General features: G+C 46.6%; 11 protein-coding genes and 1 pseudogene across 12 annotated transcripts; 6 read left to right on the forward strand and 6 right to left on the reverse strand.

Moving 5' to 3' along the window:
- Positions 1 to 2,644: 2,644 nt before the first annotated feature.
- Positions 2,645 to 11,512, reverse strand: LOC144111194 (uncharacterized). The gene is made up of 4 exons (XM_077644382.1): positions 10,771 to 11,512; positions 8,426 to 8,604; positions 7,750 to 7,840; positions 2,645 to 5,359 (listed from the first exon to the last, which is right to left on the reverse strand). Exons 1-4 carry the CDS (start codon positions 11,150 to 11,152, stop codon positions 3,255 to 3,257), a joined length of 2,757 nt encoding a protein of 918 aa, XP_077500508.1. The 5' UTR covers positions 11,153 to 11,512; the 3' UTR covers positions 2,645 to 3,254.
- A 17,639-nt stretch (positions 11,513 to 29,151) lies between these two features.
- Positions 29,152 to 43,377, reverse strand: LOC144110898 (pleckstrin homology domain-containing family J member 1-like). Its single transcript, XM_077643967.1, has 7 exons — positions 43,132 to 43,377; positions 41,607 to 41,692; positions 41,045 to 41,123; positions 39,071 to 39,161; positions 37,952 to 38,015; positions 36,603 to 36,699; positions 29,152 to 34,659 (listed from the first exon to the last, which is right to left on the reverse strand). The coding sequence occupies exons 1-7, from the start codon at positions 43,223 to 43,225 to the stop codon at positions 34,628 to 34,630; spliced, it is 543 nt and encodes a 180-aa protein (XP_077500093.1). The 5' UTR covers positions 43,226 to 43,377; the 3' UTR covers positions 29,152 to 34,627.
- A 2,496-nt stretch (positions 43,378 to 45,873) lies between these two features.
- LOC144109439 (uncharacterized) lies at positions 45,874 to 53,411 on the forward strand. The gene is made up of 2 exons (XM_077642232.1): positions 45,874 to 48,850; positions 51,335 to 53,411. The coding sequence occupies exon 1, from the start codon at positions 48,070 to 48,072 to the stop codon at positions 48,826 to 48,828; it is 759 nt and encodes a 252-aa protein (XP_077498358.1). The 5' UTR covers positions 45,874 to 48,069; the 3' UTR covers positions 48,829 to 48,850; positions 51,335 to 53,411.
- Positions 53,412 to 61,200: 7,789 nt separating this feature from the next.
- On the reverse strand, positions 61,201 to 74,698 carry LOC144110960 (glucose-6-phosphate exchanger SLC37A4-like). Its single transcript, XM_077644034.1, has 8 exons — positions 74,347 to 74,698; positions 72,181 to 72,316; positions 70,942 to 71,076; positions 69,893 to 70,084; positions 69,326 to 69,423; positions 66,994 to 67,104; positions 63,802 to 63,940; positions 61,201 to 61,469 (listed from the first exon to the last, which is right to left on the reverse strand). The coding sequence occupies exons 1-8, from the start codon at positions 74,578 to 74,580 to the stop codon at positions 61,201 to 61,203; spliced, it is 1,314 nt and encodes a 437-aa protein (XP_077500160.1). The 5' UTR covers positions 74,581 to 74,698.
- A 3,601-nt stretch (positions 74,699 to 78,299) lies between these two features.
- LOC144111195 (glucose-6-phosphate exchanger SLC37A4-like) lies at positions 78,300 to 92,743 on the forward strand. Of its 2 annotated transcripts, XM_077644384.1 has the most exons (10): positions 78,300 to 78,650; positions 82,342 to 82,577; positions 84,485 to 84,620; positions 85,243 to 85,383; positions 85,460 to 85,642; positions 87,000 to 87,097; positions 87,896 to 88,006; positions 90,492 to 90,630; positions 91,902 to 92,070; positions 92,101 to 92,147. In XM_077644384.1, the coding sequence occupies exons 1-9, from the start codon at positions 78,515 to 78,517 to the stop codon at positions 92,066 to 92,068; spliced, it is 1,347 nt and encodes a 448-aa protein (XP_077500510.1). In that variant the 5' UTR covers positions 78,300 to 78,514; the 3' UTR covers positions 92,069 to 92,070; positions 92,101 to 92,147. The 2 variants fall into 2 exon arrangements, with proteins under 2 accessions (XP_077500510.1, XP_077500509.1); XM_077644383.1 differs by having other exon boundaries at positions 91,902 to 92,743.
- A 2,773-nt stretch (positions 92,744 to 95,516) lies between these two features.
- On the forward strand, positions 95,517 to 100,238 carry LOC144110224 (uncharacterized). Its single transcript, XM_077643066.1, has 4 exons — positions 95,517 to 95,681; positions 96,720 to 96,816; positions 97,295 to 97,543; positions 99,542 to 100,238. The coding sequence occupies exons 1-4, from the start codon at positions 95,649 to 95,651 to the stop codon at positions 99,766 to 99,768; spliced, it is 606 nt and encodes a 201-aa protein (XP_077499192.1). The 5' UTR covers positions 95,517 to 95,648; the 3' UTR covers positions 99,769 to 100,238.
- Positions 100,239 to 100,415: 177 nt separating this feature from the next.
- Positions 100,416 to 112,009, forward strand: LOC144109493 (dnaJ homolog subfamily C member 25 homolog). The gene is made up of 10 exons (XM_077642316.1): positions 100,416 to 100,617; positions 102,044 to 102,072; positions 102,183 to 102,248; positions 103,994 to 104,047; positions 104,133 to 104,187; positions 105,249 to 105,355; positions 106,436 to 106,507; positions 107,848 to 107,913; positions 110,267 to 110,593; positions 111,852 to 112,009. Exons 1-10 carry the CDS (start codon positions 100,506 to 100,508, stop codon positions 111,969 to 111,971), a joined length of 1,008 nt encoding a protein of 335 aa, XP_077498442.1. The 5' UTR covers positions 100,416 to 100,505; the 3' UTR covers positions 111,972 to 112,009.
- Positions 112,010 to 112,142: 133 nt separating this feature from the next.
- On the reverse strand, positions 112,143 to 116,353 carry LOC144109494 (uncharacterized). The gene is made up of 4 exons (XM_077642317.1): positions 116,202 to 116,353; positions 115,635 to 115,823; positions 114,729 to 114,880; positions 112,143 to 112,591 (listed from the first exon to the last, which is right to left on the reverse strand). The coding sequence occupies exons 1-4, from the start codon at positions 116,322 to 116,324 to the stop codon at positions 112,429 to 112,431; spliced, it is 627 nt and encodes a 208-aa protein (XP_077498443.1). The 5' UTR covers positions 116,325 to 116,353; the 3' UTR covers positions 112,143 to 112,428.
- Positions 116,354 to 118,003: 1,650 nt separating this feature from the next.
- LOC144110961 (uncharacterized) lies at positions 118,004 to 123,551 on the reverse strand. Its single transcript, XM_077644035.1, has 4 exons — positions 123,409 to 123,551; positions 120,386 to 120,517; positions 118,314 to 118,551; positions 118,004 to 118,186 (listed from the first exon to the last, which is right to left on the reverse strand). The coding sequence occupies exons 1-4, from the start codon at positions 123,549 to 123,551 to the stop codon at positions 118,004 to 118,006; spliced, it is 696 nt and encodes a 231-aa protein (XP_077500161.1).
- Positions 123,552 to 126,646: 3,095 nt separating this feature from the next.
- On the forward strand, positions 126,647 to 225,138 carry LOC144111058 (uncharacterized). Its single transcript, XM_077644174.1, has 23 exons — positions 126,647 to 127,251; positions 166,284 to 166,588; positions 167,384 to 167,496; positions 169,217 to 169,694; positions 170,050 to 170,307; positions 171,205 to 171,323; positions 171,851 to 171,898; positions 173,686 to 173,856; positions 177,356 to 177,430; positions 179,904 to 180,027; positions 182,498 to 182,570; positions 190,437 to 190,619; positions 191,527 to 191,747; positions 194,293 to 194,545; positions 198,913 to 199,026; positions 200,020 to 200,097; positions 200,816 to 200,931; positions 211,495 to 211,562; positions 214,834 to 214,955; positions 218,406 to 218,483; positions 219,401 to 219,508; positions 221,330 to 221,421; positions 224,660 to 225,138. The coding sequence occupies exons 2-23, from the start codon at positions 166,401 to 166,403 to the stop codon at positions 224,799 to 224,801; spliced, it is 3,222 nt and encodes a 1,073-aa protein (XP_077500300.1). The 5' UTR covers positions 126,647 to 127,251; positions 166,284 to 166,400; the 3' UTR covers positions 224,802 to 225,138.
- On the reverse strand, positions 141,860 to 157,330 carry LOC144109923 (putative defense protein). The gene is made up of 5 exons (XM_077642693.1): positions 157,055 to 157,330; positions 145,312 to 145,535; positions 142,500 to 142,633; positions 142,037 to 142,128; positions 141,860 to 141,965 (listed from the first exon to the last, which is right to left on the reverse strand). Exons 2-5 carry the CDS (start codon positions 145,505 to 145,507, stop codon positions 141,887 to 141,889), a joined length of 501 nt encoding a protein of 166 aa, XP_077498819.1. The 5' UTR covers positions 145,508 to 145,535; positions 157,055 to 157,330; the 3' UTR covers positions 141,860 to 141,886.
- On the forward strand, positions 194,812 to 194,982 carry LOC144111705 (U2 spliceosomal RNA; annotated as a pseudogene).
- Positions 225,139 to 287,253: the final 62,115 nt, after the last annotated feature.

Genomic DNA, 287,253 nt, shown 5'->3' on the forward strand with positions numbered 1-287,253 from the left:
CGTCGTGCTTCCAGCAAGCGCAGAGATAAAAGAGCGCCCTAACACCATTCGCGACATTGCCCCGTAAAGAGCATGTCGACCCAAGTATGCAATAAAAAAGTCGGCATTGAAACAGGAAGCAACCGCCGGCCAAGCCCGCACCGATGGTCTGCGAGGGGAATCATTGCCCGCGTGTTCGCCGGTTAGGCAAAACATCTCGACAGGACATCGAGAGGGGACAGCGACATCGTCGAAAGCGATGCTACTAACCATGGTCGTGGATCAACTAACTGCAGCGATTTGAGAATATTGGAAGCCTTCTTGGCCATGCTCGTGACGTGGTATGCGTCGCCTGACCAGCAGGCTCCATCTTTTGCGCTGCTACCACGTGCAGGCAGCGTCATGCAGCGGACAGTGCAGATGATGCGCTCTGTGCCATGAGCGCTGCGCTACTTTCGTTGCTGCATGAGCCCAGGAATGACAGATAAAGCTAGAAAACACACGTGGTTAGACGCATGTAGGTTTGTGGCAACGCGTCGATGATGCATCGCCGAGGCGCGTACTCAGACGAAGACGTTGAACACCAAGTCCCGAGCACACCCCTACTGCCAGGAGTTAATTATGCAGCCTACCTGCCACCAGCTGCCGTGGACGCCTCAACCAAGATAAGTCATATCCCGTCCGTAAATTTTATAGTTGGCAGCAAGGGGCTCGGCGAGGATTAAATGACCGCCTTGGATAGCCTGGAACGAACTGCGGCAGTCTCTGCTTTGCACAAGTAGGCGCATAACCTAGTTGAAAAGAAATAAACACTTCTGGCGGCCTGAGTATTTTTGGCTGTTATGCGGAGAGTCCACTTGCTACGAAAAGCGGATATGACGAACGGAATCCGCGTGACCTTCAGGTTCTTTATAAGCGGGCTCGACTGTATTGTTCCTCGTCATGTGCTTCTCCTTAGGGTATTTTGATATTCCGATTAATTAAGATTATCTGTTAAGCATACGATCCGGGTTTTTTATAGCAACGTGTTTTCCACGTGGTACTTTGCTCGAACATTAAAAGAGAGCCTGCGAAATACCAGGAAAAAGCCACAAGATAGCACTCTTGCGCTACCATGTTGTAGCGCTGCCAAGCACACGTTCTTAACAAACGAAGCGTGCGCGTTCCATGCCTCGAGGTGAGCGGCCAACGCCGCTCTCATAACCTTCAAAATGCGTCAGCACATTCTTCTGGAACATATGAAAAGCGCGCGCCGTTATCTGGTATAAGTGATAGGCGGGCCACCGACAGCTAATTCAGACGGAGCTTTTACTGAGCCATCGCGAAGACAAAACAAAAAAAAATGTAGGGAAGAGAGAGAGAGAGAATAAACATTTTTTTGTAAAAAGGAGACCGTAGCGAATTGTGGGTGGGGTCCTCAGTCCAAGACTCCAGTGGCTTCAGCCGACGCTTTGGCGATGGTGACTAGCACCACCTGGTCTTCCAGGGTACGGCAGGCCAGCGTCACCTTCCACTACTCCAGCGCCGCCTTGTGCGGCTTTAAGTGGTTCCGTTTAGCTGAACATGTCCATGTAATGTGCGTGAATGCAGGAATTTCGCCCCACCAAGGACATGTATCTGCGTATAATGTCGGGTGAATGCGGTGTAGTTAGTGGAGATTGGTGAAAGTAAGTGTTTGGATGCGTCTTACATGGTAGGAGTCCTCCGAGGAAAATGTGGTGGGGGGCAAAGGCGCTTATTTAGGCGGAGGGTCTCTAGGCGGTTGAAAAATGGGTTGAGAGGGGGTAGTGAGTAGAGTCTGTGTGCCCCGCTCAGTTAGTGTAATTACGAACTAGGGAATCTGCCCTAATATTGCCTTCGAGACCTGCATGTCCTGGGACCCAGGTGATGACGTGGTCATACTGGAGATGTCTGCCCAGTACGCGGAGAGCCGTGCGCGGGACACGGATCCACTCGTATAGGCTCTACAGGCGGCTTGTGAGAGTAAAAATGTGGGTGCCGTGGTGTTGTGCGTCGCTCATTTTGATGGTAATGGCTATTGCAATGGCTGCTGTGGCCGCCCGATCCGGTGCCGTGAAGGACGCTCCAAGAAAAGAGGTGTTTGCGTGATTGACAGAATCTCAAGCATATCTGTTTGGCTGTGCATAGGAAGCCGCATCCACATACATAGCCGATGTGTCTTGGCCGTATTGCCTACGGAGGCTGCGAAGACGGGCCTGACGGGGCGGGGCCTGTGACCCGTGGTTCCTCTGACGAGGAATAGGGTCCATGTAAACGCGTGAGCGGACAGCATTGGAAAGAACTCCGGTCAGAGTCGTGGTCCTCGTGGCTTGCGGGTCGCCTAAAAAGGGAGAAAAAGCTCTGAAGTTGTGCATTTCAAGGTAGCCTTCGTTTTACGCGACAGCGTATACAGCTCGTTCGGTCGAAAAGCCGTCGGCGTTGTAGTAGTCGGCACCGCATGTCGGAAATCATGGGGGGCTGGTTTAAAAAATCGTATCGTGGTAATTTGTGGCCCTAGTGACTGATGGCTGATTAGGGTGTGATAGGGCCGGGGTGATTAGTAAATTAAATCATGGCAATTTATGAATTAAAGAAATGGAAAAAAAGAAAAAAAAAAGGGGGTTCAAAGGTGTCAAAGTGTTCAGAATGAAAAAGCAATGCTTAATTATGCTAATTAAGGAAATTTATAGTGTGTACTTGATCGATTAATTGCAACAATTAAAACAAAAATGCGTCCAAAGGTGTCAAACTGCTCGGAATGGAGTCTAACGCATTAGGCTATCGCTTGATATACCCTTAAGGCGAAGCTTAAGTGTCCTCTGCATTTTTTTATTTTATAATTTTGTAGCCCGCCGAACTGAGATGCGGCCGTTCACTTGGGCACAGTCGGCGCGTATGTTCCTTCCGTTCAAAGACGGTTGGAAGCACTGGAATGTGGTAGCACATGAGCGTAGTCATGCGTTTTTTTCTTATTTTGTAGGCTTTCTTTAAATACCGGAAAAAAAAGGACCCCGCAGGAAGTACGTTGCCAAAAACAAACTGGATCGGTTCTTTCTTAACCTCCACTAGAACTTAACAAAGCGCACGTGAATTGGGAACAGTTAGCGGTAAGGAGGGTTTTAATAATAGTCCGAACAAAAACATATTAGCGTAAAAATGATCGTTACTGTTATGTCGCAGCAAGTTCTCATTGGCTGTCTGAATTCAGGAATAAATGAAAAAAAAAATTTTGGCAGTTGCAAAGCAAATATGAGTAGTGGAGAAGAGCCCGCGTGTCACAAGTTCGAGCAGATGCCGTTCAGTTTCTTCTTTTGCGGCTTTTTGCAGCTGAATACGTCCCGAAATTCGCTGGTAGCTAATACTGGAAGAACGCAGCGAAGTTTTCTGTCAAAATCCGAGCCGAGGCCTCCGCCACCGCAAGAAAGAAGACAGAAACGTTTGAAGAAAGTACGCTGCGCCGCCACCCAGCGGGTCTCGGCGGAAAAGCCGAGGCCACCTCTCGGCGAGTAGATATCCCTGAGCGCGTCCAGGACGACGCGAAACGCATGCTTCCAAACGTACATTTCAAAGGCGCTTTCGCTTGTTACCAGTTTTTGGGAGAAGTTCGCCGAAGTGACGGTGGCGTCATCGAAGCAATCCTGGATGTTTCTGAACCTTTTCTGATACCATTTGGCCCACGAGGCGTCGTCTATGGACACAGACTGCGTAGCAGCTCGGTACAGTTCTATCGCAATTAAAACTCCCGTTGTTCCCAAGTCATACTCCACGGGAACACTTTGAGGATAGGTTATAGGCATTCGGCGCATGGCGGGGGGAAGAACAACAGAGTTCTGCATTGCGTGATAAATTACGCGCCCCTTTAGGAGGAAGCTGGTCTCCACCATTTGGTTCACGGATACCGGGTCTTGAAGTCTCCTCGATGCCTCCAGTGTCTTCGCTGTAAGAAACAGTTTAGGGAAATTTTCCCAGATGGCTCTATCAATCTCGTCAAACAAACTTCCAGCTTTTCGCGTGGCTTGGCTTAGGGTCGCGTTATACAAGAACATCTGCGCTCTAGACACAGTTAAAAAAGACTGCGCTCTTGAGATCATATTCTTATTTGCAATCGTTTCATTCTCGTTGGCAATGGCATAGGACGCCAGATAAGTGATTCGCTCGAACAAATCCTCTGTGCGCAAGTCTGCAGCCGCTGCACTGTGGCTGAAGTTGCTGTACAGGTTAGACCACGCTGTTAGTGGCATCACTTGGTAGCTGGCTTTCAGGCACGTCGATGGGGCGTTTGATGCCCCTGTTACTCCGCGGTCATCCTTCATGTAGAAGAACTGACCCACTTCGGTTAGGACGTGGGCGAAAACGTAGGCTGGCGCCTGCTGTTTCTTCGTGGCCAGCAAACGCATGGTGCTGTTCACACAGGCGAAACAGTCGGAGAGCAGGAAACTACTTTGCGTGAGTGGCACTTTCGCACCATAGGCTGCGTTCAGGACCTTAAGCCACCCTGCGCTCCCAATAACATCTTCAGTGGAATTAAACAAAGAGAAGTTGGCCTCTTCTAACATTTCAATGGCGTGGCGCTTTCTAAGTGGTTTCATTTCTTTCTCAAAACTCTCGATGGCAGCTATTGTGTCCTCTTCATAGAGCGACCCCGCATTTTCGAGTAGTGCACGTGTTGCATTAAACAGTGGTCTTAGGTAATTGTTAAGCAATCTGGTTTCGTTCCTTTCGCCCAATTTCTCGGCCAGCGTCTGTCCCCTGGAAAGATAGATGCTCACGTTGTCACGATGGCGAACGAGGCTGGCCTCAAGCACGGTGTAGAGGCCCCTCATCAACGAAAGGCCAATGACTTGAGCAAAGAGTGCTTGGGTGTCCTGCAGGCGTAGCAGGGACGAGTCTCTGGCGAGGAGCTCTAGCGCTACAGCGGCCGCGGCTTCAACGCCGTGTTTAAATGCTCGGATCAAATAACTATGACAAGATGTGTAGAAGCGGACAAGTTCAGCGGCTCCGTAGTACTGCTCTCGGCCTGTTCCTATGCTTAGCAGTGTCCAGTTGAGCGAGGTCTCCAGGTCTTGCACCGCCATGTCCAAGAAGTTGAGGCCTTCAGCGCCAGAGTCCCACTTGCGGCAGACATGGCTGTAGAAGTCTTTGCAGGGCTCGATGCTGGTGTCAGTGAGCGAACGCATGTAGCGTGCCGCCATTTGACAGTCAAAGCTGGAGCACGATTCTGTGAAATCTTTGCTTTGCGTACGCAAAACCGCGAGCGCCACCGCCGATGCAGTGGCCAGCGCAGAAGCAGCAAGGCAGAGTATGCAGGCGACCCCTACACGTTGTTCCTTGTCATGCTGTCGAAGTGGACGCTGGGAGATGGGGTACATGGCGCTGCCGTCTGAGCCAGAAAAAGAATGAGAAGGCGGTCAGCAATAAAAGTGAAGTTCAAAATAAAGGTCGCTATCCAGGCTACACGCACCTGCCGGGTGCTTCACCTAAGATTTTCTGCAATTTTTGAAAATACCATTTTAAACTTAAGGAAGCGCTTTTTTGGAATAGCATTATCAGAGGTTAGCGCATCATAATACAGTTCAGACGTAGGAACTAATGGGCTGGTTAACTAAAATAAAGTAGTTAATTTTTTAAACATTACTGTTAATCTCCTCATTTATTGAGATGTGTGTTGCCCACCGTAAGTATTATCCATACAAGTTTTTAGAATTCCGAAAACGCAGGTTACTGTCGGCACTATCGCACAACAAATTTTGGCTCTTTAGACGAGTTACTTGCACTAGAGGGTTTGTTTTGAAGAAACCTACTTGGAAGCGCAAGACATTTGGTGCGATATGGCTACAAAAATTAAGGGTAGGCTTTAAACATATCAAGAGCATTTAAACTTATAAAGTGATAGCGTTAATGGCTCCCTTCAGCGGTTTCTCTTCACATAAGGTCACTGTTCTTTGTTCATATTACCACATTTATAGCAATTTTCTCCACACAGTTTCTTCATTCTTGTTTTTGAACTTTTTACACTGCAGGTTAAGCACACAATTTTGCTTCTTTATACGCACACATCGATAAGTACTGACTGAACTACACACACAATCACTTGGCCACAAAAGAGCGTTCTACCTGTATGCAGGTTCTGCACTGGAAAAAAAAAAAAACTTTATACTCCTCACACGCCATCTGTTGAGGCAACGCCGTAGATAAAATCGCACGTGCTTTATGGTGGCCGTCGCATAGCGGCGCCACTATGCCACGTCAAGAAAAGTTGATATTTTTAACGTGAGTTTCTGTGCACAATGGCGACGCCACCTTTGCCGCTTAACAAGAGCCTTAAACTTGTGGCTTTCAATTTTGTTGGGTCACAGCGTCGAGTGTAACTGCATTTCCGAAATTCTAGAAACTGATATGTATAGTAGTTGCAGTGGGCTACACGCATCTCAGCAAATAAACATACTGACAGTATTAGTTAAAACTTAATTTCTCTCTATTTGTTAACCAGCCTATAGTTAGTGCGTGTTTGCGGTATCCGGATGCACTACGCCACTGACAATGCTATGCGGAAACAAGCGCTCTTCTAACGTTAAAAAACAATTTTTAAAAATTTCAAAACCTCTTAGGTGAAACATACGGCATTCAGCGGTTAGCTTTTTCTTGAAATTGCACTCACAGTAATGTTGCAAATGCTTAAAGAGCGTGTTTTGAATACATTTGTGTTTCCCGTACAGCGCCCGTCCTGCCTGCTCCCTCTTGTTCATGTTTTTTCGCACTGTGTGTTTGGCTTATTCATTGCGATGGGACACATTATTCGTAGACATGTAATGTGTTTATTAGTGTTCTATTTTATTATTCTAACATACGTTATTCATTGTCTTTTCACCATTGTACTTATTTTTTGCAAGCATTGCATCAGTGCACTGTTTAGGCTAAGCTTTTTTTTTCACTTTGTTCGCCCTTCTGCTGCGTTCTCAAATTATAGCGGTAGCATTTAAAATAAATATCAATGATCGCTGCTGCGTTGACTGGCAGTTATTCTGAAAACAATAACGCTACCATTAGTACTTATGGCAGCAGAACTGTTGTTCATGCGTTCCTAATGTGAAAACAAAGCTTAAGGACTAAATATCTTGCGCGCAGCTGCATGGAAAAAGCTGAGAAATGCACCAAAGTTGGCCTAGAGTTCATTTTAGGCGGATGCACTACATAGAGATTCCCGTTTAGTTGCATGTACCCCCGGCGTCAGATGTTCGTGGGACACACCAGTTGCGAAAATTTAAATTTTTTTGAAGCCACTTAAGTCAGATACAACTGAAAACAAGCGGCAAATGCTTCTCAATGAAAGCCGTCCAACCAACTGCGTTAACCGATTTTCGTGACGTTGTGATTAGTTTCCTTAGACCTGCAAGCGTGACATCACAGCAGGTGGAAGATAATCGGGTGGCATAATCTGATTAACCCGGCCGTCATGAAAATCCGTCGATGGGATTGGCTGAAGCGTCTTCTTTGAGGGACATCTACCGCTTCGTTTTTGAGCTGTACTTGACTATAGAGCTGAACTCACAATGAAAACCTGCAGCATCTGATTTAGGGCGGGAACTCTGCACTGCCGCTGTCATTTTCAGGCTACCTGCCCAGGCTACACATAAAGGCCACACCCCTAAGTTACTCTGGCTATCCAATTGTTAATGGATATTTTGCTCAGAGCTATGCCTTTTGCTGAGCTAGGGAATAATTGTAGCTGGTTGAACAAATAGAAATAAATTTATTCGCGAATAAACTCACATTGAGCAGCAACTGAGCACGGTATTTCGCCTTCAATGCTGCAGTGACTCTGAGGACCAGAGCCGCTTAACACTGGTTCCCCTTGGGAGGCCTGCAGGAGGATGAGGGCAAACACGGCGTTAGACCTTGCTGCAACGCAAGGGAATTCGACTTGACTGATATCCCGAAGTCGACGAATATCCTATTTTCTGTCAACGCACATATTTTCGACCCTCATGTCGTGCACACTAAGAGTAACATTCGCACTACTTCAAACCAGCATTGCTAGAACACAAAAAGAAGCCTACAGGTTTGAACCAGGAATAATCAGTGTTTACAGGCATTGGTGGTAAATCAGTGAAAAAAAAACAGGGACAGGAGGCAGAGACGAATACAACACACGCTGAGTAACTATGAATGACCACCACGTCGACCAGGCGTGCTATTCTGCGGGTGTCGCTATTTTAGATGGCTGGAACGGTCCTCGCTGACTTCACCATAGCAGACATATACTTGTCTGAAAAGGCGACACCCACACTTCTCACCGCATATGGCTCCTACACCGCTGTAGGCACCATTTGGATGCAGATATGCACGGGTGACACCCATGCTGTGATATTGGTTTAGACCAATACGCGATTGCAGAAGCAATCACAGAGTACACGGCGTCCGAACTCTGCCGATGGTATATGCTTACGTGGTTTCCAATGCCGGGGGATGGCTGGTGCGCCGCCACCAAATCACTAGACCCGCTCGTTACGCTGGCAGCCAAAGCCGTAGCGCTAACCGCCTGGTTGGTGGCGGAGTCGAGGCCGTTCGACGGGTCAGCTGCGGGTGCCTGGTCAGCACACGGTATCTTTTCGGCTGATTCCGTCACTGCAGAGATACGCAAGGCATGTATGAAGTAAGTCCCTATTTTTAATCATGAAAGAAATGTCCCACAGAAGGTGCTTTGTGTGGGAATATCTAAAGTATTCACATGAAGACTACATGAACTCAAATTTGATAAAAAGAAAAACCTTTACTCGCTGTGGATTTCCAGTAATGGAATGCAGCTCTGAGGATCATCCTGTCATATATGGTCAAAGTGTTAAAAATCGGCGGAGACCCAGGGCAGGTAAATATACAAGTGGCCGTAGACAAGGGAATAGAACGGGGCCTCGAATCTGACGGTCTTGATGCAATAGCTATCATAACGTTCCTACGCGTCTCTCGCGGTAGTTCAGGATTTTCTACGTCCGCCGCTATGGACGAGGATGGCGCTGGTGGACACACTCAAGGTTCGGTTAGTAACATGCACATAAATACCCCCCAAAGCAGAAAATTGGAAAGCCGACGTCATTGCGCAGTTGGTAGAGAACCGGATGCGAAATGCGGAGGTGTTGGATTCGGATCCAACCGGCGGCAAGTGGTTTTAAAGCGAAAGCTTTACTGGCCGCCAACTTGCGATTTCGCTGTGGCGGGGCTCCGAGGAGGCACTTGACGTCACAACGCGCGCCTCGCCGCGGATATTTCTTTCTCTCTCTCTCTCGCTCCCTAGTCATTACTGCGCATGCGCCACTAGTAGCACCGAGCCACAGGTGTTCCGCCGCTGCGCAGCGCCGCGCCTTTCCTCAAAATGCAACTTTCAATTTTCAGTTCTCTTTCTTCTTTCCCTCCCTCCTTTATTTCTTCCTTCATGGCGCGGTTCGGGTGTCCACCGAGATATGTGAGACGGTTACTGTGCCATTTCCTTTCCTCAAAAACCAAACTAAACAAGTGAGCAGACGGCGTTCATAGAGTTCATTGGCGTTGACAACTTTGCAATGGCCGTTCATTTTCACGAAAGGAAAGGCGCACAACCGGCTCCGTGGGTCAGTGGAGACCTCAATCTAGCTTACATGAACGTGGCTGATGTCCAACTGCAAAAGCCTCCTTTGATTGCGTTCCGCACACTGGATAGGCAGCGCGCCCCCTCAGGTCATATTTGAAACAGCGCAAGGACGGAACACAGGAGACACCATGAGCGCTCGGTATGATAGGTAACCAACACGTGAGCCGCCGCGGTGGCTGAGTGGTTATGGTGCTCGGCTGTTGGCCCGAAAGACGCGGGTTCGATCCCGGCCGCGGCGGTCGAATTACGAATGGAGGCGAAATTCTAGAGGCCTGTGTGCTGTGCGATGTCAGTGCAGGTTAAAGAATCCCAGGTGGTCGAAATTTCCGGAGCCCTTCACTACGGTGTCTCTCATAGCCTGAGTCGCTTTGGGACGTTAAACCCAGATAAACCTAAACCAAACCGTTGTGCAAATGGTTGTCCGGAAAGGGCAATAGAATTCTGATTTGATATTTCGGCTGCCCAACCTTTACGCTCTAGTTACAAAACAATAACTTCACTATCACGGCGTCTCACCACTTTATTCCTGCAAAAACACTACGGAGCTATGGGCCATCCTGCTCAGAGCAGCCCATATGCTGATTTATGTGCACGCGTTTACAATAAGCAGTGAGTTCAACATGAATTGCAACGGAACCCGTCGCCACTTGTTCAATTCACGTGTAAGATGGAGTTAGCCAGAAAAAAGTGCCACTCATCGTCTATAGATCGAGCGGCTTCATAAAAGGCTTGTATTAATCCAAAATGTAAGAGCGCTACTTTTCCGCTTTCAGTCGTCGAGCTTAAAATCTTTTACACAAGGGGGGAATACGAGTATAAATCAACTTGTGGCGAAGAGTTCGTCTGCTAAAGCTCTGGGACTTGCAGCAGTCCACAAAGGTAAGACAAAATAAAAATTGAAAGCCTAGAGAGCTCAGGACGAGATCAAGAGCTGAAGGTGGGGGAGGAAAAGGAGGAATAGAGGCATCTAAAAGAAAAACTATGACGGCTTCATGCCACAGATGCATTTAAAATGGTCAGAAAAAGCATATTTAAATTATAGTACTTCTCAGGGGGCTAGTTGGTTCATAGTTTGTTAAAAGTTTTTTCAATGCACACCAGAAGAAGTAGCCGTTACTAAGCCGCTTTACCTTAGTCGTAGGTAGTGCGGAAACGAATTGTACACTAACCTGCTTCATCCTTGAGAGGGGTAGTAAGCGTAGCTTGCCGCTCCTGGTAGCTGGTAGAGGGCACTGGGGAGCGTGAGGGCGAATCCGTCCTGGAGGTAAGCTCCTGGAGGTCCTGGAGCAGCGGATCATGGGTGCTACTGGTCCCGTCTGCGCTGCTGTGTCCGGGAGAGGCAGTGGCAGCTGCTGCATCCGATGCATCCTCATTTTGCTCCGAAGTAGCTCTGCCCGGTTCTTTTTTTCGTTTCTTCATCTTCCGGTGTCTTCCCTCGCGGCCTGCCACTGATCTGGAGGAAATGGGATTTGTGAAAGCCGGATCGAAATTCGATGTCTTGGTGGTGCCGCAGAACTGCTGCTCTTCCGCCATGCTTAGCTTCTTCTTCATCACGTTTCACTTTGTCGCGAGCTCTCAAGGAGGAACACGCCTGGAAGAAAGAGCTTAAAGATTCGTGTTTCTATATTCTCGATCAGAGCCTGAATTAAGCTTTAACCGGGAAAGCGGTATTTATGAAACAAACAGTATACATAGCGCGAACTATAGTTATGTGTTACTGCGAAGCACTAAGCGTCAGAAGAAATGCACGCGCGGAAATGATTGTAATTGCCACGAAGACTGCGACAGCCAGACATCCAGTTAACTGCAGCGATCTAAATCTACAGATTTATGGAACGCACAAACTCTGTACCTTCCAGTCCCGTACACCAGTAATTTTTTTTCATTCAGTTTATTTGTTTCATTCTGATTTACAGAAACCGGAGCAAAGGCAAAAGGCAAGAATCCTGACAAAGGCCTCTGCTCCGTATGCAATTAGGCATCAGAAACATAAAACCACAATTGCAAACAATTAATTCCCTTTTTAGGGGACAAAAGGGATAAAACAAGCAACACTGAAAGACCATCAATGCTATAAGGCCATAAAAGCACAAGAAAAATAAATGAAATGAATTCAACGTTTTCTTGCGATATTAAATTTTTAAGGAACTTTTTGTGAATTGGCTTGCTGAAATAAAGAAGTTTTTCTAGGCGATTTAGTAGAGACGGTATTTGGAACTGTACGTGTTGCCTACCATAGTTTGTCTTGAATATAGGGATTTTCCTGCTATGTCTGCGGAAGCAATACTCTGCAGCGGAGTTTGCTGCGCTCTAAAATTTCTGGTTCTGGACATGTTGCAAGAGCCTATAACAGTATAAGGGGTTAACGTTTATCAGGCAGTACTTTCTGAATATTGGATCTGTCGGTAAATATTGTGGATGCCCGTGGTAGTTTTCGAATATGCTCAAACAACGCTTCTGTAGAGTAATCAGTTTATGAAAATTGCCCTGCGTGGTTGTTCCCTACATTAGCGAGCAATAAGACATTCTGGTGTAGAAAAGCGTATAATATAGCGAGGTTCTGAGCCATTGTGGTCAAAATGGGCTTAGTTTATAAAGACAACCTACTGCCTTACTTAACTCGGCCGCCAGTATCGACACGTGAACATTCTATGACAAGGTGTCCTAAAACCACACGCCCAAAAATTTTTGGACCTTAACCCGCTCTAGACTGAAACCATGAAAATTAAGCTTAATATTAGAGGTGATTGGTTTGATTATGGATGTCAATATCACATACTTTGTCTTGCTGGTATTGAGCTCCAAGTTATTCTTGTTAAGCCAGCCCGAAAGGAGTTTCAAGTAATAATTAACATCATATTGAAGTTGAATAAGTGAATCACTCACGAAAAAAACGTTAGTGTCGTCTGCGTACATAATTATTTTCGGAGTTTGGTATGCTGCACAGATTATTTACATAGATTAAAAACAACAGCGGCCCGAGAATAGACCCCTGGGGAACACTATTCTTTACTTTGGCATATGAATAAGATTCTTGATTAACGCTGACGTATTAATAGCGGTCTGATAAGCAGCTGTGTATTAAATCTAGAGCGATTCCGCGCACCCCATACGTATTTAGTTTAGATAAGAGAATGGTGTGCAACACAGAATCTAACTGCTTTCTTCAAGTCAGAAATAAGCGAAGTGTATAAAGTCTACGCTCGAAATTATTATGACATGTTTGATGTCTAGTAATGCTAGTTCCGACGATAGTTTCTTCCAGACCCGTATTGCATGTAATTTATTGCATTATATTTATTGAAAACATTTTCCAGCCTATTGTTCAAAGCACTTTCAAACACTTTGGAAATGACCACTACCCAATTCATCATATACGCTGATGACAGTAGTCTGTTTTTTTACATCTGGTTGTGCAAGGGACCTGTTGGTTCTCGCGAGCGCAGCTTTAAGAGAACTTAATCGATGGAGTTCATCGAATTCACTGTCTATAAATTTGAACAAGACAAAGGCTCTACTTTTCCAACCTTAAAACAAAAATGTCCACATTGACGGCCATTTGCAAATGGGCTACTCTATTATCAAATTTGTGCCATCCATTAAATGCCTCGGGGTCGTATTTCAAGCAAACTTACTTTGGAATCTTTATACAGACTCAGTTGCTAACAAAATCGCTCGTGTTGTGGGAATACTAACGAAAATTCGATTTTTTTTCTTCCCTTGAGCGTGAAAAAAACTTCTTTTTAACTCTGTATTCCTTCCTGTCCCATCTGAATTCCTGTCATTTAGTCTGGGAATCCACGATGTCTAACGTCACAAAACTTTTTCTATTGCAGAAGAAAGCATTGCGCGCTATCGCGAATTCTTCATATGACGCTCATTCGCAGCCTCTTTTCAGCGCCCTTAACTTACAACCGGTCACCTCCATATGTCGTAGTATTTTACTCAAGCGTTTCACTACTGCGATAAAACAGAACACGAAATTTTTCAAGCATTTGTCTCTATTGACAATGGTACATTCCTATTGACATGGTACGTTCCTAAAGCGCGCACTAACTACGGTCAACAAATGTTACGCCACACACTGCCATCTTTATTAAACTCATTAGAAACTCAATAGACACCTACCACTCCTTTTAATGGGCTCATTGTGGATATCTTTTTCTTTTTGCTTTGCTGTGGTATACACTGACGCCATGAATACTTAACCAATTTTTTGCTTGTAAATAACTCATTATTTATAGAGGTGAGTTTCAAGGCTGTATTATTTGTATCATTTTGTACTATACGCTTTCTGTAATTTAATTCCTTGCAGCATTCTAGCGTTGATTTTTTCACCCGTATGTATTTCTGTTATAGAATAATAATAATAATAATAATAATAATAATAATAATAATAATAATAATAATAATAATAATAATTGGTTTTTGGGGACAGGAAATGGCGCAGTATCTGTCTCATAAATCGTTGGACACCTGAACCGCGCCGTGAGGGAATGGACAAGGGATGGAGTGAAAGAAGAAGGGAAGAAGGAGGTGCCGTAGTGGAGGGCTCCGGAATAATTTCGACCACCTGGGGATTGGGGATCTTTAACGTGCACTGACATCGCACAGCACACGGGCGCCTTAGCGTTTTTCCTCCATAAAAACGCAGCAGCCGCGGTCGGGTTATAGAATGTTCAATAATGCTTTTTTTTCGTTTATGCATTATTGTATGTTTGTGTTCTCTTTGTTGTGTATAATGCCATTTCTGTAGGGTGTACAGACCCCGTCAAGCCGAATTCATTTGGCTTTTTGCACTCCAGTCATCTGTACATGTATAGATGCAAATAAACTTGAATTGAATACCAATATAGGTCTGTAGTTATTGACTGCTTGTTGATAACCAACTTTTAAAAGTGGTAGAAAGCGTGTGTGTTTTTTTTGTTAAATATTCAGGAAAAACTCAAACTTCAAACATTCTGTTGATAATGTGGGAAAAATTGGAGACATATCCGAGACATATTTTATAGGTAAAGGTTTTATGTCATTCAAAACCGGCAGCAACGTTAAAACCTTTTACGAATTAGAAAAACAGCGCAAAGACGAGACACAAGAGAAGCACAAAACACCAGCGGTGACTAACAACCAAACGGTTTATTACTACAGGTGAGGCAGCATATAAATGAAATGGCACGAGTAACAACACAAAACCTTTAAATACGAGGTGCAGTTTAACAAAACTAAAAGATTGCATCTGCATCGCCACTAAATACTTTTCTGACTTCGCCATCATCACCATGCAACTACAAGCGCGAGCGCCTGGTGTACACGTGTGCACAGTCGAACGCATCTTAACAGCAGAAAGGCTAACCCACCGAGCAAGTATTTTGTCCCCATTTATGGCCGGCAGTACCGGGCCGCTTATCCGGGGCATTGCAAATGGCAGTATGCAGCTCAGGGGGTACCAGAAGATGATATTCGCAACGTTGTTCTTCGGCTACGGCATCTACGGCTATAACCGCAAGTGTGTCCCGTTTGTATTGCCCGCACTCGTCGCCAGCGGACTGCGCAGAGATGAAGCCGGTACTGAACTATCTTCCATTCCCGGTTACTGCTGACGAATACACACGTAGCCGCACGCGAGGACGCAGCTGCTACATTGATGAATGAGAAAACGCACTGCGTTTGAGACGCGAGATAGTTTATCACTGCTCAGTGCAACATAGCGATCTAGATAGATGAAGTATCACCAAAGCGCGCATTTTTAATAAAAGAACAACCGCCGCGGTGGCTCAGTAGTTATGGCGCTCGGCTGTTGACCCGAAAGACTTGGGTTCGATCCCGGCCGCGGCGGTCGAATTTTCATGCAGGCGAAATTCTAGAGGCCAGTATACTGTGCAAATGCCAGTGCACGTTAAGGAACCCCAGGTGGCAGAAATATCTGGAGCCCATCAATATGGCGTCCACCATAGCCCGAGTCGCTTTGGGGCGTTAAACTCCGCTAAAACATAAAGGACCTAATAAAAAAGCAGACACCAATTTTCTTCGCTCGTCACAGAAACAGAAGTAACGTCACATGGAAGGCAGAATTTCACTTACTGTAGTTCCTTTCTGTAGGGTTTCCACAAGAAATTGCTTTCATTGTTCGTAGGGAAAAGAAGTTTCAGTAGCGTTCAGCTGTGCCGAGTTTTTGATGCGTTGATTAATAAGGTTAAATGATTAGATGCAGAAGAAGCTGTACTTTCGTACCTGGGCACATCACGGGGAGGGGTCAAGCATGGTGCCTTATTTAATATAGTGTGTACGCATAGTATATACCTTGTAGGTAGTTTTTGGCTGTGGTGCGTTTCCGAGGTCAGTAGGTAGAATCATGGGAAAATCGTGTGCCAGCTTCTTCTGGTTGCAGCTATAGGTCTATGTTTGGTACAGCATCTTGTAAAAAAACAGCGCAAAGAGACGAAGGACGCAGAAGAAACAGACGTCACAAGCGCTGACTCGTTTGTGGTGTCTGTTCTTCCTGCCTCCGTGATCATTTTGCGCTCTTTTTCTTAAAAAGCACGTACTGCTTGCTAACCATAATCCACTTTTTCGGCTCAGCACTAGCCAAGCAAATACGAAGCGTCATGTTACCGGCGTGCGTTGGAGGATAAAGTGCTCTTTAAGAAACTAGCATAGACGCTGGCGCCACCTTTTCCCCTGCGTAATTTTGAGAAACTCTCTCTGCTGCCGACAGTGTGCAGCTGCACCTCGTTATAACGAAACAATTTATAACAAAATATTGGGTATAATGAAGAAACGCCTATTCCTCTTGGAAGCTCGGACAACACGGGCTATAACGAAGCCACGGCTGTAACGAAGTAATCGCTGGGCCCCTCCAGCTGTGTTATAACGAGGTTCAACTGTCATCATCATCAACCTGCAGGGCAACGGCCTCTCCCATGTCTGTCCAATTAACCCTGTCCTTTGCCAGCTGCGCCTACCGTGTCCCGGCAAACATTTTAATATCACCCGCTCACCTACATTGCCTTCTCTTGGAATCCACTCCGTTACCCTTAAGGACCAATGGTTATCTTGCCTTCGCATTACATGTCCAAGCCCATTTCTTCCTCTTGATTTCGGCTAGGACAAAACTTCCCGCGTTTGTTCCCTTACCCACTCTGTCCGCTTCTGGTCTCTGACCTTACACCTATCATTTTTCTTTTCTATGGCTCGCTGCGTTGTCCTTAACTTAAGCTGAACCCTTTTCGTTAGCCTCCATGGTCCCATAGGTGAGAACCGGTAAGATACAGCTGTTGTATACTTTTCTCTTGGGGGATATTGATAAACTGGCATTCATGATCTGAGGCAGCATGCCATGTGCGCCCCTCCCCATTCTTACTCTTCCAGTTAGAGAAGACTAATTTTATTTAGATGGCGAGGCGTACCGTACTAAGAAATTATTCCGCCATACTGCGTTTTGTTACGTTTCCACCGCTTCATATTTCTGAATATTTCACCCCATGCATTGAAGCCACTCCAAGGTATTCAATTGTTTCGGAGGAAAAATAAATGATGGTCATTTGCCTAGTTAGGCCAAATGTCAATTATCTGCACTAGCAGTTCGGTTTTCACTTCGGTTCCGGCGTTTAGATCTAGTGTTCACGGATGACAGTTGTTCGGATATCGATAATGGTTTAATTTTCATATTGCAACGGATATTCTTAGTGAAGACGAGGTGAACGAAGTGTCTCGGATGTGTGCGTGCTGTGGGCTTGGGTGCTCTGTGCGGGCCCTGTGCTCTCGGCCCGTGTGCTGTGCCCGGGGCGTTCTTGCGTCGTTCCCGCCTTAGAACACGTAACATCTTATACAGAATTGGGCATTCTTTGACACTCGGATCCCTGGGAGTCTTTTTACCGCTCCTGACGCAGTGGTGCAGCGGTGAAGCGATGCGCCACTGCCCTTCCAAGGCAGGTGCTGCCATCGGTGGGACTTGGGTTGCTTGAGTTGGGTTGCGATCTAGGTTGATCTTCCGGAGCAACCTCTCACGATTAATTTAGCTGCCGCCTGACACTGTGGGCAAGTGAGCAGCCTGCCACAAAACAGCCTTCAGGCAGGCAGGGCAGGGCAGGGCAGGCAGGCAGGCAGGCAGGGCAGGGCAGGGCAGGGCATATTGTTTTTTTATGGATATTCTCCCTTCTATTTGCTTTATGCCAGAACTCCCCGCGTTTTTCTCGACACGATCTTCACGTTTTCCCCCAACGAAAACGAGTCGGTTGGCTAGATACTGTGCCGTGCCGAGGAAGCCCGTCGTATAGCCCGTTTACGTACCCTGGCCTCGCAACGCCGTTCGAAAGAACATTACGACCTGCGTCATCGTGCCGTGACTTACTCTCCAGGAGACTTTGTCTGGCTGTGGACGCCAATCCGCAAAATAGGGTTGTGTGAGAAGTTCCTGTACAAGTACGATGGCCCCTTCGTTGTGTTGGACCAACTGACTGACGTGAATTGCGTCGTCGCCAAAGTGACGACGGGTAAACGCCGTTCCCGCATGACACAAGTTGTTCATGTGGCTCGCTTGAAGCGCTGCCATCGCCGATCTACTTAACTTTCTCGGCGACGAGAATCATCTGCACCCGGGGAAATTGTTACGCCGCGGAGTTCGAGGAAGAAGAGGAGAGAGGCGCGCACAGTCTGATCTGGGCTCTGGGCCGTCGGCGACCAGCTTTCATCCACCGAGCTTTCACCTGTATTAAAGCCATTTCATCCGCTACTATATATATATATATATATATATATATATATATATATATATATATATATATATATATATATATATATATATATATATATATAAAGTAAGGGGATGGATATATGTGTCTATAAAACCATGAAAAATGGTCTCTCTGTTCCATACATGGCCTAGCGCTGCGGTTACCATTGTTGACTAGTAGCGCAACCAATTTTAACATGCCACAAGAGCAAAGAAAGGCTGCACGAAATCGAAGTAAAGTGCGGCGCGCGGCCGCGCGTAGCAGACGGACGACGATACACCCACCCACCCACCTCCCCTACGAGCCCGATTTCGGACCAGTCCGGACGTGAGGCAGATGCCATGCGAACACTCCCGCGCCCAAGTGTCTAAGCCATCCGTTGCCATAGAGATAACTCGAACACCATTCAATACGAATGTAACTGAAGAAGGAATTGACGATACCGTCTGTAAACCGTGGCCGCTGGAAAGTGTAGGAAGTTTCACCCCCTGATAAACTACTCCAACGCCATTCAATGCAGCAAGAAGGCTGAGTGCAGAACACATCAGCAAAACTAGTCACTAGGCTTCAGCAAAACGTTTAGTTGGGACTAAGAATAATAATCAAAGAATTCAGTTCACCAGCCTACTGATTAGCACGTTCTAGCTCTATTCTGATGAGCTATACCGCTGACAATGCTATGGAGAAAAAAAACGCTCTTCTAACTCAAAAAGCCTATTTTAAAAAAATTTCACAACATCTTCAGGGAATCACATCTGTTGTTTTTGACAAAGGCCGTATATATACATGCATCTTCGCGAACAATTTCGAGCATTGCGAAACCATATGCGGAAAACTTCGACATTTTGCCAGCCTTCCAATCACTTCTGGCGCGCACACGCGAGCAATGGCGAAAAGACGATGCCAAGGCCGCGCGTCGGCGGTGGTCAACAAGAATGATGAGGGGAAAGATAATCGCGCAGAGTGTTAAGATAACCGAACGAATCCTGATAGAGTTGTAACACGGCAGCGCATCGCGTCTGCGACAGCTTGCACGAATGTGGTCCGCTTCTTGCTATGACTGATCATAAAAAGATAAAAAAAAGAACGCGACAATGCTTTCTAAATCAACGAGTTAATGCCGACCTGTGCGACACGCAATAGGGTTATGTATGACAGAGCCGAATAATTCGGAATTTCACGCCAAGTGTTTGCGACAACGTTGCGAACGCTCTCTGGTTCTGTGTACTAATTGCGACTTATTAAAGCGGCGCGTGCTCAGTTGTCAAGGTGAGGCAGAAAAATGCCCGGCTCCGCACACAGTTTATATTAGCGCAACTTGAGTATGCTGTAGTCTCGGCGAAACTTGGGGCCTCCTCCTCGACATATGCGGTCCAGTGCAATCGATATGAAAGACGGAGCACTCGAAAGCGTGCCGATGAGAGCCAATCGCGTGCCTTCCTCGGACACAAATTTAAGGCTTCTGCGATGTTATGAAGGGGAACGGCTTTTCATTCTTTAGAGAATAGCTTTAGAGAATAGCGCTCTACCGTTTCTCATACACCGTGACGTCCTTTCATCCATTTCCTCCAGAGCAGGGTATCGAACCGGTATCCTCTCTCGGCTAATATCCCCGCATTTCGTTTCGGCTCTCTTACGGGAGATGCTTGAACCCATTGGTACGAAGGTTGGTTCCCTGCGGTACCGGAAAGAACAGTGCTTCTAATTCCTAATCCTGCATGCACTACGCTCTGAGCGACAACTTCGGTGCTTACTTCCCTTCTTGCTTTCTAAAACAGACGATCGCGTTGAGGCGTGCCTGTAAGTTCTATATCAGCGATCCCCTCTCATCTACACATCCCTGCGTGCTGCCTATCATTTCTTGCAGCTATTCCTCCGCGACCGGCGCAAGAAATCCCCGGGGGTAAATATAGGTCCTTACGGTATGTTAGTATGTGCGTTCAACGCGTTTTCCACTCTAACGAAAGCTCGAATATTGCTAAACTCGCGAATTCATCAGTGCGAGTTGCAGAATTGACCGATTGTAATCGCTCACTTACCGTTCCTGCTGCCATGGCTGAAGCTTTGGGAAGGCTCCGACCACGCAAGCCAAGTCCACCCTTTGAAGAGGCGACGCAGAAAACACCGCACTTCGATCACAAGCTGCCTACAGTGGCACTCTGGCAGAAATTCTTTCTTCGCTATTGAAGAGGTGATTTGACGTGTTTAGCGATGGACAGACCAACAGCTGGTACGAACACGACGTTGTCAGGCGCCGGTAATAGCTGGGCTGTGCTGAATTTCTGTCAGGCTATAACTTTACGTTATAGGGTTTCAGGTGAAACAGGGTTTCATGTGACACCACAGTTCGACGAGGGAAGCAAGAAGGGTTTCATTAGTTCATTCAGTGAAGGTCAGTTTCCAACGACGCCACGAATAATTAATAAAATTGCACCCGAGCACCACTGAAAGGGCGACGCCCTGCTGCCGCCGCATTGCTGCTGGCCGTTAGGCTTAGGCCCAGTCTCGCCGATTCTCGCCAGCCGTGCCGAGAAGCGGCTGGCCTTATCTTCAGTGTTACATCGCACGTGTTCCAACTGATGCTATTGTGAAACCTTTGCTTATTTTTTTTAGGCGGCTGATCGCATTGTTTCACCTAAGTTTCAGGCTATCGCACTCGACTGACTTTTTTCAGGCTGTTGCAAGCAAGCGCCGTGTCACCTGTTCATCGCGATAGGAGAGGCGGCAACAGAGTATGGTTGGCTATTGACGAAACCGCGCTCACTCGATCGGCTGTCCTGGAACGTTACCACAGTAAAAATAGCGAAAGAAAGCACGTTGCGAATATCTGTTTCGACCCACTAATTTGCCCTTGCCGGCCTCTAGAAGCCGAACAACTCTTTTCTACCGTGACCACCACTTTCTTTAAAGGGTGCACCGTAGGTTAGGGGCCAGTGTTAAGGCACCAGCTATGCCCATGTATTTTTTCGGCCTTCTGGCAAAAATGAATTGCGACAGAACGCATTATTCGAGTACGTTAAGCTCAAGAAGGAGAGAGAGAAATTTACAGTGATGTAGCGCCAAGCGTCGAGTGTACCCTGCACAGGATTCACCAAGCGATCAGCTTCAAATTGATCCCGAGTGTACAATGTTCGCTGAGATCCTCCTTTCACTATGGCGCCGGGTCACCGGTTCTGCGATATCTAGGGTGATCAGTGCCGCGTTGTTCCAGAAGCGAAGGCTAGCACGGTGCCGAGGCTCATCGAAAAGCTCCGAAGACGGGCTAAGGAGGTGCGAGATATGAAAACAGGACGGTCAGCGTCGCATTTGAACTGCAGTCCACCAATAGTCCACGCAACGAGTGTAGAGAGAGAGAGAGAGAGAGAGAGGGAGGGAAAGATGGCGGCAGGAGGGTAACCAGAAGCTTGTTCTGGTTAGCTACCCTTCACTGGATGAAAAAGAATGCCAGATGCAAAAGCGAAGAGAGGGATAAGGTTAGGAGCAAGGACATCGTGCATGCTGCCAAATCCCAGCCTATCGCACAAGCACGACGCCCTCAGGAACCGAAACAGCTAATGATTTGTATGCCTTCAGGCCTGCCGATCGGTGCAGCCACTGACTAAGGATCTTTTTCTCTCTTTCAGAGGGCGACAATGGCGGCGGTCTATAGTGCAAGACAAAGCGTTTTAAGTACGATATTCTTTTAGCTCTCATACTCGGCCAATTAAAGCGAACATGATCCGAAAGCCACGGCGAGCCCTTAGCCGAACTTTGGGGAGAGCTTGAAGTGGACTTCTAGGGCGTAACTAACCGATATATTCCGAAATAGCCAGCTGAGAAAAATACTCCAGCCAGAGTGCGATTCGAACCGGCCGTCACGTCAACAGGGTTGCTTTGTTGAGACAGAAGGACCGACGATTTTGTGGTGGGAAGGAATGCTGTCCTGCTTAGACCAAAAAGTTCAGGGGGCGTTGACCCATAGGGCAAGAGCAGCGCAGTATCGAAAGGACTCCCGGTATATGGGGAATGAGCACGGATTTCAAGTAATTGATGTTTTAATCATCATTACCATCGTCATCTACCACTCGACCAACGCTGCACTCTATAGCACTAGTCTCTCCCGCTGCGCGTTGGATACCATCGCCTTCATCATCTTCCACCCGTTGTTACTGCGCCGCCACTGTATGTGAAGGATGCTAATGAATAATAAATAATTAGTGTTTTTTGAGGAGAGGAAATGGCGCCTTACGCGTTATACTTCTTGGAAGACACCTGGACCGCATCGTGAAGGAATAGAGGAAGGTGTGAAAGAAGAAGAGCAGTAGTGGGGGTCTTCGGAATAATTACGATCATCTGAAGATCTTTAACGTGAGCTGACATCGCACAGCACACGGGCGCATTTTGCTTTCCGCCTCCATCGAAACGCGGCCGCCGTGGTCGGGTTCGAACTCGGGTACCCCGGCTCAGTAGCCGAGCGCCCGAACCCATGAGGCACCACGGCGGGTTCGAGTTTCCTTGCTGATGAGCTATTACATGCTCTCGCATTGAAATAAAATGTATTTCGAAATCGACGGCGCGAACAAACTATATTCCACCTACATCATTCGAAATACAAAGAACAAACTAAAACGCATTTCACCAGGTTCACTCGTCCAGTGGCGAGGATTGGATGCTACCGATCTGAACCGCTCCTTGTACACACGCAGTGGAAGCTTGCATGCAGTTGATGACCAGTCAAGGCAGCCAGCAGCCGTGCAAACTGCCGGCGTGGGCCCTCCACGACTGCCGTCAGTGCGCTCAACAAAATGCTTAACACGAACGCCCCGTAGCGTGGCCTGCACCGGCTTGGACTGACGCCAGCGCCGCGAAGTGTTGGGCGCTGTTGCCAAGATAATATTTCGACATGTTCGCGACCGCTGACGATAGCTGGAGCGCAGCTCGATGTGACTGGTCGCCTTGTCATTCGCTTGTGCTTGAATGGCGGGCCGAGTGCGATTACTTTCGCCACGTTTCACTCGTGGCTGCTACTCACGCCGACCCCGACAACACGTTGCGGTTTGCTTATCTCGGCAAAGCGGCATATTTTGCGCGCGGCAGCTCGCGCGCCTTTCGAGGTTGGGCCTCAAAGCCGCCACTGGAGAGAAATGAAGATTCGGTAAAGCAGAGCAAACGCGGGTTTGTGGCTGTTGCAAAGGTTGGACAATAAACCTGCAAATCCGGTGACATCGTTGTGCAGGTTCTTCATTTCTCATATTCTCGGACAGCGCGCGTCGTAGTGCTCTGGCAAGTTAGTGTCTGACTTCCTGCGTCACAAGTGGAGACACCCATCCGTCCAGCAGTGGCAATGTGAAATGGCAGTGGCAATGAAGTGGCTGGCGTCGCTGGCTGCGTCGTACAAGCCCCCGATACAAGCGCCCGTGGAGGTGATGCCGGTGTTGTTGGCGTTGGGGGCACCACCCGGATCGGTCGCAACAGCGCTGGAGACACCCCTAGCCGTAGCAGGTGGTAGCGTCCTCATTTCACTCCCCAGAACGGGCTCAGGAACGGCAGGAAGTCCACGATGCGAAGCCGTAGAACGCGAGCTCACCGGAGCAGTAGCCGGTGTCGCTCTCTTCCAACCGAAGCGTTCCTGACCCGCCGGATCCTCCGCTTCTCTGTTCTCCCCCCCCCCCCCCCCCCCCATCGTGCCTCGCTCTCCCTCGCCCTTTTATAGCCTTGCGTTAGTCCACGTAAGCCTTGTCGTCGTCTTTTCCTTCTTCTCTTCTCCACCTATCATTTCTCTCCACCTCACCGAATGCTACTTCATCTTCTTAAGTCTTCGGTTAATCCACGTCATCCTTATCGCCAACCTCTTCGTCTTCTTCACACCTCTTTCCTTCATAATTTTATTTTAGATTCCCCATTATATGTGACACCATCCCTTATCACTCTGAACACCAGAACATCACCCTCGGACCACGTTCTTGCCACCCTCAATTTCTACTCTGGAGGAGATACCTCGCAATGTAGTAGCACCACTCCTCGCGCGTACGCAGTGAAGAACTCCCAAGTTTGCTTAGAATTTTAATACTTCATACTTTAGAACAGTTCATAAACACTTTTCCTGATTGCGCAAAGCTACGTTTGATTGATTTCCAGCCCTTGTCAGCTTTATTACCTGTCGCGTGGGGAACCAGAAAGAGTATAAAACTAGAAAATGAACTGTGGTTTCCCGCTTCTTTAGTGTGCCAGTACCCCAATCTCAGATTTTGCCGATGTTTGTGTGTCCGAAGCCGGTGGCACCACAGGGTTGTGGGCAGCCAGCCAGCAGGCTTCATGGCCAACTACGCAAATTACTTTGACAAAACACGCCATAGCAGCGAACGGGCTTCGAACCCGCGGCTGCACGAATAGAACAGCTTCGCTCGCCACTGCATTACACCACCGACTCATCGGCGTAGCCTTAGATCCCGCGTGTTGTCTTCAAGATAATGGCGCGCTCCCACTACGGGGGATTGGCCAAGTCACAGGCGGCGACTGACAGGGGCTCAAAACGTTTAAAAAATTAAAATATAATAAGAATAAAACAGGAGAACAGATCTGATCATTTAAATTAACAAAACAAACACTGTGAGACTGGTGATCGAAAATGGGAATGGGGCTAAAAGTTAAACTGCCAGTCTCTTGCGCTGTGCTTTGGATGGAGTCTTCAGCAACATCCATCCGTGCGCAATGGATCCAGAATACTTCGCGATCGAACTGCCCGCTTGACCCCCTCGAACCGAAAGCGAAGTGAAAACCGAAGAGTGGGCGCACCTAATTCTCATTTGGCCTAACCGCGCTAAATCATCCGCCCTTTTTTTTTTACCTTGCATCGCTTCAGCTCTGAATTAGCAGCGTGCGTACACCAAGGGCGGATTTAACTTTTTTTCAGCGAGAAATTTTTAGTCACAACACCGCTTTTGCCCGAGCTTTTTCGACCAAAAAGTTAAAACTGGGAAAAAGATCAGCAGGCCACATTCTAATCCTTGGCATCAGCTCAAGAAACGCGTGTGACACTGCTACTTCAAAAGGAAAAGTTCCTGACCGTGACCACGCGCAGCTTCACTGGCCGATTGCTCGCTACGCGATCTCTCTTCACATAGTATTGCCGAGCGTTCCGCTGGAGGACTTACCCCAGTTCGCAAGTCAAGAAGTGACTGGTGTAACGACAGTATTAGAGAGCGGGCAGATATACAGGGTGCTTCGCCTAACACGTTACTCAACTTTTTAAAAATAGGCTTTTTGAGTTAGAAGAGCGTTTTTTTCGCCATAGCATTGGCAGCGGTGTAGAACACAATCTGAATACAGATAGGACGAGCTAACTAGCAGGTTGTTTGACTAACAATGAACAGGTACCCTGTTCGACTAATAATGAACGGGTACCTTTTCAACTATTGCTGTTAGACTCCTTAATTATTGAGAGGCGTGTAGTCCACCTTAAGTGATATCCATATCTGTTTTCAGAATTTCGAAAACGTCAGCTATCGCCCTACTGACGCGGGTTCGAACACGACCGCGGCGGCCGCGTTTCAAAGGAGGCGAAATGCGACAGGTTGCGCGATGTCAATGCACGTTAAAGACCTCCACTACGGCGCCTATTTCTTCCTATTTTCTCTCAGTCCCTCTTTTATTCCTTCCCGTATACAGATTCAGGTGTCCGCCGGGATGATAAGATAAGATAAGATAAACTTTATTTTCCATCAAAAAAAAGATGGAGGGAGACGGGGCTAAAAGCTGCAACCGCAGCTTGACTGGTCCCCGCCCCCCTATATGAAAACGACAGGTGGCACTTGACAAACATTTAACAACAAAAAGCATGTCAGAAGAACAGTCGTTTTGACACGACTAAATGAAGAAATGCCTATTGTAACAATACATGGCAACAAAACATGAAAAAAATAATAATAAAAAATAATAAAAAATCTCAGGAAGGTACATTGAACATGGTTAATTGAACATGGAATTTGAACATGGTTACCGAAAAAGTGATACATCAGATTTCACGACTAACAACAGAACATCTCTATGAATTATACAATATTAATAGCGGTTACATACAGTTTGCGTTTTATTGAAGAAAAATATTCTTAAGCTGCGTAGAATTCAGCGCTAAAATGTCTACATCTTCAGACAAATAGGAGTTTAAGACCGAAGGAATGCGGTGTTTTAGGGTTTGTGCAGCGTAATTTGTTCTGCAGGAGCCAACTTTCCAGTATTCTGGATTTCTTGTGAAGTGACCTGACGAACTTTTAACGGCTAGTTGTGCTAATTTTGTTAGGATTGTGCTATTTTGCCTCCTTTCTCGAATTAATGCGAGACATAGGTTGTACTTGTACATCTCTTTAATGTGTAATAGGCCCAGCTTGTGGAATAATGGCTGTACATTAGAATCATGGGCAGAGTGTGTAATGACTCTAACTGCCTTACTCTGTAGTCTGCTAAGTTTCTGGATACCGGTCATTGTGGTCGTTCCCCACACGAGTATGCAGTAATTTAAGTAAGACAGAAATAGAGAGTTGTATAGAAGCATCATGACATTTTTCGGTAGAAAATATTTGTTTCTGTGGAGAATCCCAACTACACTCGCGATTTTTGAGGCTATATATTCTGTGTGCTTGTTCCAGGACATCGTTTCTGTAAAAATAACCCCTAGTGTTTTAAATTCGTCGACAACATCTATCTCCGAACCATTCAACTTAAGTCTTAACTCAGACGGAACTAGTCTTGATTTCGCGCGGAAAACGATCGCTTTTGATTTCAGGCTATTAATTATTAGTCCATTGTGTTTTGCCCAATCACTTACTTTAGCTAACACGGAGACAGATACTGCGCCATTTCCTTTAATATAATAATAATAATCGGTTTGGGGGGAAAGTAAATGGCGCAGTATGTCTCACATATCGGCGGATACCTGAACCGCGCCGTAAGGGAAGGGATAAAGGAGGGACTGAGAGAAGAAAGAATAATTGTTTTTTGGGGGAAGGAAATGGCGCAGTATGTCTCATATATCGTTGGACACCTGAACCACGCCGTAACAGAAGGGATAAAGGAGGGAGTGAAAGAAGAAAGGAAGAAAGAGGTGCCGTAGTGGAGGGCTCCGGAATAATTTCGACCACCTGGGGATCTTTAACGTGCACTGACACTGCACAGCACACGGGCGCCTTTTGCGTTTCGCCTCCATCGAAACGCGGCCGCCGCGGTCGGGTTCAAGTCCAGGTACTCTGGATCAGTAGCCGAGCGCCCTAACCACTGAGCCACCGCGGCGGTTCTATTTCCTTTCACCAACAACCAATTTTCAATTTTTTTTTCTATATCCGCGGCAGCATAGCCCCGGCATTCAACGAGGCTGTGAATGTCAGCGGAAGTCAGTTGTCTCAATACCGGTTAAACTGGGACGGTGTCGAATACTGCCTTGTGCTTGATGCGCATCATGTTCCGTAACTCTTTCGCCGCGCTTAAGTGCCGCGTCCTGAGCACGAGTACCTGCAGTGCGCAATGCACGGCACCGCTCCGCCTCGTTAAAGGACGTGAGTGGTCCAGAGTCGCAATGCATCACGCATGCACGGTTAGTCCAGATGCAGCGGCAGCGCGCGCCCTCTATCACGCAGTCCCCCCGTGATCCTTCTCTCCCATGCGCCGACCATTGGAAAGCGCCTTCGACCTCTTCATTTGCTTTCTTGCGCCGCCTTCCCCTTCTCTTCAATAAAGTTTTTCACAAAAAAGTTTTTTCGCCAACGCCCATTCTCTTTCCACCTCTCACTCCTCTGCTCTGCGGAGCCGCATTTCGATGGAGGCGAAACGCAAACGGCGTCCGTGCACTGCTCGATGTCAGTGAACATTAGAGATGCCAAGGTGGTCGAAATTATTCCACCCGCCGCGGTGGCTCAGTGGTTAGGGCGCTCGGCTACTGATCCGGAGTTCTCGGGCTCGAACCCGACTGCTTCGGCTGCAGTTTTATGGAGGCAAAACGCTAAAACGCCCGTGTGCTATGCGATGTCAGTGCATGTTAAAGATCCCCAGGTGCTCGAAATTATTCCCGAGCCCCCCACTACGGCACCTCTTTCATCTTTTCTTCTTTCACTGCCTCCTTTATCCCATCCCTTACGGCGCGGTTCAGGTGTCCAACGATACGATTCAGATACTGCGCCAATCCTTCCAACAAAAACCAATTAATATTATTCTTAAATTATTCAGGACTCCTCCACTACTGTGCTTCTCTCATTCCTTTGTTCACTCCCTCCTTCAGTTTCCCTCGCGGCGCGGTTGAGGTGCCTACCAGAAAGTGAGCCAGTACAGTTTTTCATTTACTGAAAGCCATTTTTGTTGTGTGTGTGGACAGTTTTGAAGCCGTGATAAAAATAAAAGAGAAAGTAGGCCCCACCTGACAGGCTGTGGTACATTTCAATGGTCATGGCTGGGTATCAGCCCGCTAAGACGAGGGGCCAACTTTGGCGTGCCCACAAAAATGAAGGTAACGGGTTCAAGAGGAATTGGCTAGCGCAGGCTGACCACATCACGTAATTCTTCCTACCAAGCTTTTCCTCCACGTTACTGATGACACAGGGTCACGAGACTTTGCTAGGTGGTACAATTTCTTTCGGACAAAAAACCCAATATCTCAGGAGTGTCAAGCATTAAAAGCTAACATCGCAAAAGAAACGCCATACCTACCATTCACAGCAGGCTATCTCAAGAGAAAACAGCAGTACTCACTGCTTCAATTGCACAGTTGCAGAGCTATTGCTTGATAGAGACTAAAAAAAAAAAAGACCCAAGGCATGCTGCACTCACAGCTTTCCCAATAATAGAGAGTGAATTAAGAAGACAACTGCAGTAATTCTGATGCATTTATTGGTCCCAATATAAAAACACTTAAAAGCGTTCTAGGTTAAAAAACACTGAGATCTAGCAACTCAATTCAACAATGGTATTTCTTTCTAGTTATAACTGCACCAAGTCCCAAAATCAACATTTTGGTGAGAACATTGGGTGGCAAACAGTGCCATACAAAAGAAAAAACTTTCCTTCATTCCCCAATGTAAACAGAAGTGGAAGAAAAATCGAACCAGGCTTCCGATGATCTAGAAAATTCTAAGAAATCTTAAATTCCCAATATTTTGCCCTATTTACGACAGCTGAATCTGACAAATTTAGACTACATTCAATTTACATTCAGCTAATGAACGGACTATAATTTGTTGTAATCCTTGTTTTCTAAATATTTCCTAAGAAATGCTTGACGAAAATACTGTGTTAAAAAGTCGTGAGTATTTTGTTACCTTCTTTCTGAAGGGTTACACACAATACAAAGATTGTCTCTCTTATTCACATTCCATATAGTGTGAATCCAAAGGGAAGCACACTAAGTAAAAGTTACGAATGTGAAAATTTTCAAATCTTGCTGCTGTACTGCTTTCTGAGGGACAGTAACCTGTTCAAGCAATATGGCAGTCATGAACAACACTACATCCGTCCCACTTGTACATTCAAAATACTGCTACATTAGCTGCTGTTATTTGTTTAAAGCACCCCTACCACGCAGGCACTGATAATATTAACTTATAAGCCGTCCCTTCTCATCGCTGAAACATTTTGTTAGGAAGTATAATATCTGTAAAACAAAAAATTATGGCACAATGCTTGCCTCCACAATGCTGCAAGTGAACTTGCAACAGCAGAAACTGATAAATTTTTTTGTACAATCTTAAACTATGTAATACTAAATGCTTCTGCAGTCATTTCACTGCAATTGGTACCACATGTAGTGGCACGCAAGACTTGATCTCCAGTATAACAAGATTAGAAACAAAGCGAACCCTGCTATCAGTGCCAGCTTTGAGAAGTTTCATTAATATCATGATAAAATCAACTGCACTTAAAATCAACATATGCCATAATGATTAATGCATTTTTTAACAGATCATTCCTGAATTTTCTTTCCCTTCTATATTGTGGCAGTCACTTGAAATAAAATTCGTTTTCAGGGAGTCTAAAAAGCTGAGTGTGCACAGAGGATTTGCTTTGATAACAAGAACAGAGGTGAAGAGCACTTCAAGAAATACAGTACCTTCTTAAAGCATAAAGATAATGTTGCCATTGACAACAGCATTCTCCTTATAAGCCTATACCAATGTACCAGAAGGCCTGTTTCCAGGAGTGACAAGATTTGATGCTGATGCTGCCAACTTTGCCCCCAAAGGTTGTGCATACAATATACATCTTTTTTAACATTAGTTGATCTACAATAAATGCTATATTACAGCAGGGTGCCATCAAAGGCTGCCCACAGACTACCATCACAAGTGCTTTCAAGAGGCACATATAAACAAAGGCACAAAACGCGTTCACAGATCACTGGCGTGGAGACTGATTCTCAGTTACAGAGACGCCAAGCACCAGCTGGATCCACAGATGGATCCAGCTCCACAGGTATACCCCAGTGCCATGCCGAACGGAATGTAATTACGGTACAACAGACTGATCACACTGCAAGCCTCACCATGGCCCCATTGGCACAGAGAATGCTAGTAGAAAGTTTCAAATTGTAACTGTGGCTGGAAGTGTGGCTTTGAAGTGATGATTGGTTTTACTTTTTTAGAGATAAGAGTCCGCTGCAAAATTTTCAAGTTCATCAATTATCAATTTCATCATGTGTGTGAGGGCTTGTCCTCTCATACAGCTCCCACGAATAAAATTTGCTACAATTTACAACCTCTATTTCTTACAGGGGAATCTTTCGTATATACAAATGGCACAAAGCACACCTCAAGGAACACCACCAGAATGCTCCAAGCCATAGCGCAGGCTAGACTCGGCATCTGTCACATTCTTGCCTCCAGAATAAAAGAAGAGTGGCGAGCTGGTGAGAACCGTAGGCACTGCGGCCGCCAAGTAAACAATGCTCTTAGGCAGTTAGCTCAGTCCATTAAATGGGGCAAACAAAGCCACTCTGTCACATTTGTAGTCCCAGGCAGCACTGAAGTTACTACTCTAATGGATGAGCATGGCCCATTTCTGCAGCGGCTTGAGATGGGCAAAACTGCTCGTGTACCCCCTGTACCGTGTGATAAAAATACCATTCCATAAAAGAACTGTGAAATCTTCATGATTATGGTTTAGTGAACACATCAATGCACGATGCCTTGCTGTACTACCCAGTATGCAGGTGATTCCATTAAAGCAGAGATAGTGAGCTCTGATGGAAAAAAAAATTATGCTGGAAGGACTTCTAAGGTTGGTTAGCAAAATGAATTGCAGCATAATACAAGGTGTTGCACAATAACTGGGGCGACTATAGGCACTCCTTGTGACAAAACAGCCTTTCCTTTTGCAATCAGAAATCAGACAGAAGAGCCAGCTGGTGGTGATCTTTGTTTAGCACCATGTTTGATGGCTTTATCTGCCCGCTTTCTAAGCCAAATGCAAGATGCTTACCAGCTGAGGGCCCAAACCACAGAGTGATCATGAGAAAAAGCATTTCATTTTCGAAAGAGAATAAAAAAGTTGCAAACTACATGACCAAACTTCTTAACGATGAAAACAAGGCAAGGCAAACAAACTGCTTTACTGGTGCTATAAAGTTTTCAAAGCAGGTTCACGGCTGAAAATGCCCAGGGGCAGATTTATGGGCAACTTTTGGAGGGGTGGTCCTGGAAGCACAACCACATCCTGGACCTTAAGTATAATAAAAAAAAAGAAAAATGAGGCCCAATGTAGAAAACTGTTCAAAGCCCCGAAGGCAGGAAAATCAGGCCCTCCTCCCTGCCCTAATTTTTCCCTTCAAGCTCGTTCATAGACCAACCCATCTGGCTGCACCATGTTATGCAAATCTTGGTAAAATGCAACTAACTATTGCTAAACATACACGCAATAGTCAGTTGTAGTCAGGAAAAGATTTGAGGTGCCTCTCAAATTTGCACAACTGTTTTTTTGTGCTTAAAATTTTGCCGAAAGCAGCAAGAGCAGTGCTGCAAATGATGCATAAAAATTTTTAGCAGCCTTATGACTGGAGAATATGCCTGTTTAGTTATGTACCGATGAGGATCCATAGAATGTAGAAGAGCTCTTGTACTACCCAGATGGAAAGAAACGCGAACAACCCGGCGCCAACACGCTCCGCTGCTTCAATTTCTTTTCACCGCGCTTTTACTTCGGTGATAGCAAAAAGACCCTAGACTCGTCCATGATACATTCTAGGGCGACTCTAATGTCTTTTTGTACCACCCAGGTAAAAGCGCGATGAAAATAAATTCCAACAGCGGGGCATGTTGGCGCCGGGTTGTTCACGTTTCTTTCCACCGAGGTAGTACATGCTATATTAGCCTGATAAACTATGCCCCTCCTTGCAAAGATTACAGGCAGCATGCTGGCAGACAACAAAAAAAAAAAGCCACTATGCTAAGCATATGGGTGCAGTCTTGCTTCTCTGTAAACAAACTAATAAAAAACTGGGCCAGTATAACACAATGATTCTATTTCAGTGTCAATCAAATTTTGTTTTTCCCCGCTTTTTCATTGCCTCAGGATATAGCATGACCCCACTAATGCTGGGCTTGAGCACATAATTAGTGGTGAACACAGTCCATGGCAATGCTTAAGCTGATGGCAGAAAATCATGAACAAAAAATAAACCCCTTGATTTACTTCATTAAACTTAATGCGACGTAGGTGCGCTAGCACAACCTGTATGTACCCTTCGCATAGGTTACTTATGATGGTTTTACAGACAATGTAAGCGGCAGCTGGCGCGATGCGGTTGTGTTTTTATTTGGCTGCAGCTGCTGCAAAATGGTTTGCCTCATTTCCACTAAGCTGCAGCAGACGCAATTCCCTCTGTACCACTTGGCTGCAGCTGTCACGCATAGGTTTTGTCCTTTCCATGTAACTGCAGCTGCCGCGAAGCCAGTTTTCCTCCTCCATCAGGACACAACGGATTTTTTTCTAGTGACCCACATCCTGCTAGAGCAAAAAAAAAACCCTCTAAGCACTGCCGTCCACTACCTGTTGCCTGTCACCCTCCCTTTGTCTTCCTTGTCCTCCCTCTCTCACCCTAAGTCAAACCTCGATATAACGAACATACATATTACGAATTATTGGTTATATCAAACTCTTTGCAAATACTTCTGACAACCACATGCAACTTCGACTTTATATACTGAACATGGGTGGAACAGAAACGGATATATCGAACTGCTGAGTGCCACACAGTGCCCGTTCGAATGGCAGCACTACACAAGTGATTGGTGGTGATGCGACTGCGTTAGCGCCAAGGTGTGCACTTTAATCTCGCACTCGCAAACAGCGGCGTGTAGGGTTGTAGTATGGCAGTCAGCACGCATTCACGCCTCTCGCATTCATCAACGGTGCCCTGGAAGCACCAGCGCAGGCGGCTGTAAGCTTGCAGTAACAACCATGCGCTCATGTCAGCTGACATGCAGGTGGTGAAAACGGCGCTAGCGTTCGCCATGGTGCACCACTTGCCACGCGACACGGCTGTGATGCGGAGAAGCTACCATAGCTGGCGCTTAACCTGCACTTGAGGTGCTGTGCGGAAAAGCCAACCAAACATGGTCTCTTTTTTTTTTTTTTGCGGAACAGCCGTGAGTGCCTTCGAAACGCTGTTGAAACCTGGCAAAACGTCTCTCCGTTTCTCTAGTAAGGATCATCTGAATCGCCGTCCCTTCAACGACTGAATTTTGCCGCTACTGTGTGCATTTCTGGCAAAATTTTATATTGCGAATTGCGGCTATATCGAACTAGCTTACGATTTTTTACCTGTTTGTTATAACGAGGTTTCACTTAGCTTGAACAAGATGAGAGGGCAACAGAGAAGATTAGAACATTGCAGAGGCTGTTGAAAAATTTTGTTCCAGGTGACATGTAATATACACTCACTCATCACTTCATTGAAGCCTGTAACAGTAGAGAAGCTAGGCATTTGGATAAAGCAATTTACAACACTTCAACAATGCCACAGGATGATGGATCAGAAGGTAAAACATTTCCACATTTTTTACAACAATTAATATCAACATCAGGTGATGCAAAGTTTGAACACTCGAGAGCAATGTCTCGGCAATCCTCAGGCACAAGTGGTTCAAAATCAAAATGTGAATGTGGTTACACTATGGCATGGAGTGCCGAAGCTTTACAGGGCGTGATATTCCCTGAGAACGGCATTGATGATCGATAAAAACCAGCTTGCTGTTACTTGACTCGGTGTGTGACTTGTGCTGTGCTGGCTACGATGATGGTGATGCGCAGAGGCTGTTCTTTGTGACCTAGCGACAAACAGTCAGTGCCATACTGTCGTTCTCTTTTTGGCATCTGCAAGGGTGAATGACTTTGATCAGTCGAACATCTGCTTTGTGCTAAATGGTCAACGGTCACCTTGACTGTACAGTGCAAAATATACCTATTACCTCTATTCATTTATCATTCCATTATCTTTATCCAATTAAGTTTGTGTATAGTTCAATAAAGATACTTTGTACTAGGCCCTAATTCGTGCCATATGCCTTCTTTCCTGCATGTTTTGTGCTACACGGTCAAAAAAAAACTTCAGTCACCCGCAAAACTTTGCCTGCTATGCATGAATACAGGCCAACTTCATTTACAAACAGAGACAACGTTAGCTCAGGAGTAACACAAAAGAACGCTATTAGTACCAACACTACCAAGACAATAAACAATGATACTACAAAAACTATGAGAAGCAGCTAAGTAGATTGCCTGACACTGCGTGCACGTGGACAGCACACTTGTATCCTATACAAAATTAAGACCTCTGACCAATTATTCCAAGGCTCCACAAAGACACAGAGACAGTAGCAGAGAAAGGCACTGAAGTTGAGTAACGAGAAAACAACACTTAAGGCCTAAAGCAAGTGAAGTGGAAGAGCCCCTTGCTGTGCCACTGACAGAGTTTGCTATCAATAATGGGCACGGTGACAGTTTCATTTCAACATAATTGATGTCTTGGATGTGTGCAAAAAAAAAAGCAAACGTACTGCCTCAAATGCGAAAGACATACATTTCATCACCACTGCATGCACCACAATAGTTAGGTGGTTAAAGTGTCCTACCAATTAGCATCAGAATGCAAGTCTGATAGCTGGCTACATTTTGTCCAGTGCAAAATGCAAAAGCACCAATATACTCATGCATAAATGCATTTCAGTGTGCCTCTGCTGGCCAAACATTTCATTATGGTCATGCTCATAACAGCCCATAATGCTGTTCTCAGGTGTAAAGCTTCTGTTACACCATCAGCTTCGTGGACAAAGTACAACCATAGTTCTCAACTTTATCATATCCACTAAGATATGCTTCTCTAAGTTTACAATGCCTAGCTGCACTGATCAGTGCTGCCAAAGCTGACGATGAATTTTTATGGCACAAGGGCATCTTCAGCCATACAGCCCCAAACACTTGGCGCCTGGTCAACATGGTCTATTACATATGCTATTGTTCAAATTTCTAAAGGTGTAATAAAACTAGCAGAGGTGCAAAGGAACTAAAAGTTGCAAGTACGTGAATGATTCATGGTATATCGTAAGAATGATAATAGCGTACAAATGATTAAAAAAGGACAGGGTGCATACAGCCAGAAAGAACTGTCAAATGCTGCTGAACCTAAGAATGGTCATTCAGTCCATAATGGCAAAGAAAAGTTGGATGATGAACATCTTTTCTTCACACAAGTCAGAAGAAAAAATCTTAAGTCATTGCACCTGCTATTCCTTGCTTTTTAACAGCTTCCGCCACATCAACAGGTATGGCTATTTAATGCCCCTCTTTTTTAAATACCTTACAACTTATGAAAGATCCTCAACTATGATGAAGAAAAATAAGACAAACAAAATTTAAGATTTCCTGCTTTGCTGTGTCAATGGTACATTCAAAATGAAATTCAAAATGAGAAATTCGTCAGTCCTCCCTGCATTGCACCGTTTCCAGCAGAAACAACTTTTTATACGAAAGGTTCCGAAGAAAAAATTTTGCAGTAAAACCATCCAAATAAACAAGCGAAGGAGCAAAGCAATGCTTTATTAGCACAAACCTCCATTCCCCAATGAGGACGGCACAGAAGTGCAACAGCAAAAAGCATATTTTACAACACAGTTCTTTCTGAATAAATGAAACACGAAATGCAAAACAAAGCAGTCCGAGCAAAGCTAACATGCCAGCCCCATAAGTGCAGTGCAGCATGTACAAACCATATCTCAAGCAAGCATGTTACCGCGATTTCAAAAAATGTAACAACTTGCCCGCTGAACTTCTGTTGCTTTCGGGTGCTTTCTGAATGGCCTGGACGCTACCAGGCGCATTACCGTTACGGCGGCTGAAGAATTCTGCCAATGGGTCCTGGAAAAAAGAGCACACAAAACATCAGCACTGCTGTTCATTTGAATAATTAGCCCCGTCATCATCATCACAGCCAACCATGTTACAATCCCTGCACAGCAAAAGGGCTCCTTGCACTGTTGTCTCTAATCAGAAATGTCTTGCATCAACCACATCCTTCATGCATCAAATTTCTTAACACACCTCATCACTTCACCCGATTCTGTACAATTCTCCACTTACGCACATGTTCTGTCAAAATCCACACCCTGTAGTTACTAAGACACATGGACTTAGTTTTGAAGTCACTGAAGCAGCCATAAGGAGGGAAGAATTTCTCTGCTGTCACAACAACACAATTTTCACTGACCTATATGGAGTCAATTACCTGCAACAATGAGACTATCTGGTGGATGGCACATTTCTCTAATGTGTGAATGCTGCACGTCACCCTTAACTCCTTCCTTACTACACCATAGGCCATTGGTCATATATGATAAGACATTTTGAACCTGCCGCCAAAAATTCCAAGACTGCACTCTTGGACAAGCTGCACCATCTAGTATGCCTCCATAACACCATTTCTTTGGTTTCAGTTTTGTTTTTTCGTTTTGTAATGCGAGGAGGTGATATGAAAATGAAACTTTGACCGGACATAGTCCTCGCACATCATGGCGTCCATTTCGGTGCACGCTTTAAAACGCTGCAAATCTCAGGACTCCGCTTTGTCTGCGACTGATTTTATCGGCAACTCAGCAGCGAGTCCGAAGATACTGCTTTTTTTTGTTGGGATTCCGTTCAGATATCAGTGACAACGGTAACCTGCCCGGAACACAGGAGGCTGCGCTTTGGTTGTTAGTTTTGTAACGAGAATATTATTCAAGATAGAAGTTTGATTTTTTCAACAATAGTGGCCAATAGAATAACAAACATTTTGCATGTTTCAGAAAATTCTTTGTACTTTTTTTCTCTTTTTAGATGCAAACATGTTTTTACAAGTTCTGCTCAATTTTTTCCTAAAATCTTGTTTTTGGCAAATAAATTTTCTGCTGCAATGCACAACTTGTTATTCAGTCTTATGTGACTAACAAGCACATTTATTTAGCTTTTCTTTAGTGTATAACATTATATTTCCAATGTTGTAGCTTTTACAGAAAAAAAAGGCTAAACCTACAAAAACAGTCATTTTCCCCATGGCAAGGAATGAGATAAAGAGGAGTATTGTTCCAGAGGCTCAGGAATTGCAAACAAGACGCTCAAGTCCTCAACTCACTCGTCCAGTCAGTTCCAAGATCTTCTGTTGCATGTACACCAGGCGACCCCGCTGGTACTCATAGCTGGAAGGGAACAGAAAAGGAGTGGACCACAATTAATTTCACCATCAGCTTGAAGCAAGCACTACATATAGTAGCACACTGACAAGGTGATCAGAAACAGATATAAGCTGAAACAGCTAAGCTGATAAGCTGAAACTGCAAAGCTGGTAAGCTGATAAGCTGAAACAGCAAAGCTGGTAAGCTGATAACCTGAAACAGCACAGCTGATAACCTGAAAAAGCAAAGCTGATAAGCTGAAACAGCTAAGTTGATAAGCTGAAACAGCTAAGCTGATAAGCTGAAACAGCTAAGCTGACAAGCTTAGCTTCTTTGTAATGATCCGTAAAACATTACTATGCATGCATCACCATATCATATTCACCTACAACCACTAAGTAATTTATAATCGAAATATTTCTCTCACAAGTTTCATTTTCGGTTTTAACAGCCGAGTGATGGCTATAACGTCAAAGGTGAGTGAGCATAGGTCACATCAAGCCTGAGCCAAACTGCAACGTAATTGCTGCTTCTTCACTTGCTCTGATTCCGACTCTTGAGGCAGGCTGGCTTTAGCATTATAGTGAATTAAAATGATGAAGCAGCGATTATATTGCAGTTTTTCTCATGCCTCACGTGACATATACTGACCTCTGACATCACAGCCATCGTTCAGCTGCTGAAAGCGAAACTGAAACAGACGAGAAAAGAAGTGAGATAAATTATTTAGCAGTCCTAGGCGAATACCATGTGGTGATCCACATATACTAATCTCATATGCATCATTACAAAGAATAAAACATGCAACCAAAAATTTGTTGCCTATATTCCTTTAATTTGTGCCTACACAATTTCAACATATCTAGTACATATCTAATAATGTAGGCAGGTCCCGAAGCTCCACATGCGCTAAGAAGGGCATGCAGTTGTGGAGGGCTAGGACTAATTTTGACCACCTGAATTATTTAGAGTGCACTGACACCCCACAGCACATCACTTGAGTTCTTCTTTCATTGCTTATGAACTCACAGAAGAAAAACTCCAGCTCTACAAGTATCGAATGTTCACAAGACAATTACCTGGCCTGTTGTAGGCAGCTGACCCATTCATCACAGTGTTTCTGTGTTGTGCAGGTAAACAGATGCTTCCGATCTGCATCATCGGAGAATGCTAAAAGAAGCGGACCAGTGAGAAAAAAAAAGAAAGGCATAGAAAGATCACTATGCACCAGAACCTCTTTTGATAAAGGCATCTGAAACATAAAAATTATGCTTTCAAAAAGTTTCAAGCCTGCTAACACATTTCAGCATTAAGCCACAGCTCTTTACGGGTGTGAAGGCTATGTAGCCCATATGAGAAAAAACTTCCTCAGGACAATATGCAAGCTTGTATTAAAAACAACCAAGTCACAGCAATAACACATATTTAGAGCCACACGTCCATTGCAGGTTTCGATCTGACCTGTGCTCTCTTCTGTCCTTTGTAATTATGCATCCAAATGTGTCGACCCTCCACTTAAGAGGTAAGCAATTAGCAATGTTGCATTATTAAAGCAACTCATTGTCAGACAGGATCTCAGCGAGGAGCCCAGGAACACTCTGGAAAGCTTCAAAAGTGCCCTGATGGTGTGTGCTATGAAGAAGCAGACGTGCGTTAACAGCTTTGTAATACTTGCTTTTTAATCATAAGCAGTGAACAATGACCAGTCAACGTAAGTCATGTGAACAGGAAACTATGTTTGTACACCTTGCGGGTGGATAAGAAGCATTACTTCAAAAAGTCCTTTTTGTGAAATTGTAGCTCCTGCAATGTCCACAGCAGTCAAACTTGAAGTTCAGGTGCAGTCATGGTACAGAAAAATGTGCCATGCACTTCGTTCAGACCCTGGCGAGGAGGACATCTCCTGATGGTGCAGCCTGCATTCGGCCCCCTCACTGGGAGACCGTTGCATTCTGAGCATTCATATTATTTTTATGAAGTGCAATGCACGGAGGCATCATGCATTTTACTTCCCCCCCCCCCCCTTTCCTGCTCCTCTGTTCCAACCCACGACTGTCCTAATGACATCCCTGTTCAGATGCGACATTGAAACAGAACAAATAAATATTGTTTCTGCATACTTTACCAGTTCAGTGACTGTAATGTCATCAAGTTGCCATGATGAGAAGACTAAAGCCTGCTGCACATGCAAGTGTAAACACCAGTGATTCCTGCTGCTACAGCGCAAAAACCTGTTTTGAGTAGTCACGGCAGCTCGAGCCGGCACAGTGATAAGATTCTAACAAGTCAGAAATTTTTCGCTGCTATGCGTTGGTCAATCGCTCAATTTGCTCAGTGGCTTGCATGAGAACCAGCCTTAAAAGGTATTAATGTTACTAATGGCTATCACATTCAATAAGCGTAAAAGGCATGCTCCACAACTCAGCAATAAGAAAAAGGTTTGCTCAGCCCTCACGTTAAAGCCTGTGCGCTCAGCAATTAACGAGTGCTAATCCACGATGATCCAAATCATTGTTCTTTTGCTTTCCGTTTACTTTTATTCAACAAGTTACTTCAATGCCTGTGCTTTGGATCAGTAATTCTACGCAGCATGGTAAAAGCAAGCCCTCTAGTCCGAGAGAATACTGTCGGCCTCTGTGCAACACTACTGCTCGACATGGCCTCAGTCTACCTGCTACGAATTCCATGCCCAAGCAGCACCTAGTAATGATAACTTTCAATGCACGTATCATTTAATTAGGAAGAACCAAAATTCTCACCACAACATGGCTGCTTAATTTTGAGTCTGCTGTCCATAGGTACAACTCTGCCCTTAAATTGCATGCTTCTGTAACATGCATAACACATTCAACACTAAAGAATATTTCAAAGAACTCAAGGCATGGCGTGTCATTTACATCCAGAGTTCAGGAACACTGCCAACATACCCCCCACAAAGGGTTTTCTGAAGTGTAACAAGTGCTGTAGGTCCTGCACAACAGGCTTTGATATCACTGACAAAAGTGCACTGTTACCAGCAGGAAAACAAAATTGCAACGTGTCCCTTTACCTACCTATAGAAAACGCAAATGCGTAGTCAACACCTGGTTCATGCTGAACCTTGCAGCACTCGATGACAAATAAGCCAACAGGCTGGAAAAGGAATATCGAATTAAATGAACAAAATGCAGAAAGCAACTGCCGCTTGTTGATAACAGCCACTGATCAATTTTTTCAGAAAAAGAAAAAACAATTTAAATTTGCAATTAGCTCTGTTCGTTATACTACACGGAATTTTCACTTTTTTCAAAACATTTCAGGCTTTTCCTTGTCTCCAAAGCATCCAAGAACGGAACCATTTGATGGAAGACAATGAACACGGCCCTAGAGGAGTGGAAATCAGTGCCATTAGGCTAGCTTTATCACATTGTCTTTGCAACCAGAGCATCCTAGCAGACTGCAAAATAGACAATGTAGTAATGTAACTTTTGAAGCACATGCAGCTCTTTAAGTGCAAAGGAATCTTTGCATTACATATAGAATAACAATGTATAATGACACCAAAATTTTCAAGGTAGAACATGTTCACAATTAGAGAAGCTCTGCATGCAAAACAATAAATTGCAGTGTACTTACCTCCTTCTCAAACACTCCTCCATATTCATTCAACCGAAAGTAGAACAGCAGGTTTCCTTTCAACTTGAACCACCGTTCCTTGAACACTGAGGGGAAAATAAGCGCACACATCACCAACAAGAGAAACACAAACAGCCTCTGATGAATCAGAGGAAAAAATATCAGCACCCACAGTTAAACATTTGCTTACACAGAGATCCCTTGCCACATACAATGCTTATCTTTCAGTAATGCAGTAGAGACCAATGTTATCTGCAGTGTGACAAACACTTCTGTTCACAGTTCTAGCCAGATGTGTTCATCAAGGGGTTACTTACGGAGACTATAGTCAGATACAACTCAAGATCAAAGCGGCTATTGCCTGTCAAAGGACCCTCTGCTAGCCAGTGGTGCCAGCTGATTTTCATCAACCTGCTAGCGTGACAGTGCAGGGAGCAGTGACAGGACTATCCCCTTTCATATGCCATTTCCTGAATTGTCACGCTAGCAGGCCCATGAGAACCAGCCGATGCCACTGGTTGGAATGGGGTCCTTCGATGAGGAAAAGCCGCTTCATTCTTGAGTTGTATCTGACTATGGTGTGCAAAATTCAAGGGTAACAGTATTTAGATAACTGTGCGGAAAAACGTTCTTTTGGTAGAAAAAATATTAGTGTGGGAATGAAATGCCTCAGAATCGCGCAAACGCTCCGAGTACGTATAAGTTATTTTTTGCACTATACTTGGTTTGCGTTTGTGAATACAACACTTATCTCACTCAGAAACTCGACGTCACGAAAACGCTTTCAGTGCAAACGACATTCACACACAAGTTGATTCGGATTTCGAAACTCAACGACCTCATTTTGGCGGCAACAGCGCTAAACATTGTTGAAATTCCGTGTCTGTTGGATCGGCGGTTGGAGCGGTGGAGAAACACCTGCGGCGACACTGCTTAGAAGCGGAGGCAATTATAATGTCGATGTCAACCTCGTTCTCGAAGCTCTTTCAATGGAGGATAAGTGAATGTAGAATAAGTGAACAGCGCACGAAACCAACTACGGCTGATATCAGCGCAAGTTTCGTGGTGTGCTTTTCGCGCTCTTGAAAGCGACCCTTCAGACATCTCCGTTTTCAAAGACCTCTCGCATTTCACAAGCAACCAAACGGCCGCGGCGCTCCGTCACAGCGTTTCGACACGGTTTCCGCCGTAGACTCCCCGATGCTGACAACGAAACGCAGGGCAAAAGAAAACAAAAGGACATCCAGCGGTCTTGCCTGACGTACGTCAGATGTCATAAGTAAAATAACAATACCCCAATAGTACGAACTGCCTGTCATGCAGAAATGAAGGCTGTCACAGCAGCAGAATAGGCTCTTAATGAGTTGTTTTTTTAATATGACAGTAAAAACGAGAATGCAGCAAAAACGGGCCAAAACGAAGCACCAAGGAACTTTCTGGGAGAAGTAACCTTACCTGCCCCCGTAACAGAAGCGAAAGTATCAAAGCACACGTTTAAAATTTCACCAGCAACGGACGGTCGCACCTTCTCTGAAGGAGAGGTTCCGGTGGTTCAGACGCCCTTCTTTGTCGGCAGCACCTGCGGCAAGTGTTGCCATCTCTTTTTCGTTGAACCGCATGGTTGCTCCGGGCCTCGCGAATGGAACTTCAGGGGCAACACGGCCGTTCAGCACTGAAGAAAGGCGCAGTGCGCAGCGCTTACATGACGAACTAGTGAAGGGGCTCGCTCTGCGACGTTCGCTGCCTGCTGCACATCGCCATATTTGCCCAGCGTTGCGATGATGATGATGGCGACGCCAACTAAGCTAATTTTTCTAGCGCTTCTTAAAATTAAATATTAGTTACAAAACGAATTAAAAAGTTCTGAATATACATTTTGCAGTTAGATATAGGTTATTGGTTATTTTTGAGGGCAAGGAGAATTAAAGAAAAGCGTAGTTGGGAAGCGAGATGGTGTCACCACCAATCCTGACGGCATTTCAGATTTGAGATCACTTATCTGGCGCGCAGATTTGAACTTAGGTATTCTGTGATAGTAATCAGCCATGTATGTTTCCATAATGCGAGATCGGTACACATTGATGACATAGCCTAAAGTTTATTTGTGATCCTTGGTCACAGCTGCGACGGAGACTCGCCTTCAAGCTGTTACGGGTGCTCCATAACTAATGTTCACCACCGCGATAAGCACGGCATTGACTTATTAGTGAGCCCTTTGGCAGAGCTAGTGATGATCAGATGTTTCAAACACAGTAGCCCCAGCTGTAAATTGAGGATGGCTATGCAGGCCAGACTACTCCAGCGCGTCAAACTGCTGCAGGAGCAAATAATTAAAATTCCAACTTCGCCCTTACATATTTCATGAACACATCTCACCCTAATAGCAGAGTATTCCGCGGATGACCAACCAAGCTGAGCATCCTCCCCCCTCTAGATAAGGGGAAAAAGCAAAAGAAGAGAGTGAAAAAACAAAGAGGCCACTGCAATGGTCTTTGTAGGATGCCCATGTAACGTTAGAAAGCATATATCAGTCCTAACTCAGATTTCCTGAGTTACTGCGTGGCCTTATCGACGGCTCCACTGTTTGAACCTCTGCCCCTTGGAGGCACTATGATGCCCGTAGTCTCTTGCATAAGAAGGCGCAATTTCGGTGAGTTTCGCCACCAAAAAACATTCATCTCGGCAACGCATTGTAAAAGAAGTGTTCTAAATTAATTTGACAGCAGTGAAAGAACGTCATTGATGTGTAGTGAATGGTCATTGGCTGCAATTACTGCTTTGATGTACAGAGTGCAAAGTACACACACGTGCGTAAAACCATGTTTATTATTAATATTTTTTAAAGAAGAAATGCAATGTCTTCATTTTCTGCTGGAAATTGTGCGTCCTTCGTCTGGCCCTTATATCTCGCGTCTGTTGTGGAATCACTAGAAAATAAAAGCGTGTCAATGTTTGGAAAAACGTTTCGATACCTTTATGACCGATAATATACACGACGAACTCGGAAGAGCGAACTATCCAGCGTTTGTGCTTCAGCCTAAAACAAAGCGCGACATTGATATCTATGTACGTGACCGATAGATAGACTCATCAATTGAAGTCAGAAAAAAAAAACCGGTATGGTCGGGGCTGCGTGCACTGTTTCCTGATGCAGCTTGGCATTTTTATTTTTGACCACTTATTAAAATCAGCACACAGCACGTGCTGCGACGCAGCATTCTGTTATCTCATTTTTTATATGTGATTACCATCGAATCGGTAGATCCAGAAGGATGCTCGGGGGCGCAAACAAAATATCTCGGGCAGGTTTGACAGGGTAAACGTCAGGACCCTTTACTACTTACACAATGGAGTGCGCCGATAGATATCCTAAATGTTCATAAATATCCCTAGAAAGGAGTGCAATAGAAGAAATTAAACCGCACATACCGCGCCCATGTCCTGGGGACGTGTTTTTTTAATTTGTAGTTAAATGAAGTCTCCTTGCATGCTCTTTGGATGGCGATGAAACGTACAGCATCCATGCCAACGACCACTGCCGTAGAGTTATGCAGCATGTGTGTGCTTACGGAACATTACCTTTCCTTTTTGGATTACCATATATAACCTGCTACAACCTCTATAATCTTCATCGCTCCACCATGCATTGCGGAAGCCATACGTGGTTCACCATCATGGCGCATGTTACGTAACGTACGAGCTATTTAGGCCATTTTAGGTTAATTGAATATATGTGGGAAGAGCTCCTAGAATGAAGAAGTTCCTAAAACGTAATTTTAAGATGGCACCTTATAAAATAGGACAACTAACCCACATGAAAAGGAAGGCACTATTTCCAGCTGGAGAAGCACTTTTCCAGTTTAATTTCTAGCTGGAGTGGCTGGAAATGGCACTTCCATTTCCACTTCTAGCTGGAAAAAAATTTTACAGTCGGACACGATTTCCAGTTTCATAATCCAGATGGAATCGAATGGTTTCCAGCTGCAAAATGGCATATGATTTCCGGCTCCATAATCCAACAGCAAATGGTAACGTTTTAATCTGGGAATTTATTTCACTTACGCGAGGTCGTATTGAGTAACAAAGTAATTCCGCAACAACTAATGGAAATAAAAACGACAAAAACAAGAACACCGGGAAGCTGAACTGAATAACAGCTTTCAAAAATGAAGCATAACGCAATGTCGAGCAAAGAAATGCACTTTAATAGTATGCAACCTAAATAAGAAACACATAAAATGCGCAAGTTTCTTGGAAAGTAGAGGTCAATTATAAGATACCCTGCTTGGAAGTTCGCCTTGTGATTGCAGCGCCGCAACACACAAGCTAGTGAGAGAAGCAAGCAGCTTTCGGTGCACTCGAAGTGTTTTTTCTATACGCCACTTTCATAAGCTTATTGGCAAGATCTTCCGAGCTCTGTCGAAGCCGCACGTGCGTACGCATAATCTATATGGGCAACGCCGAGAGAAGCTAGGCATTATGAATGCTATCAGCCAAACGCGGGCCTCAAATCGTTCAGAATGTGCTGTCGTGTTTGTAGCGGCCCAAGAGGCTGACGGCAGCAGTTGTTAGTCGCCGTATGGAACAATTGCAGTGCCACCTGGGCAGCGCAGGCTCCCTTGCTATTGTTTTCTGTGTGATTTTCCTGTTTTATGCACTGGTTTGTCTATGCAAGCATAACTTGCATATCTTGCAAGTGAAGGCTTACCTTACAGTTATCGGCGACGGATAAGGCGTACGGCTCGGTGAATTTTGTTATTTATTAGCGTTCACTTTTTGCTGAGCGACGCACTGGAAATGCCTATACAGTATCAGTCGCAAACAACTCAAGAACAAAGTGGCTAATGCCCCTCAAAGAATGCTCTCCAGCCAATGGCGTCGACAGATTCTCATGACGTCGTGGATAATCACTTCGCACCTACTAGCGTGAGATCGCAGGGGGTTGGCGGAGGTTAGGGGGATCAACCATTCATACGGCTTAATGGGGTTAATCGCGGTGCCATGGAAATTGCAAATAGTGGGGTTTGACATCCCGAAGCGACACATGCGCTATATGAGAGACGCCGTATAGTGCATGGTTCCGGAGCGCCCGCACTCAGGCGTATTTGCGTTTCGCATCCATCGAAATACTGCCATCGTGGCCGCGATTGAACCCTTGACCTTGGTATCAGCAACAGAACGCCAAAGCCACTGAACCACAGTGGCACGTATATGGTGCGTGGCGTTGAACGGAATTGGTTTTAGCGAGAGAGCTGTACTCCGATTCCGATGCGGATGAGACAATAACATTCGATGCTTCACAAGGACAAACAGAACTTAACTGCGTTGTGGTATGGCACAATTCAGGCTACGGTGGTCTGACCACGTGATCGTATGACTATGAGCAACTGGGTACCTGACCTTGACATTACATTTGAGACAGTGGAGACCATGCTTAACAAGGCTTTCGCTCGTATAACTAGGTTCAAGCCACATTGAACCCCAGCCATTTTTATACCTCTTTTACGTCGCGTTCTGATAGCTTGTCCTTCGTCGCTGTCTTGTGCGCTCCTTAAGCATATTCAAGCGCAGTCTGTTTGTGTGAGCGCTCGTGGATACTCACTAAATGATTGAATAAACTGAAACACGGGAAATGAAGCTGCTCACGAATGTAGTGTAGAAGACCGATGGCAACGATTTTAAGAGCGCGCTGCTTGATTTTTGAACTTCGCGCCGCTGTCCTGCGCTTTCCGGGCCGGTAACGATTAAGACCGAATTAGCTTGGAAAATTAGAGTGGAAGCACAGAGATTCAGTACTATCTACTGCTGTGCAAAGCATCGTTTTTTACCCTCAACCACGAATTACAACCAATGTCGGAAGGCATAATAACGTTGGTAACGTTGGCCTCAGTCCACTGTTAGAGACTTATAGTCTGGAAGCCAGAGGGCCCTACTTTACCACTAGCGCTTGCGTTCTGCATTGCGGAGATGGAGGTTTCGGAAGCATTCGAAAACGACGGGCAACTACGCGAAGCGAATCGCTCCTTTCTGATTCTTGGGAGGAAACGACCATGATATGGCAAACCAATAGGATGCAAATCTTGCATGCAATCACTGTAAATAAAAATATGTCAAAATTCCTTTTGAAACGCACAGTACGATCACGTGTCTGCAGCAGACGATGGAGCAGAAACCCAATCTCCGCGCTCGTCTGCTACAGATCGCTATAAACGACTACAAATTTACGGGGTTGATGCAGTCTGCATCAGCTGGCCGCGTTTAGCTCCGATCGTAAATCGACTGGTTCTCGCCATTCTTCTAGCAAAGCGAACTTTGCTTCCCTATACATGTGCGAGCTAACCGGCCGAGCTGCACGCACTCCTACTCCCCATTCGTACACCGCGAAGCGGCCGGAGCCCGTTAGAGAGGAAAGAAAGAGCACTGTGTCGCAGCCCCTTCCCTGCAGCCCCCGGGCCCGGTTCCAATGTTAGACGCAGCGTTCCCGCTGGCTCGACGGTCGCGCTCTCCCGGCGAGTCGACCTTGGGGGCGCCCCCTAATGCTCGGCGGACGGCGACACTCGCTGCCTCCGGCGTCGTTGACGTCGCAATCGTCGATAACAACGCCGCAATTCTTCAACAGCCGACGGCGCCGCACATGACGATGGGCAGCGCACAGGAATGGGTCGGCTGGGTGGCCGGAGTCGTCACGCTCGCCAGCTTCGTCGGCGGCCTGTCGCTAGCATGGCGCGTCCATCGGCGCGCGAGCTCGGCGGGCATCGCGTTCGCGCCCATGGCCGCGGCTGTCATGTGCTGTCACGCCTGGCTCCTCTACGGTCGCGCCGTGCTCGAGCCTGCCGTGGTGTGGGTGAACGCGTGGGGACTGCCGTTGCTGCTGTTCAACGCGCTGGTGCACCGCGCGTACTCCAGCGATTGGGGGCCCGGCTGGGCGCTGCTGGGGGCGCTGGCGGCGCTTCAAGTGGCTGCTCCGATGATGACTGTCTCCTGGCTGGGACGGCTCGCTTCGTTCTACACGGTGGCCTGTAACGCTGCGCCGCTGGCCCGAGTCACATCGGGCCCGTTGCCCGAGCTCGCAGTGTGGGCCCTGGCGGCGTGCGGGCTGTGGACAGCGTACGGGGCACTCGCTGGTGACGTGCTTCTCTGCTCGTCAAACTTGCTGGGTGCGCTGGTGGCTGTTGCAGAGCTGAGCGCGGCGGCCTGGTACCGTCGGAACCGTCGTAATTAGGAGGGCCCGGTATATTTACGAGGTGAGGCCATGTATAAGTGTGAGCGGCTAATATTTGCATGCAACCAGGAATCGTTTGTGCGGAATAAGCCGGGGCAAACGACAGCGCCTCGAAGACGGCACGGGCGCGTGTTCACATTCTGCGATACGCGCCAACTCGCCACATGCTTTTCCCGATTTTACTAACCGGCAGCGTGTGATGATTGGCGCGCGAATTGGTGAAGGGCTCGCACGTAGCAGTGCTCGTTTGTGTCAACTTTCAAAATAATTGCACCTCATTTCCTCATTTTGAAGCCCCCCTTTGACAGCTTTTGACAGTCTTTGTCAAAATTTCCTGGGTCATGATGACCGTGACCCAAAGGGGCGCGCACGCGGCCAAGTGGTGGCGCTGCAGCCGCCAGCTAGGCTAGCTTTGGGAGCACATGGCAGTACACCAAATCAGGGTGTACATGGTGATATGGGATGGGCCTCGTTCGAGAGCAGAGAAACTAGCAGTAAGATTGCATTTGAGGAGCGATTGAGAAAAATGGGGGAAAAGCAGTGGGCAAGGAAACTGTTCAGATACCTGTATATAAGGAATGTTGGTACGAAATGGAGAAAGCGAACTAGAAAATTGATAAGCGAATATCTGGACAGCAGTAGGGGGGCAAATCAGCAATTATCAGTTAAGAAAAAGGTTAAAGAAACAGAGAGAGCTCTGTGGAAAACAGGGAATCTGACCAAATCGGCACTGGGAACATACAGCATTTTTAAGCAGGAAATTGGCAAAGAAAATATCTATGATAATTTCAGGGGAAGCTCTTTGTTGTTTGAGGCCAGGACGGGAGTTTTGCGGACTAAGACATATAGAGCCAGGTACCATGAGATAGACACGTTGTGCGTTGCGTGCGGAGAGGAGGAGTAAACGGCTGAACACTTGATACTTTTCTGTAAAGGGCTGCACCCTACAGTGGAAAGCAGCGGGGCTGATTTATCCAAGGCATTGGGGTTTAAGGACAGTGAAGGGAAAGTAGATTTTAAGCGGGTAGAAGTAACCAAGCGAAGGTTATACGATTGGTGGCGAAAATCAAGAGAAGTGTAAAATTTCACAAGCCATGGCTATAGGTGGCTTGAACGACCGCCCGATTTAAAGGGTTCAGCCTTATCCGTCCATCCATCCGTTGCCGGTTACGCTGCTTTGATATTTTCAGCGCCATTGTTCTGCGACCGATAACAGGCACTTCAAGAGCAAGTGCGGCATGTCTTTTATCGCCTGTTTCGTACTTGCCATCAGTAGGGCCACCTCATTTGGAGCGGCGATAGAGCCGATGTCGGCATACTGGGATGAGAGAACGTGCGAGCTGGCTTCTCGTATATACTGTTTCTAATCAAGCTATAAAAAAAAAACGCATAAAGGCGATGCGCACGCATACGTGCGCGCTTCATATTTTCCAGTTTTGTTCGATCATCTCTGGAGTAAATATGCTAAGCTTTGATGCAGTGATAAGAGAACCGCATGCCGCAGTTGCTATCGTGAATCTCCGATATCGGCCAACGATGAACAAGTGTATAATGGAACGCAAACAAGTACAGAATCTTTGGATTGCGGTTGCATTGAACAAGAACGGAATGTGCAATCCAAAGAAATGACTGCTGAATAAAACTCCCATGCGACAAGCGGCTCATGCATCACAAGTAGGCACTCACCTTTTTAGCTAAGAGAAAGTTTCGCATATAGTTCTGTAATGTAGTACCTCTAAGATCTTGCTGTTTAATGGCACAACGGTGACTGTGCCGTTTATTTGAAGAACAGCAGGGATGGGAAAGGGGGGGGGGGGGGGGGTCGAAAGTCAAAGCACGATATTGTGTATTGTGCATATATATAGGCGTGGTGTTCTTCCGTGGGAAGCCTTTGCATTGTATCACGTTTCGAGCTGTGAGGTTGTATGAAAGTCGTGTGGGAGGCCTTTGACCATTAAGTTGGGAGAGGTGCACCAATGCTCCTCTGCGCTGGAAAATGGCGTCTTCTGTGTCGTCTCGTGTTGCGCAGTAATATTAGCCTGTGTATATTATCCTCATATCACACTCACAGTATAAAGCTCATGTCTTTTATGGCACTTTCTTTACGCATCCGCAGCCTAAGTGCTGTTGGAACTAGGACAGCACTCATTGTGCTCCTGCGCAGTCATATCTCCAAGTTATCGCACTGAGCAGCCTTCGAGGTTGGTTTACTCGCCTAAAAAAGCCCCCATCGACCAATTAACTCGGAAGTTTCTGGCGCTTCACCATGAGATTAATAGTAATTTTGGTCTAAATTTGGTCGTTGTTAAGCACAGAGCTCGGGGAAAAGTTACAGAAAGAATTGTTGGACCTACAGGCGCAAATTTATTTTGTTTGTGTACGTTCATGAGTACGCTCACACTTGGGGAAAGGATATATTTTTTTTATTACCGTCGACTAACCGAAATTTTGCTGAGGTCTGAAGAGGATGTAATGTGGAAACTACCTCTCCCTTGTACCCTTCCAGGTTGTACGCGCATTCCAATTCAACCCAGTTGCATGGACCGCCTGCACCAACGGCGGTACATCATCTTGATGTCTGTGGAGCGACCTGCCTCGGAGAACTATGCGGTGTCTCTGCAAGTGCCGGCGATGTGTCCAGGAGACAAATGCATGGTCTATACCTCCATGCAAACTGGGCACCACGTTTGGTTCTTGGTGGCAACAGTGTAGTGGCGTCTAACGCGTACCTTCCGACTCGCAGCGGCGACTGTGTGCTGTGATGTGCGTTAATCGGAACTTTACAATAACCGCGGCGGCTGCGTTTTTATGGAGGCAAAACGCTGAGGCGCCCGTGTGCTGTGCGATGTCAGTGCACGTTAAAGGTCCCCAGGTGGTCGAAATTATTCCGGAGCCCTCCACTACGGCACCTCTTCCTTTTTTCTTTCACTCCCTCCTTTATCTCTTCCCTTACGGCGCGGTTCAGGTGTCCGCCGAGATGTGAGACAGATACTGCGCCATTTTCTTTTCCCCAAAAACCAATTATTATTTTTACTAATAACGCGGAGTGGGACAGAAACATTTGACGGAGACCCGGACACCTCTGCAATCGTGCGTCGAACAGTTAACATTCCCTGCTCCGACTGGAGGAACTGGCAGACGTCGGTGTATATAACAGGGTATATATTCCTCGTTTTATTATGGATGCTCACTCTTAAATGTATATGCGTGATTAAACGGGCCGTTCGAACTGTCCCCAGTGTTCTCCTTCAGTTGGACCCTTACAGACAAGGTTTTATCCCCGAGGGACTCTAGTTTCTTGGCGCCGCAACTTTGAATCTAGTAGCGGGGAACAAAATGTTGTATTGAAAATAGGAATTTTTTTCAGAAAAAAAGGCCAGTTTCTCTGTCGAAGAAGCATCAACGTACTCAGTAAGAGAATGCTTTAACTTTCTGCTGAACAGTAAAATATTAGAGGAAAATATTTTGCAGAGGTTGGAAACACAAACTCCATCCACGTGGGAGACCCTTTTATTGCCGGAAGCTAAAAAGTTACCTCGACGTTCACTGTAGACTAGAAAACAGGCAAAGGCTCCTAACACTGCGTAAAGTCGCCACTCCACAAACCTAGACTTCTCAAGGGAACGGCTAGTGGGCGGCAAGCGGAAATTTGTCTGTATAGAGCAGATATCAGTCAGCCAAGGTTTCAAGCTGTACGGGCGAGAACGATGAAGTATATTGAATGCTCCGAGAGGGAAAACGGCATATGTCGGGCAAAAAAGATAGCTGCCGAAATGCGAATCAGCCGCCATATCACTCGCCACCCCAGGACAGAGCGGGAAGGCACTTGAGGCAGTCTACATCTACCGCGTGGTATGTGTCATGCCGCAACCCAGTACACATTGTGTACGATGCTTGTAGTTTATTTATCTTATGATGGAAAGGGGATGTTGAGATAGCGAAGGTATTCCTCTTCGCCTCTTCTGGAAGTGAGTGACAACAGTGGCTGTACGGTTCTGCCTTCCCCCAGCCCAGTAAAAGCGACCATAACAAAGTCCAAGTGGGTGTACAAAGTACGTCACACGCTCAAAGCACATACGCAATAGGTGAGACCGTGTGCATCACACGAACGCGGAGGATCCATTGTAGGGGAGAGTCTATCTCAATGTCATTGACATGGGCTATCAGGTGCAAGAAAAATCGGTTTTCACTTAAGAACTACATAGGCTCATAATTTTCGCTTGTGTTTTTTCTTCTTTCAAATGATGCGTTAGACATTAGAATACATAATCGCAGCGTGGTATTCGCCTCTACGACCGCAAAACAATTTATAACTGAATTCCTTCATAATGCTGTTTCGGTTTCATCAACCGAACGATGGTTGTGACGTGCAGTTCACTTTTCGGTCACAGGCACGAAAAAACGTGAAATATAAAAAAAACGTGAAATATAAACGCTGATACGTTGTTTTAAGTGACTACAACACTAATGCTCTTAATTGGGCCAGAAAAACTCTGGCGATCCGCGGTGGATAATTTGTAAGAGTTAGCAGCGAAACGTTATCCAAGGTTAACACAATAAAGTTGGTTGTATCTGAGCTGGCATACTACGTTATATTCATTACATCGTTATCCATTCTTTATATTCGGGGTCAACACACTAATTTCGTTACATCCGAGATACAGACACGAAAGTTCGTCATATCCGAGGTGGCATATTTAGGTTCGGAATATCCGAGGCTAATTAACACACTAAAGTTTGTTATATCCAAGGTCACATACTAAGGTTCGGTATATCCGAGGTTAACACAGGTTCGTTATGTCCGAGGTCGTATACTTACCCAGTCGAAAAATACGACAGAGCCGATCACAAAATACAACAGGAATTTTCGTCGTCCTGTCGTTGCAACAGATTTTTTTGTAGTATTGCGAAGTTGCCTGTTGTTGCGACAGAACTGCCTCTATAGTAATGACAGGAGACAGCTCAATACTACAGAAAATTCTGTTGGTACTACAAGAATTTTTGTTGTGAACTCCCAAAGTACAACAGGAAAATCTGTTGTCACAACAGAAAATTTTTCGATAGGGTTAGGTTCGGTATAATGGAGGTCAACACACTAAGGTTCATTATATCCGAGGATAACACACGAAAGGACGTTATATCCGACGTGGCATACTATTGTTCTTTATATCCGGAGTATTATACTAAGTACATATAGGTAGTATACTAACTTTGTTCGTAATCCGGTGGGCCACCTGCCACTGGCTACTGACAGGCGGCGCTAGCCATTTCCGCTCGCACTGACCCTTCAATGTTCCCTTGAGCCGGATCTGTCTTGCTGATAAGAATGTTCGGAAATCAAGCGATAGCTGATTTTGATTTTTTCATTGTAGTCACGAATGTGATAAGAAACATGAAGGAATTTATCTCACCTGAGCGGAAATCTGCCATGGACTGCGGACGATGTATAACTTGTCAAAAAGCGATTTTCTCCAGCCACCAGGCATGTGTTCTGCGGAAAACTCTGGGCCTGTAGTGCTCCAGAGGTTGGTATAGCTCACGCACTATAGTCCGCAGCTGCGCAGAGCCCTGCTCATCGACTCCAAATGGGACACGTTCAAGGTAGTCTCGAGTACCAAGTTAGCCACGTAATTAATCATGCATGGTAACATTTTGCAGAGGTCCAGCTTCACAGTGAAATCATCCAGGTTCTGAATTTCTGGTGAGTAACAGGGAACGCTTCGCGAAGCTGTGATTTATGTCTGCAGGAAGTTCACAATGGAGAACACTCCCAGCGTCCACGCGCCCAGCAATACACACGCCTAGACAGAAAGCTTGAGTGCAACCCTGAGGTTGAAGAACGTCCTAGAATCGTGCTCATGAAGAAATAACCGGCAGCAAGTAAGCTGAAAGCTTCTCCGGAAAAGAGGCGACGCGGGACGAAGAGGAGTAAAATGACCACCACGGCCAAAGGTAACAACGTTGCAGACATCGAGAAGAAATAACGCCGCTTCTTGGTGAAAGAAGGACGTAATGGTAGGCCACGACGTAGCATCAGGCGGGGGGGGGGGGGGGGGGGTCGTTCTATAGGTCGCGTATGCATAGTAGCAGCATTATGTGGAGGTAACTCAGAGGCTGTGGGCCTAGGACAACATCCACGCGCTGGTCCAGAAGCAGGGAGTCACTGCCGTAGCTTTTGCAACGCAGAATCATATGGCTGTTGAGTGTATGCTATGCCTCCATCGTATGGCCAGAGGGAACTGAGCGGTATTGACAGCGAACTGATTTTCCGGCTTATCGTAAATGGCATACCGTATTGTTTCGCTCTTGGAAAACAGCAGTGAAAGTAATGCTTGCCCCTGCAGAAACTCTTCCGGGGTTTTCAACAACTTTCTATCATGACAGCGGTTGTAACCTCAAAGGGCGCATAATTTCGCGTTCGCTGACAGTGATCATAAGACATTAGGAATCGGATAGCTTCTTCAACCCATTATCGTGCTCTTTGATGGCAGAAACACATAACACGTTCGAATGGTACTTCTGCCATCTTCTAGAATTTTACGTTCTATTAAAAAAATGCGTTAACAAACGGTTTCCCTCCTAAAATGCTTATGTGACTCCAACACGGCGGCCTGGTAGTTCCATTGCTTGTACCAAGTCCAAAATCAAAGGTATCACCAGGATGGACGGGGCTGAGAGAAAAAGCGGGAACAAGAAGGCAACTTGAAAGCATGTTCTCATTTGTCACTGCATTACTTCGCTGTACAAGATCGAATTTGTAACAGAAATGACCACCTGTTATGAATGTAGCTCCCTTCGCGAACATATAGAGCAGACAGCTCAAAGGGTCTTCCGCATGCAAATGGTCCAACCACGAAGATGTCGCTCAGTTTCTTCATTTGCATCAATATACGCACGTTTGGGTGTTACTGCCTTCAGGACCATATCGCATGCAGGTCTGGCATGACAGGATAAGCGAATCCTCTCTTACGGTTTTAAGCACAGCACTATCGCCTAGCAGAGCGATCGACCTCTTTGAACTTCCATTCGTGACCATAGCTCTAACAGTTTTTTTTCGCTGGCGCATTACCGGCGCTTTACTTGGTTTCAGAGTCGAGACACAGTTCGTAAGCCCACTTTTCAGGATGATGGGGTAATGCCTTAATGGACCTCAGGGTAAGAGCAGTACCATCAAATTCGCCAAGAGCGCATACCTGCATCATGCACTCCGGAGCGGCCAGGTTCATCGAAACACGCTATAGATATGACGCATCAACGCTGATGATTCATCAAGGCAGTCATCAGCAACATCATATTCCAGGCTAAGTGCGTTGAAGGACGAAGGCCTCTGTCACCATTAGCCAAACTACGCAGGACTAGAGGAGTCTTCTATTGACCTTCAATTAATCCTGTCGTGTGCCAGCTGCGGCAATCTTGTCCCCGCAACCTTCCTCATTTCATCCGTCCACCTGCATACTGCTACATTGGCCTTCCCTTGAAATCCACTCCGCTAGCCCAAAGGGCTATCGGTGTGCTACTCCACGTTAGTTTCCTTATTTGCTCCGCTGAGGCCTCGCCTGGAGATTTCCAGCCTTCCTTGTCTTCCTCATGCTGTGGCCCCAGTTTGCTCTCCTAGTTCAGATTTTGGACCGAGGAGGAAGAGTCTGCTATGATAACCACCTTGTCCAAGCGCAGCCTTTCGGAAGTCTCTAGTTTTCTAAAAACTACAAGTTTAAAATCTCCCCGTTGAGTAGCTCAGTGTTCGCTAGTGGCGGTCAGAAGATGGCGCCAGTTGCTGAATGTCCAGGAAATCGGGGCAGACAGGCTGTTCACTCGTGTAACACGTGCGTAGAATGCCTGTCCGCTGTGGGCACCGGCATCAAGTTTTGACAAGGTCGCCAGTCAGCTGAGCCCACGAAGCATTATTCTTTTCTCTCTACCTTTATCTCGTTCCAATTTTGCGAGCACAGATACGTCGCTATGACAGGCGGCCTCTAAGTTCTCGGTCCATTCACATCGTCTCTGCCATCACACGCTCGAGATAGCTCGCGGCTGATGAACCGGTTTGATTCGTTGCTACAGCTGCAACGAGTTGCAGAGCGCAGCACGAAAGTAGAATTTTAGGTGCCATCGCAATGCAGTGTTTTGAAAGCCAAGATATAGCTCAGTTTATATTCTCTGAATGTGCTCACTTAGGAACAACTCATAATGGGGAGAATTAAGAAGGAGCGACAGAGTACAACAAAGGTTAATTATATGAAGGTTGCGAAGAAAGCCAACAGTTCTTGACACTGAGGACGGCCTAGGTGTTTGTTGTTTACTTTATGTTGATCGTTGGAAAATTTGTAGTCTAAATATCTTTTTTTCGCCTAAAGATAATTTAATACAACTTAGAAGCAAGGACAACCACATGCCGCCGGGGTGATGTGGGTATCTTCTCTCCTGATATATTCTTAATTATCGCTCTGCTAAAAAGTGACTGCACTGCTAATTTCCCAGTGACTAACTTTGTAAGCAAGCCACATTTCAAGACACATTTTACGTAAGAGCTGTCAGATAAAATTTGTTTTCACTTAAAACATGGAGGACTATATCCACAGCGTCTTCAAACGTTGCAGGGCAATTGCACAAACCGAAAGGTAGCCGCACAAACTGGGAACAGGCCTCGAGAACAGGAGAACGCTGACACAACATTCAACATGCTGTGGCCGATAGTAAAGCTATACACCCAGATAGCAAAGAGGGCATGGTGAGTCTTCCTGTAGCTTAGCACTTTAGGGATAGTCAAAAAATAAAAATTGGAGGTGACACTTAAGCTCCGCCTTAAGGCTATGACGCAGTAGCGTAGTGGGTAAATTCTCATATATGCAGAAAGTCATTTTATACTTTACTTTCACTGATCCCTGGGGGCCCTCATACCGCTCCTGGTGCAGTGGTGCAGCGGTTAAGCGATGCGCCACTGCCCTGCGATGGCAGGTGCTCCAAGCGGTGGGCCTTGTGCGGCCCAGGATGCTCTTCACGAGCGGAGAATAATTAATTTAACTGCCACGTGCTACTGTGGGCAGCTTGCTCAGTACTATCCCCGGTGGGCCGGTTGTGATGACGCCGCAAGATCCCTTGACCTATGTTGCCCACCTGCCTCTACGCTGCTCTCTGAGGACCACCTGCCAGAGCCATGCCCGTGATTTGTCGCTCACAGCGCCAACGCCGACACCGGATTTTTTGGTGAACGGGGCCTTGAAGCTATCACTTTAATATTAACGCGACAACGTTAAGGGTCCAGTCCAGCGGAAAACTCGATGTCATAGTCGGTGGTGGAGGCGGCAGGAGCCAAAAAAACCCAGAGAAGCAACCAAGGTTGCGGGCGTGTCTCCTAAGCAGCACCTGCCACTGCAGCATCGGCCGCAAGCACCTCGGGCAGGGCACGTTTATACTTATTTATTTATTGCCCACTCTAACGTCTTTCCCGAGAACCTGCCAGGGCAGTGGCGCATCGCTTGACCGCCGCACTACTGAGCCAGGACTACTGTGAGGAGTCCATCGATCTATGAATGTAGAGAACCAATTCCGCATACATGGACATTAAACAATCAACGCTGTGGCATAATATCCTTAAGGCTGAGCTTAAGTGTCCCCTCGAGCTCTTTTTTAACAATTTGATGAAAAACAAGTTGAGAACGTTGTGCTGATCGCTCTGCAGAATATTTCCCTTTAGGTAATTTGAGCGCTCATGGAGTTCATCCTATCTGCACCATTTCGTTTTATCCTCCTAAAAACGATAACATGGAACAGTAGTAGCAGTAGTAGTAGTAAGAAGATTTGGCTCCATGGAACAGTCGTAGGTGTGTTCTTTGTGACAGCAGTTACGAGGCAGAGAATTATGCGATGGCAAAAAAAAGCAAGGCGCTATCTTCAGCTAGGCAATGTGCAGTGCCATCCACTCTTAGTACGAACGTGGCGCAGGGTGGCCGCTCTATGCGGAACGTATAAGCCTCCACAGCCACTCACGCCAGTTGCATGCGACTTGCACGCCGCCGGAGGACCGCCACTGCAGCGCTTGGAAGAGCGCAGCACTCCATGCATGCTCCAGGAACAGTTGTGTGGCTAGGATGGGCTGCAGCAACTGCGATGCATATGGGTCAGCGCTTCCAAGCTGAACTCCCTATGGGGCACCGCTCGCCCGGCCGTTATCTTGTCACCGCCGTGATGAAGCGCATGCTAACGGCGCTCCCGGCGAAGAACTTGGCAGGTATGCGCAGTGGCATGGTCCCAGGTGCACTCGCTCGCACCCAAACGATGCCCACTAAGATCTTGACAGCCTTCGCTTCTTGAACTTTGTGTTCTAAGTTCCTGAAGGGTATGGCCAACCAGGCGTAGTGCCTGACGTCACAGGAGGAGTGAAGAGCCCTTTTCTTTCTAGGAGGCACTGGACGAGTCTTAGGGTGACCGTGGGCCCCAGAAGATTGCTTGTATGCCACCAACCTTTGGGCTGAGGGCTAAATCACTGTGGTGCTGCTTCATTTTTCGGGGTAAGGAGATGGCGCAGAAACCGTCTCGCTCCTCGGTGGACACATAAACCGCTTCCCGAGGGAATGAATGAAGAAGGAAGTGAAATAAGAAAGAATGATTGCTGTAACAGACAGCTCTGGAATAATTTTGACTATCGGGGGTTCTGGAACGTGCACATACACTGCAAAGCGTACGGTCGCGTTTTGCGTGTACCGAGCGATGTCACTGTACGTTAAATGTGAAGAAAAAAATGGTGGTCGATTTGCGTAGTTAGACCAAATGCTAATTAGGTGCGCTAGCAGCTAGGTTTTCACTTCAGTTCCGGTGTCCAGATCCAGCGTTCATGGATGGAAGTTGTTCGGATAGCGATAATGGCTTAATGTCCACATATGCGGAATTGGTAATTTTCTCCATTTATAGATCCCTGGGAGTCTTCCTATTACTATTGGTGCTGTGGTGCAGCGGTCACGCGATGAGCCACTGCTCTTCTCTGGCAGGTGCTGCCATCGGTGGGACTTGGGTTGCTTGGGTTGGGTTGACAACCCGGCTACTCTTCGCGAACACCCTCTCACTAGTAACTGAGCTGCCGCCTGACATGGTGCTGCCATCACTTTTTCGGTGGAGGTGTGTTAGGGCAGTCGCAGAGCGACTTTTTACGTCTTTCTTCTTATTCTTTCTATTTTCATTATTTCTGTTTTGTTCAGCTCCTGTTAAGGTAGGCTGTACGTCACCCTACTGACCACCAGGCTGCCTTCAGCTTGAGCGTGTCCGCCTCCTTCATTCCACTGCTTCTAATCTGATCCTGCTGACCTCTTTCGTTAAATGTTCCGTAGTTGCTTTTAAAGTGGCTATACTGTGGCCGCTGTTTAGGTTGTCCTGCCTATCGACATTCAGAGCACCTTTATCTTGGCCCTTTCTGGTATTAATGCCCCGTCCAGTTCGATGACTATCGATTGATCTGTGTAGCCTGATAATTTCTGATTTGTCTGTGGAGCATGCCAGTCCACAGCCTTTGACGTACGCGTCCACAGTCGTTGCAAGTTCTTTTAATATCATTTCTTTCTCTCCTGCAACGAGCCCCCTGTGGCCCGCAGCGTGATGTCGTCCGCGTACATCGCGTACCTGACTCCATCGATTCTGTTCAGCTTCTTCGAGAGTCCGATCATGGCACATTCAAGAGTCGCTGCGATACGACCGGCCCTTGGGGTGTTCCCTTGTTTGGCGCTTCGAAGGGAGCAGGCCTTAATTTTTCCAGTTCTATCATTGCCGTTATGTTTGTTAGGAAGGTTTATTCGTTTAATCGGACAGTTTCGTACCGTTGCCACTATGCACATTACTGCACCCACCCTCCTCCCATAAAATCTATCTCCACGTATTTTTACAAATTTTTTGTGCCCTTCAAATTATATTATCGAGGATTTAAAGTATGGGACAAACACACAGAATTCGATGCACAGGACCCTATGGGACACATTAGCTAAAGTGGGTTCACCTCAGATAAAGTCGCATAAAAGCATATCGCTTTATTAGTTGTGTAAAAAAATAGAGCAAACAAGTACACAGATGAGGGTGCAAAAGTCAACACTTGAAGATTTCCGTTTAATATTGACGAAGCGTTAAATAGCACGAACTTTTTCTATTAAATCAATGCTTGCTACGCGTCCGGACGCTCTACAACTCGCACGAAATCATAATTACACGACGCAGTCCAACTCATGTCCCGAGTCGCACTCCGCCGACACAAGTGCACGGCAGCCGATAGTTGGCGTTATTTGTAAATGTGTAAACTCTGTGAAGGAAAAAACTATTTTTCAAAGTCAGTCAGTTCACAGAACACACGAAAAGCGGAGGTGGATCTAAACTGCCGGAACGCTGCTTTGCGGACTACGATGGCTCGGCAAGCTGCGCCTGCGCAGAAGGCGCAGCGTCAAGATTGGTCTCGACGTCGCTAGGGGCCGCCACGGCCACGACGTTAGAGCTCGCAGTGGGAGCGGCTGCGGCTGCGCTGGGTCTGATCCTTGTGTCGAAGTTCATGCCCGCGAACAGCGCGAGCGCCGTGAAGGCACTGACGACCTCCAGGAGGAAGAAGACCGCCGACCAGCCGTAGTGCTCCGCCACCAGGCTTAGTGGAAGGCCGGACATCACACCTCCCACTGCGCATGAAGTGGAGAGTGCGCTCTGCGACCGTATTTTGTGACGTCTCATCTCGTTTAGTCGTGACGTCAAACGTGAAGAAAGCGACATGGAGTGAGGAAGCACGCGACCGATCATAGGCACGGCCCATCTGGTAGCGGTGTCCACGTTGCCGTCGCCTCTCGTCCGGCCGCCGCGTCATAGTGACCATCATCATGACCATCACCAGTCTAACTGCGCCCACTGCACGGCAAATGCCACTCCCATTAACCATGTCTCTAATATAACCATGTCCTCTGCCACCTGCGGCCACTTTAACCCTGGAAACTTCCTAATCTCATCCTCCCACCTGATATTCCGCCTGCCGCCCCTCCCATCCGCTACGCTTGCCTTCTCTTGGTATCTAGTCCGTTATTCTTTACGACCATCGATTCTTTCGCCTTCGCGTCACATGTCCTGTCCATACCTATTTCTTTCTCTTGATTTCGACTATAATGGATAAACTCTAGTTTGTTCGCTGACTCCCTCTGCTCTTTCCTTGTCTGTTAACGTTACAGCAATCATTTTCTCTTCCATAGCTCGCTGCGTTGGGCTGAGTTTAAGGTTAACCATTTTCGTTAGCCTCTGCGTTTGTGCCCCATAGGTGATTATCGGTAAGGTACAGCTGTTGCATAGTTGTTCTTGGGGATTGCAGTAGAGTTTAAATCTGGGTCAGTTGGTACATGTTCAGGAAAAAAAAAGTCAAAAGATGAAACAGAGCGAAGAGACGAGGCACACACACGGCGACTGGATACTGGTAAATAGCCATTCATGATCTGAGAGAGCCTACCATATGCGCTTCACACCATTCGTATTTTTCTAGTTATTTTCCTCTCATGATCCAGATCTATGGTAGCTCTCTGCGCTATAGATGTATTCCCTTACCAGTTCCAATGCATCGCTACATCTCATAAAGTGCGGTTCTGTTTTAAGACCAAGACCGTTGAATATTGAATTTGTTTTCTCACATAGATTTTTAGACCCACCGCTCTGCTTTTTCTAAGCTATTGATCATGCTTTCCAATTCATTCCTGAGTTACTTAATGTCATTAGCAAATCGCGAAATACTAAGGTATTCTTCAGGTTGGCGCGCTATACCTTGGTGCAAGGACTATAGTTACAAAAAAAAACAGGACAAGAAAGGTACGTGCGCGAGTTCGCGCACGTACCTTTCTTGTCCTGTTTTTTGTAACTAGTCCTTGTACCGAAGTATAGCGCGCCAATGTGAAGATGACAGACCAACTAGCCGCCATTACAGCATTGCTTAAGGTATTCTGCATTGAGACTTATTCCAAATTCTTTCGAATCCAGACCTGTGAATACTTCCTGTAAACAAGAGGTGAATAGTACCGGAGACATCCTGTCTCCCTGACACTCTCCTTAATGGGATTTTATTACTTATTCTGTAGACGACTATAGTGTGCAGTCGCTATAAATATTTTCCAGTACATTTACATATCCCTGTCCACCAAGTAGGATTTTTTTCCGCCTATAGATGGAAATAGTGCCGTAAAAATCGGTTTCCGTATTTCAAGCGCGTCGTCGTGCTCCGAGATTCGTCCGCTTCGGCGCCAGTCTGTCAATGTGGCACGAACCAACGGCGATTTTTTCCAGTAGGTCATGACGTCACAACCAGCTTGACGTCATCCCCAATGGCCTGCGGCACCAAAAGCAGCGAACAACGGCCGCGGAGCATATGAAACGAAAACGAAAGCAACCTTCACAAAATAAGTTCACTGGTTTGAAGGAAAGCGATGACTATAAAGACGCATTTAACTCTGAAGCAGCAGCCACATTGAAGGAGCTGGACTGCTACGGGACAGCTACGCCTGCACGTGGTCTATACACTGCTGTGCATATTTATAAAGTGCAGAAACTCAAACGAACGGGCGACACTGGACAGGCGGCGCGCGAAAAATTGGTCCAGACCAAACCCAGACGTTTGGTTAAGGGCTGTCCTTCTGTAACAGCAAAGACCCTTTGAGATTTGAAGACTCGATTCTCGGGTAAGCATGATGCCTCTGTTCCATTCCTCCTAAAAAATGCCACAAAGAAGAACTACAGATGCAGCAACGGCAGCGTCACATGTTCTCTTACCTACAGCATGGACTAAAACGTTTAAAGCTCTTCTTGGAGAAGGGAAACGCCCGGTGAAGTTTTGGGGTGGTGCCCTCCATCCCTCGTCCCCTCTTGATGTTACCACTTCCGCTTCTAATTTCTTGTAGTGTGGAAGCAGCAAATATAACTCTGCTTTTGTGGAAGCAGCACCAAATAACTCAACAAATATTCTCCTTTCCCATCGATGGCACTCACGGCTTCCTCCGAAGGCGACAATGGCGTGCGAAGTCCCCGACAGGTGCGCGGGCACACACTCCGAGGCCACAACTCCGAAGATGGCCATGGCCCCGTACAGGCAGGCACCCAGGGCCAGACCGATGGTGCTGATGAGCAGCTGCACCCATTGCATATAACAAAAAGGTGGGTCGGTAACGCCAGGGACATCGTTGGGTTTCTAACATGCATCTATACAATTCCCAACATAAGGTAGAGCAGAATATAAAACGCGCTGGTCGCGGGCCGCACGAGTGGCCTCGTCGTGTGGCCTGCTGACCCCAAAGATTGCAGCATTTGTTCCAGAAGCGCTGCGACAACGAATACTTGTTTGAGAGCGCGTAGCTCTTAGGCGCCCGTTCCCGGGTTTAGTGACGTGCCTCGCCGTAGCAACACCAAACCCTCACAAACCCCTCTTGCACCCTCTGCAACCACCCCACTGCCACCACTGTCTACATTTTATTCCAATGCCCGGCGGACCCTCCCCCGCACGGCCTGGAACGCCTCACCAGCTGGGAGGATTGGGAGACCCTGCTACGCTCAGAGGACCCTGTCCGGCGGAAGACCTCCACGGAACGGTCTGTCGACATCATGGAGCGTAGGAACATGATGAACTGGCTGATGAACCGGTTTGATGCGCTCCTGGAGGTGTAATGCATTGCAGAATGCATCACGAAGATGGAGGTGAATCTGCTATGCCAATGCAGAGTTTTGAAAGGCGAGATATAGTTCGGTTTATTTTCTGGATGATGTCTAACACACAGGGGCAACGCAGAATAGATGGAACAAGGAAAGATAAGATACAGCAATTATAGTGAAAGGAGGGGCTCTTCACGATTTACGTATGAAGGAAGCGAACAGTCGTTGAAACCGAGGGCAGCATACGTAATTTCTCTGTCTATTGTGATGTTGATCATTGAGAAATTAGTAGTGCAACTGTTTTTTTTTTACTTGAAAGACAATTTATAGAAAATAGAAGAAAAAGCAACCGCACGTATCCGGGGTGATGTGGTTGTCTTTTCTCCAACTTTACTCTAAATTGCCTCTTAGCTAAAAAGTGATTGCACAACTAATTTTGCAATGACCGACACCACAATATACAAAAAGAAATGCTGAATAGCTTTCTTTTCCTTCCTTCTAATTAAGTACACGACCATCCACGTCTCAGACATAGGAAGCCTAGGAAGGTACCGGCCTGCGAGTCTTTATTTCAATAGTAAAGTCACACGCGCGCTCCGCACCGTTGCGAGGCACTGTACTAATAAATTAGGGCTGCCTCTACATGTGCGCTCACCAATGCACGAATAGAAAGCTGCACTATACTCATATGCCAAACTCGTCGGATAACAAATAAAACAAAAGGAAATAAGACAATAGCCCCCCACTGCACGCCTCCTGCTATCATAATTTCAGGTTCCGGTCTGGACTGTCGTGCACTTGTTGCAATCAGGGACTCAGGTCACCCTCCGACGTGACCCCGAGACTATAACTGGAAGCAGTCCGACGTTCAGAAAAAATTCCGTCGCAGGGAATGGCGCACAGAGCCTGGCTGCAGACGCAAGCTCTGCGTTGACGCGTGTTGCGTGATGACCATCGCGTCTTTTGGGGAGTCAGATGATCCGCCAGCCTGAATAACATTCTCACTGGGTAACAAGTTGACGTGCAGATGAAAAAAAAAAAAGCTCCTCACCACAGTTTTTTGTTGCCACAATACAATACGACCGATGGGGTTTGCTAAGTCCCCATGCGCACATTTCGGTGTGAAACTTTCCAGCCGTTTAGTAGCACCTCGTGACCGCTCCCAAGCACAGCTTTCCCGGACAGATACAGCTAACGCCATTTATTAGCCAACCTAACACAATGGGAATATTTTCACTTGTAACTGTGAGCATACTCTGGAGTGCCGTAAAACGGGGCGCGAACATGTTCACAGCGATTGACTATTGTTCCTATGCGCTCCAATATCTAACTTGCTAAACGTTTCCTGCACTAGTGGGTGAGCCGAAGATTCAAATTTCCCGCGGAATTTTTTTTAATTGAGCTTCATGTGGCACCTGGTGGTAGTCGCGAAAACTAAGAGCGTTAATCTACACCACGGTGCAAGAATATATATTCTTACACCGGGGTCTAGATTTCGGCGACTTGCCGTATAACTAAAGCCCCTTGATGACGTGAAATTAGTGTCACTCATTTAATTTCACCGCTACCGCTTGACTTCCTCGCCCCAAACGCGCCCTCTGGGCGAACCAGTTTATCCCCCACGTATAGTACCCGAGGGTTTGAACGTCCGCTGCGGCTGCGACTCGATGGAGGCGAAACGCAAAAGTCGCCTATATATGTATTATGTGATGTCAGTGCACGTTAAAGACCCCCAGGTGGTCGAAATTATTCCGGAGCCCTCCGCTATGGCACCTCTTTCTCTATTTTCTCTCTTTCACTCCCGCCTTCTCTCTTCTCTCTCAGCGCGGTTCAGGTGTCCACCGAGAAGTGAGACAGTTGCTCTAGAGCCACAGGATAAGTTCCTCGCCTTAATTTCCTAAAAAGCTGTTTTCATTTCATATTCATTTCAGCTCAAAATCTTTCCCGGGGCACACAGAGCCCTCGTCCACGCATTTAAAAAACTTTCTTACATATTTTAGGGAACAAGGGGGGGGGGGGGGGGATGCAATAAGTGCTCCCCTACGGAGTTCGACTGAACAGCAGTGCGTCCCGAAGACTTTTCACCAAGGCTGCAAGTCGTGAAAGAAAAGTCAGTGACGCTATCACCGCAGTGTCAAGTGATAATCTGCTGTCCAATGAGAATAGAGAATTCCCAAGTCACCCTCTAGCTATTGAAAACGCGCCAGTTTTGAGTTATGCAATACGCGTACGTGAACCGCTTAGTTACGTAGGCGTCGCAAAGTGGAATCTCTTTAGCCTAAGGAAGGGGAGGGAGTCACGGGACGTGGTTGTGAAAGCCGAAATCAACCACGTGTCCCTTTTAAAACACGTTGATGACGTCACAGCTCGTATATGAAGCTATTCCCCGTAGACGGCGTACCATAATGCCATACAGGATAAACTTGGCAAACCTCCCTTGCACTCCTACCGCTGTCAAACGGTGCAATTGGCTCCAACGCACAGCTTCAGCAGCTTGCGGAAGGAAACGCAAGAGCGCACTGCGCGAGCACCTACCTCCGACGAGCGCTCCGTGAGGCTGTAACCAAAGACGTGGAAGGCCACAGTTGCTCCTGAAACTAACACCACCGACACGGGAACCCGGGGGCTGGCTCCGCTGGTGTCGCCCTGCATGCATTCATTTATTTACTATCCACAGGTATATAGAAGCAAGGTGGGGTGGCAAGGAGTGAACATTACAAGCCCGCGTGAAAAAAATAGAGGCTGTGTCCTATGCAAGCTCCCACAACCAGGAACACCGTCACGCGTGTGGGTAAGCTTCGATTATCTGTAACTGCGAAAGCAGTGATTGCGTCGCTACCCTCTCTCCCTGGAAATAAAACATCTGTTGAAGTGCACGTTAAAGATCCCCAGGTGGTCGAAATTATTCCGGAGCGAGGCGAGACGGTTCCAGCGCCTACCGAAATAAAACAGTAAAAAAGGAGACATGCTTACAACTGTCTACATTGTAAATTATGGGGTTTAACGTCCGAAGCGACACACGGGCTTGAGGGAAACCATAGTGGAGGGCTCCGGATCTAGGTAAACCACGTAGGACTGACATCGTACAGCGCAAGGGCGTATTCGCATTTACATTTAGTGCCTGCACGACTACTTGCGCATGTACTTTTTGTTACAGCAAAAGCTGTAAGTCTTTGATATAATAATAATAATAATAATAATAATAATAATAATAATAATAATAATAATAATAATTGCTTTTTGGGGAAAGAAAATGGCGCAGTATCTTTCTCACATATCGGCGGACACCTGAACCGCGCCGCAAGGGAAGAGGTAAAGGAGGGAGCGAAAGAAGAAAGGAAGAAAGAGGTACCGTAGTGGAGTAATAATAGTAATTGTTTTTTTGGGGAAAGGAAATGGCGCAGTATCTGTCTCATATATCGTTGGACACCTGAACCGCGCCGTAAGGGAAGGGATAAGAGAGAGAGTGAAAGAAGAAAGGAAGAATTAGGTGCCGTAGTGGAGGGCTCCGGAATAATTTCGACCACCTGGGGATCTTTAACGTGCACTGACATCGCACAGCACACGGGCGCCTTAGCGTTTTTCCTCCGGCGGCTGCGTTTTTATGGAGGAAAAACGCTAAGGCGCCCGTACAGCACACGGGCGTCGTTTGCATCGCAGATAAGTTGCTTATAAGTACATGGCTGAAAATTATAGAAGTGGACGCAGGGTAGGCCTGCCCGAGCCGACAGCTTTGTACACGTGCATGCAGTTGTTTATATTTCTATTACAGACTGGAGGATGCGAACGGGGAATACAACACCAACGACAACTCAAAATCGGGAGAACTAAGCTTATACAGCTTGTTCTGCAAAATTGTCATAACGTTACCGTAGATTGCTTGCGAAAAAGTTGAAGATGGTGATAATCTTATCCCATTCTAGCATATGAAATCTTTGTTTTTAAGTTACATCTGCATATTTTGCTACAGTTTATCTTCAGCGTATGAAACCAAAACCATAACAAAACCGTGACCGTCACACACTTAAGCGAGGTGTGATCCGTGAGGAAAGCACAAAAGAGTCTATCTAGTAGAGGTGTGCGAATATTCGAAAATTTCGAAAAGCGAATATCAGTCTATTCGATTATTCGAACGAATCAAATAGTGTATTTTAAAAACTTTTCGAAACAAGCCGAATATGTTTTAAACTCTTCGAACAGTTCAACGTAGCTGCTAGCAGTCCCATTTCCTTCGGTACTGTTCTGGTGCCGTCGGGTGCCCACCGCTTTTCTTATACGTGCTCGGTCTAATCGTGTGATGGTGTTCGGTTTTTATGGGGTGAATGCTTAAGGAAAGTGTATTTGGCCAAACCAAGCAAATAGCAGTTTTCCTGTATATAACTTGATCGTCTTAAAGTTAATATAGTAGTGACTTCCTTTTGTGATCCGTTAGTTGAGATGAGTGTTGCGTGTTTTATTAGCTAGAGCTCTAATTTCGAACGCTTGCTCGCTCTAAGCGAATATTCGCGCAAGCAGCGAATATTAGTACTAATATTCGATTCGTATTCGATTCGGTTTTTAGCTACAATATTTGTATTCGGCTCAGAAGCGAAGCTGTGCTATTCGTGTTCGATTCGTTAAAAAAAGTACTATTCGCACACCCCTGCAATCTGGTCACCAACGACAAGCATGGACTAACTGCGGTCGGTAGTCCATGCTCCAAGGTGCTCGACCGCATAACTTTCAGTATTTAATGTTCTTATGGCATATAACTTCTTGGCCAGCATTTGCGTTGAACACCATTAAAATTTATCGTCATGGCACCACATATAAATGGGCCCCGAAGATTCCCCTCCTTTTCAGTCTTTCGGAAGTCAAGACGACCAACCTTGTTTGTGTGCCAGACTATAAGCCAGTCCGTTATGTAGCCGGCTACGATGCCACCCAGGAATCCACCGCACTCGATACAGCTCATGAAGGCACTGGCTGCGAGCGCGGAAAAGGAGGTTTAATAAATTTTTATTTATTTAACAATATTACTGGCAAGAATTGGCTCAGACAGACGAGGCATGGACCCAAAAGCAAAACACCGCATGCGAACAAACATTAACATCACACATGATACATAAGAAAAGATACTCGTAGATAAAGAAGTAGCGGCAATTTCACCTGCACGTGTGGTATCCTTAAGTAAGTAAGTAAGTAACTTTATTTGCAGGAAGTAATACAATTAATCCCTGCGGGTGGCGTAAGGCTAAAGGCTCGGAAGCCTGACGAGGCCTTAGCCCCCAATTGTGTACAGCCTGCAGGAGCAGGATCACATTTTCTTTGCATAGAACACTCACGCGGTTACAATAGCACAAACATATTCCCGCACTATCCTGCGTTAGCAGCCGTGAGTTCATTCCAGGATGACGTGTGCCCACCCACAGAGTGTTTCAAACCAACCACGTACCGGCAAACTGCGACTGCTTGAGGTCCTCGATGAGGTACAGCTGTCCCCAGTCGACGGCTCCCGTGCGGGCGAAGAACATGGTCAGGTACGCGGCCGACAGAAGCCAGATGAACGGTCTGCCCAGCAGGTGCACGGTGCTCGCTCCTTCCTCCTCAGCTCCCTGCTCACTACCTGGAGTCCCTAGGGGGGCCTCTGCCATAGGGAGCAGGTGGGGAAAATAAAAGGGAAGACTGGACCACAACACGACTGCGCCTAGTCTTTGTCACCCTATCTTTCTCGCTCGCTGCCTCTTTCCAGTCCGGGCTCCCGAGTGCCCGGGTGCTCTGGAGGTGGTGGTGGTGTAAATATGCAAGCCAGATTAACCTTACAGAGGCCTCCTGGCAATTGCTCCGCCTGGGTACTCTGGCGTAAGTAGCAGGTGGCCAGGAAAAAAATGAATATGTAACTGCGACCATCATCATTAATTCACCTTTAAAGGTCCCTAGGTGTGGGCGGAGGGAGGTAGGGGGAGGGGGAGGATTGTCGATGACTAATATTTATGAAACGAGTTACAGAAATTAGGCAAACACAATCAAGAGTAAAAGTGAAAAACCATTGAATTCAAGTTCAAAGGCAGATGTAAACACATTTGCAAAATATACACACGAGAAATCATAACTGTGTACCCAAAAAAAAGCGAAGAAATGTAAGGGAGCACTGTGGCGAGTAACTGCGTGAAGTAGAGTCCTGTCGATGCTTTATAGCGGATAGTTCAGTAAGCTTCCAGTGGTGGATTGTTGGTATCAGATATGTATTCTGCTACCAATACGAACTTTGGTCACACACCGTCCAAAATGACTTGTGGCATTCACTCCGCTAACGGCGCTGTGCTCACGAAGGTGTGGCCGAAACGCTGCCATGAAACCACGTTCGTACAAGCTCTCGCGCGTGTCGCATTCCTATCATTTAGGTATGCGAATTAAGAAATATACAACAACATTTTACAGACAGCCCATTAGCAAATGGCTATATTCTTAGAAAAATTGTTGTTCATGAGCAATTTATGTCACCTTTTCCTGGAGGCGAGTCGCCTTCCCGACGACTCGGACTGCGCTGCGGGCTTTCGCTCAGGGTCAGGCCAACATCGGTCGGCTTGTTGACGATGGTGAACACAGATAGGCAACCCATGAACATGCACAGTACGCCTGCAGGAAGGGCGCGTAATAACAGCAGGTAAGACAAGCAGGTGAAGTGGGCAGTCTATATCCTCGGGTTACCATTCGCAGCGAAGTGGTGGTGAATGATGCTTGGGCCAATTCTTTACCCTATCGATACCCTATCAGTACCCTGTCGATACACTCTCTACGCATGCCAACTTCACTTTGGTCGTCAATGTCTATTTAAAGCCTGTGTAACAGTGACAAAAGAGTGGCTTCGAACATGGTCCCTCGAGGGAGCCACTGATGGTGTCTTGAATAACCTGCATACTTTTTGAGCCAGTTATCGTCATTCTGATGAGAACGGTAAAAAAAAAAGATGAAGTGAGTGCGTTTTGGCCTCTTTGCCCTTCATTCATCTGTTGCTGTACTCTAGTTCCTAAGGCACTCATTCACCAATGTCTATGGTTTATCCACAAATGGTGATCACCTGGAGTTTTCTTCGTGTTGATTTTTCGGCGACTTGTGGTTGTTCAAAATCTTATTAGTGCAAATGGAACCACACGCTGTAAATGGAAACGCAGAAGTCGCCGACCAGAAGTGATTAATTTACAACATAATTGTATAACACCATAGCTTCGCTATTTGGAAGTCGAACGCAGCACAGTCCACGGGACCGTGATACAGAAAATAAAGTTATAGAAATCATTTGAGGCGTCCAGTAAGATGTTAATACACTCTATGTCCTTACAATTAACACCATGCCACCACTGCTGCCTAATGGAACGTCAGTGACTGACGATACAATTCATGACTCTGATGTCACAATTGTGACGCCATACCGAAGACCTCAGCACTGGAAAACCGAAACAGGATCCACTCCAAAGAAAGTTTAGGATCAAAGAATCTATAAGGTACGCGGTATTTTTAAATCGAATTCTTTTATGGCTGTGCCATTCCCATTATTCCACGGACAAAATTATTTCAGTGTCAGTGACACCTAAGAACGACGAAATGAGACTGATATAAATGTTTACTGCTAGCAATCGCGTCTGTTCAGGTATCACAGAAAGCGGAGGACCATCTGATGAGTTTAAAGGTACGCGACAGCGCAGCAAAAAGATAGACAGCGCTGTAAATGCATGCCGTTACCAGTGGCAATGACACTTGCTCGCCAGCTGTAGGTGAGCATCAGGTACGACGACAGGAACGGAGCTATGCTCAAGGAAATGTTGGATGATGCAGAGAGCACGCCGTACAGTGTCCCGAACTGGGCTTGTAGAAACCACTGGAAGACAGCAAAAAAAAACTACAATATAATGCGGGTTACAATACTGCATGCTATGTGATAGTTAATACGTGTCAGGAAACCCTGTAACGAAACATTTCGGTGCAAACGCTTTGTACGGAATGTCATATGAATGTCATCGCTATGTGCGATGACGTCATCGGCATGAGCTAAGCGTGGTGATGTCCACGCTTAGCTCAGGTCGAGATTTCTTGGATGAATGTATGGCTGGATGGAAGGTAGGAGCGTCCCCTTTGAAAAGGGGTGATGGCAGTAGACACCATGCTCAGCTTTTTTTCCCCTTTATTTTCGTTGGACTGTGTTGTAAGTTATTAAATTTCGCCATTTTCTTTAAATTCGTCTTCCTACACTTTTAACCTTATGCCACCTCTCTGCTTTTGAGCCACCAATCCTCCAATCGCTTTTTGATAATTTCCACAGCAGATATTTTACATGACTGTTGTTCTCTCAAAACCCTAGGGCCTCAGCAAGAGTGACTGTGCCTGCATCGACATCAGGATGGGTACCATCACATTTTAGTATGAGGTGTTCTATTGTTTCTACAGATTTACCACACACAGCACATGTGTCATCTTCTTCGTTAAATTTATTTTTATAGCTGCGCGTTAAAAGACATCGTGACCTAGCTTCAAAAAGTAGGGTACTGCCTCATGTGTTATCATAAAATGCTTCCTTCCTGATCTACCGTTTCCAGTATCTATATAGTTCTACACTAGGGTTCTACATCTGCAACTAGCGCCATCTGTTGGTCGCCAGTAGCGAACACCCGTTAACTCAATCGTGGCATTTTCAAAATTTATTTCCAAGATAACTAGAGAGTCTCAAGAGATGCTCCGCGACCATGATTACTATGGTAGACTATTCCTCCGCGCTACAAAATCTAATCTAAGCATTGCTTCCTGCGCACGTACGAACTATATTTCCGACAGCCATGAACATCAGTAGCATGTACCGAACATTCAAAATTCCCGCGGTGATTTTTAATGTTCAACGCCATGCGGCACGGGGTGGCAGCCATACGAACTACAATCGTTGGTCCATATTTCCTGGGTTTGTTCAGCAGTTCACATCGACGACGCAGGTTACGCTAAGCTAATTCGATAAGCCCGCAGTTGTTCCCTGTATTCCTAGCCTCCAGCATGACGGTCTATGACGCTAGTGCAACTCATCTCTGGTTAAGCGGAAAGTTAATTCGAAAGTATGTAGATGTATAAGTTAGCTGTCTAACTGTCTTCATTTGAAGTTGTGAGGCGTATTGCTTTTCAGCAGCGGTCATGGACTCTTCAAGGTTTCGTTGTGCGAACGGGCTTGCATGCATTCATCAGTGCTATGGGAGGCCACCGGTTTGGAGCGCTTATCATCAAACAGTGAATGACTGTGATGAGATGAACTAATGATGCGAATAAGGAAACTAATCAAACAAAATACCTTACACGTCGGCAATGCATGGAATAATCGGCTAATTGACGACAGCGCCGCAAGCAATGTAAAGAAAAATTCTAGAATCATTAGTCATCCAGACGACGAAAGATACTTTGAACAGGAATCAAGGCTCCCTTCATCATATCTACGCAAAAAGATTAGGAACAATCCTGAAGACTATATAATCCCGCCTTCTTCTTTGACAGTCTTATTGTGAACAAGGGTCCCGTACGGGACCCGGAACGTCATTTTCGTTTGTTTTTGACTTGGTCAGTGACCCAAACTTCACTCTGTTATAAAGAAAAAATGATAAGGCAACTAAAAGATACAGAAAGACGGCTTCTCGAACTGTATATAAGCACGTGCTGATGTGATGTATTAGTGGACATATAGAGGTGGAAGTGGGCATGGGGCAATGCACGCTACGGGAAAAAGTTTACCGATAGTCTCTTATGGCAAAGGAGTTTATCCTAAGAAGGGCAAACGCCGCTAGGAGCAGCGGAGGGTCAGGCAGACTTAGGCACAGGACAGAGCTTCTTGGAGGTCGGCGAAACCGGGGCTGTGCTGGCGATGATGATTTCACTGACCTGCTGCAGGACCTTGATGAGGGAGGGCCATCCGCAGCCCTGCGAGCATCCGTTGAGGAACCAGAGCGCAGCGAACGGGTAGGCCGACACGGACGAGGCGGCGAGCACGAAGGTGAAGCCGGCGGACAGAAGTAGACCGGCGGCGAACATGAGTCGAGAGCTGAGGCTGTCTGAGAGCACGCCGCACAGGAACTTGCTGCCGGCGTACGCCAGGTTCTGGCTGCTCAGGATCATGCCTGCAAGCCATCAGAATGCTCGGAGAAGCCCTGGAGCACGAACTGTACACGAAAGCAGTGCGCTGACGCTATAACGCTGCGAGAGTTACTATCTCCTAATTAAGTTACAATTCTGAATAACTAAACAGCATTAAGTATATTGGTAAGATTGATTTTTGAGAGTTGCTGAGGTATTGATTTTGTTGCTTGCCTATAGTGCTTGTGCTCTTATGATTATTCCATCCATTGTTGCGGATTCTATGGGTTTCAACGCTATCTGTTCATTGTATTGACGCGATAATGTTAAGGCTCCCTTTCTGGAGAAAATCCGGCGTCATCGGAATCGGCACTGTGAGCGAAAAATCTCCGTAGAGGTTCGTCGACCGGAAATGCACAGGTGGCGGCAATATGAAAGGGAACACGGGAGCGCGTGGCCTCCGCGCGTCGCAGAGTGCTGCCGGCGACAATGGGCGGCATAAGTATATATAGCATGCGCCTTTGCCGCCGATTCTGGCTGCAGAGCTTCGCGAAGCGCGGAGGCCACGCGCCCCCGTGTTCCCTTTCATATTGCCGCCACCTGTAATGCTAGAGGCTTTATTAAATATACGGGCATCTTTATGGAAAGGGCGCCCTGTCGGCCTATACCATGCTTAGATAATATTTTGAAAGTAGCAGCAAAATACTTGCGTATTAGGATTGTTTAACACGGGGAAGGACACACCCCGCGGCACCTTCATGCATCTACTTTGCGACTCGTCTGCTGCCATGCGATACAGCTGATTTCAATGGTTCAGGTGCGTGTCCTACATGCTTTCAAAAGTCAGTACAAGGGATAATGCAAAAGCCGTCTGCTACCGCTATACTTCCGGTCGCAACTTTACTAACTTATTTGTACTGCAACAGTGCTGACTGTACTGCTCTTCATCTCAAGGCCAACGCGACGACGACTCTGCCTTGCTTCGCGGCATGTTTTCGTACGAAATGGAACCAAAATAATGAAAATGGTACGAAGCTTTCTATCGGTCGTTCTGGCCCACTGACAGCCCAAACACAATGCGATGCAAATAAATCTATCGTCTGCTCAACTGTGCAGGTTTCAGCCCTTCGCGGTGCGGCGAAAAAGAATATATGCAACGACTGCTGAATTAAACTCTATATACTAGTTCAGATGCACGAGAAATCGGCTGCTGAACGTACAATGAACAGCAAGCCTACACCAGCGTAGTAACCACGACAGAACACGCTTACCTTACGGAATTGCCATTTTCTGCGCTCAGGATGCGCGCATGCGCAGCACGCGCTGATCTTACGATGATGCTGTAGAATGAGCGATGTCGCGGCACAAATAAACGATGCCGGCACGCACTGAGACTGAAATGCAAAAGGCCATCCACGCAAAAGACAGAGAAATGGAGGGGGCTGAAACCGGAAGTAGCTGGCAGACGATTTTCCCATGATTGCAGTGACTCTCTAGAGGGCATATACTATACACAGGCACTATATTAAAAATGGCACCATGCTCGCCCCCGCCCCGTGATGCGGCCTGATAAGAAATGCGCAGTTTCTTCTCCATCTAACTTCCTTCATCAAAAGCCCGGCACAGCTGAACGCTACTGTTAGTTTTCCACCTACAAACAATTTCTTGACGCATCCCTACAGAAACGAAATGAAGTGAAATTCTGCATTGCAGACGACGTAGTGCCGTAATACGCTACTTCTGTATATATGCGACCATAGTGAGACAAAATTCTGTGTTTTCTTTCAGAAGGCGCGTTTTTGTCAAACATTTTCTGCCTGTAGACCGCTGCGTTGCACTAACAAACTCGCGTCTCCAACGCAGTGATTTTTTTTATCAATTCAGCATCTATATACGTCCTCACGTGCGACCATACGTATATTCGTGAGCAGTAATAGGGATGGAAGAGAGTTTAGTACCGGCTTCATCTCTGCGCAGTCCGCTGGCGACGAGTGCCGGCAATACGAACGCGACACTTTTGCGGTTATAGCCGTAGAAGGCGTAGCCAAAGAACAACGTTGCGAATATCATCTTCTGGTACCCCTTGATCTCCATACTGCCATTTGCGATGCTTAGTGGCCCGGTACTCCCGGAATAAATGGGCACAAAATACTTGCTCGGTGGATTAGCCTTCCTGCTGTTAAGATGCGCTTGACTGTGCACACGTGTACACTAGGCGCTCGTGCTTGTAGTTGCATGTCGATGATGGCGAAGCCAACAAAGAATTTAGTGGCGATGCAGATGCAGTCATGTAGTTTTGTTAAATTGAACATTGAAGTTAAAAAAATTTGTCAGCTGTGCACGCTCAGTATGAGACCCAAATTTCTTAGAGATGTATAGAGAAAGACCTCAGGTAGGACGCAGAGGTGCGCTCTTTTTTGTTTTCTTGTCTTCTAGCCACAGTAAGCTGAGAACACCGGCTAGCGGCAACAGCTTGCAGCAGCTCGTCGGAAACCGCTAAAGTCCGTCAGATTTTTCACGTTACGATGTTTGCCTTCAGTCTACCGTCAAGACACGAGATAACTCGGCTTAAGTTTCCTTTTGGCACACAGCCGTCGAGATTATGGCCACATGTCATGGCGCGCGCGCTCAGCGGCAGACCACGCGCCTGGTCCGATAGCAGACGACGCGCCCGGCTGCTGATGCCAGCGCCGTCCGCCAGGGCACCGAAGAGCACGAACCTGTCTCCACCGCTCCGGGGAGGGCGGGGACAACCGCGCCGTCTGCTACGGCGTCCGACATATTTGTGCCCACTCTTTTCATCGTGCTTCGTAGAGCGTGCACCGGGGCCGAACTTTACCGTTCTACTCAAGTACGTTACAACAGTCTGTAAATGAGATTGTACAGTAAGAAGGCTTTTGGTCCATTCCGTGATCCCTTGAAAAGTCCCTCGCACGACTTTAGCATACTCATTACTTGAGCACTGGGGTAATGCACGTTGTCGCCGTTCCGGATGCATTCTTTTAGGCTTGTCAGTTACGATTGCTTTGTCTGTCGAACCTAGAAGAGCAGCTTGCACTGCTCGCAACTGTTCATCTCTTTGGTAATGCCTTTCACAAGGAATCCGGCAATATGAAACAGCATTCTACATAATAATAATAATAATAATAATAATTGGTTTTGGGGGAAAGGAAATGGTGCAGTATGTCTCATATATCGTTGGACACCCGAACCGCGCCGTAAGGTAAGGCATAAAGGAGGGAGTGAAAGAGGAAAGGAAGAAAGAGGAGCCGTAGTGGAGGGCTCCGGAATAATTTCCACCACCTGGGGATCTTTAACCTGCACAGACATCGCACAGCACACGGGCGCCTTAGCGTTTTTCCTCCACAAAAACGCAGCTGCCGCGGTCTGGTTCGAACCCGGGAACTCCGGATCAGCAGCCGAGCGCCCTAACCACTGAGCCACAGCGGCGGGTACATTCTACATTCTGCAGATGTCAGCTGTGAATCATCGACCGCATAGCTGGTTGTATTCGGCGCGTGCAAAAAAACTGGCATTTCGGGATATTTTGGGCACGCGGGCACGCAACACCCCGGCATTTATTCCCCGTCTTGAGGCCAAGAAAAATTGCAATCGGCGGGAAACAGGCCGCCGCACGTGCAACTGACGCATGCGGGACAGGGAGTGGGCACCAATATGGCGCGCTCCCTCGCCGAAGCGGCACACTAACCTTTTTAAAGGATGTCCGCACCCTCTACGGATGGGGGCGCGCGCATCGAGGAACCCTAGGTGCCGGCGTCAACAACCGCCGACGGCGGTCGGGGGTGCCGGCTCATCAAGCCGCCGATCGCACATGTGATCGGCATGCGCCGGCTCTCTGACGTGCCGATGCCCTAGCTTACGAAACGCCTCAAGACCTGCGGAAGAAGTCCGGAGAACGTCAAGGACGCGCCGACACCGCCAGCGTAACGCCATAATCGCCGCCCGCCGCGCAAACATGGACCTCAAGAGCTACCAGTTCTCCATCTTCGCGACCATGTTCTTCGGCTACGCCTTCTACGCGTACAACCGAAAGTGCGTCTCTTTCGCGCTTCCAGAGTTGATGGAAGAGGGTTTGACCAAGGAACAGGCGGGTAAGCCGTGCGCGCGAACTTCCACCGCTGTTGTGTCGATTGGTCCTCTCGCTGTTCACGTGCCCCTATGATAGTGCGCGACAGTTTAAGAACCGCATCGTTTTGGACAGGCAGCGACGTTAATTTCTAGCTATGCACCCTCGTCACAAGACGATCGTCGCTTTTTTTTCTGTTCTTATTTTCGATCTGTTTCCCCCTCAAGCATACAAGTGGCCTTTATCATATATCGTGCTTACGACGCAGTGGCAAAAGATCTTAATAATTCATAAGCTGAATCAGAAGCGCCGGAGAACATCTGCGGTATCCAGCAACACAATGCGCCTGTGATCCTGCCCGAGCTGAAATGCGAGCCCCAGTGCGATCGTATAACAGCCTCACGTATTCAGTGGAAGCACTTGCGTGGGATACAGGTCGGCTTCGTACAACTGCGTGCTATGCGCCACCGCCTATTATCCATTAGGAAGGTCGCTGCGCAGGCACAGCTGGTACGGAAAGCCAACTGCTTGTGAAATAATTTTTCATAAATGAGCTGGACTCAACTGCTCTGCAAAGGATGAGAAATTTGGACTGAAAATTTGTTGGATGTTTTGACAAGGCTGGAACTTGTACAGCAACTCATAAAAATGCAGTTAGAGTGAAAAATGGGCAACCCATCAACCTCTTATGCCACTGTGCACTTGAAAGGTGTCGGGAACAACCTGACTCTGATATCAGGCAGCGTACCATCCCAGCGCAAGTGACATAGAAAGTGCTGTCTTCTGCGCGTTTTCTCCTGGCCCAGTTCCACATCTTTTTGCCGGAGATAAAATGGTGGCGTTTTGACCATGTCCTCAAGGGGAAGTCTTTGGTCGAAGGTTTGATAAGTGTCGCCCACTTTCTCCTTCTTTCTTTGCTTCTTTCTTCTCTGACCTGATGTTGAGAGGTCTGTGCTTGATGAGGTCTAGCTGTTATCACCTCACGGCAACTTGGGAGATAACGGAGTGCCGCCAGCCGGCATCGTCTCACGAGTGGTGCGCTCCATTTCTTAGTGTCCGGACTCCTTTACACCTTTATGGCCGGTGCTCAGGCCACTGTCTTCTCAGCTCATTGCGGTGGCATGCCCTCATGCCTTGTCAGTCAACTGCTGATTAGGCAACTGTAGTTTAATCAACCTTACTGCCATATCAGTGTACAATGGTGAAGGGAATCCCTTAAAGTGGAGTAGATTGTAATAATTAGTAAATACTCGTTAGCATCTACCTGAGTGCAGCTATATGGCTACAAAGGACAGCTTCACAGCTGTAGCCCGGGCCGTAATAAATTATTCTCCAATAACAAAGTTGCTCTGAAAGCTGTATAGCTTTCCTGTGTAGCAGTATGGCTGTACTTGAGTGGATGCCAATGAGTAACTACTCTTTTGTTATCACATCTTAAACAGCGCAAGGACAGGACACAGTAAAGAGACACCACGTGCACGGACTTTTGACTGATTTTATTCCAAGAAGCTCAGGAACTTATCTAGGTTTGACAAGCCAAGAACAGCAAAATAACTCAAAAAGGTGCACAACGCGGCATGTGTAGGTTTGACAAGCTAGCAACAACAAAATAATTCCAAAAGGCGCACATGCACAAACCGCATTGTACACCTTTTGGAATTATTTTGTTGGTCCCAACTTGTCAAACCTACAGAAGTTCCTGAGCTTCTTGGAATAAAACCAGTTGATAGTCAGCACTCGTGGTGTCTCCTTACTGCGTCCCGTCCTTGTGCTGTTTCAAATATGATTGGCAACCAACAAACCCAAATCGCAACACTGGTCCCTTGTTATATCAAAGTAAAGCACACTTTGAATCTGGCCAAGTTGAAACAAACTTTGAGAATGCCTGCATAAGATCACATGTGTGTCCTATGAAATAGACCACCATCATTAATCTAGGTTCCTTTGTTTTGGGTAGAACCAAATTTCACAAAATTTTTTCTTCATAAACAAAATTTTTAACGGGGGATAAACCCGATTTCTACCTAAAAAGGCACATTTGATAAACTGTAGCTTGCAAGTGCATAATGTTCAATGTACCACACGGAAACTAGCAGCTGCTTTGAAGCTGGTTTAGTGTTGTATTTTCAGTTAATTGTATGCTTGTGATAAACACAGCATAGGTTGTCTCGGGATGAGTTCGGAAAGCACCTCCTAGAAGCAAGCCGCCAGAACACAGGTGATAGCGTCTTGTCGACATCAGTGTGCCAAGCACCACCCATACTCTTGAAACCCTGCTTGAGGGACATATTGCATTCCATATGGTAGCTGTTAGGTTGGAAGAATGTTTTTGCAGTGTTCGTGCAATGACGAGAAAATTAGCAACAGACGCAGAAACCTGCATGGAGATGGTAATGTCTGTGACAAAAAAAAAGCTTTCCAATAAATGAAGTGTCCAAGGAATGTCTGATGTGGTAAACGGTTTCATGATGCTACCAGTGATATGTGGATTGTTCATGAAAATTATCAACAAAAAATGGTGCCATCAGTGTCTCTCGACAGGACGGGTGCAAATAGTTAGTTGTGGTTGTTGGTAGAAATGACCCATAAAAGTCCTAATTAAAGACGTTTTCTGGAAAGCTGATTTGTACCTAAGATTGAACTCAAAGAATAGCCATAAAAGTCCTAATTAAAGACGTTTTCTGGAAAGCTGATTTGTACCTAAGATTGAACTCAAAGAATAGTGCTTGATTTTTGCATCCCAAATTCTGAAAAATAAAGGGCCCTACATATGTTGTAAATGGCTTTAGGGTGTGCCTGTTTTGAATGGCCTCATTAGTAAACTGAATGGCTTGGGATTCCTAATATACCCTCAAATAGCAGAACCGTAGTGTCTGTTCGTTTCCTTATTGAATGAAATGCAGTTGCTATGGCTAGATAATTAAGCCTGTGATGTGCTCAACAGTAAAACATTTTATGAACCTTGCCACACCTGTTATGCAATACTTTCTTGCAGTGTGCTGATTTCTTAGAAGCCAGAAAAAGTACAGCGCACTGAGAGAAACGATATTTTTTTGCCTGTTTTAAAAATAGTTTCTTACATATGGCACACATGAATAAACATTTGTGTAATTTCGAGTTGTAGATAAAAACACAGGCCCCTTTGTCTTATTAGGTAGCTTAGAAGTGCGTGTTGTACTTTGTCTTGGATGATTTCTGTTCCTCTTCAGCATCCTTGTATTAAAATAGGATAGTTGGAATGTCTTCGTAATGTTTGTGTCTCATTTGTGGCTTGCACTAATTGCTCAGTATGCTTCTTCCCTGAAAAGGCTGTGCCTGTAATGTTACTTATTTTGTGTAATAAAACAAACAAAATATCAATTTTTTTGTTTAAGAGTTATTTATTTGATACTGCAGACTTTACGCAAGTCCAAGCTGCATAGGTGAAAAGGCAAAAATATTGGAATGGAGTAGAAATTATGTTGTGAGGCGGGAGGCAGTGAATGGGGCCAATAGTCCAAATTTATCAGTTTGTGAGGAAAGAAAACTCGAATAAGTCCATTTGTGCCAAATATGGTTCTAATGCTCTAGGATGCTGGTGACAGTTTGCCTCGGTGTCAAAGACAAAAGGGAGTGCAGTCAAATTAAAGTAACTGAGAAATGAAAAGTAAAAAATATGAAGCAGTCCACACAGTGTACGCCAAATCATTCTTGTTGTTTGCATAAAAAAAATACAGGTATGATAATCAGCAGCCAGAACCTGGCCTACGCCATCAGCAAGTTCCTGGGTGGCGTGCTGTCCGACCGCTTGAGCGCACGCCTCCTGTTCATGTTTGGGCTGGTCCTCAGTGGCGTGGCCACCGTGCTGTTTGGTGCTTCTACCAATTCAGTGCTGCTCTTTTCCGGACTGTGGTTCCTCAACGGACTGGCCCAGGGCTGTGGGTGGCCCTCATGTGCCAAGATCCTCAGAAAGGTGTGTGTTCCGGGACAGCTGAAGCTGGTCAGGGTTTACTTCTTTAAGGGGCCTTGAAACACTTTTCGAAAAAAGAGGCAGTAGGTATTCAGAGCTGAGGCACGCTGCTTTAAGGGTCTCCATGAGCTGAGACTTTCGGATCCATTCTGTAGAAGTGGACTTATCAAGAATTGAAACTGGTCCTTTACCCACTTCACACCGTTCCATCTGCTGTCTTGATTCCGTGCTTTTTCAGAGTGAGGGGCTGGCCAGCGAAAATCACCGACATAGCCATATTGGTATTTTCGTTCACTTTTTTTATTTACCTCGTAAGTTGGCTACTTCCAGTTGTGGCAATATGATTGTCTAGGCTACTGACACTCCATGGCTACACTTAGCTGCTTGTTGTTTTAGATTCTGTTTCACTGTTGTTGCTTCGAAACACGTATTCACGTACATGTGGAGCCTGAAGTTATCTGATTGCCGTCTTGAAACTCATACAACTAGGTGCATTACATGAAGAGCCTGCAAGTTTAGAAACTTGAAGGAAGAAGCAAGCCAACTTATGATCCCGATGTAACATTTCCTGCTGCATGTAGATGTGTGATATTTATCCAAGATTCTCATAAGAATACTTTCTAATGACTAGTTAGTTTATCTATAATGCTAAAAAGTCTTGCGAGGCCCTTTTAAAGCAGTGAGGATGCAAATTGCTGCTCTGCATAGCTATAACTTCCACGTTTTGTGTTTTTTAGAATTTCTTCCACTTAGCATAATTAGATGAGTGTGTTCTCGGGCAAGCTGGCTTTGCATTATATAAATGAAGTGGGCACAAAAGCAAACAGTCCGGGAAATTTTCCGGGAGACATTAAATACTGCCCTGAGTGCACTTTTCTTTATATTTGGAAGCAGGAAATGAATATGGCATAAATATGGCTTTTTCTTTTTCCAAGCTTTTCAAGGTGGCTGAAACTACCTTCTCTACCAGGCTTGTGGCAGTAGGAGGAGCTAGTTTTTAGTAACCTTGGGGCAAAGCGCATGACATGCAAGTGCAAAGGAGGAGAGGGTTATGGATGTTGAAAGATGGCGATGTACGAAGAATCAAAAGCTCGTCTATGCTTGATTGTGGCATGCACATCGGAAGCATTGCCTCTTCTAATGTTGACGTATCTGGCGCCGTATAATAGCTTGCCATCTGCGTTTTTGAGGAGAGCCCTCAACTATGGTTGCCCTGAACAGTTTGCGACTACATTATCATCGTAATAATATGTCCTTTAAAATCCTGCTAAGCTTTTAAACTCACCCGTTGCATGATATTTGTGAGAATAAGGTAAAACACTCATTCTTATACTGTTATTCCTACTGAAGTCTGTAACACAATATCATCAAAAAAGAGAATGTGGCTGCAAGAGCCAATTGCCCGAAAAGTGCTTAAATCCATAATTTTGCGCAGATTTAAGGAAGATTTGAAAGGCAAAGCTTGTTGACTGTGACCTGCTTGTCTGGCAGGAAGTGCCGAACATCACTGAAGGGATCTCAACGCGGTGTCATTAAACTGTTCTGTAACATTGTATGACTGACAGTTGAGGGCACCACTGTTTAACCACTGCTGTAAAATGATAAGAAATCGATCCTGCAAAACGGGTGGCACAGATACTTCATATCAGATTATCATAATACAACTAACCTTCCCACTTCTGGTTACCAGAACACAAACAACGAAAAGGTTGCTGGTTCATAGGCTGCTGTACGCCAGCCAAGGCTATGCAGTTGTTGTGAACTTGTGTGCATGTTTTGTCACTGTTTTTTTTTTTTTTTTTCACGAATTCCATTTTCTCATTCAATTGATGGGCTGCTGTGTTGGCCCCTACACGAGTTCCTTTTCACGTAACGATCTCATTTGCGTGCATGCTTCTTTGTATCCACAGTGGTTCTCGCCATCTCAATTTGGCACCTGGTGGAGTGTTCTCTCGGCATCTGCGAACATCTCGGGCGGGGTGGCTCCTTTCCTGTCTGCATTCCTGATTCTGAATTATGGTTGGCGCTTCAGCCTGACAATAGCAGGTAGGCAAAGTGTTGGAAAACCATCATTGTTCTTTTTGGTTATGGCTGTGAGCTACAGCACCAGTTATATATAGCAGTGCACTTTTCGACGCAGACTCGAAAAAAATGAAGAGACCCTAATTCGGAGAGTGTTTTCTTTATGCACATATTAAAAAGAATGTGTTTATATTTCATCATATCATATATTTATCATATATTATCATATATTTCGGCACACATTGATTACCACCACGAATTCGAATTTGGTCGTCGTACAAAATTCTGCACGTCTTTTTCACACCCAGAACTCGTGCCGTTTGGAGTAGTCTCCTTTGAGCCATCAGTGAAATTCTGGGGAGTGTTGCGTTTGGTACGGCTATTATCTGTTCTTATATGAGCGCCTCTTATCTACAGGTACTGTTACTTGTTTTATAACCATTGCTGTTATACTTTTGTTTCCTGTTTTGTTGTGTATTCTAGCTGTTCTATATGCCACTTCATTTAGCAATGCCCTGTGACCATGCGGGCTGATAAATAAATTACAAAAATAAATAGATAAATTAATCAATATAATTAATTTCCTACTTCCGCACACACTGGATGGCAATACGGACTGACATTTTTTGTCTTGTATCTACTTTAGGAACCGTGTCAATTGCAATGGGAGCCGTAGCCCTGTTGACGCTTGTCAACTCCCCGACCGATGTCGGCTTAGAGGCGCAAGATGCAGTTGGCAAGAGTGCTGCGGGCGAGAAGGATGGGACAAAGGCTGAGGGCAACAAAGGTGAGGCTTGCAGCACGGAGGTGGTGATGTTCAGCCCTGGGGAATTCGCATTGTAGTCGCTTACCTGAGCACGCAGGGCCCCAGAAGTCGGCGGCAGCAGCCGACGACCGCAGTGGGGCGACCGTCTGGGACCTTGTGGCGAGTCCGTTCTTGTGGCTAGTGTCCTTCAGCTACCTGGTCATCTTCTGCGCCAAGACGAGCGCCGTCGACTGGGGACAGTTGTATGTCATGGAGGACCTCAACCATTCCCAGTATGTCGGTATGTCTGCACTGCATCGCATCTTAACACTGTGTACAGCTTGATGCAAAATTTATTTTGTGAAAAGTAGAATGGGCCTTGGATAAGAAATCCATTCTCCCTTTGGCATGTGGACTTTGTGCAGGAGTTGCAATGTTTTACAGAATATTGTGGCGTAATAGGACGCTGTTTAAGGCACATGACTGTTTGTGCATAAAAGGGAATTGTGGCATAATAGGTCACTGTTTGAGACACAAGCCAGTTTATCTATGAAAGTGTTACCATAGTTTAGCACAGCTTAATGCAGCTATCTTCTACTTCATCTTTTGATTACAAACTACAGGTGTTTTGCAAATTTTGGAGAAACTTGCTTGTCCAGATTTGACTAGTTAGTTGAAAAAGGTTTAACAAGGAGTTCTGTTTAACTAATGAGTGCTGCTTGTGCCTAGCTACAAAAATCTTCAGTCCTCGTAACCACAGAAAATCCCCAGTGCATATCTGAAGTACCATTGTGCTCAGTGTGACTTGCAATGCATCCGAAGTGGACCATCTAAGGTTTCCAGTTTATTGAAAATCAAACCGGCTTCACGCAGAGCAGCCAACTTGTACAACCAATCAGTGTACTTCATTTTTTTCATTGACGGCTGACTGCATCCACTCCAAGCTGCGCTCGTATTGCTTCAAGAACTGAGCTCCTACCACACCTTATGCATTGCAGCTCATATTGAGCGTGATAGCACTTTAAGAGGCTATGTTAACACTGAGCAGGAGCCATCTAGTGGAGGTAAACAGATGCCAAAGAATGTTCTGATGCGAAGTTGAAGCTCAGAGTTTTTACACACAGCTGGAAGCAAGCTTCAATACAAGTTTTGACTCCTAGTTGAAAGGGAACACACCAACAAGAGCCATGCGCATTTCACGCCTAAAAAACAGTGTGTTGAAACAAGGTGCCTTTTGCATTGAGAATGGGTCATGAACTCAATAGGTTTTGTCTTGTGAATTTTTCATACTCTGGTATATAACTGAGGACTACAGTGACATATGCCTCTCGAATAATATCCTTTGGCTAATGGGGTCAACCTCTTGCCGTGGTATAGCAGTCAGCCACATTGCACCTGCTAGCATGCATGTTCTAGTGGCCACGGCAAATGCAAGGCAGTTGGCTGCCTAAGTAGGACTAAATATCGGGACTAAATTATCAGGCCTATTTAGTTGCCAAAACTAGATAGGCCGACGTTATTGCTTAGTGGAGACCACCTTTTACCGGCATCTGCCGCTTTCTCCTTGATTTGTATCCAGCTATGTAGCAAAAGGTTTCTTCAGGAGAGTGCTGATATCCACCTCGTTTTTTTTGTTTTGTTTTGCTGTGTTCTTCTAGGCAGCGCCTTGACAAGCAGCATTGAGTCTGGCGGGTTCTTTGGAGGCATTTTGGCCGGCTACCTCACTGACTGGTTCCTGCACTGGCATGTCAAGAAGGTGAGCGGTGGCCGGTAGATGCCATGGTCTCAGCTTTGAAGCAGTGTTTTGTCACAAAGAACCCTACATTTTATGCCTAGTGAATATCTTTCTGTGTTCTTATGAGAGGATATGTTGCTTCTACTTTTGCTTCTTTGTACTGTTTTGCCGGTGTGCTTTTTTTTTCCTCTCGTTCATTTTGTTGTGCATATGCAGTGAGTGTTGTCATGTAGAGCACTCTTTTTATTTTCGTAATGAATGCTGTCTTACCCCAAAAGTGGGCCCATTTTCGGTACCTCTTCTTTCTTTCTTCTTTCACTCCCTCCTTTATTCCTTCCCTTACGGCGCGGTTCAGGTGTCCAACGATATATGAGACAGATACTGCGCCATTTCCTTTCCCCCCAAAACGAATTATTATTATTATTTTGTGAGTGTAAATTTTGCCCATTTTTCAGGTACCCATTGCATAGTGTAAATTTTACCCCACTCATTAAATGCACTTCCCAAGTATGCCCCCCCCCCCCCCCCCCTTATTTTTTGTTTTACACGAAAGCATGCTCATTTTGTGAGTATAGGTAAATACAGTACTGGTACTGTCTGGTGAGTTGTTTTTTTTTCTCATATTTTTACTTCTTTTGTCTCCCTTTGTCTGCTTTCCTTTTATAAGTAGGAAGTCATTGTGCCCCTTCTAGTGGCAGTCACCATCAGACAGTAATAATTACAATGATAGTAATAAATCGTTAACAATGCTTTACCTTATGTATGTGAAAGGTTTGCCATCTCTTGGCACATGGTCAAGGCAGTGTCCTTTTCTTTCAGGGTAGCAAAAGCAATGCGAACCCTAGGATACCTGTAGCAGTGCTCTTCACGATTGGGGCAGCTGGCTGCTTCCACCTGCTGTGCTTCAATGTGGGCAAGGGTTCATCGGAGGTGAGATCATGCTTCTGCTCCGTAGCAGACCGAGCGCTAACATGGACACTGGCTGTAACAGAATGAAAGCGCTTAGAACCGTTGGATGCACGTAAAATTCGTGCAATCAGTGATTCAATAAAGAGGCGTCTCAAATTTGTGGGATAAGAGGTGCATTACTTCTTTTGGTCCTGGAATGTAATGCCTAAAAAGGTGCTATGGGTAATGCACAAATAAATATGAATACAGAAACCAAAACATTGAATAGCTTCATGCAATGGGCACAGCACAGCATCTTCTTGGCCCTTTAAAGGGCCACAGAAAAGGGGGCTTAAGCTTGGCTTTAAAATGCCTGCACTATGTAGAGCACAGGCCACCGAGCGTTCGTGCTGCATACGAGACCTCAAAAGCGAGCTGGAAATTTACAATACATTTTTAAAAATTACCGCTTCCGCACCTCGTTGCGATGCGCGGTGCCGGGCTTTCGCGTGAAAGCTAGTGATGTCAGCAGCCGGGGGTCATCATTGGTTCACTGCGCCAAATTCTTTCAGACGTCACACAGCTACCACGGCCGCGGCCATTCCGCGCGCCGGCAGTTGGGGGAGGTAGGGGAGGGGCCGGCGGCGGAGTTTTGGCATGGGAAAATTGAGAGAAGAGGAAAAGGCTTGGAAGACGGGGAAGTTCTAATTTTGACTGCATATAACTCAACTTCCACAAAATGCATTAAAATAAATTTGTGAAGCAGCCTCCTTTGACATCCTAGACATACCGCAACTATGTTGAGAGCCGCTTTCTGAACACCTTTAACAGTGTGGTGGTTGTTGTAGACAGAGTGTAGTTGACTTTTTGTGCACAGTAAATTGGTTTACCTATTTAAGATGTATTTCTTTTTTTTCTTCGTGTGGCTTCATTAGCCCTGTGCATCTGTTCCTAACAAGTTGCTTTCAGTATCTCTACACTGCATGTCCTCTTGCTCAGAGTCATGGAACACCGATTTTGTGGTACTCTGCATAGATAGTGTGCGCAGTAAAACAGCACCTTCATTTAAGCACAACATACTGTATAGTTCAGTTTCAGATCTAAAAAGAAAGGTCACTTGGTGACACTCCTACTTAGGACTATGCCTTCATTTAAGTTTGAGAAGTTGTAAAGAAAGGTGACTTGCCAACTCTCCTTCTCTGTTTCAAATGCAGGTGTTTGGAAGGACTGCTAGCTCTGCAGTGTTGTGAGGTCTTGGTCTTGTTCGTGGGCACCGTTTAAAGACAGGGTTGACAGAGCATATGATATTTGTACTCCTACAAAGTGTTACGTCAAGCACGGAGCAAATATATACAGAAGGGGAAGTTATTTACTTGCATGACTTCAAAATCATTGTCATCGTCATCATCAGCCTTCTCAAGTCCACAGTAGTACAAATGCATCTCCCACTGTTTTCTTGTGGTACACCTCTGACCTGTGCTGTTGGTGGCCATCCCATCCTAGCAGACATGCTTACCTCACTGCTCCATTTGATTTCTAATTGCTATAAGAAATCCTGACTGTCTTTCCCTTTCTACACATTCTGTCACTCTAATAAGACCAACAGTAACCCGACTTTTTTTATTTTTAAGTCCTGTCCATGCCTTTTTCCTTTTCGTAAGAGGCACTGAGGGCTAAATGAAGTTGCTCTGTATCAATAGAGTTCCCTATTATAACTGCAAAGAAGCTGCTTTCACTGAAAACGCAGTTTTATGAGAAAAAAGGCCAAAAAACGAAATACCAGTATCACTGCCACCGATCATTTTCACGAGCATACTGCGACATTGTCAAGCTTCTTTTTTTTTGTATGACAGTCTCTGAAGACAGGATATGCTGGTGTTCATTTCCAAATAGTGATCACTGGAGCCATTTTTGCTATTGATCTCACTAGTTTGAATTGAGTAGCAGGGGAAAAATTAAGTCCCATTTTTAGATCCAATTGTTTCAGCATTGAATTTCTCATTTGTTGCCGTAAAAACGTTCACGCAGCTACGAAGAACCAAATGAGCTGTTTTTACTAAGAGCAAGAATTGGACGGAGTTTACTTGGGAGATTTTCAGGTAGAATGTCACCCACTCATGTTCGTTGCCTAATCCACACTGCCCTCATTCTGTACTTAATAATGAGCTTAACATCGAGATAATCCTTGTGCACTGGCAAAACTCCATATTTGCAAAGCACAACCTTTGTGTGTTGCTTTTGCTCTGGAAACAGTAGTGCAGCAGACCACAGGAGACACCTTGTAGCATCTGCACACAGTTGAAAGTGCATATTAAATGCTTCAGATCATTAATTAGCATCACAGGGGATGCAGCATGTGTGTGCAGGTTGCTAACACGAACAAATAGGCTCACTCAAGAAGCTTTGCAATATCACGGTGCTATGCCTGGCGAGGTTTTTCTTCTCGTGTATGCTTTTGAGACAAATGCCGTGAGGAAGAAAACCCTAAATAGACGTGGTCTGATCCTTTGGTAACTTGGCATTTCAGCTGTGGATTTCTGGCATTGGCCTGGTCCTGGGTGCCTGCCTCTATGGACCCATCGCCATCTTTGGTGTTGCAGCTTCTGAGTCGGCACCTGCTCATCTGTCAGGGACATCGCATGCCATCGTTGCCCTTGCTGCAAGCAGTGAGTGTCACTTAGTGCAGCAGCCTCGGTATACTACTTTATGAATGATGGCTAGGCTTTTGCCGGTTTGTTGCGCTCTTCCAGGTTATATAGCTTAGCATGCTGCCATAGTGTATTAATTAATTACTGCTTTGTTTTTTGTCCTGATACCTCAAAGGCTTAGTGAAGGTACTACTTGAAAGGGATAAAAATGAAACAGCGCAGGATACCATGTAAACTCGTGTAAGGGCCGCACTTTAAAAAAAAAAAAATTTGGATGTGAATTTTTTCAATGTGACCGATACACTAGTGTAAAAAAAACAAACCTGCAACCGTATTTTTTTCTAAATTATCTACTCCAAAACAGGGAGTGCAGCCCCGTGTTTGTCTCTGTTCTTTTTGCCATCCCGGTTGCGCTAAAAATACGTATAATTTGCCATACACAGGTGCAGCCCTTACATGAGATTATACGGTATTTCCCAAGCAGCTAGTACAATGCAGGGTGGGACACACCCAAGGAGAGATCATAACAAACTCGCATAGTGCAATCGGTAATGGAATGTCATAGCAGAACTGCAGTTGAAAATTAGTCCTTGTGGTGTGTGCTTATGTCCTTCCTGTGTTTCTGCACTGAACGTTATATTAATGTTGCTGCATAGGCCAAGTTTATGTACCTGGAAATAGGCTTGCACAAATATTTGATGAAATCCGAATTTTTTTTTTTTTTGGCTTTCAAAATCTCAAAGTATTTGTATCAAGCGAATAACATTTCCGGAATGTGGGTTAGCATGGTTTCGGTTCTACACAATTACTGCGGGACAGCATCGCAGCGTATGCAGAGCTAGAAGACTGTTTGACAAGACTATTCAGAATGTTCGCTTTGACATTATTCAAACAAATCACTATTCGTTTCAAATTCTGTATAATAAAAAAATGCTATTCACACAAGCCTCATAAAAATACATAATAGTATATTAAATGCATGAAAACATGGCAGTGGTTACAAATGAATTTTGTGAAAATAAGTAAAAAGTGTTACTAAAGGTTGGACAAGTCCAAGTATGTTGTAAGCACTGGTTACAGTAAGAAGACCCCACTGTCACGAAAATCATTGAAGGTGTTGCATTCAGTTATGCTGTTAACATTATTGATGTGTTGTATGGCCTTTATCATTAATGCATGAGGCATTTATAAAGAACAATTGATTTTCTGTGGACGTTATAACTGGTGAGCATCTTTTAGTATGCATACAGCACCTTAGAATTTATTATCGTTTCCGTGTTTTCTCACAGTTGGTGCCGTCATCTCCGGACTGCCCTTTAGTATCATAGCCAACTACTACAACTGGCGGGCTGTCTTCGTCCTCCTGGAAGTGGTGTGTGGGGTTACGGCGGTGGTGTTATTTCTCGGGATGAACTTTGACGCAAAAATGGGAGCATCACGACCAAAGAAAGACTAGCGATGGCTCTCTGAACTGCTGCGTACTGAAGAATTCCTATGTTGCTACATCATTCCTCTCCTCTTCCATTGAGCAGCGTATCAGCATCGGCCTGTCACTTTTTACGATATAGAAAAATGGAGCTGGCCACTCTTTGTCTTGACACTTTCTTCTTATGCGTTGTAAAAAGGTTTGCCAAACTTTGAGTTAGATTTGCTTCTAATTTTTTTATGACTTAGACTCATTTGCAGTTTTATTTAGAAAATGGAATTTGAAAACTGTATGTTTGGTTTTACTCTGTGATGAATTTAGCATTAGGCATTGCTCACACATTGTGAAATACTACTTAGTGCTTATTTTCTTGCTGCCACAGTGTAGCCCATGGGTTACTCCAGTTGCATGGTACAAAAGGCGTGTCAAGGACTTTACGGAGGCAGTTTTGATATGATGACTTTGCATCATACATAGCTTTTCCTTGTGGTAGACACTGTAAAAGCATGGCATGTGTGCATTACCCTTTAGAAGCCTTTTGAAGACTTTATTTCAAAAGGAACCAGGGATAAGCAGCTGCAATGTGTTTGGGATGTTGAGCTTCGGAGAGTCTTTGTTCCTAAGTTACCCTCTGGGACGGTGAACAATGTGTTTTGTATTTTTTAATAAAAAAATAAAAGCACAGGCATATCATCCAACAACTTAGTGTGACTCCTGTTTCATTATTTGAAACTTGACTCAGTATATGTTACTCTTGGTTATCTCTGTGACACATTGTGGCACAACAGCTTCAAGGGCAGATGAGTAATTAGATTTAGTCAGCTTGCTTTGAAGTTGTTTGCTAGTAGCATCCTAAAATATGATTGTTAAATTATGGTTGGCGACCACTAATAGAAAGATGTGGTGGCAATGCAAAATATGTGGATACCAGTGACTGCTAACATGCACCCTGCAGCGCATCTTTAATGAGCACAGTTAGTTTTCATAGTGCAGACATCATCATCAGCAGCAGCCTGACTGCGCCCACTGCAGGGCAAAGGCCTCTCCCATGTCTCTCCAAGTAACTTTGTCCTTTGCCAGCTACAGCCACCGTATCCCTGCAGCAAACTTCTTTATCTCACCCGTCCACCTAACTTTCTGCCACCCCCTGCTATGCTTGCCTTCTTTTTTAATTCACTCCGTTACCCGTGAGGACCAGCGGTTATCTTGTCTTCGCATTACATGCCCTGCCCAAGCCCATTTCTTTCTCTTGATTTTGACCACGATGTCATTAACCCGCATTTGTTCCCTCACCCACTCAGCCCGCTTTCGGTTTCTTAACGTTACTCCTATCGTTTTTTTTTCCATAGCTCGCAGCGTTGTAAACTTAGAAATAAAAAAATTTACACCTTTTACACATGTCATTTACTACAGTTTAACACTTGTTGCATTATCAATTTCTGCAGAAAAAAACAAGGAAACAAAGTGGTAGTGATAAGCACACATGGCTTCTGCCTTTTTCTTACTGTGATTCAAAAATTTCAGGAACTGTGATCAACACAATTTTAAACCAGCTATAATTAAGTTTCTGTCTCATTTCAGCCTCTCGTAAGAGCCTGTAACACAAACAGGGCCGATAGCAAGTGCACTAGAAAAAATGTTTTCGAGTAGACTCGCTGTTGCTCCTGTAGGATGTGTAATTTTAGCAGCGTGCCAAAGACATAAAAAAGCAGTCTTCCTTTTTTAGTTGTATTTCGTACAGAGGACTGAATTTTGTAAGGTTCTTCACCCATTAACGGACATTTTTTAAACTCAAAATCTGCATCGAAATGGTCTTTATGTACTGATATTGCCATCTGTCAGCTGAACAAAAAAATGACATTGGATAAGCTGTGCTGACTGTAAACATGATACAGAGTGCCAAGAAACACATTACAAGCTGGTCTATACTCCGCAACAACTTTTTCTGGCACTGGAGCGGAAGCTACGGAGCTGAAACGCCTTGTTTTCCTATGGAGTGGAATATAGCTCCCCACTTGCAGTTATTAGCGTTTTTTTTTAATTGTTTATCGTCAATATTTGTTATTTAAGGCACGTTTCTAACATAATTGTCAATTTTCAGTGTCGAAAGTCAAGCAAAGAATTGTTTTCTTGATTAAAACACCTTTGCTAGGCATGTAAAGTTAAAAGAAGGTTCCATAGATGGCACCAGCTGCTGCAGTGATGGATTAATATACTCGCCTCCTTTCTTTGTAAATAAAGTTTTTCTGACTGACTGAATATACTGTGGAGGGAGCAATGATCCAGGAAACCAGGTGCACCAATGTGGAGCTGAACAATTTGACAGTACAGCCAAGTTACGGGTGCTCTGCCCCTGCAGCCTTCCCTGCATTGCCAAGACAAGTTGTTGCTGAGTATGAGCCAGAAATGACTGCTGGCTTTGGGTTAAGAGAGGGTGCTACTGTCATCCTTTGTGCCTTTTTGTCTCTAGGTGCTGTTTTTTTGTTGCAGTCGCCAATATCAAGAAAGAATGCTTATGGCAGCGTTGACTGTTATTCTGCCCTTTCAACAGGTGTTATTGAACAATTTTTGTAATTCATTTAGCACCTGTGGTTTCAACTCGTGAACATCACATCCTTCAGCTGTCCTTGCAGAGCAGCAAATGCGTCGATTTTGCAGCGGAAACAAACATCACAGGTTACATTCACTTATTTCTATGGCCGCTGAATGTTGTTTTCGTTCAGCTTGCCAGGGTTTGTTATGCCTGGTATTGTACAAAGCTGTACAAAATCTGCTCTAACAAACTGCCAACGAGGTCATTTTAAAACAGCATTTCTTACCAATTGACAGTGCATGTGCGCAGACAATACTCATGTTTCACACTATGCTGTAGAACACATTCCCTGTGTCGATAAAAGAAAAGCTGACTGTGTTTGTGAACAGCTTTCAAAGGAAGAATTCCAGCTGCAGATTTCTAGTGGCGCATTTGAACACACATGCAAATAAAAAACATTCGTATTTAGCATCCCAGAACATCCCTGGCACTTTCTTTTTCAGAGTAGAGAAAGGTTTTGGTTTTGGTTGAAAATGCACTAGCTATGCTGCATTTTCCTGATGTCACCTGCAACCACACTGGCCTCGTCACTGCAGCACTAATCATTGTTTTTTTCTACAGGAATGCTGCTCCGGCATCCCTCTTACCATAGTAACAACCAGCTATAATCCTATCATGCTGAGGATACCTCAAGGAATAAGCAGCTGTTCAGGCTATTATTATAAAACTTTAGAAACTGTGTAAGTCATTCTTTTCTGACTTCTTCATCTTCATCTATCACACACTTCTTTCTTGTTATTGCAGTAAACATTGTGCCACTAAACATGCAGCAAGATGTATTTTCATAGCTATAACTTCATAATTCTTTCATCACAGCCACGAGCGGCTGAAAAAGTTAGTACTGCAGGTTGAAGATGTTCCTTCCATCACTGCTACATGTTATGGAAAAGAAGACGAAGCCACGTGACCTTGCCTCCTGAGCCATGGTGTCCGCTTCAAGGCACTGCACGTCTCAAGCCACGATGGTGTAGGGCCTGGAAACTGCGCTTTCGCGCTCCTGCTTCACCGGCAGTAAACATGGAAGTTGAGGACCTAAGTGTAGCCCCTGCGGTGAGCATGCCTCTTTCTGATCTTTATTGTCTTGCAAGTGGACTGAAGTGCATGCCAGCTGTTTTTAGTGCGCTGGATTGAAGACATGTGGCAAATTTTGAGGCTTCACATGTTCTTCATGTGGCTGTTTATGCTATTGTCTACTCTTGCCAGCTGGTAATTGATAACGTGCAACAAAGCCAGTCTCAATGGCCGCTGAGTGTTGTTTTCATTCAGCTTGCCGGGGTTCGTTATACCTGGTATTGTACAAAGCTGTACAAAATCTGCTCTAACAAAGTGCCAACAATGTCTTTTTAAAACAGCGTTTCTTACCAATTGACAGTGCATGTGCGCAGACAATACACATGTTTCACACTATGCTGGAGAACACATTCCTTGTGTCGATAAAAGAAAAACTGACTGTTTGTGAACAGCTTTCAAAGGAAGAATTCCAGCTGCAGATTTCTAGTGGCACATTTGAACACACATGCAAATAAAAAACATTCGTATTTAGCATCCCAGGACATTCCTGGCAATGGATCTGGGCCGTGGATGCTTCCGCAATCCACAAATCATGATCCGTATATCTGGCAAATGTAGATTTAAGTTCATAGTTTTCCAGCGCAATCGTACGCGGCCAAAGAAGGCAGGAAGAAGGACGAGAAGAGGGACGAAACACAGTGCTCAAGAAGTTTCCAGTTTCCAACAAAGTTTCTCAGGCAGATGTCAGAGTGTATGAAGGAAGGGCCAATGGAGGTTCTAAGTGGTTTTATTGAAGATGATCAGTGAAGTTGCTGTGATATTGCACATGCAGTAATGCCTGCGAGTGTTTTGGTTTCATTAATTAGAAATTTAGTGTCTGCTTCTTTTCTTTAACACCTAAGAAACTGCCAATGCTGAGGAGAGTGCAGTGCAAACTGAGCTATCATTGTTTTGTCTGGTTCTTTAAATTAACTTCTTTTTTTTACTTTGGGAATCGAATGTTCTGGTGCCTGTGCCTACATAGCGCTCTTATTGTGTTGAACTCCAACTTGTATCTTTCATCGTTTGCTCACATAGGATGACTGTCGCCTGGTGCTAGGCTCGTCGCAGAATGCCGCTGGTACTGCTTCAGCGTTGGCAGTCACTGCTGATAATCCAGGCGTACATGTTAAAAGTGAGTTGTGGTTTGCTGGCTCTGTGTTTCTGATCACTTGTTTGCTTGATTTTTATGGTTGGTGTGATGAAGTCTCTATCATGCACAAAGGCAAAGTGTCACATGTCTATGTTTTTTTTTTCTTAATGATGTTTGGTCTTTGCAGCTAATGTGTAATCACAAGGAAACCACAGGTACTTCGTAATTCCTAGAATACCTTGACAGGCGGAATGTTAAGGCTTAATGCATTATGGAGTAAAATCTGTAAAACATTGTCCATTACATTTCTACATATTTTTGGGTCATTGCTGGCTATGTATGTGTCAGTTGCTACAGCAAAGTTTGATTATTTCCACAATGCCTCAGAGCAATGCCACTTTGAAACGAGAATAGTCGAAAAGCCCAAGGGTTATTTCTGAATAATGATGCAAGCCCTTGTTTCTGAATAGTTTTGAGTTATCTTTACAACGACGCAAACTGTGCAAGAATCGTTTTACAGGGTTCTGCCGGTGTACGCATCAAAGGCCGCCCTACACCGATGCCGAAATGGGTGAGTCCGGCTTCATCCAGGAGCTGCGTGTCAAAGAGCGGAACTACAAGCTGATGGCTGTTGTCCTCACGGTGGCCTGCATCATAAACCTGGCTGTCACGGGCATTGGCGTCGCCTACCTGCGGCTCCATTTTGCACAGGAGGACATCCTCTCTGCAGACAGTGCATTGCCAGACTCTCCGCACGGCAGGGATCAAGGTAAAATTGAGTTTGGTGTGGCCCCACAGCCTCTTATATTGTTGTAAGCAGTTTAAGGATGCATCTTCCTGCCAGAATGAATATGTGGCTTGCATTCATGTTGCATTGGAATGTGTACCATCTACATAGTGTTTTGGGTGTTCTGAGGATGCAGGTAATCTCCGTCCTTCACCTGCATGCTTCACGGACTTTGAGGACAAATGACGAAAACTTTACTTTTGCAAAATAACTGGACTTTTACAAGTTAGAAAAGGCCAACAATATAGGTGTCGCCACCACCATTTTTACACGGATCTCTGAGGCTAGCCTACACTATACCATTCACTTCCAATTGGCAATCACAGAGTGCTTTTCGGTCTTAAATGGGCTCTGAAAGGGGCATTAATAAAGTTGCGGCATGCCGGGGATGTTAAAGCATGCCACTTCACGAATATTGTCCAGCAAGAATTTTTTTATTGCGCTTTCTAGAAGCTGAGTTATCTGTAGTCAAAATTTGAATTTCAGCGTCTGCGCTTTTCCCTCTCCTCTCGTCACTTTTTGCACGCTGGAAGGTTGGCGGTCCTCCACCGGCCCCACATCCGGGAGTGGAGCCTCCTCACCCGCCAGAGCTACGCGCATTATTGGCCACGGCCACGGTAGCTGCCCAACGTATGAACGAATCTAACCAATAGCCACCTTTCAACTTGTATACGCAGATGCGAGCGGCGGAGGAGGGTGCGAGCATGAAAATGTCGCCGGGAAGGGCTCGCCAATTTTCGCACTTGATTGTGGATCCTCTGCTGCATCTAGAAGTGTATTATTTGGCTCAGGTTTTTATGACAACACAGTGTAGTGATTGAGCGAGTTGATGTGCTCTCCTCGGAAGGTGTTTCAGAGCCCCTTTAATGTCAGCAGTTTTGAATGAAGTGGTGGGGAATTTTGAAATCCAGTTTTCTCGACAATAAATGCATATTTTACTGTGGGACAACCATCAACACAACTAGTTGGACCTACAGAATTGATATCACTGAGAGCGAAAGTTGGACAGAGTAGTCCTCAATGTCCGTTTTGGGTGGGTTATCATTTTTAATTCGCTCTCATATGTCTAGGCCTTGCAATACAGGAAGATTGCATTTGTTTTTTATGTTGTATGACTGAATAAAGGGAATTTTCGCAGTGAAAACATATAAGCCAACTGAATTGAACTGAAAAACTGCTGCTGCATGCTTTCAGTAGCATTTAATTTCCGCCTTCAAATCAAAGGTAGCCTCACAAAATCAATGTAAAAAAAAAACAGCTGAAAACTATGTGTCTGGCGCTTGCACTTCCTGTCGCATTTATAAAGCAAAATATTCCTTTTTGTTTTGCATAGCAAGCATTGGTTCAGTGCTGACATGGCTTGGAGGCTGGAGTGCATGATATCTGTATTATCTAATAATCACTCAAGACTGAATAGCTGATGCTCTTCCTTGAGAATAATTCAAAGAATATATTTTGTGTTAAGTGACTGTTCGTGAAGCAAATGGCTTTCGTTTTTAGTCTGATATACAGTATAGTGCATAGCTGTTTGTCACATAATTATTGGGATCGATGTTGGCTGAGACAGTCAAGCAGCTTTTCCTTCTCAACAGCTCAGCCAATTAAATATTTGTGTTTGCCGTATAAAATGTAACTAATTGTTAACCATACTGAAGACAGTAAACATTGGGTTGCACTGATATAGTATCATTGAGTAGGGTAGGATGGTGTAACATGTCAACTTAAAGCAGCGAAACCACTGAAATAACAGAGAAGACAAGACACAAGAAGTTGACATCATGAAGTCAGCGCCTTATCTAACTTTCGTCTTTATCCTGGCGGTTTGCAGTGCTTTCAGTTTGACTGAAGTTGCATGTCAAACAAACATTATTGTACATTGGTTTACTCAGGCAGCATAATATATATGTGCTTTGCACAGATGAACGTGTTAAAGGTGTTAAAATGTCAAGGGTTCCTCTCGTTCTCTTCGTTTTTTTGCAGCTGTGAATTTGTACAGCCACATCAAAGCCATGATCATGAAGAGAAGAGCCAAGCCGCTGTCGAGTGCACAGCAAACCTCAACAACGCCAGGTTACAGGCTGACGCGCAAGCGGAGAACGCGATGGACATCTCGCTTTCACTTCCCGGACCTGCGATGGTTAAGAGGCACCACAACAAGCATGGCACCCAAGCTGTTCAGACAGCCTTCTGGCTATGCGTTGACTTGAGTTACATCGCCAGTCGCAACTTCGGAAGAAAGTAACGAGGGATGAACACTGCACCATCCATGGTGCATGCATGGGCCAGAGGGACTCAGTGCAGTGCAGAGCCGAGGCATTACACCTGGCTCGAAGTGTGTCTTCTTTTAAATGATTTTTACACTGGTGTAATGTTAATGTGACCACGAGTCACGGAATATACAAATTCTCAAACTTGCATTTTGTGTTTCCTTTGTGCCCAAGTGTTTGTTGTAAATCTGAGCTTGTCAGCGTGCTTTGCTAAGGAAAGAACAGTTGTGGAAAAGAAAATATGTCGAGATAAACGCTCAGTTACTGTAGTTCGAGGTACGGAACTGCAAACGGAGATGCCTTGCACAAGCATTCCGTGCGATAACCGCCCGCGACGAAACGCCTTTTAGAAGCTCGAATTTGCCGCTTGACTGATAGCTCACACTGAACTGTACTGAAAACGAGAGTAAGCCGCGGTTATGTGTAAGTCACATTCATTTTTGTGAATAAACTAGTCAGCACTATAGTTTTTCTACCTTGTTTTAAAGAAACTTTTTTATATTTGAAGTCGATTTTAAGTCTTCTTGGCATTTATACCTTTTAGTCTGGCAACGCAACGACACTTGCCATTGTGCGGCTTCACAGCGAAGCAAATCCAATCCAATCCGATTTCTCGCGGTCTTCTGCCACTTCAACATCGCGCGTAGGTGATGGTGACGGATCAGTGAGGTGACGGGATGACCAGACACCGGCAAGTTTTACAGCTCTTGCTCTTCACCGTGTTCAGCGTCAGCGCGTCCCACGCTTTCATCGATGGCCTGTACTGCGGCAGAGAAAACTGTTACGATGGTGAGTGAACATTTTCGTGCACGTCAAGAATTCAGTCGTGTGCTTCAGGAAACCGACTTACACAGGCTTCTCCAAAGCGTGACTGACCGCGAACGTGTTATACTTGTTGGTCACATCATGCCACGCTGGCGGCGCGGTAAAAGAAAAATTATCTTTCGCCTAAACTGCCGGCACGTCGAAGACGGTTCTTGAAACATGCAGGCCGGCACCGTTTGCGAGGTTTCGTTTTGTTTCATAACATATGCGACTGAGCAGCATGTTTGATGTTGATACTCGCTAAAGCTGCATGCGTTTCTTTCGTGCTTTGCGCGTAGTGGCGTGCACACCACGCTGAGTTGCTTATCGCGTCTTAAGTTGCATTAGTTAGTGGAAAAATGACTTGAGGACGGGCACTCTTACAAGACATTGCGAGGCGAGACATTGGATACCTTTGCGTAACATCACCTTTGCGTGCGTCATCAGTTGCTGGTCTGTCCCCTAAGGCTGTCTCGTTACTCTTTCCCGTTGAGAACCCAAACAATTGGTGCTAGGCTCCGTTCAATTAAACGTCTTCAATATCTTGTGGTGGCAACTGTCCCACCTGATCGAAGCTTTGACAGCACGTTGCCCGTAGCACTGTTGAGGTCCCTCTTGTTCTCTCGGTTAATTACAGCCTTTATATGTTTTCACTGTAGGCAGTGCTGTTTATTAAAAAATAAGTCCTGCTTTATTCATTTCACTTGTGCTTGCATGCGGTCGCATTGTTGTCTGACCGATGGCTTATGAATGGAGTAAACGTCCGTAGAAATGACGTGACGTATTTGCTAGAAGCCACGTAGAAGACAGTGTGTGACCGTTTTTGTAGTCCTGAAAAAAAAGTCATGGACAAGAAGTTCGAGTCCGAAGATTGCGGGGCATTAAAAGCAGGAAATTTTTTTTTGTCACTGCATCTCACGCATGTGTAATGGCACACTAGGTTTTGTCTTCAACACTTTTCTTATTTTCTTTTAAAAAAGTGTTTCTTGCTTTATTTCCGTATTTGTTAGCACTGTCTCTGTTTCTGCCATTGTGTGTCGCTGATTTGCAGCGACTGAATTAAGGGCAAATGAAATCATGGATGCCTCATTTTTTGGGTCTTCAAATTCATAATGTCTTGCTTATATACATAGCATTAATAATATTAATGCATCGTGTTGAGTTCTAAACAGTCACAAACAGGTTTGTCTTTTTTACTCAGATTTAATTTCACATGCTGAATGTATATCCAGTAGCTGCATAGTCGCTGATTCTGCAACTTAATTAAATCAGCTACAGTTAGTGCTCTATGGCAGTTTATTTTGCTTTTGTTAGCGTTACTGCAATCCTGATCACAGTAGACTCTAGCAAATTCACCTTCATTCTGCATGTGCATGTTTATGTGGTATTAATGTTCTTGTTCTCTTTTCAGTATTGGGCATTACAAGAGACACATCCAAGGTGAGTGCTTTAGCTTGACTGGAAATTTGCCATCATACAGTCTATGTATTTATGTGTTGAGTGTTTTTGGCTTAGTTCACAGTGCTGAACTTTCCACCTCCCTCTTGCAGTCCGAAATGGCACGGACTTACCGACAGCTGGCGCGGAAGTACCACCCTGACATGCACAAAACACAAGTAAGAGAGGAACTTTTGTTTCATGAAAAATATCCATTGTGCATTTAGTGGGATTGGACCAGTGGCTCATGCAGTGTTTGTGTTCGAAAATGTTAAGGTATGCTTACTGTTATTGGTTTTCAGAAGGTATATTCTTGTATGTACTTAAATTTAATCATGCGGACTACTTGGATTTTATAGCCTTTTGTGAGAATACCTGGGACAAGGAAGCTTATCTTTAGTACTCATGAAAACAGCACAGCCTCAAGAAAAAAACTGCATGATATAGAAACTTGCAACAGTTCAAACAAGATTGCTGTATGCTAATTGGGCCATATTGATAACTTCTGCTATAGTTGTGTACAACTCAAGAATGGAGCGCAAATGTACCTCAAAGGAAGCCCTCCAGCCACTGGAGGAGACTGCTACTGCCATGGCGTCAGGGCCAGTCCCTTGCTTCTGCTAGTGTGACATCGGAGGGGGCTGTCACACTAGCAGGAGCAAGGAATTGACCCTGATGTCATGGGAGTAACAGGTGCAAGGTGATTAACTAGATTAATCGCATCCTCATGCCAATCATTCAGCACTGTTGGCTGGAGGGCCTTCTTTGAGGGGCATGTGCTGCTTCGTCTTTGAGTTGTTTCCGACTACTGTCCAGTGTGCTTCACACTGGGGGCAGGCAAAGTTTCTTGAGTAAAGAAAAATGTGGTCTTAGACTGATGTGGGATGAAAAAATGTTGAACAGCGTTCATTGTATTGTTGGTTAAGTTGCGTATCACGCAGTGACAGTCTCGAGGGTTGCGTACATCATGTTTGCTTGTTACATTGTACTGCACTTAAAAAGTCCATGATTTCACAAAATGTGACTGAGTGAAGTGTAGGTGTGTGCGGTCTGTGTGAAAAAAAGCGAGGACTGTCATGTGTATGTGACTGCTGCAGCTAGCTTTCCATAGTACTGTTGTCATTCTTTTCTGTAGTGCCTGCTTAGCAGTAACTTATTTAGTAGCCTAACATTTTTAGGCAAAGTGCAGCACTAAGTTTTCTTGCAGCAACTATGTTGGCATCAACAGTGTTTTTCCCTTTTTAGCTAGAAGTGAAAAAAAAGGTGCTAATTATTTAATCAAATATTTGGTTAATTGTGAAATATCAAGACAAAGTATGCACAGAAAAGGCCTCAACCAATATTGTGGCCATGAAGACATATGTGGGCAAAAAATTTTACACCTTATAGCTCTGAGTATTCTAGAAGAAAGGGTACTGTGTCCACGTTCAACATGGCTAAAGCCACAGGTGACATTGAGATTGGTGAACAATAGAAGCAGAAACCAGGTGGGATGGACCTGACAGCGGAGTGAAAGAGATTGATCGTTTTATTGAGAGAAGAGATCCTTGCTCTGACTGCCTGTTTCTGTTCTTGATGCCGTGTAAGCTTCCACGTGGAATTCTTGGGAGTGTCAGCACGTTTAGCCGAGACTTTAGCATATTAGCATTGTATATGTTTGGATTAAATCTTGTGCTTTTGGGTTTAGAACGTGAGAAAAACAGCTTTTCTTCAAGCTGCTTTATTCGAGTGCATTATAGGAACTGTGCTGTTTTTTATTTGTTGGTGCTGGTCCTGTTGAGTGTGCATTTGTGGTTACATGTTGCATTTTGGGGAGTAGAGTTGCAAGAGCTGTTTGAACAGTTACAGGAAAGCATGCATTTTGAGATATTATCTGTTGCACTGCTTGGACTTCACCCATTTTTTTCTTTTCTTAACCATCTAGGAGGCGAAGGCCAAGGCAGCAGAACGTTTCACCCTTATAGCAACAGCTTACGAGGTGAGCAACTCATTGTGGCATTCTCGTGGTGTCGCAGTACGAGTGTTATGACTGAGTGAGAACAAATAATTTTTTTTTTTCACAGATTCTCAAAGATGATGAATCTCGAAAAGACTATGATGACATGCTGGATAACCCAGGTACTAAAGAGCTTTTTTTTCTTTGGATAGGACTTGTCCCATTTCATGTGTTGTAATAGAATGATGATTTAAGTATTTATTTCAGGCGCATGCTGCCTGCTCATAATTTTCTCATGCATAGTTTTATTCTTTCATAGGAATGTAAAGATGCACAGGCATCTAGCTTTATTATTCGAACCATAGGTCATGGTAATGATATCAGTGAATGTATTGATATATTAGCATTGTTTTAATGTTGTATAGCGTAATATTTTTCAAGCAGTTGCACTTGATGCATCCTGTAAAACACAGATGTGTTGGCAGCTTATTTCTCAGTGTAGTTACAAGCTGGGCAGTTATCGCTTCCTCAAGTGTGCTTGCTATACTATTCAATCACTGCACTTTTATTAGCCGCAAAGCACAAACTGCGATGCGGGTGCCACTGCTGGTCACAATGAGTGCGAGTGTACCACCTGTAGCAAAAGTTTCCTACCCAAGATGCCCGTGGCTAGAGTTGGTATGGCGCCAAGCATTAGCGCAGTGACCGCTGCTGCTGGCTGGTATTGTGGTTCGGTGTCGAGGAAAAATGCCACTATTGTTGTCACTTCTTTGGAAATGGCTTAACATTGCCATTTTGCTCAGATATGCGCTCCACCTTGCTCTGGCCATGAGTACATTGGATTGAGAACTTTTGCAACAACAGATGGCATATGCTACATTCTATTAGTATGCAATGGCAGAAAAAATTGTTGTATCGTATGCAGAGCTGAAGGTAAAAAAAGGAAGTGTGATCAAAGTTTGATGTTGCATAGAAAAGAAAACCAAATGATGAGTCATCAAGGCTCATTATAATTGTTTATGCAGCAAGTGGAGAGGAAGGGGTCACAAGGTGCTTTGCTGCATATTGACCACCATGGTGTAGCTCTGTCTGATATTGACTGACCCATCACAGCATTATGCTGTGATGGCGCTTCGCTCTGCATCAACTCATATTTTGCTTGTGTCGCACTTGTTAATTGTGCAGTGTCGTAACAAAGTTTTGTGGTGCCTTGTAGTAATCTGCTGGTTGGCTTTGATTGCAGAGGCGATATACAGGCATTACTACCGGTACTACCGGAAGCGGGTGGCACCTAAGGTTGACATTCGCGTCGTCCTTGCGGTCACAATCACAGTCATCTCAGCCGTTCAGGTGTGTAGCTCTTGTTGGTACGGGAAACAGCTTGGTGCTTTTCTTACAGCTGTGGTTTGTTAACAGCTTAAAGGGTGCATGCTGATTTCTGCTTGTACTGTTAACAAATATAACCTGAAGTTTAGTTTCCAGAGAAATTAAACGTAATACAGCAAAATGTCGTTAATTCGACCCTTGTTAATTGGGTTCATGTGAGAGACGCTTTTCTCTTCGCACCGGACATCAGCAGCAGGTATCTCGGCCACGAGCACGCACAACAACTTTTTCTTCATCATTCTTTCCCCGGACTGCCAGCGACTGGAATGGCCTTCCCCTTGAACTTGCTGCCATCACATGCCAAACTATGTTTCTTAACCAAATTACGCGTTCGCTTGCATCACGATAATCATTTTTCTTTGTATAACTCGTTCAATTTTTGTGTACTTTTTCTGTTGTTAATCTATATGTGTCCCACCCCTTATGTAATACCCTTACACGAGGGTCTTTAAGGAAATAAAGTGAAGTGAAGTGCACCAGCAGCATATACTAGCGGATGTATAAAGTACTTGTAAATTTTCTTTAGGTAAGGCGGAACATGAGTCGGATCGTTGAAGCGTGCTCCATAATATTATGGCTGGGATTGTACATATATGCGCCTGGACCTAATCTGAAGCATGTTTGTGTCATATTAGAAGCTTAAGCTTGCAATGTACTTTTGCCTGTCATCTTTGCTGCTCATTTATAATGTGTGATTGGTTAGAATCCTAAGGTTAATGTGGATCTAGTGAAAAGCTAATTATTCATGCATATCGAGAACTTTGTTACATTGAGAAAGCATCTCCCTTTCTGGCTGTTTCAGGGCAAGTGCGATCTGTTTTGTGTCTTGAGAGGTTCGAAACATCAGGCTTTGTGAGATTGATATTTATTTGAATGTATCGTACATGTGATTCATATTGAAAGCCTTGTTTAATACCGGTTGGATATTTCTCAGAAGTAGTGTGAATAAATATTAATGTGGCACTGATGCGACACTTGTTGAAAGTACACACAGCCTGCTTTTGTGCAGCATTACAACGGATCACGTTTTAAAAATTTTTGCAGTATTATGGAGCTTGGCACAGGTATCGAGCTGCCATCGATCATCTCATCACAGTGCCTAAGTACAGGCTCAGAGTGAGTCCTTGTTTCTGATATTTTCTCTTTATAAATATTCAAGCGGTTCTGGGACATATTGGAGGTTTTGCAGAAACTGTAACAGTGTCCATTTGAAACCTGTGTTGGCTAGCTAGAGCTTGGAGAAAATTGTGCCGCTTTTCTGTGTGTGAAAATCTGAATCTCTACACAGCTTCTGCATGGAGCATCATTTTTTAGAAGAAAAATATAGTTTATGTGGAATTGCTGAATGGCCAGCTATCGTATTTTTCCAGAAAATCGATAGTGTCCTATATAGCTTAATGCAGGTGGACGGCAGTCGAGTGATAAATGAGTCGTTTCAGGGAGAGGGATATGGCACTTTAGATGTTTGCATTTTTTGTGGCCAGTTTTCTTCTACTGGTATTGGCAATACAGTTGTTTCATTTTTCCTTACCCAGCTTTTTTTTTTTTCGGTTGCACAAGTTTGTGCGTATCAGACTACTCGGTGCACGTAGCTTGGTAAACAGATGTTCAGCCGAAGTTCACTTTAGCACATTATTGAAATTTTGCTGTTGTCTCCAAGTTTCTGTGAACTGGAGTTATTGAATCTTAAAGGGAAGCTGAGGCACTTTTCGAAAAAATTGAGTTCCATGCGGCATTTTATAGTTTTTAGTCTGCTGAAAAAGAATATCGCATTCGAAAAGGGCGGAAATAAACGCAAATGGCTGTTTTTTGGAATAAAACGGGCACCAGCGTCTCAGGGCGCCGAGCGAACGCTGCGAATGGCCGGGATTGTCGTGACGTCATCTACGGGATCTCCGGCCAATACCGACTGTGTTGCTGTATAGCGCGTTGCTTCAGCTGGCTTGAGAACTGCGTTTTGCAAATAATGGATCCGTCGTTCACCAAAGCGCGGGCTGAAAAGCAGCAAGCAAAGCAGGACGGCCGGCAGACTACCCGTGAATGGCGTCACTTCCGCCAGTTCCGTCCCCCCATTCGGCGCTTCCGGAAACGAAGAGGGCGTGTCGGCGGCGGGTTTTTAGCAAGCGATTGCGGCTCATTTTGCGAACAGAATCGAGAAAAAATTTACATACATGATTTTCAAAGTCCATTCTTCCCAACCGCAGCGTTTCATGCTATTTGAAAACCGTTTCAGCTTCCCTTTAAGCATGGATCTGTGGGGCAAGATAACTTTTGCCGCCGGGATTCTTTATATATTTGAGTGCTCGTCACAAGTTATTGTTCACATTTCATAGCCACGTTCGGTGTCATCTTGCAGCATGTACTACTATGGCAACATGCTCTCTTGCTCAAAGGCTGATAGCATTTCTGGTCTGCTATGTCAGCATTTAAAATTTTTCTTACTGTTACATTTACAGGCCATGGAGATTGCCAAGAAGGAGGGTTTATTCAATCCTAACAAGAAAAAGGACAGGAGAAGGAAGGTAAACGCACCTTGTTGAGTGTCCAAAAGCATGAACCAGTTTGCTGCAGTTTTGTTTGATGTGTGGCCTTTGGTTGCATTTTGGAGTGAGACATGAATGGCTGTAGCATGCATTATGTCAAAACGTGAGCGCTCTCTGTACAGCTGATAGACATAGCACTAACTTACATTCTCATAATGATTAACAGGCCCGTATAGTCAAGACTATTGCACTGAAAGTGCTCTTTTTTTCTCAAGTTTAGATCTCTCTGTACAGCTGATAGACATAGCACTAACTTACATTCTCATAATGATTAACAGGCCCGTATAGTCAAGACTATTGCACTGAAAGTGCTCTTTTTTTCTCAAGTTTAGATTGAGAGAGTGTGCAGGACCTTGTCTTTTTATAGAAAAGCTTTGCGGTGCTTTCATGAGCTTTAATGGCATGTTTTTTTTTTCTCCAAATGCCCTAAAATGTAGCTTGTTCTATCTTGACTGCTTTGTAGTACATTCACACTTTGGTGTGAACACTTGACGGCGAGCAAAATTTGTTGCTGCTACAGCTTGTCTCATTGAAATATAGGAATTCAGGTAGAGAGTTGCATGCATGTGTCTGTCAGTTTTTTCATTCATTCATTCATCCGTCCGTCCGTCCATTCATTCATTCTAGTTTGTGCATCCTTTATACAGTGCAAGCTGTTAATGTTCTCGGGAAAAGCATGTCGTCACAATAATCAGTGTGTCCATGCATCTGAGCATGACCACAATGAAAGGAGCAAGTGGGGTGCAGGACGGACACCGGCACCCCTTATGGAATGTTATCCTACAGGGATGTTATCGCATGACCACCTTGTGCAAATATTCTGTTCCTTATGATGGCTCATGCTAATTTTCTGAAGACAAACAGAGAATAGGTTCCAGGGAAAGGCATGTTTGGGTTCGTAGTCATTTCGCGTCTGTGCAGGCAAGTGTGACGGGAGAGGCTGGCGGAGACCTCACATGGGCATCCCACACAGGCTGAATCTTTCTGTGCGCAATCATTATGGCATGCTGGCTAGCGCTGCTGTCTTGAGTTACCGTTTCCATAGTTGCCATTCAATTTTCATAAATTTTCTAGACCTCGTGGTCGAGTTCTCTTTGTGACGTCTGCTCTGAGCTTTCACACAGTTTCACTGGGGTTTAGTGTCTGTGCTTCTTTGTTGATGCGTTGTGTTTGTGGCATATGCAGAGCAGTATAGTACTCAGCAGTGCTGCCTGTGCCATGTGAAAGAAAGGTGTGATACAGAGCCACAAGTACTTCTTTACTGTTCTTTTTTTTTCATAACTTTTGCTCAGTACAGCACATGCCTCCAAACAATGAGCACAAAATAGTACTTTTATGTTTGCTGACAGTACATGAAGAGACCATCATCTTCGGTACTGAAGCAGAATGCGTGCCATATTTGCTCACAGCTGCAGGTGCCTGAAGTGCAAGTGCAAAATGCTTAGATGGAGCATTCTGCATGGAATTGTGTTGAATTTGAAGTTGATACAAGCCTCATAACTATGCTTGAAATGAGCTGGGCCCCCAAAGCTATCGAAGCTGTACTAAGAAAGGTTTTAATTAATTGAATGGGGACTTAGACGTGGCAGCTTTCAGATAGGAACTCTGTCCACCAGACCTTTGAGCCACAGAGCAATGTACCTAGGGGACCTTTGATTTGTTTATAGTAAGGGTACTATATACACCGCATCTGCCCTGTCATAAAAGGTAATCCTGAGCCCCTGCTAGTAGTACTTTGTTGCCTGTAATTTTCCCTCTTGGGTGGGGTCAGGCAAGAAAGGTTGCATCACTTGAGTCGAAGGTCTTCTGGAGCTCATTAAATTGTTTTTTTGAAGGGAAAGCTGCGCGTCAGAATGGAAGATGTTTGTACTGTTTGGAACATCCATTTGGCTTTGAGGTTTGGCCACTGTACTTAATACAATTAAACAAACATTGTGATAAAGAAAAGTTACTGCTGTACTTGCCATGCATGCCCGATTCAAGTAAACTGGCAATGATGCAACAGTTTTGAATTAAGAGATGTTTCCAACCTCACAGAGACACTGGGCGGTCAAGTTGATTATCTTCAGCTCCAATATGCCTCTCCTTTCTCTTTCAAAAAGCCTTTGTTCCATCTCTTTGTGCGTCTTTGACTCATTCGTTCATCATATTCAACAGTAATGAAACATGCCATTTCTTATCCCACTGAAGGGAGTAACGGAGGAACCTCACCGCATTCAGTGATTTATTGGTCAGCTTGCTTCGTTACTGTCTTTCACCTTTTTCAAGGCCATGTCACACCTGCTGTCAGCGATGAAATATACTAATCCCTTTGTTCTCTCTCTTTCGACAGGAGGAAATAAAGGAGGAGGAGGAGAACACGCTCAAGCGCATCCTGGAGGAACAGGTGGACATCCGGGGCGGCTACAGCAAGCCCACAGTGCGACACGTGCTCTGGGTGCAGCTGGTGCTGCTGCCGTACACAATCGGCTCCTACCTCTGGTGGCAGGCTCGCTGGCTCTTCAAGTTCACCCTGGGTGGCCAGGAACTGGGACTGCCTGAGAAGCAGTACCTCATCCGCCGCCATATGGCACTCTCCCAGTCCCAGTGGGACGCCCTCGAGGAGAAGGACCGTCAGGGCTTCCTCCGCGATGAGCTCTGGATTTCGGACAAATTCAAGGTGCCCACACTGTTTTTGCTTGCATTCGGCTGAAATTTTCAAATCAGGGTGCCTTACTTTTTGGTGCATTGTGGTCAGTGTCAAAAAGACATCTTGGAGCTGTTTGCATACTGGCGCCATCTGGTAGTCAAGATGGCAACCATCCTATGCATTTGCTATACATTTGGCATAGAGCTTATTATGTATCTACGAAGGGTATTTAAAGGGTCAGCAGTGACAAAATGAAGTTTACCTATAAAAGTTACCACGTTATAATGACAAAGCTACCTTCCACGAAGATCCTTTATGAACTATCGAAGATCAAAAAATAATAGATTGAAATCACCATGACTGGCGGTTTTGACAAACTGCAGTGATATCAAAGCATTTTTGTCTTCTGATCTCTGCGGCAAGGCTGCTTTGCCACATACTTTCAAACTGTGATCACGGATCCCTTTTTATCACTGATGTCGCAGCTTTGAACGAAATGGCAGGAAAAAAAAGGTTAGCTTCTTTAATCCAATTTTCTTTGCAATAAATGCGCCTTTCGCTGGTGAACTAATATCAGCATGGCCACAGAGAGCCATGCAACTAATGGTTGCTGAGAAAAAAAAAATGGTTGAAATTGTTCTCGGTGTCCCTTTAACATAAGAGAATGCAGACACAATAATCCTGTGTAGGACAGCAGGACTCATGTTGTCCCACTTGCTTCAAGTGCTGGCGAACAGAGACTGGGGCTCCTACATACGTAGTTATGCGAGCTGAATACTACCGAACGATCAAAGAAACCATTCAGCGTGTTTTTCTGTTTCTCTAATAGATTTCTTCGGTGTTCTGCGTGTTTTTCCAAGCACGGGTGCACAGTTTGATGAGGGGAAAACGAAATTTAAAAATTGTGGAGCTAAATTTTGAGCCTTTTTCATCAGTAAACTGCATCATAATACCTCTTGAATTGATTTTCAATTCTATTGCAAGTTTTCTTATAAGTCAATAAGTCTGAGGTATGGATATATATCACATTTGAGGTCTTCTTGCCAAGTTTTCGGGTCGAATGTGTTCATCTTTTCTCTGCAGTACCAGTGGTAGCGTTAAAGTGATGTCAGTCAATTGAACGCACCGAGACAGATGTGTAGATCACAATCTTAGCCGGTTGTGTGTAACATCTGAAGTCGTGCGACAAGGATTTATACACTATACTCTAACCCTCTCCTGACTGCTCCACTCTAGTAAGATTTATAACGTGGAATAACAGTGTGCTACTGTACCTGTTTTCTTTCAGGTCTGGAAGCAAAGGCAGGAAGATGAGATGAAAGCCAAACTTGCAGAGAGTGCACGGTACAAGAGTTACCGACGGTACATGAAGAACCATGGCCCCGGCCAGATCACATTTGAGGACTGAGCCCGACAGTGGGCAATAAATTATTTTTACGTTTTGCACATTCTAGAACTTTGCTCCGTGTAAAGCCACACTAATAGCAGAGTGCAGCTGATCTGTTGGTGATACTACTGACTTGTATTGCTTGCTTTGCCTTTTTTATCACCTCTTCATTTCATTTATATTTATTGCATCCTTAAAGGCCTGAAGGCATTATGCAAAAAGGGCAGGGGCTGCAGATGATGCATTGGTATTAGTATACTGGGGCTGTTTGTTGGTGTATTCTTGGTTTTTGATGACTAATATATGTTACATATAATATTAGTATATACAAAAGGATATAGAAGGTTTGTTGGTTAGCAGAGTTTATTTCAAGAGAGCTAGGTCTACGATGGGGTGCTGTGCTACATCATAAAATCAGCAATTTATTATTGCAAAACAAATGTAGAGGCAGAGAATGTCTTGATGTTAATTATTGGCTTCATGGATTGGAGCCTCGAATAACAGAAAATGTCACAAGCACTATGACGCCACCAAGAACGGCAACATTGAAGTATGAAGTGAACATGTGAAGCTTGGCTATCACGCTTTCTCTTGTGATCTTTAGCCGGACTGTTGCAACAAGAGATGTGCCATCATAGCAGCTGCAATGAAAGGAATGAAAATATGTTACTTTCTGCGCTCCCTCAATTCACCTGTGGCACTATACATTGCAGTCTTTCATTCGTTTTTTACAGCATTGCAGAGTTTGCACAATATGGAGCAAGCATAACGTAGTACCATACTCACATAACGCTGATGTCTGGTTTCCTCTTAATCGCAGGCCAAGTAACAAAAAAAGGTTCGTCGCAAACTGCAGCTAGTGGTAAAATTTTCAGATGCAGATTTGGCCAACTTTGCACCTACTGCACTTTTTTTTTTTTGGTCAGGGCACTGTCTTTGCTATGTGGTGCCCAGAAGCTGCATGAAGGCAATAAATGACTTACTATGGTGAAGATTAATTTTGCAAAATGGACCTCAGCAGCTCAGAGTTTACTTACAGTGCTTCTTCTAGACTGTTAAATTGTGCAGCTGTTTCACTAAACCCAATGTGCCATCATCAAACTCGAATGTTGATTCACATCACTGCATGAAAATTTTGAACACCCATAGTGTCAAAGCTGTCTCGTGCAGGCATCTCAATCTCAGACACTCCGGGGCTGCACATGTGTAGAATTGCCAGAAAATCACTTTTATGTCACTTGTTCACTGCTTTTTGTGCTTGAGCTTCCCTTCCCAAGTTGTTCTCTCTTGTCACAACACATGATGAATGAGTTTCCTTGTGTGCGCAGAATGGAATCTCAGAGTTCAAAATTCCGATTTACTCATGCGGATGCTTTGACCCTGTCAACATCAAAATTCAAATTCATTGTAACTAACGAAATTTGGGCCCCCCTGAGTACAGATTATCAAGAGTAGACTAACTGCTGCTATGTATAAATTTCATGTTGACGACTGCAGTACGATTTGTTGCAAGACAGTCTTAGGGAAACTACTGCTTAGTGGTGTCAGAGTGGTACCAAACTTTGCTGTGGTGGATTGTCACGTTCGCCTAATCATAGATTAGTGCAGGTCTCTAATTTAAATTCTACGAAAAGTGTTGTCACACCGTCCACCACAGCAGTTGTCTTCTCGTAGACTATCCATCCACACTTTTTCCTTGCATGGTATGATTAAACCTGCAGCACTAATTGCATTTGTTCAAGATACCTCTCTGAGGTAAAGGCATACCATTCAAGCTTCTAACTTTATTATCTGATACAGTATGCTTGGAAATACAATGCAGTTATCTTTAGCAATGCGAAACAACTCTGCAGCCATTGTTTTTGTCCTGAGCAGCCATGTGCAACTATCGTGGCACCATTCTGGTGTCAAGGTGCGTTAACTGCTGCTTGTTCCATATGTGCCGTACTTCATACTGCTTCATACTGTGGAAGTGGTGGCACTTCAGCTTTCTCACAGGCTACAGAAAATTTTTTTAGGAAAGGAAAGCCATAGTAACTACCTTACTGGCCACAGATCATCTGCACCTCACATGTGTGGGTGAGCGCGCATGTGTGGGTGAGTGCATTTAATGAAAGGATAAATCGAATGTCCTCCTGTAATAGCTGCTGACTCCTTATGTCCACCGGGTAGCGTTGGGGGTGGACAATAATAGCGCAAATGCGTGGCAGTTTCTGGAGGAGCGGTTGACAAAAATGGATCACTGAGCAAAGGAGAATCTGTTCACATAGGGTCGACCTCATTTAAGGGCCAGGAGGGGGTATTGGCACCAAGGGATAACTTCATCTTGGGCTCATCCCTATTGTTTTGCTCCTGCCACCTGATGCTGCAAGTGTGCTGGCGAGGAGCACGTCGTGATTAAGAACCATGCTTTCATCACGGTTTCATTCGGAACTGCGATCGTGAGCTGGTCTGCCGGGTACAGAACCACAGAAGTACGGATGTGTTGGTACGATTCATCGTTACAAACGCAGCGGAGGTAAAAATCATGCAGCGCAAAGAACAAAACAGGACTGGAACTGACTAGGAGCTGAATTGCATAGCACAAGAAACGGCTTATTATATGACCACATATGGCAACAAGAAACACGTGTGACAAGGCCTTCAAAACATTTTTCCGCAGTGCTATAGTTGGTCATATAGGCAAGAGCTGTTTTTCCCGGAAAAAAATTTATCAGCTGATGGACACTCGTCCTTTCTGGATTCTGTCAGGGGATTTGTACATAAAATTGTCTTCACCTGTAGATGCCTGTGTCCCAGAACTCTGCCTTGACGATGTGCAGGTTGTTGCCCAGGTCTATCTTGACCCTGCCACCAGACAGCTGGGACACGACCATCGGGTTCAGCAGGATGGACCCGTTGCGCCACTGGTAGAATTTGCTGCCGAAGCGCTGCCTGAGTATATGTTTAAGAAGGCAGGCCTTCCATTCAGTGGTGTTTATGTAGAAATGCAGTAAGATACTACCCGCTGCGGTGGCTCAATGGTCAAGGCACTCGTCTACCGAGCTGGAGTACTCGGGCTCGAACCCGATCCTCGGGTGGTCAAAATTATTCCGGAGACCTCCACTACGGCACTTCTTTCTTGCTTTCTTGTTAATGTTGCGAATGCAGGAAGAATGGAAAGTGCACGGGCCTGCCCACTGGCTCAAGCTGAGCTTGCTTCTTTCACTCTTGGGAGCCCTCCACTACGGCACCTCTTCCTTTCTTCTTTCACTCACTCCTTTATTTCTTCCCTTACGGCGCGGTTCAGGTGTCCAGCGATATATGAGAATATACTGCGCCATTTCCTTTCCCCCCCAAAAAACAACTAAAAACCATCTTTCACTCCCTCCTTCATCCTTTCCCCGAAGCGAACTTCGCGGTTCGGGTGTCCCCACCTTGTGTAGAGGAAAAATTCCTTATTTCGTGGCGCTGTTTGGCCAAAGCTGCCTTTGCGCGCGCCATTAAAAGTTATCATCATCAGCTTCAATTTCTGCCACTCGTGCCGCTGCCTTATGTTCACGGATATCTGTTACGTCTCTTTTTGTTCCTCTCGATTTGAAATGCGGCCTCAGTCAATCAATCAAAAGCCGATCAATGAATGAATAAATCGATCGCTTAATTGGTGAGTGCATCAATCGATCAGTACAGTGCCAAGGTAGAGACGTGCCTTGTACAGGAAAGCAGGACCTCGCTACCGCGCACCCGCTTCACGGTCCGGCGCCGGACCTTCTTGGGCAGCTCCAGTAACTTCTGGCGCAGCGAGAATATGCCGCGGCTGTTGTCCACCACCTCCTCGACTAGGCCTGACGAGTCCGTTACCACCACGACGCCCTTGCCCCGCACGCACGGTTCCTGAAATTAGACCGGGGAGTGGTAGGTATAAACGCCTGCCCATTTTTTTTCTATGCAGCTAATATATATCGCAAAGTAACAAGCCGTGTTGTAAGGCTGATCACGTGATGGCTCTCATGCGACGCTATTCGGCGTCACATGACATATGATCGCGACCTTGCGTCATGCCAAAACTCAAAATAATTATAAACCTTAAGTCGCCGTCCAAGTCAAGTTGTACATCCCATTCCAGTTACATTTCGGTAGCTGTCAAATATTTGGGTCTAATGCATTCACTTCTCAGGGTAGTCGTTTCGTACTGAGAGCCACTCATCACCGAAGTGCCATTTAGGCAGATGGAACAACCAGGATGTGGTGCTACGTCACTATGACGCGTACGCTGCATAGGCCAATCATGTGCACGCTCCAGTGGTCCTTGAGCCCTGAAGCGACGACTGCCGGGATCAGAGTGGACCGGCACGGAAGACCTTCTGGGAAGAGGTCTAACAGCAAAGCCATCATAGATGCCAACTTGGGCAATGTCCTGTTTTCGCCCTGGAGGAAATAAAAAAGAAGCAAATAAATTAGGCGGGTAACCTCCAACTCCCCAGTCAACACTTTTTTGACCATTCTAATATCGCTTGATGATCGCAGCCATATTTGAACCACGAGCTGAAAACACAATGATGCCTTTTATTTCGGCACTTTCGCTAACTTTCCATGTTTATGCTGATGAGAAATGTCGATGAGGTGCATTCTCGCCGTCACACAGTTGCACGAGGAACAACAGGGGCAAAACCACAATATTTCGCAGCGTAGAATGCGAGACTAATACGATACACGGACTTTACCTTTCGACCTTTACACTGCTTTTCTGAGTTATTCCCTGGGAGAGTCTCCCATACTCTGAACACGAATTAGCTTATATGAGAGTAAAAATTAACTAGGCTGTCAAACTGCACTCCATTTTAGGGACAGGGTTTGCTGCCCAAGCCCTGGGGTAGACTTTCATCACTAAAAATATACGGCGTACTTATGGTTAGGAACTGAAATAAATTCCCTCTTGAAAGCATGCGAAGTTCTAGCAGTTACGAATATTTTAAACGAGGTTTCAATTTCTTCATTTGCTAACCTCAAGACCTCCGTTGGCGCGTTTCTAAGCCTTCTTCCACTGACAACTTGGTAGCAAGGTATACTGGTTATGGGTTTTGGGGCTTTAACTTCCCAAAGCGGCTCAGGCTATGAGGAACGCCGTAGTGGAGGGCTCCGGAAACTTCGACCACCTGCGGTTCTTTAACGTGCACTGACATCGCACATGCAGTACACGGGCCTCTAGAATTTCGCTTCCATCGAAATTCGACCGCAGCGGCCGGGATCGAATCCGCGTCTTTCAGGCTAGCAGCCGAGCGCCATAACCGCTCAGCCACCGCGGCGGCTACATCAAGGTATACATGCTTTGCGGTGGGAATATCCCTCCGCTGCCAAGAGTAAGCATTCCGTATATATAGTGATCGAAATCTACTACGGGATTTAAACAGCACACCCTTCCCTTAAAAGGGAATGCGCTAGAACGCAGCTTATTCCCTGTTTACTCCCATATATCCGATATCCACCATCTGTGGGCTTTCCAACGTGAGTCCGGCTCATGGATGCCTACGGCGGGTCCGTCGCCGAGTAATCCTTCGTCATATACTGCTCGGACGCAGGGATGGCATCACCGCTCACTCTTCATTATATATCGACCAGCCTGACCTAATTGCTCGTGTCACAAGGGCGACGCACTCTGGGGGCCTCCCTTCAACCTTTGCTCACAATAAAAGTTTTTAGTGCGAAAACATTGCTTCACTAGGAAAACTGAAAAACCGGGACTATGTGTGAAGCCTCGACCTTTCATTTTTGACGGAGTGCCAGAGGCGGGGGCATTGCGCAGCTGCTCCGTTCTCTGTGAAGCCGTTTTAATGCTATTAAAACTCATTTCAATGACGATGATGACGCAAGAGAACATTGACCAAAGAGGGCCATCAGCAACGAGTTTTTCTGTCCGTACGAGATGGGAGCAAAGACACATTGAGAAGCAGAGCAGCAGCAGTAGGCTAGGGGAAAACTTGTACTCTATGGAACCCTTCCTTCCACCAACGCACCAACCAGCTCAAACGCAAACTGCCGTCAATCAGGTCTGTTCATTGAGCGGCTCGAAGCATCTAAGGAAGCAGCGAAGTTCGTCTTGCCTTGTATCCGACAGTGCATAACCCGGCTCGGCGGCGTCTTCCGACGGAGCCGCATCGGTCACAGCCGCTCCATTCGGACCACTCGAGCCACGTGACCAGCGGGAAGCCGGGGACGTCGGCCCGCTCTTCGGTGCTGTTGTGCTCGTTCTCCCACACCTGGAAAACGCGGTGAAACAGCGACAACAAGTTCATGGCCAAAATATTGCAAAAAACCTGTGGCGACGACAGAAAAAATTCTGCTTTGTTTTCCGACTGAGATGCCAGCTTCCTGCTGACCCCATACCATGGAGTATGGCTCTCGGGCCACCACTTGCAGGTGGTAGGTGGCGTATTCCCTTCCGGCCCACATGCAGCGGTAGAAGCCCGTGTCCGAGGGCAGGGCGTCCGTTACCACCAGGGAACCGTAGCCCATGAGCTGCCGCCGTGTGTCGCCCTTGCCGAGGGCCACGGGTGCGATGGAAGACTTCGAAAGTGGGTCCACGCGATGCCACGGGGACTGCGCCTCGGACTCCGGCGGAAAGCTGCGCGTACATGCGCGTACGGGACTGAGAGCGGTGTTGTAATGCTCCAGCGTTACAAACTACACCACCATAGTAACCAACGCTACCACTGTTCATCTGTGCAGACACGTGAAACGCTAGAAGAGAAGCTAAAGAACACAAGAGGTTGTGCTCTGTGTGGACGTTTATGTATGTATATTAGGCGACAGCTGGGGCGGTGCTGATGCCTATCGCTGTGTTTAAGACCGGGAAGGGCGTGAGACGTCTGTTGCGTTTATGCCACTAAACTCGCATTAGCGCGCCTCGGGTATAGGCTCTAGTGCATTCCTTCTGCTGACAGTGTTACTGTAGTCCAGTGCATGCAGTGACGCTTCGGAAGGTATACGGTTGTCTTGTTGGGGAGGGATAAGGAGTGTAGTTACAGGGGTATGCAGACAATGGCGAACAAAACCAAACAAAATTTAAGGGTGGTCCAGCGGTGGGACACGGCACACAGTGATTTGCGCTTCGGAAATCGCTGACACGTTGAACGGGCCAGAAGTTCTCACACCGCAGAAGAAAGTAAACGTAAAGGTTAAGAAATTATATAGATACGTTAAACTAGCTTCGTAATAAGCTTACGGATTAAATTTACGGAATGAACTAGCTGCTATTGGAAGTTTGTGCCAGCCAGGTATCTTCGTGCTTCCTTGCCTGTCCAGTCTGTTTCGTTCCCTTTTATGGTATGCACAAAGTTTTGTACTTAACGAGCTCGCAGCTTTTTCTTAGAATGTGCCTCATATAGCCGCAATTTCTTTGTTTCAGACGAATTTAGGAACTTTCCCAACAAAACAGGGGGGCGCGTTTTTATGTTAACTAACGAATAGTTTTGATTTCTCAGAACAATGCACTTAGTTAAGCGCGGTCACCAACACAGTCATGCAGATAAGTCCCTGTCACCCTTTTGATTTTAATCTGAATTTATTGCGTCAGATGCGTCTTGATGAAAAAAAGATGTGATTCAATGTTTCCTCGAGTGCTTTTAATTGTTTTTTTGTATCGGAAAACAAACTAATTGGCTTAATTTTGGCCTAGATAGACTATTTAGGTTTTTTTTATAATTAAAATAGCCGGCGGCGTCTTTTAGGCTTAAATAATTTTTTTTTTTACCTTTTGCGGATTCTGTTCCCTTTCTGGTAGCTCGCGTCGACGCACCTTCTGCGTTTCTTTAAGGCTCCCGTTCAGTGGAAAAAGAGGCGTCGGCGTTGTGTCGAGAAACCCACGTTATGTAATCTTTGCATGTCGTGACATAGCGGCGCCGGCCACTGGAAAACCCTCCGCGATCTGAGGTACGCCACAGCACCGACCGATGGTGCGCGAGCAGTATAAAGTTTTCTTAGTGCAGACCCAGCGTCCGGGTGGAACGCTTCTTCGTGAGCATGGGATAGTGTATGCAGTGCAGTAACAACTAATAAATGTGTGTATATAGAAGCAACGTTATATGCGTAAACTGCAGTGTGGAAGAGTTCAAAGACAAGACTGTGGTGACTGTGTTGTCATAAATGCGAATAAAGACCAGCGATTGCGCGTGAAGAAAAAAACCGGTGAAGGGAGCGCTTCATCCTCCTATTTTCAGAGCGTGTTCTTGTTCGTGTGCTCATTTCATTATCTCTCCTCTACGTTAGATGGCGCCAGGAGAGGAGCGATGGTCGGCCACAGGCGGCGAGTAATAATAACAATTGGTTTTTTTGGGGGGAAAGGAAATGGCGCAGTATCTGCCTCATATATCAGATACTGCGCCATTTCCTTTCCCCCCAAAAAACCAATTAGTATTATTACTCGCCGCCTGTCGCCGACCATCGCTCCTAGCACGCACCATATTCCGGGGCACGGCAGCTCCACTTTGGAACCGAGCAGCACGAGCACCGACTGGCGTCTGGGTGGAGCGTCGTCCGAGCGTTCCCGGATGCAGCGCTCGTACTCGTCCCACGACCACTCGATCTCCCGCCTGCGGGCAATAATAATAATAATAATAATAATAATAATAATAATAATAATAATAATAATAATAATAATAATAATAATAATAATAATAATTGTTTTTTTTGGGAAAGGAAAGGAAATGGCGCAGTATCTGTCTCATATATCGTTGGACACCTGAACCGCGCCGTAAGGAAAGGGATAAGGGAGGGAGCCTGCGGGCAACGAACGCGCACTGAGGGAAGGCGCCAGCTAGTCCGTTTCGGTTTCGTTTATAAAGAGTCCCATTTACGTATTCTTTAAACGCATATGGCTGAGGTTACATGGGACACCTTATGTATTCCAGACGCGCTGTAGGGTCGTATTTTGTCAAGTTTCATTTTAGTTTCACTGAACTGCCGTTGATCTCCATATGTTGAACGCTGGCCTATGGTGGCGTAGGCTACGGGGGATGACGTCAGACTGGTCGCGGCAGACACACTTATAGAGTATTCCAGTCGGCGATCCGGAGCAGCTCTCCAAATACGCGAAGGAGCAAGAGATCCGTCGCGTTCCAGTTATAACTCAGGAACTGAGTTCAAATCGCCCATTGAAACACGCTCTTGGGTTTCGCGGAGCAAGAAAACTTGCTCTGGATCGCAGATTGGAATACGCTATTGCATACTGCTCCTCACTCGCGAAAACACGCCTTGTGCCCATACTGCACTGGCGGGCTGACACCGACGAATGACGGAGCGCGAAGACGGTCTCTAAAAATTTTGAGGAGCTTTACGGGTGCTCATACTGTCTCGGGAAAGAAAATCTGGGGTGGTTGTGAGAAGAATTAGAGGAGCCTACTCCCTGCCACTCGGCCGGACTGGATGCTGCGGCGGCACGACCAGGCCGGCCGTGCTTGTCATTGGCCGTTTGCATCCCACCTCCGGCTGTTTACGTCACGATTGCCATCACAGCCAAACAAAACGAAGATGATATGAAGGTTCGCAGAAATTAAGGTCGAGGGTCACTGACGCTGCCCAGGGAGAAGCACTAGTCATCACCTATTCTTAGAAATGGAAAGAGTTGAGACGGGAAGTTTCCGCAAGCTCCCCCTACACTACAAAAAAAGTTTGCAGATACAGACTCGAAACGCTTGGTGCGCAGCTACTGCAGGAATGCATCCCACAGATTGTCCACAGCAGCCCCCACTGTATTTAATTGAGGTTGTCTTCCTTTTCCTCTTATTCCAGGCTCACCTGGAGCCTAACGGTCTACCCATGTGATCACATCTTTAGTGTGCGCAATTAGTGGCAGAAGTCGATCATATTGTGTGGGTGGGAAATTTCTCGCCCTTCAAACGGAAAATCGTACGCGCCGTATTTCTATGTAACTGTTTAACCGACGGTGTAGTGGCTAAGTGGTTCTGCTGTTTGGCTGCTGAGCCCAAGGCCACGGGATCGAACCCTTGCCTCGGCGAAATCATTTAAGATGGAGGCGTAGTGCGAAGTCTGCACTATATGAAGTCGTCAAGAGTAGGTATCAGCATGAAACACATTGCAGACAAGTGCTTATAACATTCTGGGACGCCTCACAGACGGTCGTAGCCACACTCGGGTGTTGCAGGTAATTTGGCTGCATCCTGTTCTGTTCTTCGACTTGGGTGACGCACATCGCCTCCCTTGCTGCTTTCGAGGCTTGAAGAGCCGCTGCTTTTGATGATTTGCATGCCACTACGTTAAGCTGCTTGTCTTTTTCGCGTTGGGCAGCGTTCTCTGCAGAGTCACTTGCTGCTTTCGGTGCTTGACGCGCACCTCTCTGTCGCGCTCCACCGACCTTTACGACGCGTTAGAACGCATAGGCCGCCTTATTACCTTTGTGTTCGGGTACGTAAAGCTGCCGTTGGTGACATAGGCGAGTCTTATTTTAGCCGCATGGTCACGGTGGAAGCGCTACTGCTGCCGTGCATTGGAAGAGCAGAACTGAGGAATGAAATATGAGGAAGACGACGATTTACAACAATAGCGCTAGGAGATACCGCGCTGGCCAAGCAGCCTAAGGCATCGGGAAACGAAGCTTGGCTGCTTGCGCCGGCCCCAGTAGAAATCCCACTCGGTGCTAAAGTTCAAATGCGTAGCATTGGAAGCTTCACCGTGAAGCAAATCCGCTGTCCGTCGTATGTGGCTATGTAGTGTTGTGACCCTGCATGAAATTACATAAATAAAGTAAACCTTCCGCACTTATAGCCGCGAGCAGTACTCAAACCAGCGACGGCGTCAACAGATCTACCTCTACCGCCGCAGCCATACTAGTGCTCAACGCACGTGTTCAACGCACGCGTTGAACAGCCACGTCCTCGCGCAGGGCTCACACCGCAAGCACTAGTCTGCACAGCATTGAACAGAGGGCGCCACAAAGCTGTGGCGCATGGCTAAGTGGCACATAAAGCTCCTCTTTGACGCGCGTTCTAGTCTGCGTCTTAGCGCAAAGAGGGCGCCACGAGTCGCTAAGACAATCGGAGCGCACATGCTAGCGCATTCCCCTCCGCAAGAACCGCTGTGATCATCCATGATTTTTTTTTTGTGCTGTATATCATTCTAGCGAAAATTTCGCAGTGGTTCAGCAGTTTTCGCCCCATGTTCACCGTGGTTTCCAGGCGATGTTCGCGTGTATTTGATGAGACTGGCAACGAAGATCACTTCAAGCTTAAAAACGCATCTATGTTGTGTGCGATGTTACAGCATGTCCAAGAGCCACAGGTGGTCGAAATTAATCCCGAGTACTGCTCTACGGCATGGATCACAGCCCGCATGCAGCTTCGAGACGCTGAACACCACGTGTCATCACGCGACCTCTCCTCTTGGTTACCCTAGGAATCCGTTACCGATTTTTTCAAACGAGTCCGCAAACGCGCGGGAACAATTTTTGAACGTGGCGAAGACTCACGCTCGAAAGAGGCTCTTCACGGCTCCGAGGAAGTCGTAGGCACTGCAGGGGTGCACGGTGCCCGCAAAGAGCAGAGTCCGCACGACCACAACAACGACTCCGGCAGTGTGGTCACACTTGCTGCAACGGGACAGACAGACCATGTCTTCTTTTCCTTCTTTCACTCACATGCAAGCAGATGGAGGATAACGCTGAAGGCGACGGCGTTTCACCGAAGCCTCGTAGGTGAATGCTTTTGCGCGGTATTAGTCGTTTCAGGGCTAAAACGAAAGTGGTTATGAGTTTGAAACAAGACAGATGGTTATATAAATGGAAAGAGGTTGGCTAATCAAATTAAGTCTATAGGAATGGTCGGTGATGCATTTGAGTCCAAGAATCATAGGATGCACAACTGTGCGGCTAAAATCCGCTGCGGCCAGGTGCCGGATTCTTGAGCATTTTAAAGCTGGGAACACCCACAGTAAATAATACCGGATTGCACTTCTTTGGATTGACATGTTGGACAACCGGGGCGGAGAAAGAAGCCTCGAAAGTGTAGCTAGTTCCGATTTACGGCTGGATTAAGGGCGACCGCGAAACGGACCCACCGAAGCACAACCTCCTCTGCGCCAATGAGACCTTGGGGGAATGTTGCTGCCCCAGAGGAACCGGGGCACGTGTGCGGTGCCGGAGGCGCTTCTTCTTCGTCAATATGAGCGCGGCGGATTCCAGACTTCGGAAGTGAGGCGGTGGTGAGGGGCTGGTCACAATAATAATAATAATAATAATAATAATAATAATAATAATAATAATAATAATAATAATAATAATAATAATAATAATAATAATAATAATTTGTTTTGGGGAAAGGAAATGGCGCAGTATCTGTCTCATATATCGTTGGGCACCTGAACCACGCCGTAAGGGAAGGGATAAAGGAGGGAGTGAAAGAAGAAAGGAAGAAAGAGGTGCCGTAGTGGAGGGCTCCAGAATAATTTCGACCTCCTAGCGATTTTTAACGTGCACCGACATCGCACAGCACACCACCACCACACAGCTGGTCACCAGGCGGGCACAGAATCTGCGTGGCTTTGTGAACTCAGGAGATAACGGGGAGACCATTAAGTTCGCATTGGTTGAAGGTAGCGGGCTGTCAGACGATGTATATTTTCAGGAAACGCTGTGCTGCTGCTGACGCGTCGTGGTAGGCGTATTGCCCGAGTAGTTTTGCTCACAGATATCTGAATACCGAATGTTGATGCATTGGCATAAGTAATATCTAAAGCTAATTGTAAAGCAGCCGCCTGAGTCTGTAGGTTACAGTGAGCACTCCACACAGTGATTTCATCTGCGTACGCTGTGAACTTAACGTCGAGGTTGATAAAAGCCACGCATGTTGAATACCGTTAGTGAGCGCGCGCCGCAGCTGCGCTCGTTCGGAGCCTCGCCGCTGCTGTACCACGTGACTAGCGGAGGTATAACAGCTGCTTCGTTGGTGCTTGGTCGCTAAGTCTCACCATGGAGGAGGCGCGCGCCGGACTGACTCCGGCGTCAAACCACGCGTAACCATGCTTAACAGAAATTTCAGTCGTATCACTAGGTTTAACAAGCGCTAAACCTCTGCTAGTTTTTTTTTTCGCGTTCAAATCCGCCGGCACGTGGCTTTGTCACTTTGTGACTAGACGCAGCCAGACTTATCTGCAATGTTTTTAGCCCTGCGCAGCAGCTACTTTCAGGTTCGGTTTGTTGCAGGTTCTCTCAACTCCTCATCTCCAAAAGTTCGTCAGCTTTAAACAGAGCACGCCGACAGCGGCGGTGGCTGTTCCTCGACGACCGCCGATCACGTTTGTTGCTATCGCCCGAGCTGTTGAGTTCTTTGTGAGGGCAAGTCAGCCCAATAACCACTACCTTTTGGGATCATTTCACTGCCTTTCTGACCTCGGGACTGACGTCGCCACCACGTGGCAATGTAGTATGTGTGGGGCGTTCCGTCTATAAAAGGCGTGTTGGATATGTAGTGTGGGGCAGGGGGTGGGCGGCTCAGCAAGACGCCGGTTGTGTAGGTGAGCAACCCGTTAGAACACGCCGCCACTTGCCGCTGCCCCGCGGGGGGGGGGGGCATTACCAATAATTCGGAACAGCTACCAGCCAGTGTCACTTAGCCTACCGGTCTCTCACGTTCTGTTCTGCAGCCACTCGGTCGTTATATTTCTTTCCTACGTCACGGATGATGTCAATGCGCTAGTTTTGAATGTTCAGAGCCATGTGTCAGACGATGGCCGCCAGTGAAACTCGAAGTGCTTGAGCCGAATTCCTGGTAATGAGTGCTGAAGCAGCAGCTTGGCTTAGTTTATGGTGTTTAACGTCCCAAGGTAACTCAGGCTATGAGGAACGCCGTACTGAAGGGCTCCGGTACTTTCGACCTCCTGGGTTTCTTTAACGTGCACTAACGTCGCACGCCACACAGGGTCTCTAGCATTTCGCCTCTGCTGGAATTCGACCAAAGCGGCCGGGTTTGAACCTGCGTGTTTCGGGTCAGCAGCCGAGCGCCAAAAGCACTGAGCCACCGCGGCGGCTGAGGCAGTAACGTCGGAGCGTCCGAGAGGGCACGTACACAGCAGCAATTATATACAGCCATCAACGTGCGCTCCCTATCTTCACCTTGCTGTCCCCACTAACTTTACCACCACGAACAGACCACGAAAAAAAAAGGGGGGGGGGGACTAGAGGGGACAAATAATCTCCGCCCTAAGGGTATAATGTCCCTTTAGCGGCCAGGGGTCCTCTTTTCGTACTACTTCGCACACTAGGACATTGCTATTTCTTTCATAATCACATAACGCTTGACCTACCCTTCAGTGTACAATACGATAGCATTGGAGATCCCTCCCGTGCAAATACTATCGGCGTCAAATGCGAACAGTGGAGCGCGTGTAAAAACGGTCCAGTTCACTACGTCTGCCCGTCGCCATCACCGATAGGAGCGCTAGACCCGCTTGAGATAGTTTTGCTTCTATTTTCTCTGACGTTCATTTTCACGCTTTGCCACTGGAGCGCCACGCTCACCCTTTCCACCGATTTCAGCTCGTTCAACGCTGTTTCGAGGACGGCTCCGGCTGTTCCCCGCGTGAGTGAAGCGAGCGCTCTTAGCTCCCCTGGCCTGCAGCGCTTTGATTCCGCTGCCGCCGCCGTCGTCTTATCAGCGTCTCTGTTATCAGTGAAAAAGACCGAGCGGGTTGCGGCTGGTGTCCTACGCGGCAGTTCCTAAACCGCTGGTTTCTTAGCGGCACTTTATCAAACCTCAGATACACTGGAATCGAACATTGACGCGTCAGCGTGCGGCTCGAAAAGGCAGCGCGAATCGTTTGTCTTTACCGTCGCGGTGCGCAGTAACTGTCATTGCAGACAAGGTGCAGTGTCTACTGGCGTTTTACAGGCATTCTGTAGCGTGGGCGGCTTGGAAACAATGGTCCGTAGGCATAGACAGCGAGCGGGTTACCGGGAGGTATCAAGACTTATTGCAGTCGTGGCAGTAGACACGCTCAACAGTACGGCCCATGAGATGAAGGACAGTGTTCAACTGTGTGCCCAGCACGTCAACCGTTAGACATCGTCTACACCCGGCTGCTTCGCGAAGCCGTGTACCGTCGCAGAAATCAGCGGACTGCGAAGCAAATAGAAAATCAAGGCTTGTGTCAGCACGAGACCATGCCATCATGGACTGCGGAGAACTGGCGCTGCGTGATGTTCTCTAACCAGTGAACGTTTTCAACTCATTGGGACCCCCGTGAGCGAATTTGGAGAAGCGACAACACCAGACGTGCCTTTCCTGCCACGTGTGCATGTCGACCTGCCATATATGAGGTAAGAACGATTGAATGCAATGGCCATCGTATTGAGTAATGTGGCGCGAAAAGAGCTAGCCCTTCGTTCTGCTCCTAATTCACGCAATCGGTAAACCTTTGTGTGTTCACAGCGCAGACACTAATGACACGCCAATGATGGAAGCAAAATCAAAGCGCCGCTGGCCAGGCAGCTAAGAGCGTTCGCTTCAGAAAATGAACCTAAAAGAAAACAGAAGCAAAACTATCGCATATACCGGATGAGCGCGCCTATCTTTGGGACGACAGGCAGACGGCGTAAAATGGACCTTTGGTCACACGCTCCGCTGTTCGCATTTTCATTTGACGTTGATAGTACTCTTTATCTGGCGCCTAGGCTCTACCTTCATGCCCATACACGTGGCATCGGTTATTCTGTACTTTACATTCATAGATGGCGAGGAGTCCTGATACCTTTCCTGATCCAGTGGTGCAGCGGTTAAGCGATGCGCTCTGCTGCCATGATGGGTGCTTCAAACACAGCCACCGGTGGGGCTGGAGATACCCAGGTTTCATTTTTCATTTTTTTGGATTTAATTTTTATTTACAGTATAGAGAAGTGGGCGGGCTCATGCAAAAATCGAAATAGTTTCGCTTCAATGGAACCCGAGCCTCCCTGTACAAGGCATATAGCGAATATACAGCATCTAAGTTACTTATCAATTAATACTGTGAGGTATGTAAACAAACCACAAGAGAAAGAAAACAATAAATAGAGATGATATAGTATCACCTTTGCGTCATTCATATTTAAAGAGTTATTACTGGAAGCTAGCTTTGATGGAACCCAGGCTACATTTTTCTGCCTTTACGTCGCTGGCACATACGTCATTTAAGAGTCGCGGCATAGTATTACCGCTTTAACACAGCATCTGGCACCGGAGTTGAGAACGAACCAAAATTCTTGCTGTCGAAGTGGGCAAGTGCCAGCATTGGCCTAATTGCAAGAACACTATGCTAACTACAGTAACATATGCTAACTGCAAAAACACATTCTCATTATTGTTAACGGAATTTCTATACTTAACACTTAAGAAAGCTTGAATGTAAGAAAGCTTGAATATCCTTGAGTATATGGGCGTAAAAGCTCACAATTCCAATAGAGCGAAACCCTATTTTGCAAACGGTATACTTTGTTCACATTTTTTCTGTGTAGAGTTCCCCCATACCAAAAAGCATTAAGGTGAGAAATACCCGCCGCGGTGGCTCAGTGGTTAGGCGCTCGGCTAATGATCCGGAGTACTCGGTTTCGATCGAGGCGAAACGCAAAGGCGCCCGTATGCTGTGGGATGTGAGTGCACATTAGAGATCCCCAGGTGGTCGAAATTATTCCGGAGCCCTCCACTACGGCACCTCTTTCTTCCTTTCTTCTTTCACTCTCTCCATTATTCATTCCCTTACGACGCAGTTCAGGTGTCCGACGGTATGTGAGACAGATACTGCGCAATTTCATTTCTCCAAAAACCATTTTTTTTCTAAGGTGAAAAAGTAAGAAGGCGTTATAAATTGCAAGGTTTATCGAAACAAGATGAAGTGATCGAAATCTGGGGAGAATTTTGTGTTTGAACATACGCAATGTAGTCGTCCCATGACATGTTTGAATTGAAGAAGACAGTATTTATTGTGTTAACAAATTTTATTAGGCAATTACCAAGGTATAACTCGTAATATATTTGCATCACACGCTGTCGTGGGTGGAAAGGAACGACTTTTGTTTTCGTGGGATTAATGAGTAGCCAGTTGAATTCACTCCATTTATTTAATTCTGCCAGGGTCTCATTAACTGTGCGTAACAATGACTGCATATCGCTGCCCTGAAAGAATTTGGTGGTATGATCAGCGTAGATTACGCAGTTGGGTTGATGGCTAATAGAGTTGATGCTATTAATGTACAAAATAAAACGTAGGGGCCCGAGAACGCGTCCCTGGGGAACACCTGCAGAAATGTCTTTAATGGAGGATGTGATATTTTCAATGCTGGCGCTTGAACACGATGCTGCAGATAAGACTGGAGGAGATGTAGAGCTGTTTCACGAGATTCGTATAAATCCAGTTATTTAAAGAGGATCTGGTGATTGAGGTGGTCTGAGGATTTTGAAAACTCAACGTAAATTTCTATGCGCAATTTTCTACGTTCAAAAGCTTCGAGAATAATTTCTTTCTGTGTGAGCAATGCCGCTTCCGTGGATTTGCCGTAGAGGAAGCCATGCTGTGATGGGCTCACAAGGTTAAATTTACCACAAAAAATCTATAATCTCATATAAACAATTTTAACCAGAGATCTTGAAAAACTAGGCAGAATATAAATTGCCCGTCATTGTGTAAATAAAGCTATAACTTTAGAATTCTCATCAGCTTAGGAAAACAACCCGTTGACAACGCAAGGTTTTAAATATGAGCAAGCAGTGGGGGCGATAACATCATCGATAACATCAATATCTTGGGTCCCATTTAGACCCAAGATATCAAATTTTTTTTTGAAACATGGCGGATTGCTTGAAGCACTCCGGCATGGGTTGGCCCGGTATTGCACTGCCTCCGGGATCGGCCCGGGACGTATTAGTGCGCGCACGTCTGTCCCAATCTTTGCTCTCTTATCTTTCGACTCTCCTACTTTAAGCACGTGACAGCGGTTGTGGCTCAGCTTGAGCCAGTGGGCAGACCCGTGCACTTTTGTTTTCATTCTTCCTCACAGCAGCAACAGCAACATGAAGCTATATTTTACTGGTCCAATTTAAATGTTGTCAATATCTATTGTCTTAATATCCGTTAAAGATCTATACATATCTTGCACTTCAAATTAATCTGTACGTACTAATTATATGTTGTTACTAATTCTCTCTAAATGCCACATGTCGCAGGTAAGGCGAGCTATGCTTGATTGGGATGGTGCTTAAAACATTTGTTGACTTTTTCAGCAAGGTCTTGGACATGTATTTAACGGTATTCCAAAACAAAGTCATTAACCGCCAAAGGCGCCTGCAAACGATTCAAGAACGCTCGGGAATTGGTTACGTAAATACCTTTTTTCACTCTTCAAAAATGAGAAAAATGAGTGTAGCCGGCTGGGGTACTCCTTGCATTTCATCATGTCAGAGATTGACTTTGAAAAGTGGTAGGATTTTAACGTAGTTAAACAGTAGACGGGAGAAAGCATTTGTTTAGTCAGGTTGGCTCACGATGCTTTGCTGGGTCGTCGGCACGTCTGGAGACAATATTAGGCTTATGTTAAGCTCATCTACTCTATTCGCTTCGCAGATGAAAGTTGATGAAGACGATGTGCAATGCGCAGCGCGAGAGTGTGCCGCAGATTAACTCGAGGCATTTACTGTTAAGCATTTGCCACTTCGCAGTTTAAATGGATTATTAGAAAACCATTTACAAAGCATGCCGATTAGCTTAACGATAGCTACTGACGCCTCCCAATGTGATGATAAGGCAGGGGCGGGAATATATTGCCCGATTCTAGATTGGTCCTTTTCTGTGCGGCTTCCCGACTACACACCAATTTTCCAAGCGGAGTTTCTGGCCGTGGTGCTTGCTCTTCGAAAACTAGAGCCAGCTTTCTCTTCAGTGGCTGTCTTTACAGACTCGCTTTCTTTGTGTTCATCCCTTGCTTCGGCTGTGGATTCGCCAATCTTAAACACCTTTCATTACTTCCTCCACATTTGAGTCTTGTTCACATGATATGCATAGCGGTGTGACAGCCAATGAAGTTGCGGACTGCCTGCCAAAGGCGTCCCTGAATGGCCCCGTGCTACCTATCGTTACGGCTACAGCGTATATCACAGCAGCGAGGTTTCGAAGACAGAATTTGTTAAGAATTACAACTGGATCTCTTTTAAGACCTGATGATTACCTCCACCTGTGGTATTCGTGGAGCAGGCAATCATGCCATTCACGGCAGCTTGAGGTATCTCTATCAAGGCTCCGCTGCCGGATCCCACCCTTAAATTTTTATTTGCACAGGTCTCGGTTGGCGCTTAACCCCGTCTGCGTATTCTCTGGTGAGCACGAAACCATAGACAATTTTTTGTTGTTTTGTCGCCGGTACAACATGATGAGAAGACGGTTTTTAGAGCAACCACTACAACAGCTTGGCATTTGTTTGAGCACCAGAGTCATATTGTCGCTTGGAGCCACCATACTTGGGTACAGCCACAAGTCTGTTTTTACTGCCGTCCAAATTTTTTTAATGGAATCAAACCGGCTACCTTGGTAATTTCATTTTTTAATTTTTTTCAATACTATTTTTATTCTTACAATTATCATTATAATTTAACCACTAGGCTATAAACATCAGTATCGTTCTCCTGCGTGCGTTATGCATTTCCCGTTTCATTGCGCTGTTCCTTTTTGTTTACTTCTTCCTTCCTCAGCATTAATTTTATTTTCGTCCAGGAAATATTTATCTGAAAAACTCTCTGTGCCCCCCAATTCTTGGCCAATCCCCCTACGTGGGCATGTGCCATTGTATGAGGGCAACCATAACACGAGGCTGTGGCGAGAGCGTAGTGCTCTCGAGCAGTGGCCAGCGAAGCTGATATGGTCACGCCGCCGCGGGTTCGATACACAGTCGCGGCAATATTGATTTTATTTCTGCGCCCTCAAAGTCATGCAATTCACAAGATTCTTGGTTGGGTTTGGTCCCGTGAAGTAGTGCTTTTGCACTAGTAATGGGAAAGTGATCGCTTAAGTCCGAGCACAGGGCACCAAATAAAGCTTAGTCAATATTTATATCCCCGCCGCGGTGGCTCAGTGGTTAGCGCGCTCGGCTACTGATCCGGAGTTCCAGGGTTAGAACCCGACCGCGGCGGCTGCATATTTATGGAGGCAAAACGCTAAGGGGCCCGTGTGCTGTGCAATGTCTGTGCACGTTAAAGATCCGCAGGTGGTCGAAATTATTCCGGAGCCCTCCACTACGGCGCCTAATTCTTGCTTTCTTCTTTCACTCCCTCTCTTATCCCTTCCCTTACGGCGCGGTTCAGGTGCCCAACGATATATGTGACAGATACTGCGCCATTTCCTTTCCCCAAAAAACCAATTATTATTATTATTAATTGCGGCGGACCCGCCGCGGTGGCTCAGCGGTTAGGGCGCTCGGCTACTGATCCGGAGTTCCCGAATTCGAACCCGACCACGGCGGCTGCGTTTTTATGGAGGCAAAACGCTAAGGCGCCCGTGTGCTGTGCGATATCAGGGCACGTTAAAGATCCCCAGGTGGTCGAAATTATTCCGGAGCCCTCCACTACGGCACCTCTTTCTTCATTTCTTCTTTCACTCCCTCCCTTATCCCTTCCCTAACGGCGCGGTTCAGGTGTCCAACGATATATGAGACAGATACTGCGCCATTTCCTTTCCCCCCAAACCAATTTTCATTTTCATTTCCGAGCCCTTCACTATCATACTTCTCTCTCTTTCCTCTTTCACCATCACCTTCCTCCCAGCCCTCGCGACACGATTGCGGTTTCCACCGAGAAGCAAAACAGTTATACCGCCTTTGATTTAGACTTTAAACATCTGAAGCAGTAAGGTACAAATCGGCTTTTTGCTCATTTTCGAAGCCTGCTGAAGAAAAGGAAGCCTAACTAATTTGCGCAACTTGTGGCACATCAAATTGCTACTAAACCGTAGCTTTAAATTGCCATCAATAGGAAGAAATATTTTGTAATGCTTTCAATTGTACTTTAACAACTGCGGGTGTCCTTTGAAGTGACGTATATCCAAGTTTCAAGTGATGCACTAAATGCTGCTAGCACTTCAGCTGGTGCTCCTACAATTTTGAGCGAGCAATATAAACTGAAACTGAAATGGCTATTAAGTGAAGAAATATCGCAGTACCTTTCTCACATCTTGGTGGACATCTAAATAATAATAATAATAATAATAATAATAATAATAATAATAATAATAATAATAATAATAATAATAATAATAATAATAATATAATAATAATAATTGGTTTTTTGGGGAAAGAGAGTGGCGCAGTATTTGTCTCATATATCGTTGGACACCTGAACCGCGCCGTAAGGGAAGGGATAAAGGAGGGAGTGAAACAAGAGAGGGAGAAAGAGGTGCCGTAGTGGAGGAATAATTTCGACCACCTGGGGATCTTTAACGTGCACTGACATCGCACAGCACACGGGTGCCTTAGCGTTTTTCCTCCATAAAAACGCAGCTTAACAAGAATAACTTGCAGCTGAATACAAGCAAGACAAAGTACATGATATTCGCACCCATAAATAAAACAATCATTGAGCTTAATTTTTATGGTGTGTGTCTAGAGCGGGTTAAGGTACAAAAATTTTTGGGTGTGTGGTTTCAGGACACCTTGTCATGGACCGTTCACGTGTCGAAACTGGCGGCCGAGTTAAGTAAGGCAGTATGTTGTCTTTATAAACTAAGCCCATTGGTACGAAAATCGCTTAGAACCTCGATTATTATACGCTTTTGCACTCCAGAATGTCTTATATTGCTCGCTAATCTGGGGAAAAACCACGCAGGGCAATTTTCATAAGCTGATTACTCTACAAAAATGAGTCCTGCGCATATTTGAGAACTACCACGGGCAACCACAATATTTACCGACAGATACATTATTCAGAAAGTATTCCCTGATAAAGGCTAATCAATTATACTGTTTTAGGCTATTGAAACATGTTTAGAACCAGTCTTTACTGCGCAGCAAATCCCGCTGCAGAGTACTGCTTCCGCACACATAGCAGAAAAATCCCTACAGTCAGGACAAACTACGGTAGGCAACACGTACAGTTCCAAATACCGTCTCTACTAAATGGGACTGAAAAACTAGTTTGTTTCAGCAAGCCAACTCGCAAAAAGTTCCTTAAGAATGTAATATTGCAAAAAAACATTGAATTCATTTGATTTATTTCTCTTGTTTTTTTGCTAGCATTTATGGCCTTTCAGTGCTGCTTGTTTTATCCCTTTTGTCCCCTAAAGAGGGAATCAATTGTTCGCAATTGTAGTTCTATATGTAGTTCTTGTTCTATTTGTAGTTCTATACGTAGTTCTTGTTTTTTGCTAGCATTTATTGCCGTTCAGTGTTGCTTGTTTTATCCATTTTATCCCCTGAAAAGGGAATTAATTGTATGTTTCTGATGCCTGTCTGCTGACAGCATACGGAGCGGAGGCCTTGGTGAGGTTTCTTGCCTTTTGCCTTTGTTCCGGTTTCTGTAACTCAGAATGAAAGAAATAAATTGAAAAAAAAAATAATGATCGGTCGCTCGGGAAAAGCTACATGGGCCGCACAAGGCCCATCGCTAGGAGCACCTGCCATCGCAAGGCAGTGGCTCATCGCTTAAACGCTGCACTACTGCTGCATACCGCACTACCGCTGCACACCCCTCCGCGCCGGGCACTACTGCGCCGGGAGGGGTGTATAAACTCCCACGGACCTATAAATGTAAATTAGAGAATGCCCTTTTGCATATATGGTAATTAACCTATTACGCTATCGCGTCATACCCTCAAGGCTGAGCTTGAGTGGCCCTTACAATTTTTTATATTTAGCTTTTAAATGGTGAGGTTTAGGCGCTTAGCTGTAATTACAATCAACGCAGGCATGCTCTAAATGTACATGTAAAAGTACATGCATGCACAAGTAAAATTAGGTATATGGAAACCACGTTTGCTCCCATTCTCAATCAAGCAACCCTAAGTCGTTCCTGCCATTGCGTGGTTCGCGGGACCCCTCCTCCTTCACCCGAGTCGGGTTAGAAGCGTTGCCGCACCCGTCGAGCAGAAACCTGGTGAGCAACTCGGATCCTAAAAGAGTACATCCCCTTGGCTTTTGCGATCGATGCAGCTCCTGAACAACAGCATTACGTTTCAGCACAAATTTAGATCTTAAGAAGTTGCAGAGTTTTTATCGCACTGGATCATCACGAACCTACCCAAGGAGAGGAAACATGAGTCTTCTCTTGGCACTCTCGTGGCCTTCTCAAGAGGCTTAAATTTTCCCAGAGAACGTTCAATATGTTTTCAAGCTTTACAAGTTTCTTGTACAGTCGAATTCGAAAGAGATTCGCCTCTGGGTCCCCCTCCGGACGACTTTCTGTAGAGCAGAAGCGCCCGAGTAGAGCACACTTTGAAGAGTGTTGAATCCCTCCCACAATAGTGCGAACGTAGACCGAGTGTCACAATTTAGCTAGTTGCTGCTCAAATCCGGGACGCTGCTTTTAAACGGAATTATTTCTGAGAATAAATATCGTTCGGTTGCGGTTCCGTGAGGAATTTTAATCAGAAGGATATGTCTGCTGCAACCTATAGATTCTCTACGTATCAAATCTCCATCTGTCGAGAGCCAAGAAAAACCAGTTAGACTGTTCGAAGACGCCACCATAATGAGGCTAGCAGCTTCCATAAAGAAAGCCAGGAAGTATAGCCTCGAGGCATTCTTCACAGCCAGGAATAATAAGGACAGCGTCCCCTGTAGAGTCACCTCGGGTGAGTGCAGAACAAGGCAGCGTTCATTTTAATTACGAAAGCGTATGTCCCATTAGCACAAAAGCCAGCGTCCGTCGCCGTCCATGGCGCGAAATTTCTCATTGACGTCACCATGCTCTCGCATGACGTCAGCAGTAGACCATAAGATAATGACATCTACAGGCAAGAAGAAACGAAAATTCCTCCGAAAGTGCCGGGAATAGAACCAACCTTCAGATGGGGTGGTGAGCACGCAACCCATATAGGACACAAGACTTTTTTTTTCTTTGTTGCATCAAAATAGTGCCGAAAAGAAAAATCTAAGCACGTTTACGCCACAAAACACCAGGCCACCATACCCCTGCATGACCCGTCCTTCCAAGACATCAAAAGTCTGGGAGGCACACACATGCATCCAGATAGGGGAGCAAGCTAGGCGGCTTTTTGCAGAACAGCGTACTTCTTGACGAATAATGGTGATACTAGTGTACGCGTTTCCTTACGACTGTGTGCTAATGAGTAGGTGTGTCATCAGAAAGGAAGGAATCTTTAATCAACCTGGCAACCGAGCTCACGACGAAGCAGTGCTTTTGCATTCAAAACACGTAAGCGGTCTTAAGTGCTTCCAGTCATTTTCCTCGTATTGCTCTATAAGGAACAGGGGGCCGACTGCCTTCGTTATGAAAGCCCTGAACTGATGAGGGGGCGATGATGGCCTTCTGGAAGTGGTGAAAGGGGGCGTAGAAGATTACGGCATGTTCGGTTTCAGGATGCGCGTCGGGCACACGTCGACACTATCCTGGATCTCCCTAAACGTTACCTGCTCACATTTTAGTAGATTTTCAAACCAAGATTTGCATAAAACAGAAATGAGCTTGTATTACCTCCATCGTAGAACGTGTACTTGGCATTATGCTGTTGGCACCGTTGCGATGATTCTCGAAAACTGCAAATTAGCACCACTAAGCCTTACGGCCTATGCAACTTCAATTGGAGAAGTTTTGGTTTACCTAGTCGTACAGATAACGACCTGGGTTTTTCCACAGTACTTTGGTTTCAGGTGTCTCTTGTATGTGTCAAAACCGGTGTGTCTCGCGTCCCGTTTCTTCCAAATTCATTCAGTATTTAGATAATGGGCGTCTATGATAACGAAAACTATAGTTATTTTATGTTACAAAAGCACAGTTCTTGAAGAATAAACTGTAACAATTTTTTTTTTTCAGTGGCTTCAAATAAAAAAAGTCTTTACATTACTTCATTCCAAGTATGCGGAAAAAAAACCAGCAAAATGTCCAAAATTGACTTTTTTTGCAACATGGTTACTTCAACGCACGTGTGTTCGCACGATCATATCAGGGACTTGGAACGGAAAGATGCGTGAAGACTGAAGAAAGTGAGGTATGAGCAAAGGCGCAGTAACAGATCTCATTGTAGGTCAACAATTATAAAAAAATCAACATTGGTTCAGAGGAAATCAGACACAGTGACTGTCTCACTTCTCGGTGGAAGCCTCAACAAAGCAGTGTTGGGAAAATTGGCAGTGGCTTAGCTCGGCTATGCCAGGGTATACGCAGCGAGAGGTACGTTTCCCTGGCTGAGTTTGTTGCGGCCACTGTATGTTTAGCAATGAGAGACATTTGGTAGATACACCTTTTATTCATTTTGCTTGACAGAGACGAGGACTGCCCGATGATCTGCGAAGTAGCATGCAGCGGTCTCATTTTTGTCTATACAGTATTTTGATTTGGTGGAGTCTCTTTCGCATACAAGGTCTATAGCAGTTCCCCATTGTGTAGTCTGGACGTGAGAGTCCGAAGCTAAATTAAAGTCAAACATTTCTTTCATACACTGACTAAGAGAGTCCTGCCCTACTGAAAAATGTGTATAGGTTGGAACGGGTCAGCAAATATTATTATGACACATTTGGTTTGGCTTTATAGGATTGACGTCCCAAAGCGGCTCAGTCTATGAGGGGCGCCGTAGTGGAGGGCTCCGGATAATTTCGACCACCTGGGGTTCTTAACGGGCACTAACAATGTGCAGTACACGGAATTTTCACATTTTTCCTCCATCGAACTGCTACAGTAGTGGGCGGGCTCGAACCCACGACTTGCCTGCACTGTGTGATGTAAGTGCACGGTAATTAACCACGGGTAACGGTAGTTATACGGAGCCCACCACTAAGGAGTCACTCAAAGGCTGAATCGCTTTGGAAGCTTCATCCTATAATGTTAAACGAAATGTGTCATAATCCTATTTGTCTCCTATTAAAACCTGTACACATTTTTCAATAGGGTGTTTCCTGTTGAAATCACCCAAATTCACACACAACTGTGAAACCGTGCCGTAGGTTGGTATACACGTGGCAACCACATCAATCGTCTTCTTGACCGATGTTCCTGGTGCCACGTAGACTCCTTGGATGATAATGCCGATCTCCAGAAGCCGTCACCATTCACCGCGATCGATGGGAGATGTCTGACGGCGGTGATACCTTGTTTCACGTATACACAGATTCCAGCGTTCTTATTTGGTTCAAGCCAACTGCCAGGCGATAACCTCAGGATCGGAAGAGTTGATCTTCTCTTTTCTATACCGCCGTTTAGCAGCGCCTGGCCTCTCTTTCTCTGCATGCATGTCAAACTTTGTGATACAGACGCCCACTACATCTCCGCCGCGGTTCGGGTGATAGAGTGGCATGCGGCGAGGCGGCGACGAAGAACGCTGCGCAGCTGTGGGGTCTCCCTGGTTTCCATGGTATCGGCGCATGCGCAGAACTGCTCATCCGCGTGACGTTACACTATAGGCTCCGACGGTTGAGCGGGCGCGTGGCCGCGCCGACGGCGAAGCGCACGCCGCACCTTGCTCCTCTCCGGTTGCCATGGTAACGGCGCATGCGCACAACTGGCTTCTCCCATGCACCGCGAATTGCTCGACTGGTAGCCCAGTGTAGCTCTTGCTACAGAAGATAAAGGTTGTTGTGCAAAGAAGAAAGGGGAAACCAGCGCCGTAACGGAGTGCTCTGGACTAGCGGGAATGTCAAATTACTCACTATCAAATATATCCACAAATGTCCTTTATGCGTTCTAACTTTCGTTCCCGCATGTATGCCAGCAAAATATCAACCACGAGTGCGACCTAGCGCTTTCTACACCACAAGATTTTGCCTAGATGTTTCCTTGTATGGATTTTGTTGCACCTGAAGAGCACCGAAATGACTTTCCATCGGTTGTAGTTATCGCTATCGTTTCGCGTAATGCTGTAGCTGCTGTTGCGATATCTAGAGATGATGGGAGTCTGCTGCCGAGAACTCCCAGCACACCTTCGAATATGATTTTTAGCCATGAACCGGAGTTATATTCGGCAACTTGAAGTCCTTTAGCCAAATATTTATGGACAGGCAACGATCGAGCCGGTCTAAACTCGATTCGTGCTCTCCAGTCTTGAAGTTCGTTAAACGAGGCGTCATGGTGCTCTCAGGAAATCCCTATCGGGTGCTGCTTCTATAGCAGCACATGCCGAGAGAAGCCACTTATACTGCAAGTTACGCAACGCGTGTTCTGCATATTGCGTTGAAATGTACGCTTATCTCAGGACATAGGCTTAAGCGCTGACCAGTGTCGTGCCTTAAAGCCATCAGCAGAACCTGTAGCTGATATCTTGTTCATAGATATTATGCATACGTGCTTTACAGAGCGAGTCATTTCGATGCTATTTTTGCCAGTGTCTAGGACAAAAGAGTAATCGCTCATGATCTTTTGAGCTTTTTAACGGTCGCAGTGAGTCTCCAAACTAACAGTGCTAATAGTGAAGGTAAAGGCAATTTACCTTTTACCTTAGCGCTGATTTGAAGAAGCTTTCTATTCCTCCTTGGTGAAGCAGTGGATGCTCCTGCAGCTTTAATCGTTTTACAAGGCTTTAGGCATTGTTTAACTGAAAGATATCGAGTTGTGATACACATCTCGCTCAACGAAAGGTCCCATCTCTGAGCACTTGTACAATTAGCGTTTAACAGTCGCTTGTGTAATTCGTTCACCCGATCGAGAGGACAACAGCAATATTTCTTATATCCTTTACATTACTCTACTCATACAGATGTCGCACACTAAGAACACTTACCTTTCTATAGGCCTCCTAGAATTTAATACATCCTGCAGGAACTAAAACAGCACTAAACTTTTCTATCCTTCGAGGCCCTGCAATGTGTAATTACACTCTATGCTTCAAGTCAAAAGCACTGCGATTTCAAGATGGTGAACTGATCACTTCGCACGTTTCCCTGAGTATTATTGAGCCACGGGCCAAGCCCATATTGTTAACAAGAAGATCCTACGTAGATTAGCTGACGGTGAGCTTTATAAAGCACTCATTTTCGTCTACTGTTACCGTTTTTTAAATATCTATTCTGTTGAGGCTACGAGTAATTTATTAAAGCTCGCAGCTGTGGCGCCGTGGCTACGGCACACAGCTGCTGAACATAAATTTCGCGGCTGAACTTCCAGCTGCGACACCGTGCTGGGAAAAGGTCACATAACAAAGCACTCGTGTCCTCGCACGTCGTTGGTGTGTTAAGAGTCCTGCTGGGCAAAATAATTCTGAAGCCCCTGACCCAATTTGTTTAGAGCTTCTACAACAGACGTTCTGTTAGGATGTATGAATCTGGTTGTTTTTCGACAAAGCATTACGACCCAGACAAGTGCATGGTGCAATGGGGAAACCTCTGGATTGTCTGTGCTATGATAACAGACATAGTATCAGTGGCGGAATACATTGGCGAGGAGAGTGCTACAAGACACCAGACGCGATTCGCCCTATCAAGATAACAGAGTGCTGAGAAATGAAATAATTAGTGTAATTTCTAGAGTCCCACTTAAGCCAGCCACTGCAGCGGGTCTGCGATGCCGTATTCTTCAAGGTCGGTGGCCAGAGCTACCCGGAACGCATATTCAGATGAGGGTGCGTGAAAAATTACGGTCGGAATCCCACAGTTTCTTTTAACGCGTGACTGGTGTGATTATCGTTGTGATCATAGAAAGGGCCGGTGCTTCAGTCATCTGTGTCATCTTTTACCCCGATATCAAGCAGTCAAGGAAGGTCTTCCGCCTGTTTTCCACCTGCGATACCGAGGAAATATCCGGGTCGATAGTATTCTAGAGGTTCAGGGCCCTCGATGATGAAAGGAGAAGCCGAGGAAAGCAATGAGACGGGCCTCTGTACATGTGGCTGATATTGAAACATTCTGGGCGTGAGCTGGATGAGTCGGATGCACAGGCAGGCTATTTTCTGCTTTTAAAGGACAACAGATCGAACTACACGACAGTGCTACTGAGCCGTCTTTTATTATTAATGTGATAACATTAGAGAGGCCATGTCGGGAAGAGTGGTCCTCGACTGAGGCTGCCGAAGAGAGAAGTTAACGGAGTTAAACCGAGCAGACGTGCGAAAGCACGCGTTTAGCCTGGTTGGCTAAACCACTGGTTGGAACTGGTTGGAAGTTGATGAAGACGACGATGTGCGATGTACATGTACAGCGCGGGAGTGTGTTGCAGTTTTTAACTGCGTTCAGGTGAATAGCCACCCGATTCTTGGCCGATCCCCCAGTGTGGGTATGTGCCATCTTTTGATAGGCTAACAACCACAGTTTAGCACGAGGCGTGATCGTCTGCGGCGATAGCATAGTGCTCTCGTGCAGTGGCCTGCGAAGCTGATCTGTTCACACCGCTACGTGTTCGAAACCCAGTCGCGGCAAGTTCGTTATAAACCAGTTCGTTATAACGAAGTTTGACTGTAGTTACTCTTCTGCTATGACCACACATCTGACATACTCTACCCTCTCGCCCAAGAACTCAGGCGTTTGTTTCGGCCAAGTGAAGGCTCGATCCTAGCTCCAGCGCATCGCGTCGCAGTCTGCAAATTACTTTCAGGTAGTCGCCACGCTGCCTCCTGACGTCGCCGTTGCATAGTCAATTTTCTCTTGACTGCGCTGTTTTAAAACCCACATGTCCTGCTAAAGACAGAGCTTCTGCAGCCCTTGGATGCTTTCAAACAATTCAGAAATGACTTTGAGGTCTGGTAACATTGTCATCGCTCCATGCTTACAAAGAAGAAATCCAGAGGGATCAGGTACGGGGACAGTGCACGTCGAGATCTTTGATGAGCTGGTCCACGATACTTTATTGTTGCTTTACCACGAAAACGGCGTCGGAGGTGATTCCCTTCCAGAAGACGTAGGCAGACTGGAGAACAGTTCCGCTGCAAGGGTTCAGAAAATAAATCCAAGTCAAGCTTCCGCCCCAAAACAGGAGCGCAATGCAGAAGCTCACCTGAAGTACACCTGTCCCGTGTAGCCCGCCGGAGCTGTCCAGGACACCACGACCTGCGTCTTGTCGTCTCTGCTGTTATGAGTTATGGCGTTCTGCAAGAACGAAAGACGTTCGTTGCGTTCAAACTAAGCCTCTTAACTTGGCTCTGTTTCGACGTCTTCCGATAAGTATGCTAACGATTGCCACCAAGTCACCATACACAATTTTCCTAGTGAAATGTATTCTTGGCCACGTGTCCCCAATAACGTTTGTCTGTGACAAAGCCAACGTGAAGGACTTCAGAACTGAATAGGCACGAGTGCAGTCAGCTTGAGAGTCCACCTGAAAACACGTTCCAACATAACCCTCCTTCTTCAGCCCTAGTTGTTTTGATGGGGCTGATTTTTGACAAACACTCGGTTGAAGCGATGCGATAGCCCGTGCAGTTTCCCAAAAGACGGAGACTGTTGGAGTGGGTACTCACCGCGGTTGCACCGGTGCAGTCGAGTGTCTTAGTCTGTACGTCAGGCGTGAAGGTTCCCTTCAACAGCTCGCTAGTGTGGACGTCGCGAGCTGTGAGGATGAGTCCCTTGAATGGACTGCTTCCGTACACAGTCACTGGAATAAAGACAGTTCTTGTGAGCGCGACTCTTAACCGGCGATCAATGTGGGAACTCTGTCAACGAAAAACGCAAGCTCGATATTTTGTACTCAATTGCGCTTCATTTAAGGTTGGCTACCATGAAACTTGAATCATCTAGTTAGGTCAGTACTGAATACCCCGATACATCTTTTATGTCTGCTGTGCTGCTTTCATGATATGGTGCATGCTTCTACAAGGAAAAAAAAAATCTCGGTGAAAGCCGAAAGGTCTCCATCGACAATTCACACTCTCCTTAACCTCGCCAAGGCTCATTCATGCTCCCAGAATTCCTCTGCTGACGCTTAACACCCACTGTCGTGGCCCTACGCTGCCTAACTTAGCATGAGGGCTGTCCGCCTATTGGAAAAGGTGTGCTTTGTTCAAGCTTCTAAGTCTTGGCAGTCTGTAGCTAGTGAACGATTTATTTAGCGCTCTGTTCATTTTCTTGTGCAGAAAATCCGGCGTAGTCGGCGTCGTCGGCACTGTGAGCGATAAATAGGGTGACCTAGGCGCCCCCCCCCTCCCCCCGGAGAAGCAGCAGAGGTAGGCTACCTAGTTCACGTGACCCTGTGGCGTCATCACAACCTGCCCACCGTATTGTGAGCAAAGTAACCACCCTGACAGGAGGCAGTTAAATTAATCATTGACCGCGAGAGGCTGCTCGGGAAGAGTAACCTGGGTCGCACAAGAACCACTGGTGGCAGCACCTGCAATGGCAGGGCAGTGGTGCATCCCTTAACGGTGCACCATTGCGTAAGGAGTGGTATAAGGACTCCCAAGGACATATGAATGTAAACCTGAGCATGACTAATTCCCCATATACGGGTATTAACTCATTACCGCTTTCTCGTCACACCCTAAAGGCAGAGCTGAAGTGTCCCCTACAATTTTTTGTTAGGGCTTAAAGCGCTTGCGATTGGAGGCACGTGGCCTGATTGCGTTTTGAGCTATCAAGCATATGCTTGAGCAAATTCACATGCCCACATGTGAGTATGAGTGTGTTAAATTTATGGCACATAATGAAAACGACTACCCCATATGAATGCTGAAATTTTTGTGCTTCCTGTGCAGAAGTGAAGGCATAACTCATTCCGCCTGCTAGTTCCGGTCAGCCGATGAGAATAAAGGAGACGCCTGTGTTTGTCCGCTGTAAATATGTGAAGGTACCACACAAATGTTTCTGCATCAACTCTATTCTCATTCGCAGCGCGACCCGATGAACGTGCAACACCGCAAGTGCTGTGTCAGTACTCCGCCTCAGACCTTGGTAGCGAATCAGTAGAAGCTTCTATCACTCTGAACAGAAATGCGTAAAGAGGAAGTAAGCTGTCTTCTAGACCACTTACTTTACGGTGCAGGGTATGCTGGCCAAGACCTGGGGTAGATATCCGTCACTAAAAACACTGAATACTTACGGTTGGCAAGGAAACAAACTCCCGCTTCAAAAGATGCAAGGCTCTAGAAGCTACGAAAGTTTTAATCGATTTTTCAACTTCCTCTGTTTGCTAACCTCAAGATGCTTTGCAGTGGGAATATGCCTGCGTTTCCAAGAATAATCATTCCGTGTATTTAGTAATCGAAATGTACTCCGTAACTGGGCAACGCATCCTGCCCCTAAGAGGAAGTGCACCAAAGGGCAGTTAACTCCCTCATTATTCCCATACAGGCTTATTTATATTTAAAGTGTACGAGTCTGACACCCTGGCGCAGGCCAAAACAAGTCCTCTTGCCGAAATGTTGGCAAGCAACCTGAGGCTTTCCCCTCCCTTGTTCATTTTGTGATTATCAAGAACCACAAACCACAACCTCTCTCTACTATGGACCCTGGAATAGTAGTCTAGTATGCGTAGTGGCGCAGCCAGAGGCAATTTATTGTAGCGATAGCTACATTACGGTAGCATTTCGAGCTTTCAGCGTGGCGGTGGCACGTTACCGTGGCGGCGCCGCCACGTGGTCACGTGGCCAGCCACTTGGTGCGGATCAGTTGCTGCTGCTGCCGGCGGCGCGCCGGAGAAACCGAGCTGCAACAGCTGTGCGCATGCGCTGTGTCAAGTGGGACGAAGATGAAGACGTAACGCCCAGAGAAACGGAGCGGCGGAGGTCTGTTTGTACTGCTGTTCTAAATATCCTGATAGAATCTCACCGACTGCCTTGCTAAGTGTTCCAAACTTTTCTTTTCTATCAATTGTTACATTTTGACTTAATCATTATTATTTAATCCCTCTCTTTATAATTATTCTTATAATTTTAAAATCAAAACTCTCATCCTTTTTCTGCTAATGAGGAAGAAGTCATCGGTGTTGCGCTCCCACGTGCTTTTCCTTTTTATTAACTGCGTTCAAGTGAATATGCACCCAATTCTTAGCCGATACCCCAGTGTGAATATGTGCCATCTTTTGATAGGCAAACAACAACAACAACAACAACGGAGCGGCGAAAGACTGACTTTGCAGTTCAACTGAGCAAGTTCCACTCGGCCAGCTTTAGCTATCGCGTGCCTCCAGGTTTAACCAGAGCTAAACCACCGCCAATATTGTTACGAAACATCTTGTCATATTTATTTCCTTGATTTGTGTGCCTTTTTTGTTTCCTTATGTAGCTTCAACATAGCACCATACCCTCGCATAGTCCTTCTCTCCCAGTGCGTGCTTACCGGTGACGCGGCCGCCCTGGGCGATGTTGACGGGCGTCGCCTGGATGACGTACGGAGACTGGGACGCCTGGGGCTCGGCGTTCCCGTGCTTGGGCAGCTCCGTGTTACACACCCCCGCAGGAGCCCCCGACGGGTAGGCGCGGAGGACCACGGGCAGCAGTGCAGCCACGAGACAGAAGAGGGCCACGGACCTCATCTTTAGGGATCCCGACGAGGCTTGTCAGCTTCAAGAAACGGGACTAACGTCAGCACAGCTCTGCTTGTGCCACGGTGCTCCTCGGCCAAAGTTGCCCTCGTGCCATGGAAATTTATAATCATCGTAAATAGACGTTAAGGCCGTTTTCAACGCGCGCCTTCTACGCCCTATTGGTCAGTCGTAAACTCTTGTCAAACATTGCACAATGACGAAGAAGGAAGTTACACGACTGTCTGTTCGCTGGGCTAATTGTGGTTATGCGCTGCGCGCTGCTCTCCAGATGTGCTTCGCGGGACCCAATGCCTTTGTGACATTTATGTATACTCCTTCCTTTGAAATTATCTATACGGAGAACTGAACACGAAGGAAAGTTTTTGATCAGGCAGCCATCCGTAGGGCAACATGCAAATCTTCATGCTTACATCTGGCGGGTACCTTACTAAGAACCTTGAGCGCGACCATGATTAATTGCCTTCTGAGACTTCGTATGCGTTCCTAATACTTAATACGTGCCAAGAACATTTCCTAAGAATTCTAGCTCCAACGTCCTCCGCAAGGAATTGAGCGAGGACGCCCACTCTACTCGTCTGCTTGACTCGTTAGTAATTCTAGTTCATTATCCCTTCAACCAGTTCTACGAGCTTAATTATTCTTGCCTAAAGCGCCTTCATTAATAGGCGCATATGAATTCGAAAGCACTGGGAACAAACCGAGGCGCTTCGCCCCTAACCTTTGACAACCTTCGAATTCAGCTGCCCGGCAACGAAACGCACCGCAAGCGGCACGTAGGAGACTCCCATTTTGCTTACGTTAGAGAAGACAGCACAGCAAGAGCCGCTGTCTTGAGTGATATCGCTACAATGACGGATAACGCGAGCGTGAACGACCCCAAAGCAGTACGACGTTGTACCGTCGGCAACATCGGGGTCATGGCGATCGGCCACGGAGGCGAGGAAGCTGTCGGCGTCCGTACGCTCCGTCTGTGAGGTCCGTGACCCCCCTCTTCCGTCGTCAGTACCTCCTGGAGAGATATGCAGCCGCGGCGCGGCGCATACTGCATCATCGACGAAGGAACACGTTGCATGCCTTCCGGCATACAGTGTGTCGTCTAAGAGCGAGCGTATGGTTAGGAATGCATCGGGGTCGATCTCGCCGGTCGGTGGTCCGTCTAATGCACCGGTTCGAAATGCTGCAATCTCTGACCTCCTCCCTCACTTCCAACACCAAATCTCCTCTCCCGCTCGTGCCGACTCCCCAGGGGTTCCAGAACGTCAGGGACACGTATTCTTGCTGCGAAAAGAAAAAAGCTATTCAACTCTTCCCCCTCCACTCTCGACAATCGGCGAATGGTGAGGGTTGTTTGTCTTTGACCCGGAAAAGGGTTTATTATATTTTTTTTCGCAAACGGCGCGATTTCGTAAGTTAAACAGGCGCGGTGACTACAGTTGGACCCCGTTATAACAAAGTTAAAGGGGCCCGGCAAATGCTTCGTTATAGCCGTAACTTCGCTATAGCCCGTGTTGACCGACCTCCCAAGAGGAATCGTCATTCCTTTGTTCTATCCATTATTTCTTTATAAACCGTTCCCTTAAAACGAGGTTCGACTGTAGTTGTGAGGTTTTGGTTAGAACCAAGGTTGACTTATAGCATGCAAGCTTCGTGAGCGTGTGGCCGTTTTTTCAGTTCGATGTGTGGCTGCCTTAACCGAGGCATTATACTATACAATTTGGTACAGACAATAACGGCGTTATAGACGCAGCGGCCTCGTGTTATCTCTAAGAGACGCGAAATAAGACAAAGAAGCTTGGCGCATTGAAAGAATAGCACGTCGGTACAGTACGTGTCATAGATAGAGGAAACATGACAGATGGTTAAACGTGCTCTTAGCAAGATAAAAAAAAGGTTTCGCGGCGCGACAAAAATGTGTCAAGTGCTCGTGACGAGGCCACGAACCTGCTTCGCGTTGAAGCCTACTTTTCTCCGAATTAAGAACCAGTTTAACCATTTCCCGTGTTCCCCTCCAAGTATGACACATACTGTACCGACAGAGTATGCTAATGGATACTGACGAAGAGATGTATTCGGTGGCGTCGCAGTGTGGAAAGCGTCTCAGGAGCGAGTCAGTACAAGCAAATGCGGATATGGAGGCAAGTGTATCTCATAAATAATGTCACTCCAAATACTGCACCCTTGTGCTGATACTTTGCATTCATATACCTGAGCAGGCACTCCGGGCTAAAAACATTGCGTTGAACTGATTTACCTGAGACTAGCAGCTATCTTGGATGCGCAAGCCAGAATTTGAAGTTGAGTGAAGCCGAGCAGCCCACTTTGGTTTTTGTAATTATCATCGGGCATCGAGAGTAACCAGGAAGAAATTTACATTAAAGGGACATTGCGGGCAAACTTAAATTTGGCCTGTGCGAGTTCACTGCCGCATTCCAATGAGAAATCGGCTATTTGCAATTAAAGCGGAGCTTTTATAAGCTATAAAAGGCAAAAAAATTGGATGTAGGGAATGTCCCCACATGCCATTTTCTTAAGCTAAAACTGTTACGTCAATGATTGTCTTAATATTTTTTTTGGGTGGCCGAGATTTCACACCTGCTCATATTGCCATGAATTTTCAAAAGTGGATCTCGGAGTCTTTTCTAGCATGGACATGATTAGTCTGAACCGAGTTGGAGGGAAAAATCGTTCCATTTTTATAGGAAACAAGGGGTATAATTAAACCTACATTACCAAAGTACACGCAAGTCCCAAAGCCCGAAGGCTCTCTATTAAACGTGACGAAAAATACATTTTACTGAGAATCAGAATTGGACGGAGTCCCCAATGTCCTTTCCAAGTTTGCCAATCACTCTCCTAGTGCCAAAATCGGACCTGGTTTTGTGGTTTACTTTTTATGTGGTTCTCACGTTCCAAAGTGACTCCGGCTATGAGGTACGCCGTAGTGGAAGGCGCCGGATAATTTCGACCACCTGGGGTTCTTTAACGTGCATTGATATCGCACAGTACACGGGCGTCTAGAATTTCGCCTCCATCGAAATGCGACTGTCCTAGCCAGGATCGGACCGGCGTATTGCGAGTCAGCAGGCGAGCATTGTAACCACTAGGCCACCCTGGGCCCGAATTGGCATTCTTCCTAAAATATATTATCATAAATCATTAGGCTTATGTCCTCTAGTGGGCACCGCACAATAAATAAATAAATAAATAAATAAATAAATAAATAAATAAATAAATAAATCTCTATCTTCTGTGTTGATTGGACTAGTACTGCGTAGGTAGGAAAAAAATGGGCTATTCACATCATCAAGGTGAGCTTTGAAGTCTTTGAAGAAGAAAAAGAAGAATATCAGACGAAATAAAGAATAAGAAGGGATAAAGGAGGGAATAAAACCTGTACATATTTATTATTGTGCAAATAGTTTTTGTGTATATTACCTTTCCTCCTACCTTCTCCCGCATATCCTTTCTTCCTGTCCCCTCGCCTCTTTCATTTCATGTCTCCATTATGCTTGCTATCCTTTATTTCCGCTGCCCCGGTTTAGGTGCTTCAGTATCGATGGCAGATGACGGGGATAGCAAAAATCTCTTCCTTACTTTTTATTATTACTAATGCGACAGCGTTAAGAAGCTCGCGTCGCAGAAAAGCCGGTGTCGTCGGCGGCGTTGGCCGTGAGCGAAAAATGGCGCATCTCGGTGGAGGACACCTGAACCGCGCCGTAAGGGAAGGGATTTTTCTTCCCTTACGGCGCGGTACTGGTGTCCAGCAAGAATTGTGAGACAGACGTCATTTCCTTTCGTTAAAACCAATTTTCATTTCATTTTCCTTCTTTTACGGCCCGGTTGGGGTGTCCACCGAGATATGTGAGAGAGGCGTCCTTTCCTTAAATTGTCCAACAGGCCACGCGTCGCGCCGAACGGGCGATGGCGTTCCGTGCACCCCTTGGCAACGCTGCAACACGCTGTCGCGTCGCACTCTTAAAGACGAAGTTTTAATAAAACACTTACTACTAACGTGCACTGCCTAGAGAGAGTTGTTGCCAGGAAGAAAGACAAGTGCACAGGCCTGCCCACTGGCTCAAGCCGAGCCACAATCGCTACCACGTGCAGATAGTAGAAGAGTTGAAAGATGGGATAGAAGGACAGGATAGTAAAGACGCGCTTAAGACAAGGCCGATCCCGGAGGCAGTGCAATACCGGGCCAACCGGTGTCGGGAGTGGAGCATCCTTCAAACTCTCCGCCACATTTCGAAAAATAAGTCCAATTGGACCCGTAGCAGATACTCTACGGGGTCCGGACAATCGCTTGCACTGGCTCTATCACTGACATCGCACAGCACACGGGCGGCGCATTTTGCGTTTCTCCATCGAAACGCGGCCGCCACGGTCGGGTTCGAACCCGGGTGCTCCGGCTTAGCAGACGGGCGCCTTAATCTTCTTTTGTGCTAATAAAAATTGGATGTAAAATATAATGCTATTGCATTAAAGAAACGTGTCCATTATCTCAGATGAATGTGCTTTAAGCTCTTGCCTTGCCACGACTACCGTTTTCATAATATCTGGATGGAACTAATTCTAATGACGAATCACCTCTTCGATTGTCAGCGTCCCACGGCACCTCATGTGATGCCATGGTGTAGCCCAATTGAGCAGGGCGGGGGGGGGGGGGGTTTGAACGAGGAAGGGTCAAATGTGATGTGGAGTGTTACGATCAATGGGCGGAGCAACGGAAGCATTCGCATGAAAAAATGATTCCACCCTTGACATGTTTTACCATAGAAATGAACTGCTGTAGTTTCTGTGGCATTCCAGTAGAAATGTGCCATTCGATTATGCACCAGGTACGCAAAACTTTGGCAGAAATCCTAGAATTCGTTTATTTCAAGAAGTTGCCCTTGAGGGGCACAACACAAGGAAACAACCTCCAGTTCCTTTGTTGTATAGTGTTGGTCCCGCCCAAAGCAAAACTGATAATGAATGTACCAGCTAGACTAAACAGGAACGTCAGATTCATTCTTATATTTCTGTCGTGGAATCAGTTCTGTTCCTTTAGTTATTTTACAGCGCAACTGTTTATACCCCGTTTGCCAGTTGAGCACCGGCCATGGTGGTCGTGTAGCTGATCACGTGACCACCCCCTACACGTGTTAAAGAAAGGGGTTTTTGAAAAGGGGCAATGTCACGATACTCGACAACTCATAACGTGACAGTGAAAAAAATCACAAGGCGATTATTGTCGTCGGTGATCGCTATCGTAAACGCGTCGACTAGATCCAGTTGTCTAAGCAGCCGAAGCATAAGCTCCAACGTCACTCTCGCAACTGCCGGAAGTCGCGTGATGCACCGTTCGTCATATAAAAGGTTGTGGCGTGTGCTTGACTTCGTAGCATACTGATACCTGATATCTGATTTAATATCTGCTGCGGGTCACTGAACCCAAGATATTAAACTTACTTTTGGAATATGGCGGAGTACTTGGCTTGAAGCACTCTGGCACGGGTCGGCCCGGTATTGCACTGACTCCGGCATCGGCCCGGGGCATATTAGCGCGCGCCTTTGCTTTCTATCTTTGCTCTCCTATCCTTTAACTCTCCTACTTTCAGCACGCGGCAGCGAGCGTGGCTCGGCTTGAGCCAGTAGGCAGGCCCGTGCACTTTCTTTTTCTTCCTTCCTATCAGCAACAACAGCAACAGCTTGACTTAGTGTGCTTACCTTGACAGAGCTTCCGCTCGTCTTATAAGGTTCAGCCGGGTTGAACCACAGGTCCTTTTTTTACAATCATACGCTGATAATAAACTGTTTCATCAGTTTTAGCGCATGATAAGAAATATGAAGTGAAGCAACCTATTTACAAACACAGCAGTAAGGAGTGTAGCCGCCAACTGGGCCATGAATCAGGCGCGCAGCCAGCTTAAGCACGCTCCCAGGGCTGTCGCAGCGTTTACATAACCACGCTTCGCCAAAAAGAACAGCAGTTCTTGCGCCAGCACGTGTGCACTCTACTACCGGTACGACGTAGCGACGGGGCCCGGCGACCAGACCCCCTTTCCCAGATATCTCGCTCCCTCAGAGCAACTTCGCTTTCGCCTGAGCGGAAACTAAATTAACAAACAGAATGCAGCGATCGAGGTCGCTCGCTCGGCACCCAACCTCGATGCTACTACTGAGCGCTGGCTTGGAGAGAGATGGGTGCTTGCCGCTGCTGTGCCTTTGGCTCACAGCCTGAGACGCGGTGTCAGCGGGTTCGTTCGCACCGAAGACGAGGTTCCGCATTAGATTACGCCGCGTCTTGTCGCTTCTAGGTTCTCTTTCGAATTCGTTCATTTCTGTGAGACGAGTCGCGTTCTGGTCTTAAGATTCAGTAGCCGTAAATTCAGTGAACACGAAATTCAATCTCTGCAATTGCGGCGGACCCGCCGCGGTGGCTCAGTGGTTAGGGCGCTCGGCTACTGATCCGGAGTTCCCGGGTTCGAACCCGACCACGGCGGCTGCGTTTTTATGCAGGAAAAACACCAAGGCGCCCGCGTGCTGTGCGATGTCAGTGCAGGTTAAAGGTCCCCAGGTGGTCGAAATTATTCCGGAGCCCTCCACTACGGCACCTATTCTTCCTTTCTTCTTTCACTCCCTCTTTTATCCCTTCCCTTACGGCGCGGTTCAGGTATCCAACGATATATGAGACAGATACTGCGCCATTTACTCCCCCCCCCCAAAAAAAAAAAAGAAACAACAATTGCGGCGGAAGGTTCATAGATGCTAGTTTTTGTTTCAGCGAAGGCATAGATAATCCATCGATTACTTAGCATCATGACTAACAGAGCATCGCTGCTAGGCGTCATTTTATTCATATAGTCCCAGAATACAGGTGTCGATACTTTATTTTGTTTCGCGAGCATCAACAAAACAGCGCCAACTTCCTGCGACATAAGCTCTACGAAATATTGACACTATCAGCTTCAGGTTTCAGGTTAATGCTTCTTAAACAGATTAGAATCATTCAAAATTCAAAACTTTTAATATGTTTTAATATAAATTTTATACAAACTGAGTGTTATATCTCGACTCGTGCGTATTGTCTTTTGCTCCTTGTTTGTTGCGGTTTAAGTACTTTGTTACACTTGTTGAGTGAAATTATCTGATGTCTGCCTTTATTGAGTCCAATCTGCAGAATGTAGCACAGTGAAAAAAAAAAGCAATAGATCAATGCAACAAGGTTGCGTTCGGGGAAGGAGGGCGGTGGGGCTGCTTCATGAAAGGGAAACACCACAGTCACGTCACAACACCTGTGCAGCAATTCAGTCGGGTCGGGGCATACTTGACTGTAGAGAATAGAATTAAAAACATTGCTTGCCTGGTCTGCTTGCTGCGTGGGTCTAAGTAGTGTGAAAGGAGGCGCTTTATTCGTCTACTGTCTACAACTACGGCTTAAGTAATTAGTGAGAAGCGTACTTCTTTTTCTTTTTTTAAATCTGATTTTCTTACAAATATACAATGCTGTTGAGATTTTCATGAGTCCTATGCAAAAGTAGGGCCCTTACGTATTCTTCATGAGTGCACACGCATAGTACTGTGCACTGCACAGTAAGCGCCAATGCAAGGCAGAGAACGCTGTCTGCACATTCATACAGTTGAATGCGTACCTCGTGTGCTAATTCTCATATTTGCTCAGAAATTTACGGTTCCAGCAAAAAAAAAAAAATATTGTCTCGACTTATCAATGCGGACATTGAAGTTTAGGTCCATACGCATCCCTTGTTTCGATATCTCGATTAAGTTAGAATCGTCATTCCGGCTATTTATGCCAAGTTTGTTTGAAGGCAACGTTTGTGCGATATTATACTCAAGGGAACTGTTGTAATAGAGGCATCGGCTTTAATTCCCCTGGTGTTTACATAGTTTGATAGCGGTTCACATAAGGCTTTGAACCAAATGTCTGTGGCAACATATTGGCATTTGATTTTGGATTTCAGCATCCTAAAGCAACTCTGTGGTAATAAAGTACTGCGCTTTAATTTTGGCAAAAGACGGCGTTTTGCCATGCTTTTTTCCTGGCTTTCTTGTTTTCTGGGGGTTTAACATCCGAAACCGACTCAGGCTATGAGGGACGCCGTTGTGAAGGGCTCCGGGAATTTTGACTACCTGGGTTCTCTAACGTGCACTGACATCGTACAGTACACGGATCTCTAGAATTTCGCCTCCATCGAAATTCGACTGCCGCAGCCGAGATCGAGCCCACATCTTTCGGGTCAGCAGCCGAACGCCTTAACCACTGAGCAGCCGCGGCGGCTTTGTTTTATTTTACCACGTATCGAATTCTCAGCGTCGTATAGCAAATACTCATATCTGATCCATCTCAATGCGCCTTCTGCGTGCAGGACCGAACCCACGGCTTCGTTCTTCGCAGCCGAACGCCACACACACACAATGGGTCACCTCTGCGGGCCCGATTAACCGTTAACGGTGTCTCAGTTTATATCCGGTACGTGCCTCTACAATGTTGAAAGAAGATGCCTTTGCCTAGTTTAAGCAGCGACGCAAACTTATGGCAATAACTCGCTGCTTATGCTGGCGTGCCCATGCCAACGGAGTTATTCGCAGTTTTGCAGCTGACGCTTTCCAGCTTTTAAAATTTGCCAGCTCCGCCTCGAAGCAAATCAAAGAACAATCTGCTGAATACAGCCGACAACAAACAAATATGCACTTAAAGTTAGCTCTTTTTATAAGCAATAAGGTTCTTTTATCTTATCTTGACTCATAAGAAGGAAATACTCAGCAGGGAGCCTCATGGGACAATTTCGAAGCCCAGCTATAAAAAGGAGAAATAAAAGGGAGGAAGCTACATTGGCCATGACAGTGCCTGGACCCTCCCGTGGGGCCGATTTTGGCATGCTAGGAAAAAAGAAAGGAAACGGCTACCAGGGAACTTTGCTTGCGAAAGCTGGCTGATTAACGTAATTAACGGTCCCTTCTTATTTTCTGTTCTTCCTCCATGTCGGAGGGAAAGAAGTCTCTCACGTCGCTGGCGATCTCATTCTTTAGAGGCGTACCGCTATCGAATGCGTGGCATTGATTTGCCCGCCAATGTTTGCTGAGCATCAAGGACAAATACTCTGGTGGTCTTTTTTTTCTGTATGTGACAGAATCAGCAAGAAAAAAAAAAGATTTCTTACCCACAGGAATCTGTGTCGCCGAGTTCAGCATAAAGGCTAGTAGCAGCATTTTGCGCCAAATCAGATGCCGTGGCGCTTACGCAAGCCTGTCGAATCGCCCTCGAAACGGAGCGTAAAAACCCCTTTAGGGCATGGCGCCACGCAGGTGTACGGAGGTACAGAGCCAGGTCGTACTCAGCGCAGTTAATCACCGCATTCGCGGGAGCCATTAACCTCTTGGCAGGAGGGCGCGGCTGTTGACGTTATGGGTGTAGTCCGCTGCTTCTGCACGCGCGAACGTTGTGTGTTTGTGCATTCTATGTAAAGATAAAACAGGTTGCTGAAATAAAGGGCAAGTGCACATGAGGAATTGTGTCGGCGAAAAGTGAGGTTTCCGGGACTACGAATCCTCAGGAAGCAGGCAAGCGCTGCCATTGCCTCCTGGCCTACGTTGGGTTCCGTTAGAGAAAATGCAGCGCCGTAGCTACTACGATCCAGGTTGTACTTACCCGTCTGACAGGCGCACACCCCTGAATACTAGTTTCGTGGGAGGCTTCGCTGTCGCCACCAGTACTAAGATGCAGTCATGCATTAATAATGCGGCGTTGCTAAAACTGGCTGGCATGCGCGGTCTAACCTCCTGAAGACCTCACCCCTTTAAGACAAATACCAATTGTTTTTTTCAGTTTTGACATAACTGATGTTTGAACTGCAGTTGAACTTCGTTATAACGAAGTTGAAGGGGCCCGAAAAATACTTCGTAATAGCCGTAGCTTCGATATAGCCCGTGTTGACCGAGCTTTCAAGGGGAAATCGTCATTCCTTCGTGGCTTCGCTGGCTCAGTGGTTATGGCGCTTGGCTGCTGGTCTGAAGGACGCGGGTTCGATCCCGGCCTCGGCGGTCGAATTTCGGTGGATCCAAATTCTAGAGGCCCGTGTACTGTGCGATGCCAGAGCACGTTTAAAAACCCTATGTGGTCAAAACTTCCGGAACCCTTCACTACGGCGTCCCTCATTGCCTTTGTCGCATTGAGACGTTAAGCCCCGTAAACCATAAACACTATCCATTATTTCGTTACAAACCGTTTCGTTATAACGATGTTCGACTCTATTTTGAGCTACATGTGTTATCTCGTACACCTGCAGTGGAGTATCCGTTTGCTGCAGACTCTAACAGCCGAGCCGTTAAGAGAGAAACTCGCTCATAACAAGTTATGGAAAATGACCGGAAAACAACGCCCGCAGCAGTTCACGACATCACTCGTTTTGTCGTTCAGCTGGGAAATTTACGACATACATGAACAAAAAAGAACATGTAGTAGGGAACTGTGTTTTCTTCTTTTTTTAGAGTGTGCACTGTGAGCTCCAGCAGGCTTGTGAGCTATAGTGACATCGTTTGGCGAATAAAAAAATCCCCGCTAACCTTTTCCGTCCTCCAAGGCCGCAGCTTCCCGCAGCTGTTCCGATACGGACAGCTGTCCGCCACTCGCGCGGTCGGATTGACTCAATGCAGTGGTAATAATTGCACCCAGTACTTTCCGTCATCGCATATGCTAATGAAAAGTTTGTTGTTGTCCCACAGGTGCGCCTGTGAAAACACTTCCTGCATTCGCCCGCAGCTGCCACGTTGTATATTTAGGAAGGGGAGAGAATCAACTTGTCGTTGAGGTGAGCGGGTATGAAACATGCTATCTGTTGCAAACATAAGTAGAGGAAACAAATTCTATCAGGTTATTGGATTTTTTGGAACGAACAAGTGGTAACTACTACTGCCCCGTGGTGCACCGACTCTCAGGGCTATGTGGGCGGCCTGTGTCAAATGTATAGTCAAGGGTCCAAGCCATGGCTCCTTGGCCATGGCATGGACGCCCTTGACCACAGCATGGCCAAGGAGGGGCCATGCTGTGTTTACTGTTTCGGACTGTGGCTCCTTGGCCTTGGCATGACAGCCCTTGACCACAGCATGGCCAAGGAGGAGCCATGCTGTGTTTCCTGTTTCGGACTGCCAGTATTCCAAATGTCTGGAATGGGAGAGAAATTCTCTTTCTTAACCTTCATAAAATGAGGACAGTTATGGATGCTACAAGAGCACCAGTACATGGGTTAAAACCGAAACTTTATTGGCCTCCTTACCTTTGACTAAAACTATACCATGTGACCGCAATTTCCACAGTCGCCGCACTCGCTGACCTACTTATACCTCATGGCTCAGGCCTACCTGGGGCTGTAAAATACTATCATGATATCAGGCAAAAGCGGTCTTTTTTGTATAGGGCATACTGCTGTTCAATCGGCAGCACCCCTGCAGGCCTTCCAGTAGGGCAGAGATTAAATCTGATCGCATCAAAATGTACATGCAGACCGACAATTAGTTATATCGAAAATGCATTACCTGGAGGCGATAGACCACAGGTTTGGGCGAACACAAGTGTCGCGGCTTTGACGTTTCTCGGCGCGCTCGCAGAACCGGCGAAGGCGCTTGCTGTAAAGAGTGAGCAGAGGCCCGAGATGAGGACAGAGCTGTCTCGAAACAGGGCCCCCGACGACGCACTAGGCCGAGCTGCTTCACCCGCGGACTTCCGTGGCCCGACTGCCGCCGACCTGGCAACCAGCTGTATGCTCACTCTGACTACCTGTGACGAAACACAGCCGCCTGGCCTTTTACTCTCTGCGGAAGGGCGCTGGATGGGTGAGGGGGAATGTTGGCACTGAATATAAGGGCCGTGTCGAGTTTGTATTTTGTTTATCGTTTCCGAAGTACAAGAGGTAGGGGGAAGTGAACACAAGGCTTTGGCAATGAAGCAAGATGCGAAGGAAAGTAATAACGTGAGAGCGGGCCCGCTGCAGTGCCCGACCTCATCGACCACCCTCTTACACCATCGAAGCCCTTCCGTATCCCCTTCCTCCTTGGCTGTGCTGACAAAAAAAAAAGTCGAACAAACGTACGACGTTTTTCCTTTGGGCATGTAGGCGAGCGAAATAAAGTCGCCGAGGCTAATTGTGTTTTGATCATTTAGTGCGCGCGCGAGGAGGAAATGAACGCAGTGCGATGGAGCGGGACCTGCACTAGGCCTCCTCCTCTGCCTTGTCCTCCATATTGGTTTCCTTCCCCAGCCACCGGCCGGACCGGTGGACGAGTGAGTGAGCGCGGTCGCGTGTCTGCGGTCGGCCTGCGTGGCGATGCACAGATGTGGGACAGTGACCGCCTCCTCGCCCGAGTCAACGGAGCCGCCACGGTTCTTTGACGTGCCGCGCAGGCCCCGTTTGCCGTGAACGAACGACGCGGGCCTCAGCGCCTTCTTTGCTTCGGCGAAGGGCCATGGAAGGGAAACGTTAAGTGAGTATGAAGCGGGTTTTTCCAAGTGGGAATGAATGGGCAAACAAATATAGAAAGAAGAATGGAAGGATTGAAGGAGGAAGAAAAAGGAAAGGAAAAGAAAGAGATAGAAGGAAGGAAAGGGAAGAAAGAAGGAGACAAACACGAACAATGGAGAAGGACCGGAGTTCACCGATGACCGTGACGCTTGCCTGAGTGTTGTGAAAGAGGAAGAACACACGAAGCACGTTCCTTACGTAACTTTTCTGTGGGCCTGGCGACAAAGTGCGCTCATTGGTGATATAAGCGTAGTGAAAGGGTTCTTTTTATTAACATTTCTGCACGAAATAACCTAACCTTGAAACATAGTAACGGAGATTCAAGTAAACGGGAGGTCGTGAGTCCTATGCGCGACCATGGCACGTCATATCCCGTCACAAAGGTCATGTGTGGACTTGTTTCTAAAACGGGGTGGGTAGATAAAGCCTGAGTCGGCACTGGCAGTGCTGAGCACAGAACGTAGAATAGCCTAGGCTTTCGCACGTGGTACAATCGGGCCGCCTATCAAGCTAACTTCGAAGCTGAGATGAAGGGCAGCATCGCTCGTGGTAGTCGGTATGAACATACGCTCTAAACTGAAAGGATTAAAAAGGGAGTAAACTCTCTTCTAGCGCAAACCCTTTTATAAAATGAGCGCACTAGACGGCAGCTTACTACCATTTTACACCCACATAGGCGTATTCGTGTTTGCACACAGTGACATGAGTACAACACTCTTTGGTCATAGCGGCAGCTGCGCCTGTCGTGCCCAGTATAGAATACCTTGACTTCTCATCATTTGTCGCTCTCAGTTAAATTGGTTCTAAGTTTATGATCTCCATCACCTGCGTTGAATAAAGAGCTCTGACGCTTTCAGGCACGGCAACGTCTGATCGTGGCCATCCTCCTTGCTGGTTTTTTTGCTCTTTGAAGTTTTTTCATTGCTTTTTTACAGAGGTAAACGCGCAATAAAGCAGGAGCTAAAGGCGTAGCCGGACAGGGGCTCCTGCCTTATCGAGCAGTAACGACAGACGATTTCAAACTTGAAAGCATATACCGTATATCTTGTACAGAGAGCAAACGTTGAAAATGAACAGAAATAAAACTGTAATAACACTACCAAGCATATCATATACATCAAATATACGTAGGACATGCTTAAATAGAATGTTAAATTATTGTATTTTAACAAAGCAACATAAGGAGAAATTAGAAAGTTAAGTATTTATTATTTCATTCTCCAGCAGGAACCTTCTTAGTGACTTCCTTGAAACACGTGCCCTGAAATCAATCCTGTTTCTTAGGTTATTTAAAAATAGATGGACTTGGTAGTTAGTGTTGCGTGCCATAGTTTGTACGTATGAGTGGTGTTCTAAGTGTTTCTTTCCGTAAGCAGTACCGTCTTGGCGTCTTAGGCCCGACGTTATCATATAGCTTTCTTTTTTATGAATTGTGCAAGCTTGTAATAGTATATCTGACTAGGATTTCATGTTTTAAGAAGAGGGGTTTTGTTGGTAAACCTTGGTCTACCTCCATAGCTTTCAAACATTCTGAAAATTTTTTTCTGTAATATGGTTAACCGGGTATATTTTTTTTTACTCGCAGTACCCCATACTAGGCTGCAATATGATAGTCGGGAATAAAATAAAGTGTAGCACAATGTTTTCTTCAACCAGAGAGGTATAAAGTTAGCTAACCTGCGCCTTGGCCGATTAATGTAAAACGCGATCGGCTACTGTGCGTCGCATTTGCTGCCGGTAAAGTTGAAGCCGGGTGGTGCCGGAACTGCCGAGGCGGAATCCGGAAAGTTCCGGAAAACCACCTCCGGAAAGCCACCGACAACGGAAAGCGGACGACACCGGATTTTATGCACAGCAGGAGCCTCAACGCTATCGCGTTAAAACAGACTTACCACTCCCCACGCCCATTCCCTAGACGTCGTCAGTATCACCACGAGCATGAGTCGGGACGCCGGGAAAAAAAAAATCCAGCTAATGCTCCAAAGATCTCAGCAAAGAAAGAGTCTTGTCCTCCTGAGTAATCAACTGAATCACGGAACGCTAGGTATGCGATGTTACTAAGGCCAAAAATGTGATAGAGGTGACCGGAATGTCAGTCTAATGATCTGACCTGTTAAATCGTCTTCGCTAATTAATTCCCTTCCTTTTAATATTGGGAACATAGTGCTATGCTGGAACGCGTTGAAAATCGTGCAGCGCGGTTTGTTACTAACAACTATTGTTTACGAGTAGTAATAATAATAATAATAATAATAATAATAATAATAATAATAATAATAATAATAATAATAATAATAATAATAGTTGGTTTTTGGAGAAAAAATGGCGCAGTATCTGTCTCATATATCGCTGGACACCTGAACCGCGCCGTAAGGGAAGGGTTAAAGTAGGGAGTGAGAGAAGAAAGGAAGAAAGATGTGCCGTAGTGGAGGGCTTCGGAATAATTTCGACCACCTGGGGATCTTAAACGTGCACTGACATCGCACAACACACGGGCGCCTTAGCGTTTCGCCTCCGTAAAAACACAGCCGCCGCGGTCTGGTTCGAACCCAGGAACTCCGGATCAGTAGCCGAGCGCCCTAACCACTGAGCCACCGCGGCGGGTTTGTTTACGAGCGCCGATTGCGAATTAGGTTGGAATTTCTCTACCGAATCTGTTTCAATAAAACCGGTATTAATACTAAAAGACATTTGCTGCCACCGCATTTCTTGTCCAGAAGGGTCGACCGCAAATGGAAAATGTTCGAGACAAAATGCCGTACAGATGTTTTCAAGCACTCATTTTTTCCGCATGCCATCAATGAATGGCGCAAGCTGCCCCATCATGTTGTGGAATGCCAGTCCGAGGCTGTGTTCCGAGCAATGTTTTCGGACTTTGTGACATGCTCAGTGCTCATTTGTTGTCTCTTTCCAGCTTCCTGCTTTTTCTTCTTTCGTGTTTTTCTTCTGTCAGAACTTTTACGGGTGTGAATGCACAGAAACGCTCTAACGCTCTCTTTTTTGCTGCCATTCATTGTACCGTGTACAAATGGTCGTGGTATCACCCCTGAAATTATGCCTTCACGGCGCTGCAGGAAATGTAAATAAATAATAAATAGGCCGGCAAACTTCGTCGTCGCTGGTTAGTTACGTAAACTACAGTAGTTCATGGCCAACCAGCGCTTGTCTTCAAAATGGGGTGGTAGAAGTAGTAGTAGTAAAAACATCTTTACTTGTTGAACTGCGTATGGCCTGTGTTACCGGTACTCACCTATGGGGCAGAAATGTGGAGGCTAACGAAAAGGGTTCAGCTGAAGTTAAGGATAACGCAGCGAGCTATGGAAAGAAAAATGATAGGTGTAACGTTAAGAGACCGGAGGCGGGCAGAATGGGTGAGGGAGCAAATGCGGGTTAATGACATCCTAGTCGAAATCAAGATGAAGAATTGGGCTTGGGCGGGGCATGTAATGCGAAGGCGCAACGGAGTTTATTCCAAGAGAAGGCAAGCGTAGCAGGGGGCGACAGAAAGTTATGTGGGTGGACGAGATTAAGAAGTTTGCGAGGATACGGGGGCCGCAGCTGACAAAGGACAGGGTTACTTGGATAGGCATGGGAGCGGCTTCAAGACAAAAGGTTAAAAAAACATTACAAAGAGGAACTTATAAGAGGTACGTTTCACAGTGCGTGTAATATTCTCTTTCTGCATCACTGTCTTCCGCGCGTTGCTTAACCCTCTACGGCAACCTAGCCCAAGCTAACCCTTTGCTATCGTTATAGACTGCGAGCACTGCCTTTTCTTATTTTAATATTCTCGTAAGCAATCACATGGTGAAGCGGGTTTCGTACTGTGTATTTATGACATTTCTTTTATGGCGACGAAGGAGAAAAGACGAAGAAAGGCATAAAGCGGAACGTGCGAGTCATAGAAGAAAAAAAAAACCGGGCCTCTCTCTCAGTAGCCCTATCTGCAGTCAAGACACTCTGCATTCGATCTAAGCCGAAGGCTCCACGTCATATCAGTCATGTGCCTCGACGACGTGAGTTCGCGCACATTTCTATCCCCTTGTCGCCGCGAATTGGAGTTTTCGTCTCGTCTTCGATGTCAGAAATTTATCTTAATGTGAAATCGCGAGGTTCTCGTACGCAGCTTGATAGGGGCGGTTCGGTGATGGCAATTCGGCAATATGGCGGACAGTTTGGGATGAATGGATGATTTAGAAATGAATCGGGCGGCAAAAAGTCATGTGAGAAATAATAGAAAACGGCTGAGATGAGGTAGTCCCATGTTTCGCATGGCAGTGTTGTAGATGAAGTGAAGGAACACATCAGCCTTCTGTCGACTTAACCTGTCTCATGATTAATTTTAATGAGACATTGTAATATCATCTGCCTGCGCTCTATAGAGCGACTACTATTGAAAGCCCCCCGGCGTTTTGGAACTTTCACCAATGGACTAATTAATACTCGCTCTTAGCTCGATGGCCAGGCTACCATGTCTCTACAGCACTAACATCGGCCGTAAGTATATAGATCGATTTAGCCTTGTGCTACAGCCTGACAGCTATCATGCTTTCAAAGCGACTACTCTAAAGTTGCAACTGTTCCGAGGTCCCGGTTCGAAATCATGGCTTCGATGAAGGTTTTCATCATCAGAAAATCATAAGAAATATTTTGGGCCTTCACTTTATTGCCTGATGACCGATATCATGCACCAATGTTAAGTGTAACTGATTCTACACTGGAATGATATGCTTTGACTTGGTTCGCTAGTCGCCTACAATGCGAGTTGCTCGCATTCTTTCTAAGGTGCCTCACAGCGCTAGTTTCACTTTCCCTGTCTTAAAAATAAATTGCAGACGCTTGTTGGCCTTTAAAGACGTGAGGGTGACTTGAAAGTTGCGCAGTCGCAATTCACTTATTCTTACATTAAACTGCATCATTTAGCCCGGCAGACGTGCTTAGGGCTCTCCCGTTAGGAAACCGGTGCTGAAGCACTGAATTTCTGTGACGTGATGCATAAGCTTTAGATTAAGACGCCAGACGTGGCAGCACCGTATTACTGCCGACAATGTCGTTCACGGCTGCAGAACATTCTTACGTATTCCCGCTTTCCATGCCTATAGCGGGATAGCTAGATTTACGTGTATTAATCTTGCAATGGTCAGGCAATATAAACTTCAGATAAAAGCTGTAAACTTCCAACATTTCATAAGCGCAAAACAGTGGCAGAGTTATCATTAAAATTATTTATAATTCCCAGTTTAAATTAACAGTTATGCTAATTCCTAATTCTTTGATTTCTGAAAACAGAGAAAACATTAACACAGCACGCACATACTCAGACATGCGCAATACCTCAGGAACGAAATTCAGAATCTTTCCACTACATACTAAAGCAACAATGCGCGCGTTAAAGTTTAGCGTTCTCCTGCTGGTAGGGTCATGTTCTGTCAGCAGTAGTACTCTGCGCCAGGAGGGCCCTTCTACATCTTTCTGCAGCTGAGAATTTTAGCTTGTTACGATAGGTGAAATTAAGGTGAAGATGATGAAATAAAGGTGAAGGTGAAATGAATGTGATAGATAAAGGTGAAATTTAGCTTGTGCAATACCGTGATAATGTAGTATTACTTCTGCACTCTAAAGCGAAAACCACGCACATTTTTTTAGTCTAGGTATATCGTGCGAGACACACGGGAGATCACACGGTCAAAAATTCACTATATAAATCAAACATGACAAAACTGGTTCTGCTAGGAGCATGTATTTATTTGCATACATTTCCACGTGGCATTGCGAATTCTGGTTGGCCTCCATGTGTATCCAGTTAATTATTACCGCCGTGTGTTCGCTACCATGAGGACGCGGCCGCGTGCTAAGTGCTTTTCCGCCGGGCTCTCTTCCTTCGCCTTGGTGGCAAGTACGCTCCTCCTGGTGCGTCGGCTCACGGCCATCGCTATTACAGCAACGCCATTGCGCCGTGCTATAGACGAGGTCTTGACGCAGCACCTTGCAGTCCACGCAATAGTGCGCTTAATGAATTACGAGACCCTGAAGGGAAGACGGCGGAAATACATGCGCGTAATTACTTCGTACTGCGTGAGCCTCTGAAGGCCTTCAGTTAAGCACCCAGCTTCGGATCAGGAACGCGTAGGTCGCCTGCGAAGGCAGGAACGGTCGGCAGTATCGCTTACCGCTGCGCGCTGCTGAGTTATTTCCGGGCAGCATATTCTGAACACCGAGCTTCCGCCAACGGTGCGTTGGTAGAAATACACATTTGCATTTGTTGGGCTTTTCCATTTGATAAGAGATGGAACGAATAGAGACTGAATTCACTTACCCTTAGTTCACCTAGATTAATATTTTGCGGCTTGCCATTTTTTTTTCTTTTTACCGGTTATTGAAGTTCTAGGCCTGTGCTTTCAGACGCATCACCTTTATATCATTGCGTTCCGAAGACCAAACAAGTTTACCATAGCGCTCTTTGATAACGCCACCCTTGCTCCGTTAAGACCGCGTGGTCATGATCAACAAGTAGAGGGGAAGGCACTGTTTAATATTTACTGCAGCTTTTAGGCTCGTAATCTACCAGGAAGGCTACTCCGGGTGGTGGTGAAAAGGACGGAGTGATACATACAAACACAAAAGTCTCGCGCGCACACACATGGACACAGTATTATCACATGTAGAGTAAGTCCTGTGTTTCTGGTAACTCCTTGCAGGGCCTTAGTCACACGTAACGCCGAAGACGCTTTACACTTTCATTTCATTTTATTACCTTAAAGGCCCCAAAAGGGGGATGTTATATAAGGGGTGGCAACAATTAAAAGCGCACATTCAGAATAACAGGAAAGTTTTTACATTTTCAGCGAAAATGAATCCAAGCGCAGAGTTGGTCAAATGTTCCCAGGCCACAGGTTATGCTTTCAAGCAGTATATTCCGTTAGTTACGACACCCTCGAAACTGAAAATCTGTAGATGGTAGCAGAAACATCATGAAAACCTTGATAGCTTTAACGACGTCTTAAGTGCCAGGATATAACGCTGAAAAGCAGACCGTGTGGCCTCGGAAATTTTGACCGAACCTGTACGTTAGCCAGGCTGAGAACGGAGTCGTGATGTAGACCTAAATTTAGTTCTTAACTTTCGCAAGTAGAAAAGGAGGTTAGTTTTAAACCAATGCGACCAATTCGTGCTAAACTCGTGCGAGCACAGGGACCAAATGAAGCAACAGAGTAGTCTACTAGATTTCCATAAGGAAGCACAGCAGTGTAATCATGCTGAACTGTTCCTGCTAAGTGAAATAGCGGGCTTGTATAGGCCGCTGAGGCGTTGTCCTGCGGAACAAATGAAACCAAATTGTAGCTTGCTGGCCTTATACTGCAGTGTGTGTTCGAATCCAAGCAGTGTCTGTGAGAAGGAGTACCTCTGTTTAAAGTTTCGCTCTCTTTCCTTCGCCCAGCGGCGCTTTAATCACTCTAGATAAGCGTGCTTATGGCTCTAAAGGTGCATTTACCTAGGCATAGTTAAAGATTCTCATCAAACTGCACTAACACCACTCACAATACCATGTCTAGTCTATAGCCATAATGCGCACTCTATTTAACACAATAACTGCGACTGCGCACATAAGAGAAGGGAAAAAGGGTGCTTGTTATGACATACGTATAGAGACGTATGTCGTAGGTAGTACGTATGAAGGAAACGAATAGCCATCGAAGCATAGGATCGTAGGGGAATGTTAGTTTTTAACTTTTGTTGCGCTGATCAATGCAAGATAAATAGTGTAATTTATCGTTTAAAGATAACTGATTATAAAGCAGAAAAAAAACCACATGCCGCACGTGGGACCCGAACCAACGACCTCCGAATTACACGTCCGGTGCTCTACTAACCGAGCAACGGTGGTGGCTGTCCAATCTTCTGCTTTCTGGGATGTTTATGTGTAGTGTAGTGTAACCGAACCTTGAAAATGTTCACCAGCGGCGGACATTACGTCCTGTATTACCGCGAGTGTGACGTGGAACGTCATCGAACGGTAGGGCGGAAGCTGTGCGAGAATCCTCTTATGGTATCTAACCACGATGCTACCTGACCACGGATCACCTCGGTGTATTAAGAATAACCTTTGAACCTTGTGCTGAGAATTGAATGTTAGTCAGCAGACACTACGTCCATGACCCAGAATAAGGGTATGAAATTAGATGCAGGTAACTTTTGCCGAATCACCTGTTCGATATATTTCTTTTCGGCCAATTATTGCACCGCAGGACTTCCTCGACCGGGAGGAGACGTTCTTCTACTACGCGCCGGCCAACCCTCCTCTTCCGCCACCCCCGCCTCCGCCACCTCAAATTGTGCCGGTGTCCGCCTCGACGACGGTCAGCATGCAGACCCCGAAACCGGCACCTCTGCCGGCTGCACCACCACCGGAGAGTGCGCGAACGGGGGCGGCGTTTAGAGGGGCTGTGTCCACCTCGATGACGCGCTCCAGGGCCATGACGGAGGAAGAGGGCGGGGAAGGAGCGGATCCCCAGCGGGATCCCCAACAGTGCGTTCATCGACGCACGACCACGTAAGGTGTAATGGTTTGCATTCCCCTCTGCTGCACATTACAGTTCTTCGCACACTTCTCGATAGAGTGCGCAAACAGCACCCTGCCGAGTACAGTCGAATCCACTCTGAGTTTTCTTTATGGCTCGAAATAATGACCTAGTATCCGTATACTTTTGCATAGACTGTGGTTCACTTCGCACTCATTAACATCATCCGTGACGTAATAAAGAGTGAATGACCGAGAGCCGGCCACTGAAGCGCTATAGGCCGCTATAGACTTAACGGCACTGGGTGGGGACTGTCGCGAATTCCTGGTAATGACATGTATCGCCACAGGTCAGTCGGGAAGCGTTGATGCTTGCAGAAATCGTGCTTCTTCAGCTCGGCCCCTGATTGGATAGTGGCAGCCAACGGCTTTTGAAACACTGCAAGATCTCTTTATTTTCATAAGCAAAGCGAATTCATTTTCCTTCCGCTTCTCGAAGAATTTCGATTCCATGAAGTACAGGCAGACGGTGCCACCAACTTGCGCTGTCCGCCTGTTTTGCCTTTTGTGTACACCCTTCTTTACGAAGAGCCTGTTGGACTCTGGGTTCTGGGAAGCACGCGTTAGTAGAACCGAAGGGTTGGGAATCCCATGCTTTCGCACAGAGATGCCACAGTACAGGAACCACTTGTGTCGGGAACCGCAGAACCATTCATAAGTGGCTCGGCTGCGTGACCTAAGGTGCACGTGTGCGTAGTTAGTACACCGCGAAGGATTACAGCTGGCGAAATAGAGACTCTGCGCCCACTCTGCCTTTCTGACGTGCAGGTCCAGCTACGTCCGCGCACGCCTGCCCCCCATGACGACGAGTGACTCCCGGGTTCAGCAGCTCGTCTTTCCTTACCCGGTGTGGGCGCCCGACAGAGCGCCTGTGATGATGAGTATGCACTCACGCCACGCGCACTCTTCTTGCGAATACAGAGCCTCAGTTTGTTTGTATCTAGACTCCTGGTGGGGAATCTATCTCCGCACCAGTTACTTGGCTTATCTCCTGGAGCAGAGGGAAGCCGTAGGAGTAATGGTCTTGCATCTTGTTGGTCGCAAGGTCTAAGCTTGCATTGCTAACATCGAACAGTGCACATTCTCCCGTATTCCCCCGTATAGTTGTCCACAGTGATTGCTAATGCAACTTCTCCACGACATCATGCGTCAAAAAGCCATGCAAAGCGCTAACGGCCCGTAGACGACGAGACGCACGCCCGGGGAGCCGTGCAACAGCGTGAGAGCAAACGACAGCGGGAAGCGCCAGTAACAATGACTGTGGTAGCGGGAATGCCGCCGTGCGGACACTTTTGCGCTCAGTAGTCTGTGTTAAGCAGTTCCTCAGCCGTTCTGGAATTCTTTAAAGATTCCATTCAGCATTTACTTCAGCATAATAACATTGAGTTTACTCCCTTAACATCCGAGTATTAAGCACGAAACTCAAGTTCAGAGGAAAAAAAAGACCGCAGTTTTGAATGAACTGCAATAAAAGAGGGAAGTTGAAAGCATGAGCACGAAAGAGTAATACTCCGGCCACACGGCAATTATAATGTCATTCCCATCGAATGACATTAGCACCTAATGCCATTAATCGGCTGCTACACGGGAATATTTAATGTCATTAGGTTGGAATGACATTCGCCATTGAATGAGTTTGGGGAACTCATTCGCATTCGGTCTCGAACCGAATGTGTACTCTGGACACCAGATACGCAGCAGAAACAAGCGACGCAAAAAATAGCATGCGCGCTGCCAAAGTTAGAAATTGTATTTATTTAGTTCTGCTAAAGAAATATTAATTTTGGTGGGAACCTCTTGACGCTAGAAGCTGTCGTGGATAGTTGTTACTCTCGGTTCCAGCAGCAGCCAACGGCAGCGACCGACCGTGAAGCAGGGCTTTCCCGCGAACGCCGGTCATTTTGGGTTGCGTTTCTTGTTCGTTGGCGTTTCATGTTAGTTTAGCTCGCAAGTACTAAAGATGTAACTGAGCACTTCACCTTTTGGAAGTAATTTCCACGCTGCACGTGCCGCCACGTCCGCCATTTTGCTTGTTTACGTTTATCATATTTGTGGTTTACTTTGTACTTGGCTTGGCTTTTTATGGCTAAAGGGCAGTAGAATTGCCGGAAATAATATTTTAAGCTCATATTATTGCACAGAAATGTTCTCACCCGCTTTTGAAATACGACATAACAATTTCAAACATCTTTTATGCGCGCTGATGTCTTAAAATTGTACTATTTTTTTTACTGGTCGTCACTGCCATCATTTTCGAATGACACTATTTTTTACCGTGTCGCACCGAAGGAGACCGAATGACATTCGATGCATCGAATGACATTCGGTTGTAATGACATTCAATTTGCCGTGTGGCATGGGTATACACTCCACAGGTCATGTTGAAATCACGTTCTATGCAGCGAAGTAGCACCGTGCAAATAAGCCCTGAAAAGTTGTCAGATTCTACGGACAGCACTTGAGAATACGTGTGTTCAATTTGAAATAGTTCTTGCTCATTATCATTTGCACCGGTTTTGTTTATCTCGTTTTCAAATTCATGCAACTTCACTCATTCATCCGTATTTGCTAATTCTCCGGCACATCCTATTGGATGTGCAGGCATGCCACCCCAGACGGCATCCACCACCATAATGATGCCGCCACCGGCTCCTGCAGCGCCTGCGCCAGCAGCTGCCGCGCCACCGCCTCCTCCCTATCCTCCGCAGCCTGCGCCCTCCATCATCATCACGGGCGGCGGAGGGGGCAGCGACCGCTGCTGCCACCCCCCTCCTCCACAGCAGGCACCCCCGACCATCATCCCGATCCCGTTCCCAATGCCGACTCCCATCATGCCCAGCCTGCCCCCCTACCCTCAGCCGCCTCCTCCTCCGGCGCCCATCATCGTGATTCCGCCGGCGGCACCTCCGCCGCCTCCCCCTCCACCTCCCCCACCGCCTCCTCCACCCCCTCCCCCGCCCGCTGCTGTTGCTGCCGCGGGTCCCGCCGGTGGGGGCATGTTCGCCGGCATGATGCCTGCGTTCATGGAGGGCTTCTACGACCAGGGCGGACAGCCGGTGCGCAAGCGCAGGAAAGTCAGGTAAAGATTAAGGCAAAGAATAGAAAACGCCTTTCTCCCCTTGTTTTTGACCCCGTGCGGGTCGTTCGCATGAAATGACGTCATCAATGACAAGTTACTTGTCCAGTGTCATTTCTCACATGATCCATGTGACCAATACAATAACTTGTCCCGAGGCTGACTGTCTGTCCCCACGTCATGAGTCACCTGAGGGGCCACATGTGATATCAAACAGTTATTGTGGCAGGTAAGAGAACTCGCAAATGAACCCACTTCTCCCCCATCACGTTTTCTTCTTACACTCTTTCTTCCGGTCTCGCCTCTACACAGCTTGTGTCACAAAACTGGAGTGGCCCTTTTTGCTCGCTGGTGGCAGGGAGCCGTCCACCCCTTCATCGTCGGAGGAGAGCTCGAGTGAGCTGAGCGAGGAAGAACCCTTGCCGCCGCTCCCGACGTTCCTCCCCTACGTGCCTCCGGTGCCGCCATCTGAGCCACCCACCGAGCCGATGCCGGAGAAGTCCTCGATCCTCGAGGAGTGGAAGCCCGAGGAGGCGCCCCCGCCGGAGCCCGAGAAGGAGATCGAGCTGCCCGCCCCGGCGCTGGGCGAGGAGCCGCCAGAGATATTCCCTTTCTTGTGAGCGTATGCCTCCAGTGCACCATTGTGCGAGACACGCCTCTTTTTATAAGGAAGTGGTAACACCGAGAGAGACAGTGAAGCTACAGTGAGAAGAACTTAATAAATTCACAAGCAAGCAACCTAAGGACATACGAGAATAAACTGTTGTTGGCCTATTCAGATTGGTTAAACGCGTTCCAACTGCAGCTTTTTATAAGGTTGTGGTAATGCTGAGAGAGACAGTGAAGCTACAGTGAGAAGAACTTAATAAATTCACAAGCAAGCAAACTAAGGACATACGATAATAAACTGTAGTTGGCCTACTCAAATTGGTTAAACGCGTTCTAACTGCAGAGAGGCCACTAAGACTCAAAAAGGAGTAGTTATAAGCTATAGTCGGATGCAACTCAAGAAGGCTTTTCCTCGCCAAGGGACTCTATTCCAGCCAATGGCGTCGGCCGATTCTCATGAACCTGCTAGTGTGACAATGCAGGGAGTGGCATGGCACTCACTGCAGGGAGGACACTGTCCGCGACCTTGAATGGCGGGGACCGCCCTCTTTTATCTGACACTCCGTGCACTGTCACACTAGCAGGTGCATGAGAACCGGCCGACCTCATCGTATGGAAGGGGGTCTTTCGACGGGGAAAAGCCCCCTTGAGTTGTATCCGACTATAGCGAGTGCAGAAAATAAAATGCAGATGTCGCGGCCGCTGTTTGTTTTTACAAATTCGTTGAGCCTAATTCCTTATAGTAGCCTTCATTGTAGTGGCGTTCACAACAGAATTACTAGAACAGGAAACCGACCAGGCCAAATTATTCGCTTCGATAAACAGGTAATTTCGTTGTGGAGGCGCTTAGCTTGAATTAAGTGAAAATATCCTCACCGTCCCTTTCCAATTTATTGAATTGCAGCGAAGAACCCCAGTACGGTGCCCTGGCCTGGTGCTGTCTCCTTTTGGTGGCGCTGATACCGTGCCTACTCCTGATGGGCATCGTTGTCCCAGCCGGTGTCTACCTCGGATTCTTCTTATGTGAGCGCCCACCACTGAATTTTGCGTGCCATTCAGCAGTCGTTCTCGTTCAACCGTACAACGTGCGCATTGCGTTGTGGTAGTCATGATCAATGGTAGCCATGATCATGCTCAACGTCCACAAAGATTGCTGGTACATATTGATTTTCTAAAGCTGCCGGAACTACTCGATGGTAGTGAAAGGCCCAATTTGGGAGTAAAATTTTGCAGTGCGTCGCAAGAGTATCAGCCAGTACAGTGAACACGTTTATGAAGCATCTCACAACACTCCGACAATTAGAAATGAAAATATCCCCGTTAAATTAAGCGGTCTTCGCTGCTGACGATGCTGCAGAGAGCGCTAGTTGCTCTGCCCCGGAAAGCTAAGAAACGCTCCGGAGCGGATACATAATTTCAAGTGCTTCATTGTCCTTAGCACTGCTTTTTTTCTGTAGTGCAGAGAGTGTGCTGTGTGTCATGTTTTTTTTTCGTTTTATATGCACTGTTCGTACAATTCACTTGTTCAATTATTTTTTCTATATTCGTAGACAGCTCCACCGTCAGCTACTGCTACTCCGACTCGTGCAAGGTCGATGGTAAGCAGCTCAGAATTCATAATTCCGAATGTTTGACTTGGTAGCTTAATATCGTCACATCTGGGACCAGGTGCAATATGCAACTATGACTTGAGTCCAGCAAAATTCATCTTCATTAGCTCTGGCGACAACCTCAGATGAACGAACTAGCAGTATCGAGATATAAAATTGAACCCTCGGTGTGCTTCCAGTGCAAGATGTGCACTTAATGCGCTTTTGAATAATTCGGAAGTTTATTACATTGATTAGGAGAACGTTTTAGTGGATTTTTAGGAGCATTTCAGTGTTCAGATGTGCACTGAATGTTGTTTAGAGTAATTCATAATTTCTTATATTTTGCGTTGTAGCGCGACGGGACACTGCGGCTTGGAGCAACAGCGCATGTGTAGATATCTGGACACTTAGGAAGATGCTCTAAGCCTGCACAGTTAAGCAAAGCACACAAGACAAAGTTGTTGAGAATAAATTACAAAGGAAAGCTTAGGTTCTTTCCTGCTTGGGCGGCGGCTGATCCGAAACCGCGCAATTCAAGAATCATAGATGGAGTAAAAATTTGCACAAAACTAAAAAAAACGCAGTGCCATGAACTGTGGCAAAAGAAGTTTTATTTTCTCTTAATGTGCGGAGCTAAGGAACAAAGAGAAGCGGGCATTGATTAGAGATTACATTCTAATTTTGACTTAGATTTAACTGAGCTAAGCAGAAAATATGACCCAGTATAGCAGCCGGTCTCCTTGTTTGTCCATCAGAGTGCATGTGAACTCTGAAGTCCGTAATAATTACTACAGTGCATACTGACGAAGCCAGGGACCACTTCGTTGAGAACCACACAACAGAATAAATTCTATTCAATCAAAGTTCGGAGTACAAGTTAGCAGGAAAACAAATCGTTAGTGCAATCAAGGGCTTAACGAATGCAGGTTGCAAAAAGATACATAATTCAAGCTGCTTAGCTGATTCAACATGTGTACGCATAACGGTGTGAGCAGGCGTTAGGACGGACATAACTATAAATCTCCAGATAAACAGTGCCCGGGTTCGAACCCGACCGCGGCGGCTGCGTTTTTATGGAGGAAAAACGGTAAGGCGCCCGTGTGCTGTGCGATTTCAGTGCACGTTAAAGATCCCCAGGTGGTCGAAATTATTCCGGAGCCCTCCACTACGGCACCTCATTCTTCCTTTCTTCTGTCACTCCCTCCTTTATCCCTTCCCTTACGGCACGGTTCAGGTGTCCAATGATGTATGAGCCAGATACTGCGCCATTTCCTTTCCCCACAAACCAATTATTATTATTATTATTATTATAAACAGTGTGCAGTGGAATCTTGTCATTTCGAACTCGCTTAATTCGAACTTCCGGTTCAAACACTCAGTGCTTTGATCTCATCAGCAAATTGTTTGGTTTTCGAGTTCCGAATAATCGAAATCGCACAGTAATTAGACACCTTTAACATGCCGTGTACCATGTTATCCTGGTACCATTACCGGAGTAGTGGGAACCAGTGGGCCGTGTGATTTCGGGATTTTTCCAGTCTGACGAAAAGAACTTTCGTTGTCTAATGTTGATGCTGAGGTTGAATGGGATTTAGTCACAGAGGAGATGGTGAAGATTGCACATCTGAAGGTAGAGATGTTTGTACCACTCATCCGCCTTTCGCGAAATTTACGACAAAGTGGAGATATAGATCCTGATGATAATTATGATGGTGATAATGACAACTGTGCTATTTTCTTGGAGGTGGTGTTTGAGATGACGACGGTGACGTGTGTGATGATGTCGGTTGCAGCGGCCACATACTCCAACGCGTATTACAGTGGAGAGCCATGCGAGGAGTTCTACGACCTTATCTGCGCTGATTGGGAGTTGACTACTAAGATACCGGCGTACCGGTACATGTACTCGACCATCATTCAGCGACGCGACCGCATCGAGACGAGCCTCAGGAATCTCCTGCTCAGTGCGTCTTTCTCTCGATATTGCCTGCTTTCTTCGCGTTCCATATTTGCCATTTCATTGTGTACACTTCAAAACCATAGCCTCATATTTGTTCCTAGCTAGCCGACCAGAACCTTGTGGGAAACAAAAGCTGAATTGTATAGAATCATCGTTTACACAACTGTGAGACCATGCACTCTAAGCACGAATAAGCATATATGGGAGTAGACAGTGCATAAGCTTTGCTTTAGAGAACCGCCTTTTATAAAATAGAGTAAAAAAAACTTGTTTAGGGTGTACATTGGCAAAGGAAGCTTAACGGAAAATCTAGAGCAAAAAGTTACAGAACTGACAAAGGAATACTGTAGAAGCTTGGGCAAGTTGCGGTAACATTGTTTTTCAGCAGCGCAAGGGACAAAGGACGAAACAAGCGCACAGACACGGCGCCGTGTCTCTGCGCTTGACTTGTCTTTTAATTGTCCCTTGCGCTGCTGAAAAGCAATGACAAATGAATAGCGCTAGTTGCTCTAAATCACCAGGAAGGCCTTTTATACGGCTCCTCTTCTCTGGTGACAGTGCTGGAAAGGAAGTCCTGGGAATGCTTTCAGGATTAATCACTAACTAGCACGTTGCAGACCAGGACGAGACCTTTTGTCGTCGAACACTCTAGAACTTTATTTGCAAGTCGTCGACGAATCGGTTAAAGTGGCAAATCTCGCACGAAAATTCTTTTTGTCAGTTCAAATGTAGCCTACACACAGTCAGGAGAAAGTATATGGACTGTCTTTTGAAATGTAAAGGCTGCACACACCGGTACACCCTTCGTAAAACTCCGGTTCGCCAGCCAGACTTCGCCAGAGCCAAATCTATGTCATTGCTACTCTAGGTCTAGAAGAAACTTTTTGAATAATTTCTGTATCATTATGGAGGCCATGGCTTCAACTTATCGCCAATGAGCTTCTTTTGCCAGCCAAAGGTTTTCCCTCAAGGTTGAGCTAACCAGTGGTGAACCCGCGTGCTTCCTCTGTCATGTATCTTCGTCACTATGTCCGCGTATTAATGCCGCAAATGCTACTTCTTTCCACAGCTTAGGCTGTTCAGTGAACTTCCTCTCGCAGTGCTTACACCTAGAAGATCAAGAATAAACCATCCCAATCGTATTTAGCTCGCTTTACATACGGTGACAACTTTTCTTGGCAGTGAAGCCAAAGCTGAGGTGAAGCGCTCCCTCTGTTCATGCGCAGCAGAATAGTGTCCCCGGTTGCAGTTAATAATTTTCTGTTGAAAATCTACATATGGGTAATATGGGTTATTTATGGCATATATCTAGCACAACTGCACATTTTGAAAGTCATAGTCATGACATCAATGCTTTCTTTGGCTTACATAAAGCTTCTGTAGATGGCACCAGCTTCATCAGTGACAGCGACGCGACCGCGCTGCGATTAGCGTGCCAGGCGACTGAGTCACAGATGCTCTGCGCCGGCAGCTTTCTCTTCATTGCCAAAATGAGTTTCCGAGTATCGATGCCTGGAAGCTTAGGCAGCCTCCGCGAGTCTCTTGTACCACGATAACACCTGCTGCGTCATTCAAAGCCAGACGCCGCCGCCATTTGCCACTTTCAATCAACAGGAGTGGATAGTAAGGTCACGTGCTTCCTCTCAGATAAAAACGATAGTAAAATTTGCGACTTTTGCTGGCGGCTCCAATTGAAAGTCATGTTCACACTTTTCCTTGTAACATGCAGAGCGCCATACTCAGTGACAATTTTTATTGTCAGTATTGCAAAAGTTGCAGCGTCGGAACGCGCTCTCTTTTCTTACGCAGTGAATATAGCTTACGATTGATGTTAAGAGTTATTTATTTTAAGTTTTCGGCAGTGCAAAATTAACAGAAGCCAGCTAGTCATTTTTTTGATCATTGGGTATCTTAAGACACATTTCTGGTGTAACTGCATATTTTCAGCTTCAAAGAGTCGTGAAAAAAACGATTTCTTTGATTACAAAGAATTCTTTAGACGCGTTTGCTTTCAAGACGCACACATGGATGGTGCCAGCTGCGCCAGCTACGGACCGAGGGAATCACACAATGACCGACGTGCCAGGATGACGTCCTGCGGCCGCACTACTAGCGGAGTAAACAGTTGCAGACGCGCCGCCCCTGTAGCCTTCTCAAAGTTGTCTGCTGGGCTAGTCGGTATAGCATACCGAATTTCGAAAGCGCAGTAAACAAAAAACAAGAGAACAGAACAGAGCGCTCGGCCTATCCTCTTTTGTCCTTTATCTTTAACACAGCTTTCGAAATTCAGTAACCTGTAGTCTTCGGACAAGTCAAAATTCGGTAGCCTGTAACAGACCGGACATGAGAAATTTTGGTAACCTGTAACAGGAAGAGTCAAAAGCAGCGTTTGCCCCACCCTGTTCTGTTGTTCTTTGTCTTTACCTGCGCTTTAGTAATTCGGTAACCTGTAGCCTTCGAACAAGACAAAATTCGGTAACCTGTAACACGTCGGGACAATACAAAATTCGGTAACCTATAACAGGACGGGGCAAGAGAAAATACGGTAACCTGTAACCGAACGGGACAAGAGCAGCGCTTGCCCCGCCCTATTCCCTTTTCCTTTTCTTTAACAGCGCTTTCGAAGTTTGGTAACCTGTAGCCTTTGGACAAGAAAAAAATTCGGTAACTTGTAACAGGACGGGACACGAGCAGGGCTTGTCTACCCTGTTCTGTTGTCCTTTGTCTTAACCAGAGCTTTCGAAATTCGGTAACCTGTAGCCTACTCTTCACTGCCACAAAAAGTTTTCCGCGCGCATAGCATTGCATCAGAGAAGAAGAGGCGCCCCGTGAACCTAAAAGGAACCTTTCTGCGAACAAGGAGTGTTTCAAGGACTGCATATTCTACCTCATTTGTACATTAATTTCCGAATCAGATATCAGGCGGTCAGCAATTATTCTGCATCGCCGCGCCGAAATATGGGTCTAGCATTGGCAAGGCGTTATTGTTTCAACTTGTAGCTAGACACTCGTGTGTAATCGACTTGGAATACGCACCTTGCGGATAAATTACGAGCGACCATAAGCTATTCACTCTACACCTCACTCTAGTTCAGCGTTAAAGCTCGAAATAATAAGCTTAATTCAGAGATAGCGCTCAAGTTTGCTTTCGAACACAGTAAAAAAGTTGTTCAAAACTGTGGCTATCGCCGTGGTACCACAGTGTTATATTACAAGTTCCAAGTCAGCGTAACATGAAGAGGTACAATGCGTGGGAACAGTGTGGACAAAAAAGTCGCATTGTAAAGGTATACTTAGTCGCCTGCATCGCTCGAGCGAGCAAGCTGATACGCTCAAATGGGCGTACACTTTTTCGGCCTATAGTTACTGTACAGTTTGCGCGCTGCTGACCGCGTATTTCACGGTTACACTGAGATCTCAAGGCATAGTCCTGATATAACGCCTTTACGAAACCATTGCAATTTGCAAGTGCTGAATGCCGTGATTTTCTCACCCCCTTCCAGACATTTCTAGCTCAATCACAAATCCAACCTCGGACGTTGAAAAACTGGCCGTGATGTTCCGAACCTGCACTACAGGTCAGTGTTTCTTTTTTGTATATATTGTTCGACCTTCCTCGTGCACCTGACACATGCACTTGAAACACACAGGCTCCAAAACATATTTACAAAAGCTGCCTTGCGCAGCCCTTCCCGTCGTTTCTAATCGTTCGATCAGCCTATTTTGCACTCCTGGAGGGGCCCTACTCATGAACCTCTGCCCTTTAAGATGCCACTCACGTTTTTTTATGAAAGCATATTGCGCGTAGCCTGTGCAGTCCTTGGGAAAATTGTTTAGTTTTCCAACGCAAAGTACTGACCGTTAATTTTTTGCAAGCGTGTACAACATTCTGCACGAAGCATCGTAAAGAAATGATTTAAATAGTAGCTCCCAATCCCTGCATTTGTTACATGAATGCTTCAGAGGTCGTAGGACTAAATATTTCTTTTTTTTTGCTCTTTTTGATTTTTTGCTCTACGCTCACTCAAACTTTATGCGGGAAAACAAAGGGCATACAATCAGCTGCGTCCTATATTCTGTTTACTTCCTTCTGACAAGGTCGTCACCGCCCTCCTATTGCGGACTCGTCAGTTCCGCTCGGGCAGTTTCAACCGCGACCTTTACACGAGTCTGGGATTACAGCTGTTGCAATGCTGCCTGCTCAGCCGTGGCTGCTTGCCTGACGGCGGCACGTGACATAGCTCTATGATATTAGATCTGGAGACGCATGCTTCCTTGTGGTCGACTATTACCTGACGTAAATGGGAAATACTTCAGTGCTTCCTCGAGGAAAACGAATAGTACTTAGAGCGAACTTGTAGCAATGAAGTATGCCCTAAGTGCGACTGCTGCACCACCCATCGTAGAATCTGCATTCGTGAGGGTGTTATTTCCCAATGGGAGTGTTGCGCATGGAGGAAATCTGTGTTGCGGAACTTATGAGGGCCCGTGTAGACCACTAACTTGAGTGACAGGATAACGAAATTTCGTACCAGGATGCTGCATGAAAATCTTTCACTTCAAGTTATGACGTTGTGTTGGTAAATTGGGCAAAACGCACGTAGTTCGTTGCTAAATACAGTCGACTTTGAATATTACGCACTCGATGGGGAGAGAAAATTTCTACAAGTTATGCGGGACTCCTCTCAACAGAATCTTCTATAATACTTTGTAAATTGGTGGGACGTATTTAGCGGCAGTTCGGATTAACGGGATGCTTGAATTATCTGAGTTTGCAGTAACGAGGGTCAACCTTTACAATGTAGTCTGGCCGTCGAACAGTTACGTACCCAGGACATGTCAGGAAATATACGTAGATGAAAGGAGGGCAATGCCAGGACGTGTTTATCGCTTCTTGCTTGCTACCTCGCTCTAGAGTGTTGGAATTCCTTAGCGCGGTGGAGAGGGGGGGAGGGGGGGAGCTGAACGGGGTTAGAGGGTGCTGCTCTTAAGCTATCACTGTCACCTTAACGCCTCCAGCATGGGCTCAAAGAGTCTGGTGATCGCTTGTGCACAAGAGCACCTAGCTTCATGAAAAATATTTTCAGAGCATGGCGTTGCCGTCGGCATTCCGATGGGACGTAATCAAAAGCTCCCGTGACCTCCTGCTAATCAGTGACGGCCCTCTACACTTGTTTCGTCATGCCATTTTCGACGCTCCGCTTGTAAATGTAGCTATTCCTTGAGGTCAAATGGCGGAGGTTAGCTCATCGAGGCGCCACCTATTAATGACAAATAAAAAATCGCCACTCGTCGTCATTAACTTCAAAATAGCCGAAATGCACTGCTTGTTTTAGAATTCCCCTGCCCAAACTACCCATACTGTTTTGCTCCTGCACCCGTGTCACTCCTTTTATTGATAACCAGAGTGGTTATCAGCCATAGAAGAGTTTGCAACTTGTCCGCGGTTTATTTTACTGCCGACAGGCGTCGCGTCAGTCCGCTAACCTCTTAGTTTTTGGTCCAAGGAGACTTGGATTTCGAAGCATGGATCCGTAGGAGATTAAAGAAGCGTAGCATGATGGACCAGTGGGTGCATGATTACGAAAAAAAACCAGCAGAAATGACGCTTTGTCTAGAGAAAGGAGTGGACAGGACGACGCTGGAAGCAGTCTGATCTGAAGGAGACTGAACATGCAGAAAAACGCCTGAAGATGGACCATACCGTCTTTTCTTTTTTTTTTTTTTTCGTAATCATGCACAAATCGGTGCGTCAGGCGTTGCTTTTTCAATATTATTCTACATGTTCAGTTTCCCTCAGACCCTTTGGAGAATTTCGCGACTGGCATGGTCAAAGAGCCCTGGTCTGTGTCATAGAGGATAGGTGGACAATGGAAGTGAGAGGTATGGGAGAAAGTGCGGCCTGTCATCACGTGGTTTTTGTCGAGCTGGCAGAAGGTGCTCTTGTAGAGGTGCTGGGTGTTGCATGGTTCACTATGAAAGGATTTGCCGTTTACGAAGAAGCTCAATGCTTCGTCATATAAAATTTTGAACTCTTCTTCACTTCCGTAGACAACGGAAACATCCAGGAGGTCTTGGCTTCGGCGACAAAGCTTCTTCGCGCTGAGTTTGGCGCCGACTTTCCCAACAGCTACAACGGCACCGTGGAGTCGCTGGCCTCGCAGCTTGGCCTCAAGTGCGTGTTTCGCGCTAGCTGATTTGCAGTGGCTCTGAGCCAAGAACGAGCCAAAATGTCATGAAATGGAGCAGTGTAGAGATTTTGTTGTCTTACTAATGGGGAATACGGAAATATTGTGGATGCATGGGCCAGGAGTTCACGGTTTGTGCCCTGCCTATCTGAAAAATATGCGCTTTAGGGGACACCAGTGAGACACTTATGAGACGGCTCTGCGCTTTGTGATTTGAACATGAGACAGCTAAAATGAAACGCTGATGTTATCTATGAGACACCCAATAGCGAAACGTTTTGCATGTTGCGACACTTATGTTGTCCGGGATGAAATATCTTTGCAATCCTATGGAGAGGATATATCAGATTCCTATGCCCTTGCTGAGACAACTATCCGTGTGAGACCCCAGTGCAGTCTGCGCGACACTTATGCGATGACCTATGCAGGCCAGGGGAGTCCTATGAGATATTTATGCGATATGTAAAACGCCTGTTCGATGAAACTTGTTTACAATCTCCTGGAACAAGTATTATATACCTATTCTAGCGCTTTATCCGCCTAGTTATCTCTCTTGTGATTCTGGTCAGTGGTTCCTACCTGACCTGAGTAGATGTATTCGCTGAAATCTTCCAATGTTTGGCGGGCTAGCGTAAAATGCAGTACCCTTCCGTGGTACTGAATATTTCTTTCCATTGCTTAACATCGTTATTTAGCCAAGCCATTCTGCTTCGCCTTTCTAGCTCCTCGATCATGCTTCGCAGTTTTTCCCCCGAGTTGATTTAGTAATACAATGTTATCAAGGAATCAGAGGCCCCTAAGGTATTCTCTTTTAGCATTTATCCTGAACTCTTCGTAGTAAAGGTAGTAAAGGTTTCTGAATACCTCCTGCGAAAATTCGGTTAATACCACTAAAGAGATCATGTCTCCCTGTCGGGCATCCTTCCATATGGGGATTTTACTAGTTTCACCATAGACGACCATGTTGAGTATGTGGTCGCTGTAGATATTTGGCGGTACCTTTACATATTCGTCCTTTGCACCATGGTTCTGCAATGCCTTTGACTTCTGAGGTTTGGACCTAGCCAAATGCTTTGTCGTAATTTATGAAGGCTATAGTTTCCCAAAAATTGTGGGCAAAAACAGTTTTGAACGGGAAAGAGTCTATGAACACAATTTTTTCATATATTGTAAGATTTCACTGCAACAATTAATATATCCACCGATATCCCGTCGGCAGGCTTGCATTTTATTGCTATTAACGTTTTTGCAATTGTCAAAAGCGTTCCCCATTGGTTTTATTTGGCAGTCTTAACTGCGCGATGCGAGCGATGGAAGATAGAAATATTTTGCCACACGTCAGGAGAATGAACCATTGCCTTCAATATTTTCATAAGAGTACCTAACAATTTTTCGATATTCAAAAATTTTTTTCAAGGATGTTGGACATGTGTACGGGTCGAGTTATTTATGGGCGAATGAGAATGGGGCGGCGTGCATTCGGTAGGCACTCTGAGGTCATGAATAATTCCTTACCGGTGTCGCGCAAGAGGAAAGTACACTGCATTTGCGCCTTGTCAGTACTCACCTGTGAGGCGGAAACTTTGGAGATTAGCGAAAAGGCTTAAATTTAAGTTGAGGGTAGCGCAGCTAGCCATAAAAAGGAATATGATAGGTGTAACATTAAGAGAAAGGAAGATAGTCGAAATAGTCAAGGAACAAGCGCTCGTAACGATAACCTGGTTAAAATAAAGACGAAATCGGCATGGCCAGTACATGTAATGCGACGGGAAGTTAACCAAAGGAATTGATTCGAATGAAAGCAAGCATAGCAGCGGCCGGCAGAAAGTCAGGTGGACGGTTGATATCAAGAAGTTCGGTGAGATCAGTTCATTGCAGTTAGCCCAGGACAGGGCTGTTGCAGAGATATGACAGAAGCCTTTGTCCCGCAGTGGGTGTAATTAGGATGATAATGATGACCTTTTTGAGAGACCTTTGCCGTCTATGAGACACGTATATCATGACAGACCTATGCAGCACTATGAAATGTTTATGCGATGTTTGAGACGCCTGTGTGATGAAACAACCTTGCCAACTTATGGTACCGGTATGACTTATCTGTGCCCATATGAGACAGCAATCTAATCTCTGAGACAGCTGTGAGACGCCTACGCGACAAGACCTACATAATCCTTTGAGACATTGCAATCTAAGAGACACCTATGCGACTTGATTGAGGGCTATTATATTATGTACGGCTCTATTTATTTAACACTTTTTAAACACATTTTTGGGTAGCATACATCATTATTCCCTACTTAAAGCTTATTAAGGTAACGTAATGCGAGTCAAAAGGAATCGCGGGCTCGTACCCACAAAATTGACAGCCTTATTACTGTTTTATTAACAGTGGGACTACTTCTATAGCGTCCTATCTAGAATGTGAATTTTCGTACCTTATATGCAATTCTTTTCCAGGTACGCCCTGTTCCCGATAGCCCGGGTGATGATCCGGCAGAGGTATCCTGGCCAGAAGAGTGCCATAATCATGGTCTGTCATTGATTTTCTGGAGCTTTGTATGCTATATATATATATATATATATATATATATATATATATATATATATATATATACACTGATGAACTCGCTCATTTTAGCTGTAGTACCATTTTACATTCTGGAATGTTTCATGGTAGCCCACCATTAATTTTTTACAAATAGTGTTTTCTAGGTAAAGAGCTTTTTGTGGTATACGTGTGCTGGCAAGGGTCAAAAACAGTCGAATCTTGTTAACTCTGTTCCAATGTTAACTGTTAACTGTTACCGATAGGCGCTTGACTCAACTAGGGATTTCTAGCCGGCCGCTCCAACAGAGCAGTGGCGAGGAGCGGCGAACACCGTAGCGCGGGCGGGCAAGCAATTATCACGTGACACATCACCACGGAGTGTCACGATTTGATTGACATAGCTTTGCACTCCCGGCAGGCGTGCGGTTTTTGAACGGTGCGAGAAATGGTCCAAAATTGTTGAGCCACAGTGGCGGGGGTAATCGTGTTTCTGAATTTCCAAAAACGCATATGGCTATTACTACCGAGTTGCTACAAATCGCCAATTGTAATCAAGTGCCTACCTGTAATAATTAAAAAGTTAACTACTAAAAATTACTCTGGCCCTTCAAAGTTAACATTATATGCCTATTTTGGGACGTCCGCCAACACTGCATGATATTTATGTGCCGAAAAAACTTTCTTCATCTCAAGAAAAATCTATTTAAAAATTAATTGCAGGCTTGCCTAAAACACATAGCAAGCATGTTTCAACATTATGGGGTCACTCTGCGTCTAGTCGGCCGGGAAGCTGAGCTTCCGTGCCAGCTACATGCAGGCGTTATTCAAGTACGCAACACGTTTCCCCAACCCGTGGCGCAGAGTCACAGCCACGGCAGGTCAGGATGAAATTGGCAACGGCAGGGCACGCTAGGAAATAGTTTATTATCCTAACGCGAGGCAATGCACACTGCGGAAGAATGTCCTATTCGTAAAATAGATGCTCAGTAGCTCACCAAGTCGTTGACGTCGACCGGCGTTGTGTTCGGGGGCCGGCGGGCAGCGAAAATGTTCCTAGGGGCACTCAGGTCAGGCCCGGCAGCGAGAGAGAGCGTTTCCCGCGGCGAGTTCCTCCTTTTATCCCCTCGGACATTGCCTCCCTAGCAGCAAATCGTTGCTGTCAAGCTTAGGCATGCAACCCTCTCCGCAGTAGGCAGCGCGCTGCCGTGACGTCACGTCAGTGCTGGGGCGGAAATGAGCAGAATAGCAGGGGTGCCTTCTCTCCACATTCCGGGTGGCCAGCGCGCACGTGGAAGTCACGATCGCCGCTGGCGCGGGGGACGAGGGGGGATACCAGTGTATCCCACATCCTCCCCTCCTTAAGAAGCCTCCCGAACACAGAAACAGGGGCAACATTACTTGATCTTCTCCGCCATCCAGAGATCGAGGTTCGAAGATCTTCGGCTCCCGCAGGTGCATCAGTTGACGGCTGATCCAGGCCGCCGGCGATCAGCTGCTTCGCTCCGTAGGCCTGGCTCCCCGCGCGATGACACTGTCGAAAGGCATCTTGCCGTTCCGATGAATTTGGACAACCGCCTGCTTGGCGCCGGCTGCGATAGCTTGGAGGCAAGGTCGATGGCTGCGCCACCCTGAGGTGCTGGGTCAGGGGCTTTAGGGGCCAGGGCTGCGGCGCTTCTATGGTTGAAGCCGCGGTTGGGCTGCCCTGGTATACCTGGTCAGCAGGCGAGGGCCCAGGGTTGCGGTGGTAATGGGGCCCGCGACAGGCGGTGGCGTACAGTCGGCGGGTGGGCAGATGCGATGTGGCAGGTAGCCGGGATGGCCAGGGTGGCGACTGCAGGTCGCGGTCGGGGCGTAGCGTCGGGCCTTGGGCGCGGCGCGTTGCCGAATCTGGATGGTGGCCGGTAGTTGGTAGTGGAACGGTGTCGTTCTGATGTGCCCTGCTTCTTTTCCATCCGCGCGGAAAAAGGTCAACACAGATGAAACCAACTCCCGCAGCGCGTGCTACGTGGCTGTTCGACCCTCACGAGAGTCATGAGAGTTAACGCAAGTCAGTCTTGCGTGACACTGGTCGGCATGAGCGGCCCGTACGTTCATGCATCTAACGAGACTGCCTGCCGGCTCGCGCCCTCGCTCTAGGCTGCGCAGGCAGATTCTGTTTCTGCCTAGGGCGCAAGTTATAGCGGGACGCGGGTTCGCCGGCTGATCGCAGCGCTCGTTATGCGACTGCAGTGCGGGTCGGGCTGTGTCCTCAACCCACTCATTTCGCTGCACGTAACATTTAAGGTTGCATACGTGCACCGGTCCGCCTGTCGGTTTCGACCGCAAGTCCTCGGGCCTGTAAACGAGCGAGGGAAGTTTCTCTCGCACGCAGAACGGCCCGATCCATTTCGGCGCCAACGAGGCCACAAACTATTTGCTAGCGTCGCTGAGAACGTGCTGGCGTCGAAGCACCAGATCGCCCACTTCGTAGTGAACATCCCGGTGCGAGCGGTTGTACTGTGCTTTCTGCTGCGCCCTAGCAGTGCCCAGGTTGCGGCGAGCCTTGTGTAAAGCTTCCGTCATCTTAGCACGTAGCTGCGTCGCGTATTCATCTCGTGCTGGCGAAGTGACTGGCGTCTTCCTGCCGTCGGATAGAATCCGGTCCACCGGATTTAGCAGCTCTCTACCCAGATTTAGAGAAGACGGCGCATACCCAGTCGAGCGGTTAACGGTAGAACGCAAAGCAAACACGACAGCTCTCTACTCAGATTTAGAGAAGACGGCGCATGCCCAGTGGAGCGGTTAGCGGTAGAACGCAAAGCAAACACGACCTCCGGCAGATAGGAGTCCCAATCTTTGTGCCTCTCAAAGTACGCGACAAGCACGTGCTTAACGTTGCGATTGACGCGTTCCGTGGGGTTCGCCTGAGCATGATAGGTGGTCGTTTTCTTGTGCTTAATGCCGAGTGCAGCGCACGAATCAACGAGCACTTTCGCAGTGAAGTAGGACGCCTTGTCCGTTATCAGCTGCTCTGGGAAACAGAACCTGGTGAATACGTCCATCAGCTTCTCCATGATCACTCGTGCCGTCAGCTTTCTAAGGGGGAAAAATCACAAACTCCCTGTTTACACCGGATAACTGCAACTCAGCCGGGTCAGCGAGCAGTTTGGTGAGGTTGCGCAATGCATCATCTTGCTCGTGACCCCAAACCCAGCGCTCGCCTTTCTCCAAAAGCTTTGTCAAAGACGTCCGCAGCGCTGCGCAATCTGGGATGAACTGGCGATAAAAGTTCACCATTCCCAGGAAGCGTCTGAGACCGGCTAGATCTGTGGGCGACGGAAACTTAAGCAAAGTCACAAGCTTATCATCGCACGACAGAATGCGGCCTCTGTCGATCGTGAACTCCAACAGTGTTATTAGGGCCGCGGCGATGTGTGCCATCTTCGGGTTCAGTGATTCCCGCGGACCTCAGCCTCTCTAGGACAACCCTCAAGTGGCACAGGTGTTCCTCGAACGTTTTCGAGTACACCACGATGTCGTCTAGGAACGCGAGCGCATGTTGCCACTTCGCATCTCCCAGAACACGGTCCATTAGGCGCTGATAAGTAGCGGGTACTCCTACCAAGCCAAAAGACATTCTTTTGAATTGGAAAAGGCCTCTGTGACAAGTGAAAGCAGTTTTCTCCTTGTCCCGCTCAGTCATTTTAACCTGAAAGTATCCGCGGCTAGCATCGAGCGTTGTGAAGTACTTCGCCCCACCTAGGGTGGGCACTAGGGAATAAATGGCTGGTAGAGGGTACGCGTCTTTTCTCGTAACCTCATTCAATTTGCGGTAGTCCACGCAAAGCCGATACGTATGGTCTTTCTTTGGAACCAAGACTACCGGGAAGCCTCAAGGGCTGTTACACTTCTCAACAACGCCAGTATCGATAAGTTCGTCTAAGGCGCTGTCCAGTGCTTTTCTCTTAGCCAAGCTAATTGGTCTAGGATTGCACTTCCAAGGCAGTGCAACCCTGTCTATTCGGCGCCTAACTAGGGTAGTGAGGCCCGGGCGATCAGTGAATGTCGCGTTGTGCTCGTAGAGGAGCGATGACAACCGTGCCTTCTCCCTCTCCGTCACGCTGTTCACTGACAAGGGGTGACAAGGGGTGCACTGACCTTCCCTGCGCGGCAGAGCAGTTTTCTACAGCGCCAACCTTCTCTCTGCCGTCTCTCTCAGCGGCGATTGTCCGCTCGCCTCCTGGTTCTCGGGCTGGCGGGGTGGATTTGAAACGGTCCCCCTCCCCGCTCGCGAAAAGCTTCAAGGCGCTTGAGGTGCGCTCCCTGTAGCCTCCACTGCTGATGTCTATCACAATACCTTTCATGGCTAGGAAGTCTCGTGCAAGAAATACAGGAACCGATAGACAGGGAAGATGAACGAGGCGTTGTCGCCGCACGCGTCTTTCCCAGCTAGCTGCACCGCCTGATTGCGCTGTGCCGCTCGCGAGGCGATAAGTGGTGTCGCACTCTCTCAGCCTCTCTCAGCCAGATTTTGTTCTCGCGGAGATGGTTTAACACCTCGTCACCGAACAAAGAAGCTCTTGCTCCTGTACAGAGTAACACGGTGAATTTCTTTCGAGCTATCGTTAGCTCAATGAACGGCGCTGCCAGGTCGACAGAACTTCCTACGCGACGTGCCCAAGGCGCTAGCAATCCCGGGTTTTCTGTGTACGCCGCGCGGGATCGAAGGTCGATCACCGGCGGCTTTGGCCGTTTCCCGACCGTGTTTGGTGACGGGCGGCAGAGCGGCCACACTCGCGGGCGAAGTGCCCTGGCTGGTCGCACCGGTAGCAACGTTTGCCCGGGCCCCGACGGACTTGGCGATGGTCGCCACGTTCCGATCGGTCGTCTCGAACTCGCGGCGCGAACGGTGGGGGCCGCTCGTGCGGCCGCGTGTCGGCTTCGCGATCTCGCCTCGGTTCGTTCCGCTCTGCGGCAGTGTGTGCTACCTGCTCGCAACGCGTAGCTGAACGGGTCCAAAGGACGTTCAGACAACTCCCAACCCCTTTGGACATGCTCGTCAGCAAACTGTGCTGACACTTCAGCTCTGGATGGACTGCGCGCTGAGCTGCCATTCCACGCGCAGCGCGGCTCAAGTGACAGCGATGCGGGTGGGGGCGGCCAATATACGCTCGCGCAGAGAGGATGTCTCCCTGAATGCGCTTCGCCTCAGCCGCCAGCTCATCCAAATCTCTGAACCTGACTCCTCTCAGGTAGGCCGTGAAAGTCGGCTGCGCTTGTCTCGTGACACGCTCAACTTTCTCAGTGTTCGTGGCGCGAGGGTCAGCGAGGCGATAAAGTTCATCCATCGCACGGACGTACTCTAACAGAGACTCGTCGGGGTGCTGGGTTCGGAGCTCCAGCTCTCTCCTCAAACGCCACTCATAGTTTGCGGGAAGGAATTCGTCGCGGAAGCTAGCGCAAAACTCCTCCATTGTCCTCGCTCGGTTGCCGGCTAGTCGGTACCAGCGGGCCGCTTGCTCCGTCAAAGAAACAGGCACAACACGCGCGAGCATTTCGGCGTCTGCGATCCCTGTCACTTGCTGATAAGGCAGCAGACGGTCGAGGTACTCGTTTGCTCCCGTACTGTCGTGGTACCCCGTGTTGGTAGGCAAGTCTATCCTAACGCGTGGTGACTGGGCCGAGGCTTGCAAATTGTTTTGCAATATACCCGCTAGACTGTGCACAACCTGCATTGCGTTCTGCAAGAGCACCTCGGATGATTGGGGACTAACGCCCACGGAGTTGGGCGCACTAGCTGATGGCATCAAATGATGAGGCGAAGGTGCCTCATTGTTCGCGCCGCGGAGCGGCGAGGCGCCCGATGTGGAGCCCCCCATACCAGGCCTATGTCCTGCCAACGCGTCAGGGGATGTTCCTGAGCTATTCCGCGTGGAACGGCCAAGATTCACAAATTCAAACCCTTCCAAAGGCGCGTCAAGTAGTGAGCCCTAGTTCTGTGCCGCTGGCTCTGACAGCATGAACAAAGACTGAAAGTCAGGTCTACCGGCTGTCATCCTTTGTTAGGGCGACGGCAGTTGTTCGCTCGAACAAAGGTCCCTGCTCAATTGCCTAGTTCGCCGTCACTCTGCGTCCAGCCGGCCGGGAAGGCGAGCTTCCGTGCCAGCTACACGGAGACGTTATTCAAGTACGCAACACGTTTCCCCAACCCGTGGCGCAGAGTCGCAGCCACGGCAGGTCCGGACGAAATAGGCAACGGCAGGGCACGCTAGGAAATAGTTTATTATCCTAACCCGAGGCAATGAACACTGCGGAAGAATGTTCTAACCATAAAATAGGTGTTCAGTAGCTCACCAAGTCGTTGACGTCGACCGGCGTTGGGTTCGGGGGCTGGCGGGCAGCGAAAGGGTTCCTCGGGGCACTCAGGTCAGGTCCGGCAGCGAGAGTACTTTTTCCGCCGCGAGTTTCCCCTTTTATCCCCTCGGTCATTGCCTCCCTAGCAGCAAATCGTTGCTGTCAAGCTTAGGCATGCAACCCTCTCCCCAGTAGGCAGCGCGCTGCCGTGGCGTCACGTCAGTGCTGGGGCGGAAATGAGCAGAGTCGCAGAGGTGCCTTCTCTCCACATTCGTGGTGGCCCGCGCGCGTGGAAGTCACGATCGCCGCTGGCGCGGGGGAAGAGGGGGGATACCAGTATATCCCACAACATGAAACGCAGGAATTAAATACATTGCTCTTCACGCAGTGGACTACAGCTTCAAGCTTCCAATGACTTCCCAAATCACGCCCCCTCCCATCAATCGTCCCTAAGTCATGCAAAAAAAAAACGTTTTTAGGAATAGATCAACGCCTTACGTCAACAACAACAACATAACTGGCACAGATTTCTTCCATCAGAGCACAGGCTAAGGTGGAATGCATTCTTTTATACAGAAATGCATTCAATGGCTTTCACACTAGACTTCTACTCATTTCGGCATCAGCGCTTTGCAGTCGCTCTTTGGCGTCTACACTGCAGAGATGGCCTGGAAGCAGTCCCGGTGCAAGTTTTCCTGGCCAAAAGAAAAGCGACGCATGTCTACGAAAGCATACACTGTGTATTACAGGGTCATATATTCCGTACACGGCATACGTTGCCGCGTAGGCAACAGTACAGGTTATCCATATTATTGAGCTCAGCTAGTTTCTACTAGAGATAAAAGGTCCGTGCGCTCCCATTGTGACGTCACCGCACATTACCCAGTTGACCATACCATGCCACGAATGTGCATCACACGGCTCAACAAGCGATCAGCCGTCGCGTTGGCTCTGTGATAATGGCGCTAGGGTGATGACCCGAAGGACGCGGGTACGATCCCGGCAGCGGCGGTCGAATTTCGATGAAAGCGAAATGCTCGAGGCCCATGTACTGTGCGATGTCAGTGCGCGTTAAAGAACCCCAGGTGGTCGAAATTTCCGGCGCCTTTTACAACGGCGTCCCTCATATCCTGAATCGCTTTGGGACGTTAAACCCATAAACCAAAGCAAACCATCATCAAGCGATTGCCACCAGTCTTGGTGGCCTTCGCTTGTTGAGCCTTCTGGTCTATATTCATGGCATAGTATGGCCAACCGGACGAATCGCGGAGACTTCACAGGAGGAGGGCAGAGGCGTTCTGTTTTTAGAGGACACTGGCTCAGCTTGGAAGAACATATAAGGCAGTCTCGATGTGAGAAATTTGTGGAATGTGTTTTTGCAGGTGTTGGACGCAGAGTTTAGTTTCCGTTGGTATTTAGCATCAGTTTCTGTCGTTATTATTATTGATGTTGGTGCTGCTATTGTTGTGATTGTTGTTGTTCATGATTCCGTGTTCGCTCGTTGTGGCCGCGCAGCTGAGCCTTCCTGACACGACGATGCACCCGCGCTTCTACCTGGACGCGGATGCTTCCTCCCTGGAGAGCTTCTTCGTGGACGACGAGAAAATACCGGAGCAGATCTCGCAGATTCTCACCGACTACGGCCTGAACCACACCTACGGCAGCCATATCTATGACATTGACACCACCATAGCTGCGGTAAGCCGTGCTGAGACGCATCACCAATAAATTCAGTAGCGATCAAGATGTCTACTGTCACATCTACCTTCCGCGGTCTTTCAGTGGCCGTAGAATTCAACGGCTGTGCTCGAGGTCAGGAGATCGAAGAGGTCATATTTCCATGGCGGAGAAACCCATAAGACGCCGCTAAGCCCCGTTGTCCAAATTAAACTAGAGCGCACCTGTACATGCTAAACAGAAATGAGTAAAAAGCAAGTAGCTGCCCTCTAGCGCACTCTATATAGTTTATAAAAGGAAGTGCACTAGATGACAGCTTACTCGCTTAGGCGTATTCGTGTTTAGAGTGTACAGAGTCTCTTTCTTTCTTCTTTCCTTCGCTCTCTCCTTCATCTTTTCCTTCATGGCGCGGTTGAGGTGTAGTTCAAGAGTGAGACAGTTTTCCCACCTTTCGTGTCCTCATAACGAGTGTCTGTGCGATACCATAAGGATGTCGTCAGACAATTTCGCTATGACGCTGTGATGTCACTTCGGAGCCTAGCTTGTCTGTAGTGGCGTTTCGGTATATGGGCTGGGGTGCCGCGATGCTGTATGGGGACTGTGTATGTGTGTCAGTCATATGAAGAGTTTACCTCATGACAGGACCGGAAGTCAGAAGTGATGTAACACTCAGGCGCCAAATGTCGCTATGCTATCGCATCATACACATAGTGGAATTAAGTGCCCCTCGATTTTTCAGTATGGATTTAACCCCAGGGGATCCGAAAAAACTCCGGAATCCTCCCCTACATCCTTTGCGTCCAAAGTGTTTGTGTTCCCTTACAGCTCAGTTGAAGTGCGACCACCAAGGGGGCCACAATTGCTCCTTTTATCGGGGAAAAACATTTTTATTGGCCACATCGGTCGCTCCACCGCGACTACCACGCAGGGGTACAAAGCGGCCCGGCGCGCATCGCTGGACAAGCCCAACCTGGCCCTGCGCGGGGTGCAGGTGATCAGGTGGATAACCTCGAAGTCGTGGAAGTGGGAAGAGTTTCTCGAGCCGTACGCCAGAAAAAAGTTCATCAACGAGACGCTGGTACGCTACGAGTACTTGTCCTACTTCCAGTCCTTCGAGAGCACCATCGACGACGTTCTGACCTCGAATAAGTGAGTATATCTGACCTCCTTAGCTGTCCGGCATCGCCCCACAATCACGGTTCGCGCAAGGCATTAGCGAGAGGTGTCTTAACTTTTGACTTCTGCTTGAAACTTTCTTGTTAAATAGCACTGGCGAACAACTCTATCAAACTTTACGACCCACCTGTGGCGTAGTACTTCAGCATCTCGCTAGCATGTAGATGGTGCAGGGTATGATACCCAGTGCCGCCTGGTATCCACCGGTTATACAATGGGTGCAAGCTTTCTCCTGGCCTGGTGTTCGGCTTCCACAGGGTGGCATTCTTAGAAAGTGGGCCTCTGACCGCACCTTGCGTAAGGAAAAACACGTTCTGCCATGAAACTGTCTGGGCAAAGCTACCCTGGGCCACTAAAATTCATCATCTTTATCATTTTTTAAGGCGCAGCTGCTTGCAGATCATTCCCGCTGTATCTGTCGGCGTTAGCTTATTACCACGGCTGGTCACGTGACTAGCGCCGTGTCGACACCCGAGAGAGGGTTTCACATTACCACGCTTCTCGCAGAGCCCTCCCAGCTGCCCACGTGACCCCTGAGTCGTGATATCACAGCAAGCATGCCTCGGAAGAAAAAGGAGACAAGGAGTAATCGTGATTTCGCAAATTCAGAGCAAAAATTGGAGTCAAATCGCCAGTGCATTTAACTGAAAGAATGAGAACCATAATGATCCATGCATTTTTTGTTATCAGTCAACATCTACCATACGGCTATTCATAGATAGCTGTGCTGAAGTTTGTTCGGCAGCAAACGTTGGGCAGAAGAAAAAAAAGGGAGACACAGTCGTCTTAAACCTAAACAAAATTTTTTTCTGGTCACAACAGATATTATGTAGTATTTTTGGCTATGCCTTTGTAGTAACAACTGAATTTTTATGCTAAGAGTATAATTTTCTATACTTTCATGCTTTTCCTTGTTGTAGTAGTATGGCAGAACTCCCGAACAATAGTACTATAGAAATATTTGTCGTTACGACACAACAGTTTGTCGTTGTTGTTGTTGTTGTTAGCCTATCAAAAGATGGCACATACCCACACTGGGGGATCGGCCAAGAATCGGGTGGCTATTCACCTCAACGCAGTTATTAAAAAGAAAAAGCACGTGGGAGCGCAACACCGGTGAATTTTTCGTCATGAACAGAAAAGGGATGAGAGTTTTGATTTTAAAATTTTAAGAATAATAATAAAGAGAGGGATAAACAATAATGATTTAGTCAAAATGTAATAATTGATGGAAAAAAAGTTTGGAACACTTAGCAAGGAAATTTAGAACAGCGGTACAAACAGATCTGTGGCTGAACCCAAATGTGGTGGCGCCAAATGATAGCAAGAGCGGGCTGCTAAATCCAAGGCCAAGATGCTGCAAGGGCTCCTCCAGCAACCTTTTTCTCAGAGAGGTTACTGCGTTCAAACAACAAATAGGCTATATTCACTGGAAACGTACTTCTTGTAAGCCGAATGGGCCAGAAAATTACGTAGAGGCATCGCTGTCACTCATCTTTTTGACACTCAGTCAGCTAAGACTTTAAGACCGTTTACAACGCTGTTCTATGAGGCTAGACAATGCCGAAAATTACATACGGGCGCTGATGAGCGGAGTCTTTTGAATCGAATCGCTGAAGGAAGAATATTCTGTTTTATTTTGCAATATTCTCGGCAATGATTTCGTCTTTATGTGCCGAACAAACATCAACATGCCAAGATGGAGGGATGTGCAAAAACAGGATGGAGTCGCACAGCGCAGACACAAGAAATAGGTGCCGTAGTGGAGGGCTCCGGACGACTATCAACTCAGCTGTAATGAAAAGATGTAAACCGAGAGTGAGACGGTTACTGCGCCTCTCCTGTCCTCAAAACCACTTTTCATTTCTATTCCAGAAAAATTGAAAGTTGCTTTTTTTTTAGGGAAGAACCCGACCGCGGCGGCTGCGTTTTTATGGGGGAAAAACGCTAAAGCACCCGTGTGCTGTGCGATGTCAGTGCGTGTTAAAGATCCCCAGGTGGTCGAAATTATTCCGGAGCCGTCCACTACGGCACCTCCTCCTTCCTTTCTTCTTTCATCCCTCCCTTATCCCTTCCCTTACGGCGCGGTTCAGGTGTCCAACGATACATGAGACAGATACTGCGCCATTTTACTTTCCCCAAAAACGAATTATTATTATTACTTTTTGAGGGAAGGAAATGGCGCAGTAATTGTCTCACATCTCTGTGGACACCAGAACCACTCGGTTAGTGAATGGAGGAAGTGAAAGAAGAGGGAAAGAGGTGCCGTAGTTGAGGGCTCCGGAACAATTTCGACCACGTGGGGATCTTTAACGTGCACTGACATCGCACAGCACACGGGCGCCTTTCCGGTTCTCCTCCATCGAAACGCAGCCGCCGCGGTCGGGTCCGAACCCGGTAACTCCGGATCAGCAGCCGAGTGCCCTTACACTGAGCCACCGTGGCAGGTAACTCTCTTTGTGTAGCTCAACGTCGCGCGTGTCACTTCGTAGCTCAACCGCTAAGCATCGTTGCGCAGGGCGGCCACCGTCCACTTTCTGGCGCTGCGGTTGCTGCTGTGGGTGGCGCCAGCGGTGACCACGAAAGAGGGGGATCCCGCGAGCCTGACCAGGTTCTACGCACAGTACGACCGTGGACTGCGTGCTCCAGCCGAGAAGAGACGCCAGCCACGCTTCCACGCTTGCCTGCACGTGCTGGACCGGTTCATGACGCACGTGCTCACCGTCGCCTTCGAAAGGATCGTCGTTGACAAGAAGCGCACGGCCGGACAGGTACACTCGGTGTCCACTAAAAAATTGGGGAGACGCTTAAGCTTCGCCTTAAAGGGACACTGAGGTGAAATTGATGTTGACCTCTGTAGATAGAATAACGGCTACTAAACGCAAAAACACCCCTATTTCTGTGAACAAAGCTCTTGTAAGGTAGAAAAGAGCAAGAACTAAAATACTGATATCGCCGTCACAGGCCAATTAGCAAGTACAAGCGTGATGATGTAGTATGAAAGAGCACATATCTCTGAAGCTGACAAGGGTGCATCAAGGTTTCGTGTTTGATCGACATTGATTGTGCCAACGGTTTAATATCTGATACGGGTCCCATTTGGGACCCAAGATGTTAAACTTATTTTTTGAGAAACGGCGGAGTGCTTGAAGCACTCTGGCGCGGGTCGGCCCGGTATTGTACTGCCTCCGGGATCGGCCCGGGGCATACTAGCGCGCGTCTTAGCTTTGTGTTTACTCTCCTATATTTTTCTCTTCCTACTTTCAGCACATATCAGCGATTGTGTCTCAGCTTGAGCGAGTAGGAGGCCCGTGCGCTTTCCTTTTCATTCTTCCTCTCGTCGTCGTCACCAGCAGCATTGAAGTATATAAGTATTGTTATGAAACCACTAGTGCACTTTTATCACACGATTAAGGCGAAAAAAAAAGACAACTTGAATGTCGGAAGTCAAAGAAAACCTGCAGTTCGCGCCGGAACCGGTGGCCAGCTGAATTTGGGTATGTCCCTGGGTGCTCCGCGGCTATGCGTTTTGCGTGCCCACATGGTTTCGTTACGCGCCTCGATTTAGTAGGGTGAAGCAGCAGAGGACCTCCAAGTGTGTATGTTGAGTGCTTCTCGGACGAAGTTCGTGGCGCGGCACACAACTGCGACCAGGAAAAAAGAGTTGTATGTAAGCAATGTTCAACGCGCCTCAACGATAGCAAATGCACCGATCGGCGTGTACTAAGACATTCCCTGCGATAGCTAACTCGGGAGTGCACTTCATACTCAGCAGAGATAGTGAATATGCAACTTGGTTCATGGTTTATGTGGGTCTTACGTCCCAAAGTGACACAGGCTATGAGGGAAGCGGTAGTGAAGGGCTCCAGAAATTTCATCCACCTGGGGTTCTTTAACGTACACTGACATCGCACAGTACACGGGCCTCTAGCATTTCGCTTCCATCGAAATGCAATCGCCCCTGCCGGGATTGAAACCGCTTCTTTCGGGTCAGCAGCCGAGCGCCATAACCACTGAGCCACCGCGGCGGATGAAACTTGGTTCAATTCTTTTCTTGGTCTGTGCCTCTGCAGTGCGCATGCACCAGAAATTAAAAACGCGGGAAAAAATTCGGTGTACACTCAGCTCCGGGTTTGACGCGATAACGTTAACTGGCAGGTAATAAAGCACAGCAAGCCATGGAAAGGCCATATATACACAATGAAAAAGGCGTTATCATTCTTGACGCGTGCACAATGCATTTTACGGGAAGGTCAAACCTTGCTCTACATTCGTACCATTGGCAGCACAGTTGCTGATAACTTCTAGTTCACGCTCACATGATAAAGTTGTCATCGCCTACTAGCGGAGGACCACAAGCCGGCAGGGGAGCAGCCATGCAGGGCCGCCTCCCATTCCTCTCTGTTACGGATGGAGGGGGGGGGGGGGGAGAGCTGAGTTGCGCTGCCAAGTTCATACGATGTGGTAGGTGTCAGCCACCTCCCCACAGTGTTGGCGCTTGCCATAATAATAATAATAATAATAATAATAATAATAATAATAATAATAATAATAATAATAATAATAATAATAATAATAATAATAATTGGTTTTGGGGGGAAAGGAAATGGCGCAGTATCTGTCTCATATATCTTTGGACACCTGAACCGCGCCGTAAGGGAAGGGTAAAGGAGGGAGTGAAAGAAGAAATGAAGAGAGAGGTGTCGTAGTGGAGGGCTCCGGAATAATTTCGACCACCTGGGGATCGTTAACGTGCACTGACATCGCACAGCACACGGGTGCCTTAGCGTTTTTCCTCCATAAAAACGCAGCCGCCGCGGTCGGGTTCGAACCCGGGAACTCCGGATCAGTAGTCGAGCGCCCTAACCACTGAGCCACCGCGGCGGGGCTGGCACTTGCCAGTGAGCGTGGGATCGAAGTGTTTGGGTACTGCCGGGCACAACATTTTATTGGCGAATAGTCGGAGCAGAACGTTTTCGTTTGCTTTCCCCAGTTCCTTTGCAGGGGCAGGGAACTGGCGATGCCTGTCCTCAGAATAGGATGTGATATTTTTGAAAGACAGTAATTAGCCACCATCAGGTTCTAGGTGCTCTGGAGCCAATGGGAACACCCGGTGAATGAGTGCTCGGGCTGCCTCGGGCCGCAGTGTCTGCAGCTTCGTTTCCTGCTAGGCCCTATGACCCGGAATTCAAACTATGTAGCGGGCAGTGTATTTTTTGAGCAAGTGGAGTTATCCAGCCAGCCTCATAATTGCGACGCGCCCTATGCGAGTTTATTGCGATGCGTTTGGATTTGGAATGAGAGCAGCTAGGGCGATGACAATTTCTTCAGCTTATGTTGTGCTTGGGGCTCGAAAGGGGAACCCGTCCGCCTTTATTTCTTGATGTATGGCCACAGCATGTATCACCCCCCGTGCTTTGGCCCGTCTTCATCAACGTAATCAACGCCAAGTTTACTGCTATAGCTGAGCGCCAAGGTTTCCGCCCTAGCATAGCGACGACCACTACGTCTTTCCCTGTCCTTATTAGTGGGGAGGGGTCGAACTCTGACAGCACGTCTCTAAAGTTGGGGAGCTCGGAACCGCTCCTGAATAGAAAATCGGGTTGAATGGGAAGCCGCGCTAGCATTCGCCGAGCCGATTTCGTTTGAGCTAGCCTCGTGCATTTATTGATGAGATGGGCTTCCTTGAGCCCCTGATAGGTTTTCATCACTCCCAATGCAAGAAGTCTCGCATTGCAGGCGAACACAGGAAGGCCAAGTGCCCTCCATTAGTTTGTGGATTATTACCTTATCTTTGTCTTCGTCGTGCTTCCGCAAGTGGAGATAGGGGACCGAATAGAGAATACGGCTGATTACGAAAGCATGGCCCAGCCGCACGGCATCCCTGTTTCGCAATCCCCCTCTCTTATTGGATACGCAGCGGGCCATACGGCCCACGTGGCCTCCAGTTTGAGGAGAAAGGAGGAAACCCCTCTGCCAGCTGCGTGGGTTTCGAACAGGTTCCCGGTGACTGCTAGGGCGGACCTCAGCGCATCAATCGGAATGATCACCTGTAAATTTTTTGGCACGGAAAAATTCGTCTTTAGAAAACTTAGTAGGGAACTGGAGTCTGGCGGAAAAAAATTGGCCTCCTTCGTGGGAGGACGATGAGGAGGAATGGCTGCTTAACGTTCTCTCTTCTACCAAAGCAGCCATGACCACTCCGTACAACCGCTCGTATCAGCCCCTCTCTGTCCAGTAGGGCTATATAAGTCACGTGACAGCGCAGGAGGCATTGTCAGTGCAGCAGTGTCAGGGTAATGGGATCCCTAATAATAACAACGTTTTTTACCCTTTTCGGACCTGAGAAACCCAGTTGTCAAAACGATGATGATGAATTTTTAAGGTGCAAGGGTAGTTTTAACGATACAGCGTCATGCACAAGGTATTTTCTTCGACACAAGGTGGGATGAAAGGCCTATTTCCCAAAATTACACCTCCGATAAGCGAGCACAAGGCCAGGGGAAAGATTGTACCCGTTGTACTGCCGATGGATAACTAGCCGCACTGTGGATCGAACCTGGTACCTCCCTCATGCTCATCAAAAAGCTACCGAATTGGCCCTGCCTAAGCTCTGTACTCCTGTTGCTTCTCGTTCCTCGCCATTGTTGAGCTTTAGTCATTACAACATATACGATTATTCCCCGAATAAACAGTATCACCGTAGCCATCAACGTAATGTTTCATGACCAACAGTCCCGCGTTCACCTAATGGCTAACAAGAAGTCCCTGGGAGTGGGAGTTGTGCAGGACGTGCGCTGAGCTTTCACATTTTGCAGGTGGACCTGGCTCATGAGATGATTCTGATGATGGGAGAAAGCGGTGCGGGAATGGAGTGCGCCACAATTGTTCGTACGACTTCAGAGCCCACGGAAGCCTTCCATCTTGTAGTTTGTACTGAAGTCTGTATCGCCAAGTTGGACAGTAGCAGCAGCAGCAGCACTCAAGGTCTCAGCACCTTCTAATAAGACTGATGCGCCGGTTTATTTCTGTGTCGTCCCTCGCGATTTATATAGCCGAGGAAAAGCCTCCTGCCATTCTGACATCTTTATTTCCCTCCAATGTTTCCCGTTTGCATTTTATTCTTCTTTCTATCCAGATACAAGACATATTCCGCGCCCTCATCCGCCAGAACCTGACCACGGCGGCCGACAAGAAGTTCTCATTCAGCTCGCACACCAACGCCCGCTCTCGGCTGCTGTCCTACAGGAAGGTACGGTGCAGAAAACTAATGTAAAATTGTGAGCAAAATTAATAGAGCCCTTGCATCACGTGCTGTTCCACGCCAACCTGCATGTTAGCGCCACCTGCCGAAGCACTCCTGGTGCCGAGACTAGTGCTCTGGCCCGCGCCTATCTTGAGCACAGCGATGCAGCGCCAGTCTCGGCAACAGGGAGATTGTTTTTTCAGATGGCGTCCACGTGCAGTTTGGCATTTATTTTGGCCCGATTCGGCACTCGTTCGCTAGGGTCTCTAAGCTGTGCTCACTATAGTACTATCTAGGGCATAACTACCCAGGACCTGCAAACACATGCAAAAAGGTTTCGCTGACAGCGATGCATTTTTTATCGCCATCTCCATTCCTGCTAGAAGAGGCGGTCGGCCGAGATCGTCGCCGGAACGGTGTTTCAATCCTTCGGCTTGATACGCAAAGCAACGCTGCGGTAGTCCGCAGCAGCAAGCTACTGGTAAAATCCAATAAGAAAAGAAGGTTGCCGACGCCATATCATGGTGACGGCCTACGCCTTGAAGCGTGCGTGCCAGCTTGTCGACTCATCGTGTAGGCTGCTTCTTCCGCCGAGCACAAAGAAGGCAGAACAGACGCTTACGGAAGAGCACCCCTCGATACGCGAAATGGACGCGCCGTTTTCGAGCCGCTAGGTGACTGTGGTGACGCAGTGATGCATTTGAACTAGCGACGGTGCGCCCTGGGCAGTTACGCCTTCGATAATGCAGCCCCTTCTGCCTTAAGAAAGGGAGCACGTAGCTAGGCCCCAATTACCCAAAATAGTTTCAGCAGCGAGCTTCAATGAGTAAGGCTGATTGGTCTGCAAGTGTTTTGCTGACAAAACGCGAAGTGCATGTTACAGATGTCTGGTCAATCGTTTGTGTTCGACTCAGGTGTTCCCGTTGATAATGTACCGGCCAATGTGTTGCCTCAGGGGCTTCTATAGAGGGGGTGGTGGTCTTCTCTGCACCCTCGCAGACCAAGAAGCTCAAGACGTTCGTATTCCAGCCATACAAAAGCATGGAGAGCCTGCTACGTGTCATCTACAAGGGCGCCGTAAGTATACTGTGTCCCCATAACCATGAGCCATGTTCATTAGTTTGTTGTGCAGTCCATTATGTCGCCGCAGGCAAACATTTAAGTTGAAATTTAAGTTAGTGAGATTTCACTCGTATTGTGATGTAATAATTATGCATTATATAGTTTTATAATGGCCTCTATAGCCTCACTTTTCTATCGTTACTCTCTGCATCTCCTCAACGCGTATACGCTGCTGTCACGAGACACAAAATTCCGAAATATTGAGATCTGCTAGCCACCGATCGCTATAAACTCAGACCCTCTTCCTCCATATGCAAAATAATGGGTTAAATGTAATTCCTTGCTTGCAAAGCTAAGCTGAACAATGCCAGTCGGGCTGACAGAGACGCTATACCGGTTCCATGCGCAGGAACATGTGGCAGAACCGAAGTAACCAGAAAGCGGAAATTTCTGGTCCCGCTCCCCGCTACAGGAGTAACGGAAGAGTCGGTGTCTTTCGTGCAGCCTCGCGAAATTAACCCGGTGCGCGATTCCCCTGCAGTGATTGCCGCGGAACAATCTAGACTTGAGCTAGAATCCTATCTAAACAAGTAATACTGGAAAATCATGGCAAAGAGAACATGAAGGAAGCATACAGGCTGTACTCTACATTTTAAACGTTTACTATCAGCTCATGCGAAGGTATTTTTGAATACAATATCAGATGATGGTTCTTCTCTCTTCCGGTGGTCAGTATGAAAACCAAGGCGCAACCTTCTTGGAAAACCTGCTGGCTTACTCCAGAGCTGAAAACGTCTACTACTGGGCTCTCGTCAATGGCTTCAACGACAGCGGCAGCCAGCTTTTTATGTAAGCGTACAGTGTAGCGCTTCACATCACCGCCTGTGTGTGTATGGACGAATAACTACCATAGTTAACTTCGCTTCTGTAGACACCAGATTAACTTTATTATGAAAAATAACGGGGATTGTGGCCATGGTAATCAGGTTGCTCAGTGCCAGCTGTTGAACTATGTACTTTTTGTTTGCGTTGTGTGTTCCTTTGCATATGCGCTAAACTTCACGAGCCCCACTACAGCGTTTTAGCGTCAATATACCCCAGCTTCTGCTTCGTTTCCCGATCCCGCACACACGTACTCTGCATACCGCTCCTGTGGTGTACGCTTGGGGCGTTCTACCGAAGCTCCCTTTTCCGCCTAGGCTAGTTGACGTTACCACGCGCTCGCTTATCCTTTACCCACCGCGTCACGAGCTCGAGCTTAAGCAAGCTGCTCTGCCTCTGCCACGGTAAAGCTGTCACCGCAACTACGCTGTCGCTCACCGCTACGTCAGCGCGCAGGTTGTGTTTAAACATGGTGGCACCCTTTGTAGAGCCGCTCCGTCTCTCTTTTGCACTTTCTATGTGCGCCGCACCGTCGCTGTCTGCATAGGCCTCACTATATTGGCACCATCTCGCTCTCCGACTCGGTACTCGATGTGTGCCGCTGCGTCGTTGTCTGCTTCGTAGCCCGCCTATACCGCATACGGACACATTGCGCACTACCCCTCTTGTGCCTCCTTTCCAGTCGCGCATGCTAACTGTCCCCGCAGGGGCCATCATACTCCTGCCCCCTGTTCGTGCGGGCGCTAGAGGGGTGTCGACGCCCTGCGTGCGGCGCGAAGGCTGAAGGACGTTCCTATAGCAACTAGCGTTGTAAAACGGTCCAAAACCATCAGATACGTGTATGTCTATAGTGGAACATGTGCGGCGCTACTACCAGTGCTTTTCACTATGTGCCGTTTATTTCATGCAGGCTGTAAGAAGTAGAATAGAGGGCATCAGGAGAGTGGGAATGGAAAGAGGACAAAATTTGTACAGTGGAGTGGTAGTGCAGTTTAGTTAGAAAGGGATGGATATTGGCACAATGGAATACTTGCAGAACCGTGCTGTTCGCTTCATATTTTTTGAATACTCAGCCTTCACAAGTGTTACAGCATTAAAAAAGCGTGCCGAACTGGATGATTTGTCATATTTCCGTAAACTTGCTCGTTTAACACTTTTACATAGGCTTTATCAACACCCCTCCCTCCGAATTGATTTGCTTCAGTCACCTCATACCATTTTTCCACGCCATGATAATTCTTTAGTGTTAAACGCGTGAACTGTCATTCATCGTCTTACGCCAATTCATACATTCCCCGTACATCATTGAATGGAGTAGTTTACCATCATCATCGCCACAGAAACTGACATCATAAAATTTCAAGATTTTCTTCGCTGTGACGGAAATGTGTAAAATTTGTTGTTTTTGTTTTTTCAATTGTTTTTTAATTTTCCCTTTTGTGTTAGGCCTTATCTTTGAATGTTTCTTTTGTTGTTCTTGTATTGCACTTTTTACGGAATTGTATCGCGTTTATTAATGACTGTACCGCTCTCCCTCCATGTAATACCCTCTCCTGGAGGGCCTTTAGGAATAACGTAAATAAATAAATAAATAAATTAGAACCATGCATTCTAAAAATTTATTGAAATACGTCATACGGTGACAGCTGTCGTCGCCCATATATAATTATGTCCGTTGCCTGCTCAGGAACGGTATATTGAACAGGCATAGTTTTTAGTCAGGATTTTAATATTTGGCTAGATTAGACAACCCGTGTCTTTCGCTTGGGCAGCTCAGCCTTTATATGACTATAACTACAACTGCGAGTCGTGGCTACGCACCCTTTCTAAAAACTCTATACACCTTACATTACGTTGCTTATAAACTACTAAGTCATAATGCGTTGCAGAATGAATTTCAGTCACGACTATATCTTCGAGTCATGACTTTCATAGTACGTTAGGTTTCATCATTCATGACCGCATGTTTACTGACATATATGTGACAACGTGCACCGGCGTATTGCAGCATCCGAATTTCGTGTCATGAATGGCGGCGGACGGCTCTTGTGCTAATGGGACTTGTAATGCTAACGCATTATTATGGTACGCCCCGCTCTCCATTCCCCGGCATTTGAAGTGTTGCAAGATGTGGGCCTCTGTCCTACAAAATATTAATGACCGAACATACAGAGAAACAAATTAAGGGGGCGTGAAGTCGTTCGCGTAGCCTTTGCAAGGCAAGATGCTTTCAAGACGTTTACTTAGTTCTTTCTTTCTCTGAGGCCGCTAGCGTCAACCGGTGGAAAAAAATCGACAGAACCGTGTCAAAAGTTCGACAAACTGTTTTGTTGTTTTGCCGTAACAAGATAATTTTCTGTTGTAGTTTAGTTTTTTTTTTGGTACTGTAGTTTTTTGTAGTACTAGTCTGTAGCTCAGTAGCACCTTTTTGTAGTAACTGCACAAAAATCTGTTGTTACTATAAGTTTTTGCTCAAAAACATTGCATATTGTTTTTTCAGACGACAAAAACTTCTGTGTTGAATTTTCTGACTGGGTGGCCATTGAATCCCACCGGAAGTCGTCACATGGGACGGTCTTTTTTTTTCCACTATCATCTTCACGACTAGATTTCAAAATGCACATGGGATCTCAACTAAATTTCTCTTCTTTTGTGAACTACTTTTTGCAGCAGGTAGCTTACGAACAACCTTTGACCATTCTATTAATCGCAGTCTTGTGCCAACAAGTTACCATGACCGCCGCTACGCTTTTTTTAGCGCCTTGCTTCATCTGCGCAGACACACGCCGCGTCTTCTGGAACCCCAGGCATCGTATGTCTACGACACCAACACGCTGGGTGAGTCGCAGAGCCATTAACCCTCACAAAAATTTCTTTATACCGTCCACAGACTTTTGTCTATAAAGTCTCAAGACTTTCTAAGGACAAATATCATAGTCCAGCAGATACGCAATACAAATCCTATAGACATTCTATAAGAAACCTATAGGTTTATGGCCAAACACTTTTCGTAGACTTTTGTATATATCTGTTGACTATGAATAGACAAAAAGGAATATCTATAGGAAAGGGACAGAATCTATAAGAAGACTGCAGAGTCTTCTTATAGATCATAGACCATTTTTATAAACGTTTCCTTCAACGCAGCAAGCAGAGCGCATCGCATCGGGTTAACTCGACGCGCCAGCGTTACTGTTCTCCGCGAGAGTCAGCTTGTATTTCTCGAACTACCCCCGGCTGGCTCATCATCCCCTTTTACTTTAATGCGATGCGGTACTTGCTGAATTCGTCCGAACGCGGCTGCGGACGTGCTGGTCTTCATAGTTCCTGTCTTGGATGACGGGCCGCAAAGGCGTGCAGCCACACTCTAAACACTAATAAGCATATATGGGAATAAAAATAAAGTAAGCGCAAACCCTTGCGGGGGCATGTTACTCTGCTCAGGTTCCGGAGTAGATTTCTATCACTAAATATATGAGTGCTTGCCCTTGGCAGTGGACATACATTCCCACTGGAAAACATGATATAGTTAGCAATGGGAAAAGGCTGTTAAATGAAGCACCGGAGGTCTTGAGATCAGCAAACAGAAGAGACTGAAACCTATATTTAAAATCCTCGCAACTGCCAGAACATAGCATGCTTTGAAGAGGGAATTTGTTTCCATCGCCAACCTTAAGTATTCCATATTTTTAGTGACGGAAGTCTACCCCAGGGCTTGGGCACCACACCCTGCCCCGTAAAGAGAGCGCGCTAGATAACACCTTACTCTCATTTTACTCATTTCGTGTTTAGAGTGCTGCGAAATGGGGTGGGAGGGGGGGTGCCCAAAGGACTGCGATTCGCACCGTTCTCTGAACTGCAAAACTGGTGTTTAGGCAGGTAAATGGAACAAGGGTGGTAATGCACATAAAATAAAACGGCAGTTGAAGAATATATGCTGCTTGTAGAACCTCTTTCAATAACTAAAAATAACCACTTCCACTTGTGAATCCTTTAAACCCTGCCCTCTTTTTCTTGCGGGGGCTCCTGTGGAGGCCGATGTGTGCAGGAATCAGGCCATCTGCCACTTTTTCCTCTTCCATTTCTTATTTTAAGCACACCGGGTTTACATGGGCGATCCGTACCTTAACGTAAGCGGCTATGTATGCATGCAATGTTTACCGAGGAGGACATAGCTGATCCTCGTTGTTGTACAACGTCAGCTGGAACGCGGACGGTTGTCTATCTAAACTCAATTTTTATCTAGCTGAGCATCCGTCCATAGACGGGTGGATTGGCGGACCAAAAGGAAAGTGAAAATTAGGCCAAATGTCGCAGCCCTACGTTAAAGAACCTTCTTGCATGGACTTCCTTGTCATTGCTGTCCCTTAATGATTCCATTAGTCGCTGCTCACTTTTCGTGTGCGATTCCTTGCACCTCCTTGCGTTCAAATACGCGCGTTTGCGAAAGAGTGACACTTATAGCCGGCCTCTACCTTTTGTGTATAGCAGACAAAAAAGAACAACGCTTCGGGCTCGATGAATGGCACCGGCCTTTTTGTATGCTGCGAAAAAAAAAGGCGCTTCGCAAGTTTCTTTTGTCCGCTCGTCGATAGAGGGCAACACACACGCAACTGCCGTAACAAAAAAGAGTTTAGTTTGAGGTCTAAAAATGTTCCCGCTGTTTTTTCTCTGCTAGCAGCTAATCGAAGACTACGTTTCCAAGTCCAGCTTTCTCGAGGCAAAATTTTGAAAAATTTAAGACAGTTATGAAAATATTGAAGTTATTGCTTCATTGTTCTGATATGTAGCAAAATCTTTCTTTTAAAGTGTTTCCAGCGATCGCATTGAACATTCAAGACTGCCATAAAGAGCAATGGGGAACGCTTTTGACCATAAAAAAACGTGAATAGAAAAAAATACCAGACTGTCGCCGGGTTATCTGCGGATATATTGATTGTTATAGTAAAATCTTACAATATATGAAAAAATTGCTTTCATAAACGGTTTCCCGCTCAGAAATGCTTTTGTCCAAAATTGCTGGGTATGAGTCCTTCATAAACGAATGTTGCTCTGACGACAGCCTTCCAGTTTTACCACCTTCCTGTAGCTTTCCGCTTTCCAACGGTGTATAGTGCAGTAATACTTTAAGCCATGTCAGGCTTTACCGAGAAAATAACCTTCTTTTATTCCATACGATTTGGGCAAGAAAACCTTCGGTCGCCTGATTAAAGGCACAATTTTGTCCTTGACAAGGCCATGCTACTCGGTGGCAATTTTTTTCAATACAGGAGATGCCAACTTCTGGTGCATTTCGAATATTGCTTTTGTTAAATGACCGCCATAAACAACTCTGACCGAGCTTCGTAGTGAAATCGTTGGAAAGGAGAGAATTAAGGAGAGGTGGTGAAACTCGAGCTCTAGCTTGAGTGCATTCGTAGACCAAGGACTGGAGAACGAAGACTTGAGACAGCTGTTAATAGTTTAAAAGGGCATATGTTTTTCAGCTTTGATTTCAAGCACAATGAAATATATTCTTACACCGGGGTTTAAAGTAAGTGTAACACCTTCATAGGTGTAAAGCACCAGAGACTAGAGCGAAATATAATTACTGTGTATTTTAGAAGTTCTTTTGTACACTGAGATCACGGTTCCTCTTCATGATCAACAGCCTCGTGTGGTCAGTGTCTATTCCGAGGCCCTCAATACGGCTCTATTATGCCTAAAATGTTGCTTCAGTGGGTACAAAATGGGTCCTTCGAAGCGCAGTGCTGCAAGATCTGTCGGCGTTCGTCGCAATTTTTAGTAGGAACGCACTCATACGGTCACAAACACCGACCAAGAATCTTATCACTTGGACCTTTCTTGTGCCGTTTATTAGGGACAGCAATGAGCGGTTAAGCTCAAAGTTAAGAGAAAGCATAACACACGGTTACTTCCAAATCGGACCCGACCGGTCTCGAACTTGATCGTGCCCAACACGCCAACCCCAACCGCGTCACTCACAAAATTTGGCCCACCCCTGAAATCTGACCTTGGCTGATTTGGACCAAAACCAATGTCCAACCATAATTTAGCATGCTCGACGCAATGGTGACCACTGAATTTGGCCCGGGCCATTACTAAAATTTGGCCTTGGCGATTTGGGAAGGCTTTCGCACTATAATATGTTTAAACAAGTTAAAACCCTGACAATTGTTTTCCTCCTGACATCAGTCGTGATATTGTACGAAAGGCTGATTTGTAGCTCTCCCCTAATGGCTGTCTTTGGTTCTGTCTTTTTCTGTTCCAACGGGCAGTGGTGCCATTCAGTTTATTATTTGGCTACAGCATCGATGACCTCGAGGTCAAGTAAGTAGCCAAAGTCGCACTCAACTAAGGCATGCATAACGCCCTTTTCTTTCTTCTTCCTCGATGTAGAATTAAAAAAAAAATACCGGCCCACCCTTTGTTAAACACGCCAGAAGTTACCGCACACTGACAGAACAGCGAGTGTACTCTTGCGCGTCATTCGTGCTGACTATCTGCCGTGCGCCACATACGAACACGACGCCTTCCTGATTACCCAGAATAGACAAGGGTCTAGAGTGTTGGTCAAAAGTTCCAAGGCCACAGGGTCTACTTTTCTTCGGTATATGCTGGCACTTCAGATGCCGATAAAGCTATCAACGTTGCAAGGGGTTCGAACATCATCATAATCATAATCATCATCAGCCTGACAACACCAACTGCATGGCAAAGACCTCTCCCATGTCTCTCCAATTAACCACGTCCTTCGCCAAGGTTCGAGCAATGCTTCTTTTATCCTCTACAGATATCTTGGGCTTCGCGGGTGTCATCGCTATCTAACTATACTGCTCAAAAGCAGACCCTGTGGCCTGGGAACTTTTGATCGACCCTGCACGTTAACTGCACCCGTGGCAGTTACTTAGTAGTGTAACCCAAGAGACCATACCAGCCGCCGCGGTGACTCAGTAGTTATGGCGCTTGGCTGCGGACCCGAAGGACGCGGGTTCGATCTCGGCTTTGATAGGCGAATTTCGATTGTGGCGAAATTATATAGGCCCGAGTTCTGTACGGTCTCAGTGCACGTTAAAAGAACCCCAGGTGGTCGAGATTTCCAGAACATTTAACTACGGGGTCCCTCATAGCCAGAGTTTCTTTGGTACATTAAACCCCCATAAACCATGAACCAAACCGAGACCGTACCACTTCGACCCAAAAAATAACGCTAGTTTTTTGTTTCACATATTGAATTTTGGGCGCCACAGAATTAATCGTAAAGCCCTCATTCTCGCCTATACCAACGCCTCAGGATCTTCCTAAAGAGCTTCCAGGCGTAGCTAGAGTCTTCTTTTAGTAAAAAATTGAGGAGCTGCGTGTCCATTTTCAGAGGCCTATACGCAATCATAGTGGAGCAAAAGGGCGTGTATTGATTGGACGATGGTTGTCACCACCCCAAATAAAGATGCTAATATGGAGGCCCCCTATTACTGGCGTAGTGTATAGACACTCGTGTGGAGCCCCTGGAGGTCGAACTTTATCAAATCCTGCCGTGTACCAAGTGTCTCATATATTTGGTGAAATTAGGTTTGGCGGGTCAAAACTACGACCAGAAACAGGGACCGACCTGCTCATCTTGCAGCTGCGCCACTTCACTGGATATGTTTCCATTTGTCAGCTGTTATAGGCTCTTTTCTGGGTCTCCCGGTCGACGTCCGCAACAGACCATATACTACAGGGTCAGCTGTCGGTGCTCCTGCGGAAGACAAAAAGAACTAATGTATTCGAACGTTCTAAAAGGCTGTCTGGCTACGTGTGAGTCGTGGTACAGGATGTTGACCCTCTTACCCTGGATACCTGGGCAGTGCTGCGAGCAAGGGTATAAGGTTCCAGCAAGATCGGCGAACATCCGGGGGGAGAGAATCTGTAGACAGCTTCCTCTGCACAGGGAGCTGCCCAAGCACCTCGACCTTATTGTAGATTTTAGGCGTAGGTTCTTCGTCTTTCTCGGTCCTCAGAGATCACTCCCTTTTCCTCCGCCCTTGAGCTGACGACGCAGTCGAGAGGGAGGCTATTATTACGTGGAGAGCCGGCGTTTCCACGTACGCTATCTCCCGTTTCCATCAGGCCAGCTGAAGCTTTTAGTTAACGTACCCGGTTGGTGGCTGTCCTGTGGGCTTTTATATCACTCTTTTTCGAAGTACTTCGGTTTCCAGACCATTAGTCGGCCCTGCCTTCCATGCCACAACCGGTTTATGACATCGCTTTCTTAGGTGTCAGTCGTGACGTCACAAGTGAAAAGAAAAAAAACAGAAGCTTACAGTGAGAACGACAGAAAAAGCTGGCTCGCCGTGCCCGGGCTGACTGCCGCTTCTGCTGGGGCCCTGGACTAAAGGCCCCACTTTCAACCAAACCAACATCCTTCTCAGCGAATAAGATTCCTTCTCTATCATGCAATGGAGACCAGATACATTGTGGAATATTGGGCTGTGGCATAGAATGGCTAACACAATCATTCATACAGACTTCGGTGTAAAAATATATCTGCGTTTTACACCTTGTTAGAGCACCAAACAATGGCGAGCTGCGACTGCAGTCATTGGATGGGAGGCGGCAGAGCAGGACCTTCGCCGCCGTGAGCGTAGTAGCAGCCCAAGTTGATCGAGTTCGTTTGTGCGAGGGGTTGCGAGCCCAGCTTGTAATTAGAGAGAAGGGTAGCGCAGCACAACGTGTGAGGGGTTGCAGCCATCGGCCACGAGCTGGACGGAGGTCAGTGCCCGGGTCATCCACTAATCAGGCAGAGAGGGGAAGTCTTCTATCCCTCACCACTCTCCCTATAGAGTGACTGTTCTCGATAGTGTGAAGCACTCGCATAAACCGTGGTTCGCGGATGGAGCCTATAGGTCAGGAGCCCCGTGGGACTAGGCTTTCCTCAACTTGGAGGTAGCCAGTTGCAGCGGCTGCGGGGGAGGCTACGCCCAACTTTTTTTTAAATTTCGAAAGCACTATTAGCTCTCTGCACCGCAAAATCCCCATGTGACCGGGAAGACACTGAGCCAGTCACGAAGGGAAATGAAGAGCGCATAATTGGCTCCCTGGGTCAGTGAACACCTCAATCGCGCTTTGAGATGATGTTCTTATTATTGTTGCGACTGAAGGAAGGACAAAAAGGAAAGTGCACGAGCCTGCCCACTGGTTCGGCTGCGCCAAAATCGCTGCCGTGTTCAAACAGAGGAGAGTTGAAAGATGTAATAGGAAACATCGAAAGAACTGCGCACAAGTGCCTTTTGCGTTTCGCCTCCATCGAAACGCGGCCGCCGCGGCCGGATTCGAACCTCGAAACTCCGGCTCAGTAGCCGAGTGCACTAACCGCTGAGCCACTACGACGGGTGCAGGTGTAGCGGTACGGACGCAACTCAAACCAAACCTCGACCCAGAGCTAGTGTATGCCTCCAACTGCCATCATCATGTTGGCGAACGCAGCTGTCTTTCAGGACATGGGTAAATTTTACTTCGGATGAATTTTTCTCTTTAGTTGGTTTTACAGGCCATACAATTTTTAAGCATTCACTCCCAGGCTGTAGTGGCTCTGGCATCTGCTGTACGAGAACGAGCTGTAGAAGTCATAATTGGAGGGCATGGAGAGAGTGAAAGCTCTCAAAATGAGAGAGACGAAGTACAAGCACGTGGATAGAGATTTGGGGGGGGGGGGGGGCAATGAGCGCGTGCGAGCGAACTCCCACTCCTGGATCAAGTGACTACCCAGTGCATCTGATTGGTTAACACGGCCCAGCCAAGATTTCCGCATTGATGAGAGAAAAAAGTATGGTGCCTAGAAGTATATTATGGGCACTATAGAGAAAGGGAGGACGAATAGGTGAAAAGTGGTTCGTTCGGTGCAACAGACGCCATGTTGACGCAACGCATGTACCAGAACATGCACATGAGCTCACAACATTTAACGCTGTGCAAAACATCTCATTACTTTATGCAGCGACTCGCAACACTGGACAAAACAGAGCACTTAATGCGTCATTTCTTTGCATTCTGAATCAATTAAGCAAACAGTTGTGACATCAGGAACCGTCCCCATTACCGATTCACCCTGGGTAACTTCAGCAAGACGGATTGCACTTCAACAAAAAAAGCATGACGGAAAAACGAAACATTACACTTTGAGGGCGTGGAAAAAGTTTTCATTTTTCAGATGCCACACAAGCTTATTGACAGAAAGGCCTTCAAGCATGGATACATATCTCCTGCATTGGCACCAATAGCTGAAGAGTGGATCGCGAGTTTGCGCTAGAATAAATTTCTTCCCGATAACATGCACCCTATGAGCTTCTGCTGCCGACAGCGACATAGTGCTTGTCCTTGTCTTCGCTTTAAACCCGCAGTATTTTCTTCGGCCGCACTTTTGTCAGTCTTGATGATGGAACATTAACTCTTAGAGGGACTAAAAATATCCTCGGTTTCTTCTAGTAACCTCTCTCTAGTAAGCTCCGCGACAGCATTTCATTGGCCCTTTCTCTCTGCGCATGCGTGCAGCGTATTCCGAAAGGTCAAGATCGCTTTCCACATCCTCCGGGCCATGGCCAAGCTCTACGACCCCATAGGTGAGCATGACTGTACACGATAACTCTCTGACATTTCACTCTCTCTCTTCCAAGGATGACAATGGACAATGACAGCTGTACTGCATACTAGCAGTCCTTCTCTCCTCCCTTCCCATGGGCACACCAATTTCTAGTCCATGCACAATCTTCAGCTGTCCGACCACAGGTGCACCCACTCACAAACCCAGCATAGCCAAGTCACCATAAATGGCCCCTCAATATCAAACCCTCTGACAAAATGGACCCTCAATATCAAACCCCCTGACAAAAACGCCCGCGTGCAGTGCGATGTGAATGCACGTTAAAGAACCACAGATAGTCTGCATTGATCCAAAGCCCTTCCCTACGGCGTCCCTCATTAGCACTGTGGTCTCGTTTGGACGTTAAAGTCTGCGTACCATAGCATACCACAGCGTACCGTACCATACCATACCGTACCATACCTAACTGTATCATGCCATATCATGCCATACAATACCCTACAATATCCTCTTGAGTAGCACTGAAAGTTCTGTGACGATGTCATTAACAGTACTCAGTTCTGAAACCTGGCTATTCTCTGTCAGAGAGGTTGGTAGATCAGAGAGGTTGACAGATGAAGCTGCCATCTGTAAGCAGCAAATAAAAGCAGTCACTATTCATCATTATTTACTTCAGGTGTTCTAAATCGTACGGCTTGTCCCAGTTTTAAGTTCTCTCAGACTATTAACTCTATGGCATGAATGAATGCATGCTCATATCGCCGGTTTTTCTGCCACGCGCCACTATGGCAGTCCGCCGTTTCAAAGAATACGTATCTGGAAGCGGTTAACTGGTGCTTTACTCTTTCTGCCGCCCCTGGGGGACGCGGCAAGGTTATTTTTTCATTTTTTAACCTTTACAGCTAGACTTCGACGCATAGACCTATCAGAAGCTTAACAACTGATTTTGTCGAAGATTTGTGGGAAACACTGTCCTTGGACGGCAGACGAATCTTTCAGTTTTGAGTTACGACACACACGGGATAGCCACGTCGACGCTCTTTAACCCAATGAAAGTCCTTTATGGCGTTGTTATTGCGAAAAAGGGAAAGCACTGAAAGACAAACGGTCCCTGTTGATCATAGAAGCCTTAAAATGTTGACCTATTCACCCTTTAGGAACCGCTTCCGTTCAGTTTTAGATGTAGGTTAACAAAGGCAGGTTGCACATTACCTCCCTAAGAAATAGTTTTTCGAAGTGTAGTAGCTGGTAAAGAAACGGCTGAGTGCAAAGAAAAAGAAGCAATAAGTGTACTTCTCCAGCACCCATCATCACTGCACAGCTAAGTGTTATTATGAGGTGTAATCTTTCCACCAAAATCTATACACATTGTACTGACTGTCAAAAAGAACAGGATTAAGAGTTCTTCCCTTTGGAGTAAAACATTACGCGCGGGTTCACGCAGGAAATTTTGTTTCCTTTTTTATCTAGTGTAGAAGCAGTGCTACTCTAGCCTCGCCGGAAAAGCAACGGTGAAATCCAATTCGAAAACGCCATAGGAAAGCAAAGCTGCCCTCCAGAACCATACTACCTTAAACCCGAAAATAGGGGACGTCCTATGCCCACACCGACACCCTCGACCCGCATCCAGCCAACTTCATCCTCCAGATAAAGCTACGCAGCGTTTAACCATGGTTATACCCAAAGGTCGAGCGATAGCTCTGGCATGGCTAGACAGACGGTCCCGACCCCTCTTCTTCCGTGGCTAATGAGGCAAGCGCTGCTGCTGCTGCTGCTGCTGCTGCTGCTGCTGCTGTTGCTGATAGGAAGAAAAGGAAAGTGCACGGGCCTGCCTACTGGCTCAAGCCGAGCCACGCTCGCTGCCGCGTGCTGAAAGTAGAGAGTTAAAGATAGAGAGCAAAGGCGCGCGCTAATATGCCCCGGGCCGATCCCGGAGGCAGTGCAATACCGGGCCGACCCGTGCCAGAGTGGTTCAAGCTAAGCACTCCGCCATGTTCCAAAATGAGTTTAATATCTTGGGTTCAAGGGCCCGCAGCAGGTATTAAATCAGGTATCAGCTGGTATCATAACTGCGCCAAGCGCGGTTACGCGGCGTTTATATACGAGCCATATGTTGACGCGTGACCTGATGGCAGCACCACCTCAAAGATGGGCCGCCGCGGTGGCTCAGTGGTTATGACACTCGGCTGCTGAGCCGAAAGACGCGGGTTCGATCCCGGCCGCGGCGGTCGAATTTCGATGGAGGCGAAATTAAAGAGGCCCGTGTACTGTGCGATGTCAGTGCACATTGAACTCCAGGTGGTCGAAATTTCCGGAGCCCTTCACTACGGCGTCCCTCATAGCCTGAGTCACTTTGGGTCGTTAAACCCCCTAAATCAATTCAAACCACCTCGAAGAAACTGACTTAAGATGAAATGTCAAAGGTCAAGGGTTAAAGGGCAAGTCACCGTGGTGTACCTTTGGAAAACATAGTGCACCATAGGGTTTTAACTTTGTTAAACCTATTATAGAGTGCAAGCATTCCCAAATCGCCAAGGCCAGATTTTCGCAAGGGCCCGGGCCAAATTTGGAGATAGCTATCGTGTCGGTCACGGACAATTATGGCTGGACATCTGACGTTTAACTCAAGGTTGTTGCTAAGCGGCTTTGCAAGTTATACCAAAGTAAAATTTGTGCACATCCTAGAGATCGAATTTTGCATCCAATACAGTTATTGCTGTGATATTCTGTCGCGTGTGTGAAAGCTCGGCTTAGAGCAAAAGCATTTATTCGAATGAAAGCAGCAATTAATCATCGAGTGTAAATTTAACTGTTTTCGCAGAATTGTCGGATGAGATGTCTCATCGTCTCGCAAATTTTTTGTCCCTTAGTGCTAAACCTAAGTAGGTCTTGCGGAAATTTAGAAACAAAAACCACCCAACAGATACGACACAGGAAAGAAGTAGACGGAACGACGCGTACTTGCATCTGTTTATTGAAAGAACGCCTCCTTCCTTCATCAACAGCAATGCGCATGTGGGCCAAGCACTCACTGCCTTATCCCTTGAATGGTGTTTGTTTTAAAACTCCTACAAGTGAAAAGAGCAATCCCCTTTCCACCACTTTGCCACCTTCCAGCGCGGCAGGTGAGAGGTGGTTGGCAGGTGGCAGGAGCCGTACGCAACACAGTGGCCGGAAGCCGCGCACTTTTTCTTGACAGTGGGGCTTCGGTGCTAACGCATTAAAATATAAGTTGATGAAGTTGGAGAACTGTGAGATTATTTTCACCAAGACCACTGTGCTACCCGCAGGGTCTGTGGTGAACGAGAAGGCCTTCTTCGAGAACTGGGTGAGCGGCTACGCTCTGTTGAAGACTAACGACCTCGAGCGATGCATCCAGCGGCAGTACCGGATAAGAAGCAAGGACGCCGAGGTAGGTGTCTGCGCATGCGCACGCTCATGGGTGCTTGAGTATTTGTGTACATGAGTTACATTTGCACCTGCTACTGTGCATCTTTCCGGTTGTCTCCTTTCTGCGAAACTAAATGTAGCGGCAAGTGGCGGCCACAAAAGCAGGGGCATTTTACAATGGCCTCTTATTACGTTGCGACGCCATCTATCGAGTGTGTTACGAAGTTGTACCAGGGGTAGGGAACTCCGGCTTGTTTAGGTTTCAAGTACCTCAGCGCACCTGGCGTCTGGAAGAGAACTGATGCTTAAAGTTCAGTGATTCCTGCGCATGCATGTAGCGTGATAACGCCGAGGCGGTGGGCGAATTGACTGAGGAACCGGGATACAACTGCTCTCTCTTCGCCGGCGATGGTTCTAATCCCGCACGATGATGAGGTCTTTGTTTTAACTTGTTGCAATTGTCATGATAACGATACAACACTTCAGTTGGCTTCCCTCCGGCCGCTATGCGAGGTATGCGAGGCAATGCACCATTGCCCAGCGACTGCTGGGCAATGGTGCATATGGAAGTTTCCTACCCCTGGGTGGTGCCCTGGGTGGTGCCCTGGGTGGTGGTGCTGGTGCACAGTACACGCACAGTACATCGCACAGTACACGGGCCTCTAGAATTTCGCCTCCATCGAAATTCGACCACCGCGGCCGGGATCGAACCCGCGCCTTTCGGGCCGGCAGCCGAGCGCAATAACCACTCAACCACCGCGGCGGCTGGAATGTTTTTAGTCGTACTAGAAACAGTCTATATGGAAAAAAGATCTAAGCATTTGAATTCCGTTTTGAGCGTAGACTGCTAAGCTTAATCATTTTACTTGATGTATTTGCCACACAAAAGAAATCGACCATTATATAAATTCTTTCCCGCCCCTCTATGAAGTCGGCACGCGCATCGAGACACTTCACACAAAATTCTCCACGAGCGCCCCATCGCGGCATGCGAGCAAAGTATAATAACCCCGCTGTTTTGGGGGCAAGAAAGGACGCGCAGTTATCAACACTGGTAGAGAGCGTAAGTAGGGTGTAAGTTTTCTAAAAGGGGGTAAGTGATCAGTAGCGTGCTTTTAAAGGGTGCAATGTTATTCCTAGAGTCCTCTAAAGGGGGTAAAAATCCTTTTTACCCCTTTCTCGCACCCTTTTTTCTTAGAGTGCGGTTTCCCGCAGAGCTCACAGGAGGAAGGAATTGATCGGGGTAGCGGGCATGAAGGAGAATAGGGAAGGGAGCAGCTCGGGATGCGGAGTCGGCGCCAGTGGGAGGCCTGGGTTAAGGTTAGGGAGCTAGCCGCGTTTGAGTAAGCACACCGGGTATATTGGTAGTAGGTAATAATATCTTTGAACGTAAGCAGACGCTCCTGGGATGGTGGAGGAGGTCCAACTCCGGCCCGGAAAGTGAGACCTCGGGCGAGGGGGTGGACCTCCTCGTTACCCAGGAGGCCTGCGTGTGCGGGTGTCCAGATAAGGGTTACGGGGTGGGTGGGGTACCAGAAGCCTAGAAGCCGAGCCACGGTGCGGGGTATCAGACCTTTGGCGAAATTGGATAGGGCGGATTTTGAGTCGGAGAGAAATTTGGTGGCAGAGGTGATGAGAGCGAGTGCAATGGCCGCTTCCTCAGCAATTTCCGATGAGTGTGTGGTGACGGATCCTGATGCGATTAATTGGGCCTGATTATTAGCGACGGTGAGAACCATGCGGGTGCCCGACGAGTACGCTGCCGCGTCAACGTATATAGGCTATGTCGGAACTGTTGCCGTACAGCTTGTGCAGGGTTTTGGCGCGGGCTGCCCTGCGTTCTTCGCCGTGATCGGGGTGCATGTTCTTAGGGATTGGAAGGATGAGATGGCAATGTAGGTCTGGAGGTAGGGGAACCCCCTCGGTAGGATGGGTGATCGGGGCGATGCCTAGCTAACAGAGTAGAGTGCGGCCTGCCGCGGTACTCGACAGGCGAGTCCGCTGTGCTGTTTGGATGGCTTCTGCCAGCTCCTCAAACGTGTTGTGGGTACCGAGGTTTAGGAGCCGGGCAGTAGAGGTGCTGGGGAATAGGCGGATGGCGACCTTCGTGAAGTTCCTGAGGAGCGCGTTGATGCGGTCCCGCTCCATCTGTTTTAGGGGGAGGTAGGGGAATGAGTACGCCGTGCGGCTCGTGATGTAGGCTTGGGTGAGGCGGAGAGTGTTCCGCTCTCGCAGACCCGCGCGCCGGTTCGCCACGCACCGAATGAGCCGGGCGGCTTGCTGGGCTTGGGTCTGGAGAGTTTGAATGGCGTTGCCATGCGCGCCGTGGAAGTTAAGGACGAGGCCCAGGATGCGAGTCTTAGAGACCAGGGGAATGGGGTGGTTCCCTAGAGTGAGTGAGATGGGAGGGTTTGCGGGGTCCTCCTACCCCTGGGTGCTCCTCGATGAAGCCTTGTACTCCGTTTCATACAAAGCACGAAACATTGCCGAAGCGAGAGCGCCTGTTCCCGCAGGCTAGCCCCCCCCCCCCCCCCTAAAAAAAAGTAGTCCGCCCTGTAACGAAAGTGAACGCAAGCATATTTCTTTGCGACAGTTCCTAAGTACCGTGAATAACAATCTCCTAGATTTCGTTTGCCTCTTGCTAAATCTCCGTCTTCCAACTCATCGAGACTTCGAGAAGTAAGAATAACGTTGGCGGTCTGATACGCGGCTGGCAGAGTGAATGGCCCTTACTCCATCCGCGCCTAAGGACTAGTGCACACTCAGTGAAAATTAAACCCATAGCGTCCGAGCACTGCGAGCCTCACAGCTTCGACCGTAAGTTTTCAGTGCTGTCACTTCATTCTATACCGCACTTCGTTTTTGTCCAGGCAATCACCGAGGCTTCGAGAAAGACGAATGATGATACGTGGCGGAGTAATATGGTTTCTCGGGCGCACTACTTCCGCAGCGTATGAAACGGAATATAGTCGCGTGCATTTATCAGCATAGTCGGCTATACTGTCTGTTTCGACCTCTTGCTAGCTAGTAAAGTTTGTTTTTATGGCTTACTTTCCTGTGCGAGTTATACCCCGCCACCTTCGGTCGCCGCTGAGTACAGTGTGTGGGTACGAAAAGGGATTTCCTTCCCTCGTTTCTCCCCGCCGCGGTGGCTCAGTGGTTAGGGCGCTCGACTAGTGATCCGGAGTTCCTGGGCTCGAACCCGACCGCTGCGGCTGCGTTTTTATGGAGGAAAAACGCTAAAGTGCCCGTGTGCTGTGCAGTGTCAGTGCACGTTAAAGATCCCCAGGTGATCGAAATTATCCCGGAGCCCTCCACTACGGCACCTCTTTCTTCCTTTCTTCTTTCACTCCCTCCTTTCCCCTTCCTTTATGGCGCGGTTCAGGTGTCCAATGATATATGAGACAGATACTGCGCCATTTACTTTCCCCAAAAACCAATTATTGTTATTATTATTATTCCCTCGCTTCAGAGCCAGCTGCACGTGAGGCTCCCTATCGCATCGCTGGAGAACTTCGCCGACATCATCGGCATGGTGGCGACCATTAAGGTAGGTTGTGTTCGAGAACCTCAAGGGATCCGATTTGTTTTGTTTAGCGCGAACCACAAGTGTTAGTATCCCACAGTCACGCCCAAAATTCTGCGCAAAGCGTCAGAATGGTTGAAAATCGTAGCGTTTAACTTCTTGGGCAAAGCGTTTTCGTCAAGTGCATGTCGGCAATGTTCTTAGCGGCGCCGAAACGAAAAAAGAGCTGCAAACACTGACACGGGCATTGATGTAGATCGCTTTGTTGTTAGCTCATTGAAGACAGCACAATATATGGGGAGCGCGAGCTTTTAACAGTTATATAGGTGCGCTCAGTTAATTTATCATACCCGTCCGCTCCTCTATTTGGAGCACACTGAAGCGCCACCTCTCAGTATGACTTGTTTTTTTTTTTTTAAACGGCGACGGGATTCCTCCATAGCCAAGCTAACGATATGTGCGTGCTGGTGAAACCTTGGCGATATCCCAACTTGTTATAGTCAGCTAATCTAGAAGCTAAATCAACTCAATTAAACTGACTAAGTTTACAGTGAAGATTTAGCTATCCATTAGGTTGAAGTGTGCGCAGTTTCGTACTCAGCACTCATATGCATCTTTGTGTGTGTGCGCGCGCGCGTGTGTGTGTGTGTGTGAAAGAGAGAGAGGAGGAGGAGGTACATTACGAGCCCAGAAGGGACCCGAACCGTATAATTGCTGTCCGTCCGCGGTTCCCAATTCAAGCTGACGTCAGTGTTGGACCAAACTAAATCTACGACGCAGTGATTAGATCGCCGTTTCCTTAAGTCTCAAGTGACTTCGATGACGGGCTAACGAGTCTCGCGACCAAAGTCTCGCGAGTCCAACCAAATGCGTGCTTACTTGAATACCGGTCACTTAAGTTATGGTCACGTGACATTATTTCTTCCGTCCCCAATACGCAGTACTTTCGGGAGACCGTGAAGCGCAAGGCCTACCCGCGCAGCGACTACCGCCTCGTGGACTTCAAGCTTCTGTCCTCCGAGCAGCTGCTCTTCTACGCAGTCGGAGAGGTAGGTGGAGCTTGCAAGAGCGAGTGCGCATGCGCATACTATCACTTGCATTGGCCGATGGAAGCGCCCTCTGTCTTGTATGTAAGGCAAAGGAACGATGTGGGAACGATTGTACTTAAAGAAGGCAAAAGTAACCATTTTTTTTCTGTAAATAGGGAAGCTGGTTAAAATAACCGAATTCTGTATTCCGAAGAAATCCTATCGCTTTTTTTCTTTTCTTTTGAACGGCCGGGATAACTTTTTGAAGTGAGGTTTTATAAAATACAGGACTCAGTAGTTAATCGCTAAGACTGATGTTGTTTTTAATAGCAGGAGCGGATTGGTGGGCAAGTGCTGAAAGAAGGGGTCATATATGCACAGTCCTTTATTTATTCAATTTGTTTCACACACAAAAAAATATTTTGTGGTTTTCATTTTTTAATTGAATGCTTCTCGATGGAGAAATTGTATGCGAATAGAGCAGTGTCTCTGAGCCATTGGCGCGAAATTTCACTAACGCTAACCGCACGCTTTAGCAATTAACTCTAGCATCCCTGAGTTAAGAGCTATTACATATTTTTATTCATTCTTTCTTAGAACGTCTACAGATTGTCATGATCTTCCGCAAGCAAGAACTATTATCACTCGCCAACCGCCTAAAACCAAGTTAATTTAATTTTTTATATTACTTTTGTGTGGTTTTCTCCTTCATTTTTTCACTGCTTTTTGTGATATTGCATGTACTTATTGTTAAATTTTTGCATTCTACTAATTCTGATTTTAAAATTTCAGTTCATGTTCTGGGCCATTTCCCTCTTTGATGTCAATGGCTTGGCAATAAAATAACTGAACAAAAGGATGCATAAAGAATAACTTCCAATTTAGAAGAAAGTTTCATGCATTGAAGATAAAGCTGGAGTTAATGGTAACTTGCTAGAAAAAGGAAGTATGAAATTGACTCAGTTAGCATGCCTATAGTGCGTAGAAAAGATAACTGACAGTTTTTAGCGCTACGGAATGAATGAATGAATGAATGAATTTTTTATGGCGCAAGGGCAGCTTTGGCCAAAGAGCACCATGGCACAAGATAGTTTTCATTTCACAAGGTGGGGTCAAATACCCATTTCCCAAATATTTCACCACCCCAAAGAAGCCGAGCACCAGGCAGGGGAAAGCTTGTAGCCATTGTATCACCGGTGGGTACCCGGCGGCACTGGGGATCGAACCCCGCACCTCCCGCATGCAAGGCGGATGCTCAAACCACTAGGCCACCGCTGCAGTGGAATGAATTAAAATGAAGGAATAAGGCGCCAGTGGTGGGCAGTTAAGTATGAAGATGAGTTAAGAAAATTTGCTTTGTTAATGTGGCCGCCACTTGCGCAGCAAAGGGTGCTCATGATGCTGATGATCATGATGATGCATCATCAGCATCATGAGCCTAAGTCCACCGCAGAAAAGACGCATCTCCCATAAACCCTCCCCTGTGTGCTTTGTTAATGTGGCCGCCACTTGCGCAGCAAAGGGTGCTCATGATGCTGATGATGCATCATCAGCATTTCAAAATTCGGTTTATTAGAGTTGTTTTGTTCCTGGATCATAGAGATAAACTCACCTGGGAGCCCTCTACTATGACGTTATCTCTGATAGTACATACAGGTTCAGGATGGTAAACATGACAACACAATAAATTTAAAAAAGAGATTTTTTACAGCTTTTTCTATTTATGGCATAAAAAAAACAGAGACATAAACTCGTAAATTTCTGTGTGATTTGTGAATGGATCAATCGATCGGCCATTCAAAAGCCTACAAGACAGCTATGCTTCCTGTACGCTGGACGCAGGAGTTCTGCGAGAGGTGGCCGAGCAGAAGGACGGAGAGAGTTAATGCGCTGATGCGGTACACGCAGGATGATTTCTACACCAACAAAATAAGGTACGTGAATATTCTTTCTTTCTTTTTTCCTCATTTCCTACTTTCCCCCGATTTCTTAATTTTACTTCGCCTAAAGGTGTGTGGGCATTGCATCAGGGGGACACCTCATGTGAATATTCTGTGAATAGGGTTCAACAATAATAAAACCACATTGAAAGGAAAATGCAAGGCATTTATCATAAGCAAAGATTAATGCAAATCACTATAGCCCAGTCAAGTCAATAAAACAGAGGCCTTTTCCCATCAAAGGACCCCCTACCAGTCAATGGCGCTGGCCGATTCTCATGAACCTGCTAGTATGACAATGCAGAGTTTGGCAGAAGAAAGGAGATATACCCTCCCTGCATTTTTGGAGGTAGTTGCCTCCCTGCATTGTGAGGCCACTCCCTGCGTTGTAACGATCAGGTTCATGAGAACCAGCGACGCTGATTGCTGGAAGGGGGTCTTTCGACGGGGAGAAGCAACCTTTTTTTTTTTACTTGTATCCGACTATAGGCAAATGCATAAAAAATTGGTGGTGGTATAGCTCGGGTTAAATCTCTAGTGGCGCGATAGCTACAGCTGGCCGAGTGTAACTTGGTCATGTGACCAACCACGTGACGAACCACGTGATCAGCTGCTCCGCACCACGTGACCAATCACCTGACAGCGTGGCGGCGCCGTCACGCTGAAGGCTCGAAATGCTGCCGTAATGTAGCTATCGCTACAAAACAAAACTTAAATCTTCTTCCGACGTCGCGGCGCTGTCATTCTGGGCTGGGTGGAAAGCTCTTCCGTAACGTTATCCGACGCCTCACGACCACGGCGTCGCGGATCAAAACTCAGCCTGTGGCAAGTTTCGCAACTGTAACGATCTGAAAACCCTTGATTATGCGATAAGCCGCGTGTCGTTACGGCGATCGGAGACGCCCGTGGCCAGGTTACGAACGCTCGGCAAGAAATCCCCGCAAGCTGCCGCTTGTTACATGACAGCCATAGAGATCGGCTACAAAATAGGCTTCTTGCCCTCGCCGAGCTTTCCTTACGAAACTTTCGCTAGGGTGCGTGCTTACACAACGGGCAGCTTGCCGTACTTAGGGCGCCCCGCTTCTTGAGACCTCTCCTATACCGGGCGGAAAGTGGCGTTCGTCCGGTTTCCAGCGCTGTGCGCTCGCCGTTCTACTTCAAGCTTGTCCAGTATTCCTTTTTTTTTCCGCTGTAAGATTTAAAATGCATGGCAACTCAGCTCAGCAGTTTGCTTTGTTAGCGCTTCATTTCTATACTACGTCAGAGCTTCTCTTGGCAACGCAGCCAAAGACGCTGAACGAAAACACGCCCTATTATTTTACGGAACGAATATAGTCCGCGGTTGCTGTTAAGACTTTCCTATGTTGGCTATACTAGTTGTTTAAGGCATATTTATAACTTTACTGCGCATTTTAAATGGTAGAGTCACGAAAAAAGTATCTATTTCATTACGACGAGTTGCATAGGCAAATAGTTACAACAAGCTTCTATAGATGTCGCCACGTGCACCAGAGACTGAACAGAACCGCGGATCGAGCGTGCAAATGGCGAGGCAGTCGTCCTGCTGCCGAGCTATTTGGTGCAGTGACAGTGACGCAGTTGCAGTTGCCCATATACCCTATTCTCTTGACAAGGAAAGAGCTGTCGCCTAGTGTAACATAATGGAGTCTCTTCAGTCTGCCTCCAAGATCCGTCAATTACCGCTTGTAATCGTCCTTCTCCTTCAAGTTTCTCCAGTGTCCTTTCGCACTATAAGATTCAAAATACATACCAGCTATCTTACAGTATTTTTTGCCGGCATTGGTCCGCGAGAATATACCGAAACAAAATTATAAAAAGCTTATCAGCATGAGACCTTTTGTTTCTGTTATGCTTTTATGTTTACATACACTTTTGCTGATGTGTTATTTTTTCTCCAACGCTTTCTCTTATCCTACGACCTGTTGAATATTCAGCTGCTTAATTTAGGGCATCTACTGTCAGCGTTACATACCGCAATTCTTGCGTGATCAGATGTGTTACAACGCTCTTTGACTTTGAATACCCTTTTAAAATACTCCTCTGTTCTTTTTGTGTCACAACGTTAGCCTTACTCAGCTCGTTTCTCAAAAATGCATCATCATCGGCGCCACCCGCATTGCCCTAACCCTGAGGTCACCCTCCGGACTCGTAGGGTAGCAGCACCCTTCTGTGGGGGGCATATCCAGGGGCACCTCCTTTGCCTGTGATTAGGGCCTGTTGGTGGGTGTCCAAACACCAAGCGCCCGTTCTCTACGCGTTCAAAACATTATTAGTCAGTCCCTGTCCTCACAAGTCCAGCCAGACACCGGAGCCAGCACAACTTCATATCAATATTTGTTAAAAATTAAAAATAAGTTATGCGGCTCTACTTCACTATGTGGATGTTTGTTCGGCACGAAGACACGCGCTTTTTGTTGGGAAAATTACGTTTAAAATTGAACTTTTTCTTCGCCGCCACTCGATTAAAACTGGTAATCGTCAGCGATTACCAGTTTTAATCGAGTGGCGGCGAAGAAAAAGTTCAATTGTAAACGTAATTTTCCCAACAATCATGGTCGCCATGATGACGATGATGAGGGTGTAGCCTCAGATATCCGCGAAAAACACTTGCTTTGACGTCACTGCAGTTTGCTTTTAAAACAGCCAGTAACAGTGGTGCCTGTATTACATTTGCTCGGTCTTTACCAGCTTACTATAGAGCTCCATTTTCACTCAAAGGAGCCGCTTCATAAAAACGCAACAATCTTTACATGCGGTCCAAATTCAAATAGTCCTCAAGCTGCCTTTAACTCCTTGGTCATCTCAATCGATATCAAAAATTAATTTATGTTAAATATATGAAAATTAACTGAAAAGGGCACGCTCTAAAAGCACGTTTCCCGGCTCCGCGCTTTTGGCGTAACACTGCGCCAAGTCGATTGGTCTCCGTGCAGTGACGTCAGGTGTGAACTTCCTGCAAAGTACCATTTGAGAGCACTGTGACGTTTCGCGCACTTTACCACCATGTATACAAAGGATAATGAAAAAGCGCTATGATATTGGCCGCCGAAAATACCTGTTGCCAAACCTCGCGTTACTCACTGGTAGTGGGCCCATGTATTTTTTTTTTCGTCCCCGGTGATTGGATGAGACGACTCCACGTGCTCACTTCTCCCCGACTGGGTGATAATTCCTGAGAGAAGAGGTTATAAAGACGTCTCTCCCGGCACAGGCTGACCAAAATGTTCGACAACATGGAGCTGCTCCACGCGACCTTTAAGTGCCTGTCCCGACCCCCGTGCAAGGTGCTGCACTCCGACTACCAAGAGAGTGACGAGCTGCAGGCATCACTCAGCATATTCAGCATCTTCTGAGGACCCGCCCTCTCTCTCGCCGGCTCCGTGGCTCTGGCGGGAACAAGGGCAGAGAGGTACCCACCACTGACCACGCATACGCTGACACGAACTCAGAAGTTGCCTTCGTTTCATCCAGTGCTGCCGGCTGTGCATTCATGAGGCCCGCAATAGTTGGTCGTGGCCGGAGGAGACTGTATATATTTTCTGTTTTTTTAGAGGTTTTGTTTTTATTTTTTCACAAGAAAGAAAACTATGGAGGACGGATGACAAATGTAATGTTTTGTTTGCAGGGAATGTTTGTTTTTTCCTCGTTGCCTTCGTTAGATTGTTCAATATAGAGAATTATACGCTCAGATTCTGTTTCTTTAGGACATTATTTTGGCGTACAAACGCGACAAGCGGCGTCCCTTAAAAAGACGAACCCTCGAGGCGAGGTGCCTGCAATACCTACGAAAATCTTGAGCATATAGAAACAGCGGCGTGCGGCTGGAATAATTCTAAAAAAACCTGGATGTCCCTGGCGTGCTGAACGAGTTAATCGTGTGCGGCGGCTTTTAAAGGAGAGCATTAGAAAAACTTCACAAAGGCTGATGGCAATATTTCTTCCACAGAGTAACGGCTGTTCGTGAAGAGGCGTTGTCCTAATGGTTGCCATTAAGGTTAGCCATACCAATCAATTCTGGACAAGGGGATTTCTTCAACGAGAACTTCATTATGCATGCAATTGTTTCGCATATCGTAAGATATTGCACCCCAACAATCAACATATTCGCCGATCCTCCACCGGCGCGCTTGTAGTTATGTTTTTTATTGTCAGAAACGAGCCGCACTTTTTTTTTTGTTACTCGGCACAAGGTGAAGGTAAACTTTAAAGAGTGGTGGGTGCTTAACGTAGTTAAATCGAGTAGATAATTGTTTTTTGGGGAAAGGAAATGGCGCAGTGTCTGTCTCACATATCGGCTGGCACCTGAACCGCGCAGTAAGGGAAGGGATAAAGGAGAGACTGAAACAAGGGAAGAAAGATGTTTTGGTTTTGGTTTTATGAGGGTTTAACGTCCCAAAGCAACTCACGCTATGAGAGACGCCGTAGTGAAGGGCTCCGGAAATTTCGACCATCTGTGGTTCTTTGACGTGCACTGACATCGCACAGCACACGGGCCTCTAGAATTCCGCCTCCATCGAAATTCGACCACCGCGGCCGGGATCGAACCCGCGTCTTTCGGGCCAGCAGCCGAGCGCCATAACCACTGAGCCACCGCGGCGACTCAAGAAAGAGGTGCCCTAGTGAAGGGCTCCGGAATAATATCGACCACCTGGGGATCTTTAACGTGCACTTACATCGTGGAAAAGCACGTGCTCATTTCTCAATCGGAGCGGACACTTAAGCTCCATCTTATGGGTATGACGGGATAGCTTTAGTGTGTTAATGCCCGTATGTTCAGGATTGGTCATTCCGTACCTGACAATCATAGATCGCGGCGAGTCCTCATACCACTATCAGCTCAGTGGCGCAGCGGTTAACCGAGGCACCACTGCACTTGCGAGTGGCTGTTTCTGTCATAGCCACCGCTAGGGATTTTGCGAACGATGTTGCTCTTTCCGAGCAACCTGTCGCGACCAATCATTAATTTAACTGCCACCTGCCTCCCATTGGCTGCTGCTGGCGCGACCTTACTCCAAGTTTACCTGAGCTTCTTCTTATTGGTTGCAGCTTGCCTGACGCTGCTCCGAACTAATCCGTGTTTACCCGAGTTATCCGATCGCATAAACAAGCCAAGATTCTTGCTCGGGGTTGGTACGTCTGGAGTAGAACTTTCGCACTAAAATCAAGATTTTGCTGCGCATCGAAGGATTACATCACTCTCATAAGTTTGTTCGTAAAAGTTTCGTGCAATATTCCACAGTTGGCTCTCAATTGTTGCCAAAAACGCACCCCATTTATTCATCCCATTTATTTTGTTTCCTAAATCCATCATGGTATTGCATGAAATGCTAGCTTACACCTCTCTTCAAATCGAGGTCATGTGCGCTGTTTTTCACTCTTTTCCATGATGGACTGGTGCCTTTAAATATCAAATTCAATCACAACATTGGTGACCTCAAGTTCAAATGAGTCACCACATTTGCATTTAACTGCAGTAACTATGGCATACCTAAAGTATTTGAGTCTTATTCATGATTACGAGCCGGAAAACTGGCGCACCCGGCGTTAAAAAACGCCGCATGCTGACAAAAACTGGCAGAACAGCCGGAATATACTTGAGCGCAATATGTGCAGTATTCATGCCACGCACCATATACCAACTCATTGTCCTCCTAGTGGCCCTAAATGGAAAAATTGGGCCAATTTAGACGTCTAGTCTGCACCCGTGCCGGTCTCTGTGGCTGCAGGTGTCCCCCAGGGGTTGCAATATTTCTAGTCGCTAAACAATGTTATTTTGTTCAATAGACGCAAATTTTGCCACCGTAGTTTCAATATGAAAGGCGCCATTTTCTCCTAAGCCGCAGGACCTTCCAACATAGCTGCCAGACATATGAGTCTTATTGCAGATAGTGATTGAGAATCTGCACGTCTGATTGGCCGATGGTTGTCACCACCCCAAACAAGAGGACCGGCATGGGGACACCATAGTTTCTGCGAAATGTAAACGTGTGTGTAATCCTTGGATTCGGAATATGATTCAGGGCTGCCCGGTACCAAGTGCATCAACTGTAGTGTCAAAATTATGTGGCAGGTCAAAACCACGACCGGCATTACAGAGAGAGACCTGTTCATCAGTAGCTCCGGCGCCGCACTGGATTTCTCATAGAACGTGAGCACGCCGGAAGCGATAGGCGGTAGCGGAAAAGGTAAGCGGTGTTCTAAAGAACTGTTTGTGGAGTTCAATGCCTTGAAGCGACTGAGGCTATAAGAAAAAATGGCTGTGGTTTAGCTCTTGTTAAACCTGGCGTGACGCGATATAGCTACATCTGGCCGAGTTGAACTTGCTCAGTCGAATTGCAAAGTCAGTCTTTCGCCGCTCCGTTTCGCTGGGCGTTCCTTCTTCATCTTCGTCTCTGGACGTGACAAACCACGTGACCAGCCACGGCGCCGCCACGGAGCTCAAGGGGTGCCACGCTGAAGGCTCGAAGTGCGAGCGTAGTGTATACCTATCGCTACAGAACTCGTTCCGAAAATTATGGGGCTCTCAAGTTACGTCAAGAGTGGAATGAGATAGCATTATATATCACATCTGTCCCAGCTTTTGTTGAACCTTCTGCATGTGTTTGCGTCAGTTTATTTGCAACTAAGTCCGTCAACCGCCATATTCTGACCGGTAGCTGCAGTAGCAGGTATCCGCTAGGCTGTGGCACATTTCCATATCTCATTTTTCTGTCTATCTCGATTGTCTACGTTGCCGCCTAGAAAGTAGGTTGCTCGCAAACCCGTTGAACAGGTTGACACATCACAATGTCACATGACCTCTCTCGTCGAATAGGAGAATTCCGTGCCCCAGAACCTAGACGGAGGTACTCTTGGGACAGCTTTAATGGTATCTCTTTAAAGGTGAGTCTCGCAACTATACTTTGCGCGATTATCATGAAACGAACAGCGCATTCCTGAGGCACAGTGGGACGAAGAACAAGACGAATACACCGTTGACTAACGCCTGAAAGTTCATCTCCGCGACATGTATGGACGCACAGATGACACCAAAGATATTCAGGGTATACGCGCAGAGAACAACATGAAAAACGTAAAATAATTAATCCACAAATATCTTAACGCAATGCATTTCTTGTTCATCGGGCCTTCCTGTGGAGTACCTTGTTGACCTTCAGCAAGTTCATCTAGGCGCGTACGTTTTGAATCTGTTTGACGTCATCTGTGTTTTTGTACTACCAGTAAGAAATGAAACGCGAACAAGGCAATTGAGTCATTAACACGAAAATAAGCTCTTAGCCAGGGGAAGCTTAATACTTGCTAAGGTTATTTTAAATTCGAACGCGCGAAGACACTTCTTCAGATGTGTTAATCAAGTTCGCTTGTATTTACTTTCCAGGAGCTAATGTACTGGTGTTTTTCTCAGTTTTCTTGTTCGTGTTACATTAATTGCTGATAGTACATGCTGTCCCTGAAATAAATCTTCAGCTGTCAGTCATTGTTGTGTTGGTCTTGTCCTTCATTTAACTGTGTATGTCTTAGCGCTGTTCCCTTCGTGGTGCTTCATAACCAACTAGCCCCTTAAAACCTTTTCCGCAATTAGTTCTGTCTCCTTACCATTGGCCAGCCGCGCCTTCTGTACCGCAGCTGGATTATCACATCGCTTTTTTTTTTTTTTGCTGAGAGTGGTGACGTCACAAATCGCAATCAGTATTGAAAAATTGGAGGGGATTCTTAAGATCCGCCTTAAGTGTATGAAGCGATAGCGTAATAAGTTATATATAGAGGTCGTTCTCTACTTTACATTCATTCATTGATCCTTTGGAGTCTTCATACCTCTCCTGGCGCAGTGGTGCAGCGGTTAAGCGATGTGCCACTGCCCTGCGGTGACATGCTACAAGCGATGGTCATTGTGCGGCCCCGGTTGCTCTTCCCGAGTCAGCAATCATTAATTTAACTGCCACCTACTACAGCGGGCAGTTAGCTCGCTATCGGGTGGGCAGGTTCGGATGACACCGCGAGGTCACGTGACCTTGGTGGCCCACCTGCCTCCTAGGTTGCTCTCTGGCCACCACCTGCCAGAGTCATGCTCGTCATTTTTTGCTCACACTGGCAGCGCCGAATTTTCTGCGTAACGGGGCATTTAAAGCTATCGCGTTAATAAAAGCAAAGTTAGAAAGCCGGTAGGACCTGGTCCGGTGGTCCCCGGCAGTCGCCGCTGCCGCTGGGTAATAGGCTAGGGTCCCTCCTTTGTCGAAGGTAGCACTTTTTGAGCCAATGTTCTTTTTAATCTAATTGGTGAGCTAATAGACTGGGGAATATTGACGAGCTAGCGTTAAAGGCCCTGTTACGCAGAAAACCCAGCGTTGGCGTTGTCGTCGTTGCGAGCGATAAATAGGGTGGCGTTGGGTGAACCAGGCAGCCACCTCCAGAGAAGCAACCTAGGTCACGTGACCTTGTAAGGTCATCACAACCTCCCCATCGGAATATCAGAAAACTAGCCACACTGCCATGTGACAGCTATTGGTTGATACCGAGAGGTTACTCGGGACGACCAACGAGAGTCGCACAAGAGCCACCGGTGGCAGCACCTGCCATCGCAGGGCACTGGCGCATCCCTTAACCGCTGCATAATTGCACAAGGAGTGATCATGAGGACTACCAGTGACATATGAGTTTAAAGTCGAGAAGGACCAATTCCGCATATATGGGCATTAACTCATGCATGCTATTGCATCATACCCTCAAGGCGTAGCTTAAGTGTCGCTTCCAATTTTTTCGGTAGTGTTACAGCCGCTCACACAGCGATCGTTGTAAAAATATATGTGCGTACTGCGCCCTGTTAGAGCACCAGACAATGGCGAGCTGCGACTAGCCGTTGGATGGGAGGTGGCAGAGTACGACCCTCACCGCCGCGAGCGAAGTACGCCCAGGTTGGTCGAGTCCGTTAGTGTGAGGGGTTGACCGCCCAGCTTGTAGTGATATACAAGTTCCGCCCGCCGCCACCATCAACTGAAGAGCGAAGGAAGGGCGGTGCACCCGAAGCGTGTCCGGGGGTGGAGCCACGACTCCAGGGACAAAACCCGGACCATCCACTGAGCAGGAAGATAGGGGTAGTCCTCTGTCCTCCGCCACTCGCCCTTGAGTGACTGTACTCGGTGTGATAAGCGTGACGAACTTGCATAACGGCGGCTCGTGAATGGAGCTCATTGACCAGGGGTCCCCGTGGCTTGAGGCTGTCGCCAACTGAGGTAGCCAGTTGAAGGCGGCCCCTTGCTGTGGGCGTTGCGACGCTCAGTAAACGTCTAAAATTTCATGGTTGTCTGACGAGGCCACGTCTAAATTTTTGCTAGTGATGGCAATATCTGGGGCGTTGTGCGAAATCAAGGCGTCGCCTTTGCCGATGTCAGCTCCCTGCAGCCCCCCCTCCCCCGCCCCGCACCCTGTCCCAGCATGCCACCAACCCGTCCCGGAACCAGTTACAGCACATGCACATTTCTTTTCCAACGTTCTCAGCAAAATGATTTCTCAAGAGCGTCACTAGCATCATCGCCAAAGAAATTACCCACACTGCAGGGCAAAGGCCTCTCACAAATCACGGGAAGTAATTATCCTTATTCTATTCATTATCTGTATCCCTTAATTAAACTTATCCCCGAACGCTTACTAATCCATCCGTGCACCTGTCTTTCTGCCGCCCATGCTACGCGTGCCTTCTCTTGAAATGCAGTTCGTTTAACCTTAACGACCATCGGTTATCTTGCTTCTGCATCCCTTCATGCCAATTTCATGTTATTGATTTCGACATGGACATCATTATTCGCGCATGTTCCCTGTCCCACCCTGCTCTCTTCAGGTCTCCTAAAACTCCACGTCGTTTTCTTTTCCGTACTTAGCTGCGTGGTCCTGAATTTAGGCTTAACCCTTTCGTTAAACCTCCACGCCTCTGTCCACGCGTATAACTGGGTACCAACCTCAGTGCGAATACTGTGTTGTATACTTGCCTAGTTCAGATATTTGGAGAATTTACCTGAATGAAATGAACAGTAATTTAATTTCTTTTTGATATTCTTTGTGTGAATAGATTATGTATTACAGACGCAGACATCCACAGCAAGCGCGTAAGTCGTTCCCTGGAATGGCTGCTTTTGTTCACGTGGCACTTTCAACTCTGAGTGGCGTCTGACATACGTTGATATAAGTTTTCTAGGAAACAAGTGTAAAGAGCAGGTTCTCAATCCCTATATTGAACTCGGGGCCGAAATAGGCAACAGTTTGCCGTCAAGCAAGTGATGTTATCAGGCGCATATTTCCGGGATGAATGTGAAGATGGTTTATGGTTTATGGGGGTACAACGTCCCAAAGCGACTCAGGCTATGAGAGACGCCGTAGTGAAGGGCTCCGGGGATTTCGACCACCTGGGGTTCTTTAACGTGCACTGACATCGCACAGTACAGGGCCTCTAGAATTTCGTCTCCATCGAAATTCGACCGCCGCGGCCGGGATCGAACCCGCGTCTTTCGGGCCAGCAGCCGAGCGCCATAACCACTGAGCCACCACGGCGGCTGGCGAATGTGAAGAAGTCGCATCAGCGCCCATACCAGACAAAATGGTAAGCAGAAATGTAGCCAAGGGGGTGTCCTTGCCTTCGGTGCCCCCTAATGACTGCTTTGGTCACTTCTCACTTTGCACGTGCGGTTCTTTGTCCCTCCTTATGTTCTCGTATGTCCATATGCCAAAGCGTGGCACCTGTTGGCCGCTTCTGCTCGTTGTGTGTGGCAGATGCAACCCAGAACTTCCCACTGCGTAGAGTTACTGTTTGCGTTCCCAGAGTTGCGCTTCGGTCCGAATTTTTGCTCTCCCAAGCATCCAAGTTTCGAGGAAAGCCGCAACTATTACATGCAGGAGTCAGACTTAATGTAACGGTCAAAGTGAGTTCAGGCTCAATCCTCTTGTTTTTGTCTACTGAACATCCTTTATTCCGTCCTAACTACCGTTGCAGTGAATGACACAGATAGCTACTAATGCGTCGGCTGCACTAAGAACTTTCTCAGTGAGTTGCGAACAAGGAGGAGGAGGAAACTTCTTTATTGTGCAGAAGGGGAGGTGGATGGGGAGGTCAGGCCAGGGGAGGTCAGGCCGGGGGAGGCTAGGTCGGGACTCAAGAGTCGCAACCTTTGCCGACAATTCCGCTAGCCTGGCTTGTTTATCGTGGTCTACACTTCTTGATGCCTTCATCCACTCTTCAGTGAGGGGGCTAGTCGCATGAGCTCTTTTGTGGGCGGCTTACGGTCGCACCCCGGCGGATGTGTGCCTGTTCTGCTTGAGGTAGTTAGTGCTCAGTATTTACATTTTTACACGCATCGTCCTTGATGATAGCTACTTGTCTCCTTTGTTAAAGGCAGGCTTAGTCCGTTACTAATCATACGCTATGTGGACGTACGGCGCGATCTGTTGTAAACACCACAAGTCACAAGCTTTTTATGCGAAGCATAATAGGGACACTACTTTGCTCAACAATAGCCCAGTCTGGCGCGGCCGCGACCCCCAAGGCTAACTCCCGCTCCTCCCGCTAGGGGCGCTGCGGCCGAGCACGTGGTCTGACGTCACGCCAGCTGTGGAGAAACGGGGCTCAACTCGCGCGGTCGCCGCGCGGCCACGACCACCAAGGCTAACTCCCGCTCCTCCCGCTAGGGGGTGATTGTCGTCGCGGCATTGTATAAAAAAGCCGCCCCTCACGCCGAGGCAGTCATACAGAGTTTGCCCGACAGTGCTTCTACCAGTTCGGAGCGCCGAAACGCAACCAAACGGCAGATGCGTGCTCAAGAAACTCCCGAACAGCGACAGCAGCGGCTTGAAAAGGAGCGTGCGACCAGAGCATTACCAAGTATAACCAAGTGTCACCAGGCTATACCCTTTCACAAATCTATTATGCTTCGCATCCTAGGCTTAACCTTAGCTAAGCCAGGCCATTTTTTTAACAGTTTGCACAGTTGTGATAAAATTTCATGCTTTGGGTAGGAAAATATTGCTTATGTTAAACATTGCTTTTTTTATAAAGCTAGAACATGGAGAACCCGAGGGGAGACGGGCTGGCGGCTTCCTCACTCTTAGCTCCCCAAGCGACGCCACAATGTTTGAGATGTCTAGAGCGGGTTTTTTTTTCGGGCGCAGTGCTGAATCACTGGCCCCGCACCCCAACCCCCGTCTGCGGGATAGCGACTTATCAGAGGGGGAGGCTAGCACAAATAAAGCCACAGTTTCTGCGGGGATGTGTTTGTAATTACCCCTTACGCCACCCGCCTAGGTGACCCTGAACATCCGCTTTACTTACTGGTAGCCGTGCTGTAGGTTATTAGACAGTGTTAGCATAGCGCCCTACTGCTACCACTACCACATGTCGCAAATCATGCGCCGCCAATGTGTGCACATGCGCAGATTGTACCGGCGCGAAAGGTGAGCCCTCATCTGGCGAGCATGTGGCGCCATCTAGTGCCCTCCGGCCTGTCTCCGCGTGCGTACTGACTGCGCGGAATGCGATAGGTGGTATCGCGTGTGGTACGGGATATTCTGAATGTCTCTGTTATAATGATTCTTTCTGGGATTTGTTCCGTTTCTTTGCCAATAGTAGGACGTGCCTTCGATGCCGTAGCTGGCTTACGACATCGCTTCTTTAGCTGCGAGTGGTAACTGCACAGTTGGTAAATACCAAGGTATTGACATCTCGCCTCCCACTTCTCGGTCTAACACTCTCTCCTACTAAATCATTTTTCATTCGAATTGGAAATAAAGCCGGCTTACGGAAAGCTCCCCCTTTAAATTTTACGGTACATAATTCTCTGATTCCTCAGGTAGAAACTGATCATATTCTTGGCCTTGTCCTCCATACATCTGGGACTGGTACCCCATGGCTGAAAGCTACCCGTAAATCGGCTCACGCTACTCTAGGTCTGATTCGTCGCATAGCTATGCGCTCTGGTGGCGCACGTGCTCATACGGCCCACCAGCTTGTGCGCTCTATCCTTCAGCCACGGATAGTATATCAGGCACAATTTCAACGTCTCACCCGCAGACAGTGGGACTTTCTTGAAGCTATCAATCGTGAGGCTATGCGCGTCATAACATATCTGCCTCGTTTAACACCCATACCTGTGCTACAGGAGTTCGCCCAACTTAATACACTCAGTGAGATCATCGACCAACGGGTGGCAAATAGCGCTCGAAAACAGTCTCTCAAACTTCATCGTTTAAAGACACTTCCACCGTGGTCCTATTGCCAGCTCACTGACAATAGCCCCACTGTTTCCCCGTTGGTATCAGCAGCGTATCTGCCTGAAGGGTGCATATTATACACGGATGCATCACAATCTGCAGAGAGGGGAGATACTGCTGTGTATAGTCCATCTCATCTGCTTCTCAACTCTGGCGCGACGTATACTGCGGATACGTGCACTCCCCTGGCATTGGAACTTCAAACCATTTATAATGTCATTGCTTCCCTTCCGCTCGTTTCAACATTCAATACATTTCATATTTACACCGACTCCCGCGCCACCCTTAAACAGCTTAAGGCTGTTCGACGAACGTTCCAGATCTCCCAGTCAATTCATGTGCTCTGCGCAAAGTATCCATGTCCTGTGCGCATACACTGGATTCGCGGCCATGCCCAGGATCCACATAGCATTCAAGCGGATGCTATGACTCATCTTCATACATCAGACGACCCGCCACCTTCCCCTCTTCCCACAGATCCGTTCCTGTCCCATGTTTCCGATTCCGAAGTTCTGCGCGAGCGAACACGCGCTCTAATTCTTCCGTGTTCGCACCCTCTCCCCCGTAGTCTTGCTCGGCAGGAGGAGGTATCTGTGCGCCGGATTCGGGCAGGGGCGGCTCTGACACCATCTGCCGTCATCGGTGGCGTGCCAAAGATCTGCCAGCACCTGACAGGTGCCCTCACTGTAGCGCTGCACCGGACATTTGTGATGTGCGGCACTTGTTGTGGACGTGCCCAGCGACGGCCTGCTATCAGAAAACGGCTCCTCAGGGAGGTGGGCCTGCGGTGGAACCGCGAAAGTGACTACGTGAAGTGGACTGTGGACAACCGTTTTATTAGCAACCTGTGCGACTACTTTAGCGCAACGGTTCTTCACTCCTTTTAACTTTCAATTCCGTGCATTCCTTCCCCCCCCCCCCCCCCCCCCACTATCCTTTTTCAACTTATGCCTCATGGTACACTTCTCGAATAAAAATAAAATACTAAGGTCAAAAAGGCATAGTTAGAACACCAGCGGGACCTGGTCCGGCGGAACTGGGCGGGCCGGTGCTTGGGACTATTCGGCTACGTCATGAACGGGCGAACACAGTCGTTCACACCGAGAACGTTGTAAAAATATATGCGTGTACTACGCCATGTTAGAGCACCAGACAATGGCGAGCTGCGACTAGCCGTTGGATGGGAGGTGGCAGAGTACGACCCTCGCCGCCGCGAGCGTATAGCACACCCAGGTTGGCCGAGTCCGTTTGTGTGAGGGGTTGACCGCCTAGCTTGTAGTGAGATATAAGTTGAGTTTGCCGTCTCGTTCGCTGTAATAGCGAAAGATTGGTGGTGCACCCGAATCGGTTGTCCGGGGTGGAGCCTCGACTCCAGGGTCGAAACCCGGGGCAGTCCACTGAGCAGGCAGAGCGACTGTTCTCGGTGTGATAGCGTGCAGAACTCGCTCATAACGGCGGCTCGTGAATGGAGCCCATTGGTCAGGGGCACCAGCGGTACAGGGTTGTAGCCAACTGTATGCAGCCAGTTGGCTGCGGGCCTGAGCTGGACGCGATGCGACGCTCAGTATAGGTCGGAACTTCTGCGGCAGCCTGAAGAGGCTACGTATAACTTTTTTTTTACAACGATGACAGTATATGGGGCTTTCTGCGAAATCGCGGCGTTTGTCTTTGCCGATATCAACACCTGCGCCCCTCCCTACCTGTTCCATCATGCAAGCATTCTATCCCGGAACCAATTAACTGCGCATGCCTGCAACTGCAACTTCCTGATCCATCCGCCCAACTGACTTTCTTCCGCACCCCTGCAATGCTTGCCTTCTCTCGGAATGCAGGCCGTTATCCTTAACGGCCATCGATTATCTTGCCTTCCCGTTACTTGCACTGTCCATGCCCTTTTCCTCGTCTTGATTCGGAGTTGAATATCATTAATTCATGCCGCCGCGGTGGCTCAGTGGTTACGGTGACTCGGCTGCTGACCTGAAAGACGCGGGTTCGATCCCGGCCGCGACGGTCGCATTTCAATGGAGGAAATTCTAGAGGCCCGTGTACTGTTCATGGTGTTATACTGTTCATTAATTCATGCCGCCGCGGGGGCTCAGTGGTTATGGCGCTCGGCTGCTAACCTGAAAGACACGGGTTCGATCCCGCTCGCGGCGGTCGCATTTACATGGAGGCGAAATTCTAGAGGCCCGTGTACTGTCAGTGCTCGTTAAAGAACCCCACTCTGTCAGACCCCGTTAAAGACTCTGTCAGTGCACGTAAAAGAACCCCAGGTGTTCGAAATTTTTCGAGCCGTTCACTATAGCGTCCCTCATAGCCTGAGTCGCTTTTGGAACGTTAGGCCCCCAGAAACCATCATTAATTCACATTTGTTTCCTGACCCACTCAGGTCTTTTCAGGTCTCTTAATGTTCTGTCATTTTCATTTCCATACAGCGCTTTGTTGTCCTCAGTTTAAGGTAAACTGTCTTCGTTAGCCTCAACGTGTCAGCCTGATAGGTGCAGTATCGGTTACGTGCACCTGTGATATACTTTCCACTTGAAGAATATTGGTAAACTGTTACTGATCACCTTAGAGTGCCTGCTAAATACAATCCAACCAATTTTAGCGCGATAGCGGTAAAGGACCTGTTACCCAGAAAATTTGTCGTCAGCGTCGTCGGCGTTGTGAGCGAGAATTCACGAGCATGACTCTGGCAGGTGGTGCCCAGAGGGCAACCTAGGAGGCGGGTGGTCCACCTAGGTCACGTGACTTTGCAGCATCTTCAAAACCTGTCCACCAGATAGTGATTAAACTGGCCACTCTGGCAGGTCGCATTTAAATTAATCATTGGTGGCTGTGTAACAGCGACCTGGGCCGCACAAGGCCCGCAGCTGGGAGCACCTGCTGCGCGGGGTAGTGGCGCATCGCTTAAGCGCTGCACTACTGCGGCAGTTTTATCCCTCTAATCATTTTACTTTCATGGTCCGGATCTGCGGTTACTGCTAAGTGGTCGTATTCCCTTACGACTTCCAACTCTTCGCTTCTTGCTTATCAAGTGTTCTACATGCTAATTTTCGAACCCACTGTTCTGCTTGACCTGTCCAAGTCCTTGATGACTCTTTGGGATTTCTCCCCTGAGTTACTTAGCAAGGAATCACATGTTACCTAGGTATTCTCCATTAACTGTAAACAGACGGGGAATACTATTGGAGACATCGGGTCTCCCTGCCTTACACCCTTCCTTGGCCGTCAACGAGTATACGTTACGGGGGAAAGGAGAGGAATTTTGGTTCTCGCTGAAAAAAAAAATATTGCATTTTAACTAGGACGATATCTTTAGTGTTTTGAGCATGAATAATTTCGCAAATATAATTACGGAGTGTGCAGTGAAAATAAGGGGCATGGTAGCTACACAGGATACTGGTAAGCTGTCTCACGAGACGAAAGATCTGATAAAGACACGTCCAAGCAAGACAGCCTCTAACCTGCTAGATAGTACACAGTTGGCATAGCTGTCAAATTTCACCAATTAGCGTAAGATAACCGACACAATCAAGTGCAGTAGGAGTAGTATCGAGCATGCGCTAAAGAACCGAGGAAGTCTAAAAGCTGTAAGGGGAAGCTGGAGACTACAGTAGCAATGTCATTATCAATAGGGATATTATAGTCAAAGTAGCCGAAGTGTTCTGCACAGATCTATACAATAGCTGACATAGTGAGTACGCTAATGACGAAGGGAGTAAGATGGAGAAAATGTACATCCCCGCCGACAATGAAAGAGGATGTAAGGAACCCTTATGGACAACGCTAAGGGAGAAAGCAACTGGTAAGGATCGGGTAACTGTAGATCTGTTGAAAGGTGGTGTGGAGATTGAGGTAGAAGAACTGCTATATGCATTTCGAAGACAAGCAGTCTTCGAAATATGCCCAGCAGGTTGTGATGACGTCACAAGGTTACGTGACCTTATTGGCAAGTGTACGATAAACAATGCTAAACAATGGCCACATAGCGCTAGCGTGCCCAATTCGTATTTAGCCCACCTACGCAAATCGACTGTCATTTTTTCACGGCAAGAAATAAATTGACCTCTATTTGTACGGACATGGCGTTGGGTGGTAATGCAGTTGAAATAATCAGCGCAGTCAAAACGCTAGGCGTTTATATTGAAGTGCGTATGATTTGGGATAATCTTATAGAATCCATGCGAACTGAGCTGTAGGACTGATCAGGAGATGTCAATTAGCGCGTCCTACTTTAATGGTAAACCCTACCTTCGGGAGGAAACGATATGCATCGGGTGGTGCATAACCCTGATCCTGAGTAACCTGTTTTTCGCTAAACTTGACAAGGCAGTTGTCAGTCACCCAAAGGGCACGAGGGTATTAAAAACCATTCGTTATGATTTCTTGCATTTTAACCATCATGAAAGATTGTTTTAATCCTCTTGTTCTAAAAATAAACTGCCCATGACTGGCTCCATCATATTTTTAGACCTTAACTTCACATTTCACGCTAATCGCTCTTACTGGGCTTACCAGCCGCGGACTAACATATCTGTACGGTCTTATCACTGCACATACTCAAAACTAGTGGAAATAGCTTTTGTTAACATGCGTCTTTACTATGTTCTCAAGAAATCGTGCATACACGTTTTGAGCGGAAGTTTTGAACAGCAGTCGAAGAGGTTGACTAATTCTGCCTAATTTGCACATATTGAGGTCTCTGTAGCCGAGAAGCTTCTCGAGAAGTTGATATCGCAAAGCTTCTCGAGAAGTTGGCATCTGAAAATCAATGAAATCCGCACGTATTGCTGGGTGGGCAGAAGCACTTCGTAGTACTGGCATGCATGGACAAGATTTCCCATCATCTGACAAAAATTGGACAACTGGCGAATGCAACCTTCGTGTTCTCGGCCCCTGAGAATTTTGCTACTTTGTGCAAGATTGGAGAAACTGATAGCAACAAAATGCGTGGATGCCCAATTGAACATCATAAACCATACGTCACTAGCGGTGAGGGTGCCGTGCACCAAATTCTCTTGTCATGCGGAAACTAGTACAGCAGCCAGACCGGGAGATGTTTAAATGAGTGGCTAACGAAACTTAAGCTCAACGTTAGGAATGAGCGAGGAGGATCTTTTGTCGATCACTTTATTTCGCGCGAATCGCGGAATTGTGCGCCTTTCCTTGAGAAGTATGTTGTAATGGAAGAAGCGGAGTAGGATAACAAGCGAAATAACTGAAGCTGAAAAGAAGCATAGATCAGGCAGCACGTGTTGGCACGTCACAGTGCGCAGGGAGTCTTTTCGCCTCCATCAAAATGAGGTCTCGTGGTAGAGGTTTCATTCGGCGAACAACATTGCCAGTAACCTTGGTAGGTACTGCCGGCCATGATGATAATGACGACGATAAAGGCGATAAAAAGTACTCTCAGTCGACTTTGTTCGAAATTCTGAGCCTCATACACTGATGTTAGCGTCGGGATCAAATAGTCTCTTTGTTTCAACAAAGTGTTGACGAAATGTGTGCTGGAGATTTCAGTGTCGGCAGCCGCCACGGTTCGAACCCGACCGTGGCGGCTGCGTTTTTATGGAGGAAAAACGTTAAGGCGCCCGTGTGCTGTGCGATGTCAGTGCACGTTAAAGATCCCCAGGTGGGCGAAATTATTCCGGAGCCCTCCACTACGGCACTTAATCTTCCTTTCTTTCACTCCCACCTTCATCCCTTCCCTTACGCCGCGGTTCAGGTGTCCAAAGATATATGAGACAGATATTGCGCCATTTACTTTCCCCAAAAACCATTTATTTATTTATTTATTTATTTATTTATTTATTTATTTATTTATTTTCATACATTTTAAGCGCAATGTCCCCGTTAATGACCACCTTGCTTCACTTTCAATGCGGCGCAGCTAATTTCTACGAAAAAGCCGGTGATTCTGTCACAGAAATGACTGGAGCCTTCGGCGCCTTGCATTGGGAAGTTGAATGAGGCATATAATCGGTGACTTCCTTTGTGACCTTCGTATAAAAAGTCATCTTTGACGCGGGATAAAATGCTTTTAAATTTTATGAACGGTAGCCTACCTGATAAATTTTCACACTATTATCTAGAGAGAGAGCTGGCGCCACCGTCTATGCGAGTTTTCTTTAGAGAACTTCATACACCACAGCAATGCCGGGAAGAAAAGTTTTCTTACTTGGCTTGGCTAGTGTTAGGCCGAAAACGTGTATACTGCCTCGAAATCGGTAGTTGCGGCGCGATTCCCTCCTCTGTGCGCGGATTAGATTAGCTTAATAGTGCGTTTTTTCACTGTGATAAATTTGTTGCACGTATTAGGCCGGTTAATGCCCAACAATAGCCAAGGAAAATACGAAAGTTCATTTTCCCAGCATTCCGCACCTCTCTATGGTGGATGAAGTGCACACCCGCCAGATTTCTCTCTGTGTAATATTAGGAGACTATATGGCTATGGTCTAGCGTAACTCATCACTTCTTTTATTTGAGGTGCGTGTACCGTCAGGCTAGGTGTCACTTTAAAGGACGCCCTCCTTCTCTCTCTCTTTCTTGCTGTTTAATTTTTCTTTTTTTTAAGTCACAGCAGGGAAGTATTGAGTTAGAACTGGCCATACAAGACGGCAAGGAATTTCACTCGAAGTGCCATTTCCGCTTTTATTATCGGTGTGTTAAACCCCGCACGCCCCACACGTCCCGCACACTCCTCTCTTCTTTGGCTCGTCCCGTCATCTACCGATCACGATGTGAAACCGCTGGCATTAACTTCCAAATGTAGCGGAGAGGTGGCAGCACTTCTGCAAAGACCTTATTGTTGTGAGCGAAGTTCAGTCACCTGTTCAGCTATTCAAATGCAAAGTATTCGGTCTGGTTTTAGCACCGCTTACCTCACGCATCTGGTGTAGTTGATTACTCGCTTTCTAACAGCAGGCTAAGGCTACTGAGGGGCTCGCAAGTTAAGGGACAAGGGACTGCTTGGATACGGCGGTGCTTCAGCCCCTTACCGGTGCACCATTTGAAATTCTTCTGAGCTGTATCGAATGAAAAGGTTTTATCGGGGCTCAGCATAAGCGACTCTCACGGTGACAGATTTGGACCATAACTTGACCTTCTGAACGGGATAAGTATGCGCTCTGTTTTCACAGTTCCCTGGCTGCTGCGTAAAAACATCCGCGACACTGACAAAATGCCGTAACTCCGCAACGCCCCTTTATCCGCTGGAGTAATTCCTCCAGTGTAGCCATAAAACGAGTAAAAAGAAAAAATAACCATGTGCTAAAAACACCGGTGTTTCGGAAGATCTTGAACTAACGGTGTTTGGAAATCTTTGTAAGCTCACGCAAGCTTCAGGTGCGTATTGTGGTCCAGCGCACGGTAGAGATCATCCTGCATAGTGAGGGTTTTGTGCTACCAATTGCTACATTTTTAAGAAAAATTCTATACCGAGAGCTCAAAGTATTGCAATTCTATTGGAACAGAATACATCAAAGAAATTTTTACTGTCATGCTTGGAAATCATGATCGCTCCAACATTTCCATATTGCCATGGCTAAAAAGGGACATTTGTTCTCTAGAAACGGCGAGAGAAATCACTTGGTGAGACGCTATATTTTTCTTTTCATTATTAAACAGGCACTGAAGAAATGCTGGATTTGGTCTAACAAACAGATGATGCCGCATTTCAAAGAAAAATGTTTTTGCGCGGAAACAGAGCTTTTCCAGCTTAGAAAACAACAAACCGCCGCCACAAACCGCTTTCCGAAGCTGACTTCATGCAATGACGTCAAGTGCTTTTTTTGGTTACCGGTCTGTAAGGCTAGACCACACCCATGGAGGAAAAAAAAAAAATCTCGGGAGAGAGCATGACGTCATGCGGCCAGGTTTCCCAAGCCAGGAGCTAATGAAGGCATGTCATGAAGCCGTTCCCTCTCCCAGTTTTTCGCTCTCCGAGTCAGTCCCTAATGATTTTGTGTCGGCATATTTTGGTGCGCGCACCTGCACTGCTTATCTCGCTGACGTCTACAGCTAGGATATTGGCCTACAGCCAGTTTGCCGCGCTGATCCGCGCATGCGCGCGCGGAGTGGGGATAGATATCACCGCAGGCTATCACTTGCTGTGACCACGTGGGGACCCTCTCCCTCCTTTTCATTTTTTATGACTAGGCTTCAAGGTTATCGCCAGACGCCCACTTTTGGGATCTTTTCCTCCATGAACAGACCAGCATCCGATTGTTAATCTATTATCACGGAGCCTTTTATGTCCAGGAGCTCATCGTCAAGTTTGATTGGAGTTGAGGGGAAAAAGTTCCCTTTGAAAGGGGCGCAGGGCGTAAAGAGATGCCTTCTAGAAGCTTCAGTCGCAGGCGTTGAGTGGAATATAAATTATAATGATTTTGAATGTTGTTCGAGTAGCCGATCGGCATTTACTACCACACTGAGTGACGTCAAGGTGTACTTATCCGAATTATTGTGACGTCACCGAAATCAGTGGTTGCTTACAGGAACAACCATTGCTTGCCGGTGACGCCGACTTCAACAGTATAGTGGCAGTCCAGGTTGGCTAGTCGAGGTGCACTTCAGCGCTGGCGCCTACCGTGACTGAAGCTCCATGCACAGAATTGATTTTAAATTATTATTCACGCTTCGCACTAGTGTTTAGAGCTTACTTTTATGACTACTGGGCCCGTAAGCCTCTTTCAAAGCAAGGAAATGATCACCCCAACATGTTTTGTTTGTTCCCCTTTAGGTTCAAATTTCCCAGCATTAAATATTACTATTGCTTTCCAACGAACTTCAACATAGCCACAAAAATTGGATGATTCTTTGTAGTATTTTTCTCAGTGTCACTTTATTATTCCACGGAAGTCTCTTACATCTGTTCATCGGCAATTCAAGAATGGCTGAAGCTAAAGGCACTTCGGACATTCTCGGATACATTATATTTTCAGAGTGCAGTCGGCGTCAGTTTGAGAGTGCTTATTTTAAGACAAACCTACTTGGACAACGTGCTCTACTGCAGTTTATATTTTCCAGAAGACCGAACAAGAAGCATGAGATTGTAATCTTCACCGCTACCTTTCTTGGAGAATAAGGGGCGGTCTTACTAGAAAAATATATATATATATATATATTCTTGTCGCCTGGCACAAAAGCGGTGACCTCTTTTTAAGATAGGACCTGGAAGGCTAACTTACGACGGACGGACCTAACAGAATAATTTGTTCGTACGTCCACGACGTATCTCACTAAATGTTTTACTGTCACGGTTGACGCGCCCAAATTTTCATGCAGGTAGGTTGGTTTATCCTTCCTTGTTCCTGTTGGTCTCAGCAATAAGTACAGCTAATGCGAAGTTGATAACGTGGGTCGCGCATGGTACCATGGTTTCTAGTGTATCCACTCCTCCTAGCCATTTTTATTTCGCTCGGCTCTGCACTTAGTTTGGTGCTCGTCGGGCTCCTGTGGGTTCACCTATGACGACAGTTTTATCTTTGACTCGTCGACGTGGCGGCTTAGCAGATGTGGCGTTCGGATTCTGAGATCAAGGATGCGGGATCGAATCCCATCTGCAGCCGTCGCATTTGGACAGCAGCAGAATTCGAAAATTCCCGTCTGGCATGTGATACCACTGCACATTAGACAATCCTAGGCGGTGGAAATTATTCCGCAGCCCTCTTCTATGGAGCCCCTCGTAGTCCATGTGCAGCTTATGGACGTTAAACCACGCTTACCGAACCATGCGAATTTTATCCTTGATTAACGAAGGTTTGCAAAGAGTCCCAAATAAGGCGACTTGTTTTGATTTGGCGATTTTTCTGTTGCAACAGATATTCCGGTAGTATTTGGGGATCTGACAAATTCTTGTATTAACAGGATTGTCTGTAGTATTCTGCAGTCTTCTGTCGTAACGACAGAGCCAGTTCTGTCGCAGCAACACATAATTTCCCTAAACTACGGAGAAGTCTGTCGCAACGACAGGATTACAGAAATTTCGGTAGTATTTTTGGACCGGCTCCGTGGTATTTTTCAACTTCCTGTGCAGTTCGTATTCCTAACTACTCAAGCAGTTGACTTTGCTTTTCTGCGCATATAATAAGCATCATCTGTCGCGTTTGTACCGTTTGCAACACGTCGTTTGGTTGCAGATTGCAAACTTCAAAATGTCCCCTGGCTATTTACATGCAGCAATTGCTCACATACGATCTGCTCCCTTGTGACATCAAAGCATCATTGCAGCATAGCTGCAATGCATAGCTGGGTGGTGGCGGGGTACAGCCAGCGTTTTACAGTCCACGTCTTCAATCAAAACACACGCGAACACTAGCGCCAACATTAGAAGATGGCAGCATGAAATTGTGCTTGCTCTTCTTATCGGTGATGCTGCAAGGCAGCTACGGCTCTTCGAAAGTAACGAATTTGGCGTCCAACTGCATGCTTCGTGGAGAGAGGCACGCAGCATGGGCCTTATGATTTGGAAAGTCTGCTCCCTTACAGCGATATACGCTGGACATTGAATGAAATTCAAGCGGACACACTGGACATTTCATTAGACGCCTTGTTCGTTCAAATTTCTTGTAGCTACCTGACGTCCAGTCTTGAAGAGAGCATACCACGAACTTCATTCCAAATATCCCACGATTGCCTTCCTCACAATTTCTGATGAATAAAACTGTTTTACTACTACTACTGCCCCTAGGGCACATAAGCTTTGGCGTTCGGCTCCTTAGCCTATGGCTGGGGAATATTATGGAATACTGTCTGTGGTGGCCGTGCTTGAACGGAGACAAGTGCGAAAACAACCATGTGCTATGCGATGACAGTTCGCGCTAAAGAGTCGAATTATGTCTTTGAAACGTGTTTTCTTTTTTTTGAGGGGGGGGGGGGGTTGGATTTTATGGCGCAAAAGCAGCTAAGGGTTTCATTCGCTAAATATTAGGTTAAAAACTTCTGTCGTCATAGCAGAGATTAAGGTTTTCGAAGTTTGTTCAATACGCTTCCTATCCTTGTGACCGTCTCTAGTGTAAAATTACTCCAGAGCTCTTCACTACGGCATCTCTGATAACAGGTGCACTTTCTGGGAGGTAAAGATGGTATACTAACCAACTATTAAATGGCAATCTATCGCATTTCTTTCGATTTGGAGTAACACGGACAATTGAGCTAGTTGGTACATCTTGGGCAAATAGACATGCAACTTTGTAAATGTCTGTATGATGTATTGATGCATCAGTAGATTGTCCATTCATGCCCAATGAGCCAGCTATCCTCCTCAACGCTGGATGCAGGAAATGAACTTTATGATAACCATGCGGTCCAGTTGGTGTGAATCAAACACATTGGTACCAGCAGACATACGGGATCACCATAAGAATGAGTGCAGGGGACAGCGCTGTCCCATGTACTCATTCTTCTGGTTATCCCGCCTGTTTGCTGGTACCATGGTACCAGGTGCCAAGGACTATGCTGGTACCAATATGTTGCATGCAGAAGTTCTGCGAGCGTTGTCTGAGCAAGAAGAAAGAAAGGTCGGATGCGCTGGCGCGGTACATTCAGGATAGTGAAAGAGAGAGATAAAGAGCAAGATGGTAGGCAGTGATGTTAACCAGAAGGATGCTCTGGTTGGCTACCCCGCACTGGGGACGAGGGATGACGGGATTGAGAAGGGAAGGAGAAACGGGCAGGGGCACAGTCCCAATTGGTCCCTAATGATTTCTACATTCACAAGGTAAGGCGATTATAGATACCCTTCCTTGTCCATTGTCCTCCCGTTCTATATTTATTCCTTTCCCCCTTTTGTTTCCGACGTAACGGTGCTGTCTTCCTGGCCGGGATAGAAGGCTCTTCTGTCATGTTACACAAAGCCTCATGAGTACTAAGTCGCGAAGTCGGATCCCGGGCCTGTGGAAAGTTTCGCAACTGTAACGATCGTAAATCCCTTGATTATGCGACAAACAGCGTGTCGTTGTGGCAATCGAGGACACACGTGGCGACGCTGCGAGCGCTGGGTAACAAATCTCCGAAAGCTGTCGCTCGTTACATGACAGGCGTGGAGAACGGCTACAGACTATGTAGGCTTCTTGCTCTCGCCAAGCTCTCCTTACGAAAGCTTCGCCATGATGCGTGTTTATACAACGGATGATTTGCCGTGTTTAGAGCGGTCTCATTTTACTTTTCCAATAGCGCGTGGACACCGGCTTGAATCCGCGACAATAAAAATGTAAATGTATAAAAGAATATAAAACACTCGTCTATAAAACATTCGCAGTGGCTTAGCTCGGCTATGCCAGGATATACGTAACGAGAGGTACGTTTCTCTGGCTGAGCTTTTTTTTCCGGAAACTCGAATGGTTTGATGAGTCACACGACGGGCCTTCAGTTACTCTTCTGTTGGTTCCCGTTGACTGACGTTTTCCATAGGCTCCATCTCGGCGGCTATGCGCCGTCTATTACGCTCGGCGGTCTGGCATTTCCGTTTGGCAAGGCGTTCCTCTATCTGTTCGGGCGTCTCCGCTGATCTCTTCGCCTTCTGATGGTCATTCTCTCTGTTGAGTAGCCAACTGCCAGGTGGCAACCTCAGGATCGGAAGAGTTAATCTTCTCTTGTCTATACCGCCGTTTAGCAGCGGCTGGACTCTCCTCTGCATGCATATCAAACGTTGTGATACAGACGGCCACTACATCTCCGCCTTTTATACGCAATCCTGCGCATGCGACACGGTATTCGGGTGATAGAGCGGCGTGCGGCGAGGCAGCGACGAAGAACGCGGCGCAGCTGTGGGGTCTCTCTGGTTACCATGGTATCGGCGCATGCGCACAACTGCTCATCGGCGTGACGTCACGCTCAGCTCCGACGGTGGACCGGGCGTGCGGCGACGGCGAAGCGCCCGCCGCACCTTGCTCCTCCCCGGTTGCCATGGTAACGGCGCATGCGCACAACTGGCCTCTCCCATGCACCGCGAAATGCTCGATTCGTAGCTCAGTGTAGCTCTCGCTACAAAAGGCATCGATTCCTTTGCAATTTCTCGTTTCCGTGCGGTTTTGTTAATGTGCTACTTACCGCAGTAGCACAACTAGCCGCAATTTGCGGATTTCGGGCCAACGTAAATGGGCCCTTGATGCTTCTGATACACGACAAGTTACAACTAAGTCATACCATATCTTATCGCCTTTGGGTCAACAGATAAACCGTCTTTTTTGCTAAATTTTTTCATCATATGGCTTGTTCAATCTCCAGCTGCTTATTGCAGGAGGTATTCGATGGTTACTCGATTTTGTTTCATGTTGAAATTATTAAGTGACAATTGTCTTAGAATGCCATATAAGAAGGAAACGCGTTCGTCAGACACCTTATAAGGGCCTTGCTCCGATCATCCTCGGTTTCTTTTGTTTTTGTGTGTCAGAAATATTGAGTGAAAAAAACATGCGAGTCGGCATTATTTTAACATATATTGAGTTAGGATGAAAGTCTTCGCACATATCGAATATATTCTGCAGGATGCATGGAAATTAATATCATTAATTATTTTGTTCAGGAAGTATGCGCACGATTTTTTTCATCGGAACACGAACCGCGACAGTTGCATCCAACAGCCAACGACACACAATGCGTTTATCCTCATATGAGCTGTTTGCATTCTTTTCGGTCAATAATCATTGTACAATATTCACAATGTATGTGATGTTTTAATCCCTTTTTCAATATTCACAATTGGATTGCAAAACATTTATTTCGCCAAAAGGCAAAAATTCAGATGATCCGCGCGAGGTGGATATCAGTCCACGGCTGGCAGCGACCTGAGCAGCTCATTCACGCAATGTTCGCAATGATGTAATGTTTTAATCACTTTTCAAGTCCGTCGCTCTACGTGTGAGGCCCGCCGCTCCACGTGTGAGGTCACTACCTTTTCGACCATTGCGCAACTCATCGCTCGCCGCCAGGTTCTCTGCTGAACGGGAAGTTCAGTTATCGTGTATAGTTAACGCGTGGAAATATAGTTAAATGTAGTTGAATGTGTATTTAAAGAGTTAATAAAAAGATGCTTTATGGTTCATGGGAGTATGACGTCTCAAAGCGACTCAGGCTGTTAGAGACGCCGTAGTGAAGGGCTCGGAAATTTCGACCACCCGGCATTCTTTGACGTGCACTGATATCGCACAGTGCACGGGCCTCTATAATTTCGCCTCCATCGAAATTCGACCGCCGCGGCCGGGACCGAACCCAGGAGAGACGCCGGTTCATTGCGCGGACTTTCAGTGCCGTCCAGATTGCGTGCCGAGTGTTGGAATCTGCAAAAGAACAGGACCGAGTTCTCCAAGAAGAAGGCCGTGAACTGGACGCCTATTTAGCCTCAACCGAAGTTACCGAAGCGGCCAATCATCGAAACGTAGTTGAAATGGGGGAAGCGGACAGCCTTCGAAACGCTGCACACTGCCACGAAGCAAGCATTCACAGAATGTGGACAGTACACTGCCGAATTGCATTAGCTGTTGGCGACACCTTACACGATTTCTTGTCTGTATATTTTTAGGAAGTAGTTTTTACTTTTCATTTCAGCAGTGATCGTGAGGCAGTTCTACTGCACTGGCGTAACCCGCGAGCTGTCATAGTGGCTCGAATACTGTTTACATGAATCCGACAGGAGCGGGTCGAGTCAGACAGCGGGCTGGGCAAGGTCAGCCAGCCTCACTGTCTGCGCCTTCACATGTACTGCATCATTGCGAGGTACGACCGGCGTTACTGCAATGGCGCCAAGCGTTGAGGAATGGTTTGCTAGCGTGGAAAGGCAGCGTGCAAAGACGCGGCGCACCGCGACAGCCTCGCAAGCGCGAAGGTGGCTTTACAAAATACGTTCCAAATTTTGCCTTCCCTCTCGCTAACCCAACTCTCTTTCTTGATCGCGTTTACATGTACTTCTCAGAGCCGGTCAGGCGAGTCAGCCTACGCCCTACAGACGGGTTAACTCAACTCGCTTCACCACCCACTTTACTCGCCCTGATTGCGCTTACCTGAGCCTGGCAACTGGTTTTCTACCCTCCATACAAGCTCTAATCGCCTCTGCAGAATTCATGTAAACGGTGCTTCGATGTTTACGGCGTTCATATCGATTCATTAAAATTCTGCTGCCTATAACTATTTCCAAGGTTTGAATCTCTACCATAGCAAGCTCGTTTCAGTTGATGAGAAACGCAAAAATCGGCTGAAATCACTCCGTAGCCTTTCACTGCGGTGCCATTGGGAACCCAAGTTTCAGAAATATTACTTTACCGCTCGCCTATGATCCAGCAGCATTACTGTAAACAATAGGCGACGTTTATCGAGACAAGAAGCGCGATGTAGTGGTTGGAGATCAAAAAGTAAGAAGAGCTTAACTACCACATATCTCGGCTACTAGTTCTTGGACAAAAGTTAGTCTGCGAAGTCCGTATCGCCGTTGAGTATCGCACTTCAAAAACAAACTTTGCATAGCAAGAATACTCGTCGACAGGATGAATATCAAACATCCGCGTCGTGAACGGCTGCTGGTTCATGGTAAGATCATAAGACAAGCAACCGTCGCTATCCACGGACAAGTACTGAAATGAATGCGAATCTGGGGCGAGATTATGCAACTGTCATTTAGGAAAATTGTCAAAAACTTGTCAAAAAGGTGTCCATAAGCCTCGCTCCTATTGGTCGGTCATGGCCGGCGGCCATTTTGCTTTTTTGCGTCATGGGTGGATGGAGATTACGTCACGGATGTGGCAGAAGTGATAACATTGCGCACCTAATTATGCAGGCGGAAATTGACACTTTTTGTGACAGTCTCGAGGCGGTCAATTTGACCGTTGCGTTTTGGCAGAAAATGGCGGCGGTGTACGCGGTCATACGACTGAGGCGGCTGCGCTGGCGCGAGCAACGGCGGAGGAGGGCGCACGAAGACTCGTTTGACTTGCCGGACGAACTGTTTCGACGCCTTTTTCGGCTGGAGAAACGGACTGTGGAGTGGCTGTGCGTCATACGACTGAGGCGGCTGCGCTGGCGCGAGCAACGGCGGAGGAGGGCGCACGAAGACTCGTTTGACTTGCCGGACGAACTGTTTCGACGCCTTTTTCGGCTGGAGAAACAGACTGTGGAGTGGCTGTGCGGCCGATGAACTGGGAGGTGCGCGTGCGTGCGCGTTATCGGTGCGGCGGCAGGTGCTATGTGACCTGCGGTTCTTTGCTGCCGGCGGCTTTCAAGCTGCCGTTGGTAATGAGGCGTGCCTCCACGCCTGCATAGCCCAGCCGACGGTGAGCAAGTGCGTACGGCGGGTGTTGGAGGCAATTTGTAAAGTTGGTGCTCAGAAGGGGTGGGTTCCGTCGTCACCTCTGTGACACACAGCTACATATATACAAGACACGCTTATGCTGGAAAAGCACTTTATTTTTCCCAGCAAATGGCACTTCGTGGTCGTCTTCTGTTTCCCAAGGGGAAAGAAACAAACAACCACTGGTCACATACTGCAACACCTCACCTTTTGGCATTTTTGTCATCGATCGAAAGAGCCGAACAACACAGACTTCAAAAAGTTGTCTTCGTCGATTTCGTTCCGTGCGCTCCTTGCAAGTTCGCTCGGCAGGCACGTAGCCTTCACTGCATTCGTTCACATTTTTCGGCACACTTAGGTCAACCGCACAGTTGCTTGATTTCTGGTGCCGCGTAAAAAAAAAAAATCTATAACAAGGCGTAGAATCGGCTGCTTTCGTGCAAAGCGGCTCGACGTTTTACGGCTGTCAGTGCTTCCCCGTGGCAGCAAAAGTTGCCCATCAGCAAATTTAATAGCACATTATCAAACGCTTTTTGTTTTGCTTAAAATTTTAGAACATTAAACGCAATGTTTTGGCAAAATAAAATATTAGTTACTTTGATCGCTGCATATTTCTTAAGTCTTTTTACAAATATTTAGCAGACGGCCCCTCGCCGTGCAGATAAATGCTCTCAAGGCGCCGCCCTGCTGTAATTGGCTGATTCCTCGTTTTGTCAAGCAGTGAGTTCTCTTCTTTTCGTCATTTTGACGTCACTGTCAATCACTTTTGACAGAACTTGTGACAGTTGCGTAATCCGAGCCCTTGATGAATGCTGCCCTTTTTACAGTCTTCAGATTCCTCCCCTCCTCTTACTCTAAGCCGAATTGAATTGGCTGTTTGGGAAATGAAATTGCGCAGTATCTGTCTGTCTCACATATACGGCGGACACCTGAACTGCGCCGTAAGGGAAGGGTTAAGGGAGGGACTGAGAGAAGAAAGGAAGAGAGAGGTGCCGTAGTGGAGAGCTCCCGAATAATTTCGACCACCTGGGAATCTTTAACGTGCACTGACATCGCAAAGGCGCCCGTGTGCTAACCCAACAGAGGAGGAAAATACAGTAGCGAAATAAAAGTACCTTCAGTATTACAGCTAAAAAAATTTACTTCTTCGTTTTGTTTTGTTTCTTCACTAAACTACCGAAAGAAAAGACACCCTTTTGATATTCATATTGTTCAGTGGCAGTCACTGCAGGATATGAATAGCAATTAGCATTCGACGTCCAACGCTTTAAGATGATAAGAAGTTCGATTTGTTCACCCGCAATTACAAAAAGGTGTGTGTGTGTGTGTGTGTGTGTGTGTGTGTGTGTGTGTGTGTGTGTGTGTGTGTGTGTGTGTGTGTGTGTGTGTGTGTGTGTGTGTGTGTGTGTGTGTGTGTGTGCAGTGTGCTGTTTCCTTCTAAGTGTATTTTTCTACGTGAAACTTTTAGATGTGTAAATGTTCAGCACCTGGTCTAACTTCCATACCGGCAACGCGATTTTACATTTTGTCTCTAGCTCGTGTTGGATGTTAGGCACTACAAGGAACAAAGACACCACGTCAGCCATATCCTTTTGCGTATTACCTAGCTCACGTACTCAGTACAGAAACGTGTTTACAGGAAAGAAGAAAATTTGAAGGACGCTTAAGCTTCGTCTTTAAGAGTGAGACGCGACAGCGTGTTGCAGCGTTGTCAAGGGGTGCACAGAACGCCATCGCCCGTTCGGCGCGACGCGTGGCCCGTTGGACAATTTAAGGAAAGGACGCCTGTCTCACATATCTCGGTGGACACCCGAACCGGGCCGTAAGGGAAGGAAAATGAAAAGAAAATTGGTTTCAAGGAAAGAGAATGACACCTGTCTTACAATTCTCGCTGGACACCCGTACCGCGCCGCAAAGGAAGGAAAAATCCTTCCCTTACGGCGCGGTTCAGGTGTCCACCGAGATGCGCCATTTTTCGCTCACGGCCACCAACGCCGCCGACGCCGCCGACGCCGACACCGGCTTTTCTGCGACACGAGCTCCTTAACGCTGTCGCGTAATGCAGCCACTTTCCATGTATCGACTCAGCGAACAGAATTATTCCCGAAGGCCAAGATGAACGTTGCGATCACTCAAGGCTTCGTCCAGTAAACCCTTCTCAAGCGCTTCATTTGGCCCCGTCTCCCTACAACCAAGTTTTAAGACATGAAACCGAGGTCCATATTAGCAATTCGGTCTAATAGCTTTGAAGGGTTATGCTTCGGGATAGTGGGTAATTCACACTTTATCAGCGTGATAACCTTTCAAATGGTCCCCTCCACCCTTGGTTTGTACCTTCATAAACCTTGTAAGCGCTAAAAAAGCCTAAACTCTTTGGGACGTTAAACCCGATAAAACCAAGCCAACCCAAACAACTCAGAAAAGGATTGTATTGATCACGCTAAAGCGCGCTGGTGGGAACGGTCGTTGGGAATGCGCTGTAGTGCGTTGTTTCGCCGCTGTCACTAATGGCGTAGCAGTCGCGCTGGCTACCGGGAATGTATTGTACTCGGCGAGGTGTTGCAATAAGCCGCTGGCTTTGAAGAAACGCAGCGCTTGCATCAGCAACAGCGTGGTGCCGTCTACGGGATAGAATTACCTAAAGGACAGAAAACACGTGAGGCCGCACAGCGGTGTTGCCGATTTACTTTCGTATTGCCCCGACACGTTTATAGAGGTGACGTCAAAGCTGTTTTTGACGCGCACTCGGGCCTTGTGCATCATAATCCTCTTTCTCAGCCGAGTGCTTTGCGCTCTGTACCTTCTGCGAATTTTTTGTTACTTTTTTTCTCTAAAGTGTGCCGCCGCGAGCGAAGCTTAAGAAAGGCGTGGAACGCTGACCGAAATACTGAAACTCTTGGTAGCTCTTTTTTTTTCGCTGCGGAAAGCTGCAAGCCGGATGACAACTACGGCATCTGCAACACAGCCTATCAAGCGCGTCGTCATTATCGTCATCAGCAGAAAGCGCCTTCTTTAGTCCGCTGCAGGACGAATGCCTCTCCAGCTGGTTTCCAATTAACGCTGTCCTGCGCCACCTGCCCGCATCCGTAATCATCATTATCTATGCACTATCTTTCATCCCTTGCTACGTTTATCTTTTGTTTAAAATGCTCCGTTACCATAGGAGGCCAGCGGTTATATACTTCGCATTTCATGCGCTGCATTGACATGCCGATGTAGATCACGTATGCGCTTGTATTTGTCACATGTGTATCACACATGTATCACCCATGTACTCGTGTATGTTATATACAGGCTGGGTTTTTTTAACCCTTGCAGATTTTTATTTTAGGAACTGTGAGAAATACGTCGGTGCGGTCCGTCAAACTGGATTGTACAGCCAAACGGACAATATGTACCTCATGAATCAATAATTAGATGATTATTGATCTTAAACTAAATAATTAAATATTTCATATTTGAAGTTACTGGGCAAGGTTATACTGAGAAATTGATGGCCGTCAACATCGACGGCGCGCCTTGTTTTTAAATTTCTTAATCGGCAATGTGGTTCGAAATATCGAACGTCAAAAATACGAATTTGCTAACTTGCTGAGTGCCCGCCGTGGTGGCTCAGTGGTTAAGGCGCTCGACTACTGATCCGGAGTTCCCGGGTTCGAACCCGACCGCGGCGGCTGCGTTTTTATGGAGAAAAAACGCTAAGGCGCCCGTGCGCTGAGCGATGTCAGTGCACGTTAAAGATCTCCAGGTGGTCGAAATTATTCCTGAGCCCTCCACTACAGCACGACTTTCTTCCTTTCTTCTTTCACACCCTCCTTTATCCCTTCCCTTACGGCGCGGTTCGGGTGTCCAACGATATACGAGACAGATACTGCGCCATTTCCTTTCTCCCAAAGCCAATTAATATGATTATTATTAAACTTGCTGAGTTGGCTTTTCTGCTTCCCGTTATTCAAAAATGGCGTCGCTGCGCGTGCTATCGTCGCCGAAGTCTAGGCAGCTTCTTCGAGAAAATCAAATATACCAACTGTGCCTGGATCTGAGGCTTAATAACTGCTAGAGACGCCACTTTATTACTAACTATTCAATGCGAGAAAGCAAGTTTAAATAGTTTTCAAGTGCTTATTTTTGACTTTCGATATTTCGAAACACATTGCCGATTAAGACAATTTAAACACACAGCTCACCTTCGATGTTGACGGTCATCAGTTTGGCAATATAACGTTGTCCCCAGAAATCAAGTTTGTTGGTTGATTTTAGTTATTAGTTTCTTATTAATTGACCCATATGTAATGCACCATGTCCGCCTAGCTGTACAGTTTGGTTCGACAGACCACATCGACGTATCTGTCATAGTTTTTTAAAAATAAAAATCTGTAACGGTTAGAAAAATCACCCCTTGGTGCAAATGCACACATAGCACCCATGTCGAAACTATCCTTGCCAGGCGGTTTTTCAGTAAGCCATGTAGCGGCCCACCAACAGCAGTCCTAAAGACAAAAAGTCTGGAGATGTGAGACAAGGGCTTTCCTCTCCTTGTAGAGGTCTTGAGCTTCAGTTAGGTGTGCTGTAGTTACCCAACCAGATGGCTTAAACGCAACACTAAGGCCAGAATACGTCTTACCGGAGCTTTTTCGTGCGCGGAACCAAACGCAGGTGACCATCAGAGTTCCTGCCAACGTTACGCATGAGCTTGAAAATGGAATTGATAGATAGCTGCATTTTTAATTTTATAAATATCAATGCTGTGCCAGGGAGATTTTCTGCCGTGTATGTCTGTGTTCGAATATTTGCAGTAGATTTGGTGTGAATGCACTGAAAAACAATTGTGTCACAGGGACACAAAATTCCATTACGTCTTGGCAATACGAGAGCATCGGCAGCTGTTGATGCCTTTACCGGAAGTGGCGTTACAACTGGTCTAGAGACGTCACTTCCCCTACAGCCAATGGTCAACTTTTATGAACGACGACGCATTTTGGCCCCATTAGGTGTCTAATGCACGCACATTAAAGGTCTGCAACCGCCTCGGATTCATGCTATCACTATTTGACCAGTGAGTGAGCAGCATTTCTGCTTTCACCCACTGGTAGATGAAAATGTGATCTATTCATTAATTAGCGCACAGCGATGAAAATGGCGCTCTGTAAAGTACTGCGCCGTGGGTAGCGCTTTGCTCCCACCGGACGGGTGCGACAAAGGAATCAATGCATACGCCGTAGGCGCTAGAGATATAGTTGAACCTTATTGTAACGCAGTTGAATAGACCCGGCTATTGCTTCGTTATATCCCGTGTTGACTAAGGTTCCAAGGGGAATCGTCATTCCTTCATTGTATCCATTACTTCGTTGCAAACTGTTTAGTTATAACGAGGTTCTACTTCATCGCCAAAGAGCCCCAAAGCAGTTGCACAACGGCTTTACCCTTGCACTCCTTCATACACCTCAACATGGATGAAGCCTTGTATATCCTTTGTCAGAAGTTTGCAGCCTAGAAAGGGGAGGGAGAACGGGCTGCTTCTAGGTCATTTCTTGTGATTCGTTACGCGTCCCTCGTGCTCATAATCTATTGAACGTAAGAGTACCTCTGTTGGTTAGCTCTTCCAGGGATAAGCTGCAACAACTCTAATAAACGGCTTAGAAGCTTTTGGTAAAGGTTTTACCTGCCCCAGATAGGCTCAGCGCAACTCTCCGTCTACGTTCGGGCCACCAGGGTGACAGCGTAGTAGATGGGGGCCGAAACTCTAACGGCAATTAGCGGTGCATTATGGGTCCCCGCCATCGTAGACTCCTCAGGCAGCTGTATCGTCGGTGCTGGCCTGCATGGTTGGCTATAAATGCAGGGTTGCTGTTTCTTTACTCAAATAAACCCTGAGCCTCACTCCTCCTCTGCTCACCTTTATGTATAATCAATTCCTGAGAGGCACCGCCTCTTTACAAAGGGCTGTATTAAAATAATACGCTTGTGCCGAAATCGGCCAACGTTCGATCAAGGCTCAATCATTATAGGTGAATCATTATAGGCGTGATGTCACATCGTGTTTGACCGAAACGAGCGATGATAAGACGCAGGGCAATAATTTAAGAAAAACAACAATAAGTGTCGCTTTATTCGTCGTTGTTACTTCTATTTCTTTAAGTATCAGCATGTACAGGGTCGGTCAAAAGTTCCCAGGTCGGAGGGTCTGCTTTTGAGCAGTGTAGTCAGGCAGTTGCGACACCCCCGAAGCTCAAAATATTTGTAGAAGGTAGAAGTATCGTTCTAACCTCTGAGAGCCTTGATAGCTATATCGGCTTCTTAAATGCTAGTATATACCGATGAAAAGCAGACCCTGTGGCCTGTATACTTATGACCGACCCTGTACCTATTAGCCTAGCAGTCTTACTTAACGTCAAGTTTAGCTGTACCAAAGTTCTGACTTGAAAAGAAATTGGTAACCCACAAACGTGGCACGTACGAGACGGCTCAGCAGTCTGTTTTACATAAGTTTCATTACACCGAGATGCTGACCCGAAGAGAATTGTAAACCCCGCAAACACCAAGATTTAGACTTTGTGCGCGAGATCGCGCCCGACCAGTTCGCCGTCGGCGGCGGTAGCAGCAGCCGCGGCTGGAGCAGCTCGGAGGAAGCGGCAGATTATAAAAGGGGGATCTCGGTGCCGCGTGACCGGAGGCGAGGTTGCGGGGGCGAAGTTACCTCACGACACGTGAGCTTACGTAAAGCTCACGTTGGCCGCCGCTTACCTAAGCGGCACATGTTCGGGCCGAGTATTAACGGCAACGGGAAGGCCCCGGGGCCTGCTCCGCATAGAGAGATGAAGCCAGAGAGAGGGGGACGAAGGGAAGAAGGGAGATGGAGAGGACTCCTCTTTCTCCTCCTCGCCTGCTTGCGTCGAAGCACTTGGCTCCGCCTTTCTCATCTCTACCGGACTCCTTTCTTCTGTTATTTTTCCTAATCTTCTTCTTCGACTCTACTTCGTATTTGAGCTTTGTTTGCTTATGACTTTGGCTATCGACTTGGCTTGGCTTGTTTTGTTCACCCCCGCCCCCCCGCCCCCCGATGACCGAACTCACGTTGCAGGAGCCGATTCACGTTTTTCTAACCGGTTATCAGTGCGTAACGATCTCTCTAGATGGGAGAGGTGGTGGGGGATGGGGAATGGCGTTGATTGCTCCCCAGCGCCGGGCTCTTAGACTTGTGCGTGTGTCTGTTTCTCCCGGGCTCTGCATCTCACTGCGGTGATTACATAAAGTGGGTGTTACGTAATGGTATCGAAGGCTGGTCAGACCGGGCGCGGGGGAGACTTATGAGCCGCGTTCATCACTAACCGGAAAGCTCTCTTGTCGCTGCTGCCTAGACGGAGCGCTAAAAAGCATAATGAGGGTGTCGGGTTAAAGGGTCTGATACAGATGTTCTTGTGAAGAGCGCAGTGTAGCTATACGGGTCGCTATCGGTTTGAGGCTGGCCACGTAACATTAGCTGAGCCCTAAACAAAAATTTCGTCATATGACAGTAGCGGAACTCAACCAGAATTTTTGGCGGTCGTCCCTACACCGACTAGAAGTATGCTTTAAGCAATAATAACTTAATCATTAAGTTAAAATTTTAACGTAGCAAGGCTTCCGTTCGGGACATGCCATAGTATAATTTCAACTGTATTAGTTAAATATTAGCGAAACATTTTAAAAAGGCCGCGAGTCACCAGAAGATGTGTCTAAAAGTTAATCTTAAGGAATCGTAAATAGCATAATTTTTGCAATGATATTTTTATTGCGAAAATTTTTATTCCGGTTTGAACCGAGCGTCTTCAGTCGAGCATACACGAGTGGGGCGCGATTTTTTGTGTAATCGGTTTATTGACATATATCGCTGTGCTAGCAGTTGTTATCAACCAACTAAAACCTCTAACACATATTTCATTTAACTAATATGGTAGCTTCCTTCTGTTCATGGCTCGAGAATTTTCACGCCCTCCTCCACCAATTGATGTAACCTTGTTTCACTTATTTCTACTTTCTAACAACTGACCATGTGTTTCTCTTTCTAAATGCACATTCATCTGATATCTCCATGGCGGATAGTTTTACTGAAATCTAGGCCTTTTGGCATTGCAACAGCGAGCACTCTATCAACGTCCGCTCATTACAACATCAGAAATAATCGCCTGCGGCGTCAAATCTTCCCGGAAAGCATTTCGTTAGCTTTCTAGAAGAATAGCGCAAAGGCAACGGGACGGAGGATTAACACGATTGAGTGTTTCTTTCTTTAGTCCCGTTGTCCTTGGACGAACTTTTTTGAAGTATGAGTCGTTATACGGAACTCGCCGTGGATGAAGTCCGTCCAGGGTCACCGACCAAGCAGCCAGGAGAGAAAGATGAGATAAAGAATGAAGGGGCGGCGATGGCAGAAAGGAAGAAAGGAAGAAATAAAAAAGATGGAAGGAAGAAAGGAAAGAAAGAAAGAAAAAAGAAAGAGAGAAAGAAAGGAGAAGTGAGGGAATCTGTTGCCGACAGATAGCTGAGGGAATCTGCTGCCGACAGATAGCTTGAAAGAAGACATAAACGCAGCCATGCCGCCCACCGCTCGCTATTTGAGCTGCCAAGGTCATCAACCACCTCAGCCGGTCAGATCGGTTCTGTTTTTTCCTCTAGTGGCTGCAGCTCGGAGGCGAAATACTCGGTGAGAGGGATTTCAGCCAAGATTCCCTCTGCTGGCGGCTGGAGGTGCAAAATAACAAACTGAAAAGCCAGCGAGTGCGGACAGTGCAGCAGTGGCCCGTTTATTAGTCGTCTCAAGAGAAAAATAAAAAGAAATATAAAGTAAATGAAAAAGGATCCCGGACCAGCATAGCTTTGCTGGGCTTAAAACAAAAAAAAAAATCACAGTAACGCTTTTCGCGCTAGTTCTTGCCGAGATCACCGTCGACAGGACCCTGTTGTACTCGTCGCCTAGTGAGAAGCCAATCGGCGGCGTAGCAAGACCGATAAACAGCCGGAGACGAAGACTTCGCAGCAGCGAGAGGGCCGCCGGTGACAACGCGTAGAGAGCGAACCTTAAACTTCCCTAAGTTCCGTCTAGGACGAAATTCGCGCTAGGGATGCCACGCTGGAGCGAGAGCGTAGGAATCTCCAGCTTCCTTTGCTCTCGCTTTAGAGCGATGCCACCGCCACCGCCGGCTCCAGCCTATTGTTTAAAGGACTTCTGGAAGGTGCTCTAGTAAAGTTTCGGTATGTCTAGGAGGCTAAAGGACACCGGTTCGTGAATATTCTTCAGGAAGAATTAGTTTGATGCTCTTTGTGGAACCTGAGTTATCTTTAGTCACAATTTGAATTTCAGGGTCTTCGCGCCTTTCCCTTTCCGCTCGTCATTTTTCGCACGCTGAAAGATCGGCGCTGCTCAGTCGGCCCCACCTCCGAGGGCGGAGCTTCCTGATCCACCGGAGCTACGCCGCTTGTTGGCCGCGGCTGTGGTAGCTGCTTAACCTCTGAAAGAATCTAACCAATAGCCATTTCTAAACTGGCGCACGCAGCAGCGGTGTGACGAAGTTGAGAGCATGAAAAAGTCGCCACAAATGGCTCGCCAACTTTCGCACGTGATTGTTAGCTCTTTGCTCCGATGTAGAAGTGTATTATTTGTCTCAGGTGTTCATGACAACACAATGCAGTGACTGAGTGAGTTGATGTGGCCTCTGGGAAGGTGTTTCAGGGCGCCTTTAATAGGGGCATTGCCTAGTCAAATTTTTTTATTGCTTCCTTTTCCTTTCCCCATATTAGCTTGAACTGCTCATTTATTCGTCCAACACCACTTGCGAGAAGTAGGTTATCTAGTTTCCCATTTATTTCAAGTGTCGAATGGGTGCCAGCTTTCAGGCGTAGAACAGGGTGCGGAAGCTTAAGCTTCGGAATCTCATTTACAGATCGTACTTAGTACAGCAGACAACTGCAGCAGCGTAAGTGGAGGTGACAATGCTACACATGAATATGTGGTGGTGGTCGTGAAAACTTAATTTAGGAAGAGATATCGATCATGAACTAACCACCATGCGCTGTGGCGTTGTACTACAAGAGAGGCCTTCCAATAATATATGCAGGGGGTTCGATCACTCTTGTGTAACAGGTCCGTCATTTCTATTCAGCGATTGCGAGACGGGTAAAAAGTTGTTCCAATGAAAATCGCTGATCATAGTTACAATATCGTTAGGTTAGTAATATTAGTTACAATAACATTAGGTTGGTAATGGGTCTGTGACCCCGCCTTGAGCAAAGGAAATTTTCTTGTACCATGGCTCTCTTTGGCCGCAGATTCTTTTGAGCCATAAAAATTCACTATCATCATCAATATTAGGTAGAGAATGAGCTCCATTTTCTGTCTTTACTTGGACCACCTCAGAATAGAATTTAATACCGAATGTGCAGCAAATCGCAATTTTTTGCAACTTATGAATTTGTTTCTTTATCTTAATCTGTTCCAATTGAGTTCGAACATATTTACTATGTAGTGCATGTCCCAGGCAACCAATGAAGCACTTTATATTGTTCACGAATGTCGCGTACGTTTTGTGGAAAAAATTATAAAATAGCACTTTTACGGAAACAAAAACTAAAAATGTATAAAAAATTTTTTCTAGCTGTGTATTCTTCATTGATACTAAAGTACAGCGTTTCTACATCGTTTAAGAAAGAGATTCCAAACATGAAAAAAGAACAAGCTTATTCTAATTTTTTTTAAGAAGAGCTAGTTTTTCACTTGTCTGCAAAATTCAAGGGATTCAAGGGCTTCTCACATGGCTGGAAAACGTTTTTTTTTCCCCTAGAAATAATGAGCATTACTTCCGACAGTGCGAAAAGGTGACAAATTTTCTTGGAAGAAATCACGGAGGGTCGAGTACAATGTCTGATGCGTTTAGGACGCACTGACCGAGTTTATGAACAGTAAACAGTTATACTGGATCGCATAACTAAATTTATTCGAACCGTATTAGGAGGCAGTCACACATCCTTTAAATTAATTGCGAGGTGAATATGTTGTCGCGCTATCCATAAAGAATTTTCATCGCGTTCATTCAGCAGTGCATGTGTGCAGTAGAAGCTATAAATATTGGTCGTGATGATTAAAGTTCGGACAAATGTAGAGGTGCACCACAAACAAAGATTACAAAATTGTGAAGGAATTATTGAAAAACGCATACCCTTCAAACGATGGTAGATGAATAAAATAATCTTAAAAGAGTTACAAACCACAATGAAATCCTAATTCACGGACTCCTTTGAGCCTGATTGCGTCCAAAGAAAAGGTTAATAAATAGTCTTCTATCATGCACTATGTAAACAGCCATAATATACTAACATTATACATTAACGAGAAAGTCGTTCATTGCTAGATAGACTCGATTATTAGATAAATAGACTTCAATAGATTCAAGTCATCAGGGGTCTTTAGCAATCCACAGGCTGCCTTTCGGACATCTTCAGTTAGATAGACTCGATAATTAAATAGATAGACTTCGATAGATTCAAGTCATCAGGGGTCTTTAGCCCTCCACAGGCTGCCTTTCGGACATCCTGAAGAATGCACCCGCCGATCTTGAACGTATCCTGAGGGCCCAAAAAGCGTACTTAAGAAATCAAAAGTTTCCACACTTCATACATTCGCCGTTTTCTCTCTCTGATTTAAAATTTAAGGTATAAAAACCAGAATTCCAAGACATTTTTTTGCTCCAAATATATATTTTCTCAGCGGCAGCGGTTCGGAAATAATGGGCACAGCAGCATAATCAACTCGAAGAGGTCAGCGAGATCAGTGTTATTCTCTTTGGAATGTCTAGGTTCAGAATAGCTGAGGGGAAATCAGAAAAGAAAAGGAAGACATAGAAAATTGCTAAGACGAGAACACACTAAAAATACACTGCACAAAATGTTTCTTTTCTCCCGGATTATGAAAGTAATTAACATAGGCTTTCAGAAAAACATGTTACATTTATGTTTAGTCCAAAACACACATTTAATGATAAAGCATTTGTTTTAAGTTAAGTAAGGTTTTGCTTTCTAAGAAAGTCTAATACCTAGTATGAGTTAGTCGACAGCTCTGACCTAGTGATACAGCAAACTATCTTTCTATTCACAACGTTTACATGCCAAATGACTCACTTTCGAAACCAGAATTGTTTTAATAATACGTAAATTTGTTACACGTGGATCTTTGCAGGAGGCTGTCCCGAAGTATGAGACTGAAATCTGACCTCACGTACAAGGTGAGTGAAAAAAATTAAAAGCGATTGCAAGCTATCTCATAAAAACAATAAATAGGTAATAACGGTCATAAAAAACATTTAGTTCTAGCGGGTGTTAGGATTCTGTAACATTTTCCCGTTACCATATCAACATTTACAAAATTCAGTGAAATTCCACTGCATGAAGGAACCCAAGGCAAAGCGGTGAGAAAAACGCAATATCAGCCTTTTGGCTCAACACAGAACACACCAGCATCATCATCAGCCTGCCTACACCCACTGCAGGGAAAAGGCCTTTCCCATGTCTCTCCAATTAACAAAGCGGGAAAAATAATTAAATGCGCATTTTTAAGATGAAGCAAGGAATTGGTTTAATTTTCTCTTATATGGATGATGTTTCATTACGATGTTTTAAGATTAGGTGCCAGCGTATACCGGAATAGAATAGAAATGGACGGCCTGTTTACTGTACTTAGTACATGCTTTGGGTAAGTTTGGTTTGGTTTTGTTTATGAGGGTTTAACGTCCCAAAGCGAATCAGGCTATGAGGGACGCCGTAGAAAAGGGCTCCGGAAATTTCGACCACCTGAGGTTCTTTAACGTGCACTGACGTCGCACAGCACACGGGCCTCTAGAATTTCGCCTCCATCGAAATTCGACCGCCCCGGCCGGGATCGAACCCGCATCTTTCGGGACAGCAGCCGAGCGCCGTAACCACTCAGCCACCGCGGCGGCCACATTGGCTGGAGTAAAATTATGATGACGTGGAAACCTAGTAATGTGAGTGTCCACAACAGACGGCTCAAGTATAATGCGCTCGCGAATCAGTGCATTCGTATGCTCAAATGAGGAAATTCTTAGGCTGTCTATAACCATTTTAACCACCATAGAATGCCATTAACTTGCATGATAATGTTAATACGGTTGTAATGAGAGCTTGAAGTTAGTATTCTTTTGGCTAGATTTTGGATGATTCTGTCTATCAGACATTGCACTGTGGAGTGTTCCGGATCTATCCGGAACAGATGTTGTTCCCCAAGGTTAATTTCAAAATTCAATACACTTACCATTTAACTATCCGCCTCGGTTAAAATGAAGTCGCCGCAACCGGGTCTCCCACAGAAACAAGGACGAGGAAGTCAAAACATACACTGGGAACCAGGAACCACGTTTATTCACAGTGGGTATGTGCCATTCCAGGAGAAGCCAACGACAAGAAATACAGCATTTATTCGTAAGACACGCTGACTTCTTAGGTCTGCTTTATAAAAGCGTCACGCATATGTGACCCAATTCACATAAAAAGCGCATATCCAGATGCCTTTAACAAGGTGCAATTGTTTCGTGGTTAAGCGTCATGGATGGATTGCTTATTGTATGCTTCGACATCAATGCTTTGAATAGGGACTGCGCTTGGTGTCCATGACTAGCCTTCCTGGGTGCGGTAGTACAGGAATCCATTGTCTCTTTCGAATAAGCTTTGCTGAAATCTGCACTTTTCTGGGCTTCACCCACTGCCAGCTCTGTTCTTGCAGTGTTAACTTCAAAACACAAAGCTATCAGATCAGCACCAGTGGCTGATCTGAGTAAATCACTTCGCGCTCGAAACTATCTTAGACATAGTTGATCTGATGTAAAATGTGGGTCGAAAGAGAAGAAGGTAGTGAAGAATATCGTAATATTTTCTAAGCAAATGTTTAGTAACAAAAAAAAGCCTAAAACAGAAAAAGGCAGAGACTATTTCTACTACCTTTTCAGAGCAGCCTCGAAAGTACAAGACGCAATAAACCACGCTGCAAATCAGCAAGTCAGGCCCCTAATACAAGTCATGAGCGAACGTGTATTAAGAATGTTTTCGTCTTTCTTTCTTTATTTTGGGGGTGGGGGGGGGGGGCGGGGGAAAAGGAAAGATTTATAGATTCGAACGAACCTCGAAAGCGTAACGAAATGCGCAACGCACACCCGGGAAGTATACCGAGCAGGCCGTCCTGGAAACATCGAATACACATCTGATTCAAATATTGGATGCTATTTATCTGTTTTGTTGTGGGTTTCAAAACAAATAGGTTTATCTTATTCCTGTGCTTTGCATCGAAAATCTTTAGCCTTGACCCTAATCATTATTTTTCGATTTAACTACTTACAGCACCACGCTTAACGGGTAGGGCGTAACTGTATCTTTTTTTACTTGAACACAAATTTTGGGCACCAACAGAAAATTTTGTTTTAGACAGATAGCTTCCCATTTTCGAAGCGGCCAGAGAGCCTGACTCGGAAACACGAACACCACATGCAGTTTCTCGGTTGCCGCGATCAAAGATCTCTTGGGGGTCCACCTCATGAGTTTCTCCTCAAGATGGCACCCCTGCAGAATCAACTCTCGAAATCTCACCTCTTGCCGAAGGCCACGGTTGAAAATAGACCGCGCCCGAACCTCGGCGTCACGCAACTGGCGTTGGCCTTTTAATGGCTGCCCTCGGCCCCTCCCCCACAACTGCCCTCACACCTCTCTCTCTCTTTTCTATCACCATTTTCTATTTTGTGCTGTCTGACCTCCTCTCTCTTTCGAGTAGTGGTCAAAAACTGGCCGGGTTTTCCCCTCCCACGCTATTTCTCTTCCTCTTTTCCAGCTCTCCCTCTCTCTCCGGGTATGTAGGCGTTCAAGGCTGTGTCGTAACTGTCACGTTTCGGCCGGGATCACGCGTAACCGCCGCAACGTGCTTTGACGAACCGCACGCAAAGGCCACGTGAGGCGCTGCAGTTCGCTTCGCGCTGCAGACGACGGATGGGCTGGGCGTCCCGCTGACAGCACGGCCAGCCGGCCATCTGTCATTGTCGTCTGCTCCGTCAGTGTCGCGACGCCTCGTATAGCGCTGTTCTCTGACAGTGTATAGGATGTTGCTCAAAAACAAAAAAATCCCAAGTGGCGAAGTCATGTCGTGCAGTCGACATGACACCTGCTTGCAATCAGCGCCCTCTAGAAACAAAAGGCCTCCTCTGCACTCCTGAAGTCAAAGGGCTTGAAAAAAAAAAAACGATGGCCGCCAGCATACGAAGCGACTACCGCCAAGACCTTGGCGACGATCGCTTGTTGTGCCTTTTTTCGAAAATCCTGTGTATGATATGGTTGAATGGGCAATATGCGATTACGTCACATGCAGAATGGAGATCATTTTTGTTTCCATAAAGCATTGGTACAGCGCAGTAACAGTGCTCATCAGGCAGTTAAACAGGAAACTCGGTAGCCCCTGATGGTTTTCAGGTGAAGAGCTTCTGCCTATATGGCTTGTAAGCCTCTGAGCTTTACTTTCGCAAAATAGACATGCTCTACGGCGTAGCGACGGTAACGAAGTGCCTTCCTGTTCCTAGGCTGCACTGAGCAAGACAAGAAACCTTATTTAATGAAGTGAAGTAGCAGTCACTGACCATAGTCGAAAAAAGAAAGACGTTTCGAAACCCGTATGGGTTTCTTGTTCACAGTGAGCAGGACAAGAGCGGTGGCGAATTTATATCCGGAGAATGTGACGTAAAGATCGGGCGTAGATGCCTGGCATGGGGCCAGCGTTCTTGTTTAATGTTGCTTGTGATGTTTGGATGAATAGCGATTCATCCAACGATTCATCCAACGTCACATTCTCCGGATATAAATTCGCCACCGCTCTTGTCCTGCTCACTGTGAACAAGAAACCCGTACGGGTTTCGAAACGTCTTTCTTTTTTCGACTATGGTCAGTGACTGCTACTTCACTTCATTGCATCACCATGCCTGACCAGACGGATTTCCGTCGAACTCTTGACTACAAACCTTATTTAACGTTCCATATGAGTCGCGCTCATACAGAATTGTGGGAACATTGTGTCCATGTGATATGGAAATATATGTGGAAAGCTATAAGTCCTCTATGCGTTCTCCATGTATCATCCGTACATGATCCGTGGTGGTCGCATTTCAAGTGACGCGAAATGATAGACCCGCGTACTGTGTGATGTCAGTGCACGTTAAAGAGCTGTAGATGGTCGAAATTATCCCGGAGCCCTCCACTTCGGCGTAGCTCATAGCGTTAGTCGCTTTGGGACGTTAAACCATCATAAACCAAACGAATTTCAGTGGCAAAGTTACTTTCACCACACTCCTTGTCAGTGCAGTTTAGCTGTTGCCCAATTTCCACAACAGGGTTTGGGCGCCTTATGTGTACGGAATCAGCGTGGCAGTGTACGTAATAATGACGTACCTGGACAATCGGAGCAAATGTCTCATTCAGCATCATGCTGGGGGTAGGGCGGGGCAAATCCTACGCAAAGTGACTCGTTTACTGAGACTTCGTTGGTTGTCAACGTAACAACAAAGACAATTGAATTCTTCCAGACACGTGGCAAGGACTGTTTTTCTGGAGTGGCCCGAGCTAAATTCCTTAATGAGAGGGGCGGGGGGGGGGGGCAGCAAGCTCAGCAAGAACACTGCTAATGCTAATGGAGCTAGGAGCCCCTCCAGGGCACCCACCGGTAAAAATTCACCTCTCACCTTCACTCCACATTTAATTGCTCTTGCCTGTGTCCGAAATATACCTTCTTTCTACCGTTTTTTTTATACTCCTATGAAAAGATAAAACAACAATGCCTTGGAGCATATGAGCGGCTCTAGTCTATTATCTCACTAGCAATAAAATAAAAACAAAGCAATAAAATACAAGTATAAAGGCAAATTATAAAAGAAAATTAGTCTTTTTGCGGGCTGTCTTTTTGACGGTGAGTGGGGCTTCTGAAAGGTAGAATTGGGTGGATAGGTGATGGATGGCGATTCTAGAGGGAAAAGGTGGGCGGGGGTTGGTTGGGAGTGGAGGTTGGGGGGGGGGGGGGGGGCAGTGCATCCAGGATGCCGATGGGTGGTGGGCAGGTAGCACCCTAGCTAAGGTGTGTTGTAGAGAGATGGCTAGCGGATGGTTCTTCTAGAGGGTGGGGTGGAGGCTTCTCTTCAATAGACGTGAAATTTCTGGAGGGCTCACGCTAGCATTGCTTTCGCAATAAAAAAACATACACAGAAGTGCGATGGACAAAGTAATATAAAATATTCCTGTCCGATAACAAAAGATATGCAGAAATATTCAGAAAGATATGCAGAAATAACAAAAGATAGGCTGAACCGCCATTCTTCCGAGTTTTTCATCACGCTATCGCTGAATGCCTTGCTCGTGATCACCCGACATCTTGTACGTCTGCGCTCGACCATTCGCTTCATGTTCTGAGAACTTATTTCCTTCTCTATATTGCTTCTCTGATTTAATTTCTCTTGCTGACTGCACACCGCAAGGATGAGCTTTGGCGTCGTCCGATGCTTACATAAGAGCGGCAATGCGCTTTCATCCGTCGCCATTTTTCCGTCGTATGACGTCACACGAAATCGCCCCATCATAAGCACCGTGACTCAATTTTTTCCTCGATCAATGGTCAGCCGTCAGTGCCCTGCAGCCTACCATGCTCAACAATTTTGGACAAAGGTATTTGTCAACGGGAAAAATTTTATGAACGCATTATTTTTTTCTTATACTATAAGGATTTAATAATCAATATATCCGCACATCTCCCTTCAACAGGCTTGCACTTTTCGTTATTAGCATAAACGTTCCCCCCCCCCCCCCCCCCTTTTATGGCAGTCTTAAGTGCTTGATGCGAGCGATGGTAAAACTTTGAAGGAAATATTTTGCTAAGCATTGTAAGAATGGATCATTACCATCAATATTTCCATAACAGTACCTTACAATATTTCAGCATTCAAGATTTTTCTCCAAGAATGCTGGACATGTGACTCACCCGCAAAAACTAAATCATTCTGCTCGCTAAGCAAATAATGAAAAGGCAGATGTGCGGCTCGTTAAAATTGTATGTAGAAAAGCCAAAAGGCTTGGTAATCCAAAGGCGTACGAGATTGCTATTTAGTTTAGTAATGTTTTGTTTAATTAGGCAAAAAGTTGTTGAATTAGTTTCAAAAGGGGGTAATCTTACAGGTGGTGTAAAAATAGACCTCCTCGTAAAGCCGAAAGACGCCGCCAAACCCACGACCTCCACATGTCGCCTATGGAGCTCAGCTGCACGCACCGTAGATGACAACAGAGTACCGAAGCGCCCACGCTGCCCCATGGGCGGCCTGCGGAAGTCGTGGGTTCGCCTTCGACCGGCGGCTTCTGGGGAAGAGGCGAGGTGTTTCCTTTCATTGCCTGGAAAATTGCCTCCTACATATACTGTCTACGCAAATAATTTCCCTCTGTGATCAACAAAACATTACAAAAGCGTTTCTTGATGGCTTCCCTTTCTTCCTGGGCTGCTCGCTCACTTCTCATATTCTACTTATAGCTTTTTTCTTTATCGAATCGCGTCCAACAAGGTCTGACACGTGTTGTCCGCCAACACTCCGGGCGGGGGCGAACAACCCGTAGTTGCGCCTCTCTTCAATTTACGTATCGCTTCCTCATCGTTTCCAAAGCTTATACACGTGCGCTTCCTCTACTTCTTCAGCTTTCTGTTGCTTCAATCCCCCGCGGCGTACTGAGCGGTTTTGGGCCGTAATCCAACTCCGCCGCTTCTGCCCTGTAGCCAACGCTTCCTACATTGTCCACACGGCATGACAAATGCTTCAGCAGCCACTGCGGCCAGAACTAAGCGTTGTCTCAGGGCTATCCGCAGCGGAGAAATGACCCTTTCGTAACACTCTCGGGCGGCGGGAAGGCGGTCACAAACGTACCTCCAAAGAGGTTCCAGGTTTTTTTTTTGTTCTTTTTGACCGGGAACAAAAATCGGATGTCTCCCCGCATGTCCGTGGGAGGCTTGAGCGCTACAAGCCGGTTTCGTTATTTTTGACCTTTAATAACGTTATATAAGCTGCTGCGAAGAGGGTTGTGCAGTAACCGGGCTGTAATGGATCCATTTATTGAGGCTCCAACGTGGACGGTTCTCCCACTTTCGAGATTGTAGGGCTTATTTTTATTTTTTGTAGCATGTTCTATAAGCATGCAAGGCGGCAACATGAAGCAGCGCGGCAACATGAATGTGGTTGTTATCACATGCCGTGTTCGTATCGCCTTTCACGTAGAGGTGTAGGGCAAACAACAGGGGGGCATACACGTGGCCAACGTAATTTGCTTTCTTAGGACTCGTTTTATGTATTTATCGCTTCTTTTCGCATGCATGAGCCTGAGCCCCCCCCCCCCCGCCCCCCCTCATTTGATTGGCTGATACACTTTAGCGTAGGCTGCTTGAGAGACGTGGAAGCGCTTATCACGTGCTGTGCTCGTAACGCCCACTTGATCGGCAAAACAACATTCTGTGTTTCGTGCGCGTGCCACCGGCCGAAAAATGGCGCGCGGCGCGATTTATTGTTTCGCGCAGAGGAAAGGTTTTGAATGAATATTCAGGGGCAACTATATCTGTATACGAAGGTGATGCTGCTAGTTAGCCATTAATTCATGTTGGGAGGCGAGTTCTGAATGCGCTGCTCTCCGACGAATGCAGGAGGTACTACCCATTGCTTTAAACTATACTTTGAGCGCCTCAGGGGCGCCCGAGACACAGACTCTAAGTTTTTACTTGCTTATTCTCCACGACTGTGAATTGCATTGATCTTGCTTCAGAGCGTGCGACTTTCTCACCTGTTGTTACACAGTTTCTTTTTTTTTGCTTTCTTGGTGTCCTCCCATATTCTGTATGTATAGAGGGAGTAAATAAAAATACAAAACAAGTCAGGGTAAGAACAGCGCATGGGGTGAGGGAAAATAAGACAGTATATTTCGCATTAAGGAACATTAGGAATCAAAACAGACACTTTAAACACGAATACGCCTATAAGGGAGTAAAAAGAGAGTAATGTGACCCTTAACGCACTCCCTTTCATTTAAGGGAATGCACTAGAGGACATCTTGGAATATTTTCACTTACGTCAGTTTAGTGTGTAGATTGGGGAGCGAGCGCGAGTTGAGGATATATTAGATGAAGCATAAAATGAGTAGAACGCAGGCATGTCGTGATTATAACAGGCTGAAATGGAAACCCAATATTTATTAAAGTGTCAGAGTGCATAATAAGACAAGAAAAATGTAGTCGAGTGTGTCCAGAAGTCGGACGAAGGGACGAAAATAGGAAACAATCTAGTATAGCGTAGCTGCAACTGGCCAAAAATAGGACAAATTTGGGGTCTAACTAGGGGGCTAACTAGGGGGTTGGTAATTTTTTTGTCAATTCTCCCTCTAAATTCTTTTTTTTCCTAAGCGATCTCACCAGCATAAACTAACATGCCGGTGACCCTGATAGCCTGGGAAAATAAATGGAGGACAGTTAAGCTCCGCCTTCAATGGTACGACGCGAAAGTGTTAATGGCCCCGGCAACGGCTCCTTTTAACCACGCAGACACTGTTTCCATATTAAGGCGATAGCATTTAATGGCTCCTACTTTCGGTGTCCGTCCGTCCGTCCGTCCGTCCGTCCGTCCGTCCGTGACACTCTTCAACTCGATAAGAAAAAAAAATCTTTGTGCACGATGGCATTCGAACCTCCATTTCTCTGTTCCGCAGCTGAGCGTGCTAACGACTACGCGACTTACTTTTTTTTCTTTATTGCCGACTTTAGCACGTCATTTACAAACCAATCCACGCGAATAACACAACACAGATGCTAAAACTACGCCACCCGCACTTCGGGGTTACGTGAACACATTAAAATTCGCGCATGTATAACAAAGCTTCCATTCTCGGAAGCCACTCCGGCACTGGGTCTTGTATCTTGTGGCCTTCAATATCTATTCCAAGAGGTTCACGAAAATACTCTCTTATCGGCCTCGCGTCAATGTCCGCATGTCTGGCTGCCATCCTGGATCGCCAAATACTGTGCAGGCCCAATATCATGATCATGTCGAAAGGAACCCCGTCCTCATTGTCAACAGGCAAACATCTGATTCCGAAAGCAACCACCGGCAAGTCTTCTTTAATCGTGCGTTTTAGAATGTCCCAAAAGAAAAAGGCTTCCCAACAATCTAAGAAGACGCGTTCAATAGTTTCCGGTTTTCGGCATATGAAACAATGATTTCCCGAAGGTACAAAAAACACTTCTCTTCTAGATACGTCTTGAGGAACTACACTACTTCCTGCCAACGCATATGTAGTTCTGCTTGTCTAGGACGCTGGAGAGTGTTTTCAGAAAGGCGTCGACTCAGACGGATGCCTCCCAAATGCCCTCCAGTGTCTCCAGCATTTAAGATTCACAATCAATTGCGCACATAATTAATACCTTAACCACACATCAGTGACACAAGCAGCAACACCGCGCTAAAGGCTTTCGCCTCACCCCACTTTAGGTCAGCAAATACCCCCTGAATTTTTGTGTGAAAAGCCATACGACATGCATATAAAGATCACAATCCTCTTTCTTCTCTTCCCTTTCCCCCGTGCAAAGCAGCAGGCCAGGTATTTATCTTTCTGGCCGCCCTTTTTTCCCTTCTTATCAATGAACTTATCTCTCTCTATCTCTCTACTTTAACCGATTCGTGCTAACGTGCCTCCGTGGCTTAGTGATAGCGCGTCTCACTCGCAACCCATTGGTCAGAGGCTGGACTGCGGACTAATTGCCCTAATTTTCTTTCTAGCGGAATTGATTTATTGTACATACGCATGTCCTGATGACGTTTAAATAATGTTATGACCTTGCAATCACCAGTTTTCTAATGTTTTATTACTGTCAGTTCCAAAGCTCCCCGTGTGACGTGACGACTCTCTCGACCAATCCAGCTTTTCCGCACACACCGGCGACAACGCCAAACCTTACAAAAATTTCCTTAGACAGTCTATTGACTGTCAGTAGACTTCAGTTTATGAAATCTATAGTTTCTGTATAGACAATTTCTAGACATTATTTTATAGGCAATCAAAACCCTATAAACAGTCTATAGACGATCTATGGATTTATGGCCATGTACTTTTAGTAAACTTTTGTTTATAGACAGTCCATAGACTGCAAATAGAATGAAATATCTATAGGAAGGCAATAGAGTCTATAAGAAGTCTATAGAGTGCCTATAGACCACTTTTATAAGGGTACGCAGGGTTCTCCGCTGAATGAAAAATTTAACGCTATAGCGTTAAAAGCATTCCTCTCCATTAGAACTTCTCTTTTCCTTTATTAACCATAGGCAAGGCAATCTGAGGCCAGAGTTGCTTTCCGTTGCAATGCTTTCGACTAACCATCAGCAGGCGGTTGTTTTTTTTTTTAGTTCTATGCAGTTTTCTCTGATAAAGCTAAGCAAGATTTCAATACTGTTCTTACTTTCCTATAGAGACTGGTCTGCCACGAGTTGCGGGTTTCATGAGTAACACAGACAGTTTGCTGAGCCGTAACAGCTGTTTTAGAGTTCCTCACCATTACTTCGTATCGTTTTTTTATAATTGTGAAACCACGTATTCTATGCGAGTCAGTTATTTCCAATTCTAATAATACTACTTATTTTCTGAACCACTCCATTCGTCATTTATTTCCTCTGGCTCGTTAGTGTCTACGAAGCGTAGTTATTTATTTTCAGCCACACTCTAAGCTGCATAAACACTGGCAGCAGGCGCCGTTTCCCACGAATAGCCGTAGTTTCAGCTAAATGCATTTGTAAAGCTTGGTTTGCCTTTGCAACGAGCTGACTGAAGAGATGCACGCTTTACAAGGAACAAAAACTTGCGCAGAGCGGGTTATTAAAACATGTTAATTCCGTCTTTGGTAACGGGGGGAGAGGGGGGGGGGGGCACGCTGTAACGCTAAGTAACGCATGCGCAGAGCGGGATAATTAAAACACGTTTCTTGCGTTGTGGGTCATCGCGTGGTGTATTGTTCTCCGTCAGGTAGTTACACGCAGTGACCGAACGCTCCGCGAGTTCTACCTTGAGCGATTACTAACTGGACGCCCCACTCCAGTTGTAACCTACACAGTGCTGTGCGCGTGTGTGATTTAATTCCTTAATTCCTCTAAAATGAACTAATCACGCGCCCAACCTGGACACATTTCTTATTGTGTAAATAGTTTGTACATATTACTTCTCCCCCTGTCCTCTATTCCTGTCCCCTCACCTCTTCAATTCATTTCTCCATTCTGCCTGCTGTCCTTTATTTCCGCTGCCCCAGCTCAGGTGCTTCAGTATCGATGGCAGATGCCGGGGCTAGCAAAAATCTTTTCCTTCCTTTTTACTATTATTTTTAATAAAACCACTACCACCACCACGCTGTGCGGCCACGAGTACTGAGCCGCTTCCAAGGGGGCAGATTATATCTTTCAAACAGCCTGTGAAGAACATACATGCCAGACCGTTATTAATGCGAGAGCATTACTAGGCTGTGCCTGCGAAAAGGTGTCCGCAAAATGTATAGGCAGCTGGGGCTGAGATGTCCACCGAGATGTCGAGATCTGAGAGCTATTGCGCCCTTTCCTTTCGTCAAAACACATGGTTTCGCATTCCTACACATAAGCAGACCTAAGTGCCGTCAGAATTTTTATAAGATAGTGTCTAGGTTGTCGTCTCGCAAAAACCACCGGGTTTTCATGTAACGACATTCCCTGATTGTTAGAGAACATCGTGAGGTCATCAGCCCCACCGGATTTAAAAATGCGAGGCTAGAATGTTTAGAGTACCTTTTATTGGATTACCATATGGGATCATAGTAACCTGACCCACTCTTCTGTCTTTATCCTCCCACTAATCCACGTTAATCGACCCACTAATCACCAGTAGTCAAACTTAATCTATTTTCTGGAGTGGGCCTACTTACAACATTTGGATTTTTTGGGAATACTTGAGGGGGGGGGGTGATCTCCTAAATGCTATCGCATTATATTCATAAAGAATATAGTTGAGAAGGCCCCAAGTTTTTGCCATCTCTTAGCGGTTCCGAGAAGTTGGCTTCGCCGGTGGTTCACTGGTGGGTCACGCCGCACCCAACACAACTTAAGGTTGGCGCAGCGGTGGGCCACGACGCATAGAGACCACGGGTCCGAAAATCGCTACCGCAGTGAACGTGCTATGATTGAAAAGGCGCGGCTACTGTTGGGGACAGCGCTTCAATTCGACCGCTGCCACCAGTAGGACAGGACTGCCGACGAGTTAAAGGAGTTGGTTGATGGAAGATTACGAGTAGGTTTATTTACAGAGCACAAAAATAGTGAATAGGGAGATGGCTAACTCGTCGGCAGTCCTGTCCTGGTGGTGGCTGTGGCCGGAGCAGGCGTCGTCCTGACCGTGGTTCCGTCAGAGTGCGACTCCGAGCCCCACCATCCAACACCTGGTGGCAGCGGTGGGATTGAAACGACATCTCCAGCACTACTCCATCTCTCTCGGTGGAATCATGAACCGAAGCACATGGGAAGGGATCAACGAAGTGAGAAAGAGGAAAAAGGAGAAACAGGCAGGAGTGCAAAAATACAGACTTGTGCAAAAGTCTTTGTCACGTGGCTTATGTTTAAGCCCTCTAGCGATGCCCTTGCGGCAGCCAAAAGAACTAAAATTCGCCAAAGGGCTAGGACCAGAGATCTACTTACCCTCCAGAGATTTAGAATTTCGGCGCTCCCGTAAGCTCCCCACAAGACGGTTGAAAAGCAAACATGGTGCCTAAAAAGTTTTGGCCCAGTACACGCATCCCGCACATCCTAGGAGACGTGCGCGTTGATAGAAACCGCCTGTGCTGAAGACCGGGGTGCAGCAAATCACCACACACGTGTACACTGCAACACACCACTGTGCACATCTCAGACCCAGGCGATCTTCGTTGAGGAAGCCTGTGCCGAACGGTGCGACCATCTCCCTCCTCTGGCCGAAATTCGCGGCGTTCGTACACAACGGCTCTACAACGACTCTTGATGGCAGTCGACTAAAACAAAACTACACCATACCAATGGCTACCGCAACTACGACTGTGTCGCATACCGGCACTGTTCTTGAGAGCTGCATCATAGTTATATGTAACGCTGCTGTAGTGTATATGTATATTGTTTGTATAAAAAGTGTTTTTACAGCTGCTCCTGTAAAGCATCGGTTTCCCGGTTCAGTGGCGTCGTCGTAATTGCGTCATGCTGATTAGTTATAGCATGCGGTGACGTCTCGTATGACATGATTGCAACGTGCTACGCTGAGTGATGCGAACGCAGGGACGTAACGAGTGACAACACAGGGACATCAGGCGCAGTCTGTCATAGAACAAGTCGAATAATAGTGGCTAAACATCATCATATTATCCACAACAAACAGCTGTCGTTAAACTCAGCTTCACAGAGTGGTAGCAGCCCTCTGAGTTTTTATGTACAGAGTCAAAAGGATTTTGGTCCAAGTACCAAGGCAGTAAATATGCAAAGAAATGTAGACATCGGAAAACAGGGTTGTATTCGAGTTGCTTGATATTCAGTGCTATGTAAATAAAGGATAGTGGCGGATGACGATGTCGAAAGAGTGAAGGATTAAGAAACTTAGTGAGAGAAGATTCTAAGATCGAAAGAAGGTTAAAGGAGAAGGTTTGCTAAGATCGATGATCCATAAATGCTTAAGGCATGAGTGCTCGAAAATGCTCAGCACGTTGCAGAAGCCTATGGTGTGGAAATTGATCTGGAGGTCTCGAATGCAGCATTCTTCAAAATGCACACTTCAGCTTTCGGACATCTAAACTCTTTTATTTTTCACGTTAATGCCTTCATCGTGCGACATATTTATGCATTCCGACTACCTCAACGCCGCCTAACGAGCTCCCGACGGCCCCGAATGTTCCTCTTGATTTCAAGAAACGGCGCGCGGATGCTCCGAGAAAAAAAAAAACAGAACTCTGCTGAATCGTGAGAGCATAACTATTCGCTACAGTCGAAGCCACCAGTAAGACATTGACTTCCCTCAGCTTCTTCGCCTCGTTTTACCCGGACCAACCGACCATCTTTAAAGACCACTCCACTTAATTCGACCGTAATGATTTTTTTTTCTGTTCGTTTAGAATCTTGCTTCGCGGAGAAAATTTAAACTAAAAAGTAGCAACCTACTAAGCCATACCACGCGCACTGCGTACGCAACAGCCTCTATTCGACACGTGCGGCCAATGATCCTGTCTTCCCCACTCTCCCTTTTCCCCATTTACTCCTACGAGCTCTATTGCCCCACTGGCACCGCGACTCGCTACTGGAGCCTTGATGCGGTTGTGTTTTAATGCAGCAATGCATTTAACGGCTAAGGTTTCACCTTGGTCCGCAGATTTTTTCCTCTCCGTCCATTCGCCCGTCCGTCCACACCACGAAAAGCTCAAGAAAAAATTAGGGGGCACTTATGCACCGCCTTTAAGGGTATGCTGCGATAGCGGTAACGAGTCCCTTCACCGCTTTCTCTTGCCCAAGCTGGCGCAGACACTGTTTCCATATGGTGTGAAAGACAGCAAGACTCACGTATAAAGCTCCGCTTCAACCAAGCCGCGCGAACTTGCCTGCGCCCTTCCTGAAATGAATAAATCCGCAAATCAGCCCCAGCCCTACGTACTGTTGCGGCGTCTGCCGTCAGTACCGCTTACTACAGAGTTCTTTCCCGCCTGCCTGCTGGCAAGGTGGTTTTCAACTGCGTCTTTCAGTGTGCGAACTCTACTCGCCTTCCCTGTCGTGTTCAGGACTTTAGAGGTGCCTTACACGGTGTCATGGACCTGAGTGAAATCAGTTCCATGTTCCAGATGCCCAACGTGTGGATCGAAGCTCGTGGCCACCGGAGAGTTACAGCTGAAAAGCCGTCCCTATCATGTAATTCACCGAGACTGTCAAGCTCACTGTCAAGTTCAACTGACTGTTAATCTCAAGCTTCTTTGACTGCCAGGGCGTCTAGAAGATTTTTATATTTGAGAAGCACTTCAAGCTTGTGGAAAGGCTACCTCCATCACAGTGGAGCAATGGAGAGTTTCGGAAATTGAGGGTATGGTACTTTGAATCGAGACTTTGCCTTGGCTGTTGCTGGTGGTGTCACTGTCAACGACGTGCCTCATATTTTTGCAGTTTGTGTTCTGCAGTTCCCGGTTTTAGTTCTATGAAGGCCGCCCTTGTGTCTCCGTTTCCACAAGGTTCGGTATACACGCTGTCACTGCCGTACTCTCCGGTTTGATGACTGTTGGCATTTCGGCCGTAATACAGAGGAGTGCTTATAGTGTCCTATGCTGATAAGCTTTGCAGTGGCACCCATGTCGTGGACGACGCTTTGCAGGAGGATTTTATGGATGCAACAGAGGTTTTGGATGCTTCTGGTGGCATGCCAGCCGTTGCACATACTGCATCAGTGACGACTGGTTCAGTGCCTGGCGCCGTTCTTGTTGTGCAGCGTTTGCCAACCCAGCCTGCATGGACGGATCAGATATCTGCATATGTCGAGCGTGAACCAAAGTCGCCCACTGTCCCCGCTCCTCTTTGCGCTATACTTGGAATTACTTTGCATAAGTGTTACAAGTAGTAAAGCCTTCCGCGGTTTTCGTGTTATGTGTCACGGACTGAAGTTATGAGCTTATACAAATCCCTCGCGTTTTTCAGCGCTGATAAGCCGGTCATCGATGACGTTATTCGATTAATGGAAGACTTCGGCTCAGTGTCAGGAGCTGGGATTCACCATTATAAGAGATGCGGTCTCTAGTTTGGTATGTCGGTATAGACACCAGCAGAATGTGCTGGTGTTGCATGGACATATAGACCACGCAAGTACCTTGGCATCAGTGCCTGTAAGCACATTGCACATTTCTAGTCAGATAATGTTTGCTTTCAGTCTACGAGGGACGACGTAGTGGAGGGCTCCGGATAATTTCGACAACCTGGTTAGTTGGTTTTCAGGGAAAAGAAATGGCGCAGTACCTGTCTCACATATCGGCGGACACCTGAACCGCGCCGTAAAGGAATGGATAAAGGAGGGAGTGAACGAAGAAAGGAAGAAAGTGCTGCCGTAGTGGAGGGCTCCGGAGTAGTGAACCACCTCGTGTTCTTTAATTTGCGCTAACATCGCCCAGTACACGGGTCTCTCGCATTTCGCCTCCATCAAACCCGCCGCGGTGGCTCAGTGGGTAGGGCGCTCGGCTACTGATCCGGAGTTCCCGGGTTCGAACCCGACCGCGGCGGCTGCGTTTTCATGGTGGCAAAACGCTAGGGCGCCCGTGTGCTGTGCGATGTCAGTGCACGTTAAAGGTCCTCAGGTGGTCGAAATTATTCCGGAGCCCTCCACTACGGCACCTCTCTCTTCCTTTCTTCTTTCACTCCCTCCTTTATCCCTTTCCTTACGGCGCGGTTCAGGTGTCCAGCGATATATGAGACAGATACTGCGCCATTTCCTTTCCCCAAAAACCAATTATTATTATTATTATTATTATTATTATTATTATTATTATTATTATTGTTGTTGTTGTTGTTGTTGTTGTTGTTGTTGTTGTTGTTGTTGTTGTTGTTGTTGTTGTTGTTGTTGTTGTTGTTGTTGTTGTTGTTGTTAGTATTAGTAGTAGTATTGTAGTTACTACACAAAACACTACAGAACTAAGGCTATAGAAAAGTACGACAGAAAAAGCTACAGTACTACACAAAAATAACACAACAAAAATTTGCCGTTACGACAAAACTACAAAACATTTGGTTGTATTTTTGACACAGTTCTGTCATTTTTCCGACTGGGTGAAGGTATGGAGAGCGGGTAGCCGGTACTGCGATGCAGTCGGGCATAGGTAGATTGGAGGTAGGCGTTTACTACGAGACAGGTCGCTTTAGTGCCAACGTCACTGCGTGGCTAAGGTCACGGGTCGGCCGACAGAGCAGAGTTCGCGAAATATGAATGTAGCGAGGGAGATGTTTTTGCTGCACAATCCGGAGGTTATGTAACGTCTAATTTAGCGTGGGAGGTACTGAAGGTGAGTCGAACCCACCTACGTATTTTCTGGACAAAGTTTCGAGAACAGCTCTGAGCAAAGATTTTATTGACTTGTTATAAATCTTAATTATTTTTGATATTTTATACAAAGGACTCTTGCGCAAATTACAGAGGGTGGTGAATTGATTAAAGAAAGCACAATGTTTACACAAAGAATGAAACGCAGAGTATTGAGAAAACAGATAGCATGCAAAGAAGGCAGACGCATGGCGGATTGTTGAATAAAACATGAGACCAGGTTTAAGAAAATTCAATATATATACGACCGCTTCAGCTGATACGTGAGAGGAGTTTCAGAAAACGTAATTAGGATGAAAACGAAAATTAAAGTCGTGTAACATTTAATAAATGTAACATTAATGTTACATAAATGTAACATTAACAACAGACATTAATGTTTTTTGGGGTCAGAACAAAGTTTCCTTTCTTAAATTTCTTTTCAGCTAAGCAGGCCACAAGGACGCTAGGTAGCGCGTGCAGGAGGAAGGCTCCTTAGGGGGCCATTATTCGTTTTTAGTTCGTTTTTAGTAGTTTCAAAATATGTTTCAGCTTAGGTAGTTTGATTGTGTTCACAGTCTAATTTTTTGATAGTCTATCAATGACAACTTACCGGCTAAAGAATCATATTTGGATAGAGCATGCAGGAATAAAAAGTGGTTGGAAATTTTAAAACCGAACTAAAAACGTAAAATTGAAAAGTACAAACAAAAGCTAACGAATTGTGTTGTAGTAATACGAACTTCAGTTTGTCGGCAGTGAATAATTCTTTACATCAAGCTTTTCGCGTAACCATTCTCCTTTTAATAAATGAAAAAAAAATAGTATTTTCAGTTTCACACTGTTTTGAAACGTTGCAGCGTGGCGGAGCTTATCTTTGTGCTCCTCACTTTCCTTCGATGCGAAATGCAAAATGAACTGCAATAAATTTGCAGTCAAATGCGAGCTTATATTATAGTGTACAAGGATGAATACAGTAAAGAGCGAAAACTGCTTCAAATGACGCCAGTTTAGCCGCTTTGTACAGGACACAGATTACAGCGTGCGTGGGATACATGCTCAACACATTCATGGAAGCCTGTTACTAAGAGTAATTACACTCATATTACAAGCCGCCATAAAAACTTCTGCCCTATTGTGATAAGATAAAAACTTAGCGATATGTTTATGTATGTCGATAGCCCCACGCCTATATGTTGCGAAGAAAGAGTTTAGCAAAACAGGTCTGGCGCGCATAACCAGAGCCCCTTTTGTCGGAAAGCCAATCACCTGCTCCAGTCTAACCTAACCATAAGCCACATTACTGACTCCGTGCCGGTAACCCACCACGTAATTACCTGTCGAGAGCAATCAGTGATAGGAGCCCCGGTGAACCCGCCGCGGCAGGCGTAGTACGCGCGATGCGAGCCCTTCGCCCAGGTGTGACGAAACACGAAGTTCTGGAAGAGCGGGGAAGAGAAAGGATAAAATGGGAGGCAGGGTGCGGTATGGGGAGAAGGAGGGATGTCTGGGTCAATGTTTTCGTCGGCAGCTCCGACGTAGGACGTGTTTACGGACGTCGGCCCCTCCGCAGTCTGCTTTGTTCTAGTTCTTGGGACATTGGGGAAAAAGCGGGTGCGAAGTTTTGGGGAACGTGGGGAAGACCAGATTGCGAGAGCAGCGTACCTAGGGGAAATGTTGGGGACAAATCGACTGGGGTGAAAATTGGGGAAGATGGTCCTCATGTACCCGAGAACTAATATTTTAAGTGTCAACGATGCTATGTTGGCACCATACGAGCACAATCTAATTACGGTCACTGTTTTGAGCGCAGTTATTTCTTGAGGATAAGAACGGAATGCTACACATATGGTAAACGTTGTCTAGTTATGAAGAAATTACCGATGTCTCACAGATCAGAAGTATGAAGCCAGTGTATCGTGCCAGTACTCATTTGTTTCAATCGAGCGTACCGAATATTGCTGAAGAAGATGGTCGGGAAATCTTAACGCTCCAAAGTCGTACCTGGGTTTAAGGGACGCCGTAGTAGTGGCATTCCGTATTAATTTCAGCCAACCCCTTTTTAAGCTGCATTTCCCTGCCACCGTTGTTGCGACTTGCATTTTAAAGTTCCGTTAAGGATCAGAGAAAAAAATTTCCCAAGTAAACCTTTACGAATCACATGACCACAAATGGCTCATTGCCGAGCAAATCAGACTAAGCCAACAGACAACTACACCATGAGTCAAGAAGAATAGTAAGAGACCGTTTGTATATCTATGTATTCATGTTCAATCCCTTAAACTCGAAACGGGATTTTAGCAGCGTGGAAAATATAATCAACATATAACACACATATCGGCGGCAAAAGAAAACTGTTACAAGGTGGGTTAACGCCAAATCCGGACAATGAAAGACATCAAGGAGTGGAAGCCAACATAACATTGCACAAATACAAAGAAAGGAAAGTAACTGCATCATCAAACTAAATAAGCACGTCAAGCACACAAAAACCGACAATGAGACAAACGATTGTTCAGATGACTAACATTTAATCTTTTGTAAGTTTGCTACGCGCGTTCACCGTCTTTAGAACAAATGTATACTCAACACGTTTATAATTGGGAGAAAAGACTTAAATAGGTTTTTGTGAAGTTTGGTGACTCCGATTACACTAGTTGGTTGGTTTTTGGGGAAAAGAAATGGTGCAATACCTGTCTCACATATCGGGGGACACCTGAACCGCGCTGTAAGGAAAGGGATAAAGGAGGGAGTGAAAAGAAAGGAAGAGGTGCCGTAGTGGAGAGCTCCGGAATAATTTAGACCACCTGGGGCTCTTTAACGTGCACTGACATCGCACAGCACACGGGCGCCTTAGCGTTTTGCCTCCATAAAGACGCAGCCGCCGCGGTCGGGTTCGAACCCGGGAACTCCGGATCAGTAGCCGAGCGCCCTAACCACTGAGCCACCGCGGCGGATTACACTGCTGCACGGAAAAAGATACAAAAGAAAACTGAACGATGTCTTGCGTGGTGACGCCTACTAGACGAAGAGACCATTTAAGAAACGAAAAAGGAGGTCCCAAAAAATAAATCTAAAAACGTACAAATCAAACACCTACGGGCGAGTAGGTCTAAGCAGTTATTGCTTAGACCTACTCGAAGTGTAAGCAATAGTCGAAGGAAGTCTTGCTTTCATGAACATTTGATAAAGCAGTGCCCACTCCTGAAAAGAAGTGGCCGGCAAGTATCCCGAGCCGACCGAGACGAATTTATAATATGCCCTTCTCCCGGGACGTAAACGGATCTCTCTCTCTCTCTCTCACACACACACACACACACACACACACACACACACACACACACACACACACACACACACACACACACACACACACACACACACACACACACACACACACACACACACACACACACACACACACACACACACACACACACACACACACACACACACGCACACACACACACACACACACACACACACGCACACGCACGCACGCACGCACGCACGCACACACACACACACACACACATACACACACGCACACACGTGTCTATCAATGAACTTTTATTTCCTTTGAAAAGGAGGAGTACAGGACTAAAAGCTCCAAGAGCTTGACGAGGTCCCGACCCCTTACAGATTGGTAAACTGTAAGATGACGGCCAGTCATACACGCTAGTTACAGTGAATAGAGAAGTAGCAGAGAGAAAGGACCATTGCACAATGAGAGTGGCAAAGCACAAAATAAACAAACAAAAATAGTAGCTGTAGTGCTATCTCTAAAAATATGTAGGGCCCATCAGAGACTTCAAGATTGCCCTGTTCAACGGTATAGATGGGGCAGGTGCATGTGATGTTAGCTATCTGTCCTCGCCAGAAAGTAATAGTAACCATGCAAGGAAACTAAGCAGTCGCGTGCTGATCGTAGGCAACCAAGAGCAGCGCGAAGCTACGTGTCAGGATATGCTCATGAGCTCTCCTAGAGGATGATATGAAAAGCAAGGATTGTACACCCACTACAGGATAATTAAACAAAGAACTGTTCCTGTTCGCGGGATCACGTGGTGGCAGCGGCGACCAATGGTATTGCGGAACCGCGGCTGCTGTTATGCGCATGCGCAGTACTTGACCAGACTAGGGAAATTCGCGCGAGAGGGAGGAGGCGCGACTGTCCCACTTCGGATGTTTTTGGCTGCGATGTACCCGTGACGTCGCAAGGTGTTTACGATCGTCGACCTCGTGTCCTTTTTTATTTTTTGGGCCCCTTGGCACTATGGGGTAGAGAGGGAAGATCGGGAACGCAGTGACTGCTAAAGAAAGGACATCCGGGGAAAGATGGAAGACGTCGTGCTTTCGCCAGTGGCGGGAACTGAGGCCTTTTAGGGCTAATGTAAACTTCTCTGGGCCTTTTATAAAACTCGTTTGGAAGATATGTATCCACGGCGAGCTAAGCAATATTCAACTTTCGGTGGGAGAGCACGCAGGAAGAGGGTGAAACCAGTGGACGATAAGTGGCAAAAGTAGCAGCGCCAACAGCGTTTCCTCAGGACTGGATGTTTCATTGCCAGTTTGCATTTTTTTCTTTGCTGCATTTGCAATTTTAAGAGCGCCACAGTTTTAGCCTCTTCTATCAGTCTCTTTTCATCTGGAAGAAGATATACGCTACAAGCTATTTTCATAACCTTCGCCCTGCATTAAGGGGAAAAATAGCGCTCCTCACACTAAGCTCAACCATTGACGCCATCTTTGTCAATCTGTCGGTCTCTGTCTCTATCTGCTTGCCTGCCTGCCTGCATGTATGTGTGCGTGTATGTGTGCGTGTATGTATGTATGTATGTATGTATGTATGTATGTATGTATGTATGTATGTATGTATGTATGTATGTATGTATGTATGTATGTATGTATGTATGTATGTATGTATGTATGTATGTATGTATGTATGTATGTATGTATGTATGCATGCATGCATGCATGCATGTATGTATGTATGTATGTATGTATGTATGTATGTATGTATGTATGTATGTATGTATGTATGTATGTATGTATGTATGTATGTATGTATGTATGTATGTATGTATGTATGTATGTATGTATGTATGTATGTATGTATGTATGTATGTATGTATGTATGTATGTATGTATGTATGTATGTATGTATGTATGTATGTATGTATGTATGTATGTATGTATGTATGTATGTATGTATGTATGTATGTATGTATGTATGTATCTGTTCCTTTGCCGATCTGTCTGGCTGCCACTGTCTTTTCTTGGTCTGTCTGTCCCTTTGTCTGTTGTCTGTTTCTGTACCATACACGGCAGCATGCACTGGCAGTCATTTGTGCCTCGGTGCGTTTGTGCGTGCATGCGCCAACAGAGCATGCGCCAGAGAGTCGTCCAGCCTATCTGAGCACGCGCCAATCGTTCGTCCATTTCCAGGAACAACAGTGTTTCGCTAATAGACACTAGTGGGCCAACCATTAGTAGAACTACCCCGCCCCTAAGTCGCCTGTCCGAGCTAATTTCTGGAGCGTGCCACTTAAGAACATTTTCTTTTGTTCCTACTTTCTTTGTCTCGTTTTCATCAAGCTACACGTGAAGGTACAAGTGGGCGGAGAATAATATGAAACAGACAGGCTCAGAGTTAACAGCCGCGAAAAAAATTGCTGGATTCTACTGCGTAGTTCCCTAACAGCCGCCAGACCAACAACAGAGGTGTTGCAACCGTCGTTAGCCGTTCGTCGAGACGGGATCTTTCCTTTTTTTCCCCTGCATCGACACGTCGCCGACCTCCGGAAACACTTTCGAGGTCAGATCGTGCCCACCGCGCCGGTCTACAGCTGGCTCCCAGAAAGAGGCGTAGGGAAGAAGGCGAGGGGAAGTAGGGAGGAGGAGAACGTCTGGGTCCGTGTTTACGTCGGCGGCGCGCGGTGTCAAGTGCGTCGACCTCTCCGATTCGGGAACACCCGGTTTCGTACGCTGTCTGTCCACATCTCGCCTAGAGGGGACAAATCTGGGGATGACGGGGGTGGTCGAAGTAGCTATTGGGGAAATGGGGAAGGGTGCAGGGAGAAACGGGAATGACGATCGGCACTTAATTTTTGCCTGTAGTAAATACATGAAAATACAATATAGCAGAGACGTTTTTAGAATACAACTTTCTTCAGTGGAAAACAGCAACAGTAGATCTGGCTAGTTCGTTCGTACAACTACAAAGTGGGCTCCTCCGTCTCTGTCGTTTCTTTGTTCGTGTCGAATTTCAGAGCTTCTGAAATGAAAAACATGGGCAGAAGGAACAAGAAGAATGAAACCCACAACGGGTTTGGATCCTTGCCCCATTGGCTAGTTTCCCGCTAGACTACGCATGACAGGGATATTCAGTGATTGCTTTATACGTTAAACTTTATTGCATGAAAACTTCGTCGCTGTCGCTCTCATCCTGGAATACCATAACCGAAAGCTAGACTTTGCAAAACGTTCGCCATCTGACGTTATGGCGGCCGTTTTATTGCGGTTTGACCCTTTAAAGCGGACACTGGGAACCGTTTTATCCGATTTTTGTTCGTGTTCAAATTCAATTGGTGGCTTCTTTACGGCCTGGCTGGTCGCGTTGGGTCGGCTGCAACATACATATCTCTCTATTGAGCAATTCGGGGTGGAAGATGGAATTCTTCATTCACATGATCTAAACTCGTGATGTTGAGAAAGACATCGAGATAATCACGGACTCCGTGATTCTAGAAAAGAGGTGAACGGTGTTGTGATCTACCTTCAGAGATCCGAATTTCAAAGTTTTCTTCGTCGTTGCAGTGTTTTCGCACTTTTTTTGGCCTTTTCTGGCTGATTAAAGCTGCGTTTTCTGTAAAAGAAACTTGTTTTTTTTTTTGGGGGGGGGGGCAGTAATCAGTCGATATAGCACAAGTTAAGCTCCATATGCTTAAAGACAGAGTCACCCCTCTTTTTTGGCCAACCGTCGCACTTCAACCACTTCTAAAATTGTTCCCTCTACCACAATACTTAACCCTTGTTACAGCGCGCTAATGTCTGTGATTTGTCTTAGAATACCATCTTATTATTTCTGTGTGCTCATTAAAACCATGCGGCTAAGTGCGTTCTTGTCTGGT

Source organism: Amblyomma americanum, chromosome 11 (assembly GCF_052857255.1).
Source record: "Amblyomma americanum isolate KBUSLIRL-KWMA chromosome 11, ASM5285725v1, whole genome shotgun sequence".
Classification (NCBI taxonomy): Eukaryota; Metazoa; Arthropoda; class Arachnida; order Ixodida; family Ixodidae; genus Amblyomma; species Amblyomma americanum.

Coding starts and splice junctions, on each gene's coding strand:
- LOC144109439 (XM_077642232.1), top strand. CDS start 48,070: ATGTTAGACGCAGCGTTCCCGCTGGCTCGACGGTCGCGCTCTCCCGGC.
- LOC144110224 (XM_077643066.1), top strand. CDS start 95,649: ATGGAAGTTGAGGACCTAAGTGTAGCCCCTGCG. Junction 95,682..96,719: donor ACCTAAGTGTAGCCCCTGCG/GTGAGCATGCCT, acceptor TTGCTCACATAG/GATGACTGTCGCCTGGTGCT. Junction 96,817..97,294: donor TCCAGGCGTACATGTTAAAA/GTGAGTTGTGGT, acceptor ATCGTTTTACAG/GGTTCTGCCGGTGTACGCAT.
- LOC144109923 (XM_077642693.1), bottom strand. CDS start 145,507: ATGAGGTCCGTGGCCCTCTTCTGTCTCGTGGCTGCACTGCTGCCCGTG. Junction 142,634..145,311: donor CCAGGGCGGCCGCGTCACCG/GTAAGCACGCAC, acceptor TCTTTATTCCAG/TGACTGTGTACGGAAGCAGT. Junction 141,966..142,036: donor ACGGGACAGGTGTACTTCAG/GTGAGCTTCTGC, acceptor GAACCCTTGCAG/CGGAACTGTTCTCCAGTCTG.
- LOC144110961 (XM_077644035.1), bottom strand. CDS start 123,551: ATGGTCTGTCTGTCCCGTTGCAGCAAGTGTGACCACACTGCCGGAGTC. Junction 120,518..123,408: donor GTGAAGAGCCTCTTTCGAGC/GTGAGTCTTCGC, acceptor TATTGCCCGCAG/GCGGGAGATCGAGTGGTCGT. Junction 118,187..118,313: donor CCCGAGAGCCATACTCCATG/GTATGGGGTCAG, acceptor CGCGTTTTCCAG/GTGTGGGAGAACGAGCACAA.
- LOC144111058 (XM_077644174.1), top strand. CDS start 166,401: ATGCAGACCCCGAAACCGGCACCTCTGCCGGCTGCACCACCACCGGAG. Junction 190,620..191,526: donor TTGACACCACCATAGCTGCG/GTAAGCCGTGCT, acceptor ACTACCACGCAG/GGGTACAAAGCGGCCCGGCG. Junction 199,027..200,019: donor GGCTGCTGTCCTACAGGAAG/GTACGGTGCAGA, acceptor GCACCCTCGCAG/ACCAAGAAGCTCAAGACGTT.
- LOC144111195 (XM_077644383.1), top strand. CDS start 78,515: ATGGACCTCAAGAGCTACCAGTTCTCCATCTTCGCGACCATGTTCTTC. Junction 84,621..85,242: donor CTTCAGCCTGACAATAGCAG/GTAGGCAAAGTG, acceptor TATCTACTTTAG/GAACCGTGTCAATTGCAATG. Junction 85,384..85,459: donor AAAGGCTGAGGGCAACAAAG/GTGAGGCTTGCA, acceptor CTGAGCACGCAG/GGCCCCAGAAGTCGGCGGCA.
- LOC144111194 (XM_077644382.1), bottom strand. CDS start 11,152: ATGAAGAAGAAGCTAAGCATGGCGGAAGAGCAGCAGTTCTGCGGCACC. Junction 7,841..8,425: donor CCCCCGGCATTGGAAACCAC/GTAAGCATATAC, acceptor ATCCTCCTGCAG/GCCTCCCAAGGGGAACCAGT. Junction 5,360..7,749: donor GTGCTCAGTTGCTGCTCAAT/GTGAGTTTATTC, acceptor TTTCTGGCTCAG/ACGGCAGCGCCATGTACCCC.
- LOC144109494 (XM_077642317.1), bottom strand. CDS start 116,324: ATGATGGCTTTGCTGTTAGACCTCTTCCCAGAAGGTCTTCCGTGCCGG. Junction 114,881..115,634: donor TGCTTTCCTGTACAAGGCAC/GTCTCTACCTTG, acceptor ATACTCAGGCAG/CGCTTCGGCAGCAAATTCTA. Junction 112,592..114,728: donor TGGGACACAGGCATCTACAG/GTGAAGACAATT, acceptor CTTTCATTGCAG/CTGCTATGATGGCACATCTC.
- LOC144110960 (XM_077644034.1), bottom strand. CDS start 74,580: ATGATCCTGAGCAGCCAGAACCTGGCGTACGCCGGCAGCAAGTTCCTG. Junction 70,085..70,941: donor CGACTCGCCTCCAGGAAAAG/GTGACATAAATT, acceptor TCCCTATGGCAG/AGGCCCCCCTAGGGACTCCA. Junction 69,424..69,892: donor CAAGCAGTCGCAGTTTGCCG/GTACGTGGTTGG, acceptor CCGCGCTCGCAG/CCAGTGCCTTCATGAGCTGT.
- LOC144110898 (XM_077643967.1), bottom strand. CDS start 43,225: ATGCGGTTCAACGAAAAAGAGATGGCAACACTTGCCGCAGGTGCTGCC. Junction 41,124..41,606: donor GAGGAGTGTTTGAGAAGGAG/GTAAGTACACTG, acceptor TTCCTTTTCCAG/CCTGTTGGCTTATTTGTCAT. Junction 39,162..41,044: donor CGCATTTGCGTTTTCTATAG/GTAGGTAAAGGG, acceptor CGCTTCTTTTAG/CATTCTCCGATGATGCAGAT.
- LOC144109493 (XM_077642316.1), top strand. CDS start 100,506: ATGACCAGACACCGGCAAGTTTTACAGCTCTTGCTCTTCACCGTGTTC. Junction 100,618..102,043: donor CAGAGAAAACTGTTACGATG/GTGAGTGAACAT, acceptor TTCTCTTTTCAG/TATTGGGCATTACAAGAGAC. Junction 104,188..105,248: donor TGACATGCTGGATAACCCAG/GTACTAAAGAGC, acceptor CTTTGATTGCAG/AGGCGATATACAGGCATTAC.